We start from the raw sequence: 288358 nt of genomic DNA, 5'->3' as shown, positions 1-288358 counted from the left end.
TGGAAAGTATCTCAGGGTGACATCACTCAGGACCCCTTGACCATACTTTGAGAAATATTCCATTAATGTATCACATTTGATTTAATCATTCCCTCTTGTGATGGATATTTAGGTTGCTTTCAGTGTTTTTGCAATTATACACATTACTACAATGAAAAGCTTAAAAATACCTATTCTTTTACTGTGATGAAAGAAATGACAAATGTGCAATTTATATATTAGTCATATATATTTATTGGTCATATGTATTTATTAATTGTACACACACATATATATATATATATATATAAATTTTGTGTATATGTATAGGCTACCCAACCCTTTCAGAGGAATGTGAAAAAAAATCTTATGTTTTATAATTACCTCTATTTCTTTTAGTTAAGAAAATATCTCTTCTTACCCATGGTTATGAGAGGTATACAGTCTGTTCCTCTTCTAATGTTTTACAGAGAATATTAAATTCATGTATCTATTTAGAATTTATTATGGAATATGTTGTAAGGTGTTGATCTAAGCTTTCTGCCAGATTGATTTCCAGTTTTCCCAAGAATTTTTTTATCAAATAAGGAGTGTTTCCCTAGGGGTATTCAGGGAGGATGAGCACGTCTGGTGTGATGGCTTGCCAAGCCCTTTTCAGGACTGTTCATGCACATTTGGTGTCTGCCTGATTCACTCAATTCTCATCAGTGGCTCCAAGAAGCTGTAGCATGAGAAGCAGCCACACCCTGGTAAAACCATTTTGGCAGACAAGCTAAACCATGTTGAGGATGACTTACAGGCCTCAAAACTACCAGAGAATTAAGGGGATGTCTATCCCAAGTATGTGAAGACTTCCCTCAATGGAATGGGCAGATGAGAACAATTTGTTCCAGTGGTCATGAAGGCACTGTGGAGCATTTAGAGATTGGTCAGACATGGAAGACATGAAGTTCATTCACTAAATCCCAGGCCATGCCAGTCATCCTAACTTTTGTCCTGCCACTGGACTTTGATGACTCTGGAAGAGAGTGAGGCTGATGATTTTGTGCAACTCTGACTTATTTAAACCAAATTCAGATGAAAGTCAACATATCACCTAGGATATCATCAGTCCTCTTCGAAAATGAAGGACAAACAATAATGTCAAACACTAGGTTATTGAGTTGCATTATTTCTGATTATCCTTTGTCTAGGCTATTCCATTGACTTATCTCTCTATGTTTGATAAATATCCAATGGTTTCGATGACTGCTTCTTTATAATATAGTTTGAGTTCTAGAAGTACTGTTCCCCCTTCATCTCTATTTCTTTTCATGATTTCCCTTAAAATTCTAGATATTTTGTTTTTTCAAAGGAATTTTATTATTTTATCAAGTTCCATAAAATGTTCCCTTGGTAATTTTATTAGTCTAGCATTAAAAGTATAAATTAACTTTAGTATTATTATTTTTGTTATATTGGTACCACCTAGCCATGAACACTGAATATTCTTCTAGATGTTTAAGTTGTTCTTTGTTTCTCTAAGGAGCACTTTGCAATTGAATCTACACAAGTCCTTTCAGTGCTTTGGTAGGTCAATACTCATATATTTTATGCATTCTTATAGTTATTTAGAATACAATTTGCCTATTATTGGTTTGTTGTGATGAACCCAGAAGGCTCTCTGTCACCCCTCTGACTGAGTTCCCCCTCCCCATACTTGAGCCGTGGTCACTGAAGCAGCAATAGTTTCCTGGGAGAGTTTTGTGGTCAAAGCTTGAATTCCAGAGACAATCCCTGGCCTGTCTCCCAGGGTCCGAGGAGTTAGTTGTACTAACCTTGCCCTATTAAGGCCTGGAACAAGTTATGACATGTCAAGGCTGAAAGGTTGAAAAATTACTCTTATTCTCAGAATTATTCTTGCAGAGACTTTATTTGATTTCTTTGTGGGTTTTTGCTTTAAATACTGAGCTATCCTGGATAATAAATCACACATAGTTATTCACCCATTGGGTGGTGCTGATGTGTCAAATATTTATCATCTCCAATCCTCAACTACCATTGTCAAAGCTATGACCCAAACAGTTTGTGTATTTTGTTTATTATATAGAAATACAACTGATTTTGGAGGGGTTATTTTGTGGCCTACAACTTTGTTGAAGCTATTGTATCAATTGGTATCTTTGCTGATTCTCTAGGGTTTTACAAGTATACCATAATATTAGCAATAGGGATAGTTTCATCCACTCTTTTCTTTATACTTTTAATTTCCTTCTACTGTGTTATTGCTATTGTTAGAATTTCCACAACGCTACCAAATAATAGTGGGAAACATGCTCATCTTTGTTTCACTCTCATATTTATTGGAAAAGATTCCAGTGTATCCTCATTGCATATACAAAAATTGCAATGTGAAAGAGATAACTGCAATGCTTGCTTTTGGTTTTAGATGCCTTTTGGCAAAAAAAGCAAGCATTACAGTTATACTTTCCACATTGCAATTTTCTTATTGTGGTTTCAATATGTAGAAGATTGGGGTGGGGGGCAGCTGGGTAGCACAGTGGATAGAACACTGGTGCTGGAGTCAAAGAGGGCCTGAGTCCAAATCCGACCTCAGACCCTTGACAGTTACAAGCTGTGTGACCTTGGGCAAGTCACTTAACCCTCATCACCCAACCAAAAAACAAAACAAACAAATAAACAAAAACTATATGGCAGATTGGCATAAGAAAGTAAATGGGAATTTTTGGAGAGTTCTGCAGAAGTCACAGATGATACACAAAGGCCAATAAATGACAGAGGAAAAGTTTTGAAACTCAGAAATGCATAAAATATATGTATAGTATTGTATAATATAGCCTATGACCAAATGCTTAACCCAAATTTTACAATAAGATACTGTAAATACCCCAGAAAAATTAAGACTTCTTCCTTGGTATGAAGGGAAGGTCAAAAATTTTTATGTGGATTTCCTAGATTGCTGGGAAACCATGACCCTAATTCCCATGATGTGGAAGGGATAACTGTACTTTGTAGGGGTTTTAACATAAATAATGTGGTATTTTGTCAAAGGCTAAATAGATACAGATGAAGTATCTATTGAGATAATCATATAGTTTTGGATGTTTGGATGTTGTTTTCCTAATGTTGAATCATCCTTGGATCCCTGACATAAATCCAATTTGGTCATAAAGAATGATTTCTTGGATAAATCACTGTAATCTCTTTCATAGAATTTTGAATCCCTTATGACTTTTATGTTTACCTTCTTGTTTCTCTCGAGTTTTGTATTTGAAAATCAATTTTTCAATTTAGTTCTGGTCTTTTCATCAGGAATGCTAATAAGTCCTCTATTATGTTAAATATTAATTTTCCCTTGAAAGATTATACTCAATTTGTCTGGGGAGGTAATCCTTGATTATAATCCTGGCTTGCCTTTTAGAATTTCATATTCCAAGCCCTCTGCTCCTTTAATGTAGAAGCTCATAATCTTGTGTGAACCTGACTGGTTTCATTATATTTGAATTATTTCTGATGGCTTGCTATATATATATATATTTTTTTTTTTTGCAGGGCAATTAGGGTCAAGTGACTTGCCCAGGGTCACACAGCTAGTAAGTGTCAAGTGCCTGAGGCTGGATTTGAACTCAGGTCCTCCTGAATCCAGGGCTGGTCCTTTATCTACTGTGCCACCTAGCTGCTCCCCAATATTTTCTTCTTGACCTGAAAGCTCTGGAATTTGGCTATACTATTCCTTGGATTTTTTTGGGGGGGGCATGTCTTTCAGGGAGTCATCAATGAATTCTTTTGATTTCTTTTTACTCTTTGGCTTGAAGATATTGGGGCACTTTTTCTTGATAATTTCTTGAAATACAATGCCTAGGCTCTATTTTTTCATCACAGCTTTTAGGTAGTCCTGTAATTCTTGAATTATTTCTCCTAGACCTGTTTCCCTGGCCAGTTGTTTTTCCAATTAGATATTTCACATCTTCTTCTATTGTTTTCATTCTTTTGACTTTGTTATATTGTTTCTTGATGTCTCATGGAGTCATTAGCTTCTACTTGCCCAATTCTAATTTTTTAAGGAATGATTTTCTTCAGTGAGATTTTCTGCCTCTTTTTCTATTTGGTCAATTATGCTTTTAAAAGAATTATTTTCAGGCAGCTAGGTGGCACAGTGGATAAAGCACTGGCCCTGGATTCAGGAGGACCTGAGTTCAAATCCAGCCTCAGACACTTGACACTTACTAGCTGTGTGACCCTGGGCAAGTCACTTAACCCTCATTGCCCTGAAAAACAAAAACAAACAGAAAAAAAGAATTATTTTCTTCAGTGATTTTTTGCGTCTGTTTCACTATTAGAACAATTCTGGTTTTAAGGTGTTATTTCTTCAGTAATTTATGTGCCTCTCTTACCAAGCAGTTAATTCTCTTTTCATAATTTTATTTCATCACTCTCATTTATTTTCCTAATTTTTCTTCCACAATTCATCTCTTTCTTCAATTTTTCCAGAGATTATTGCTGGCCATAAATCCAATCAGCATTTTTCTTAGAGGCTTTGCTTGTAGCTATTTTCACACTGTGGTCTTCTAAGTTCATGTCTTGGTCTTCCCCATCACCATAGTAGCTTTTTATGGTCAAGTTCTTTTTGTTGTTGTTTTATGATATTCCCAGACTATTTCTTCACTATGAACTTTATGTTAAAGTTGGGTCTTACTCTGGGACTACAACCCAGAATTGATTATAAGCTATAGAGTTTCCAATCAGCACAAGCTGCACACAGTGTCAGTAAAGGGTCCCCTGTAACTTCTTTGTGATAATTTGCCTGGCCCCTTAACATCTCTTGTCTGAGACCTCCCAAAGATGCTATTGCTGCTGTTGCAGCTACCTCTAGTGCCCCCCCCACCCGGTGGTCTGGCCATGCTCTGGGCCTATACCCACCCCAGTGACCTAGATTTTTCTTGCATATTTCCTTGTTGTCTTAGGCTGAAAAAATGTCTCCCACTGGCCTTTTGTTGGCTTTGCTGCTCTAAAATTTTGTTTGAGGCATTATTTTAAAGTTGTTTGGAAAGAAATATTGGAAGATTTCATCTGGGTTCTATACTCTGCCATCTTAGCCCTATTCTTACTTTCCCTTCTATATGTCTTTATTCATGTTTTTTTCCTATTCTTTCAATCCCTACCATTGAGTCCAGAATTCTGGACCCTTTAACAGTTTGGCAAAGCCTATGAAACTTTTCTCAGAATGAATGCAGACCCATTCTTTGATGCCCAATTAAAATGCCAGATAGACTTCATTGATTTATTGAGTTTTTAATGACCCTTTTTCCCCCTATGGACCTCACAAAGAACCATGTGCTTCTTTCATGCACATATATTAAATTATTATGCATTATAATTAATTTTGTAATAAATATCCATAAATTCTGGTATTCCATAAGTTTTGGATCTCATCCAGTTCTGTTCACATGTTAGGTGCTAGATAAACATTTTTGAAATTGAATTTAATTATTTCTACATATCCCTTCACAACTGCCCCATGAGAAGAGATAGGCATATCTAGGGAAGTTCTTTATGTTCCAAGTTTCCTTTAGTAAATCAATGAACTGCTCCACAATGCCTCACTGATTTTCATTAACACAAACCAGCTCTGACCAGGACCAACTACTGGTATACTTCACATTTTAACTACTTAAATGCACTACATGATTCCTACTTTGTTACTGCTGTTGTTGTTGTTGTTAGATTTGCAATTCCATATCTCTAAGTAAAACTGACCTTAGACCCATACATTCTCTTATGTGCCTACATGCACCCAAAGAGTCATTGAGCACATAGTAACTCATGTTTCATAGCAAGTCCTTTGCCAATAATTTACTACTCCAATCCATCTCCTTATTTGTTCAAAGACAGAAGTGGCTTTAAGAGCTACTTAGCTGTAAAAGTCTGCCTACTTAATGCAGCAGAGGTTGAGAGGTATGAATTTGGAAATCATCAGACTACACTGTCAATCCCAGCTCTATTATTCTTATCACTTAGGTCTTTGATAATGGACAAATTATATTAGTTTATTTAGCCTATAATTCCCATCTGTAACAAAGGGCTTACATCATCCATCTCTACATCTCTAGGAAACAGTGAGGACTGAACAAGAAAATAAAAGCAAAACTATGCACTCCTTAAAACAGAAGTAACCCATGGACCCAATAAAATCTTTCTCATTCAAAAGGCCTGTCTGAATAAGAAAAAAATGAATTGTACAAAGGTTTTTTTCTTTAAAGAAAAGCAGTTTAATTACTTTAAATAAATAATAGTAACAGAAATAGAGGCTGAAAATTGTCATCAAGTAGAAGTCTTACTAAGTGTACTTTAGTAAATACATATGGTTCATTTGCATGGCATAGAGAAAAGAACATTGAATATAGAATCATAAGAACAGGGTATAAATTTCAGTTCCCATTATCATTAGCAGTGTGATTATGAATAATTTAACTAGAACGAGTCTCAATTTCCTTATCCATAAGATGTGGATAATAACTAAGTCCTTCCTAAGGTTGTTATGAGGAAAGAGCTTTGTAAAACTTACAGTGCTATACAAACATTAACTGTTATTATGACTAGTATCCATTTCTATATTTCTATGTAGAATATGCTGAAGTACCTTAGTTTATTTGAAAAGGTGGGCTAAACATGTCTTCGATAAAACATTATTAAGTATTTATTGTCAAAGTCCTACAATTTCCAACACAAATGTACAGGAGAGATGAGAGAAGCGTGTTTTAGGAGAAGGTATTTTCAAGGACATAGCAGTTCCTCACATCATGATAAAACAACATCACTGCCCTGCCCAGTTGACATGTCATGCGTTAAGACCTCTAGCAATTTGTAATAAACCACCAAAAATCACTCCTTAGTTTCTTCACTGTCTCCTCATAGTTCCTAAAAACACACACATCACAGGGAAAAACAGACACAAGAAAAGTTATGTAATCAGACTGCCTACAGCTATGTCTCTCTGTCACACAGATATCTCACCTGGCTATATTGCTTACCTCCAGACAACACTGAAAGCCCAGTAGCATAAGGGTCAACTCAGAAGTATTGAATCAGAAACCTATTTTGCTAGCTCGACTTTGCTATCTAGGCTTGCCCCAGGCAGCCTCAGAGGGGGAAAAGAACTGGTGCCCTCCTCAGGTTTATTGCTGAAAGTTGCTCCTTATTTGACAGATAAATTGCCTTGTCTTCCTTATTGGGATAACAATTAATTAGCTTATCAAGATGTCTCCTCCTAGGTAAGTTAAAGGTAATTTTCAGCCAATGTGAAATATAAAGAATTAAGAATTAATGGTATTTATGAATTAATTGGGGAGATGATTACCATATATAATTTGAGTTTCTTAAAGAATGTATGTAATACTTGATTGTCCTAGCAGCAAGGAGATAAATTCATGATTTTATGTTGTATTTCTCATCCCAATAGAGAAATTATAACCTATTTTTTATTTTAGCTTTGCTATTGAGTAGTTCAGTGATCAAAAATGATTTTTCTTTCCCATAAAGATATTTATTCAAATATAGGTTGTATAGAGTAATGTCTACCTGTCTTACTAGGTAAAGTGAATCTAGAAATGTTATTTGTCGAGGTCCCTAGCATAAAGCTAAGGTAGCTATAGGAAAAATTTTTGCTCAGTGGACTTTTTTGCTGTCATTGGAAATTTTTTATTCATAAAGCAGTGTAGAGATGATAGAAAATTATGAGCAGCATCCCATTATAAAACTGAAAAATTAACAGAGGAGAAAATGTTTGCAGAAAGATTGGTATGTATCCAACTTAATCTAAATCATTCTGTAAACCAGTATAGCTGAAATTGAAAGGACACCAAATAGACATGAAATAGAATAGATTTTTCACTGTTTCTATAGTGATCTATTCTTATCATAAATGACAGTGGAACATCAAATTTGGACATTAATAGTCCTATACATGATTTGAGAAAGTAGAAATGACACTTAAGAATATGAAGCCAGGAAGAGTGACTGAACTGACAAAATACTTATGCTTTGGTATGTCACTAGATTTGTGATTATATAGATTTGGCTACTTCTTCTGCCCATGTAAATGCCAATCCTTCCATTCATTTTTATCTTGTATAATTATTGCTCATGTCCTTCTACAAATTCTCCATAAAGAATCTACCGAATGTGTAGTTTTTGTTCTAGATTCTCTCATTATTGCATGAAAACCAAAACAATTCGAGAATTGTACTTTTTATGCCTTTCAATTCTGATTCTTCTGATGTTACTCAATTTGCAGACATACAACATAATGTATCGGTGTTTAAATGATATGCTTTTTCAGCAAAGAGCAGCTTAGAATTACAAAAAGTACTGTATGATTCCAAACTGAAATCTCATAGTCATAATCACTGATAGACTACAAATTAGGCCGAGAGTTGAATAGCTATCTGTATTATCTATCTGAAAGACAGACAGATAGATATAAATGTATATCTAAATCTATGTATATGAATCTATCTAACTCTATCTCTCTAGCTATATCTACTAATGCATTAATTCAGTGGGCTGATGGTCTAACAATATGCCATAATCCAGCCATGTGTAGTCTTCATTCACTGGGTTTTTCCACTGAATACTGTGGTGAGGCAATATGGTGACAAAAGCATTAGATTTGAGATCAGAGGTCCAGGGAATGAAACCAGTCTCTAATATTTATTGGTTGCTTATGGGGTCTTGAACAAGTTACTTAACTTCTCTCAGTTTCTTCATCTGTAAAATAAGTGGTTGACAGAAGAACATTGTACACAGTATCATCAACATTGAGTGTTGATCTACTGTGATGGACTATATTCTTCTCACCAATGCAATGGTACAGAAGAGTTCCAGGGAACATGACTAATGCAGAAATAGGATTAATGTTAGTGTGTGTGTGTGTGTGTGTATGTATGTATGTATGTATGTATGTGTGTATATATATATATATATATATATATATATATATATATATATATATATATAAAACCTATATCAAATTACCTGCTGTCTAGGGGAGGGGGGAGAGAGGAGGGAGGGAGAAAAATCTCAAAGTGGAAAGACTGTATAAACAAAAGTTGAGAACTATCTTTACATGTAACAGAAAAAAAATAAAATACTTTATTAATTTAAAAAACAGAAACAAAACAAAAAGACTGGAAAAAAAATAAGTGGCTGAACTATTTCTCCTTGTTGGTCCCATTCAGCTCTAGATCCTCTTATGAAAGACCACATAATCTTATCAGAGAGATGCTGCTGTGTTCCTAGACTTGATACAATTGGCTTAATGTTATTGCAAACAGGTTCATTTATAGTCCATTTATAGACTCCAACCATCTACAGGAAATCAATCTCTCTTCTATTTAAACTTTGCACAGGACATATTCCCTTGATGAACGTGTTTCCCTATTTGATTTCTTAAATTCAAAGGTGTGAGCATAGGGTAAGCCAGGTATTCCAAGGCATACCCCAATGTTTAAAAAGTGGCTTTGCTATCTATTGCCATATGAAAAAATGCTCTAAATCACTACTGATTACAGAAATGCAAATTAAAACAACTGAGGTACCACCTCACACCTATCAAGTTGCCTAATATGACAAAAAAGGAAAATAATAAATGTTGGAGAAACTGTGGAAAAATTGGAACACTAATGCATTGTTGGTTCAGTTGTGAACTGATCCAACCATTCTGGAGAGCAATTTGGAACTATGCCCAAAGGAATATGGGACTGTGCATACCCTTTGACCCAGTAATACCACTACTAGCTCTGTATCCCAAAGAGATCGTAAAAAAGGGAAAAGGACTCATATGTACAAAAATATTTATAGCAGCTCTTTTTGTAATGGCAAAGAATTGGAAAATGACAGAATGCCCATTAACTGGGGAATGGCTGAATACGTTGTGGTATATGAATGTAATGGCATACTATTGTGTTATAAGAAATGATGAGCAGGCAGATTTCAGAAAAACCTGGAAAGACTTAAGTGGACTGATGCTGAAGTATATGGCGAGTAAAATTAAATGTGGTCACCCTATAACTGCCCCAAGTTTAGGGAACATAGCTGGGGTTTATCATATATTTGTTATGTAGAAATTAGAGGCTACTGCATGAATTTGGGGGCATTAAGCATTTATTAAAGCATAATAGATATTAGTAAAGAGAGTACAGAGGGCTCTGAAAGATAGAAAAGCCTAGCTAGAAGAGAGGAGAGAGAAAATGGGGAACCATAGTGGGCTGCTTCTGCTCTCAACAAGTTCCAGGGACAAGAGCACAATAAGCCGGCGTAAGCTCCCTGAGGGGAGGACAAGAGGCAGCCCTTACAGGCTGCTTAAAGCTAATTGGCTAGAATCATTCAAATATATTGGTTCACTGGATTTGAGGGTGGTTGTGCTGATGTCAGAGCCCAGAGAGCAGATCCTCTGGCAGAACAAGGCTTTCAGGTGGGTGTGGTTTTGAATGAGGTAACTTCCTGACTCTGGGCTGGCCTTAAGAAAGGTCAGGCCAGGCTCTCTAAGCAGGGGCCTCTGGGAGTCCCAAAAACCCTATTATTGATCATTTTCTCTCAAGTGAGTGATGCTGAATTGAGCAGAACCAGTAGAACATTGTAAACTGTAACAGCAACATTGTGTGATGATCAACCATGATAGACTTGGCTCTTCTCAGCAGTGCAATGATCCAAGACAATTCCAAAGAACTCATGATGGAAAATGTTCTCCACATCCAGAAAAAAGAACTGTGGGTTCTGAATGCAGATTGAACCATATTGTTTCTACTTTTGTTTTATTTTTTTCTTTATTGAGGTTTCTCCCTTTTGTTCTGATTCCTCTTTCACAACATGACTAATGCAGAAATATGTTTAATGTGATTGTACATATATAACCTGTATCAGATTGCTTTCTGGCTTGGGGAGAGGGGAGGGAAGGGAGGAAGGAAGAAAAATTTAGAACTAAAAATCTTATGAAAACAAATGTTGAAAACTATCTCTACAGGTAACTTGAAAATCATACAATACTTTTATGATTAAAAATATTAAAAAACAAAAGTGGTTTTGCTTTTTAACTTAATCATGACATACTCTTTTTAAGATATGGACTGATATTATGCAACAAGCAAAAAACTGTATAATATAGATATAGGAATGTATAAAAAATCTACACTAACTTAGAGCAAGCAACCCAACTACTGTAGTATCATATTACCATCAGTCCTTGCCTACCCCTCTGACTACTCTTCTAGAAAATTCTGGGGTTGCCTCAGCCTAAAAATTCCATGGCTTCGGGCTTTCCAACAATAAGTTATGCTTTAATTCAACAGATGATGATCCACTTTAATTCTAAAACATGCGGCAGTTAAGTATTAAGAAAAGTAGACAAACTGAATTGCAATGAATATACTAATAGAAGTAGGAATTCCTTGGACTCTGCCATTAAGAACTTGTGAGTACTTCTTGAAAAATTAAAATGAACATCCACTGGCATCATTTGTTGGCAGTTTTTTAATTCAATCTAGAAGCTAAATATATTTTTATTTATAAATATCTGCAACTTGAATTAAAGTCCATATGGCATGGATTTCATCTATAATTCAGTGCCTAAGCTTCTGAAAAAGATCAAATTCACTCTAACAGCTTAATATTTTTTTTGTGGGGCAAATGACTTGCCCAGGGTCACACAGTAAAGTGTCAAGTGTCTGAGTCCAGATTTGAACTCAGGTCCTCCTGAATCCAGGGCCTATGCTTTATCCACGGCACCACCTAGCTGCCCCCTAACAGCTTAATATTTAATAAATATGGCACTATATAACTTACCTAAAGCTCCTCACCATCAGTGATTAATCTATAGAGTATACCTGGAGACAAATAAGTCAATATTGTCTCATTTTTACATATAAATACTCTTAGTCAACTAATTGAAGCCATTTCCTTAAAATAGGAAGGAAGTCAATGGCAGGTGGATATAAACACAATTTTGGGTTGTATATTTTTATAATGTAGCAATAAGCAAGAAACTATTTTAAACTACTATTCACGAAAACAATTGACATCCTTTTTCATCTTAAAGATTTTATAAGTGAACAATTTTACAACTTTTTATCTACCCAAATAGAAAATTAATATGTTGCTAAGCAGACAGGAAAGGTACATTTATTTTGAGTTTGAATACTCAAATAAATTGAAGGGAGAGGGGAAAAGATGAGAAATGTGATGGTAAGAAGGAAGCATCACAATAATTTGAACCTGTCCAGGAGGAAAATATAGATTTCCTTGGACCAAAGATTAATGGAAAAATAATAATGATAATTCACATTTGTATTATACTTCAGTTTTCAAAGAAAATATAGAGAGGATTTAAGAAAAGCAAAAAGCAACATGGAAAAAAACCCCAAAGGATTCTGGAGGTGAAGAATTTACAAAGCGTGGAATATTATTTATTTGTTTATCCATTTATTTCCTTACTTTTTAATATTCCAAGCCAAATTCTGTAAAATTTGTTGTTATTCAGTTGCTCAGTCACGTCAGACTTTTCACGACCCCATGTACCATACTGTCCATGTAGTTTTCTTGGCAAGTATACTGGAGTGGTTTGCCATTTCCTTCTACAGTAGATTAAGGCAAACAGAGATTAAATGACTTGCCCAACTAGTAAGTGTCTGAAGCTGGATTTGAACTCAGGTCTCTTTTACTCCAGACCCAATATTCTATCCACTGAGCCACCTAGCTGCTTCCTATCTATAAAATTAAAGGACTGTAATAGATAATATTTTAATGTCTTTTCTAGATCTAAATCTGTGATCATTATTTTAATATAAGAATAAAGTATTCAAAATCTTTCAGATTTTTTATAACCCTAATTGCTATTTCTCAAGAGAAAGACAAAGTCTATGTGTTTTTTAAAAAATAGGTAGCATATACTTTTTTCCAAAATGGCTGAAAAATTCTATCTTAAAACTATGATTTTATACTTAACATTCATATTAATAAATGAATAAAACTTAATACTTAAGGAGCAACATAATCAGCATTTTATCACAAATCAAGCCTACATAGGAAATCCTAGTACAGATGCAAAGCTATAGGCTATGATATGTAAACAGAAGCAATATGGAAGCTAAAAACACACGTATGACTATTTATAAAGCAATGATAAATAACTCTTACTTTACAATTTTTTTTTATTAAAGGGGTGAAGCTTTTTTTGGTTTAGTTTTGGTTTTGTTTTGTTTTACCATCCAAAAAACAGGACTAAAGCTAAAGGATTTTGTTGCTGACAGATATAAATAATAAAAGTGGAATATATGCCAAATGGGTAGAGAAGTATGACTTTGCCTCCTCACTTTACATTTTCATCCTTTTTCAAATTCCTCTGCTGCCCAATTTAAGCTTTGGGAAACTCTATCCCCTAGTCAGAACTTGTCTGAAACAAATTACTGCAGTTCAGCCCTAGACACAGGAGCTGGTCATAATTGCAGGCTATGAATAAATAGCTTTTGCTCACTAAGATAGAGTGACCAAAGCTAAAATGGTCAGTAGTTGGCCCTAAAGCAATGAGACTGAGAGACCAGAGAGCATCCTGAGGAAATCAGGCCAAATGGTAAAGGCCCTTGCATCTGTGTCATATAATGATCTTTATTAATGATAGCTAAAATTTATGTAGTACTTGAAGATTGCAAGACACTTTAGAAATGTTTCATTTTTTCCTCACAATAATTCTGGGAGGTGAGTGCTGTTGTTATCTCTATTTTACAGAGTAGGAAATTGAGGCAAATTGATGTTAAAAGACTCGCACAAGGTCATAAAGACAATAAATGTCTGAGGCAGGATTTGAACTCAGGTCTTCCTGACTCCAAGACACTCTATCCACTATGCCACCTAGCCTCTATTTCAAAGTAAGGATTCTTAACTGTTGTGTCAACATCTTTGTTCAGTGAAGCTTCTGGGCCCCTTATCAAAATAACGTTTGTAAATGCATAAAATAATATATGTAGTATTAAAAAGGCAATCTGTTGTATTAAAATATAATTCTCAAGAGACTTTTAAAATACTCCAGGTTGGGTGCAGCTAGGTGGTGCAGTAGATAAAACACCAGCCCTGGATTCAGGAGGACCTGAGTTCAAATTTGACCTCAGACACTTGACACTTACTAGCTGTGTGACCCTGGGCAAGTCACTTAACCCTCATTGCCCCACAAATGAATGAATGAATAAATAAATGAATGAATAAAATACTCCAGGTTAAGAAGCTCTTCCTTAAAATAACTATGGATGTTTAGACTCGAAAAGAGAAGGCTAAAAGGGACCATGATAAGTATTCAAGGGGTGATTATGTAGGGGAAAAAAAAAAGATTAGGCTTCTAATTGCCCCAAGGGAACAGAACTGTTGCAAAGACACAAATTTGGGATTGCTGTCAGGAAAAACTCTCTCACAATTAAACCTATGCAACATTAAAATGGATTGTCTTTGAAGCTAGTGGTTTATCCCTCACTGGAGGTCTTTCAGCAATTTGGAAGATTGTCAGGTTATGTTATAGTCAGGATTCTTTTTTTTAATTTAATTTATTTTAATTTTTAATTTTTTAAGTGGGGCAATGAAGGTTAAGTGACGCCCAGGGTCACACAGCTAGTATGCGTCAAGTGTCTGAGGCCAAATTTGAACTCAGGTCCTCTTGAATCCAGGGCCAGTGTTTTATCCACTGTGCCATCTAGCTGCCCCACTCAGGATTCCTTTTAAGTATAGTTTAAACCAGACAGCCACTTTAAAATCCTAGGATTCTGTGTTTATGATAGCAAGGAGTAATGCCTAACAGTTGCTATGTTGCCAATGATGCACTGGTTGAATTGATGTAGTGATGCCCCGAATGGAAAGCAGAAGCAAAGGAAGGTAGAAAACTGGAAAGCAGCAGAGACATGACACCCTGTAGGGAAGCAACAAAGACATGACATGAAGTCCCAAAGTCCAGGTGTAGACTGATCAGAGAGCAATGCCCATGGGAACCAGGAGCATAGAAAGAAGCATGGTAACATCACTAGAAAACACTGGCACTCCCATATTAGAAGGATATCAAACTGAACAAAAAAATGGGAATACTAAGCCATGTGAAAAGATCCCTGGGGGTCACATAGTGACTTGGAAAATCACAAATTAACATTATCTATGTTTTATTGAACCTACCTTTATTTTGTTAAATATCTCCCAATTACATTTTAATCTGGTTCAGACCCAGTTGCAGCTGTGTATTTGACACCTCTTCTGTAATATCAGAAACATAAGCTATATTTCCGTGTGTGTTCCAACTAAATGTATTATTCCCTACAGATGTGCTCCCTATATGCATGTACCCTGTCCATGCTTTTTCATCCTCTGTGTTCCTCCACATCTGTGCCCTGGCTATATATGTTCCCTGTAATTGTTGCCCCATGCACAACCTGTTTACATATTTGCTTTTTCCCACTGATGATATGTGTATTTATGAGACAGCGTGCCCCCAATTTATGGGGAGGATATAGTTTATTGCTTCTTTCCTTAATGTTTTATCCATTTAAATGTCTTTGCATTCAACTAATTGTGCAATCCAGCTAATTAGTAAAAGGAAACACCAGGATGGGGGCTTATGAACTATATTTCTAAATCCAAGAAGATCAACAGAGTACAATGAAGCTGTGATAGCTTTTCTGGGGCCCCCACATATGGGAGGGTATAACCCTAGCAGTGACACGTGTAACTTAACCCATGCCAGCATGACAACATGCATTCTAAATACGGTCTATTCTGCCCTTCCCATATGGAATGTTGGGGTTTGGGAGGAGGACAGAGAGGATCCATAGTCTAGATTCTGATGGAAACTCTTCACCTCTCACCTCAGTAGATTTTCACAATTCTCTGAAGCAAATTGTCCTGGCTGTCACTGTCACAATTTCAGTTGTGGGCATTTGGGAAAATTAACTTGCTAAATGTGGAACTTCTAAATAGACATGAATAAAAAATAAGGTCATAACTTGTGAACATTCTCTCTCTTCCCAAATTCTAGGCTTGCCAGGATCTCTTAAGGGGTTCTTCAGATAAGACAAGATATAAAATACATTCAAGGCATGTAACTCTATTTAGACCAGTATTTTATACAATATTCCGTGATAAACTTCAAATGTATGCAACAATCTAAATAGAAAAGGTTACATTGTTAAGAAGGAAATTGGAAGAAAAAGAAAGGAGGTACCTAATATAATTTCTAGTGAGGTCTATGGATACTTTCCCAATCTTTATCTTATAAAGTTTGCTTTTTTTAACCCAAGTGTAGGAATGTACATTTATTCCTGTTACACTTAATCTTTCTCCCCAAATCCAACTCCAGTGCTTCACAGAAGTGATCCCAGGTTCCAAAGACTCCAGCAGTAGAAGGCCAACGCTGACAGGTTCCAATGTGCTGGAAAGGAATACAGTACGGTTCCTGTATCCAGCTGAGTATGCTTTCCAGGGGCAAATTTGGCTTAGAATAGAGGCTCATCATCAGCAAGCTGCACACTGGGGGATGATTTGGCTATGGCCACCCACAAAATAAAGCCAACTGCAAGATACCTCTAGGGTACTATCCAGGGGCAGAGGGTATTCAAACCAACAAAACTTTTAATTTTCCTATAAACTTTAACACAGTATCGGTACTCTAAATGATAGGTCCCTCTTGAGTGGCCCACAAATTGGCCTACTGCTGGAGGAAATGAATCATATTTATCTGGACATTCTGGCTCTAAATAAACCAGAAGAAATAAGAAATTTGCAGCTAAATGGAAAGAGAGCTCAGAAGTTTTTCTTGAGGAGAAAAATTAAGAAATTGGCAGAGTTGGTTTTATCATGTTACCAAAGTCAAGAAGAAACAATTTCAGACAACATTTACTCATCTCATGTTCCCATACTCATAATCTCATTTACAGAAAGACCACAGTGAACATAAATGCAGTTTATACACCAACATTTCTTGGTTACTTCAATGCAATGGTAGAATTAGGTGATGATAGCAAGAATTATATTAGAAAATATGAATCAGGTATAAAAAATATATCAAAGATTTACAGACCAAACAGAAGCCTAACATTAATATATACTTGCTTCAATAAAAGAATTGTTAGACTATGGACAAGTGAACATCAAATTACATCACAAATTGAATTGATTATGTTTCAATAGATAAAAAATAATTTGTAATAAATCTAGGACTCAGTCCTGAATCAGTTCTCTGTATAAAGGACACCTATCAGTTAGAACAAAGACTTAAATAAGTGAAATGCTAGCAGAAAAAAATGAAAATGAGAAAAAAAAATAATTGAATACTTTCAGTTGAAACATCTTTGTCCTGACCTATTCAAACAAGTTATTAATAATGAAAACTAGATTGGTTGGGATAAAGGGCACAGATACAGACACTTCACTTGCAAAGTGATCCCAAGGACATTTAAAGATTCAGATAGAAGGAGGAACAAGAACAAGAAGGAAAACAAGAAGAACAAGAAGAGAAATAAGAAAAATGAGAACAAGAAGAAAAAGAAGAGTAAGAACAAGAACAAGAAGAAAGAAAAAGAGGAAGGGAAGAATGGATGGAAGATGGTAAAATGGAAGGAAGAAAGAAAAAAGGAAGGAAAGAAATATAATGAAGAGGAGAAAGAGAAGATGAAGAAGAAAATATTTACTAAGATTTTCATAACACTTTTTTTTCACCCTTATGAACAGTAAAGCAAGCACACTTGAACTCACAATCTTGATTAGGGGAAGTAGAAATGCCTGGAAAAAGAAAAAGAAATTGGGGGAGGGAGGTGCAGCTAGGTGCCACAGTGAATAAAGCACCAACCCTGGATTCAGGAGGACCTGAGTTCAAATCAGGCTTCAGACACTTGACACTTACTAGCTGTGTAACCCTGGGCAAGTGACTTAACCCTCATTACCCCACAAAAAAACAAACAAAAAAAGGAAACAAAAAAAAAAAACAGGAAAAGCATTTAGTTTAGACTACATGTGCACAGAAGAAATATGTGTTTGATATCACAGTATCATGAGATCTGGAGCAGATAGGTGGCACAGTGGATAAAGCACCAGCCCTGGATTCAGGAGGACCTGGGTTCAAATCTAGCCTCAGACATTTAACACTTACTAGCTGTGTGACCCTGGGCAAATCACTTAACCCTCATTGCCCCAGGGAAAAAAAAGAATGATTGATTGGAATGCAAAAGACTTTGTACTCTGTCATTCTGAACAATATCATGAGGTCATGATGAATTGATTCATGAGATATAGGAAAGAAACCAAAGGCATTAACAAAAGCTTAGACCTTATTGACACTGAAAAAGGTGACCAAGAGAATATCAACAACTATCAACTTAGCTGTAACTTTATAAGCCTATTTTTTCCATCTATATGAAATTTTATATACATCATCTTTATATGTATCAAGGCCATTCTCAATGACGTATATGGAGGAAGCAGATAATCCCAATATCACAAGTGATATTCTATGATAATCCACATCTTTACCATCAAACTTCTGACTTTAAGAAGAAGTCAGTAAAAGATTCCATTGTGCTTTTTGCTTGTTGATTTAAAAAGTGACTTGGTAGAGCAAAATGCCACAAAAAATGATTCTTTTCAAATAAGGCATCTCCCATACATATAACAACAACAACAACAAAAATCAAGGTTACTTGAAGTATACACCAATTGAAAATGCTTTGTATTACATGCCTCTGCCCCCAAAAATTTAGGAGGCAAAAAACAAAAATACAAGCAAACCAACAAAATTCAAGATGTATGCTTGTCAAAAATGTTCACAAAAATCAGAGAAGATATAGAACAAAGTCCAAGTTGAAGAGAGATTCCTATGGATGGTGAAATCCTTCAGGTGCTCCTGTTTAGGAGGGATATTTTTTCTGGTTGCCTCAAGCCCTGGAACATCACAGAGTGTCCCAAAAGAAGAGATATATAAGCTCTCAAAAGAGTGGTTTGGCCTAATTTGATGAAAGAACCAAGTAAGTGAGGAATGGGTATTACCTAAATTATATATAACAGTCAGTTGGACAACCTATACAGATAATCCATAAGTACCTGTATCTTTTGGGGGGTGGGTGGGGCAATGAGGTGTGATGTTTAAAATCTAGATTGTGTGATCGCCTTAAATTAAAAAGCTTCAGTACCAGTCTTTGGGCATTAAACATTTATTAAAAGCATACAGGTATTCACATGGAGTTCAGAAAGTTAAGAAAAAGAAGTCCTACCTAGCCTAGAGTTCCAGCCTGGTTGGGTTCTTCCTCAAGTCCTCCTCCACGAGCCTGCTTTAATCAGGAACTCTATCGCAAGCTGATTGTGGAAGCTTTTTATAGGTCTGGAACAGAGGCAGTCCTTACACACTGTTTCAAGCTGATTGGTTGGCATTATCCAAATCCATTGGTTTTGAAGGTGTTCTCAAGTTGAGTTCACAGTCTAGCTTCTGAGAATAATACCTTCTTAAGGGATAGCCAGGTGTGATTACAATCCAGTTAACTTGAAGTAGGCTAATCAGCAGTCAATCACTCTCACTTGATTCAATCAGTCTAGATTAATCTCCAGGTGGGTCTTTGAGTATCTGCTAAATCCCATTATTTCATCGCAGAGGGTAAAGTGACTTGCCCAGGGTCACACAGCTAGTAAGTGTCAAGTGTCTGATGCCAAATTTGAACTCAGGTCCTCCTGAATTCAGGACCAATGCTTTATCCACTGCACCACCTAGCTGCCCCCACTACATGTATCTTTGACAGACAGTGTAAATGGACAAACTGAGCCTGGCATTTAAAAAGAGCAGGAAGGGACTGGTGGATTGAATTTGGGAAATTGGAAAGTCCCTTTAATAGCTCCAGATTTCTTCCAGCAATTAAGGCCATTATTCTTAGAAACAATAACTGGTGGTTTTATACTGCTGCAAGTTACATATTAAAGTCTCCGAGGAATTAGAGTAGCAACAGTATACACTTAAAATCCTTGCTGCTGGGGGAGGCTGAGGCTGGTGGATCACTTGAGCTACAGAGTTCTGAGCTGCAGTGTTCTAATTCAATGGAGTGTCCATAATAAATCTGGCACCAATCTTGTTATCTCCACTGAACTGAAGCCACCATGCTACCTAAAGAGCTAAGCAGACAGGGGGCGGCTAGGTGGCACAGTGGATAAAGCACCGGCCCTGGATTCAGGAGTACCTGAGTTCAAATCTGGCCTCAGACACTTGACACTTACTAGCTGTGTGACCCTGGGCAAGTCACTTAACCTCCATTGCCCCACAAAAAAAAAAAAAGAGCTAAGCAGTCCTGATAAGAAAATAGAACAGTTCAAAGGTCTTTTGCCAATCAGTGGGGGCCATCTCCAGTCATCCTGATCTATAGCTTGCCACTGGACCCAGTTGGCTCTGTAGGATAGAGTGAGGCTGGTGACTTTGCACAGCCCACCCTCACTTAAATCTAGTTCACTGAAAATAATGACATCAACTTCCCCATGTCATGGTCCTCTTCAAGAACAAAGGACAAAAACAACAGCCAAGTAGCAGTGAGATGACTTTCAGCCTAGACAAGATAGGAAAACCCAGCCTAAAAAGAAAAGAAAAAAAGAAATGAAAAAAGAAATTCCTATGATTTAGAAAACAATACAAACAACACATGGTCAGTGTGAATAGACTGTGACACGTAAAAAAGAATTTTTACAGCTTGTATTCTATCTAAAGCTTTCCTTTTTAAAAATCCTCTTCATTTAAAATATTTTAATTTAGAAAGAATAAGGAAATCAAAGTGCATCTGTAAGTTTAAATTATCTTTAGTCTCTGACTAAATTATACTTCAAGATGCATGCAACCACACAGCCCAACTTTCTTCTAGCATGGAAGGATGCCTGGTCTCATACAAATGCAAGTGTTAGCAGAGACACCAGGGAAAGATTAGGAAAGTGAAGAGAGCAAAATTTGCCACTCAAGAAGATTTGGCAACTAAGTATAATTCCAGAAAATTTCCTAGGGAGTGTTGATAGTGCTTCTTTGCTCTCAAGTTTATGTGTGAGTTAAGGAAAAGTACATTTTCTTTCATCATGCCAATTTATAGAGGAAAGTAGTGGTGGTGATCTCCCTCCCCAATTTTCCTTAAAAAGTTAGCTAAAAAAAATTTAAAGAATATCCACAATTTATTTTAGGTCCACAGATTTGTTAGTGAGACTCTTGCTTGCTTGCAATTTAGTTTAGCCTAATATTTCTTCAGTTCATTGATACAAACACCTCTTTTTAATTATTCTATGATAGTTGTAGATAAGCCTATTTGTCTAGCAACTTAATGAAAGTCTATTTGTGTAGCAGTTTAATAAAAATAACTACAGGCAACAGTTTTCTTTTAAAGAAGGCTCTTGAGCCCCATCTCCTAAATTGATAGGACATATGTAATTATGAAATGAATTTAATTCAGAAAATTAGGAATATTAAGGCAGAAAATTTTTTAGCCAGCAAATTAAGAAAAGTTAGAAGAAGTTGGGAATAATGCATGCAACACAAAAATATTGAAGTGGGAAAAAATTGGCAGGAGAAAAGCAAAAAGCAACAAGGTTAAAAGAACTCATGAATGCTATATAAGCCAGAGTGACTGAGTTGGAAAACAGGATGCACAGACAAAACTTCAGAATCACAGATATGCCAGGACCATTTCTTATTACTTATATCATTTAGTACCTTGCACCTAGCAGTCATCTGTATACCAGCGATTAGCACAGTACCTGGCATATGGAGGGGAAAGCACTTTTGTAATGCAAAGAACACTAGATATATAATATGCTGGACTTGTAGTCAGAAGACTAGTGGTTGAATTTCAAATTTCACTTGGACAAGTCGATTTCTATGACTCTGTTTTCTCACCTTTAAATGGGGATCAACTAATCAATAAATATTTATGATGTGCCTACTGGGTGCACCAGTGGAGAAGGAAATGACAAACCACTCCAGTGTTTTTGCCAAGAAAACCCCAAATGGAGTCATGAACAGGGACATGACTGAAATGACTGAACAATAACAGCAAGACTGTGTAACAGACATTTTGCTTAGCACTGGAGATACAAAATCAAGCAAAAGATAGCCCCCTGCCTTCAAGGAACTTACTTTCAAATGGGGAAGACAACATGCAAACAAAAACGAAGATATATACAGGATAAATTGAAAACAATTAATAGAGGGAAGGCATTAGAATTAAGAGGGGTTGAAGAAGTCTTCTTGTATGATATGGGATTTTAGTGGGAACTTAACTTTTTCTCCCTGATAATGTTTTTGTTAAAATACTCTCAAATAATACATGTGGAAACATTACATGAATTATAAAATGCTATGAAAGTGTATATTTTCATTTATAATGAAGGTATGTATGACATAGAGGCTTCCAAGCATCTTTCACAATATATAGCAAGAGTGTGTGGTAGAGTGGGAAAAAATACTGGATTTGGAAATAGAACCCTGAGTCAAATCCTGAGTCCATCATTTTACTACCTGTGTGACTTGGGGTAAATTATTTAATCTCTCTGGACCTTAGCTGCCCACAATCCCATCCTAATATGAAGGGCTAGACCAGATGGTCTCGAAGGCCCCTTCATGCAAAATCCTTGATCTTTCCATCCTGTGCCAAACCATATCAAGTCATTTTGTGTTTATATAGAATGCTATATAAAGATATACTATTACTTTCCTATGATCTCCGTATCTTCATCATAAGAACTAATATAGGGGGCAGCTAGGTGGCACAGTGGATAAAGTACTGGCCCAGATTCAGGAGGACCTGAGTTCAAATCCAGCCTCGGACACTTAACACTTACTAGCCGCGTGATCCTGTGCAAGTCACTTAACCCCCATTGCCCCACCAAAAGAAAAAAAAAGAACTAATATATATCTATATATATGTATAGATATAGATATAGATATAGATATTTATATTTATACACACACACACACACACACACATGCTTTTAAGATTTATATAGTATTTTTTCCCTTCATAGGAGCTCTTTGAGGTGAATGGAACATAATAACCCACATTTATTTTCCATTTTAAAATTTACAGATTGTTTTCTTCACACAAATCCTGTGAGGTAAGTAGTATTAAAAATATTATCCCCATTTTGCAGATGTGAAAGTTATCTATTTTCAAAGCTATATGATTTGATCAGCACTCAGGTTCCTAAGGGATGTTGGCAGAGGACACTCTACTTCCTGTGTAGTGGAAAACTCTCCACAGTTTTATCATCCTCTTTATTTCCCCTTTTAGTATGATCTCCACTTCCCCGATGGAGGAGGGATAAATTCAAGTAGTGTTGCTTTGAGGTGATAAACAGCCTTATTGAAAGAATTAACTAACAGCTTTTGTAGAAATACCTCACCCAAATCAACAGTGGTTTGGAGAAGGGAAGCAATTATAAAAGATAAATGTGTTTTTGTTCTATTTCTTTGGTTGCTTGTCAGAAGAAATACACTAAATAGGATAATCTATTGGAAGAAGATTCCTTATAACACAATACGATTCAGGTCTTCTCAATTATTTTATAGTTTTATAGTTAAATAAAAGAAAATGGGTTTTATAGTTAAATAAGAAAAGAAGTATTTTAGGCAATAAAAGTATACCTAAGCTACCTGAAATACAAATAATTAGTAGTTGATATTTATAACAGCCTTTAAGACCTAAAAAAATATTTTGGCTATTTAATCTTTATGGATCTTCACAACATACCCATGAGTTATATGCTATAGACATTATTGTCCATTTTATAGATGAGAAAACTGAGCTTCACAGGGGTTTAGTGACTGACCATAGTCACACAAGTTGAGTGTCAGAGGTTAGCTTAGAGTATAGATGACTCTCAATTCTAAACCCAACACTGTTTCCACTAAATTATTCTGACTCTCTAAAGTTAACTTCAAGAGGTCAGTTCTGTACCAGAAAAAAAACTGGAAAAAAGAAATACTGCAAAACTTCACCAATCATGCTCAAGTGGATCATATATAAAGAAATTATATAAGAATGAACACTGTTTAGAAAATTTTAATAGTAATAAAAGAAAAGCTTACAGAAAAAAAATCATGGGAAGATACAAAGTTAGAATTAAAAGATGCTAAAAGTGAAAGGGTATAAATAATTGAAATGATAGCAATAAGACAGAATGTAATAGAAAACCTCCAATAATCATTAAAAGCACCCAATAGCAGACTTCATTGAGCACACAGTGCAAAATGTGAAAAAAATAGGAATGGAAAAAACACAATTCTTGAAGAAATCTGAAAACATGAACATTAAAGTGACAGATCTACACAATGGGATTACTGATGTATTGGAAAAATGTGAAAAACAAAAGAATCTAAATATCATATACTAGCATGTAATTCAAGAAAATATTCACAATTAATATTAACAACGAACAGTATACAAATGAAGGAACCCTAAAGCAGAAACATCCTAAATTCAGCTCTCCTAGACATGAAAGTTAAATCCCCACACCACAAAGAAGAAAATTCTGCACGCTTCAAGAAAACATGAATGACATGGGAAATCAATCATAATCACAACAAACTTCTCAAAAAAGACAAAGCAGGATCTGATCATTGGAATATAGCACATTTAACAGTAAAAAGCATAAGCCTTTAATACCAAATTATTTATTCAGAAATAATAAATATTATTATGAAAAAGCATTCACACTTTGAAATGTAAATCTGAAATATATGACAATAATCAAGCCTCCATCCCCAAAATATAAATACATTTATATAATTCATACTTCTCAAAGCAACAGAAACCAGTTGCTAACTAAATGTGAAAACTTTTATAATAGTATTACATAAACCATAAAAAGTTTAGGTAGGTTGTTTTAAATAGAGAAAAGGAGAAAAAAATAAGAGGAGCAAAGGATAGTGTCATTATGAAATGAAGCATCTCTCTTTTATAACAGGGAAATTAAAAAATTTTTAAAGCCACATAGTTACTAGCAAAAGACAGGAATTTTGTTCAGAATGGTTTTGTTAAATTTGAGGGGTAATCACAGTAGTAATAGCAATTCAGTTTGCATGGTTTTTTTTCAATAAATTGAATAAAATGTTCAAAAAGACTGACAATAGAAAAGACCAATCTAAGAACTATAATGCTAAATGTACATTTACTGGCCCTGTAATAAAAAGGTGAAAAAAAGTTTACAGAATGGATTCAAAGTGAAATTTAACAGTAATTGTTTAAGGGAAATACATTAAACCAGAAAGACTTCAAGAGATTTAAAATGAAAAAGTGATGGAAAATCTCCTCTGCTATCACTAAATCACAAAAAATGGGTATAGCATGTTGAATGTAAAGAAATATTAAAAACAAGCAAGGACTTATATTATGTTCAAAGGTTTTATTGAAAATGTGAACAGATAAACTTTAAACATACATGAATTTAATAAATCTGCAGTAAAATTTATAAAGAAAAGGCTGACTTTGATTCAGGACAATCTGGATTAAAATCCTGCCTCAGATACTGGCTGATTGTGTCACCCTGGATAAGTCACTTAAATTGCCTCATCTGTAAAATGAAGATAATAGTTGTACCTATTTTAAAGAGTTTTATGAGACTGAGAGGAGATAATGTATGTATTTTCCAACTCTTTAAATATATAAACATGAACTCATCATTATTATACTAGGATTCAAAATAATTGCTAGCACTTACATAGCACTTCAAGGTTTGCTAAATACTTTACATGTGTTATTGCATTTGATACAACAACCCTCTGAAGTAGGCACTCGCTATCAGATTAGGAAACGAGAAAAGAGAAAAAACTTGTCATGGTTATGCAGGACAAAGTGTCTGGAGGCAGGATTTGAACTCAAAGCTTCCTAACTCCAACTGTACCACTAGTTGTCTACAAACTGTCACCAGTGATATTCAACAACAACAACAAAAGATTGAGGCACGTTTTCTCCAAGCAATATAACATTTTATTAACAGGGAACAAACCCGAAAAAAGAATGGCTGTCTCAGTTCTAAGTCAAAGACCCCTAGCTCAAGATGTAGCTCCTTTTTATGAGCATAGAACAAAGAACAGAACATGGCAGATGAGGAAATAACACAGTCAGTTACAGCATTGGCAGCATCATGGAGATGAGTACAACATGACTGGTTACACAGCTGAGATGTGGGAAAAAACATGATTGGTTGGAAGCTGGGAATGAGGGACTAGCAACAACCCCCTCCTTCCCTCCTGTGACTAAGAAAAGTTCATTGTTTGAGTCTACCTGCAAGGTTAGAGATAGTGGGCCAGACTTCTTTGGATAGCAAACCAGACATCCTTGAAGGATAACTTGGTGATGTAAAGATACTAGACCAGACTCCCTGGTGTCCACCCACATTTCTTCAAGGACAGCAGATTTCCCTGAAGCAAGGATAGAACAGCGATTATCAACAGAACTATATTTCTAAATTTAACTCATTACAGACCAGGTGAATTTCTGAACTAAGTTCAGGGACAAAGAACCATGACTTGGGCAGTTGCAGAACAGAATTAATTAACTGTAAATAGGATCAATTAAAAAAATACTATGTAATCAATTTATTCTTCTCAAAACAGGACATAAACCAATGGAATAGGTCAAAGGAGTATCAAAAGGCAAATTTATAGAGCTAAATGTCTATGTCATTAAGAAAGAGTGGCAAATGATAGGTAGAACCTAAATTTTTCAATTTAGAAAATAAAAAAATACCAATAGAAAAAAAAAGAGAAATACTTAGATTCTATAACAAAATGTACCTTAAAGGACATTTAAAAAATTTCAAAAAGCTAAAAGGCTATTTGGTGCTCATGGTTGGGCTTTGCCATATAATAAATATGAAAATACTAACCAAAATCAAGTCACAGTTTTACTGTTATACCTATTAAACTATCAATACTTAATTTTCTTCATTTTTCATCAGGATGCGATCTGGACTCCTCTATCATGTCACAGAAAATTCTTTATCCTGGAATATCAACAACTTTAACCCTGGAATTCACAACTCAGAAATGCCCTAAGCTTCTGTGGCCCCTCTCTCTCACTGACTGTTTTTTCCCCAGAATGGCCATTTAAGAATGTCCACTGGGCCAAGTCTTACCAGGCTGTCCCCCAGACTTCTCTAACATGCTCCCTACCCCTGATGGGTACCTCCTCTTCCCTGCACCTTTTAAGCTACCTTTTATATAGCATCTTCTCCAGTTAGAATGTAAGCTCCTAGAAAGATTCTCTTTTTACTTGTATTTGTATTCCTAGCACTTAGAACAATGCCTGGCTTATAATCAATACTTAATAAATGCTTGTTGACTGTTGACTGGAAGAGATATTTCAAAGCACTCAATAAAGTGATAACAAAACCCACTTGAAAGAACAAAAGATCCAGAATATGAAGGGGAATATGGAAAAATGTAGGAATGCCAAAGAGAAAGGATTTAGAGATCTTAGATGATATTATAAAAATATTTGGTGCTGGTTAAAAATTGAGGAGATAAATAGAAAAGTTCAGATAAAGGAGAAGTAGGAATAATGTAACTCAAAACCCAATGTCCAACAAACAAATTATAAACCAAAACACAAATTATTTAGGAAAGAACTTCCTTTTTGATAAGCATCACTAAGAAAACTGGAAAGCAATCTGGCAGAAATTGGGCTAAAACCAATATTTTATACCATATTCCATAATAAATTCAAAATAAATATTCCAGCTGAATATTAAAGATCAAGAGAATTAGATCATATACATTTACAGTTATGGGTAGGATATATATTATTCACCAAATAATGGATAGAACTAATTACAAAAGATAAAATAAGTAATTAGGATTATACAAAATTGAAAAGCTTCTGCACAAACAATATTAATGCGTTTAAGAGAATAAGAGTAGTAGTTGAATGTGGGGAAACTCTTATATAAGGGATTTGTATCTGTATATATAAACAACTAACAGATATACATGCATATACTCATATATATATGAAAAACATTTTCCAGTAAATAAGTTGCCAAATGTTTCTTTCCCTATCTTTTTTTTTTCAGGGCAATGAGGATTAAGTGACTTGCTCAGGGTCACACAGCTAGTAAGTGTCAAGTGTCTGAGGCCATATCTGAACTCAGGTCCTCCTAAATCCAGGGCCAGTGCTTTATCCACTGTACCACCTAGCTGGCACCCAAAAGTTGCTTTCAAAAGAGAAATTGAATGCTATTAAGAACTATTTGAAAGAATGCTCCAAATCTCTAATAATAATAGAAATGTGACTCAAAACAACCCTAAAGTTTCACCTTATACTCAGAAAATTGGCAAAGATGACAAAAGAAGGGGATGGTAATATTAGAGGGGTTGTGGGAAAATAGGTACACTAGTACATTGTTGGTAGAGCTCTCAATTAGTACAATCTTTCTGGAAAGCAACTTGAAATTATGCAGATGAAGTGACTAATATGTCTACACTCTTTAATTCAGAGATTCTACTAATAGGTATATACCTTAAGGAAGTTACTGACAAAAAGAAAGCCCTCAATATATTGATAGCAGCACTTTTTGTGGCAGAAAGGAATTGGAAGCAACATGGATGCCCACTGTTTGGAAAAATGGCTAAACAGACTTTGGTACATGGATGTGATACAATATTACTTTGCTGTAATAAATGATGAATATGATTAATACTGAGAAGTATTGAAAAACTTAATTACAGGCAGCTAGGTAGAATGTAGTATAGAGTACTGAACTTTCAATTAGGAAGACTTGAGTTCAAATCCAACCTCAGACACTTACTGTATGACCTTGGGCAAGCTTCTTAACTTCTGTTCACCTCAGTTTTCCCAACTGCAAAATGGAGATCTTAAAGTTGTTACCAGGATCAAATAAGGTAATATTTGTAAAATGTGCTTAGCACAGTGCCAGGCACATAATAGTTGCTATAAAAATGTCATGATGGGGGCAGCTAGGTAGCGCAGTGGATAGAGCACCGGCCCTGGAGTCAGGAGTTACCTGAGTTCAAATCCGGCCTCAGACACTTAACATTTACTAGCTGTGTGACCCTGGGCAAGTCACTTAACCCCAATTGCCCCACTAAAAAAAAAATGTCATCATGATGATGATATGATGAACTGATGCAAAGTGAAGTAGCACCAAGAAAACATGATAATACTGACTACAACAATGTAAATTGGAAAGAACGACCATGAAACAATTTAAAATGAATGTGATGGGGCAGCTAGGTGGCACAGTGGATAGAGCACCAGCCCTGGATTCAGGAGGACCTGAGTTCAAATCTGGCCTCAGACACTTGACACTTGCTAGCTGTGTGACCCTGGGCAAGTCACTTAACCCCAATTGCCTCACCCAAAACAAAACAAAACAAAACAAAATGAATGTGACAACATTACAAAGAACAAGCACGACCTCAAAGAAGAGATATCAGAAAAGTACTACTATTTGCTGAGGTATGCAGTCAAAGGGTGTGGAATAGTATGTGTATTTTTAGATAGTCTGATGAATTAATTGGCTTTATTGATTTTTTTTCCTCTTCTGTCTCTTTTTCTTTTAAAAAAAAGTCTGTTATATGGCTTGGCTCTGTGGGACAATGTGTTCCAGCCTTTTGGGGACATGTTTTTGTACCAAATGTTCTTAATATACCATATTGGTAAATATCTCTTTCTAAAACTAATTAGGACTAGCTGGTTCATAATGCCTAAAAATACACCTCCTCTCCAACCTGTTAAAACACACACACACACACACACACACACACACACACACACACACGCACGCACGCAACATTTTGATACACTGTAATGCATTTTATCTCTTTGCACATAGGGATGTTATTTCATGTCTATTAGGATACTCAGTGGAGGTTTTCCAAGATCTTTGGGCAAGGACTTAAGCCCCTCTGAGGATGACCTTGACACAAGAAACCTTCAAGGACTTCCAGCAAGATGGCCAAGTAAAATTTATGTATAAATCCAGCTCCCCCTGATAACCTCAAAACCGCTGGAAATGAGCTGAATAAACTTATAAGAACAACAACTAAAAGAGGAGAAATGAAAGAAATCCCCACAGAACACAATGCACAGAAAATGAGGAAATGAACCAGCAAAGAAAAGTTTCTAAAACAATGAATAAAGACCATGGGGTAAGTGAATGCATGAGGGAACACTCCAGACAAAAAGAATAATTCTTTAATACTACAACACCACAAAAGAGACTGAAATGGCCTCAAGAACCCCAAGAGTTTTATGGGAGGCCTAATACAAAATTGGAGGTGAGGGTAAGGAATGAAATTAGAATTATAGTCAGAACCTAATTGCTTCCAAGTCTTTCAAGCCTGTTTCAGATTCAATCTACTCAAATTAGTGCCAAACAATCTCATGGTCCCCCTGAGTTTTCTCTTCCCCAGTGGTTATTAATTCACTTGACTTTATATTTTGTGCCAAAAGAACATTTTGCTTAAAATAGAAAATGCTATAATATTAAGAGCCACCAAGCAACAAATACCATAAGACATAACCATCATTTTACATCAAGTCCACATTTGCTCAAACATGCCCAGCTGGGAGTGTATGTAACCTTTGCACCCAGCCTCCACCAATTTTCTGTAACAGGAGAGAAATGCAGGCTGAGACCTCTGTCTCTCAGCATCCCTGTGAGAGGGATGGTCCAATTAGGAATGGCATGAACTAGAGGATATTCTTGTAATTCTTGGCACTCACTCTCACTCACCTTAACAGCTTCACATGTCAGCTCTGTGTGATACTATACTAATTTCCAGGTCATTCATGCTTGGTCTAGATTCAGATGGCTGCTGAAAGTAAATAGCTTTTTATTCACAAGCTGGTAGAAGATAAGATTAGGGAAGACATCTTGGAATGGTCATTTCATCTTCTCCTTCCTGTTCCTCCTCAGGCCTTTCATTTTCTCCTTTTATTTAGGAAGAAAGCAAGAGACCCAGAAAAGCACCCACTCCGTGACAGCCACCTTGCTAAGCACTTGACAAATATCATTTGATTATCACAATAACTCTGAGAGGCATGCAGTGCTATTATCCATATTTTACAGTTGAAAAAACTGAGACAGATAGAAGGTAAGTGACTAGCCTATAGTCACACAACTATTAAGTGCCTGAGGCCAGATTTGAACCTGGGTCTTCCTGACTTCTCCCTCAGTGCTCCATCATCTGTACGACCTAGCTGCTTGATCCTCTTCAACCATCCTCTCTTTTCAGCATTATTGTTTCAATGTTACTCTGAGAACCTCTCCCCAATAAGGCAGTCTCTTCAATCCCAAAGCACTGTGGGCCATGCGATTCAAAACTATCATCTAAAGAGTTTGTATGTCCATTGGATACTAACAGAAAGGAAACCCAGCATTCCCAGTCAAAGAGAAAATGCAGCAAGCAGCCAGGAAAAGACTCATCAAATTACTAAGGAATTCTGGTCAGAATTGCTAGGTATTCCTCATCATTAATGAAAGGAAAATTGGAATATGACTGGTCAAAAAGCAGAGGAAAATGGCTTGAATCCAAGAACAGTTATCTTGCAAAATTGAACATACTTCTAGAAAAAAGAATTTTTGGCAGATTTATTTCTAAACATCCCTTTTTAAGAACACCAGAGTTAGGCAGAGTTTCTGAAATGCAAGCACAAGAAAGAAAAGTTAAGAAAGGTAAAGAAGTATGAATACCTCAAAAGAGTTTGATGATATTCCAGTGCTATTCTAAAAAAGAGATAATGTATTATTGTCCCTATTTAGTACCATTTTACCTGTAGGTCATTGAGGAACAAAGAAATCCCAGCTCAGGGCTTGGGTATTTTTTTTAAAAAGGAGGTCTAAGATAGAGGTAAGAATTTAGTATTTCTTATAACTTGTGAGGTCACTGAAACATAGATTTGGTAGGGTAGAGGGGAAGGAATATCATAAACCTTATCCTTATCTGTGTTAAGCAAGAGAGGGTTAAAATGATTATAGAAATGGAAGTCCAATAAAATGGCCAGGTAACTATTGGGCTGGGGCAAGTCGGATAAGAGGAATTTGAAATGGAAGGTGTGATAGGGTAAATGATTACTTAAAGCAATAGAAAATTTAACTCATTAGAAAGGAGTGGCAGTACACCCAGTTATTTGGGATTGGACTTGGAAGGAGGATATGGGAAGGGAGGAGACTGGGATCAGTGTTCCAAATAATAAAAACACCAGATACCTAGTGTTGATTTAAGAAATAAAGTAGAAAAGAAGAAAGGAAAAAGAAATCTGGGAGATCAGCCCAGACGGTGAAATAGGAAGAAGTAGTATAGTTGAGTATTCCCCAAACTACTCTACAGATCCTAGGAAAGCACAAGACCAAGTCCTGATTAGAAAATCCAAGGAGTGGGGGCAGCTAGGTGGCGCAGTGGATAGAGCACCAGCCCTGGAGTCAGGAGTACCTGAGTTTAAATCTGACCTCAGACACTTAACACTTACTAGCTGTGTGACTCTGGGCAAGTCACTTGACCCCAATTGCCTCACTTAAAAAAAAAAAAGAAAATACAAGGAGAAATCATCCTGAGTTGTTTCCCCAGAAAAGGTGAACATAAGGTGACAGAAGGACAGAGGTCTGTAGACACTAGGGATTGTCTAGCCAGAAGTCTAGCTACAGGTCCTTTCAGTATGGGGAAAAAATAAGGACTTGGTACTAAGATGATAAGAGGTCCTTATTCCAGCACGAGGGGCACATGGCTGTCCAGGGAGCAGAAACTGATGCCAACTGGAAGCTCTAACATTTTTTTACCCTAGAGCTGGGTCACAGTGAGAAGTGATCACTGGCTGGCGTCTATGTTCTTGATAAGGAGTAAGAAGAGAATTAGACAGAAGCAAGTGGTTCTGACCTTCGTAAATGATTCTCAGATGCAGTTCCAAGCTTTGTCTAAAGCCTGAAGATGAATAACAAGGGCAGAGAACTCAGGCCAAGGGGAAGCTGCAGTTCTGTTGTTTTGAACTTACATAAGGAGCCTCACATTGAGCTGATAATGGCTGAAACCAGCAGCATTCTACTGGTGCTCCAACTAGAGGCAAGTCCGCACTTCTGTTACCCAGACACAAACCTGGGTCAGGAGTTGGAGGCTTTTCTTACATTTTCTAATACATCGATTATTCAAGTAGAACACTCTGGCTTTCTCTACCTATCACTTCTCACTTCTGGCATATGACCAGCCAATCTTCTCTACTTCATTGACATACTTTACTCCTGGTGTTCTTCAGTATTACTGGTTATCTGTTTCAGCCTGCTCACACTCACTAAGTTCTTTTCCATTGTTGTCTGATGGATACTCATCTTTATTTCTTTTTGCTGACATTAGCATTCAAAGATGGGCCTTTGCTTTCATGGGATGTTTGAGGTCAGTAAAAAGGCTTTGAATTTTCCAAAAGCAACCCAACCTGCTCTTTTATCTCCTGAGTTCAGCTCATTATCCATCTGTATTGTCTGTTCCAAATAAACATACTGTTGGAAAAGCTCTATAGGGTCTCCATTGAAATTAGTTGAAATCTGAGCAATAGACATATTTACTTTTTTTTTTCCTGTGAATAACCCAAATGACTTTGACTGATTAAGATTTCTCCTACAAGTCTTCAGGCTTAGTGTAATTAATAAAGTCATCTGAAAAGAAGAGTACTCACCATCCACAGGAAATCTTTCCTTGAGCTCTACTCAAAATCTATTCCATTACAGTGATGAATACTTTTGGAAAACATATATTTCCCTGCTCCATGTCTTATCTTATGTTTAATATTAGAAAGTCATTGAACAAGGGTATTTCTGGTTTTGCATCTTCCACAGAATGTTGAAGGATCTTGATGTGCAGATTGGAGACATCTTCCTGAATTAGAGCCTGTACCACCAAATCAAATGCTTTTTTTGAAAGCAACAAAAAAAATAAGCACAAGGAGTGAGGAGGGTCTTGGCTTCTCTCTTTCAGTTAATTATGAATGAGTAAAGATGTAGTTATTTTTGTTCTTCAGCCATGTCTGAATCTTCATGATTCCATTTGGGTTTTTCTTGGTAAAGAGACTGAAGTGGTTTGCCATGTCTTTCTCCAGCTCATTTTACAGAAGAGGAACTGAGGTAAACAGGGTTAAGTGACTACCCAGGGTCACACAGCTGGGAAGATACTGCAGCAAAACTTAACTTCAGGAAAGATGAGTCTTCCTGACTCCAAGCCTGGCGCTCTATCCACTATGTCACCTAACTGCCCCATAGAGATGTAGTTCATTGTTATTTTTGAAAGGCTATTTATTTTCTAATATCTTCACTGAATATGCCCTCTATTTGTGTGAGAAAGCCCTTATAAAAATGATGTATTGATGAGTGAAAAGCTAGATAACAATGACAACAGCTAGCATTGATATAGTAAGTCAATCTTTAACATGAATACTTTAACTTTGGTGACTCCAAGCATTTGAGTGATTGTATTAGTAACCTCATTTTCATTTTCCTGTTCAAGTTGTGCATATTCATGGCTATGCTTATTGGAGGGGGAAAAAGGAATGGTGAGATGTATGCAAGTTTTGGAGTTGTTAATATCCTATGAAGCATTTCACTGCTCTGGTTCACCCTACCATTGTGAAGAGTTCCCTGTACATTCATTGCATATTTTCATTGTTTGCCTTTAAAACTCATGTTTTATATAGCAATTATGTCCCCAATACATAGGGTAAGTCTTTTGGGCTCTAAGCTTGTGTGCAAAGTCAATGATGCAGCTTAATGAGAAAATAAAGGTGTTAGATTATAACTTCATGCTGGAATGACGCTGCTGTTGGCCGTGGGTTTGGTGTTAACTAATCAACGAGTCAGAAGGAAAGTATTTATGTTACTATACAATTCGAGTGTTATAAAAAGTGAATATTGGGGGCAGCTAGATGGTGCAGTGGATAAAGCACTGGCCCTGGATTCAGGAGGACCTAAGTTCAAACCCAGCCTCAGATACCTGACACTTACTAGCTGTGTGACCCTGGGCAAGTCATTTAACCCTCAATGCCACCAAAAAGGTGAATATTTTCTGAAATCAATGGTTGTTTTTTTAATGGAGATGTTGGTACAAAAGGTCACAGAATTCTAGGAAATTACTTGCAAGAAAAATATTTTGCATGTTACCAATTTTATTTTGGGTACTATATTTTATGGGTTATTTCATGGTTACTGTTAGGAAAAGTACTTATTAGACTCAATGTTTTGTTATAAAAAGTTGTATGCATAAAAGTAGATTTTCATCAATCTCTGGTGAAAGATTAGAGTTTTGGGTGGTTAGGAGACTAACCTTGTATTTCCAATATACTTACTTTGTGCCAAGTACCATGCTAAGCACTTTATAAATAATAACTCATTTGATTCTCATAACAATCCTGGGAAATAGGTGCTACCTTTATCCTCTTTATACCTATGGGGAAACAGGTAAGCAGAAGTTGTGACTTGCCCAAAGTCACACAGCTCTATTAATTGTCTGAGACTGTATCTCCAGGCCCAGCACTCTATCCATGGAGCCACTTGGTTGTTACTGATGCGTTCTCTCACTCATCTTCCCTCCATGCCCTCACCTCCACAATGTTAATGTCCAAGATTTCTTTCATACTTTGTTATCTTCCCTTTCTTTAGGTACCTTTACATTTAATTCATATTCAATTTTCTCCCCCTTTTCAAAGTAACCACTTTTGTTTAGGTCAATGTTTTGTTGTTGTTGTTGTTGTTGTTTTTAAGTGAGGCAGTTGGGGTTAAGTGACTTGCCCAGGGTCACACAGCTAGTACTTATTAAGTGTCTGAGGCCGGATTTGAACTCAGGTACTCCTGACTCCAGGGCCGGTGCTCTATCCACTGCACCATCTAGCTACCCCAAGGTCAATGTTTTAAGAACAAATTCTGAGATCCTATAAAATGAATTAATGATGTTAACACCTTTATATAACTAGAGTCATTCATTGCCTGTTTCCACCCTTGTCCTAAACTGAATAGTGTAGGAAATGATTCTTTAGATTGTGCTAACATTTTAAATAATTATTGTTGGGGCAGCTAGGTGGCGCAGTGGATAGAGCACCGGCCCTGGAGTCAGGAGTACCTGAGTTCAAATCCAGCCTTAGACACTTAACACTTACTAGCTGTGTGACCCTGGGCAAGTCACTTAACCCCAATTGCCTCACTAAAACAAAAACAAAAACAAAATAAATAATTATTGTTCTGTTTAATGAATGAATTCTTCTTATTGAATTTTTGGGGGGCGGGGCAATGAGGGTTAAGGGACTTGCCCAGGGTCACACAGCTAGTAAGTGTTAAGTGTCTGAGGCTAGCTTTGAACTCAGGTCCTCCTGAATCCAGGGCCAGTGCTTTATCCATGGTGCCACCTCGCTTCCCCTTCTTATTGAATTTTAACCTAAATTTTGCAACTAACATTCTATCATATTGTGAATTTTTTGTTATTATTGTATTGTTCAGATATTTTGCAGTGTTTGACTTTTTTGGCGTTTGCCATTTCCTTCTCCAGATCATTTTACAGATGAAGAAACTGGGACAAACAGAGTTAAGGGACTTGCCCAGGGTCACAGAGCTAGTAAGTATCTCTGGCCAAATTCAAACTCAGAAAGATGATTCTTCCTGAATCCAGGCCTGGCACTCTGTCCATTGTGCTACCTTGCTACCCTATTGTTGTATAGGAACATGTTTAATTGTTAGCCCCCCAAAAAAGCTTGCGTTAAGAAACTGCACTTTTGGACTTTTTCCCCCTCTCTAGTCTAAATATAAGCATAAAGTTCTTATATTTAAAATAATTTAATTGATAAATTATTTTCTCATAAGCCTATAATGTTCTTCTCCTCCAAATAAATTAAGCACTCCACAGAACACATCAATAGGTGAGAAAAAAATTTAATTTTTTACACAATTCCAAATAGTCTTCCAGAATTACTGAATCAATTTACAGCACCACCAGAAGTAAATATTTTCCCCTTTTTTCCCACAGCCCTCTAAACCTGAGGTTTCTCATGTTGTGAATCTTTGCTAGAATGATAAGCATCAGGTGATACCTTAGGGTTCTTTAAATTCATTCTATAACTAAGGAGTATACTGACAGAAAGAAAAGACCTACATGTACAAAAAATATTTGTTAACAGAACTACCTTTATAAAAAACTGGAAACATAATACATAGCCAATGACTGGCAAATAGCTGAAGAAATTATGGACTATAAATAATAATGTAATATTACAACACCGTGAAACATGACAAATATGCAGAATTCAGAGAAGTATGAAAAAACTTGTATAAAGTATGCAGAGTGAAGAAAGTAGAACCAAAAGAACAAAACACAAAGACTATGTAGCATATTACTGAAGAGTAGTATCTACTCTTTGGAAATTCCTAAATGCCAATCTATTACTGAAAAATATAGTCAATAGGGAAAGGTAACAAAATTCTAGTCAAATCCAATAGTCAATATTAGTACCACATTGCCCTTTTCTGCTAACTTTTCAGCAAATATGATTTCATCTATTCGTGTGTTTATGTGTGTGTTTGTTTTAGATACTGAGTTTCAGGCTGCAAGTGCAGCAGCCAGTCTTGGACCCATTTCCACTTCTGATCAGCACAGAAGCTTTGATGTATTCCATTTCTAACCTGGGCTGGTTTTCCAGTTAGGGAGGCTGGTAACCTCTCCCACCCACTCTCATGGGTTTTCCATGTTGGTGTCAGACATAGTACAGGGATCTGATTCTGTACTAAGTGCAGGTACCTCATTATCTTTGCAACTCAGAACCCTGGAACTCAAGTGATCCACCAACCTCTGCCTCCCCAAGTAGCAGGGATTATAGTCATGCAACATTACCCACTGGCAAATGTACTTTTTAAGGGAGTTTATTGGGTATTGAAAAGTGTTCTTATAATGGACTGATGAAGAGTAAAGTGACCAAAACCAGGAAAACAATTTATATCAAGATTTCAAAATTGTAAAAAAGGGCAATTTTGGAAGAATTAAGAACTCTGAAAAATGTGATGATCAATCATAATTCAAGTGTATCAATGTCATATGAAGAAAGCTCCCCAGCTCTTGACAGAGGTATATGCAAGGCTATGGTAATATGCAGGGATATGATAACACATTGAATAAGATACAAAATTTTTGGCTTTGTCAATATGAATATCTGTTTTGTTTACTATGCTTATTTGTTTCATGATTTTTCTCTTCCTTCTTTCCTTCCCTCCCCACTCTTTCTCTGGCTTTCTTTGGAGAAAAAAAAAAGCCTAATAATTAGAAATTACAATTAGACTCATTATAAAAGAACATCATTATACTATAAAGCATATTCAATAAAGAAGCCTTTACAATGTAAACTATATTGTACTATATATTTAAGAATGCTCGACTTCAGATACTAAAATATTGAATTTTATACAATAACATTAAACTTTCAAATCTTCATCCAATGATTCTTGGAGGGATTAGAACAATAAGGATGATACCAGCAGGAGTTTTTCAGCTAATGGATCTTTAAGACAAATTGGAAAGCAGGGTGCTCTATCTGGGTAGAAAAGCATGGGCAAGTCCAATGAATGAGTGTGGCAAATTAGGATAACATTTTGTCTAACCTGACATCCTATTACTTGCCCTGTACCAAACCATTACAGTCTAAACTTGTGCCTTCACTTCTGATTAGCATCTTTCTTGCATTCTGTTGTGATTACTGGTTTCTTGATCTTGGATTAGTCACACTGAGACTCTGACCTTCCTCTGGCCTCCCAAACTCCAAAAGAACTTATCTCTAAGTTCTTCCTTTCTTAATTAGGAAGGGGTTCAATCAACATCATGCAACGGACCTTACACAATCTCAGTTGGGTCCAATTCTCAAACCTGAAATGAAGAACCATAATACTATTCTATCCCCAATCTATGTCTCTTGTCTCTCTCTGTCTCTGTGTCTGTCTGCCTGTCTCTCTCGATTTCTCAACCACACTGGAGGTGCAGTGACCACTCAGGCACAATACCGGCACCGATGAGCAACATAAATGCCTTGTTCTATTGCCAACATGGTAAATTGTCCTTTCCCCTCCTTGTGTGTGTGTGTGTGTGTGGGGGGGGATCTTTGTCCTTTGTTTGGCTATCAGATTTTTTTTAACCGTTCTTCAGCTCAAAAAATAACCTCAGTAGCAGGGAAGACTGGCATGCACCACTACAACCATGTATTAAACAATGTAAGGAGCTTATATTCTACTAGTAGTCAGGTAGTTCATGCTCCTTATTTTTGTAGAGTTTGGACTGGGATGTGCCTGAAGTTCCTCTCAGTTCTACAATACTGTGATTCTAAATAAAGTCAATGTATGTTTACACAAAAGACAATGTGAGGCTGTTTCAATATCTACTCTCGAAAACTGAATATTGTTTTCTTTCTCAAATTAATATTTACTACAAAATACCTTGTACTAATGTGGAGAAAGAAAAAAAGAAAACTGCCTGTGTAAAAAAAGGGGAAGAAACCACATTTGCTTAGTATAAGCCAAAATTTTGCATGTGACCTCTCTGATGGCACAATGTGACAAAAAGTGATGAAAATGCAATGAATAACTTTAGGAGGAAGGAGAAAGTCACACTGCTTCATATTATAAGGCCCACTTGATAAGGGCAATGGATAACACTACTCCTTTTAAGGTCTAGAAGGGTAGAAAAGACAAAAAAACCCCCAAACTATTTGTATCATAATGTTTCCAGAGGTATGGAAGAAATGCTTGCAACTATGAGCTAATTTGATTTGCACGATTTCCTTCCCTAAAGTACATTATAAAATCTTGGGGGTAAAATTGTCCATGTTTACTATAAAGTTAGAAAAGATAAATCTAAGTTTTATTGAAAAAAAATGACTTTTACTTTGTTTTTGGACCTCTCTATATGCTGCACTAAAGAGTAGTATCTATTCCATTTGGTGTGTAAGTCACTTTTGAATACTACATTCAGTTCTATATTCACTTATAAACAGGGCCCTGATATTCAGTCCCCGAATGGAAGAAACTGGAGGGGCTACTTTTGGAAAGGCGGGATGCTGGGTAATGCAAATGCCTTGCTTCACCATTTGGAGCATGTACAGACTTTTTTCATGTGTAATCCATCTTCCATTCAGCAGCTAAAGTGATTTCCCTGAAGCTCAGATCGGACCATGTCCCTTCTCTATTCAATGAATTCCAGTGGTATTGCCTCTAAGGTCAAATACAAAATGCTCTGTTTGGCATTCAAAGCCCTTCAGAACCTAACCCCTGCCTGCCTTTCTACCCTTCCTGCACTTTACTCTGTCATGTACTCTTCAGTCCAGTGATTCTGGCCTCCTTGCTGTTCCAGGAACAAGACATTCCATCTTTTGGCTCCAAGCATTTTCTCTCACTGTCCCTCAGGCCTGAAATGTTGTTCCTTTCCATCTGCACTATCTGTCCCAGCTTCCTTTAATTCCCAGCTCAAATCCCACCTTCTATAGGAAAGCTTTCCCAATCCTTCTTAATTCTAGTGCTTTAATTATTACCTATTTATCCTGTAGATAGCTTATTTGTATATGTTTGTTTGCTTGTTTTCTCCCCCATTAGACTAAATAGTATGTATTTATTGTGCTAGATGATATGTGTAATATAAGAAATAATAAGACCTTCATCTCCATCCTCAAGGAACTGACATTTGTATATGGCAAAGAGGAAGGGGCTGAGGCTAAGTGATTAAGACCTTTGGAAAGCACCCTCATTAGATTGTGAGCTCCTTGAGGGCAAGGGTTGTCTTTTGTCTCTTTTTTGTATTCCCAGTGAGTGCTTAGTACAGTACTTGGCAGGTAGTAGGTGCTTTAAAAATGTTGATCGACTAAACACATTTTGTAACTGAATTTGGTTCATTAACCATGACATGGTGAAGAGATGGACTAAAGATTTCTTGCCTACCTGGAAGTGGGCATTCAAAAGGCACTGACTAGTAAAAGGAATTCTGTACTTTTCTCTAGCTCTTTCCTAGATGAGAGACTCTACAGTACAGGCTGGGGCCTCTCAAAATAACTAAGAATGTAAAGAGGCAAAACTAGCGAATAAAAATAGGTTGTTAAAACCTAATGTAGAAGTAGGAGAAAGAAAAGGAGGAAGGAAGGAATTAAGAAAGAAGAGGGGGACAGAGAGGAGAGAGAGAAAGAGAAGGGAGAGAGGGAGGGGGAGAGAGAGAGAGAGAGAGAGAGAGAGAGAGAGAGAGAGAGAGAGAGAGAGAGAGAGAGAGAGAGAGAGGGAGAGAGAGAGAGAGAGAGAGAGAGAGAGAGAGAGAGAGAGAGAGAGAGAGAGAGAGAGAGCGCTCAAGCGCAAGCGCGTGGGAGCAACAATCAAAAAACTGAAAACTAAGCTTTGGCACCCCCTTGTGGGTTCGCTTATCAGCGTTCCTAAATAAAATTGTCCATCACTGATTAGCAAACCAGAACCCATTACAAAATGTCTACACATATTCAAAAGTCTCGCCAAAGTACTTCTTTTACACTTTCCCTAAAGCACCAAGTTCTTTAGTCCCTTCTACACAGAAAATTGCATCAGTGACACTCTGTGAATGTACCAGTCCCTGGTTACATCTCTTCTGTTTTTGAGAGAGGAAGTGAGCTGGTACTCTCAAGCTTTATAATGTAAAGTCTTTGCATTAAGGTCATAAAGACTGTTGAAAGGTATGTTGTTTTTTTCTTCATACTATTCTCATAGAACTTGTTATCTTGGATGTGCTCACTTCACTCTGCATTAATTCATACAATTATTTTCCCTTTTGTAATTTCTTGTGGTGCAATAATATCCCATTACGTTTCACATATAATAATTTTTGTCACTCTCTAAGTGATTGGCACCTCTTATTTGCAGTATGTTGCTAAAACTAAAAGAACCACTCCAAATATTTTTCTATATGTGAATCTTTTACCTCTTTTTCAAATCTGCTTGGGGGTATCTCTTTGGAATCTAAGAGGAGTATCACTGAGTCAAATAGTGTGCACAGTTTAATGACTTTAGGAGAATAATTCCAATCACTTTTCAGAAAGCTGGACTTATTTTTAGTTCTATCAATTATGCAAAGTGCATGTCTTCCCATTCTCTCCAACATCATGATCTTGGTTTTTAAAAAATTTTTGCCAATCTCATGAATGTGAGGAAGGAAATCAGAGTTGCTTTAATTTGTATTTCTCTGATTATTAGTGATTTAGAGCATTTTTATATGGCTGTCAATCACTTGAATTTATTCCTTTGAAAACTGTTTATTCATACACTTAAATAACTTATTTGTTGGAGGATACCTATTTTCCTTTTAAATCTGAATCAGTTTCTTATATATTTTCAATATCAGGCCTTTAACAAAGAGATTTATTGCAAAGATTTACCCCAGTTCAACCCTGGTCTGCATGCTGGAAACGTTTTTGTACTATGCTGCCTAGCAGTTGTTTTTTTTTTTTTTACTAGACTTTACTAGTCCCTGCCCCCACTTCAGCATTTTCTATTCAGACTTACCAGGCAATTAGTCGACAAGTATTTATTAATTACTTAGTATATTCTAGGCACTGTGCTACAAGATGTATACAAGTATAAGGGATGAAGCATTCCCTACTTGCAATAATCTTACATTCTAATGACGAGACAAAAAGTACATAGAAAACATGTATACAGTATAAAAATAACAAATACCTAAGTACAATATAATAATGAACACAAAGTAGTTAAATATAAGATAGTATGGGAGGGAAAGCCCTAGCAATTGAGATCAAGAAAGGCTTCATGCAGAAGGCAATGTCTGAGCTGCATCTTAAATGGGTGTAGGTTAGAATGAATCACTGGAGGAAATGGCAAACCACTCTAGTATCTTTGCCAAGATAACCCTTTGGACAGTACTGGCTTGCTATGGTCCCTGGAATCATGAAGAGTTGGACACAACTGAATGACTGAACAAGTCAGGATGGAATGCATTCTAGGAAGATGGGAGATGGTATGAGGAAGAGAAGGAAAGCCAGTGTGCTTTTGTTGTAGTTTTGTAGGGGGAGTAATGTCCAGTGAAGCTGGAGATTGTTGCCAAGTTGTATAGAGTGGGAAAAGCTAAACAAAAGGTTATCTTAGAAGCAATAAGAAGCTATTGGAGATGGCTGAGTAGAGGAGTCATATGGTTCAATCTATGCTCAAGGAAAATTATCTTAGCATCAATTAGGAGGCTGTTTGAATCATTTAGCTGAAAGGTGATGAGAGCCTGGAGAAACATGGTTAAATGTATGAGTGGAGTGGAAGGGTTGGATGTGAGAAGTGTGGTGAAGGTAAAAAGTGCAAATTGAGGGAGGGTGAGATAATGCTAAGATTATGAACCTATGACATTAGAACAATTATGGCGCCTTCCTTAGTAATTGGGAAGTTTTGAAGAGAGGAGAGGTTAGAAAAAGGGTTATTAACCTTTTTTTGTCTCATAGGTCTCTTTGGAAGTTTGGTAAAACTTATAAACCCAATCTCTTTTTACCTGCCTGGCTGCTTCTTCTCAGTGGTTACTAACTCTTCGATGTCCTTCAAGGCTCTGTTATTATCCCCCCCCCCTCCAAACTTTCCCTATTACTACCAATGACACCACAAATTCTCTCTCAACCTGGGTATACTTTTGCCTTTCTTTGTACCCCACTGGTTGGCATAGTGCCAGGAACATAATAGGTGTTTAATACATGCTTCTTGACTTCTCACAATAATGTTTTTAAAAGCCTATGACACACAGGATTACAAAGAAAACCAATTATACTGACATAGCTAATAAAATATTTTAAAAAAAGATAAAGTTAAGAATTCCAGGTTTGGAGGGAAAATGAGTTCAGTTTTGGACCTGTAACGATTGGAAGGAATGTAATGGAATTTATTAATTTGATCATTGACAATGCTATGCTAAAGTTTAGTAAAAATACAGCAATTCAAACAGTTAAAGAAGAGAATCCAGCTTTCCAGACCAGAATCCAGAATCCAGTTTTTCAGACCAGAATCCAGTTTCCTCCTGATGACATCTTACCACTTCAAGAAGACAAGAGAACTCAGAGACTTTATATGAACTGTTTTGCTTTGTTAGTTTTTACTATCTCCTTTCTGTTATAATATACATCATCTGTAACATGTACCCTCTGCAGAGGCCCTCCCTTTGCAAGACTAATGTCAAAGCGTTGGTTCATGAGGAAAAAAAAAAATCGCCCCTCTGGACAAAACTTTCCTCTCTTCCTTTTCTATATTATTGTTACATATTATTAGTTGGCAATAGTTATTATATTCTTTTTACTGTTCCGTCAAGGAAACATTTTGTTTCTTGAGGAACAACAGGGGGGACTGTAATGATTGGAATGACTCCACCTACTGGAGACTTGCTGTGGAGAGCTCCACCATGAGGAAAATGCCTCAGAGGCATTGTGGCTTTTCCTTGGCGTCAGGAAATGACGCTTGCTCATGGGTGCTGTCTATCAAGTCTACCAGCCAATCAACTGGAGGAGCCTCCTATGGTCTGGGAGGAGACAGGAAGGAGGAAAGGGAGCCTGCGCAGAGAGCGCTGCCTTTTGGCTTCCGGACTTGATGGTGGTGGCGGCAGAGGACTTCACAGGAGATTTGAGGAAAGATAGGAATGCCAGGCTGTTAGAATTCTGTTCTCAATCTTTTTCTTTCTATTTTCCAATAAACCCTTAAAAACCTAAACTCGTTTTATCAGTGATTTTTAGTCAGTTTCCCCCAAACTGGGGGAACACATTAGAATCCACATTTAGAATCTTAAATTACACAGTTCTATGGAATTCAAGAGGTTTTGAGGATGTCCACTTTGAAATATTCGATAGACTATTTAATGATGCAGCACAGGGGGTGAGATTACGGCTAGATATGTGCATCTAGGAATCATATGCACAGAGATTGGTAATTGCAAGAAAGGAGATCGATTTAGGCCTGATGCAAGCAAGAGCTTTCTACCTATTAAAGCAGGGATTCCTGACTTATCCATGCACCTAAAACTATTTTGATAACTATTACATTATAATTTATATCTTTTACTTTATGCATTTAAAAAAAGGATTCTGAAAAGGACTTCACCAGACTACTCTATGGGTCAACGACATATAACAGGTTAAGATTAGAGTTAACTTTGAGCAGTCCCTAAAAATCACCTGGCGACTTCAGATAGAGGAAGTTTGGCCACAAGCTCCGCCCTGCAATGCACTCCTTGGCTTTCTTAGGCTTAAGGGGCGGGTGCACGCAGACCGGCGGGCCAATCCTGACTCCTCCCCCAGCCGGCTCCGTTGCTATTGGCTGGAGCTCCGGAGGAAACCGGAGGGGGTCTCCCCCTCCTCCTTCCTCGGTTGCTAACGGCAACGGAGGCATCTCTATAACTGACGTAAACGCCTCGTTCCACATAGCTCCTGACTAAGCTCCAGCCGTCCCTCCCGTCCACCTCCCTTAACCCCCCCTCCCATCCCTTTTGTCCCCACCCCCTTCCAAGCCCTAGTAGCTGGTTACTGGAGGGGGGGGGGGGGTAGGCGGCGTTCTGCTTCCCGCCCGCCCGCGCTAAGCCCTAGTGCTTCTCTCTCCAGTTCGTTAGGTCGATCAACCGGCGTCGATTTAGAGAAAAGAACGGAAGCCAGCCGCTTCCCCTGGCTGCGCATCAGCTCCGGGTGAGTCGGATGCCCTCTGGGCCACCTGTAGCCGACTTTTTGGGCCTGCGGGCGATGATAGTTAGGTGGTGTTTCTCGGGGCTCCAGCGTGTGTGCATGCGTGCGTGCGTGCGTACTTGCGTGTGTATTTCGGCCGCGCGCCGGCGGTACGTCGCTGTTTTGTTCCCCCCCCCCCCCTTTTCTAGGCCCTGCGAGCCCCCAGGGGTGGGTGTGCCTTTGCACTGTTGTAAATGTCGCTGCCGGTGCGAGATACTAGGTGACGCGGATTTATTTTGAGGGGCTTACGTCGCTTAGCGTTTCATGCTCTGCCACACGGAATCACACAAGCTCTGATTCTGAAGGGATCCCAGAGGCCACCTAACTTATCCAACCTGTGCTAGGAAAGGAATGCCCTTTCCAAATATTGTCAACCCTTTTTCGTTGTGTTGGCATTTGAAGAAAATATTCTGTTACACAGGTTTTGTTTTTCAAACCCCCCTCTCCCCGCGCGCTCATTTTTTTGGGGGGAGGGAATATTTTGACCCGAGTTTTGTTTTTCTTTAACTTTTTCGAATATTTTGTTAGGCGGGTTTTTCTTTTTTCCTTTTCTTTTCTTTCTTTCTTTCTTTTTTTTTTTTTTTGCTATGTGCACATTTTGTTACACAGGCTGAGTTTTGTCTTACTTTTAATGGAGAAAAATAAAGTTTAAAAAATAATTCAGTCTGAATTTAAAGATCATCTGTTTTTCTCTCGCTCTCTCTTTCTCTGCCTATCTCTCTAGATGTGGATAGCATTTCTTATCTTGTCCTTTGGAATTGGATCATTCATTGTATTGATCAGAGCAGCTAAGTCTTTCAAGGTTGATCCTCCTTACAATATTGCTGTTACTGTGTATAATGTTCTGGTTCTGCTCACTTCACTTTGCACGGGTTCATATAAGTCTTGCAGATTTTTCTGAAACCATTCTGCTCCATGATTCCTCATAGCACAATAGTATTCCATCATAATTAATAATCCACAGTATGTTCAGCCGTTCCACAATTGATTGGGTATCCCCTCAACTTCCAATGCTTTGCCACCAGGAAAAGAGCTGCTATAATTATATATATTTGCAAATAGATCCTTCCCCCCCACCCCCATTTAAGTTTCTTGGGGATAGTAACTTAGTAGTGGTTTAGCTGCTTGGGGCTGTTAGGCTTGTATTGGATCAAGTACCAGGCTTGGAGTCAGGAAGATCTGAATTCAAATATGACCTTGGACACACTAGCCCTGTGACCCTGGGCACATCACTTAACCCCTATTTGCTTCAGTTCCTCATCTGTCAAATGGGGTCACACTGGAGCAGGAAATGGCAAGTCACTTCAGTATCTTTGCCAGGAAAACCCCATAGACAAAAGTCAGTGGAATCACTTAGAGTCAGACATGACTGAATGACTAAACAACAGTGGTATTGATGGAATGCAGTTTTATAGGTGTTTGGGGGTAGTTCCAAATTATTCTCCAGAATGGCTGGACCAGTTCACAACTGTACCAAGAGTGCATTATGTCTCAATTTTTCCATATCCCCTCCAGCACTTGTCATTTTCCTTTTCTGTTATCTTTATCCAATTGGATATCTGTTCAGTAGTACTTCAGAGATTTTTTAAATTACATTTTTCTAATCAGTAGTGTGTTTAGATCTACATCTGTGTGAAAAGTGTTGTGTAATTGTGTTCATATAGTCCTTGGGTTTGTCTTGGCACATAGACTCCCAAGTATTTTATATTATCTGCACTTATTTTAGAGAAGACATGTTCAGACATATAGCAAGAGAACCAGGATAGAATAATATCACAGAGATTTAGAGAGAAAACCATACCCAGAAGAGGGTGATTAACAGTATTAAAGGTTATAGAGAAGTAAAAAAGCATGGTGAGCTGAAGCATAAAATAGATTCTGCTTCAGCCCCTTATTTTATCTCTCTGTGTGTGTCCCTATTTCAAGCAACATAAAAACAACATTATTGGATTCTGGTCTCTAAAACATTCTGCTATCTGCTTCCATTTTATGGGAGTTCATTCCATTCACATTCGTGATTATAATGACTATGTATTTCCCTCTATCTTATTTTCTTCTATTTATTCTTCTCTTTTTATCTTGTCCCTCCTCTAAAATCTGTTTTCCTTCTGATAACTGCCCTTTATCTGTCCTCCCTTTTATCGTTCCCCCCTTTCCCTTAGCCCATTTTCCTCCTACTTCCCTTTTGAGTAAGATTGATTTTTTAAAATTAAATGAATATGTACAATTATCTCTTTCACATCACAACTTTCCCCATCAAGATTTTGATATATTTTGTGTCAGCATAAGAAATTAAATGGGAATTTTGGGGGAGTTTTGTGGAAGCCACAGACAACACACAAAGGCCACAAAGGCCAGCAGATGACACACAGCCTAGGACCAAATGCTTAACCCAACTTTTACAATAAAGTATTATAAATCCCCCTTAAATGAAAAAGAAAAAATTCAGACTTATCTGGTACAAAGGGAGGGACAAAAGATTGTACTCAAATTTTCGAGATCATAGGGGTGCTGTGCCCCTAACCCCAATGATGTGGAAGGGATAACTGTATATGTATTTTCCCTCTTTGAACCAATTTAGATTTGGCAAATAAGAGATCATTCAGACCAGTTTTAGTTTAATGATATGGAAAGAAGCCAGATGATAGAGAATTAAAAGAATGAGGGGAAAGGAAGTAGAAGCGTAAATTGTCGATGACCTTGTAAAGGAGTTTAGCCACAATAGGCAAGAGCGATAAGTGACATTAGTTCTTTGGGATGGCTAGATGCTTCAAGTAATGATTTTTTGGATTATGGGGGAGACTTGGGCTTATTTGTAGAGAAGCAATAAATAGGGAGAGACTGAAGAACAGTGAAAGAGTGGGCATAAAAGAGGAGGCAATTTACTATTGAAGACAAGCTGATCTGGGATCACATGTGCATGTAGAGGGAGGGGGTTTGCCTTGGCTGGGAGAAGGTCTACATCTTCATACAAGACAAGCCCAGAGAAGTTAAAGGTCACACAGCTAGCCAGCGAATGATGCAGAATTCAAATCTAAATCTAATGCTTCAGCCATTGTACCAGACTGCCTCAAATATGTTCACTATCCAGTAGGAGGTCAGCCAGTCTTTCAACAAGCATTTTAAGCACCTATGCATACCCAAAGCTCTTTGAGGATAGGAACTGTTTAATTTTTGTGTCCACCATTAAACACAGTGTCTTGCACTTAATAAGGGCTTAATAAATGATTGTCAAATTGACTTTTCTTATATTGAATTGGTTTGCATTAGAGGCTGTTATTCCTTCCTTGTTACTTCTTGTCTTTATTCTGGGTATTTGAAGTGACTGGATAAGTGACTTCAAATCTTGATTACTGTGATGTTGTCATAGCTATTATCTATCTATCTAATCAAACTACTTTCTGGTCCTGTTTTTTACTTGCTTTTAATTTTAAGCAACATTGTTACTCTAACCTACTTTCAATTTCATGGTAAGTAAAATGATATTCAAATGCATTATTTGTGAAAATGTTATGTGACAAATTAGGAATTAATGTGTTATCACTTTCATGATAGGATTGTGGGAAAATTAATTTTGAGGTGGTAACTGTTTCTTCATTGAGTTCACAGTAATTATTGAATGATATGAATCTTTTGAAAGCACATAATTTATACTTGGGAAACTACTTATTATTGCTTTTAAAGATGTGTGGATTTTTACACCTAAATATTTTTATTCCAATATAAACCACTTTGCCTAGTTAATTTTTTTTTTTTAGTGAGGCAATTGGAGTGATTTGCCCAGGGTCACACAGCTAGTAAGTGTTAAGTGTCTGAGGCCGGATTTGAACTCAGGTACTCCTGACTCCAGGGCTGGTGCTCCATCCACTGCCCCACCTAGCTACCCCATTGCCTAGTTAATTATAATCTTTAATCATAGTCATACCTTGCAATGGTTGGGTTAGTGACTTTTATTGTATTCTGGTACTACAGAATGCTTTTGATTTAGTCTAGCTAGTTGCTTATAAATTTGTTTTTATGTACATTTTAACTTTTATGTATGAATCTTGTTTATGTTTTGTTTTTACAGACTGCTGATTAATTAAACATTCTACATTGGCACTTGACATTTTTCACAAAGACTGAATATGCCAACAGGTAAAACTTTTTTGGAATATTTGGCTAAAAATTTCTATCCATTTTCTTTTATATTCATATTTCTTTTAGGGAAGATTAGTTGAACACAATAAACAGAATGCAATAGACTTCCTTCACTAAAACATTTTCATTAACATAATATTTAACCCCATTTTAAAATTAGAATAAAATTACAGAAGGGAGAAAATTGCTTTTTGCAATCTGTCACTTGTATTATTTTTAAATTTCCAAAGTATAGTTTAGATAAATTTGATTGTTTTATGCCATGTGTATCATCAGCACTAAGAAGATACAGGTAAATGATTGGATCCTTCTAGGTTCATTTGCTCTATTTTTTTTTTACTCACTTCAGGTAGATTACATTCTACACCAAACATTAAAACTCCCAGTATATGAGAGACATTTTCTAGGTGCTAGTGACATTTCTCTGGATAATTTCACAGGTTGGTGATATCATCAGTGTGGACACTCATCCACTCCAACTAATCCTTTCCTTCCCGTTCTGTGTAATTCTCATCTGTGTTCTTCCATAAATCCTTATTAGAAGATCTGTCCAGCCTTCAGTTTTTCTAATATTTCATGGATACCATGTAACACTTCGGAAGTATCTGTATGTCAGTGACCTGCTTCCTTTTCTGGTCATAGGTATCAATGGATAAGCTGTTCTATACCACTTTTCACACACAAGTCATTGTTGGTACCATGCTTCAGAAGTAACACTCTTTTTCAGATCAAGTACAGTTTTGATTCTTCAGTGATTGTGCCATTCCATTAATCTCAGCCATATAGCATCATCAGGAGAAAATTTTGTTTTAAAAGATGGGTTTTAGTGTCAGGAAGCAACCTAGGATAATGAAAAGGGCTGTGCAATTTCCTGTATGTCATATAACTTACTAACTTTGTCTTATTCAGTTCTGGGCTGAGCTTTTTTTCCATTTGCAGAGTCTGTCCAAGCTATAAACTGGGCAATAAGCATTCTTTTCCACTTGGTTTTTCCTCTGCCAATTTTAAGACAGATCTCTTTTGAGTGGCCAGTCAGTGGTCTCATTGAAGAAGCCCAATAGTATTCGCACCCTTTAGTCAGTCACCACAGTGTCATTCACAGGAAATCTGGAAGTACACATGACTTCCTTCATGACAAAAGTGAACTCTTTTAGGAAGCAAGTATCACCTTTTAAAATTTCTTGTTTGATATTACTTGTTAGAAAATTGTAAAATGAAGTTATCTCTGTTTTTTTTCATGTATCAAGGAATCCTATATGATCTGAATATTTATCTGGTACAGATTTCCCTTTGGAGCAGAGCCTTTAAGACTATGTTTTGATCTATCACATCAATTGCTTTTAAAATTATTAATAAACAGTAAATACTGTGGGATTTTTGTATTCCATATATCTCTCAATAGTGCTGAAGATGTGGTACCCTGTAAAAAATTCTCTATTAAAACATGTTTGTTCCTTTCTCATATTTTGATCAATGACATCCTCTTAACATACATAGACCATTTTCTTAAAGCTTTTAGATTGATGAGATTGTAAGCTTGAAGGACAATATCTATTGATGTCATCGTAGTTCCCTTTTAAAAGGCATTAGTAATCTTCACAATATTTTTCATTCTTTTTTTTTTTTTTTTGCAGGGCAATGGGGGTTAAGTGACTTGCCCAGGGTCACACAGCTAGTAAGTGTCAAGTGTCTGAGGCCAGATTTGAACTCAGGTACTCCTGAATCCAAGGCTGGTGCTTTATCCACTGTGCCATCTAGCCGCCCCCTTCATTCTTTTTTAATCCTCCCATTGTAGATCTTGAAATGAAGTCCCTTAAGTATCTTTAAAAGCAGGTTACCTTCAGCACATATTCCTTAGAATATATATGATAATTTTCAGTCACTTTTGGTGACTAGTTTTCTTCAGTACCATGCTGGATGGTCAGCTAGATGGTGCAGTAGATAGAGCACTGGCCCTGAAGTTGGGAGTATCTAAATTCAAATCTCACCTCATACACTTACTAGCTGTGCAATCCTGGTTAAGTCACTTAACCCTGTTTGCCTTAAACATCCAAGGCAATCTCCATTCATACTGATAACATATCTTGCCACTGGATCCAAATGGCTCTGGAGGAGAAAATGAGACTGGTGACTTTGCATAGCCCTTCCTCACTTCAATCCAATTCATTACAACTCAAGACATCTGTCATAATCCTCTTTGAGAAGGAAGGACAAACAGCAACTATGCTAAATAACTTTTGCATAATTATGTATCTGTTTTTACACTTAGACTTAAAAATAATTTTCTTTTATTTCTTGATAACTTACCATGGAATGTTTTTTCCCAGTCTAATTTTTCACATTCATTAAATTTTTTTTAGATATCCTTTTTTCACATTGCTTTCACTATCTTTGCTAATTTGATGGGTGAATTTTTTTTGTTATACTGTTGTAATTGGGTATATTATCTTTCTAGCTCCACTTACTTCACTCTATACCAATTCATTTGTCTTTCCATCTTTCTCTGAGTTTTTTCTATTTGTCATTTCTTATCATGAAATAATATTTCCTTATAATTTGATATCCTCATCTTATAAAGTTTCTTGCTTCTTGGCCAAATTTATATACCCTTTTGGGAACTCCTTTTGAAAAGTTGCTGCACTTTGGGCATTACGGCTGCAAAATATAATTTTAAATTCTTAAGAGTGAAGAGCTGTGTTGGATTTTTGTCTATCTTTTTATCTCTAGCAAATTGTACATAGCAGTAAACGTTTAATAAATGTTTAAATTAAATCTACCACAGGGGTAGAAGTAGGTATTTAACAATGAGGAGGGAATGACCTGTCAGTGTTTCAGGAATTCCAGACTTAGAAACACTTTTCAAATGAATAATCTCAATTTGTAGAGAAAAGATTCTTATCATTTTGCTGAGTTAACACCCTGGAATAGTGCTTTGTCCTAAAATTTAGGCTTTACATATTTGTCATGTTAATGTCATCAATATTTTGGCAATTCAGGAGCTGAACTCCTTTGGTTTTGATTTTCTGTGACAGTTTAAATATAAGTAATACTATGTCTAATATTACATTTGAGGATTTCCTAGTTTTTGAGTATATATAGCACATATATAAATGTCAATTTGTGAATTGACAGGGGTAGGGTGTGGGGAACTGATGATAACTAACATTTATATCTTATGTTTTACCAATCACTTTACTCCTAACAACCTTGGAAGGTTGTTAGTTCAATTATTATTATCCACATTTTTTAGGTGAAGAAATTGTTACTCAGAGAAACTAACTGACTTGCCCATGATGCGGTAACTAGTTGAGTTGAAATTCAAACCCCGGTCTAAAGGTGCCATGTCTGCTATGTTACATTGCTTGAAAATAGCACTGATTAATTAGATTTATATGATATATGTACATAAATATATACACATGTATATATACATGTGTGTGTTGTCATTCAGTCATGTCTGACTCTTTGTGACCCCCATGGACCATAGCACACCAGGCCCCTCGATCCTCCATTATCTCTTGAATGCTGTCCAGACTCATGCTTCTGCCATCCCCTTTTCCTTTTGCCTTCAATATTTCTCCACATCAGGGTCTTTTCTAGTGAGGTCTATCTACTCATTATGTGGCCAAAGTATTTAAGCTTCAGCTTCAGTATTTGACCTTCTAGTGAATAGCCTTAATTAATTTCTTTAAGAATTTACTAATTTGATCTTCTTGCTTTCCAGGAGACTGTCAAAAGTCTTCTCCAGCATCACCATTTGAAAGTGTTGATTCTCTCAGCTTTCCTTATAGTCCAATTCTCACAGCCATACATTGCTACTGGACAAACTAGGGCTTTAACTATATGGACTTTTGTTGGCAAGGTGATTTCTCTCCTTTTTAGTATGCTGTCCAGATTTGCCATAGGTTTCCTTCTAAGGAGCAAGTGTCTTTTAATTTCATGTGCCTGCAGTCATCTCTGAGCCCAAGAATATAAAATCTGATACTGTTTTCCTTTTTTCTCCCTCTATTTGCCAGGAAGTAATAGGACCAGTTATCAGGATCGTAGTTTTTTGGGGTTTTTTATGTTAAGCTTCAAGGCATCTTTTTCATTCTCCTTTTCCACCTCCATCAAGAGGTTCTTAATTCTTCTTTATTTTCTACCATCAGAGTGGTCTCATCTACATATCTGAGACAGTTGATATTTCTCCTGGCAACCTTAATTCCATATTTTGATATGTATAGCCTGTCATTTTGCATGATGAGTATTAGTTAATAATTAAGGTGACAAAACAGCCTTTTAGCACTCCTTTTCCAATATTAAACCAATTAGTTGTTTCATGTTCAGTTCTAACTGTTGCTTTGCATTCCTCAGGAGACAAATAAGATGATCTGGTATTCCCATCTCTTTGAGGACTTGCAACATTTCGTTGTGATTCACATAGTCAAAGGTGTTAGTGTAGTCAATAAATCAGAAGTTGATAAATCAGTAGATGTTTTTCTAGCATTCCCTTGCTTTCTCATAATCCAGCAAATGTTGGCAATTTGGTCTCTAGTTCCTCTGCCTCTCTGAAAACTAACTTGGTCTTTTGGTATGTCTCAGTTCACATATTACTGAGACCTAGCTCTCAGAATCGTAAGCATAACTTTGCTAGCATGTCAAATTAATGCAGTTTTATTATTTGAGCATTCTTTGGTATTGCCCTTCTTTAGAATTGGGAAAATCCAGTAGCCATTTTTGAGTTTTCCAAATTTGCTGGCACATTGAATGAAGAATTTTAATAGCATTATCTTTTAGGATTTTAAATAGCTCAGCTGGAATTCTATCACCTCCACTAGCCTTATAATCAGTACTGTTTCCTAAGGCCCATTTGACTTCATTCTCCAAGATAACTGGCTCTAGATCAATAACCACACCATTGTGGTTATTGGTGATATTAAGATCTTTCTTGTATAGTTCTTTTGTATATTCTTGCCACCTCTTCCTAATCTCTTTGATTTCTGTTAAGTCCCTACCATTTTTCTCTGTACACAGACACACACACGTAGTAAAATTATTTGCCATCAGAATATTTAGTTTTTCTTCTCAGTAATACAGTAATCCAAGACAATGCCAAAAGACTTATGGTGGAAAATGCTCTCCACATTCAGAAAAAGAACTATGGAGTCTGAATGCAGACTGAAGTGTACCATATTCATTTTGTTGTTGCTTTTTTGTTATTTTTATTGTTTATTCTTGTGTTTTTTTCCTTTTGTTCTGATTAATGTGGAAATATGTTTAACATGATTGTAATGTATAACCTATATCAAATTGCTTTCTGGCCTTGGGAGGGGGGAGGGAAGGGAGGGTGGGAGAAAAACTTGGAACTCAAAAAATATCTTTACATGTAATTGAGAAAAAAATTAAAAATAAAATTTTAAAAAGAATATTTAGTTTTAACTTTGGCATAACAATATAGTCAGATATTATTGAAAGATATTTATTTGGTTAGATAACAATAACTTTTATAACATTTTCTAGTTGAGAGTGAAGCAAAGGCAAAAACCAAAGTCCGTTTTGAAGAACTCTTTAGGAGTCATGCTGATTTAGTAACTGATAAAAAGAAACCCAAGAAGAAGGTAATTGATTCTGAAGAAAACATTTTGGTGAGTACACATCTTACTAATGATGAATTAAATGACTGCATTTTTTTAAAAAATGACTTTCACTTTGCAACTATAAGGAATTTTGAAAGTTTAATATGAAACAGATGTGTCATAACCAAAGCTATGTAACATGACAGATGAGAATTGCTACTCTGAATCTCACATGTAATTGAATCATCTTAGTTGCTATGGAACCTGGGGATATATTGTGAAAAGTGATGGTAATTTTCCTTGCTCTCAACATCAAAGTTTTAGGAATATACTTTCAAACTTCCTGGTCTTTTGGGTTTTGGCATGATACGGAATGACTATTTTATTTCTCCCTGTTTCTGTCAGTCTCTTTCCCTCTCCCACCCTAAGCACCTACTCTGCAACTTATGGTCTTGAGAAATCTGATTTTCACTGCAAAACTGAGTGGCCTGTTCAGAGCCTCATAGATAATATGTGTCAGCCTCCAGGTTTGAACTCTGGTCTTTCTTACTCTGAGACTGACTCTATCCACTATATCATGTTGTCTTTATGTTATTATTCAACCTTAAAAACTCAACCTTTGCATTAGAAAATTACAGTATCTTTTAAATTAGCCCTGAAAGGTAATTTGAAGGAATATGGTTGAAGTGAAAGCATCTAACATGTTTTTAGCAACACTATGTGAAATAATTTAAGTGAATAAAAAGTAGGCTAAAAGATAAACAAAAAGAGAGAGAGACAATAAAATCCTTATAATATAACAAAAATAAACAGACCTACTTGAAGTAGGCATTAGATGAGATACATTTAGATAATACATGACCCTGCTCTCAAGCACTTTATAGTCTAGTAGGAGGATAATAGCCCAACAAAAATAGCTGTTGTACACAATATTATATTAGAAGCATACCTTAGAGTAATAGGAAAACAAAGTGCTTTGTTAGATCTGAAGAAAGAGAATGTGATCAACTACAGTGATAATCAAATGGTTTCTTGAAGAAACAGAGCAACTTTGAGATGAATTTTAAAGGGTGGATAAGAATTCATCTAGTAAAGGGATGCAGAGAGATTGTTACCAGAATCTGTAAGCTAATAATAATAATAATAATACTGAAATGTGAGAAGGCAGTGCGTGTTCCAAGGGCTAAGAACTAATATGGAGCTTGATTAAACTACAGAATGCATGCATAAATGAGTGAAAAGCATTCATTAAGCAATTACTACATGTAAAGCACTATGCTAAGCTCTACTGATACAAATACAAAAGAGAGATGTTCTGTATCAGCAAGGAGTAGGATCTTTATTTTGCTTTGGAAAGTCACAAGGATGGTGAATGAAGACACAGGAAAATAGTGACTCACCCTTTCCGTTAGGCAGTTATATAGATTTAATGATGTTTCCAGAGCTGGAAAAGGGAATGGCACCAGATTGGAGTTCCTTTAATGCCAGAGAAAGGTGTTTGTGCTTTGCTCAGTAAAGCCATAACAATTTGCTGCTAGCAAATTTGTGGCAAATTACTGAACCTTTTTGAAGGTAGGAGTTACATGACCAGATCTGTTCATAAAAAAAGATCATTGGATATGAAGAATTAATTGGAATGGAGATAGTGGAAAGACCTAAAAAGAGCCTACTTCAATAGTCTAGGTAGGTAAGATGAAGTCCTGTAGAATTGCTAATGAAATAAACAAGAGAGAATGGATTTGAGGGGTGAACTTCCTAGGACCTGGGAACTGATTGGATATTGAGGAGAAAGGTGGATTTGAGAGGGAAGGAGGAATTAAAGACTACACCAAACTTATAAAGAATAGGGGGTAGTGGCACTATATACAGACATAGTAGTCAGGAGGAGGAATGGCTTTCAGAAGAAAGGTTATAAGCTAATTTTAGCACATACTGAGTTTGAGATACAGTGTACTGTGTAGAATGCTAGATTTGGAGTCAAATGTGGGTTCAAATTTGGCTTCAGACACTTAGCATCAATGTGACCCTGTATAAGTCATTTAACTTTGCTTAACTTTAGTTTTGTTACCTGGAAAATTGTCATATTATCACCTATATCACAGGGTTATTGTGAACATAAACACTTTGGCAATGTTCATGCATTATATAAATCTTAACTATTCAAATTATTATCTTCTTTTTGATGGGATTTTAGCCAGAAATGGACCTGGGACAAGTTGATTTTTTTGCTAATTCTTTTATATTTAGAGTTCTGAGAACTGTTGCAGAGGTGGAGAAAAGTTGGTTTTTGTAGTTGAGTAAGAGATTTCGTATGTAAGCTTAACTTATGTAGCCTCAGTTAAGCTACTGTACTGGTCCTAGGGCACACAAAATCTAGGCTGCACATTATTCTGGATGACATTTCCTTATATAACCATTGTCCTGCATTTTGTTGACTTATAAAAGCATCTATGGAACAATTCCAGTAGCAGATAGGATGAGAGGTATGATACATACCTTGTTCTGTTCCCCTATGTTTTTATTATCTTTTAATTGGCATCTATATCTGGAAAGCATTTCAGTTCATGGAATTTGGAAATTAATTGTATTAGGTATGGTGACACTTATTAAAATGTTCTCAGAATTTTGTGAGTTACTGTTACATTTGGAAACTTGGATTATCTTTTGATGTATCTCATAGGTGCTAAATTTTCTATTCTGCAGTGATATATTACACAGTTTGTACCACCCTATTACATAATCCGCATCAATCACTAAATCTAAGCTAATTGGAGAATGACTGGTATCCCTATACATTTGAGACTATTCCTTATAAGTTTGGAAATAAGACCTTTATCATAGAAAGTTGCTGCAGTGATTTTTTTCTCCAGTTAACTATTTTACCTCAAATTTTAAATGTATTGATATTATTAGTGCAAACACTTTTTAATTTTATATAATCAAACTTGTTCATTTTATCTTCTGAAATAAAATGTACAATAAAATAGACATCTTCTCTATCTCTTCTTTGATTATGAACTCTTCCCATACTCATAGATCTGAATGGTAATTTCTTCGTTGTTCCTCTCTTTTGTTTATGATGTGACCATTTATAGCTAAGTCATGTGCTGATTTGTAGTTAATCTTGGTACATGGTGTGATGTAATGGTCTAGACCTAATTACTACCAGACTGCTTTTTAGTTTTCCCAGTAGTTTTAGTTAATAAGGATAGTTAATCCTTTACCCTGGTAGCTGGATCTTTGGATTTATTGAATATTCCAGTACCAAATCTGTTTGCTTCTATATGTTGAAGAACCATTTGAAATTTAAAGAGTGCTATTTCTTTTCTTTTTTTTTTTTTTTTGGTGAGATAATTGGGGTTAAGTGACTTGCCCAGGGTCACACAGCTAGTAAGTGTTAAGTGTCTGAGGCCGGATTTGAACTCAGGTTCTCTTGAATCCAGGGCCAGTGCTTTATCCGCTATTTCATTTTAATAGAATCTAAGAAAAAAACTGAAAAAGTAATATTGCACATTATATCCTCCAATTAATGTGCTTCTTGCCATTTATTTCAAATACATTTTAAAAGAAATGTATATGTATTCTATTTCTAGCTTGACACCTTTCGGAGTAATCATGATCTTACCAAAGAAACTAGAAGTGATGGAGCAATTACCAGAAGCATTTGTAATACAGAGAAGAGCCCACGATTTACTAAAAGCAAACCAAGGGACAGAGGGTCAATAGCTTCAAAAATAAGCAATGATGATTTTACTGTAGAAGAAAACCAGCAAGTAAAGCCAAATAAAAAGAAAAAGAAATCAGTGTTACAAGAACAGTCTAACAAAGGAGAAAATACAGAGGAAGTAGAACCAGAGAGTTTTGAAAGGAAGATTAATAATGCTGCAAGAAAAACAAAAAATAAATCACCATCAGGTGTTTCTCGTCAAAAGAGTGAAAAGATAAAAAGTGCCCCAAATGAAGTGAAAGACACAACTGAATTAGATGAAGAAGAACAGCTAATACAAGCATATGAACTCCAAGTAGCTGAGGAAGCGGCCAATGCAATTAGAAAGAAAATAAGAATGAAACTTAAGGAACAGATGTCTCATTTAATCTCTGATAATCAAAGCCATGAAGAAATATTGAACAATGAAGTGGGAAAAAGTAAGAAAAAGAAAAACATTCCAGTTATACTTGAAACAGAAACAAGGTATTTTGCCACTGGTAAATTGTATTGATTTCATTTTGTAGAACTACTTGGATTCTTTAAAATGTCTCTTACGCTTGCTGTTATTTAATATTTGAAAAGAATTTTAACATATATATATATCTGGAAATGATGTCAGCACAGTATCAATTAAATGAAGCACTTTCTATGTTACAATTTCCTTGCCTTCTGGATTTTTCTGTAAGATAATTTCCATGTAGTGTACAACTTTATCTAGCACATGGCATGACATTATTAAAAGCTGACAAAGCATACTTTTATTAGCATTTATCAGTATTTGTAGACTAGAACCTGCAGCTGTACTTGTAACTTCTGAATTATTGTTTTCTAATAATGATACTAGTAAGCCTACCCTTGGATTACTAAAATAATTCTGCTTTTCTTTTTTTTCTTTTTTCTTTCTTTCTTTTTTTATTTTTGTGGAGCAATGAGAGTTAAGTGACTTGCCCAGGGTCACACAGCTAGTAAGTGTCAAGTGTCTGAGGCCAAATTTGAACTCAGGTCCTCCTGAATCCAGGGCTGGTGCTTTATCCACTGCGCCACCTAGCTGCCCCCTTTGCTTTTCTTTTAATTGAGTTAGTGGTCTGCTGTATCTCACAATAAAACCATTTTGACTTTACTCTCCTGTTTACTTTGATTTTTGGTGTAATGTATCAGTTAAGTTTCTAAAAAGCTCATGTAGAGGATTTTTTTTTAATTGACAACAAAGGAACTTAGCATTTTTATTTCTAGTTTTTAGCTATTATATCAAATTGTATATTTTAGTTTGTAAAACAAACAGAGGAGGATATGGCTTCTGTATATCATATTTACTTATGTATTCTCCCATTTAATCCAAGGTAAAGATGAAAGTCTATGCAATCAATTACTTAGAAACAGCTGGCTTAACACATTTTCATATTATGTGTATAAGCTTTTTTGAGTTAAGGTTGGCAAGCTTTCTCCAAAGTTACGGAGAAAGAGAAATGTTCTTTGAGCCATCATCTTTTCTTCTTGCCATGTGCAAAATGGGCATAGGCATACTGAATAATGCAAAGTAGATTGAGGGGTGGGGAAGAAGTGCTTCAAAGAGTTACTTTGTTCCTCTTTACTAAGAGTTCAGGCTATGGCCCTCACTCCTGTGGTAGAAGTATTCTTCGTGCTATCAGGTTCCCTTCTCCTTGCTTAAAGCGGAAATCGTGTTGGTTTTTTTTCCCCCAAAGAAAATGCAACCCAGGGAAGCTGAGAAGGTCATGATGTAGCTGAGCTGACCCATCCACTGTAGTATGCAAGTAACCTTGTGTTCATAGTGTCAAGTTCTTGAAGGCTGTGTCACTCTACACAAGTTCTAGTAGGACATTTTGAGTACAAGCTCAGCAATGTTATAGAGGTAGAGATAGGGATAGGGAGAGATAGATAAAATATATAATATACATAATATAGCATATTTATTTAAATATGTACCTTAAATTTATAAATAACTATATTATATATTGTGATTATATTATCATAATAATTATAATATATAAATTTATAAATCATATAATATATAAATATATAGTTATAAATACACATACATGCATACATATATATACATACATTGAGTGCCAGTTTAGCACAGTTTAGAGAGACTCATCACAAGATCTGGTTTTTAATTATTTACTTGTTTGCCAAATTGAGGAATTGTGATCTGTATAGATGGAAGAAAGTCCCCACCCTGGAGAAATGATGGATTTTTGAAGTAGAAGCATAAACATCTGACCTATATAATCTGATTATTTTTAATGAAAGGAAAACAATGTGGCCTCTAGACTGGACTGATTTTGCAAGCTAATAGCCCAAGAAGGAATTTCAACTTTGTTTTTGTCTCTGCTTCTATAAAGCTAATTATTTTGAAAATATTTTTTACTCATCATAAATTTCTTGAGAAGAATTGTTAGCCTCTCAAATTTATAAATAAATATAAATTTTAAATTAGATCTCATTTTACATGGACTTTTGGAACTGAATCCTACTTTGTGAAGCTTTACAAGAAAGCAATTCTTTTCCTGTTTATTTTACTTAGCAAAAGTCAGGGATACATTTAAGCTTTTATTTTTAAACTATGTATATTAAAATAATAATTTTAAATTCATATTTATCATACATCATTACAATTAATTACATAGTTATACATACTATATAACTATATATTACTGATTAAATAGTTCAAATATTCATAATTTAGATTAATCTATAATTATTCAGACATTACAGGGTTTGAGATAGGTTAAAAAAGGTTTTTATTAGTCAATTTTATTACATAAATAAGTTAATTCAGGTAACCATAACCTTTAGTCAGAATGTTATAAATTATATATGCTAGTTACCTCTAAAGTGAAGTGCTGTATAGAATTTAGAATATAGATAGATTATACTCAAAACCTCAAAGATCTGTGATTTTGTCAGATAGTACTCCACCCACCATCAATGGTCACAGCCCTTCTACAAATCAGTATTCAATCATTGAGAATCATTGAATTTGAAAAATTTATTGCCCTGTGGCCAACCTGAATATGAATCTTTCCAAACTTAGCTAGAGTGGTGCTGTGATGATGGACATCATGAGTCCCATACTTGAAGACTTTCCAACTAAGTAGGAACTGCAAAAGCTTTCATTGTACCAAGAAATATAAAGGTATTCCAAGGCAAAGCTGATATGATTTGAGGTTTATCCTTCCTTAACCCATGCATAAGAAATTATTTGATTGTATATTATTTGATAATATGTGTGGTTACTTTGCAGTGTGGCAACTCTCTCTGAGCTCCAGCAGCATGTAGGTGAAGAAAACATCAAAAAGAAGAAATCATCAGATGATGTGCTAACTTCAGATTTTAATCAGAGGAATGAAATAAAGGCAGAAGATCAAACTGTTGAGGAAAATGTGGAACGGCCAAAAGCTAAAACAAGAAAGACAAAAAAGAAAACTAAAGCAGGTTTGTGGTCCATATTCAATTTTAAATATATACAATATTTCCTTCCCCAAACCTCTTGTCTTCTTAAAAGGAAATCAAGTCACTAAAATGTAATTTTTAAATGGACATATAACTTAGTTGTAGAATGGAAAGATCATTGGATTTGAAGTCAAAGGACTTCAGTTTGGATCTTAGCTCTGTATCTTAGTTTTGAGTTTCACTTTATAAAATGAGGGGGAGCTGAATTAAATGACTCTCTTAAGGCTCTCTTCAGTTCAAAGCCTGCGACTAATGTGTTTTGTTGTTTACCACAGACTTCGAAATTTCTCCAAGGCAGTCTGGTCTACTTTCCTCCTTTTGTTCATTTCTAATCCCAGCTGAATATATCCGCATAATCTGTCCAAGATTTTCTGTCTATCTAGCTACCTATTTCTTTGTTGGCACACAGGTACATACACATACTGAGAGACAAGCTCTATAGGTTGTCCATTCATCTGCATAACATCAGAACAATGGGCTTTCTTTATCCACTTGGTTAGTTAGACCAAACTCTTTACTGTGATTGTTGATCTTATGCAAAAGTCTCTGCAGTATTCTCAGTTTAATGTAAGCAAGAAAATATTATCAACAAGCGGTCTTCACCACTTAGGGGAAATTCCTCCTCGACTTGTACTCTGTGACTGATCTCTTCCTACTTTGGGAAATTGTCAAGTTCTTTTTATGATTCCCACCTTTTCCCTGAAACTAGTCTCTAAAAATAATTGATATATTTTGTTTAAACATCTCTTTCATTTACAATTATATCCCTTCCCCTGCAACAAAGAATAAAAGACAGAAAAAAGGAAGTTCAGCAAATAAACACATCAAGGCAATTTGATAGCATATGCAATGTTCCACACCTATAGTCCCTCATCTTTACAACAGAGTGAGCAAGGTGCATCTTTTCATGTTTGGGACCAAGCTCAATCTTTATGATTCTATGTCTTTCACTTCTTTATACTTCTTTCAATTAAGCTGGGTTGTTTTCAACTAGTCAATCAAGTATTGATTATTAAGTGCTTACATTGTAGTTCAGGCTCTGTGCTAAGCTCTGAGGTTCAAGAGAAAGAGAAAAAAACCCCACAAAACTGTCTCTACTCTTAAGGAATTTAGATACCAATGAGGGGAGATAATATATAAGAAAAATGATAAACGAAAAAGACATAAAATAGAGGGGAAGTTTCAGATAACTAGAGCAATTGGAAAAGCTTCCTACAGAAGTGATTTGATTTGATCCAAGTCTTAGTGATATCAAGAGGTAGAGGTGAGCAGGGAGAGAATTATGGCCATAGAGATGGACACTTCAATGACATGGAAATAGGAGATGGAATGTTGTATGGGAGGAATAGTCAGTAGAGTAGTTTCACTAGACCATAGAATGCATGGAGAGGAATAAAGTGTGAGAAGACTGGGCAGGTAGGAAAAGAGCAGGTTATGAAGAGCATTGATTGCCAAGCAAAGGACTTGATACAATCTTGTAAGTAAGAGAGAACCATGATCATTTATCAAGCAAAAGAGTAACATGTGTAGATCTATTCTTTAGTAAAAGTGCTTTTGCAGCTTTGTGGAAGATGGGTGGGAGAGACTAGGGACAAAGAAGGCTATTGTGATGGTCTGTCTAGGCAAGAGGTGATCAAGGCCCAAACTAGAGTGATAGCAGTGTGATGGAACAGAAGGAGAAAAGTGTATTTACGTAAGAGAAGATATGAAGTTGAAAACAATAAAATTTGGCAATAGATTGGATATGTGAGGTCAGTGAGATGAGTGAGAGTAGGGAGTTGAGAAGGATGTAAGGTTGCACTCTTCCTTCCCTCCTTGTTTTTCTATGACTTTCAGTTTCCCATTCCCTTTCCTACTATTTTTCTTCCTTTTTTGTCTTAACTTTAGCTTTTATCTAATTTCATCACCCAAGTCTTTTTTTCTTCCACTGAAGGTGATTACAGTAGAGGAGCGTGGTGTTTTTGTTTCTTTATTGTTAGGATTATAGGACTTAATACTGAAAGAGATCTTAGTGAGCAACTAGCCCCAGAATCTGAAACATTGTGAATAACTTATGCTTAACAATTATGGTGGGGAGAGAGAGAGAATGAAGTCTATAAATTATAGGTCAGTGAGCTTGACTTTGAATTCCTGGAAAAATTTCAGAACATCATTAAGGATAATTAACAAACATCTAGAACAGAAATTGGTGATTATAAAAATCCAGCATGGTTTCCTCAAAAACAGGTAGGTCAGAATAACTTCATTTCCTTGTTGACAGAATTACTAGACTTGTAGAACAGGTGAATGCTATAGATATAGTTTACCTGGATTACAGCAAAGAATTTTGCAAGAACTTCTTATGCTATTTTTGTAGAAGAGATGGAGAGGTTTGGGATCAATGATAGTATGGTTGGATAAATTTGGAAGTGGAGTAATGTCAGTTTCAAAGGAGGTCTTTGGTGGAGTTCCTCAGAGCTCTGTGCTTGGCTTTGTACTATTTAACTTTGTTATCAGTGACACGGATACAGGCATAGTCTACATGCTTATTCATTTCGTGAAAGATCGGAGGTCACAACCTCCCTGAGCCTCATGAAGTGATGGGACTCTGAGGTTCCCTCCACCTCGTTTGTGATCTCTGGTCCAATGGAGAATGAATGTACTAGATCACAGAGTTAGGATTCAAAAGGCTCTCTTACCAATCTGGAGCACTGGGAAAAAACTGAATGAGTCATCTTGTGAAAGAAGAATCAGAGCACAAGGGAAAAACCTCAAAAAAGAAGGAAAAAAGCCACTCCAAAAGTAGAAACAGTATGATTCAATCTGCATTCATAATTCACAGTTCTTTTTTTTGGATGTTTGAGAACATTTTCTATCATGAGTTCTTTGAAACTGTTTTGGATCATTGCACTGCTGAGAAGAGCCAAGTCTATCACAGCTGATCATCACACAATGTTGCTGTTACTGTGTACAATGTTCTCTTGGTTCTGCTCCTCTCAGTCAGCATTAGTTCATGTAAGTCCTTCCGGGTTTCTCTGAACTCCTGCTCATCGTTTCTTACAGCACAATAGTATTCCATTACATTCATATACCACTACTTGTTTAGCCATTCCCCTATTGATGAGCATTCCCTTGATTTCCAATTCTTTGCCACCACAGAGAGAGCTGCTATAAATATTTTTGTACATATTGGTCATTTTCCCTTTTCTGTGGTCTCTTTGGGATACAGACCTAGCAGTGGTACCACTAGGTCAAAGGGTATGAACAGTCCCATAGCCCTTTGGGCATAGTTCCAAATTGCTCTCCAGAATGGTTGGATCAGTTCACAACTGAACCAACAATGCATTAGTGTTCCAATTTTTCCACAGCTTCTCCAACATTTATTATTTACCTTTTTTATCATATTAGACAATCTGATAGGTGTGAGGTGGTACCTCAGAATTGTTTTAATTTGCATTTCTCTGATCACCTATTTGGCTTTGAAAGACCTCCATAACCATTGTCCCTTCCTACCTATCCCATCTTGTTCCTTTCTATTGTGTACCCTGCTATTTCTCAAAAAATGTTCCACCTTCAGGCAAATATTTTGATTGGCTGTCTTCTAAGCATGGAACATTCTTCCCTCCTCATCTCTGCATCTTCTAACTTCCTTGGCTTCCTTCAAGTCTAAGCTAATGTCTCACCTTCTAAAAGAAGTATTTCCTAACTGTCCTTAATCTTAGTGCCTTCCCGCTGAGATTATCTCCATTTTATCTTGGATCTTGTTTGCACATAGCTGTTTGCATGTTGTCTTCCCCATTAGACTGAAATTCTTGAAGGGAAACATATATTTGAACCTACTATATTGCAGGATTCATTATAACATAGTCCTCTCTTGGACCTTGTCCAAAAAGGCTTAAATATCAGAAATACTGGAGCACTCTCATAATGTGGAGTCAGCTCTTTAACAATTCTTGTAACACAACTTGGTACCTATAGCCTTAAACATGTTAGTGAAACAGGGGCCTTAGGACCCATAGTGAACTTCAGATATTTTGACATTTGATTGTAACTGTTTTTCCTTTGTTTATAGTTTCTGAAGATATTGAAGAAAGTGGTATTGATACTGTCCAAGAAGTAACAAGCCCGGAAATTTCAAGTCAGCCCAACAGTGGGTTTGATGATACCCTCGTTTTGGGAGTTTATGTCCATCGAACTGATCGACTTAGAACAGATTTTATGATTTCTCACCCCATGGTAAAAATCCATGTAATTGATCAGAATACTGGTCTGTATGTCAAGAAAGAACATAGGTAATTATATTTCCTTGTCTACCCATTGGGGTTGAAAATAGCTACCTTTTAAATGTTTACAGTGTTAAGTCATAGCATAGGTCTTATGTTAATGGATATTTTGACTTGTTTAACTTTGGATATTCTTAATCCTAAAATTTTGCAAGCTGCTATCCAAAATTTAACTGTAAATGGCAGCACCAAAAAAATAAAATTGCCTAAATATTCAGAAGTATTTAAAAAAGAAACCCCTAAAGATTACTCTTTAAAAAAAGATATGTGGGAAAGAGAAAACAAGTTTGTTAAAGATTATCACATAAGACAACTATACCATTAATTAATCAGTTCATTTATTAAATGTTTATTTGAAGGCTTATTTGTGGGTCTCTGAGTTAGGTACTTTGGGGGAAATGTGATCATACATAGACCCTATTTTTTTTTTGTTATCAATCAAAAATTTATTATAGAGACAATCGATGGCAATACAGAGCTGCCTATTAAGGAGGATGATGAAAATCTCTGGTCATCTATACAGTTATAAGAAGCATAGGCCCTACTTTCAAAGAGCTATCTAGTGTTCTGTGTTAGGCAACATACTTTATCAAAATCTAAGAAGGCGAAGTTTCAATCCTGGGGACTCAGGAGAACTCAGTTCCAATCTTTTTGATTTTAACATTTTCTCCCATTTAACTATAGAGCCGTTACTTTTTATCTTTTATTTTGAGAATTAATTATTGGGAACCAAAATAGTTCTTACCTTGATATCATTATGACCTCTTACTATTACCTGATTTACACAACTGCCCCTCTCTCCCTTCCTTCCTCCTTTTTTTCTTCTTGCCTCCTCTCCTTCCTTCTTTTTTTTCTTCCTTCCTTTCTCCACTTTTCATGTTTTATATTGATGTTTTCTTTTTTAATATAGCAACCGAGCTGTTTCATCTTTTTATGAACAAGAGAAGGTAGAGAATGTCCTTCCTATTATGACCCAGCCTTATGATTTCAAACATTTTAAGTCGAGACTTCCAGAGTGGGAAGAACAAATTGTATTTAATGAAAGATTTAGTTATTTCCTCCAAGAATCTGAAGAAAGCCCAAGAGTAATTCTGTTTTTTGAGGTATGTTAAATATAATAGATTTTCATTTTGTTTTGACAATTTAATATATACCTTATTACTAATAAACTATATTTAATACATAGTAATTTCCACATAGTAATTTCCTACTTTAAATATACAACACGATAGTTTAAGATTTTGTCAATAATGACATCTCTGAAATCATTGTGTCAGTAAATGCTTATTGAACACCTATTTATTGAACACTGTGTTAGGTTATTTTGGATGGGGAGTGGTGATGGTAGAATAAAAGAAGTGTAAGACATGGTTGAGAATTTCAAAGTGACAAATTTAGACTTCATGTCAGGCAAAACTTCCTAACAATTAGAACTCTCCAAGAGTGGAATGGGGTACCTGGGAGGTAGGATACTCCTATTCATGGAGATTTTCAGACAAAGGCTAGATGACCACTTGTCTTATTTATATGCTGTAGAGGAGATTCTCCTTCTGGTATGGGATGAACTAAAGTTTATCTGAGGCTCCATCCAACTTTAGGATTCTTATAATATGATTCTTGTCATGAGGAAATTATTGTCTAATGGACAATACACAGATTAATTAAAGATCAATAATTCCAAGACACTCATGAACTGTTGGGTATATTGTTAGGCTTTAGATGTAATGGGATTTCAAAGATGGTTGAGATCACTATAAATTGAAGCAAATTGGAAAAGCTCCATGGGGAAGGTGGCCTTTGAAATGACCTAAGTGGATAGATGGGATTTAATAAATCATAGGGAAGATATTCATTGGTGGAGAATGGGGAGGGATGAGAATATTATATATTCAGGGGAAAAGAAGAAACTGACCTGGTGGTAGTTGATAGTTTATGTTTAATTTAGAATCACAGAATTGAAAGGGACCTTAGAGATTATATACTCCAGGTCAATTCTACACCATTCATGACATGCAGTCATCTATTCTGTGCATAGATTATAGTGAACATAGTGATAGAGAACTCACTGCTTTGAGGAAGTACCCTATCCCATTTCAGACCATTGTAATTATTAGAAAATTCTTTCCTATATTGAGTCCAAATGTGCCTCCTTGCTTCTATACCTTGCACCTTTTCCACACTCTGTGATTCAGCGATACTGCTCTAATTGTTGATCCTTGCAGACAATGCTCTGTCTTCTATCACTTTCCATGTGTGGGGTTCTTTCTTTCCTTGCCACCTCCTCAGAATCAGAAGCAGATCTGTCCCAATACCTTTATTTTATAGATGAAGAGCTGATACCCTGAGAGTGGCGACAGCCCCGGCGTCATATAGTGCATATGTGTACCATACAGCATTGCACGGCTCTGTCCCTGGAGATTTGCCAGTACAGATAGATTATTTTATCAACAAAGTGACTTCATTTTTCATTTTTCTTGGACTAGATTCAGTCTCTTGATACTCAGCTCAATTCATCGCAATATTATTAAATATGTGACTGTGTAAGGAAAGTAACTGTGTTATAGTATATAGTAGAGAGTATGTTGGCCTTAGAGCCAAGGAAGACTGGTTTTCAAGGGCTGCCTCTGATACTTCTGACTGTGTGACTCTGCATAAGTCAGTCAAGGTATCAGTGCTTTAAGTGACTCTCTAAGGCTCTGAGTTGCAAAGAAGGTGTTGATTTCCACTTGTAGAGGGAGTTTTCTCATCTGGAAATTCCTCGTGTCTAATCCCTATCTTTGTGTCTCTGTGTGAGGCACTATGCTGGGTGTTGGAATTAGGACAGACAGAAAGAAAAAAGCAGTCCTTGCCATCGGGGAGTTTATAGTTTACTGTTATGTTGGCATTCAATAATCACTTTCTCTTAGGACTTATAAAAGTCAAATAAAATAAAAGATTCATTATTTTCATCTTAAAGTAGCAACTAGTTTTTCATTGAATGTTAGATTCTGTTTTATAATTTTAACTTTATAAAAGCAGATTTATGAAGTTTTATGGCTGGATTACAAATAATTATAATTACATGTCAGTTTTACATTACTAAGGGCTACATTTTGATTCCAGATCTAATTCTTAGATATATATCTAAAATAATCTAGATTTGAAAACTGGCTCGTTTTTCAAATGGGCTTCACTCTATGTGAATTATCAGGTAAAATATTCACAGTTGTGGAGAAAAACAATTCAGGACTTAAAACATAATAATGCTTATTGGAAAAGAAATTTTTATTTAGTCAAAAGATAGTTTAGAGGGGCAGCTAGGTGGCACAGTAGATAAAGCACTGGCCCTGGATTCAGGAGTACCTGAGTTCAAATCCAGTCTCAGACACTTGACACTTACTAGCTGTGTGACCCTGGGCAAGTCACTTAACCCTCATTTCCCTGCAAAAAAAAAAAAATTAAAAAAAAAGATAGTTTAAAAAATTCCATTTTTTTTATTGATTTCATAGGATACTTGTTCTACTTTTTACTTAGGAAAATGGTTTTATTTTAATGCACTTTTTAAAGCCTTAAGGCCTTTTTTGTGTACTCTGACAGTTTGCAAAATTTAAAGTGCTTTCTTTTAGTTTTGAAATGGAGTTAATGTTCAAGTATAAGTTGTTTGTATCAGATTCATGGCTTTTCTTAACTCAAATGAAAAGTATTTATATGCATTTCAAAGCATATAAAAGATATTTTAACTGGCTTGTCTGATTTGGGAAAAATTAAAAACTCACCTGTTCTAGAACATATTTCTCAATGCAATGGTAAGACTCAGGAAGCCAAACTATGAGACTTCTTTTATATAGCTTTATAAAGAATAAATATGAACATAAATAAAGAATAATCTATTGTTCTTTATAAAGAACCATAATGTTACTTACTTTACAATCACTTTTGTTAAAGTATATCTCCTCCTATCCTCTTGTCCATGCAAATTGTTTGTACTGAAACTCTTGAAGACGAGATTGCAGATTTAGATTTAAATTGCTTTCTATTTTTTTTATTAGTGGAGATTCTTTTGGTAGATGAGCATCTTTTAAAAAGTAATAGTATATTTAGCATAGCTTCAGAGGAAGGGGAAATGTTTGCTTTGGAGTTATCTGTCCAGGTAATACTTTCCAGCTGTTGCTTTCCTCACTTAGCTGTTATTCTCAGTTTTATATTTTTCTCCTAGTGCTACAATAGTGATTTCTTCTTTCTCCTTCTTGGGCACACAAAAGTAAAAATCAAGTCATGAAGCTGGAAGAGACAGTTATTCTTTTCTATTTCTAGAAAGGATATCTAGGTGCTGCATAGATTGAGTATGGGGCCTAGAGTCAGGATGTTCAATCTGTCCTTAGACACTTATTATCTGTGTGACTCTAGAAAACTACCAAACCCCAGAAGTCAACTCTTTCTCTACTAGCAATCAATCAGCAAGCATGTATTAAGTACTTACTATGTGTCAGGCTCTATGATAGGCATAAAGATGAAAGTAATATATCCTTTACCTCAAGGATTGTACATTTTGTCAGACAGATCCACTCAAGATTGTCTATATCTGTGTTCATATATCCTTGCTATTGTCTAACCGAAATGGCCTCTGATGATCATTACATTTAATTTTCTTTCCACTCCCTCAATAAACATAAATGATGACTGTAATATAATACCTTCCTTCACATGTGAGTGCATGTGTGTGTTTGTGTTCACATGCATCTGTCTCTGCTCAGAAATTGATTAGTAAGCTTTGTTTTATCAACCCCAATATGTACTTAGAGGTGAGCAACTGTATTTGGTAGAGTCATACTGACTATTAAGATTTCTTATTTATGCTTGGAGAATTAAAGAAAACCTTCACAAAAAGAAAATAATAAATGCAGAAATCCATGTTAAAAATTATTTGTGGAGGGCAGGTAGGTAGCGCAGTAGATAGGGCACTGGCCCTGGATTCAGGAGGACCTGAGTTCAAATCTGACCTCAGACACTTGAAACTTACTAGCTGTGTGACCCTGGGCAAATCACTTAACCCCAATTGCCTCACCAAAAAACAAAACAAAACAAAAAATTATTTGTGGTTAGATTCACAGAGGTGAAATGCAAATAAGATAATACATGTTTTTGCTCAATTGAAACTATTTAGATATTTTAAAGTTGGTATCTGATATGTATTTTTAAGTATAACAGTATTAGGATTTTTCTCTCAGAAAATATTACCATTTAGGTCAATCATAGATCAATAAGAATTAATGTTTTTTCGAATTAAATATTTACAGATTCTTGATTTTTTAAGCATGGATGAAGCCAAGGCCAACTCTGAGGTTCAAGTCCAGGAAAGCGGTTTTCGTAAAATTGCATGGGCATTTCTCAAGGTAATTTTTTAAATGTGGTAACATTTACAATCTTTCTTTATATTCCATGAAGCTATCTACCAGGTAATTAGGACTTAACCCCACAAAAAGGATCTTGCCTTTCACCCTTTTGCTGCCCCCTCCTTCCTCTTCCAAGTCTTGTTTTTGCTTTGATCAAATCAGTTTAAATTGCTTCTAGAAAGTGTATGACAATTGGCTGCCCTGGGACTCCACTCATGATTCCTATGACTCCCTAGAATAAAACTCTCTTCCTTGTTCCATATTTTTACTCCTTGAGGTTATGGACTGTTCCCTTTTTGTATTTGTATCCTGAGTAACTAGCCTAGTACCTGGCACATAGGTGATGCTTAAATCCTTGTTTGTTTATTCATTCATTCCTTTATTGATTAATTCTCAAGTTAAGTTGGCTTATTCTCCTAAGGACATTAGGTTTTTGTCAGTTGTAGATGGGCCAATCCAAGGTAAAGTTTAAACAATGAAAGAATGTTTAAGAGAGTTATTAAGCCAAATCCAGGTGACAGATTGAGTTTAACAATTACTCAGAGGTTGTTATCACTGATGACTCTGGTAGGAGAAATGGAAGCAGGCTACCCTGGGTCTAAAAAGAGACAGGGAAAGAGGGTGGGGGCTAGCCTATGATTGCAAACAAGCTTAAATATATAAGAGCAAAGCTTCTTAAATTGCAGGTCACAACATCATATGGGGTCACATAACTGAATGTGGGGGCCGTGAAAAATTTGACAACAGTTAAAGTTATATATACCTATTTTATATACCTGTATACTCAGAGTCACATAAAAATTTCCTGGGCAAAAATGGGTCATGAGTGGAAAAAGTTTAAGAAACCCTGTATAAGAGAGCTTACTCCATCATCTCCTTACCTTTGACCTCTTACAAGAAACGGAGAAGAATAAGCATTAATTTAGCACCTATTGTGTGCCAGACACTTTTTACAAATATTGTCTCATTTGATCTTCACAAAAACCTTGGGAAGTAGGTGATTTTAATTATTCCCATTTTACAGTTGAGGAAATTGAGGCAAACAAAGGTTAAAAAACTTGCCTAGGGTCATACAATAGGAAAGTGTCTGAGGCTGAATTTTAACTTGGTTCTTTCTGATACCAGGCCTATTTCTCTTTATACCGTGCCATTACCTTCCTCCATCTTCTGCATCTAAGCTATGAAAGTTACCTGTTTTTAATTGTGAGTGATCATATAGTACTGGGAGAGAGTTTAGAGAAGGCTTGAATGAAATAGAGATTCAGTATAACTAGGGGTCACAGGCCTGAGTCACCATAGCCTGCTTCCTTACTTTTCTTTTTCTTTTTTTTTTTTTTTTTGGTGGGGCTATGGGGGTTAAGTGACTTGCCCAGGGTCACACAGCTAGTAAGTGTCAAATGTCTGAGGCTGGACTTGAACTCAGGTACTCCTGAATCCAGGGCGGGTGCTTTATCCACTGCACCACCTAGCTGCCCCTTCCTTACTTTTCTTGATAATACTTTATCCTGGTTTCACCTTGTCTGATTGCACTTCCTCAATATCCTTTGCTAAATGATCAACTACTTCCCACTCTCTTAGTGTAGGTGTTCTTTGGGGCTCTGAGCTGGGTGGTCTTTTATTTTTGAGATTTATACTCTATCTTGGTGACCTCATAAGTTCCTGTGGATTCAGTTCACTCACATGCTCAGCCCTAATCTTCTTCCTACTTGACTAGCATTCCTTGATTTCCATTCAGAATATTAAATTCAACATGTCTGACAAGGAACTCGTTGTCTTTTACCCTAAAGTCACTTCTCATGCAAACTTTCCTGTTTCTGTTTTGGGCACCATTATTTTCCTGGTCACCTAAGTTCCTAACCTTAGAGTCTTCCTAAGAAATATATGTGTATGTAAATATACATAAATTCCTCTTTATCCTTCATCTCCAATCAGTCACCAATTCTTGCCAAGTGTACCTTTATATCTGTAGCACCTGTCTCATTCTTTAACTTCAAGGGCACTCCACCAGTTTAGGTCTTCATCACCTCTATCCTGGATGACTTTGGAGTCTCCTGATGACACTCTTCTGCTTCTAATCTGTTCTCCACATAACTGCCAGAATAATCTCTTGAAGTCTGTGTCTGACCATGTCATTCATCTGCTTTAAAAAACAAAAACAAAAAACCTTTCAGTTGTTTTGCTTCTTTGATAAACTGCAAACTCACAAACCTGAAATCCAGCATAAGGATTCAGGCTTCAACCTATTTTTCCAGTCTTATTTCATACTTACATGCATTGGAGAGTACAGATCTGAGCTGGCAAAATGCGCTTACTCTACTTTCTCTTTGCAATTCTTGATGATCTCTCAGTCCATTGCTTTTTTTTTTTTCATTCTTATTAAAGCTGTTGTGAGAGAGGTATACTGTTCTGATTTTACTTACTTTTTCTATCTGGAGGAGACCACCCTCCCCCTACTCCACAATTAACTAACTCATTTATATCTCACCATATTTTGCTCCTTCCCTGAGCCCTGATTCCCTCTGGATGGCTATGTTCCTACCACCTTTTTCACTGTTGCTTGGAATGCTCCTCTCTCCCCATTGCCATTTCTAGAATCTCCCTCTCCTATCATCACTAAGTAACTAACCTCTTCTCCTATGAAATTCATCAAGTCAAATATGCCACCCAATCAAGATTGCTATAGCTCCTTAACCACTGATTCCCAGGACACTACCTGTCCTTTTACAATGATTTCAATGCCTTCCTCTCTCCTTCAAATCCTGCCCTCATGCCAGGCATCTTCAACATGCACAGTGATGTTTTCCTCAAATACTCTGATTTTCCAAAATCGTCATCTGGTCATTTCCCATGTCTTGCTCCTTCCTTCACCTCAGATATACATGAGGAAGTTCACACTCTTGATATTTCCATTATTTACAGTTGATCCATGTTCAAGAACTCTGAAATTATTTGATATTTTATCTTTACATCTTTCTCTTGTGTCTTAGTCCTCTGAAATCAACTTTTATCCCCACCATGACCTCTACTCTCTCTTTATGCGTCTCTCTCCCATTAGACTGTAAGTTTCTTGAGTGTAGGACCTTCTTCTTTTTTCTCATATCCCTGGCACTTATAAAAAGGGTTTAATAAATCCATGTTAGTTGATTGATTGATGGCCAAGGGAATTTTAAGATTTGTACAGTAATGGAATCAAAGGTACAGCTAGATGAATTAGCATTAGTGAGCAGTAGGTACATCTCTTCTATTATGAAACCAGCACCCAAATTGTTTTCTTATTTTTATACTGTGAAGTAAGGGAAGTTGAATTTTATTTAGAGCAGTCAGTTGTGGTTTTTTTATGTCATAGTATTGCCATCTTGTGGCATTTTTGGACATTGCCACTAAAGTTCCTTTAGAGTATAAGGCTCTGTTATAAATTGTACTTGAGGAATATTGTTAGCATATTTTAGAACTTTTTTTATATTTGTAGATGATTAATTTCATATTTTAATTGTTAGCCCATCTACTTACCCAATGAAATATCCATGAAATATTAGGCTTCTAAAGCTTTTGAGTGGTGAGTTGACCCTGGAGTTAAATTTAAGGTAGTAGCAGAAATCATCCCCCCAGTTACTTGATCTGTCGTCTTTGCTTTCAAGATTTATCTTTTTTTTAATAAATTTTAATTTATTTAGAATTTGTGATAGTGGTAGTGACTTACTTGTCAAGGTTAATTTACTAGTATACTGGCTATACTTGGACGATTCAGAAGATCTGTGGTTTTATTAGTGTGAGTAGTTACTCCGTCTGTGTTGATCACAACACCTCCATATATGGTTTCATGCCTTAATGTAACCAAAAATATCCCCTGGTAACCATCTGCTGGTGATAGCCTTTTCACATTGTTAAAGATGGTTATTAGATGATAACTCATTGTCAGGAACACACTTTTCGGCTCATTTGGCCCTGAGTTTGTTCACTGCTGGTATAGCCTTTGAAGATATAAGGTCACCTCTGTGCCACAATTAATGTGTTGGAATAAGACTTTGGTGGATACATTGCCTAGAAGGAAAATAAAATGTACAGGTGGAATGAATTTCTTGGCTTTTGTTGTTCAGTTGTGCCTGACTCTTCTTGACCCCATTTGAGGTTTTCTTGGCAAAGACATTAGAGGGGTTTGTCATTTTCTCTTCCAGTTTATTTTACAGATGAGTAAACCGAGGTAAACAGGATTCAGTGACTTGCCCAGGGTCATATAGCTAGTAAGTGTCTGAGGCTGGATTTGAACTCAGGAAGATCATTCTTCCTGACTTCAGGCCCAGAACTCCAGCCAACCTTATCTATCTAGTTGTTCCCCATAAAGATGCAGATTTCAACCCGTCTGTGCCTGCCTGTTTTGTGTGGCTCTTGTCCTTGCCTTCCCATAGATTTGCTCAAAGGGATATGCCTGGCGATCTGGGAGCCTTCCTTACTTTTGTCTGACATTAGGAAAATACATTACTCTCCCTCCCATCCTCTGCATTCCAGGCAAACTGGCCTTCACTTTGTTCCTTCCACATGACATTCCCACTCTCTTCTTCTAGGCTCCTTAACTTTGCTGTTATCCTCAATGCTTCACACCACATAGCTAGTCACTGATAAGTCTTTCCATTTCTACCTCTATGATATCTGTAAAATTCTACCTCTTCTCTCTCTTTCTCTCAGCTCCTGCCTTAGTTCAGGCCCTCATCATTTCTCTTCCTTTGAGACCCAACTCGCATACCCCTTATTGCATAAAGACTTTGCTGAGATCCCCTTAACTCCTAGTGTTCTTGCTTTCAAACTACCTTGTATTCAGGTTATATTTATAGTTAAGGTTATAGTCAGCTACTTTTTGTTTTCTTTCTATTTATTCTATATAAACCACATAGAATTGATGGCCTTATTGTTTCTCCTGTTAAGTTATAAACTCCTTGTGAGTAGGAATTGTATTCATATCCTCTGCTCCTAGTACAGTGCCCATAGAAGGAGGTTAGTAAATACCTACTTACTTGAATGACTGAGTGAAGTACCTTTGATATCTACCTGTTATCCTTTACCACCTAACCATTCACTTTATTTCATTTACCTTTACTGTGCAACCCATGTAATAAAACTAATGAACACAAAAGGTTAAATATAGATCAATAAAAGTGCTTCTTTTCCAGATACATATTCCTCCTGTCGCCCAACTTTGTCATCATTTCTGAGATACATTTTATTCTATTAATGTATCTATAAGTTTTTAAATTTTTATCAAATGTTTATTAAGATTACCTTTCTCTTTTATGTACCTTGCTTGTTTATCATGCTCAGGTTCCTGAGAGGTAGAACACAGAGGAAGCCCCAGGAAAATAGATAATTATCCTGGACCAAGCATTTACCCTAAGGCCTGCTGAATGAGGATGAGCAATCTAGAAGACATCCTGAAACTCTTTTAACCTTTCTCTTTAGTCAACTGCCTAAGGTTGACCCTTTGGAACAACAGCTTGGCTTTCCCTCTTCTTGGTTCTAATCTAGCCTTTTTAGCTTCATAAATCTAAGGGTACCTCACCAGCCAGATGCTCTTCATTGGTCCTGCCTTTCATACCAGGTGGTTTTGTGACCTTGAACAACTCATTTCACTCCTTCCAGCCAGTTTTCCCATCTGCAGAATGGGGATAAGAATATTTGCAGAACCCAGTTCACAGGGTTATTATGAAGAGAGTGCTTTGTAAACTATAAAGTACTATCTGAACACAAGTTATTATGTAATTTAGAAAAAGGCCGGGGGGGGGGGGGGAGGGTTGGCTATCAAGCTGCCCTGAAACACCAGAACAGTGCATATTCCCTAGAAGGACTTTTAACTAAATGTATAAAGACCCAAGATGATCTTAAGTTTTCTACTACTTCAGCCTCCAAAGAAAAATGAGTATTTGATTTACCTGTGATTTGGAGCCTTTCTGAATTCATCACAGATGTGTAAGAATAACGATTTCATAGAATCATTGAACTTAACCCTTCATTTTACACATGAAAAACCACACTCAAAGAGGGTAGAAGGCTTGCTTGAAGTCATAACAGCTAGTTGGTGGGAAGGTCAGCATTAAAGCCCATTTCTCCTGATTACAAGGTATGTAGTGAGCAAGTGAGAACAATGTGTTCCAACATCCATGAAGTAGGCACTGTGGAGCACTTCAAGCTTGGTCAGACATCAAAGATGCCAAGATGACGCACTATATCCTGGGCCATCACCAGTCATCTTAACCTTTGCCTTGCCACTTAGCTTTGATGATTCTGAAAGAGAGAATGAGTCTGATGACTTTGTGCCATCCTCCCTCACTTAAATCCAATTTGTTCCTGATGTTATTCTTATGCTTTATTAATTTTTTTTTTAGCTTGTAGGAGCCAATGGTGTTTTGAATATCAATGGGAAACTCCGTCTTCAACTTTACTCTCCACCTCCTAGGATGAGACCACAATTAAATGTTGTGGAGGTTTTTGAATGGTGGTCAAAATGTCCAAGGATCCGTTATCCATCAACATTATATGTAACCATAAAAGGTCTGAAACTCCCAGATCATGTAAGTGATTTTGCTTTTGGTATTTGATGGAGTTACAAATCAGTTATATCCTCAGATGCTAAAATTAAGCAGTGACCACATTTTTTTCCAGAGTAAGAAAGTCTCCTGAATCATTTAATCATAGGTTTTAGAACTGGAAGAGGCATTGGGCATTATTTGGGAAATGTAGCATAGTAGGTAGTTATCTACAGAGAATTACAAAGATCTAAGTGCAGTTTGAAGCTTCTTTATCTTCAGTTGTATTAAAATACGGTTTCCTGAAGTATTTTTTAATTATGAGAAAATAACACCCAAACTTTACGATAATAAAATAGATTTGTGATCCTATTAATTTGGGAATCCCTCCAGCTATGTGGATTATAGCCCAGCAGTGCCTGCCTGCATTGTCCGTTTATAACAGAGGGTCCACTTAGAATAGTGTGGGGTGGATTTCTTGTGTCTCCTTTGTATTACAAAAATAATTGCGGAACCTGCAGTCTCTCCCTTGACATCATCATTTTATCAGCCCTTTTTTTTCCTCTTATACATTTCTGTTATACCATCATTATCCTGCTCCCCTATCATAATGCCTTGTTTGTAATAAGTTATAGCTTGCTCAACTCCACCATGCTTCCTTACCATTGGCAGTGGAGAGCCTATAATTTTGCTCTTACAAAAAAAGTCTGATTATAGTCGTTAAGACAACTATTTTTAGTGCTTTTAATATGACCATTCAGTCATCAAGTATTATGCATTTACTGCATGCCTAGAACTCTGCTAAGCACTGGTCATACAAAGTAAAGCAAATACATTGTCCATGTCCTCAAGAAGCTCCCATTCTAATACAGGATACAACATATAAACAATGGGACACATATAAAATGCATATAGAGGAGATGGAAGTAATCTCATAGTGAAGGGTGGGTGAAAGGGGAGAGGGAAGGAAAAAAGCCTGGGAAAGGCCTTACACAAAAGGTAGAATTGGAATTGAGCCTTGAAGGAAGCCAGGAAAGCCAAGCAGCAATGGTAAGGGGCCAGAGTGTTCCAGGCATGGGGGACAGCAAGGTCAAGGCACAAAGACAAGGAATGGAGTATCCTTTGCTAGGAACACCAGTAAGGCCAGTGAAGCTGGATCATGGAGCACACAGAGGGAAGCAAAGAGTGAGAAGACTGAACAAGAAGGAAGGAGTCAGATTGTGAAGAGCTTTAAATGCCATCCAGAGGACTTTGTGTTTGGCGGTAATAGGAGGGAACTCCTGAAGTGTATTAAATAATGGAGTGACATCGTCAAACTTGCACTTTAGGAAAATCCCTTTGGCAGCTGAGTAGAAGGGCAGATTGGAATGGGAAGAGACTTGAGGCAGGAAGACCAACTACAAAGCTATTGCAGTAGGTCATTCCTGAGGTGAGGAGGATCATCTCTGAAATGGTGTCTGTGTGAGAAAAGGGGACACATCTAAGAAATGTTAAGATAGAAACAAGATTGGACAACAGATTGGATATGTGATGTGAGTATTAATGAGCAATGGAGGATAATGCCAAAGTTTTCCACCCTGGGTGACTGGGAAGATGGTGGCACTAACAGAGTGAGATAGTAACTTTAAAAGCATAACAATATTCTATCATTTAATACAGCCTATTAAATATTAAATGATATTGCCAATATTGTCATATGTGAATCAGTTATAAATGTTATTATAGCAAGAGGTTGATTCTGAAATGAAATTAGGAAACCCACATGGGCTATAAAATTATTCCTAAAGACTAATTACAATAAATTACAAACTTCACTAATACTGGTTAATATAACTCTAGGGTATTATTTCACAACAGAAGCCAAGTAACTGAGGTAAAAAGAACTGAACAAAGCTGGCGATTATGTGCTAGAGCATGAATGATTTCAAAGTTAGGAATTTCTTAGACTATCATATCCTTTTGGTATAGGTGTTGGTAGATAGTGCTAAGAAAATTATCCTTATTAGGTAGAGAAGCACGGAAATGGGAATCTCAATATTAATGTTAAAAAAAAGAAAAACATGAGTATTTCAAAGTTCTGGGAGACTATTATTTAAGGTGGAACATTCTCTTGTTCTATTTGCATTCATTTGTGAAACCATATCTGGGAAATAAAAATAGAAAAAATCCATTGGTTCAAGTATTAATTTTGGAAAACATTTCGCTCTTATTGATTGTTCTTGTATCTTAAAACATTGTGTGTGTTCTTTATACGGCCTTTCCAAAAATCATTGTACCTGATTAATTGTAGGTAGATCCTTCTTTTCGTTCTATGATGGCTCTTCAGCAGGAGCAAGGTAGTACGTCCTACTGTGAACTTCAGAAGGAGACAAGTAAAAGAGGTAATGAACCAGTTTCAGAAGACCAAAAGGAAATAATAAAGTGGTCAAGGTTGCCCGGGCAGGTGAGATATTTTAATAATATAAAATTCACTTTGGGTAAATGGTTTTTACATATTTAGTTCAAGATATAGTAGATTCTTCCACATAAATGATTAATACATATTTGTTCATTAAATTCAAAACTCCCTCAGTCTAGTTAGGCAACAACTACAAAAAAAAAATGTGAGTGGCCCCAGTTATTTTGTAGTAGGCCCTGGTGCAAATGTAGCACTCTCTTTTGCTTAGCTGCAAATGCCCCCAGACTTAGTTCTTCAGTTCAGGTTGGGTTCTCCATCAATCATGCTCTCAAACCTATCTTTCTTTTTTTTTTTTTTTTTTTTTTTTAGTGAGGCAATCGGGGTCAAGTGACCTGCCCAGGGTCACACAGCTAGTAAGTGTTAAGTGTCTGAGGCCGGATCTGAACTCAGGTACTCCCGACTCCAGGGCCAGTGCTCCATCCACTGCGCCACCTAGCTGCCCCTCAAACCTATCTTTCTGTGAAAAGTAGATTACTACCAAACAGTCTTTCCCTTTGTTCATTTAGTCATTCAGTATATAGTTGTTGAGTATCTGTTATATGTATAGCACCATGCTGGATGCTTTTGAGAATACAAATAGTATGATTTGACAGCAATGAGCATTTATTAAGCACCTAGTATATGCAAGGTACTCTGGCATATGCTGGGGGATACAAAGAAATATAATGATATCATTCTTGTCTTTAAAGAACTTAAGTCTTCCTCTGGTGGGGTGATGGTGATGGCCAGGGGACAGGAGACAATGCAGCATGTATAAAGAGGTGAAACATGCTATCCACCCCCTCCTGCTACCACAAAAAGAGCACCTATAAATATTTTTGTACATGTGGGTCCTTTTCCCTTTTCCATGATCTCTTTGGAATACAGACCTAGTAGTGGTAGTGCTGGGTGAAAGGATATATGCACAGTTTTATAGCCTTTGGGGCATGGTTTCAAATTGCTCTCCAGAATGGTTGGATTAGTTCACAGCTCCACCAGCAGTGCATTAGTGTTCCAGTTTTCCCACACCTTCTCCAACATTTATCATTCTCCTTTTTTGTCATATTAGCCAATTGGATAGGTATACCTCAAAGTAGTTTTAACTTGCATTTCTCTAATCAGTAGTGATTGAGAACATTTTTTCATATGGCTGTAGATAGTTTTAATTTCATCATCTGAAAACTGCCTGTTCATATCCTTTGGCAGTTGGGAAGGATTCAATTCTCTATATATTTCGGATATGAGGCTTTTATTAGAAACACTGTCTGTAAAAATTGTTTCCCAGGTTTTGCCTTCCTTCTAATCTTGTTTGCATTGGTTTTGTTTGCACAAAACCTTTTTAATTTAATGTAGTCAAAATGATCCACTCTGCATTTCATTATGTTCTCTATCTCATCTTTGGTCATAAATTCTTCCCCTTTCCACAGTTCTGACAAGTAAACTATTCCTTCCTTTTCTAATTTACCTATGGTATCACCCTTTATGTCTAAATATTGTACCCATTTTTACTTTACTTTGGTGTATGGTATAAGATGTTGGTATATGTCTAGTTTCTGCCATATTATTTTCCAGTTTTCCCAGAATTTTTTGTCAAATAGTGAGTTCTTATCCTGGAGGCTAGCATCTTTGGGTTTATCAAACAGGAGATTGCTATATTCATTTACTGCTGTATTCTGTGTGCCTAACCTGTTGCATGGATCCTCCTCTCTATTTCTTAGCCAGTACCAAATAGTTTTGATGATTGCTACTTTATAATATAGTCTTATATCTGGTACAGCTAGGCCGTGTGGATATTAATCTTGGCAAAGAGAAGAGTCATCAGGGGCAGCTAGGTGCCACAGTGGATAAAGCACCGACCCTGGATTCAGGAGTACCTGAGTTCAAATCTGGATTCAGACACTTGACACTTACTAGCTGTGTGACCCTGGGCAAGTCACTTAACCCTCATTGCTTCTCCATGCTTGGAAACAAAAGAGGAAAGAATGGGTAAAATAGAGAATTTGAGGTGTGAAGAAAGGAAGATGGGTATGGTTATGATGGATTTCCCAGTCTTCTCAATAAAGTTGAAGTTAAGGTTAGAATAAGATAGGTAAGAGAGGAGTTGGGACTTTAAGGAGAGAATATATGGATTTGAACAGTTGTGACAAAATATGTATTAATCAGATGAATGTAAAAATTATGCTTCAATGGGGGCTGCTTTGAGGTTAGATGACATGAATTTGTATTGGACCTAGTAGGCACAGTTTCATGACTCTCAATCAGTATTCACTGTCTCTGCAGTTGGAATTGGTGAGGCAAATGGTGTTAGGAATTCATGTTTGAGGTTTGGTAGTACTTGAAAAATAGGGAGAAAAGGGACTCAGGAAATTCAAGAATTGAAGATAATGCCTTCTTGAACTGTTTAAATATAGGATTGTAAGTCAGTCCACAAGCATTTCTTAAGTATCTACTTTGTTTCAGGAACAATACTAAGTTCTAGGGATAAAAGAAAGGGGGAAGAAGAGAGAGTCCCTATTCTTAAGGAGCTCAAAAGACTAATGAGGTAGACAACATGCATGCAACAATGTACATACACGATCTAAACAGGGTAGATTGGAGATTATCTCAGAGGAAGGCTCTTTGGGGAAAAGCTTTTTGTAGAATGTGGTATTTAGCTGAGACTTGAAGGAAGTTAGAGGAGTTGGGAGGTGGATATGAGGAGGGAAATAGCACAAGACATGGGGGAAAGCCAGTGAAAATGCCTGGCTGGAGATGTAGTGTTGTATATAAGGAATAGCAAGGCAGCCTGTTTCAGAGGCTGTGGCAGGATGTAAGATATAAGAAGACTGGAAAGGCAAGAAGGAGTCAGGTTATGGAGGACAAAAAGTCAGGATTTTCTAGGTAGTAGGGAGCCATTGGAGTTGACTGAACAGGTTGTCACTATGAAAAGAACAAAGTGAAACCAGAACAGGAGTTATGGACTAGAGGAATAGGGCTAGATCACCCTTCCACCTCTACATCTTTGATCCAGCGATCATGGTGAGGATGAAAGACATCCTCATCCTCAAGGCTTCTTCCACATTCACTTCACACATCCAGTCTGTCGTCAGATGTTGTTTCTACCTTCAAAATACCTCCCAGAGTCATCTCCTTATTTCCACTCACACATCCACCATCCTGGTGTAGGCTCTCATCATCTCAGGAGCCTGCTGCCTGCCCTCTCTGCCTCAGGTCTCTCCCCACTTCAGCGCATCCTCTTTTCAACTGCCAGAGGTATCTTCCATCAGTGAAGATCTGACTGTGTCATTCACCCCTACTCAATGAACTCCAATGTCACTTATTATCCCCAGGACCAGATATAAAATACGCTTTTTGGCTCTTAAAGCCATTTGCAGCCTGCCCCTTTTCTACTTTTCTAATGTTCATGTGCTTTACTCCCCTCCAAGTACTCCACAATGCAGTGGCTGAGCATTCTGCTGCCCTTCAAACACGACACTCAGCCTCCTAACTCTGAGCCTTTCCCCTGGTTGTGTTTCCTGCCCAGAATGCTCTCCTTTCCCATTTCCACCTCCTGGCTTCCTTTGCTTCAGCTAAAATCCCTTTTGAAAGAAGCCTTTTCTGGCACTCACCTTCTCCCCTCACCCTTTACTCTAAGATCATGTCCCATGTAGACTATATATAGCACAGTGCTTGTGCCAGGTGGTGCCGTGAATAGATCTCTGGGCCTAGAGTCAGGGAAACCAGAGTTCAAAAATGGCCTCAGATACATATAAGCTGGGTGACCCAGTGCAAATCATTTAACCTCTATCTGCCCCGATTTTCTCAATTGTAAGTGGGTATCATAGTAAGTGTATCAGAGTTTTTGTAAGTATAAGATAGGATGATATTTGTAAAACACTTAGCACAGTGACTAAAATAGTAACTTGCTTTAATAACTGCATGTTCTTTTCCCCCTTTATGCATAGGTGTTCACATAATAACAACAATAATAATGATGATGCAAAAATATATAAAATCATGAGGGTTAGCACAAGGGGACTTGAATGTTTGAAAGTTTGAGTATAAATAAAAGAAAGCATTTTATGGTGCAGTACTTGGAATTTTTATCTTATATGGTTGTATAGGAAAAATAGAAATTAGATTTAGAATCTTCGGTGTAATCATTAATGCCTTCATGATGTTTCATGTGCAATAAGTGTTTAATACATTTTTATTGAACTTCAGTTTTAATCCATGGTTACTAAAGGAGTGTTGGGTATGTTTGGGGCACATTCCCAACTTTTGAAGAAAATTCCAGGGAGATCCATTTCCAAATTGTCTAACAAATCAGCCCTTTCATTCCTTGTCAGAGACATATTAGACTTCAGAAGGGCTCCATATTCCTTTCTGATGGTGTGATTAGTAAAAATGGTTTATTTTATTTACTCTTGGTTTTTGAGACAGAACATATTTGAAAACTATATAAAATTACCAGGAATATTTTAATATTAGCCTTTCAGCTACTACAAGTAAAACTTTCCAATCATGCTACAGTGATGTCTTATTGGTTCATGCTAAAATTGCACCAGTCTGCCCTCCCAAAATATTGAGAGGTTAAAAAAGGAGTAGTGTTAAAATTAAGTTTAATTGAATAGTCTCTTGGAGAGAAAAATTTTTATGTTCCTAAACTTTCATTATGTATTTGTATTTTCTTTTCCCTTATTTTCTTTAGATTATTTGAAATGTTACAATGATAAATTCTACATTTTAATATATTTCTGTTTCCACATAGAAATCATGGTCCCTTTTTTATCCTTGTAGTTTCCTGAATAGTTAACTCTGGGACCGTAAGGCATAAGTTTAGGAAATCTGAGGCATAAACTGTAGGACAAGTGAACTTGTAAAGGCATTGATTCCTTTTTTTCTCTCTTCACTACTCTATATAGATATGAAAAAAAGATCTAGAAAAAACCTTTTTTAAATATTTTTCTTCCCACTCCCTCCCCCATTCTTTTAAAATTTATGCAGTCCAATGATAAGACACTTAAAGAATTCAGCAGTAAAAATATTTATAGCAGAACTTTTTATGGTGGCTAAGAAATGAAAATTGAGGGGATACCCATTAATTGGGAATTGCAGAACAAGTTGTGGTATCTGGTTGTAATAGAATATTATTGTGCTATAAGAAATGACAAGCAGGATTATTTCAGATAAACCTGGAAAGACCTACATGAACTGATACTAAGTGAAGTGAACAAAATGAGGAGAACATTTTACACAGTAACAGCAATATTGTGAAATGAGGAATTGTCAATGACTTAGCTATTCTCAGCAGTAGATTATCCTAAATCCTAAAGCACTCATAATAAAAAATGAACATCATGAACATTTTACCTTCAAAGAACTGATGTTGTCTGAATATAGACTGAAGCATACTATTTTTCCTTCCTTCCTTCCTTCCTTCCTTCCTTCCTTCCTTCCTTCCTTCCTTCCTTCCTTCCTTCCTTCCTTCCTTCCTTCCTTCTTTATTTCTTCCTTTTCTTGTCTTCTTATACAAAATGACTAATATGGAAATGTTTTACATGATTGCATATGTATAATCTTCATCAGATTGCTTACTGTGAAAATATTTTGACTGATTTGCCTAATTTGGGGGCTAATGTGACTGGAGGACTAATCTGGGGACTTTTGACTATTTGGCCATCTGACTGCTATTAACTTAGCATGGGCCCTTTATAAAATTCCACCACACTGCTCCACTCCTAAATTGATAAGCAAAAGATTAAGAAACCTCTTAACTAAATAATCAAAGCAGAGTTTATTTATGAGATACTATTTAAAATTAAGAACACAGGGAAATAAAATGTACAACCTGACTGCATTGTGGCACTTTCCACTGCATCTCTTTCCACCTGCTGGGCCTGGAACTTTTTTAATACAATAAGGACCTTAGCCGCCTCTTGCCTTAGGGTATGTTCCACTCAGGTCCTTTATTCTAACTCAGAGCCCCTTTAGCTTTGTAAATCCCCCTGCTTCTAACTTTCTTCTCCTTACTGCCACCACTGAACCCCTATGTTTCTCTCTCATGACCTCTCCTTTCGTTCTCCTAGTGCTCCATTCTTTCTGCTCTCTTAATCTCATCAGCCTCCCTCAGTCTTGTCTGCCAGGTCTCCTAATCTTGTCCTTCGGCCTCCTTTTCTCCTAATCTTGTCAGTCTCCCTCCTGTTCTAACTCCGAGGTCTATATATATCTTCCTCTTCCCCACTCAAATCTTGGGGTTTTTTTTTTTGCGCCCCCACAGACCAAGCTAATCTGCCAGCCAGAGCTGGGGCTAGGGTTGGGGCTGGGGGGATGCTCGAGCATCACATGCCTCAGCACAGGCTATGCCAGAGCCCCGGCCTGGATGAGCCCAGGATCTCTGGGATAGCTCCACTCAGGGTGGAAGGAGCTGGGGATCCCTCCCCCCAGCTGTCTGACCTGGCGTCTTGTATAGCCCACGGGGCTTTTTGGCTCAGCTGAAGCAGAAGGGGAGGGGCACCAGCACCTCCCACACAGAAGAGACCCTGAGGGTCTAAGGCTTTCTCATCTCAGCCCAAAAGTAGGGTCTCCAAATCAAAATAAATTTCCACATTACCATCTCAGAAAGAGGAAAGGGGAGGGAGGGAGAAATACAATTTCAAAGCTTAAACAAACAATTGTTTAACAAATGTTAAAATTTGTTTTTATATGCAATTGGGGAAAAATATTATTTATAAAAATTCAGTAGTAATTAAAAATATCATTGAACCATCATAGATGTTTAATTTACCTAATTTTCTATGGGAAATTGTATTCAATAGGTTTGCCGTATTCCAAACAAGCACCTGTTTTCACTACATGCAGGAGAAAAAGGATGTTTCTGTATTAATTTCTCCCAGAATGGAAGAATGTTAGCAGCAGCGTGTGCAGGCCATGATGGCTATCCCGTTATTTGTAAGTTGTAAACCTGTATGTTTCATCTGAATTTTTATGGTCTATAGGAGGATACTAAAGAGAAGCTCTTGAAATTCTTGTATCAGTTTTCTAAAAGCTCATTACAATTCTTATTTTGAGACAAAAAAAAAAACCAGTCACCAAAATATAATAGTATTAGCCATTTTTGTTGTTGTTACCATGTAACATGTACTACCTGACAACTATTCAGAATTTTTAAAAGAATGATCAAATTAAAGATAATAATCTTGGTTTGAGGACATACTACAGTGCTAAAAACCTTCCTAATTCAAATTTGCTAGTTTATTCCACATTTCAAAACATTCATGATACCAACTTGATTAATCAATCTATCAACAAATATTTATTAAGTACCTACTATGTGCCAGGTATTTGGGATACACAGATGAAAACTGAGACAATTCCTACTCAGAAGGGACTTCCATTTTAGTGGGGAAGACAGTAAATATGTAATTAAATATAGATTGCATAAATATGTAGTGAATAAGTAAAACAAATATATTCAAAATAATTCATTATGTGGAAAAATGATTATTAATAATGAACATCTTGGGGAGATTCAGAGGCTTTCCCCTTTTTCTAAATTCTTCATTTTAAAAAAAGTCCTTTTTTTCCCTATAGTATCATTATTGATGACATTGCATTAATTCTTTTCGTCTTGGTCATACCCCACTCAAACATGCAAAGAATTTAATCTAGGGTGGTAAAGCTCATGGTGTTCTACTCAAGCTTGGGTGGAGACAGATCCTTTTGTCTTAGATAGCTAAGGAAGGTCTCTCCATTTAGGGGTCATTCAGCCCACTCCTTGAAAAGGGTATGCATTCTTTGAATTGATAACCTAAAGCTTTCAGAGGTATTAATTGACTTCCAGTTAAGTTAACCAATTAGATTTGACTGCTGTTTGATGAGCCACCTACTGTTTCAAGGGTATATAAACTGTGAGCCCTGCTGCCATGATTTGTCTTTGGTCTGAGGGAAATGGCCTAATGACCATGCTTTTTATTAATAAGCTGGAATTATCAGGTCTCAGGAAAGATTCTCTGCCTCCAAGCACAGGCCCAGTCTCACCTAAACTCAAGATTGAAGTAAGGACGTAGCCAGTAAAAACAGCTGAGACATGAAGGGTGTGAAGGTAAAAAGGGCAATATCTAGCAACTGATTAGATATATAGGGCAAGGAGAATCAAGGATAACACCAAGATTAAAACCTCAGGAGACTAAAAGAAATGGTGGTGCCTTTGGCAGAAATAGAGATGTTAGGAAGTGTTTGGGGGCAAGTTCAGAATTTCTTCTTTTTGGTCATGTTGAGTTTGAAATGTCTGTGAGATATCCAATTTGAAATGTCCAATGGACAATTGATATGGGGGGACTGAAGTTCTGGGAAGATACTGACAGGAAAATAGGGAAGTTCAGAAGAGGGAAGAGTTTGAGAGAAAAGATAATTAATTTAGTTTTGGACACAATGAGTTTGAGATGCCTATGGGACATCTGGTTGGAGATGCCCAAAAGGCAATTGGTGATATGAGACTAGAGGTCAGGAAAGAGACTAGAGCTGGATTTATATATCTGGGAATTGTCCGCATAGAGATGGTAAATGAACCAATAGGAGCTGATGAAATCACTAAGTGAGATAGTACATATGTAAGGGTGAGGGAGGGAGAAAGGGAAGGGGAGAGAGAGAGAGAAGGTGGGGGAGAGAGGGAGGGAGAGCGTGCGAGAGGGGGGGTTTAGAGGGAAAGAGGGAGGGAGGAAGGAAGGGAGGGAGGGGGAAAGAGAAAGAGCTATCGTCAGGAGAACCAAGAGAGGAGAGGATATATAGGAGAAAAAAGTGATTGACATTGTCAAAGGCTGCAGAGAGATCGAGACATTGTCATTACATTTGACATTTAAATGATCATTGTTGATTTTGGAGAAGACAGTTTTAGTTGAATAAAGTTGTCAGCCAGATTGAATTGGGCTTAGAGTCAGGAGAGCAGAAACAAAGTGGAGGCAATGAATAGATTTCCATTGTTCCATTGAATGGAGTTTAATTTTATAAAAAGGAAGAGATGTAGGATAATGGCAAGGATTTTTAAGGATGAGGAAGACATGGACATATATGTAGCCAAGAAGGAAATAGCTAGTAGATAGGGAGAGATTGAAAATTAACAAGGGAGGGGGGCAGCTAGGTGGTACAGTGGATAGAGTACCAGCCCTGGAATCAGGAGGACCTAAGTTCAAATCCGGCCTCAGACACTTGACACTTACTAGCTGTGTGACCCTGGGCAAGTCACTTAACCCCCATTGCCTCACCAAAAAAAAAAAAAAAAACAAACCCAACAACAACAACAAAACAAAAACAAAAACAAAAAAAGGATAATTATCATGGGAGCTGATGAGGTCACCAAGTAAGAGAGTAGAGAGGTTGAAGAGAAGGAGCCAGGGGTAGAGCCTTGAGATACCCATAAGACTTAGAGGGCATCATATGGATAATGTTCTAGCTGAGGTGACCAAGTCAGAGTGGCCAAACAAGTAGGAGGAGAGGAAAGAGACAGCAATGTTATGAAAACAAAGAAAAATAAAATATCTAGGAAGAGAAGGTAGTCAACATGGTCAAATACTGGGTAGGTCATGAAGTTGTTATTTGTCCTTCCACCTTGAAGAGGACCATGGTGTCAGGTGGTATCATGACTTTCAGTGAATTGGATTTAAGTGAGGGAGGGCTGTGCACAGTCAACAACCTCACTCTCTCCTCTATAGCCATCTGGGTCTAGTGGCAAAATATATGTCAGGACAACTGGAGATGGCCCCGGGTGTTTTAATGCAATTGGGTTTAAGTGACTTGCCCAGGGTCACACAGGTAATAAGTGTTTGAGGCCTGAGTTGAACTCATGTCCTCCCAATTTCAGAGCCAGTGATAGAAATCCACTGTGCCACCTAGCTGCCCACATATCATGAAGTATAGGATTGGGAAAGGTCATTAGATTACCTAGCTAGTGTCTGAGGCCAGATTTGAATTTAGGAAGATGAGTCTTCCTGACTCACACTATCTACTGCTAAATCAATTATTCCAAGCAGAGGAAATACATGCGTGACAAAGCAGACAAATTACTCCACCCATGTAATTCAACTATGTGGTTTAAATTGTTTAAAGTCGTGTTGTATTAGTGTATGGACCACTAGGTGGGAGTAGTTGTTTATAAACTTTTCAGGTAATATAGCAGAGATAAAATTGAGAATTTTCATTTTAGAGATATATTTTGGAATAATAGTCCACTATTTTGGCTCCATCAATTTCTAACCATATCAATGCCAAGAACTCCTTATATTTTGAGAGTATTTTAATTCATTAGAACATGAAATTTAAGGGAAGTATTTCCAGCTCATGTACTATAACCACAGGTATCCCTCAGGATTCTATTCTGGGACCTCTTCTTTTCTCTTTCTACTTACTTCACTTGGTGATCTCATCAGTTCCCATTTTTAAAGTTATCATTTCTTTGCTGATGATTGTCAGATCTCCCTATACTGCCCTAACCCGTACCTCCAGTCTTCTACCTTCCTTTCAGAAATCTCAAACTGGATGTACAGTAGACATCTAAAATTCAACCTGTCCATAAGAGAACTTGTTACCTTTCCTCCTGAATCATTCTCCGCTTCTACATTTCCTATTACTGGAGAGGACAAGAATGTCCTCCAAGTTGCCTAGGCTCAAAACCCGGGAGTCATCCTGAATACCTCAGTATCTCTCGCCCCTCATATCCAAGCTATTGCCAAAGCCTGTTGCTTTCACCTTTACATCTCTGAAATATTCCCCTTTCTCTCCCTTGATACTGCCACCACAGTAGTACGGACCCTTGTCACCTCCCACCTGGGCTATTTCAATAGTCTGTTGTCAGGTCTGCATACCTCAGCTCTCCCCACTCCAGTCCATTCTCCAGTCAGCCACCAAAGTGATTTTCCTGAAGCACAGGTCTTACTGTGTCACCTCTTTACTCAGTAAACTCCAGTAACTCCTTATCACCTCCAGGATCCAATTTTTTAAAATGCTGTATTTGGCATTCGAAGTTCTTCACAACCTAGCCCCCTCTCCCCTTTCCAGTCTTCTTATGCCTTACCGCCCAACACTCATTCTCTGATCAGTGACACTGGCCGCCTGGCTTTTCCTTGAATAAGACACCCCATCTCTAAACTCTGGTCACTTTCTCTGGCTGTCCCCCATGCCTGGAATGCTCTCCTTCTTCCTCTGTGCTACTGGATCTCCTGGTTCCCTTCAATTCCCAACTAAAATCCTGTCTTCAACAGGAAACTTTTCCCGACCTTCCAATTCTCGGGCCTTCCCTCCCTTTATTATTTCCTAATCATACTGTATGTATGTGTTGTTTCCACATAATTGAATATTTGTTGTCTCCTTCATAAGATAGTGAGCTTCTTGAGGGCAAGGATTGTCTTTTGCTTCTTTTGTGTATCCCCAGTGCTTAGCATGGTACCTAGTACCTAGTAGGCGCTTAGTAAAGGTTTATTGACCGACTGATTGACTGACTCTGCATTACAGTCATAGTGGTGTTTTCACAATTCCTCACACACCAAGCTCCATCTCCTCTCTCAGTGTTTTGCACTGTCTATTCTTGCCTAGAGCTGGAGTCCACTCCCTTACCCCCACCTCTGGGAGTTCCTAATTCCTTCTGGATTTAGCTCAGGCATCATCTTGTTTATTAAACCTTTCCTGGTGCCCCTCTTTCCACCTACTAGGGCACAAAACTACATTGTATTCATTTTGTATATATTTTGTCGATACATATAAGTATATACATATGTGTTGTTTCCTCCATTAGAATATAAGCTCCCTGAGAGCAGGAACTGTTTCCCTTTTTTCTTTGTATCCTTGGTGTTTTCCACTTTGCCTAGAACTAGTAAACACTTAATAAATGCTTGGTGATTGATTTTTTGGGCAATGATTATGTAAGGACAATAGTACAAATAGTATCCCCACTTTCCAGATGTGAAAGACAGAGGAGTCTGTGAGAGGTTAAATAATTTGCCCTTATTTACACAACTTGTTAAGTGGTAATGGTGGGATTTGAACCCTGGTCTTCCAACTCTCAAGTCTAGCATTTCCAAGGCTTCCATTATACATTCAATGTATGATTACTCAATGGGTATTGCCTCAGGCAAACAGACCTGGGAAAGGCCTTAGCTTAAAAGGCAAAGGTCTCCCACTTCATCAGGGTCATCTCCAGTTGTCCTGATGTATATCTTGCCACTGGACCCAGATGGCTCTGGAGTAGTAAGGCTGGTGACTTTGCATATCCCTGCCTCACTCAAATCCAATTCACTGCAAGTCATGACATCACCCTAGTGTCATGGCCCTCTTTGAGAACAACAACAGGTGATATTGAAGCATTTGAAACTACTTGAAAAATTTCTTAAGTAGAACATGAAATTTTATTTGTTGTCTTGATAATTGTATTTGTTTATTTGGTAGCCTCTTAAAAAATATGAAGGTAGGGGCAACTAGGTGGCGCAGTGGATAGAGCACCGACCCTGGATTCAGGAGGACCTGAGTTCAAATCCGGCCTTGGACACTTGACACTTACTAGCTGTGTGACCCTGGGCAAGTCACTTAGCTCCAATTGCCTCACCAAAACAAAACAAAACAAAACAAAAATATGGAAGTAAATCTTAACCCACTTCCAGTTCAAATCATCACATTATTTACAAAGTGTGTATGTGTGTGTGTATAATGCTCTGTGAATAGCCTATTCAATATTTTGCAAATCTTTTCCTTTAGTATATGAAATCCCTTCAGGACGTTACTTGAGAGAATTTTGTGGTCACCTCAATATTGTTTATGATCTTTGCTGGTCAAAAGATGATCAACATCTCCTTACTGCATCCTCTGATAGTACTGTCAGGTCAGTATAAATCAGCAGAGGCTACTCCAAATGTATTTGAGTCTAAAAGGAAATCAGGGAAAATAAGAGTACAAATATAGCTTCAGCTATGTTTAGTGATGTGCCTATATCAGATATTCACTTTACAAATTCATCATATAATATTAAATTTCTGTGCTAAACACTGTTTTTAAATGTACATTTGATTTATTTTTTATATATTTTCAATTCTCTGCTATTCAGAGTACAAATTTCTTTAAAAATTATTTTAATATCTTATATTTCTATGCTTTAAGAATATTTATTTGTTTCCCTGGGCATATCTTTTATGAAAATCAGAATTCATCTTTCTCTTTCTGTCACTTTCAATTTAATTAATATACAGTAAAGGATCATAGTAGAGTGGGAAGAACTCTGAATGAGGACTCTGAAGACCAGGCTTTGGGCACCATCTCTTCTAATTTCATAGTTTTGTGAGCCTCTGGTCCCTAATTTCCTTATCTATAACATGGAGATGATACTTTTGTATTTGCCTGTTTTGCCAAGTTGTAAGGATCAAACAGAATAATTTGTGCAAAAGCACTAATTGGATTCCATATCTGAGAGATCTCGTTGTAAATAACTAGACACAAGGAGGAGGACAAGGGGGAGGTGGAGGAGGAGGAGGAGGAGGAGGAGAAAAAAGCTGTCAGGTTGTGATACAGAGAGTGTGAGTCTTAGTACAATACTACAGGTTGTTCTGTGCCCTATAGGCATAATTTTGTGATGTGCTATAGCGCCAAGCTTGCTATTTCAGTCTGTTGGGGAATATTTTTTTTCTCTTTCAGTATTTCCTCTCTGATTTTATAATGATAATCAGTGATAAAATAGGCTTTTCATTGTAGCAATTTTTTCTGGAATGTGGTCATTATATAAAGGGAAAGGTAATTGTACATTAAAATGGAATTTAATACCTACTTTATTCTTATTTCAGTCATGTTTTGTTTCATTCAAGATTTTTGCTTGTTTATTTTATGTAATTCTTAGTTCCAATATTTGTTCCTTTGTGTATACATCTGACCCTGCCTCTTTGTGATATACACATTTATTATATTAATAATAATAGCTAGCATTTACATAGGACTTTATAAATATCTCATTTGATCTTCACAATAACTCTGGGAGGTGGATGCTATTATTATCTGCATTTTAGAGATGAGAAAACTGGGACAGATAGAGTTTAAGTGTTCCATTCAGGGTCACACAGCTAGTAAGTATATGAGGCTGGATACGATCTCAGGGCTTCATGACTTTAGGTCAGTCAGTATTCACTGTGCCACTTAGTTGCCTCAAAACAGCCATTTGGTGGAGTTGAGTCTGCAAGTGGCTGAAATCTTAGAATAGGAACAGTGGTTAACAAGTTAGCAATCCATTTCAACACAGAAAGTTTCTTGGGAATTTTCAGATCTTATGTATACATATTTGTTTCATAAGAATTTTTTAAAAGCATGGAAATAACAGTATTTTCACAGTCCTTTGATCTTATTCTGCATCTAAACAGCTACATTTCTAGTTTTGAACATGCTCTTTAAAGGCAGCTGTTTTCCCTCTCTATTTCAAATCATGAAAAAATAGCTTAAAATATATGTTTCTTCTCTTGTATCCCATATAAAATGTAAAGAGCCTGATATCCTGCTTAAGAGTTGTAGGGCCTAACCTGATGTGTTAGCATTGTCACTCATTAAGTCATTGTTCTGAACACCTATGATTTATCCTAGAAAAATATTGCACACAATTTACAAATAAAGAAACTGTCTTAGAGAAGTAAAAAGGCTTGCCCAAAGTCACACAGGTAGTAACAGAATTAAGACAAGAGCCCCAGAGTATTTCCTCTCTATCACACTGCCTCCTGTAAATTCTTCAGTTTATGTTAAAGGATGCAACATGGGGTTAAGTTGTATATCACATTAATGTTCATCATTTCTATTTTGAGAATGATAGGTTGACTTTAAACTTGTAATTTTATTAGTAAAACAAACTCCTGCTGAGGAAAATCCCTCTACTGATGTATATTGGCATAGTTGCCCAATGTACTGAGTTAAGTGACTTGTCTGAGGTCACACAGCCAGTATATTGCAAAAGTGGGACCTAAACCCACATTTTCCTGGTTCTAAGGCTAGCTTTCTATTTACTCTATCTTGCTGCTTTTCTAGCATTATACATTATATTATTAATCATTGAGCTCTATATCTAACCTCTGTTGATAAGCAGACAAGTTAAAAAAACACATAACATGTGAATATGCATTTAGATGTTGAACCAGTTATTTATAACTATCAGAAGTCAATGATATTAAAATACTTATAATGAGAGTCACATTCCAAATAATAATTAATTGATGTTCAGTGGGTTTTGCTGTAGAATTAATGTCATGTTGAATCTCTGTTTTCCATTAACTATTTTGAAAACACATCATGCTTATTTGGGGCTCTGTGTGTTATTAGGAAAAGTGTATTTATATTTAGGCCTTACAGAATTAATATGTGTATATATATGATGACTTTTATATATTACATACATGTATGTTGTTTGTGTATATATGTATATATGTGTGTGTGTGTGTGTATAAACACATGACTTTTCCTTCCAGAATGTGGAAAATTGAAAGCCAAGGCACAGCAGCTGTGAAAGTTTTCCCTCATCCTTCATTTGTCTATACGGCCAAATTCCACCCAGTTGCAGGATACCTGGTAGTTACGGGGTGTTATGATTCTATGATAAGAGTGTGGAATGTTAAAGTGAAAGAAGTTCATGGTCAGTTATTACAAGAATTTGATGGCCACAAAAGTTTTATCAACTCTCTCTGCTTCGATGCTGAAGGTATGTAGCATACAAGCTCTAGATTTGTCTTCTTTATTATAAAGTATAAAGGAAAGCTGCATGAAAATACAGATTTTTCTCATTTCTTTATTGTAATTTCTTATAAATCCCAACTTCTCATTATACTTTTTTATACTTAACAGGTTTTTGTGTGAATCAATGAGGTAACTGATATAAAACCCTTTGCAAATCTTAAAGTACTGTGTAAATGTCAATTATTATCACTATATTATTATTATTCTCCCTCTTCTCATCTTTTTGATTCAAGTAGAAGTAGCCCTGTCACAAGTTGTTTTCCTGCTATTCTTATTTGATAGTTAACATTCTGTGGATGCTTGCAGAGATGGATAAGATAATTCCTTTTTGTAATTGAATAAAAATATGAGAATTTAATCTCATATCCTGTCGGTTCACTGAAAGCCTCCAATAGCAGGCAGGTAATTAAGGATGATATGACCTTCATCGTGGTCCCACATGCTTTTGATTTCTTCCAAAAGCTTTTCATTCCACCGAACTTGGATATTAAGCATTGGGTTGTAGTGACATCTATTTTTAAAAGTCTCTCTGAATATTTTATGGATTACTGTTATGCTTCTCTGTTATGGGCAACAGTTTTGTCGGTGACAATGCTGTGGTAACAATATAGCACATTTATTGAATTCTCAACAATACTTTGAGGTATATATTTGTAAAAGGAGGTCATTGTTAGTTATTTTATTTTATCTGTTGTCTGTTATTTTATGAAAGCGATCGAGTTTATGATGTTCAGTCAGATAGGACTGAAACAACTGAAGAATGACAACCATCCGATGGGCAATAGCTGAGGGAATTGTGGTACATGAATGGAATGGAATAATTTTTAAAATGACAAATATGACAGATTAGCCATATTAGGAGAAACATGGAAGACTTATACAAATTAATGTGGAGTGAAATAAGCAAGACCAGGAAACCAATTTATAGGATGAAAACAACACTAATATAAAAAAAAGTGACTTTGAAGCCCTTGAAACTTTTGACTGAAACTCAAACAATATCGATTTTAGAAAAATGATGACTTGACAGAAAGGTGGTGGACATAAGATGAAGTATGACATATACGACTAATGTGTTAATTTGTTTTAATATGTATTTTTAAAAGGAAAGGAGGCTGGGGGTGATAAGCTAGAGCATAATGATCATCAATAAAATTAATTTACTTAAAAGAACTCAAGAAAACAAAAAAAGTGAAGAAGGAAACAAATACAACAGCTGTATTACTGCTGCTATTTTTTTTAATTTCACACATGAAATTTATTAAATACAAGATTTAAAACCATACAGAAATACCCCAACCCCAAATGCATGGCCATTTGTACATCCTGCTTTTTTACTGGAGGTAAACTTTCTTGTTCAAAAAGCTACTCTGTTATTTACATCTAGATAGACATTTACTTCTCACAAAACAAACTGAACAAGAAAGTTCAGTTTCTTATAGCAGTCTTTTATTGAATACTGAAATCTTTGCGTTAATTTTTTTGTTTTTTTGTTTTTTGGTGGGGCAATGAGGATTAAGTGACTTGCCCAGGGTCACACAGCTAGTTAGTGTCAAGTGTCTGAGGCCAGATTTGAACTTAGGTCCTCCTGATGCTTTATTCACTGCACCACCTACCTGCCTCATCTTTGCATTAATTATTAAGTTTACAGTATTTAAAATAATTTTTGAAAAAAAGAAGAGACAAGATTAGACTTGTTCTTCTTGGTCCTAGACAACAGGACAAGGAGTGATAGTTGGAAGACAGAATCATATTTTGGCTTTGTGTGCCAGAATTTAGCCTAGTGCGTGGCACACAGTAGGTGCTTAATAAATTTTTATTGGGGCAGCTAGGTGGCGCAGTGGATAAAGCACCAGCCCTGGATTCAGGAGTACCTGAGTTCAAATCTGGCCTCAGACACTTGACACTTACTAGCTGTGTGACCCTGGGCAAGTCACTTAGCCCTCATTGCCCCACCAAAAAAAAAATTATTAATCGAGGAAAAACTTTTTAACAATTGTAGTTGGTCAGAAATAAAGCGGGATACAATAGGGAGTTGTGAGTTCCCATAGGATTTCAAATGGCGACTTGGTGGCCATTTTTTGGTGATGTTACTCAAGGGATTTTTTTCTCCGTAAAAGGCAGAACTAGATGGCTACTCTGTTTCCTTCCAGCTTGAGGTGCTTTGCTTCCATTTTGGATGCCACCTCTTCCATGAAATCTTCCCTGATTCTCTATACTTAGACATATATAGACTTTGGTGTTACCATTTTTTAAAATATCATGTTGTGTATTTTTTGTTAGCAGGGTTTGTTTCTTATCCCCTTATAGACTGGAAGCTTCTTGAGGGCCATAACTGTGTTTTCCTGAAATGTTGTGTCTCTTGTAGAGCCTAGTAGGGTCCTCTGCAGAAGAGCGCTTACTGAATGTTTACTTAATAGGAAATTGATTTCATTTTTGGTATTTATAAAATAGATGAAATGTTTCCCCCCACAGGACTTCATATGTACTCAGGAGACAGTTCAGGATTGATTATTGTTTGGAATACCTTGGTCAGAGAAAATGAACAACATCCAGTTCGACTTTGGAACATAAATAAGGTTATAAAGTCATATTTTAAATTTTGATTATTCATTAAGGAGGTAGAAAATATAAATAATGATGTATGCTTTTCCCTTTCCAAGTTAACAATATATGCAGATTGCAGTTGGAAATTAAATTCCCTTAAATATCTTCCTAACACTTTGCAAATGGCCAATAAACATGAACAGTGACTCACTGAAAATTTTCTAGATATTAATCAGTCTTTTAGATCTTACCATAGACAGAGAAAATATTTACATTAATTCTGAGCTCCACTTTATAACCTTTTCACTTTTAAAATGAGTATTATAGGACACTGAACTTTTTGCTTCTCACCTTTTTATTTTGACCTTGTAATGGGTCAGTTCACATTGTTATTTTGTCAGTGGTTTATCAGCAGTCCTGTATTTTAGAATTATGTAGTAATAATTAGGCCTATCATTTGATTGTTAGGATTTGGTTTGTGTTAAGATGTGACAGATTGGCATGTGGGAACAAATATATGCATATACATATACATGCATGTGTGTGTGTGTATGTATGTATGTGTATATATACATATATGTATGTATATATGTATTTTTTTGTCAATTGTGCCTTTTTTTAACAGGGTTGTTTTGGGTGTTTTGTCTTGGTTGGTTTGTTTGTTTTGTATTTTGTTCTTGATGTTATCTTTGAAGAGGAAATAACATGATTCCAAAAACTTGAGTTTTACCTTAATATAACTTCAGTTGACATGACTAATATGATTAAGAGCCTAGATTTAGAACTAGAAGGGATCCAAGAGACCCTCCAGTCTAACTTCCTCATTTTTTTTTCCTGAGGAAATTGAGGCCCATAAAGATAAAGTGCCCTCAAAAAAGGGTCACTCAGATTCTAAGTGACAGGAGAAGGACCTGAACTCAGGTTCTCTGATCTCAAAGTTAATGCTCTTTGTATTGTATCCCACTATTTCATGGTATTGCTTATCTCTTACAGATTTTGTGAAGACACCATTGTTCTTAGAATTTTCACAATAAAGGGTATTGACAGTGTCTGAGTGTGAATGAAAGACTCTCTTAAGTTGAGGGAAAGGCTTTTTGTGAGCTTTAATTCAACCTTCCAACTCTCTAAAACCTGTTTTAAAAACAATCTTGTGTATTCTTTTTGGAATCATTCTGGTCTATCAGGTTAATGAGTGGTATGTTGGGTTTCTTACTGTAGCCTAATTATACACATTTTTAAAAGAGCTGTCTAATTATTTATATACCCCAGGGACTGGCAAGATTCCAAATGCCTCCTTCTAATCACTTAAGTACATAAAGCACAGTTTAGTATTTGCTGTGAAAGCCCTCATATGCTTTTTTATCTTGAAAATAGCAACTAAAAGACAATTTGCCTTGAATAGCTGTGTTCCAATAGTATTCCATTTGAGATAATCAAAAAGAAAAAGTCAAAAAAAGTTAATTCTCATGGATCTTTTCTGTTTCTAATGAATTTTGGAATTTAACAGTGCATACTACAACTTGAAATTACATTTATTCTTTTGCATTTTGTTGGCTACCAGAACAGGGAGTTGGATGCAGGGAGTTCATATAGAACAGGAAACTTTGAGGATGTGTCTGTCTGCTGTATGTCGTGCTCCTTAGCCCAGGACCATAAATTTAACGAAAAGTAGTAGTTTTCTCCCCTACAAAACTGCTTAGTTTGAAAATATAAATAGATTTTTTTTTAAAAAAGAGGATGTTTGTAATGACCAGTGAAAACAATATAAATCTCCCAGTAGTAATGTCAAATTCACACCTCACTCACAACTTGTTAAGAAGATTCATTGTCTTTTTTTCACCTTTGTATCAGTGTCAATGTTGCTTTCACCTCCAAAAGAGCTTTTCTCAAATTATGTTCATTTTTTAATTCTGTAGAATACCCTTTTGGAGGGTATGTCTTCCATATTTTCCCCTTAGTTTATTACTTCCATTAGTTCATTTTTATTGCTGGCCCAGTTACCTTTTGGTGCTTTTTTGACAACAGTGGGACAGACGCGCTATTCAAGGTCTCTGTGTCACTGCTTATCCAGATCAGAAGAGGCCCCTTGGGAGAGAAAAGGAAAAAGAAGAGGCATATGAGCTTTAGTCTATTGCTGCCCCTTGTTTCTCTCACCTCTATTTTGCCCCAGTCATTTTGCATTTACAGCTTTTCCTTTTCTCTCAGTCATCCAGACAGGAAAATTACTTGGCGGACCTTTGGTAGCCTCTTCTGATTCAGTGCCAGTCCAGACAGGTAACCCTGCAGTATTTCTGCTTCCCTGACATCATTAGTAGGGCGCCTTCTGTAGCTGCCTAGAGCAACTTTCTAAAACTCCCTCAGTTACAAGCTAAATTAAGTGATTGAAGAATAATATCTCAATAACTCCCTTCCCCTAAATTGAGATGTAAGTCTATTTTGAATTAGTTAGAGATTGTAATAGTATTTAAAGGTTGACTCCACCCTTCCTTTTGTGAATGTATAAGCTTTACAAGATTATATATTCAGCTTTCACATTTTTCCTGTCGCTGAATTAAACTGAAATTAGACATTTTAATATTTTTTAAAAGAAGAGCTTATGGGTAGAAGAAATGTTGGTTATGGACTTTTAAAATCTTAAAACACACACAAAAATAAAATATTAAAATGCAAATTTGGTATAGAATGAATTTTCATGTTATGGAAATAAATAGCATCATTTAAAACAGATTTTATAAAACAAAGTAAAGTTTATACATAATTTTCAACTCATTTTAAGCTAAAGGGAATTTATATCAAGCCATTTAAATATTTGTTATCTACAACTTTTGCTTTAGCAAGATATTTAAAAGTTTCCTAACTACACAAAGAAATGTTGATTTTTAAAAAAATGATTGTTTTTAAATCCTATTTGAATGAAAATGTTTTCATAGTTTTTTTAACTCTTTCTGTCATTATAGGAAATTAGAGAAAATGATATTAAGGGGATTCCAATAAGCTATTTAGAAGTTCATCCAAATGGAAGGCGTTTGTTAATCCATGCCAAAGATAGTACTCTGAGAATTATGGATCTCCGGATGTAAGTAGATTTAAATGGTAACAAAATAACCTTAAATGTTAGTCTTTCTAATTAACTGGTTCATATGGATCAGTTTTTTTTATTATGTATTTGAACATTTTTAAAGCTTTGTCATTTCCTTTTTTAAAAAAAATTGTCCTTTTTTGTATTGAATATTCTATTTGCAGTCTTTAGTAAAATAATACCCTTTATCTGAATAGTAGAATTAGCAGTTATATTACATGTAAAAATTACACAAAATGCATGTTATATTACAAGTAAAGATTACACAAAACTCATGGCTGGGTCAAAGGATATTTCATCCAATAAATTAACATCAGAAACAGTTAGAATTTAGAACAATAGAACCCAAATTCAAATTCTGCCTCTTCCATGCATTAATGCCTTCATAATTTTGGTCATATCATTTAATTTCCTGTTTCCTCAGTTTCCTCTCTGTACAGTGATTGGATCTGGGGTTCCTTCCAACTCTGAATCTATGTTTTTCTCTTTTTTTTTTTTTTTCAAACTAAGACTATTGAGGGATCATATACTTAAAAGGGAAAAGCAAAAATGGGATTCTTTTTTTTTTTTTTTTGGTGATGCAGTTGGGGTTAAGTGACTTGCCCAGGGTCACACAGCTAGTAAGTGTTATGTGTCTGAGGCCGGATTTGAACTCAGGTACCCCTGACTCCAGGGCCAGTGCTCTATCCACTGCACCGCCTAGCTGCCCCCAAAAATGGGGTTCTTAAAGGCAGAAAGGGCATATTTTCTAAAGTTAGCTTTTATCCTTCACAGTAATATTCCTATAGAACAAATGAGAGGTTGCTATTTTATTGAATGTGAATTACCAAAAAAAAAAAAGGTATTTTATTTTTAATTAAGCAGTTTTAAAAAATCATTCTCAATTTACTAAAGAAATACTACTCGGGGCAGCTAGGTGGCACAGTGGATGGAGCACCAGCCCTGGATTTGGGAGTACCTGAGTTCAGATCCGACCTCAGACACTTAACACTTCCTAGCTGTGTGACTCTGGGCAAGTCACTTAACCTTAATTGCATCACTTAAAAAAAATACTACTCGGGGGCGGCTAGGTGGCGCAGTGGATAAAGCCCCGGCCCTGGATTCAGGAGTACCTGAGTTCAAATCCGGCCTCAGACACTTGACACTTACTAGCTGTGTGACCCTGGGCAAGTCACTTAACCCCCATTGCCTCACTAAAAAAAAAAAAAAAAAATACTACTCAATGCTAGGTTACTGTAATAACCCAGGCATGAGGTTATGAGTCTGAACCATATGCTTTGCACTGTGTTTGATGATACGAATTTTAAATTATATAACTTCAGTATATGTAACATATAAAACCCAAGAATAATGACAACTCTAGTAAAGACCAAATGCCTCTAATAAGGGCTCAATATCATTCCAACCCAAAAAGAGGAAAATTTTGAAGGAAATTATATACATATAGACTAGATATGACAATTTAAAAATTATTTCATGTGAATGATATTCTTGAATTATTTTTTAAAAATTATTCTGAATACTAATTTTTAAAGATGACTAAATGATTACATGAAGGAAATAAAGATTTATTAGATTATTTTTCTTTTTAGATTAGCAACACGGAAGTATGTAGGTGCTGCAAATTATAGGGAGAAGATTCATAGTACTTTAACACCATGTGGGACTTTTCTCTTTTCTGGAAGTGAGGATGGTATAGCATATGTTTGGAACCCTGAAACAGGTAAGAACTTATTTGCATCTTGATAAAATAAATGAAAAATATAGCAAACCTGAGTACATATTTAATGTAATGTTTGTTATTGTTATTCACTTATTTTTAGTCGTGTCTGACTCTTTGTGACTCCATTTGGATTTTTCTTGGAAAATATTCTGGAGTGGTTTTCATTTCCTTTTCCAGTCCATTTTACAAATGAGGAAACTGAGGCAAACAGGGACTTGGCCCGGGTCACACAGCTAGTAAGTGTCTGAAGCCAAATTTGAACTCAGGAAGATGAGTCTTCCTGACTCCAGACCCAATGCTCTATCCACTGTGCCACCTACCTGCCCATTTAATGAAATAGTTTCCCAGAAAATTTCAAGTCCAAACTTTTAGTATTATTTTTGAAGGTTATTGATTTTTCTTCATAAAGATGAGAAAGATGCTAAGAAAACTAATTTCATATTAAATTCTGTTTTGTTTTTTCCCTTTCTTATTTCTTTCCTAATTTGCTATTTTGGCAGAATACTTCAATAATGAGTTCTCTGAACCCATCTACTTAAAGTACAGTCCTGTAGGAAGATGGTATCTCAATTAGAATAATATTACCTGAGGAAAATCATGTATTTTGTATTGATGTATGTCTATATTTTTAATATAAATTTTATAGCAGGGTAAATACTGTTATTCAAAATTATAAGTAAAATACTTCTCAAAATATACAGATTAAATAATATCTAATTGGAAATTTTAACTCAAATTGTTCAAATTCCTTCTGCTTGTATAAGCTTTTAAAATTTGATTTATGCCTTACCTCTGCCTTACCTGCTTTATAACAGAAAAGTTTAAACCAGAGCTAACGACATTCATTCAAGAAATCATTTGGGGGGCTTCATGAAATGGAATTTAAATGTTCTTTTTGTCTCAGTTTATTCCTTGTTCTGTCCATTGTCTGACATCCATTAAACATGTCTTGCCTTTTTTTACCTTATAGGAGATAATTGGTTGAGTGTGACAAATTATTTATTTTGTAGTGTGAAATGCTCTTGAAAATCATTGTAAGTAATTAGCTCAGGTCACATAGTAAGAGATGTTTCAATGTTGAGGAAAAGATAAAATCAAATTCCTTTACTTTCCATAGCCTAGATTTTTTTTCTATTTTAATTCCATAGGAATTTAACCAGGCCTGGAGTGAGGAAGACTTATCTTTCTGTGTTCAAATCTGGCCTCAGATACTTACTAACAGTGTTACCCTGGGCAAGTAACTTAACTCTCTTTCCTTCAGTTTCTTTATCTGTAAAATGAGCTTCAGAAGGAAATGGCAAAGTGCTCCAGTATCTTCCAAGAAAACCTCAAATGGGTTCATGAAGAGCCAAACATGACTGAAATGTCTAAACAACAACAAAAATCTATATAGAAACCTCAAGTCTTTAGATTCATGATTTCTTTTTAAGTCCAGCTTTCAGAGTTTATTAAAAGCCCAGTAAACTTTACCTCTTAAGTTAGATTTTCTTCTAAAGGAAAAAAAAAGTTATATACTGAAAAATAATTGCTTAAAATGACTATATAAGACATAGTATAGACTTTTTTCTAATTCAGTGAATATATTTTATTCAGTCTTATCACTCTTCTGTTTTTGTTCATAATTTTCATTTTTATTCCCTTGATCCTCATTTCTAATAAGAGCATTGTTTTCATATGATTCTTAGGTTTTACTTTTCAGTGCAAGGAAAAAAGCACAGCCTATATTTGACTGATCCTCTACTTTATCTTCATCCCCAACTTAGAAATGGATTGTATTCCAGAAATTATGGAATTGTTAGAATGCATTTTTCTATAGAAATGTCCTTAGTTAGGCTCCAAAGATTGTACATTTAAATTAGATTATGGGGGCAGCTAGGTGGCGCAGTGGGTAGAGCACCAGCCCTGGATTCAGGAGTACCTGAATTCAAATCCGGCCTCAGACACTTAACACTTACTAGCTGTGTGACCCTGGGCAAGTCACTTAACTCTAATTGCCTCAACCCCCCCCCCCCAAAAAAAAAAATTAGATTGTGGCTTAACAACAATGTCATAGATTTGACATCTGGAAGCTTTCAGCCAGTAGGCCACTTTGGATTACAGAGATTTTTGGATAGCAGAAGGTTTTATTCTTTAAACATCAAAACTTTTAAAATGTTAATTTTTGTGAAGGTAACTTTTAAAAATATATTAAATGATGACCTGTTAAGCAGAATATACCAAACACAATTTAATATTTCTGTTTTATAAATCCAGTTCATCATTATGAACACTGGTTATTTCATTAAACTATAATACAATAAAAGTCCTAGGTTATGCCAGGCGTGAGAGGACATTTAACCCTGCACTATGTGAATGTACACTGCTGTATCCTTTGGAGTTGTGTTGCTTGCTTTGCTTTTATATTTTTATGTCTCATCTCTTCCCATATCAGACCTGTCACTTTCCCCCCTGCTTTTCTAACTTTATAATTTACTTCTTATAATTTTCTGTAGGCTTAGAAACCAGAAAACCAAGATTGTTAGTTAGCCTGGGTATGAGAATAAATAGACCCTGAGTAAGGCCCTGAGAAGATCATCTATGAATAAAAGTTGTGAACGTTATCATGTATAATTTGCATAATCTCTTGTTCATGGTACCTCTTAGATATAGGTAAGAAGGCTAAACAAGTGAGTCTGATCTAAGTGAGTTGTACCAAAATAATACTAATTCATTCACCTTTCATAACCTTGTTTCTGTATGAAAACTTTACCTTGCCTTCCATTTCAGAATGCTAGAAAAACATTATCCTCATCCTCATCATCAAGTATTTATTGAGTAGCATAATGCAGCCCCATTTATGGGAATGGCTCCTTTCTCTCCCTTCAACAACACCTCCCCACTCCTCTTCCTTACCCACATACACACATACACCAAGTATATGCAATAGAAATTGGGTTTTTGAGGCAGTAAAGGGTGGGATAGGAAACTGTGTGTAGTGATGGTGGGGATTGGAGACATTCCAGCAGAGATGTGGTTGAGAAGTGAGGCCTCAGGCAAGCTAGCTATTGGTTTGTGTGAAATATTTGTAACTAAGATGTTCCTAAGTTATGAACTTCCTGTGTAATTCCAATTACCTCTAGGATATATGAATTGAGGATAAATAATTAATTGAATGTATATAGTTACTTAAAATGCTTTCTAAAATATTTGAATTATTCAAGATTTTAAATATCAGTTAGATGACAATATAAAAATATTAATAAGATAGTTGCAAAATACCTTTGTGCATAGGTTTTTTTGTGAATATAAGCACTGAATCTTAGTATTTATAGTATAACACAATGTTTTGAGAATAAAGTGGAGTGTATAAAAATGGGCTTTTTTAACCTCAAAAGAAAAATAAAGCTTCAAAAGAATTGACTAATCTTATTGTTTCCCTTTTTAAGGAGACCAAGTCGCAATGTATTCTGACCTTTCGTTCACATCACCTCTTCGAGATGTTGCTTTTCATCCATATGAACATATGGTGGCATTTTGTGCATTTGGTCAAAATGAACCAATACTGATCTATATTTATGATTACAAAGGTAAGACCCCACCTAATAAGTAAAAATACACTAAACAATAAAAGTGACATTTAGTAGAATTAGGCTAAACTTCAAGAAAAATTTGCAAACAGTAAGAACTATTCAAAAGTAGAATCAGCTGCCTTCATGGTTAGTGGGTTCTTATGAGAATCTTCAAGCAAAATCTGGATGTCCCACTTGTTGAGTATGTGGAGAATATTCTTGTTAAGGTATGGGTTGGATTAGGTTTCTGTGATATATAAAGATGAGACCCACGAACTTTGAATTCTGGTGAAGACTCATGCTCAGTAGCAACTCATAGTGAGTTGAGGGAGTAAAAGATGTTTGATTTTTTTTTATTGTTGTTATAAAATTTGTCACTGTGATGTCCCAGAAAGACTGCTAGTTTGGGCATCAAAGGCTTAGGGTCTATGGCCTGGCTCGCCTGCTTTATTAAGCCATGTGAAACACTATTTACTCCTTCTGAGTCTATTTCCTTACTTATGTAACATACATGACAATCTTTGCACTACCTATCTTGGGGGGGGGGGCGGGGCAATGAGGGTCAAATTGACTTGCCCAGGGTCACACAGCTAGTAAGTGTCAAGTGTCAGAGGCCATATTTGAACTCAGGTCCTCCTAAATACAGGGCCAGTGCTTTATCTACTTTGCCACCTACCTGCTCCCTGCACTACCTATCTTAAAAGAGTGCTATGAAGGTTGAATGAGATAATATATGTAAAGTGGTTTATGAACTACAAAGTGCTACATAAAGTTATTATGATTTTTTATAAGCATGATTATTACAGAAAAATAAAAATAGGAATATACTTATATGGAAGGAGTAGCGAACTTTGTATGGATTCAGATATACAAAGGAAGTAGTTTGTAAATCGAGCAACTTACATTTTCTTTAAAATTATTAGGAAAAGACTTTAAAATAAGTTAATTATTTTGTGTTTTAAATGAAATTATAGATGCTTACTTTTAATCAATCATGTAATATTTTGATTAGGTTGTCTTTGGTGTTTGACTTCTGTGTATACCAGTAAAGCTGTATTTTGGTGGGGGGTGGGGGGAGGGCAGTGAGGGTTAAGTGCCTTGCCCAGGGTCACACAGCTAGTAGGTGTCAAGTGTCTGAAGCTGGATTTGAACTTGGGTCCTCCTGAATCCAGGGCCAGTGCCTTATCCACTGTGCCACCTAGCTGCCCCCAGATATTATTTTTTAAGTGCACAGTATATTCAGTACCCCAGGCACCAGGGGTGAAAAGACAAAAATGAAACAGCCTGTGCTCAGGGAGCTTATAGCCTAATGGAGGAAAAAACATGAACTCTTTTGTCTCTTAAGTATGACCCTTAGAGAGCAGATACAAGGTAACCTTGAATAGGAAGACACTTGCAGCTGGAGGGAGGGACCAACAAAAGTCTCTTGCAGAAGATGACCTGATTTTTGAAGGAACCAGGATTTCCAAGAGGCAGAGGCATGGAGCAAGAGTGTTCCAGGTATAGGGAACATAAAGTGGAAAGATATGTAGATGGGTGTCTTATGTGAGCAAAAGCAAGTAGTACAGTTTGACTGGACCAAAGAGTACACGTCTCTTGTGTGTGAAAAGAAGGGGACATTTGTGGGAGACACTGTGGGAGACAGAAACAAGAAGATTTGGCAGCTTATTGAATATGTGTGGGTGATGTCAGTTAGACCTTGAGGATGACACATAAATTGTAAACCTGGATTAGTAGAAAGATGGTACTGCCCTTGTGAGTAATAAGGAAGTTTGGAAGAGTGCTGGTTTGGGGGGGGGGAAGATAATTAATTCTGTTTGGACTTGTTGAATTTGAGATGTTTCTGGGACACCCATTTTGAAATGTCCAATAGGCCCCTTTTGATGTAGGTCTAGGGCTCAGGAGATTATGGCAAGATAGATATACATATCTGGGAGTTATCTGTATATAAGTGAAAATTCAATCTGTGGGAGAATGATTTCTTTAATGGTTAGTGGTAAATATCTCATAGATAAGAGAAATAAATCATAAACCTAAAATATTTATAGGATGTAAAAATGACTAACAAATTAGATGCTTCTTCTGAAAAATGACTTTTTAGTAGAATTGTTAAATATTAAAAGCAACGTCATCAGTTTTTATAAAAGGCCACTTTTATAAAAATCATTTCCAAAAGTCTTACTGGGAGAAATATGAAAATAACTACTATATTTTAATATGTATTTCTTCCCTAGCTTATCATATAGAAAGAAGCTTAATTCATGCTTATTAAATTAAGTTAAATTGAATAATCAATAACCTGTCATCTAAGTGCCTTCTTTTTCTCATAATTCATGTTGTTGAACATTAAGTTCAAACCATGGAAAACTTTTTATATCATAAAAAACATTCCTTCTGTAGTCTTGTTCAAACAAGCTTTCTGAAACAGTTCCCTCTCTGTGTCCAAGATAAATGTTCAGATAAGTACTTTATAATTGAACCTATTATGCAGGATGGTCATTTTACATCAACCTGTAAAAGGGAAAAGATTCTATGCCTATAGTTTTTCAGGATTTGTTATACTGATCTTTTTGACCTTTGATATTTCCATCATCTGCCTCCAACAAATCATTTCAATCCTAATAATTTTTATCATTGAATTAGCTTTGTTCATTATTCATTCATTCTCACCTCTGTGCAGGCACATATGTTGTTCCCACCACTTAGAATATGTTCCCACCCCCTCTTTGCCAAAGCACGTCTTTTCTTATAAGCACTGCTCAACCTCACCTTCCTTGTAAACTCATTCCAGACTAATATTAGCTGGCTTTCTTTGCTTGCGCAAAACCCCCTTCAGCATTTATGAATGCATCTCTGTTTGACAGTAATAAATATAAATTCTGTGTAATTTATGCTTAAATGTCTATTAAGTATTATTTTATCTTTGTTGTATTTATGTGTTCTGCCTTACATTTGAATAATAGTAGCAATAAAAATAATTTATACATTTATAGAGAGCCTTACAATTTTCAAAACATGTTACACATACATTACTATATTTGAGTCTCCCAACAAACTTTTAAAATGACCAGACAAGTACTAGCCTTATTTTACCAGATAAGAAAATTAAGTTTTAAGAACCTCAGTTGAATTGCAGTGATGGCTTTTAGGAGCTGACCTGGGCAGGGAAGCTGGGTAATCATTTCACTGTGCTGTGGTACCTGTTAGTTCCTTTGATTTCCTTCAGCTTTGTGGATTTGGCTTTCTTCCCATGCAAAACCTTCAGTCCTATACTAATTCTGGAATGGAAGATGTCACTGATGTTGCCATGGATCTCATGGAAACTCAGAGAAAGTAATGATGGAGAATTAAGTAAAGTGGCCTGGCTCAGACTTGCAGTTTTCAAGCTAGTTGTTCTACCAGCTGGAACAAGGAGTAGCACCCTGGATAGCAGAGGAAAAAGCCTTAGGAAGCATCTGTCCAGTTCATTCCGTGTGTTTATGAAATCCAGTTTTTGCACTACCCTACTTTTAGTCTACTCAACCTGGGAACTCACCATCTTGATTGGGGACTATGTACAAATTTACTTAGCCTTTAATTACATGTCAGTCTGCCATCCAACCATCTGTTGTACCTCTACATGCATATCCCTTTACACTCCCCCCCCCCCGTCCCTTTCCATCTCTGTCTCGGGTGACAGTAGCTAATAAATAGTATTAATGCTTCTGGAAAGGGTTTTGTCAATTAGAATGCCCTATGGATCACCTTGCCATCCCTGTTGTTCACACAACTACTAGAACTGTGGCCACCACTTCCCTCTATGTGTTATCTCTCTCTCCCTTTTTGAACCTAAGCTTTTTGAGGGCTGAGAGTGTGTCCCTTTTTTCATTTGTATCCCTAGCATTTGGCACACTCCCAGGCACATAGTAAGCACTTAATAAATACTTTTTCACTCATTCATTACATTCATTCATTATTCATACTAAACAGCACTGGTTGTTCCAACACAGAGAGTGCAATTTTTATCTGCTGATTGGGTTCTTTCAATCTGTAGGGATACAGTTAAATATGTTTTAGAATATTTTTTAAATATATTAAATTAGGAACCTAAAGACTTCCTTTAAAATACCTTATATTTGGAGCATTGTTTGTGAGATCTATTTGCTTATCTGCCAAATGAAGGGAATTCTTAAAATGGATGATGCCCATGTACCTCCTTTCTACATTATGCTTTCTGGATCCTTTCACTGTTGGTGTCCTCATTCCCTAATTGCTTTGTATGTAGCTCACCTTGTATTTTTTCTGTATGAACTTACAAATGAACATATTGTCTTTCGCAATGGAATGTAACCTTTCTGAAAGTGGAAATTATTGCATTCTTTGCATTTCCAGAACATAGTAGACACTTGATAATACTCATTGAGTGATGGATGATCCTTATGAAAATTTATAGCTTTAAATCAATAATCCTTTGATCTTTATAGTTCCATTTTTTTTTCAGGGCAATGAGGGTTAAGTGACATGCCCAGGGTCACACAACTAGTAAGTGTCAAGCGTCTGAAGCTGGATTGGAACTCGGGTCCCCCTGAATACAGGGCTGGTGCTTTATCCACTGTGCTGCCTAGCTGCCCCCAATCTTTATAAATATAAATTGATCCTTAAAATTTTCCAATAGGCACATCAGTTGACTGTTTCATAAACAAAAAAGCTTAGTTACAAATTAGTTAAGGGAATTTACCTGTGATTTAAAGTAAAAAGTTAGGTAGAAAGGATAATCCAAACGCCCCAGATCTTTCCTTATTAAATGTATCCCTGCTTATCTAGTCAAATATATTTTGAAGTCTAACTTGAACAGTATTTATCACTATTAACTAAGCTTCTGTAGATCTTTTGACTTATAAATATTTCATTTTAAAAATCAAACTCCTGCCTATTATGTAAACTTTTTAAGAATATATTTCTCTATATAAATACTTTAACATACTAATCTAATAAAAATTTAATACAAAGTATTCTGTAAGAAAAGTTAGAGTGGTAGAGAATTCAGGCATTAAAGGTGTTTGTTAAACTAGAATTGCTCTTAAATCTAACTTTAAGTGAATCTTTAAAGTTTCTAAAACTTCAACTTTGGTAGTTTTAGGTATTTTCATAGCAAATGGAACAAGCATGTGTGTATATATATATATATATATATTTTTTTTTTTTTTTTAAATCATCTTAAGCAAGCTCTCCTGGAGACCACAATGGTAACTAAATGTATCACCCATTTTTCAGTTCTAGCAAAATCTGTGAAGAGTCAGCATACCTCTTTCTCTGTACTCATATGTTCAGCTTGTGGGCTTTTGAATCTTTCATACTACTGACTTTTTGCTTTTTTTGGTAAGAAACACAATTTTTACTTTCAGAAGGCAGTTCTATTGTGCCTGGTGTTGAAAGGGTTAATCATATGGTTATACAAGATTTAGTCACAAGGTACCACAGATAATGTACTTTTTAAGATTCCCATAACAGTAGTAGTTAGAAAAACGGTTTCTTCTGTTTTAAATTTATAGAGACTTGAACAATTAATGTTTTAGTTTTTAAATTAATATTTAAACAGCACAGTGGCTTCCTCTCTAGTACAGTGCCCCCCAGATAGTAAGTAGGTGCTCAAAAAAGTTTGGTAGTGGTAATTTTGCTTTGAACTGTCTAATCTCATTTATGAACCAATTTTAAGATTCAAAATAATTAATGCTTTTACACCATGTACATATAATATGTACTATGATTATTACATTTCCTGTGCTTAGTAAACTTAAAAACTGGATCTCTTCGCATTTGGGGAAGTTCTTAGAAATGTTTTATAATTATGCAAAGTGAACCATTTATGTCCACTAGATGGCACTGTCCCCTCTAAGTCACCATTATTCTATACTGTTTTCATTTTGGCTGACACATGTTGAACCCTACCTAACTGCTTTAGCTGATTAAAACCCTTGGATGTTTTTAAAAAAATGAGTCTTGTAGTCTTTTCCACTGTAATTAGGCAGCATCCTAGCTACTGGAATTTGCATCTTAATTTACTTAGTATTATCCTCATAATTCGGCTGATTATGATATCCTTTATCACCTAATCCTATAACATACTATTGTGCTATTAAGATTTTTTGTTACACTTCAGAATTAAATGAATTTTAATTGTGTGAAGTATTCTATACCTTGACTAAGAGTTGTCTCAGTTGTTATAAGCTATGAATAGATGTTATCATCTCTTCTTTCATTATTTTTTTAAAAACTTTTATTTTTAAATGTAATATAATAAACGTTAATTTACTTAATTTTATGTAGACACTGGCTAATAAATTAGCTGCTACCATGGATAGGAAACTGGAGTTCAGAACAATGTCTCTCACATCTATTAAGTTTGAGGCTTTTACTTTCCTTCCTCATAAAATGTTTTTAAAGATTCACAAAAAATTGATTATAAACCTACAATTTTTTCATATTTCATATCAAGAATTTTTTCAAAGATCAAGAATAAGTTATATTTGCTTTTTAAAATTGGATAAATTATAATTATACAAAATTATATACTATTATACCGTATTTCATTATTTGAAAATGTTTTTCACTTAATTAGTTAACTAGTACTTCTACTTCAAGCACAATTTAAGTTGAAATAAAGATTTCATAAAATTAAAATTGTATGCAGTTACCTTTCCTTCAAGGTTTGGTTCACTTTAATTGAAAAGCATCAATTTTTTTTTTTAAATCGAAATGCTTTTCTAGAAATACTGAGGATGGGTGATTCAAAAGGAAACTCAGATATTGTTGTTCTCACACTCATACAAAGTTATTCAGTAGGAAATATAACAGATTCTAGGTCAGCATATTTTAGTATGTTGTCAGTATGGTATAAAGTGTGCAATGAGACTGCCACAACTTTTTAAAGCTGGTGTTGGCTATGACTATTCCTACAGAATTTATTATAAATTCTTCACAAACTATGTGATTACATTGATCACTGATCTGAAAGCTCCGATTAGACAGACTTGAGGACATACATAGGCTATACTGCTGGAAAGCACCATTATGTAGTTCACCTCCCCCACCCCCCATCCTGGCCCCCTTTATTTTAGAGACTAGGAAACTGGGGCCCAGAAGGTTAAGTGTTTTATCTAAAGCCAGACCCATTGTAAACAACAGAGCCAGGATTTAAACCCAGGGAGCATGTGAATTGGACCTTGAAGCAAGAGAGGGATTTCTGTAGTCAGAGATGTACAGAGGAAGAGAGTCTCCAACCCAGACCTGGGGACATTGTGACAAAACCACAAAGATGAGCAGGCAGTACAGGAATGAAGAGTGTGCGCGTCTGGCTACAACATAAATAAGAGTAGCATGAAATAAGACTGGAAAGGCAGGTTCAATGCTTAAGGGGTTAAATTATTAACCATGCCTGGTCTCACAGGTATTAAGTATTATAGGTAGAATTTGAGACTCTGTCCTCTTGAGGATAAGAACACTCACTCTGGTATATGTTGTTATTGCTGTTGCTGTTACTGTTTTTGCTGTTGTTGTTGTTGTTGTTGTAGAGCAGCTAGGTGGCACAGTGGAGAGAGTGGTGGACCTGGAGTAAGGAAGACTCATGTTCCTAAGTTCAAATCTGGCCTCAGACACTTACTAGCAGCGTGCCCCTGGACAAGTCACTTTACCTTGTTTGCCTCAGTTTCCTCATTTGTAAAATGAGCTAGAGAAGGAAATGGCAAACCACTCCAGTATCTTTGCCAAGAAAACCTGAAATGAGGTAATGGAGAGTCACATACAACTAAAAACTCAACAACAACAACAACAACTGTAGTAGTCTAATGGAAAAGAATTTAGGGCCTCAGAGTGGTTCCACAGGAGTGGAAAGGTAGAGACAGATTTTGTAGAATCAGACTTACTGAATTATGGTGCCTCATTACATATGTGAAATAAGAGAAGGCTTGAGGTTCAGTTAGCATTTAAACCTAGGTGATAGTGGAGATGGCTGAGCCATGGTAGAGTCATTCCTAGCTGGTTCTGTGACAGGCAAGACAATTGCTCCATCTGTTTCTTCATCTTCAAAATGGGAATAACATCTTCCTCATATATGTTATGTGGTTCTTTATAGGATAAAATGGGAATAATGGAAAAGAAATACAGTGAAAAATATTTAGGCCTTACTTAATACAAAATATTATTAGCAAAACAGTTGCTGTACTAGGAAGCACCAAGAAAACTCTTAATATTTTCCTTGGCAGTATAAAGGTGAAGTCTAGGAGTAGCAAGTATAGTATTTTAATGGCAGAGAAATAGAACATCAGAGAGAAGGCTAGCATCTATTTTGTAAGAAACTAGAAGATACAGTATTTTGCAAACATTAAATACTTACTATGTTTAAAGCACTGTGCTACAAACTGAACAAATCATGCCCTCAAGCGAACTTACATTACACCCCCAGTTTGAATCTAGGCCACATATCCTAATGTGAGATCTCTTTGAAAGGAAAGAAAAAACATGTAGATTTGCATTAAGAAATAATGCACTTGGGGCAGCTAGGTGGCGCAGTGGATAGAGCACTGGCCCTGGAGTCAGGAGTACCTGAGTTCAAATCCAGCCTCAGACACTTAACACTTGACTAAGAGTCAAGTTAACACTTACTAGCTGTGTGACCCTGGGCAAGTCACTTAACCCCAATTGCCTCACTTAAAAAAAAAAAGAAATAATGCACTAATGATAGGATGCACTTAGGTTTTATAGAGGCCGTCTTTGAGTAGTTGGTAGAGGAGGGGGAGGGTAGAATATGACTTCTATTTGGATCAATATGGTAGTTTGACCTTGAGATCATTTGACCCCAACATATTTAAGGTCAGCAGGATGTAGAAGAAATAATACTTGGATCCAAGAGACTTGAGTTTTAATCCTGCTGTAAGCATTTAATAGCAATGTGACCCTAGGTGAGTCATGTCACCAGCTTCCTACCTTATGGGGTTGTTGCAAAGAAAGCTCTTTGTAAGCCTTAAAGTTCTATACAAATGGAAGGAGTTATTTAAAGGTCCTGAAGAGTGGTAGTACTACCCAGCCATCTTGGGTGCTGTGAGACTTAGGACCCAAAACTTCTTGAAGTTCCATGAACAGTTTTATGAATGTCCCAGATCCTGCTTGACATTAGGTGGTTTAGCAATCACCTTCTCCTTAGCATTCCCTGAGTCCCTCAGCTGTAAATAGTAGAGCAGGATTCTCCAGAGTTAGGTCCTAAAGCATATTCAGCCTGTGAGCACTCTAGAAGCGTGATTACTTACTCTGCCCTTACATCTTGGCAGAGGATGAGGAATGAGGGAGAATTCCAAAAGGTATTGCTTAGAAGGTAGCTTAGCTTTGAAATTTCCTCTTCTGCATGGGAGGTGCTAGATCCATTTTTATCACTGATAACATGCTGCTATGTAAGAGCCGAATGTTGAAAAGCAACAGATGAACCAGTCGGTTCAGTTCACTCAAATTAAAGAGGACTGCCAGCAACAACAGATCTCACACAAAAATTATTTGTAAGCTTCAGAGTAAACCATACTATAATAAATGTGCAAAGCATTTATGGTTTATACCCATAGGTGAGCTGCTATTATTTTTTTTATGAATTCAAATAAGAGGAATATTACAGTTTAAGTAGTGTAGAAGTAACTCTTACAAGCAGCTAAGTGGTACAATGGAGGGAACATCAGGCCTGGAGTCAGGAAGACCTGAGTTCAAATTCAACCTCAGATATTTCCTAGCTTTGAGACCCTGGACAAGTCACTTAACCCTGTTTACTTCAATTTCCTCATCTGTCAAATGAGCTGGAGAAGGAAATGGCAAACTACTCCAGTATCTTTGCCAAGAATACCGCAAATGGGGTCATGAAGTGTCAAACATGACTGAAACAACTGAACAACAGCTCTTGCTTATAAATAACTCTTTTTGGTTATATTTTCACATGAAAAAATAGTGGTGCAATCAGTAGTGTCACTTGGAAAAGCAGATAATGATAATATAAAATATTCTATCCGTTTTTAAAAAATATGTTTGTAAAGAAAATTCATCATAGACAGAATGGGCCTAGTGGATTGAATACTATATTTGGAGGTTAAAAAGTCATAGGTTCAAATCTCAGCTCTTATACTTACTACTTATGTGATCATGGACAAGTCATTTAACCCTTCACAATCTCTTTTTCCATAGGCAAGACTTGAACTCAGGTCTTCCTGACTTCAAGGTTTGTTCTCTTTCTGCTCTGCAACCTTACTTGTATTATCAGTAAAATTAGAAAGTAATCTGATGTATGATAAATAGTTTAAAAGGCCTTTATTAAAATTTTATTAGAAAAGATTTCTTTACATGTAATTCTAAAATATTTAATCAAATCAATAGAAATATCTTGTTAAAACTTATTAGAGGGGCAGCTAGGTGGCGCAGTGGATAGAGCACCGGCCCTGGAGTCAGGAGTACCTGAGTTCAAATCTGGCCTCAGACACTTAACACTTACTAGCTGTGTGACCCTGGGCGAGTCACTTAACCCCAATTGCCTCACTAAAAAAAAAACAAAAACAAAAAAAACCTTATTAGACGTTAGTTTGTTTTTTAATAGTAGAAACAGAATTTAGACCTAGAGGAAAGATTCATTCAATCCTTGCTTACCATCCTAGTTCAGGACATCATTATCTAGATCAGGGATTCTTAAACTTTTTCCACTTGCCAAATATTTCCCAACACACACTTTCAGTTATGTGATCCCCACAGGGGGGTGCGACCCACAGTTTAAGAAGCTAGAGTCTAGAGTATGATACTAGCCTTCCACCTTATCTCTCCTTGTCTCCAGTGCTTAGCACAGTTGTCTGGCACATAGTTAGGGACACAATACATTTGTTTGATTTGTTTTTGTTTTTTGGTGGGTTTTTTTGGTGAGACAATTGGGGTTAAGTGACTTACCCAAAGTCACACAGCTAGTAACACAATACATTTGTATTGATTGATTGATTATTGATTATCTCTAGCCTTTTTATCCATCTTTCACAGTGAATGGATGGATGGATGGATGGATGGATGGATGGATGGATGGATGGATGGATGGATGGATGGATGGGTAGGTGGGTGGATGGATGGATCGATGGTTGAACGAATGAATGAATGAATGAATGAATGAATGAATGAATGAATGAATGAATGGAAAAGCAATTCATTCACTGTTTACTTTGTGCCAAGCACTGTCTGAAGCACTAGTAATACAAATAGAAAAGGCTAGATAGTTCTTTCAAGGAGCTTACACTCTAACTAGAGACAACACATAAAAGAGAGTTGAGTAGTAGAGCAGAAGAAAAAGTCCAGCAATAGGGCATACAACCAGCACCATCAGTTCATAGGGTACATTAACAGGTTAGGTATTAGTTCCCAGAAGTCTGGAGGACATAAAGACAGGACACAGAACACAGTAGGAGAGCAAGGTGGTAAAGCTTGGTGGTCCTCCATCTCACTGGAAGGATTAAAGTGGGTGAGTCATCTAAGCTGTGTGAACAGTCACATCACTCTCTCCTCTCCCCACCCCCTGAGGAGTCTAAGTGACCAGGGAAGGGAAGGAAAGAGAATAGGGTGACCCTACTGATGGTGGATCTTCCAGGCTCAGTACCCCTGACCACCACCAGAGCATTTTTCTGAATACATAAGTTTGCTCATGTAATTTTCCTACTCATAAGCCCCCAGTGGCTCCTCATTACCTACATGACAAAAAACAAACAAACAAGCAAAAACCCTTTAAAAATGATTATACTTTCCCCTATTCCTTATATACATAGAAGGGTTTCAGTTTAGTATATTTACTCCTTTTGTCTGAGGAGAAAAGCAAACAAGGTTTTCTATCTCTGATTTTTCTCAAATTCAAAAGATTTAATGGCCCAGAGGGCTCAATTATATACCCTGGTAACCTTTAATTAAATTTGGATCTGTAAAGTGTTTTAATATAAATAATTATACTGCAATGAGTGAGTTTTAAAATTTGAATGTCTGCTTAACCTACATGTTAATTTCAAATGTCACAATATAACATTATTTTAAAAAAAACTTTTCGGGGGCATCTAGGTGGCACAGCAGATAAAGCACCGGCCCTGGATTCAGGAGTACCTGAGTTCAAATCCGGCCTCAGACACTTGACACTTTATAGCTGTGTGACCCTGGGCAAGTCACTTAACCCCCATTGCCCCACAAAAACAAACAAAAAAAACTTTTCCAGTACATTTAATAAATTATGATTACTTTTTTTTCTGATCACTAATCTAAGTCTTAACTTCTTTCCAGTTGCACAGCAGGAGGCTGAAATGGTCAAAGATTTCAATGGATCACTCACATCAACTGGAGCACATAGAAATCCAATGATTTTTAGCAGTTCCTCAGCAATGCAAGATACAATGGCATCTGCCACTGATCAATTCATCAGTGCTACTAGAGTGTCTATGAGAATGCAGAAAGTGAAACAGAAACTTGAATCTGTTACGGTATGTCAGACCCTAATAGTTAAAAAGTTGTCATTTTTATGTGATACTTAGCCCATTTCATATGCCTGTATCATTACTTCATTCTTTAAAGCTACATATATGAAGCTCTTAAAGCGGGTAAGGGATCTTTGGAACAGATCTAGCTTGCCAGAGGACCTAGGGAATAGGGATCAGAAGTATTCTTCCCCTTGGTGTGTGTCTAGTAACCTCTTAAAGGTCATCGTATATTCCCTTGTCATATCCCAGATCTCATTTCTCCAGCCAGAAGAGAATATTTTTAATCTCCATGAATGGAAAGACTAATCAATATAAACACTTTGAATTGATACTGGAAGCCAGCTGACATACTGTGAAAGTGATAAGAGCTTTTTCTAGCATGAATGATTCCTTTTTATTGTCATAACTTTTTTCATCTCACCACGTGATAATACATTCTATTAGTATTCACTGATACTAACCCATTGAGAAAAAAACACAATAAAATGACAGTGTTGAGTGTGCATGTGGCTTTATGTGCTTCTTGCAATAACTCAGAGTTCCCCGAGGATCCCTAGGTCATAAGTCAGGTGGGATTGCTTTGTACTAGAATAGATTCACCTCTCTTTTCAGGAGTCTATTCAATCATTCTTGAAAGTCATGAAGAATACTCTAGTATTGTAATATGAGTTTGCAAATTAGAATATATAATTAAATATATTAACATTTTGGTTGTTTATTCATTTCAGTTGTATCTCACTCCTTGTGACCCTATTTGGTTTTTTTTGAAAAAGATACTTGACTGGTTTGCCATTTCTCTCTCCAGCTCATTTTACAGATGAGGAAACTGAGGCAAACAGGATTAAGTGATTTGCCCAGGGTCACACAGCTACTAAGTGTCTGAGGTCAAACTTGAACTCAAGTCTCTTCCTGACTCCATACCCTGTACTCTATCCACTGTACCACCAAGCTGCCTATATTTACATATGGGTAACATTTAATTAAAAAAAAAACACACATTATAATTGACCCTCCAATCAGCCCTGTAACTTAGGCAGGATAGGCCTTATCCTCTTTATTTCACAGATAAAAAAAAATGAAGCTCAAGGTAGTTCACTGTCTTGTCACAGGTCTCATAGCTTAGAAGTAGTAGAACTGCCATTTAAATCTCTGTCTTCTCTGAAGACATCTAATGATCTTTGTGAGCTGTTGTTTTTTAAAGTAGCCTTGTGTATATATTAAAATGCATGTGTTTATTAATATATATTAAAGGACTTGATAGTTACAAAGTAGTTTCACCTACATTCTTCTCTCTGTTGATTACCAGTCACCATTTTATCCTAGAACTGTCTAGATGCAGAATTCCTGTTTATAACAACCCTGACCCTGTTTGAAAAACTCTAGGAATGGGCAGGTGACTGTCTTATAAGTCATAGGATCATAGATTTAGAGTTAGGAGTGATCTAGAAAGCATCTAGTAAAATCCCATCATTTTACTGGGAAAGAAACTGAAGCTCACAGAGGCTAAGTAATTTTCTGAAGATCCCATAGCAAGAAACAGGATTTGGAGTCAGGAAGACTTGGGTCCTCTACACCATGTTGAGAAAGCTCATCCTATTTTCTTAGCTTCTTTTTTAAAAATATATATATAATATATAGAAAAGAAGTGTTAGAAAATAAAATAGATTTTAACTAAAATATTTCTTCTCAGAATGTGTGTTCTGAAATTATAGTGTTTACTAAAAAGAAAAGATCAACGAAAGAGTACAGGTTTCATAATATTTCAAATCTAAGAAGATCAGAGGCCAAGCCTCCTGAACAAAAGAGAATAACATTCTACCATACCCCTCACATGTGAGCGTCTGGTGTGAATACTTTCAATGTATAAGGGGCTAAAATTCTAGCTATACTATCTAAAATCTAATGAGTGGTCACCAATAAATTATAAGCTTTAGCAAGAGTATTTAAGTGTTTATGTATTTATTAAAGAGCATTAGGATCAGAGAGAAAGGTAAAAATCTAACTATTTCTAAGAGACCCCATCATCCGACCCGCCACGGCAAGGTCAGGAACCAAAAAAGGAAGAAGCCCTCTGCCAGCATCCACTTCCTACTTCATGTCGTCCTCCCAGAAATGGGAGGCTCCTCAAGTTGATTGACTGGTAGCCTTGATAGACAGTACCCACGAGCAAACGTCACTTCCTGACGCCAAAGGACCTTGACCACATGGGTTGCCCTCAGATGCCTTTTCCTTATGGTGGAGCTTTCCTACAGTAGCTCTCCAGCAGGTGGTGTCATTCCAATCGTTACAAATGACATTGTTCTTATTACCTAATGAAGCATACTATTTCATTATTAGACTTGTAGCTAGAAAGTTTTATTTAATACACTGCTGAATAAAAAAATATTGCCTTTCTCTAAATTTCATATGAGTATTTCAAGCCCTGTTTCTCCCAATTCTCAACTCCCTCAAAATTAAAAAGAACTCCTTTTTAACATATAGTAGTAAAACAAAGCAAATTTATACATTTACCATGTCTGAAAATGTGTCTCATTCTGCACTTGTAGTCTATTACTTCTCTGTTAAGAGGTAGGATATGTTTCATTGTTTGTCTTGAGTTGCGGTCGGTCAGTGTTTTGATCAGAATTCTTAAATCTTTCACAGTTGTTTTCTTTACAACATTGTAGTCATTGCCCTCCTGGTTCTGCTCATTTCCATTTTGTATCAGTTCATACAAGTGCTTCCAGATTTCTTTAAATCTATCCTTTTCATTTTTTTCACATTACAATAATATCCTATTAAATTGGCATAACATAATTTATTCAGCCATTCCTCAGTTGATGAGCTCTTCCTTGGTTTTTAGTTTTTTGCAGCATCAAAAAGTGCTGCTATGATTATTCTTGTATACATAGGTCCTGTCCTATGCTTTTTAATCCATTTGGAGTACAAAACTTAAAAATAATATCACTGTATTAAAAAGGCATTCGTAGTGATTTTTTGTGTATAATTTCAGTTTGCATTTCATAATGATCATACTAGTTCATAGCTCTAACAACAATGCATTAATGTGCCTGTCATTCCACATTTCCACTAGCAATTGTCATTTGCATTGTGTGTATCATTTCTGCCAATCTGATGGTTGTTAGGTAGAATTTCAGAGTTGCTTTTATTTCTTTTTCTCTTCTTACTAGTGATTTGGGGCATTTTTGATAGACTTTTTAATACTTTGAATTTCTTCTTTTAAAAAATGCCTGTTGGGAACAGCTAGGTGGTGCAGTGGATAAAGCACTGGTCCTGGATTCAGAAGGACCTGAGTTCAAATCTGGCCTCAGACACTTGACACTTACTAGCAGTGTGTCCCTGGGCAAGTCACTTAACCCTCATTGCCCATCAAAACAAACAAATAAAATTGCCTGTTCATATCCTTTGACCGAGTATGTTTTGAAGAATGACTTTTATTCACACATACTCAAATCAGTTTATATCTTTGGTATCAGACTAACATCAGATACATTTTTTGGCAAAGAATTTTCCCAGTTTATTGTTTTTCCTCCTACTTCTAACTACCTTGATTTTGTGCAATGGCTTTCCAGTTTTACATGACTAAAATTGTGATTTGAGATATCTTTACTTGATGTCTTTTCTTCTTTTGGAAATGGTTTATCTTCTTTGACCATTTATCTTTTGGAGAATGAAAGATCCATCTCTTCAGTACTCAAATTTGACAAGTGTTATTTTGTGATAATGAGATAACACATTGTGGGGATCTCTTGTAACAGACTTTTGGGAAAAGGTGGACAAGAGTCACACAAAATGAGTAGGCATGAATGAGTTGTGGTATATATTTTGAAGCTCCTGAATTGATGAGAATAGTTTTATTGGTCTCTTTCAGAGTTTGGAGGCAAAGGGACAATCAAGGAAGGCCAAGAACCTTTGTTTGAGGCACATAGAATAATGATGATGGAAGACAGTCAGTCAAATATTTAGAGCCTACTATGTGCAGACATATTAAGCACTGAGTATACAAAGAAAGGCAAAAGATAGTCTCTGCTTTCAAAGAATTTGTGACCTAATGGGAGACAACATACAAATCACTATGTGCAAAGATAAATTAGAAATAACAGAGAGAAGGCATTAAAATTAAGGGGTATCAGGAAAAGCTTCCCATAGAAGGTAGAATTTAATCTGGATTTTGAAGGAAGTTAGGGAAGCTGGTAGACAGAGGTGAAGAGGGAAAGCATCTGAAGCGTAAGGGATGGTCAATGAAAACTATTCAGCTTTTATTTTGCTTTTGTTTTCTGTCTAGGAGAATGGTCTTTATGTGTGATTTGGGGGGGGGCAGTGAGGGTTAAGTGACTTGCCCAGGGTCACACAGCTAGTGTCAAGTGTCTGAGGCTGGATTTGAACTCAGGTCCTCCTGAATCCAGGGCCGGTGCTTTATCCACTGCGCCACCTAGCTGCCCCTGGAGAATGGTCTTTAGACGGAAATGGATAGAACAAAATGATTAGTGGAGAATTGTTACCCAAGCTACAGAACAATGTAAATGCCCTTGGTAAGTTTAGCCATTAAGAAAAGATAGCCTATATAGTGATTCTGTAGTGCCAGCATGGCTCAATCATGCTATGCTAATCTTCATTTTTTTTGTCCCCAGGATTATGAGACTGGTAGGTCAGAGGAATTCTAAAGATTTTACTTACCTAGATGTCAACAAAGTGTCTGATCTGGTCTTGCATAATCCTGTGGAAGAGAAGATATTTATTAAGTGCTTGTTGCTTTACATATAGATTATAGTATATTTAGGTGGTTTTAGAACTAGTTAAATGACTGCAATTCAAAGACTTTAATGCTTGAATTTCAACTTAGAAATGGGTCTATGAGAAAGTGTCTCAGGGATCTGTTCTTAGCCATAGGTTCCTTAACATTTTTATGAATGATTTGGTTTGAAGTCATTCATAAGGACTCATGCACATCATATTTTCAGGTTATATGAAGTAGGGAAGTGAAGTTTACATAGTATCATAGACTCCAAAAAGATCTTTGTGGGCTAGAACACTGGGGCAAATTGAATAAGATGATACTTAATAAGGACTTGGATTCAAAGATTCAATTTCTTATGTCCAAGACGGATGATATATCACTATATAGCAGTTTGGAAAAGATCTGAGGGGTTTAGCAGCTGACAGGCCCAGCATGATTCAATAGTATGATATGGTAATCAAAAAAACCCAATGTCATCTTAGACTGCATTAAAAAAGGCTTAAGAAAATGATACTATTATACTATTATACTATGCTTTGGTCAGACAAACAAGTCAAAAAACATTTATTTAACACACTGTGTTCCAGGCACTGTGCTAAGCAGTGGACCAATCTATAGAGTATTGTGTCATATTATGTTTAGATCTACTTAAAAGACAGCCTGTCTTTTTTTTTTTTTTTATCAAGGCAGTTATAAAGTAACCAGATTTGGTTATTTAAGATCTCTATCTGGTCTTCTAAAAGTTTGAGTATTTTGTATTCTTGAAGATAGTCTTTTTTTTTGGTCACTGCTGTTTGCACTTTCTTTAGCAAATAACTGTGCATAATAGGTTCTGATTATTCTTTTTATTTCTTCTTATCTTATTGTGAATTCCTTACTCATTTGCTATTTTTCTGGCTTGATTTTCTACCCTCTTTTTTTTTTTTATTTTTTAATTTTTTGTTGTTGTTGTTGGACAATGAGGGTTAAGTGACTTGCCCAGGGTCACACAGCTAGTGTCAAGTGTCGGATACCAGATTTTGAACTCAGGTCCTCCTGAATCCAGGGCCAGTGCTTTATCCACTGCGCCACCTAGCTGCCCCCTTTCTACCCTCTTTTTAAAAATCATATTAACTAATGGTTTATAAAGTTTATTAATCTCTTCAAAGAAACAGCTTTTATTTTCATTTATTGTTTCTATGAGATCTTTTCTTTTTTTTCCAGTTTATATTTTTCTCTAATTTTTTTTCTGTGCTTTAATTTTGTTGGCTTTCTTAGTTTTTAAAGTGCATATTCAGTTCATTTATCCTCTCCTATTTTGTTAAAGTATGAGAAAAGGGTTAATATAGATATTAATCTATGTTGTCAATATAACTATATAATTATAATTAATACATTTTAGTATTTTTAAAATAATAACCCTTTATGTTAATGTAGAGATATGATTTTTCCCTGAGGACTGCTTTAGCTGTATTCCAGAAATTTTGGTGTGTTGTTTCATCATTATTTTCTTTTATATAATTATCAGTTGTTTCTATTATTTGTTCTTTGATCCATTAATTATTTAATATTTCATTGTTAGTTCTTTGTTTTTTTTTCTTTAGTTTGTAGTCTCTGTATCAAAGACAATTTTAATTGCACTACGGTTTGTAAAAAATTGTATTTATTATTTCTGCTTTTTTCCATTTGTTTGCAGTGCCCTAATACATGATCAGTTTTTGTAAGTTTCATGTGGTCCTGAAAAATATGAATATTCTTTTGCAGTCCCTTTCAGAAAACATCATAAATCTTTTAAGTCTAATTTCCCTAGCAATGTGTTCAATTTCTTATTTTCCTTTTTGTTTCTTAGACTTATCCAAAAACTGAGAGAGGAATGTTGATGTTTACAGTCACTATTTTCTTGGTTTCTATGTCTTCTTGAAGCCTAGCTATTATTTCCTTTATGAATGTGAATGCCTAGCATTTGGAACATATAAAGTTTATTACTGATACTGGTTTATTGTCTATAGTTCCTTTTGGTATCCCATAATTTCCTTGTCCATTCCTTTTTATTTTTGAATGTTTATTTTGTTGCATCTCCTACTTTTTTGTATTCACTTGATGATAGTATTTTTTCCATCTCACTTTTATTATGTATATGTCTTTGTTTATCCACTGCGCACTGTGCCACCTAGCTGCCCCCTGTTTATTAAATGTGTTTCTTGTAAGCAACAGATTGCAGGGTTTTGTTTTCTTGTCCAGTGTCACTGTTTTTCATTTTGTTGTATTGTTTAATCCATTCACATTTAAAGTTATAGGAGTAGGGCAGCTAGGTGGTTCAGTGGATAGAGCACTGGCCCTAGATTCAGGAGGACCTGAGTTCAAATCCAGCCTTAGACACTTGACACTTACTAGCTGTGTGACCTTGGGCAAATCACTTAACCCCAATTGCCTCACCAAAAAATAAACAAACAAACAAAAAAATAAATAATTAAAACATTTTTTTAAGGGGGGGCAGCTAGGTGGCGCAGTGGATAGAGCACCAGCCCTGGATTCAGGAGTACCTGAGTTCAAATGTGACCTCAGACATTTAACACTTACTACCTGTGTGACCCTGGGCAAGTCACTTAACCCCAATTGTCTCACTAAAAAAATAAATAAATAAAAATAAAGTTATAGGAGTTAGTTTCCTACTTGCCCTATTTGTCTCTAATACTGGACTTTTTTTGTTTAGTTTTGTCTTTTTCTTTTTTTATGTAAACACAGTACTAAGTTCCTTCAGTTTCTTTAGCTTAATTAGTTTTAAGTAGCTCTATTCTCATTGGCTCTCTTACCCTTACCTCTCTTCCCCCCTCCTTTTTGTTACCTCTTTCCTTTTGGAATTTTGCTTATTTATTCCTTTTTTTCTTGCTTTTATTTGGTTATTTAAACCCCACCCTCTTTTTCTCCTTCTGTTAGATAGATCCTCTCTTTCCCCCTTCATTTAGTCCCATTCACAAGTTTTGGGGGTTTTTTAATTTAATTTTTGCACTCCTTTCCAAAGAGGATTTTTCTCACTCTCTTCATTATCCATCTTTTCTTTCTGACTATCATTCTCTGGTTGATGATCCCTTTTGTCTAAACTAGAGCTTCTTAAACTTTTTCCACTAATGATTCCTTTTCACCTGAGAAATGTTTATGTGACCTCAGGTATATAGATATACAGATCAAAAATTTACAGCCAAATTTTTTGTGACCCCTACATTCAGTTATACAACCTCATATGGGGTCGCAACCCACAGTTTAAGAAGCTTTGGTCTAAACTAGATTCTCTGTATTTCCCATGGAATCAAAACTTCTAAGGTATCCATTCTGGATTGTCCTCTTGTTGTGGGCCCAAAGTTCCCCAGAAGTTCTCTGGGGCACATTGAGGAATCTTCTCCTTGAGAAACCAAACCAGAGGACAGATAAGCCTAGAGAGATATGTCTAACCAAATCTGACTAAGCTAGCTTCAGGATCTCCACCCTTCATTCTGATCTCCTTACTGCTTGGGAGATAAATTTGGGTGTGGCTGGGGCCTTTGTGTCCTGAAGAGAGATCAGTAGCCACCCCTCACCCAATTCCTCTAGTCACCACCAGTGGGGGATGGTCCTCCCTCACTAAAGGAACTTTCCAAGATGGTCACACCCCCATCGGAGGAGATTGGTACCTCAGAGCCACATGCTTTGTGCCTATCTCCCCATGAGAAGTCCAAGGATTTCTTTCATGGTTTCCCTTCCCCCCAGCCCTTCCCTTCCCTTGCCCCTAAATAAACTACCATCTTATTTTAACTGCTTTTGTGTGCAAGAGGGTGTAATTCTTTAAAGAGGAATTCCTAAGAACCCCTACCCCAAACCCAAACCTCATACCCCATTTTCCCCCATAACACTCTCTTGGCAATTTTTTCCATTGCCTTGAAGTGTTAGTACCCACAGCTTCCCCTTTTCCATTGCACCTCATTTGGAAAAGAAAGCCAGTTCTTACAGATGACAGAGAGGACACTGACCCATGTTAGGACCCTCCCTGCTACTAATCCTTGATTATGTACTTCATCTAGTTACCTTCTTTTCTCCTTTTACCTCAAAATTTCCACCTTTTACCCATGACTTAACTATGTACTATCTTCCTGAATAAATAATTACATACACTGCAACTCCATTTAATACTGATGCTTTAATGCTGAGTCACTTGTTATTATCTTAGAGTCACTTAACAGTTTGTTAGTTTTAGTCATACTTTTTCAGTGATTGAAAAACTAGATGATGTGCAGACCCTTCTAGCTCTTAAATATGAATATCCTGCAAACATGGCTTTTCCATTATCCTCTTCTGTGACCTTGATCATATGTCTTCTGGACCTCAGTTTCCCCATCCACAAGATAAGGGAATAAAATTATATGATTGATGTGGTCCCTTCCAGCTGTGGGATTCCATTATTATGTAATTTGGGCGTGATGTGAATAAAACTACTTTATTTTCTATTTGCTTCACCTATTTTAGAAAAATAGGACTCTGAGGTACCAAGGATTGTGACACACAATCTTCTGTTTTAACCTTTGCCACAATAATCATTTTCATAGTATAACATTTAGAAAGTATTCATGTCCTCATGTAAACATAGAGTTGCTAAAACTCTTTATAGATTAAAATTTTTATAATATGACTGAAAATGCATAGCTGTCCAGATCTCAAGAATTCAATGGTTGAATTAGTATAGTAGAACATATTTTTTTAAAATACAAAAAAAAAATTATTCTTTCAGGAAAATAATTTCCTTCTTTTGCCTCGGAATATGAGTTTCTACCTGTTGCATAGCAAAATTACTTCATCTGCACAGAAACAAGACAGCAATTTAAAGGTGGAAATAAATACTAGCTTATCCACTTTTATATCATTCCTTTTTCTTCCTTGAATTTGACAGCCTGGAACCACCTGTCTTTGCAGCTTCTCTTTTTTTCCCCCCACCCCCTTCTCATAGCTGTCATTTCCAAGTGAATGAAATAATGAGAAAGGGCAAATAAAAAGCATTAAAGGAAAACTGGATTCCAAACGGGGGGGGGGGGGGAGTCATAAAAGCAAAGGGAGAAGGTGTTCCCTTTAGCCTTTAGGTCCAGTCCATTGCCCTCTCCCTGCCCCCCTTTCCAGTCCCTATCTTTCAGGATGGAAGTGCTTGGAGAAAACCTTTGAAAATGAATCTCTTTTCTGTTTAGCTCTAGGGTATGAGCTCAGCTTTAAGAGCAGGATATTTTCTCAACTAAAAAGCTTCACTGAAATGTATCTATCCGTTTCCTACCTATAGGTGATCAGTTTTCTTAGATCTACACATTTGTTGTCTGGATTTAATCAATTCGATTCACATAGTAGCCTTGTTGTTTTTTATATTTAGGCGAAGCCAAGTGGTTTGGATTCTACTTTTTTGTCCACCAGGAATGTAATTTCTGTTTTTCCTGTAGTGATTTAGCTTCTAATAGATACTAAACTTTTTTTTCTTTTTGTGAATTACAAATAATGTTTTGTGCTTTTTTTAACACCTGTAAAGATGCTTTGGTAGTTTCCATTAAAAGTATAATTTTTTGCATAAGATGTAAGTTATTCTAGAATATAAAAAGACATGGAAATAGCACTAATTAAGAGTCAGGAGGCCCACATTTTCACCTTGGCTCTGGCACTAGCTATGACCTAAGTTTCTAGGTCCCAGTTTTCTCAACTGTAAACTGAGAAAATTTAGATAAACTCTCAAGCTAATAGTTAATGATTCTGATTATTCAATTTATCAAGTATCTGTTGAGTATGCTGTAACTTGTGTCATAGGTCAATTGTGTCAAACATGCAGTGTGGTCTGCCTGACTCCCAAGGATTGCCGCACTCAGATTGTCAGATTAAAATGTAATTGGGAAATACTTAACAAAATAGAAATACAATAAAATCTAGATAATGTAAATATGTGATTTTCTGAGTCAATATGAGGCCAACAGAGATCCTTATGAATAGTTTAGTTCCCTCAATTTCTATTTGATTTTGACACCACTGTTGTAGGTGATGCAAAAGAAGTGTTAAACATGTTACCTGCTCTCTGAACGTTATACAATTATACAGCAATAATTATAAATAATGTCATGTCATATCCAGTGGAGAGGGTGACTTTGTCTCTCTCTTTATGTATGTATATATATATACATATATATGTACATGTATATGTATGTGTGTATTGCTAATTAGAATGTAGTTTTTTTAATTATGCTTATAGCAGCTACAGTTTTTTTATTTGAGAAGCTATATGGCATCATAGATAAAAGTCTAGATAAAAATCTAGACTTGAAGCTAAGAAGGCCTAAACTTAAATATCACCTCTAAGACTTGTCACTAGAGGACCATGAGCATTTCATTTGGTTTTTAGAGCTCCAGACAACTGACTTGTTTTACTAAGATATGCTTTCCTTCCCTCCCATACATCTAATATGTATTTGTTGTTGTTGTTGTTGTTATTATTATTATTATTATTATTATTATTATTATTATTAGGGACCAGGTCTGTGACTTGAAAGGTTGACACCTTTTCTACATTTTATAGTCTTTTGCTTAGGGTCACTCAGTCAGCATTTATGTATCAGAGGCAACAGTTGGAGGCAGGTCTTCCTAACTCCAATATCATCTCTCTCCACTAATCCGTGTGTGTGTGTGTGTGTGTGTGTGTGTGTGTGTGTAAAAGAGAAAATCTACAAAAACAAATTATTCCAACTGTCAAATTCAAGGAAGAAAAACAAAGTTAGAAAGTGAGTGAAAATATATGTGTGTGTATGTCTGTGTCTCTATGATTATTCCCAATTTATCCATTTTATGTCTTATTTGTAAATAGTTGTTTTCCTGACTCCTTCATTAGACTGTGAACTCTGAAAGCAGGGATTTTTTTTGCCTTTCTCTATATTCCAAGCACCTAGCACAGTGCTTGGCACAAAGTAGGCATTTAATAAATGCTGACTGACACATGCACACATATCTATACACACATGTCTAACCCCATACAATTGTGCATAATAGTGCATATCTTTATTTCCATATTGTTTATATTTAAATTCCAATACTGACCGATTCACCAATCCTTGAAATGATGATACCAGTATTAACTCACAATTGGCAATTGATTATTATGGACAACTATGCACTAGTTTTCTGAAAACATCTTCTTAATTTAAAGTTTCTTTAGTTCAGAAGTTTGCTTCAAAGATTTTTCTTTTAAAACCAAGTGGAAACTAAAAGAAATGAAAAAAATCAGCAAAGCTGATCAGCATATGGAAAAAAAATCTGACATTATATGCATTGCTTGCCACCCGTAGACCCCATCTTCTGTAAAGGATTGGAAGTTGGGGGTTAGGTGGAGGCAAGCTTGTTATTTATAATCTCAAAACATTCATTTTTGATTGTTCTATATCTGTTCTTTCCATTTATATTGTTGTACTCATCGTGTATATTGTTTTTATGACTTTGCTGACTTTGCCTCAGTTCATGTACATCTTTCCATGCTGCTCTTTATTTCTTCATTTCCTTAGTTCTGTTTCTTGTAGCATAGTAATATTCCATTACATTCATGTAACACACTTTGATTAACTATTCCTTTATGGACTGGCATTAAGTCGATTTCTAGTTCATTGCTACTATAAAAAGTGCCACTGTAAATATTTGGGTGTGAATGGAACCCTGTTTTATGCCACTTGCCCTCCTTGGGTTATGTTCCTAGTAAGGGAATCTCTGATTCAGAGGCTATGGATATTTTAGGTGGGATAGATGAGTGTGCTACCATGGAGATCATTATCTTTTGTCATAATTATGGACTCTTTCTTTAGCAAATAACGTTCAGATATTACGGTAATGGAATACCCGGCATTTCATGATTTTGAACAAAAGTTTCTGGACGCTTTTTTCAGATTTTTTTGGATATTTTCCTTTCTAAAATTATCTTGTCCCTGATTTGTATAATTGCTGTCTACACCTATATGCAACATGTTTTATATAAATATACATATGTATGTGTATATATCTAGATAGATAGATAGACAGATAGATACATGTTATAGTGCCCCATTAGAATGGAAATTCCTTAAGGAAAAGAACTGTTGACTTTGATTTTGTCTCCTCAGAACTTAATATAGTACCCATTACTTAAGAAATACTTGTTGATGGATGGATTGATTATACAAGGTGATCTTTAAAAAAAAATTTACCATAGCAACTCATAAAGGTTAAGAAGTCATGACCTCAAGGAATTTTATCAACTTTAAATTCATACTATGACCTAATTACTCCTTAAATTGTATACTGTATAAATGATTTTTCCTCTGTTCCAAGTAGCCAAGTAGAATTACTTTGTTTTTTATTTGTGTATGTGTTCCTTGTTCAGTTTTCTAAGCCAGAACATTGGAATCATCTTTTACTCTTCTTTCTCTGTCACTCCTTTATCTAATCTTTGACCCAAGTCTAGTCATTTATTCTTTTGAAATCTACATTTTGATATTCATTTCCATGCAATCCAGTCCCTCAGTCACCTCATGTTGAGACTATATTGTGATAAGCTGGATACCTTGTTTTCAGTCCCTGTTATCTATCTCACATAACAGATAAATCTTCCTAAACTAACATTCTCATGTTACTCCTTTGATCAGGAACCAACAATAATATAAAGTCCAATCTCCTCTGGTTGGCTTTCAATAAACCTTATTTCAGATTATTCTTAGCATAGTATCTGCTACAGTCAGCCCTTCCATATGCCTTCGCTTATGTTATGAGTTACTCTACTTATCTCTATACTTCTCTCCCCATCCCATCCCCTACACACATACAAATACAGAGTGCTCTTTCTCTCCTTTGCTTACCTAGATCCCATTCATACTGCCTAGTTCGTCTTATGTTCCAACTTTTCTGCAAAACCCTCCCTAGCCCAAACTCTTCTGCTTGTGTCAGTACCATATAATTTAGCACTTTATTATTCCTTACCTCCTTCCTTTTTGCATCAGATCCATCGCCCCGGCTCCCCTGGAGAATATCAGGTTTTATTATTCTAAATTTTATATATTTATTGTGGTTTCAAATACATCCAAAGTTTAGTAAATATTTGTAAATTGGTTATTTTAAGATGATAGCAGCTAGGTAGAAGGACAAAAAAACTAAGCTAGAGTGTCAGGAGCTCTAGCTAAGTAAAGATCAAGCAAATATATCAAAGTAGTTATTGATAATGGTGGTGGTGATGATAATAATGATGATATCATTATTAAAGTATCATACTGAACACTGACCCAGGCCTACTGTTACTAATCATGATAGAATCTATTTTTTCCTCATATGTGAGGCCAGGGGCAAAAATACCTCAGGAATGTGGGACTTATAGAAACTACAAAGCAGCACCGTGGTAAGGGCTAGAAGACCATGTAGATGATAGGTTTTTGTTTTCCTAAAGGTATATGAATAATTTTTTAAAAGGAATATAGAAAAGAAGACTTGTCAATTGAATTATAACATTGCCATTAAAATATAAATCATGGTAAAAGCTGTAAAAATTAATCTTTTGAACTTGAATTGTATAAAACAATAACTTTCTAGAGTGGTTTGGTAAGCTATTGAAATACATACATACATTTAAATATATGTGTGTATATATGGAAATATATTTCCATATATAGATTACAATCTCTGTTTTCATCAGTATGGGTAAATGGTACATATAACAATGCTTCCATATCTTCTTATCATCTTGGGAGGGTAATTTAGCCTCTCTGGACTCACTTTCCTCATTTGCAAAATAAAGAGGTTAAACTAGATGACTTTTAATGTGTTTTACAACTTTAAATTTAAGGTCTAGTGATCCTGGACAATTTTTGTCCATGCTCTCCTATAAATTCTTCTTAGGAGATTTACATAATGTGCAGAAGATCTTCCTCATGGTATTTTAATGTTCCCTGGTTAAAGCACTCAAACTATCCATCTATTAACCTTTTCTCTCACTGCATGATTTGTTCCCCTCTCTTATCTAATCATATATTTCCTGAATATCATTTATACTACTTGTGCATTTGTCACCATTGTTAGCATACTGCAGGTGCCAAACCTTATAAAGAAGGAATTCAGAAAGAAAATTAATATAAAGGATGTCATTCAAGAAATGTATGAGTGAGGGGGAAAAAAGGTATCAGTAGTCTGTATACTATATCCTAGATATATCAAGAGAAAGCAAGAAACCAACATTTAGAGCAGTATTGCCCTTGTGGCAAGCTTATGGGATGTCATTTCTAAGAGTTACACAGGAACGTGAGCAGTCATGAGTAGGTTGCACTTTGCTTCATTGGAAGGAAAACCCACACTGATGAGATCATAGATTTGAATAGTCTTCTGGAGACCTTACATATCTGTGAATTATAGAATACCATCTTGTCCAAAGAATCTAAATTTTGGCTATCTAAATGCAATGAAAAGATATGTAATGTCTCCTTTCCCAGTTTCATTTCTGACTTGCTAGAGTTTTCCAGCTCCATCCCAGAAGCCTTCTTACCCTGGAGATACCCTAATCCCTGTGCTGGCTCCCTCATCCTATTGATGAGTTCTTACCTAAAACCTCCATTTGAGGAAGTGCCTGGACCACCCATGCCTAACTTTTCTTCTGCCTCTGCTCCAGACTCTCTAGACTTTTTCCCTAATGCCCTTGGGATATTCTCACCCTGGAGATAACTCTGTCACTGTTATCAGCAACTTCCTCCCATTGGTGAGTTGCTTGTGTTGTTTAAAATAATTACTATAGACATAAATTTGGGATAAGCATTTATTAGTTTATCAATATTATACCAGTAAAGGATTGACCATGTGTCTTCCTAATTTCCCATGGTTCCAAGCCACATGATAGTGGAGGCCGGGAGAGGGCTTCAGCATGCCAGTTAGCACAAACAGGAGAAAAGCTCTCAAGAGATCCATGTGGTCTCCCAGAGAGACAATATGTGGTCTCAAGGAGACCCAAAACAGAGAGTGTGAGTGACAGAGACTATGTGGTCTCAGAGAGCCAAGGGAGCCAGTGAGAGTGAGATAGAGGCCATGTGGTCTCAGAGAACCAAGAGAAACCCAGAAGATGCCTCAGAAACCCTTGTGTGGTGTTTTTCAAGGGTTTTTAATCCTGTTTTGATAGAGGCAGGCCATTATACATTGATCCTAGCTAATTGGGTCAGTATATATCAAACAAATCTAATAGGTTAGCATCATTCAACTCTATTGGTTGACATGACTTGAAGGTGGTCTACATTAAAATGAACTCTAGGGAGGACATCAGGAGAAAGAATGCAAAAAAACCCAAACAAACCCTACACTCAAGTTGCTCAAGGCAAAGTCCATTATCTAGGTGTAGTTCCATCCCTTCAGTCTTTCTGCAATCAAAACAAAAGAATCTCTCCATTCCTTTTGTTCCCTTGGTTTTGTCCCAGATGAGATTTGATGAAGTTTCTCTAGGAAAACTTGACTTTCTTGTGGGGAGGATGATCCCTGGGTACCCAAGAAATCAATTATTAATAATTATTTTCTCACATGCTACTTCCTGAACTTCAGTTTCAGTGAATGACTGGACCAAACTGTCTCTGTCAACTCCATTCCTTACTCTCTGAAGGATGAAAATGTAGGCAACCTTATTTCCCTTCTCCAACTTCTTAGCTTTCTTACATGTGTTGTCATTTCTCATTAAAACATGAGCTCTTTGAGGTTTGGGACTCTTATTCTTTTTGCTTATAGTTTTATTACCAGTACTTAGCACAGTTCCTGACAGATAGGAAATGCTTAATAAATGCTTGTTGACTGAATGTGGTGAGTGTAAGGAGGACACAGCACTGAGAATACAACTAGAAAAGCAGGACAGCTACTTTTTTGTAAGCAAATATTAAGAATTTACATTGATCCCTATTGAATTTCACCTTATTAAATTCATATGAATGCTTTAGGTTGAAAGAATCTATTTGAATCCTAACTTAGTCATTGAGTGTGCTAGTTATCCCTCCCAGCTTTTTGTGTCATTTGCCTTTGTCCAAGTCATTGATCAAAATGTTAAACAGTTTAGGGCCAACCACAGATCTCTGGGGTACTCCACTGGGGACCTTCTGCTATGTTAATATTGAATGTCCCCAGGGAATAGAAATGGATTATCCCAAGTATATACATAATATGATGAGATAGATAGATAGACAGACAGAGATAAATGGATGGATGGATGGATGGATGGATGGATGGATGGATGGATGGATGGATGGATGGTATACACATACTGATCATGATAAAATTTTGAGAATACTAATGGATTGATTCTCAAGCTATTCTACTAGGATTTTTTATAGCAGTAAGACATAGAATACAACAGTTTCTCAGAAATTAAAATTAATATCACATAGAGGTCAATAGGAAAGAAAGAAGGAGGTTATGAGCAGGCTGTGACATATTATAAATGAGGACCTTCAAGGCAAAGAAGATAGCCTGGTCTCATGGAGAGAGTAAGAGATTACAGGTGGGAGTCCAAACTGTTCCACTGGTGATTTCATGATGGAGGGAAGCAAGAAAGGGTGTAATAGCAGATAGGGAGCTGGAATTAGAATCAGAAAAACCTAGGTTCAGTTATTAGTCACCATCACTGTGCCTTAGTTTACTCATCTGCAACTTTAGATGGTTGGACTCGATGACCTCTCTCTCTACTGCCTTCTAGCTCTAAGTCTATGATGCTGTGACGTTGAGCACACTGAATTAGCCCCCTCTAATGAATCTACCTCTTTGCAGCATCAAACTGCATCGAATAGATGATAGTGCATTTGAACATTTGAGTTTAATATCTACACATATAATTGAGGATAATTAAGGTATAAGAAGGGAACAGAAAGGCTTTTTGCTATAGTTCTTTTTTTTTTTTTTTTTGCGGGGCATTGAGGGTTAAGTGACTTGCCCAGGATCACACAGCTAGTAAGTGTCAAGTGTGTGAGGCCAGATTTGAACTCAGGTTCTCCTGAATCCAAGGCCGGTGCTCTATCCACTGTGCCACCTAGCTGCCCCTTAGAACAGAAAGGCTTTTTAAAAAGCAAATGATATTCTACAGCATACCATATCTTTATTGCTTCTTTCCTTAGAAGAGTGTAAGCTCCAGAAGAGCAGTAGTTCTTTTTATTTTGTCTTTGTATCCTCCACAACCAGCCAGATAAATGCCTACCACATACATAGAAGGCTTTTAAATGCTTTTGAATTGAATTGAAATTACAGTACATAATTGACTGAAAGGCATAGATTATACAGGATATTAGGTTTATTGTTTATTAATTACAAAAAAAGCATTTGATTAAATAAAGTGAAATTCCACCTTAAGGGCTCTTCTTCAGTAGGATGTTGTTACTTATGCATGTGTCAGAAAGATCAACAGTCCCTTGAAAGATAGAAAAACAAAGATAAATTTGTTCAAAACTGATTATTTAGCATCTGTCAAAGGTTGATATACTCTTACTAAAGTTGTTTGCCACAGAGCAAGTCCAGGGATGAGATTAAGTGGAAGAAGCTTCTGGTTTTTTATAAATGGTAAGGACCTCCTATTAGCCAGATGGCATTGTATTAATTTCATCAAATCTTGTAATATTGTGGAGCCCCCAAATTAGAGCAGTCTTATGGTTACTTAAAGAGTTTATCTTGCCCACATAAGGAAAATCAAGGTGTTAAAGGTTGTCTTTTGGCTAAACTATAATATATATTTAGGTAGACAGCATGTATAATTCATCCTCATGTGAATACATGGTGTCTCCAAAAAATCTTAGTGCATTAGCTTAGATCTGCAATAAAGACTTTAGAGACATACTGTCTCTTGAATGGGAAGTGCACATCAATAGTGACTTTACCCTGTATTTCAATATAGCACTAGCAAAAGCTAGAAGAAATTGATAGACAAAAGGAACAGATTAAATAATCTAAAATTAAGATGAAAGGAACATAACGGACTAGTTTGAGAAATTAAGTATCAAAAAACTGTGAAGGATTTTAATATCTAATAATAACTGCTAGATGTTATAATAAAAAATAGAATGAGATCTACATCTGATAAGCTATACCATAATGACTTCTAACTAAGTCAATAATATGAATTTATAAAAGCATAGGTGAACTTTATAATAGACATGAATTGAAAATGGAATGTTATAGCTATTCAGAACTGCAGAGAGGAGTAAAATTCTTAGATATTCAAAAAAGGAGCAATTATAAGGGAAAAAATAGACGTGAGAGGACAGTAATATTTTGGCCCTCATTCAGAAACCTGGGAAGCAGTGAAGCTTGGCCTTTAGGTAGCAGTCTGATAGTAGGAGCAACACTGTACAGTGGGGAGGACAGTGGCCCCTCTATCTGTGGGCACTAGTAGAGTGGCAGTCTTAAAGTGAGAAAGAGTTTAAGATGATAAAATTTAATGCTGTCAGACCTGTTGAGAACAAACATGGTCAAACCAATAATGGCTTTGTCAATTAGTATAACATTTTTGGAAAGAGTTCTGATATTATACAGTAAGAGTTTTATGGCCTTTCTACCAATGAATACTACTAGTAGTGGGGAAACTATGTGGCACAGTGGATAGAGCACTGGCCCTGAAGTTGGGAGAACCTGAGTTCAAATCTCACCTCAGACACTTGCTAGCTATGTGACCCTACGCAAGTCACTTAACCCCAGTTGCCTTAAACATCCAGGCCTATCTCCAGTTGTCCTGATATATATATATATATATATATATATATATATATATATATATATATATGTATATATATGTATATATGTATATATATATATATATGTATATATATATCTTGCCACTGGACCCAGATGGCTTTGGAGTAGAGAGTGAAGTTGGTGACCTTGCACAGCCCTTCCTCACTTAAATCCAATTCAGTGAAAGTCATGACATCACCCCAATGTCATGATCCTCTTCGGGAATGAAGAACAAACTACTAGTAGTACGAGGGATATTGTCGATGGAAACAAAAATAAATTATCACTGCAAAATTATTCATAGCATCATGTATAATAACAAACAAATGGCAACAACCTGTGGTTCTAAATTTGGTGAATACTGAAAAAGCTGTAGTCTGTGAACATATCATATTATTGTCACATAAGAAATGTCAGATATAAAGACCAAAAATAATACTAAATGACTTATATGGAATGATGTGCAGTGACAAAAAATGCAAAACCCAAACAATAACATACCTGTTAACTTGAACAATGTAAATGATATTTATAACAATTGTAACAAATTCCACAATAAAATACACAGGAAAAAATATTTGCTGAAGAGGACATAGAATCTAACTAGCTGAACAATTTTGTTACTGCCATCCTCAAATGAATATAAATATTTTTAAACTTTTATATAAATTTATTTGTTTATATAATTTTGATGGCTAATAGATTTACATTTTAAGAAAAGGGAAAAACAGTGTGGTCTTTTCCTCTCCCCACCAATACATATACTTACGCCCACTTAACCTGAATGATTATATAACACATTTGTGGAAGAATAGAAGCTCCAACTGAAAGTCTTGCTTGAGCAGTTGACCATCACAAAGAAATAACTACCCTTCCTTTTTTACTCAAACTTTTTTCTTAAAATAAATATTTTCCCCATTGTTAGTCTATAAATTTTTTCAACTAATACTTTGGTCCCTAAATGAATGGATGTATGCTTTTATGAATATGGGTTTTTCCTATAATGGTATGGCTCACAGCCTATCCCTATGGATCTTCCCAGTCCTTTCAGCTTTGATCCATGTCTTCTAGATCCTTCATGAAGATTCTACCATACCCCAAGCATGCTGTGGGATTTTCATTTTTTAAAATAGATTTTATTCTTATCTTTTTTTAAGAGTCCCTAAAATTTCCTCCATGTCCTTCTACCTCTTCCCAGAGAAGCCTCCTTATAAAAAAAATTTTTTAAAGAAAAGAAAAAATCGGCAGTACTTTTTTATCTGACTGTCTATCTATCGTGACAGTATTGCAGTATTCCTCCCACTCATACATCTTTGCAAAGGAGATAGGGTGAGGATCTCTTTCTTTGAACCAAGTTTATTCTTTATAATTTCACATCATTTGTTTTTGTCTGGTTTTTAGTAGTTTTTTCTTAAAAAAAAAAAAAAAGATTTCCATTATGTATTTATTTACTTGGAGGGGGTGGCTTTTTTTTTTTTTTTGTGAGGCATTTGGGGTTAAGTGACTTGCCCAGGGTCACACAGCTAGTAATAAGTTTTAAGTGTCTGAGGTCAGCTTTGAACTCAGGTCCTCCTGAATCTAGGGCTGGTGCTCCATCCACTGCGCCACCTAACTGCCCCGGAGGTGGCATTTTTTAAAATTTTGAGGTCCAAATTTTCTCCCTCCCTCCAGCTTCTCTCCAAGCCATTGAGAAGGCAAATGCTATGTTATTATACATGTGAAGTCATATAAAATATATTTCCACATTAGCCATGTTGCAAAAAAATAAAGCAAACAAGAAAACTAAAGGAAAATTTAAAAGTATGCTTCAGTCTACACTCAGGGTTCATGAGTTCTCTCTTTGGAGATAGAATTTTTTATCATTAGTTCTTTGGAATTGTTTTGGATCACTGTATTGATTAGAGTAGCTAAATCTTTCACAGTTGATAATTGTCACAATATTGTTGTTACTGTGAGTAGTGTTCTTCTGGTTCTGCTCATTTCATTTTGTGTCAGTTCATATAAGTCTTTCCAGGTTTTTCTGAAACCGTGCCCTTGGTCATTTCTTATAACACTATAGTTTTCCATCACAATCATATGTCAGATATTATTCAGCCATTCCCCAATTGATGGGCATCTTCTCAATTTCTAATTCTTTGCTACCACAGAGAGAGTTGCTATAAATATTTTTGCACATATAGGGTTTTTTCCCTTTTTCTTTGAATTCTTCGCAAAGATAGTGGTTGTATTGCTGTGCCAAAGGGTATACACAGTTTTATAACCCTTCAGACACAGTTCCAAATTGTTCTTCAGAATGATAGGATCAGTTCACAATTCTACACAGTGCATTAGTGTACCTATTTTTCCAAAACTCCCTCTAGCATTTGTAATTTTCCTTTTCTGTCATGTCAGCTAATCTGATAGTTGTGAGTTGGTGTGGTTGTTTTTTCCACCTACATTATTGTAGTCATAGTATGCATTATTCTTCTGGCTCTGCTTACTTCACTTTGCATCAGTTCTAAGACCTTCCATGCTTTTTTTGTATTCATCATGTTCATTGTTTCTTATAGCAGAGCAGTATTCCATTACTTTCATATACAATAATTGTTTATCCATTCCCCAGTTGATGAGCATTTACTACATTTCTAGTGCTACAAAGAGTGCTGCTGTAAATATTTTGGTATCTGTAGAACCTTTCTTTTCGTCAAAGACCTCCTTGAGGTATATGCCTAGTAATGGAATCTCTGGGTCAATGGGTATGGACATTTTAAGCATTTTTTGCATAAATCCAATTATTTTGTAGAATGGTGGTTCTAATTCAAAGCTCTCTGCACTTCTTTGTGTTCTTAGGCTACCAATGACAACACAGACTTTGTATCTTGTTCTATGTGACTGATACCTGCTTTTCCAATAATATATTGCTTTCTTATCTTTTATTCTATTTCTGTGATCACTGTGAAACTCTTTGTTATCCTCTGAGTGAGTTTTAATTTTGATTCTTTTGAAATTTTAGTACTTCATGATTCACAGCCATATCTGGCTCTCTCTGGGTTTCTGAACGAATATCAGTGTTAAAACAATATTGCGGGGCAGCTAGGTGGTGCAGTGGATAGAGCACTAGCCCTGGAGTCAGGAGGACATGAATTCAAATCCAGCCTCAGACACTTAACACTTACTAGCTCTGTGACCCTAGGCAAGTCACTTAACCCCAATTGCCTCACCAAAAAAACAAACAAACAAACAAACAAAAACAATATTGCTCCCTTTCAGAAATAAACTTGGGTCATTAAAAACACTATACATTTCTGAACAGGGCAACTAGGTGGTACAGTGGGTAGAGTGCCAGGCCTGGAATGAGATAAACCTGAGTTCAAATCTAGCCTTAGACACTTACCAAATAGTGTGACCCTAGGCAAGTCATTTAACCTTGTTTGACTCAGTTTCTTTATCTGTAAAATGATCTGGAGAAGGAAATGGCAAAACACTTGAGTATCTTTTAAAAAAAACCAACAACCTCAAAATGTGTCTTGAAGAGTCAGATATGACTGAAAATAAGTCAGTAACAACAACAACAATAACTGTTTCTGATCACTAATTCAGCCCACTCTTTTTTTTCAGTTCTGGCCCCAGTTCATCTGGTCACATCTATAGTATATCTCCAAGGTACATGTACTGATGGATTGGTTTTATGGGATATCCATCCATTTACATATCATAGTCCAGTTGATTTTTTTAACTAGTTCATAGTTTTTGAATGATTGTAGATGTCATTTAGGGAGCCTTTTCATGTTATGAGGTCTCATGTGATCAATACATTGTCCGCAAGCTGAAGCACCTGGAGGACCTCACCACCTATCAAGAATCCCTTATTTATTTGGAGGTAATTTATAGGAAGACTATCCCAATATACACCAAAATATTTATATTATCACTTTTTATGATAATAAAGAATTGGATGCAAAGTCTATTCACATCAATTGGGGAATGGCTAAATATATAGAATGGAACATAATATTATTATGCTAGGAGGCAACTGCTATGATGACTATAGAGAAGCATAGAAAGATTGACACCACCTGATACATGTATGTTATTTTCTGTCCTTTGCATCTATAATTGCCCTACACATTTTTTTCACCTAAAAAAGAGACCAGACCTTCTTTAAGGTCCAAATTTCTCAAAACTAGACTGGATTTATGGTTTCTGAATTGTTAAATTACATAATATAAGTTGAATGCTTAGTGGCTGGTGGCACTGTTAAATTTTTCTCCCACAGAATACAAAGTGCATGTTTTTTCATGGTTTATTGCATCAGAATATATTTTTTTAGTCCAACTTTTTGACTGAGTTGTTCATGGAATAGCAATTTTGATTTTCATATTGATGGAATACCTACCATGATCACCCCTTTCCCCACTAAAATACCTCACAGTGAGACATCTGTAAGGGAGGTATCAGAATGAAGAGCGTGAATGTTTTATAGATATTGTGTTTTGAAAGCAGGACAATTTTGGTAGGAAAAGAGTGAAGAAAGGAGTTTTTATCCACTACTGAACTGTCACAGTCACTTAAGACCTTTTAACCTGCTTATCACAAACCAACAGGATATAGAATATTGACAAGGGGAAGGAAGATAAATGAAAAAGAGAAGACTGTGTTCTGACTTGGGCAGCAGATGTTCAGGAAACTTGTCCCCAGTAGCAATGATTGCTGTAATGATTATGGCTCCAAGATTACCAAATCTACTTAAATATATGACAAGAATGAAGCAGGAGGCAAGGAAAACTTGTAGCTTCTATACCATATTAAATCTTAATTAACTCTTTTCAGTCATCTTTATGCCAATTTTAGTTGTTTATTTCCAAGATAATTTGTCAGACATCTAAATATATGTGCATTTCTTTAAAAGACTTTTAATTTTAAGATACTTCTTTATTAAAAATATGCAATACCTCCTCTTCTAGTAATGCTTCATGAGTGCCCAGGGCATAAAATTTTCTCCTCAGGCAGTGTAGTAACCAGCCCTGTGCAAATGATGCAATTATATTTCATAAAAGTTGAATATTGGGAGTACCACAAAATGTCAGAGCTGCAAGAGACTTTAGGGATTATTTAGTCCATCTCTTTCATTTTATAAATTAGTAAACTGAGGCTCAGAAGGATTGTGGCTTTCCCAGTGTTATATAGGTAGGAAGTGTCAGAGCTAAGACTTATACCCAGTTCTTTTGACTCCCAAAATACTGTGCTTAATATCTGTGACAAAAGTCACATTGTCTTATTTCCAGGATCAGAGTCTTCATTTCTCCCATGAGGTATCAGACCAGATGTCTAACACCTGGAGAAAGAACCCATTAAGGGTATAAGTTTCCCCCCTTTTTCTCTCATTCTTCCCTCCAGCCTCAGGAGAAAAAAGGTTCTCCCCTCCTTTTAAAAGATAATCCTTCTTTTATCTCATTCCATGTTACTTCCTCCCATTCCCACAATTATCCCTACCCTCTTGTTATCTTTACTCTTTCTGACTGCATAGATTTCTTCCCTTCTACTTTGAAACATGAGCAGATTTAAAAAAACAAAATACAATCAGCTTCACATACCCTTGCTATACCTTCTAAGTGGTGTTGAATCTTACTGTCCAAACATTGTCAAATACAATAAAACGCCTGGCCTTAAACTGCTACTTCTATTTGTTATACATCCATGTGTTCCTTTCTTAATCCTCTATAATATGATTTTTATCACCACTGCTATACTGAAACTTCTTTCTGGAAGATTATCAGTGATCTCCTGATATTGCTGATTCCTACTTTTCCCTTGGATTCTGTCTTGATTTTTTTGTTTTTTTTTCTTCCCCTTTCTTTTTGCCTTTGAATATCTTCCCCCTTCTGCACCTACAGATGTCCATCAAGACCCTGTCCTTGACCCTTTCTCATGTCTTCAACAATCTTTGTGCACAGGAAGATAGAAGCTGAAGTGATTAGGGATATGGGTTCAGTTAGGATTTTTGCCACAGTGGATTTTGATTCTGTATAATGGGGACAAAGGAGACACAAATGATGGAGAGCTACCAGTTGCACAGAGCCAACCACCCTTGCAAGGCCTATGAAGACTCTTTTGGACTTCAATGACTGAAACAGTCTTCTTGTTGATCCTTCTCCTCCAGTGTCTCTGCTATTCATTAGTCCCACAGTTCCCAAATCTGTGCAGTGGCAGTGAACTATGACCCCACAAGGACACTGCAGCATATTTATGGGACAGACTTTTTTTTTTTTTGAAGGAAATGCAGTGATACTTGACTTGTCAGATATTGAATGAACTGCTAGCTTGAGGTACATCAGTTTTAACATTAGAACATGCTCTTTTTCTTTCGGTGATGTACTCAAACTGTTTGAGGTCCATTTCTGTTTACTTATACTTATTGGCTATACCAGTAACTTCTTGGCCTTTCTTGTTTGTGGCATCACATCTTTGCCAAAGTGAGTATTCTGTAGTTGTGATAAAAAGCATGTGAAAAGCAGTGTGGAATAGGAAATGAGAGTGGTAGTATTCAATCTGTCTCCAAGGTTTGAGGAGTTGTGTAGTGCCCAATAGATGTATGTATCCCTTTAATAGGTAACTGTGATTATTAGAAAATGAAATTAAAATATCATTTATTTTTTTCAAGTTATGTGTATTTTTCAAAAGGCTTTAGGTTTTTTGGGACACAAATACTTAAGTTATTTGGACTTAACTACTTAATAAACAGAAATCTTAGGCTTTTTTATTTTGTTTTATTTTTGTGGGCTCAGGACACTGTGAAAAAATTACTGAGACACAAAAGTACCAAGAAGTAAATCAAGAAAGTTTGGGAACCAACCACTTTATCATATTGATATTGTTGTCCCCCTTTCAAAAATGTGTATCAGTTTCCTATTGTCTCCTGCATAGAAGTCCAGATTTTTTTTTCTGCCTGGATTTCAAAACCCGTCATAATGTGGCCCTCTTCTACCACCCTGACTCTTAGTAAAATAAGATAATAGAGCTAGAAGGGATTTTACAGGTAATCCAGTCTAATCCCCTAACTTTATGGATAAGGAAACTGAATCTGAGGGAGGTCAAATGAATGGTTCAGGATCGCACAGCAAGTGGCAGAAATATGGCAAGCCAAATGCCATCTGACTCTGATAATAATCCTTTTGCCAATACACCACGATGCTCCAGTGAGTAAAAAAATTTTAATTTTTCAGTTCTTTTCCCTCCCTTCATATGAATGGAAGATAGCAGAGACTCCATTTTAAATCCAGAATAACAATCTCAGAGCTTGCCCATAATTCAGTCAGGTCAGTCTCTTCTTTTCCCCCTGTATAGTTGGTGCTCAGTCTTATCTGTAGTGTAACAGAAGGAGTTAGTTCCTATTTTTCCACTTTCTGAAATGTTCCCCTTCTTCCCTGACGCCATGTCCTGATCTTTTCACCCCACTCATTTCCTGTCTAAAGGGAAGCTTCCTAGAAACTATCCAGTGTAACACTTAATTCTTCTCAAGTTGTTTTACGTATGTCGCTTTCTTTCTTTCTCCAGCTCTACATTTTAGGCCCTAGGCTGTGTGTGTGTGTGTGTGTGTGTGTAGGAAAGATTCTCAAGAGGGGAAGGTAGTAATGTCTACCATCATCAGGAAAGGCTTTCTGCATAAAGTGGGATTGGACCCAGTGAAACCAGGAATTCTAAGAGATGGATGTGGTGAGGGAGAGCATTCCGGGCCTAGGAGTCAACCAGCACAGACTTGGAAATGGCGTGTAGAGTACCCTGGGTGAAGAATTAGCGAGTACCCCAGTCTGGAGGGATTATAGAGTATGTGGAAGGGAGAAGAATGCAAGGCGGGGATGGGCTAGTTCATAACGAGCTTTACAAAACCATTTTAAAACACTCATTTTTTAAAAGCTACATTTTGTCCATTTTCAATGTTGAGTTGTCTAGTTGTCTCACAATAATCACCTGTGAGAACACAAGGTGTCTTCATGAAATGTAAATCATGTCAAGCCAGTTAAGTTTCCTTCTGTGATAGTGACAGATCACATAGGCGATGATAGAGTTTATCATGATTTTATTAAAGTTTTTTTCCAAGATAAACAATACTTTGATCAGCTATGGGAATATGGTTTTAACTGTAGCTTTGACGGGTAAGATTATCTGAATGGTACCAGAGAGAAAGAGAGCAAATTGAATAGTGTCCCTTTGGTGTGTTCTTCAGTAGTAATTAGGCAAGAGATTACAGGATTATTAGTTTATTCCTGGAAAAAAAAAACATTAAAAATCATAATGACTGAACTTTTGGAAGCTATTTTTTATATAAAACAGGATGAAATTCTTTCTATCTGTAACAATAATCTTAGGAGTAAAATATAACAATAATGATAAACATTTATTTTATACAAAACGCTTTCCTCAAAATAATTCTCTGAATAAACCCAAGCAACTTGTCCAAGTTTACATACTTACATTCAGTAGTGGATACAGAATTTGAACCAGCCTCTCTAGGCCAGTCTCTATTGCTTTTGCCAGAGTCTCCTGCCAACTTTGTGTACTCTTATTATACAATGAAATGCAACAGGAGATCAAACCAAACAACACATTCAAGCTACAGGTGACGAAGAAGGCCAGTCTGAATTAGTTAAAAGATAGAATAATTTTTCGTCTATCAAGCTTTACTACATTAATATAACGAGCTAACTGTGATATATGAAAAGTTCATGTTGACTTTCTGGGTAATTAATAATTTCATTAATTATAGCTAGCCTATAATTAATAAAAGAGTCATTTGGCTTACCTTCATAAATAAAAGATGAGTCTTGGAGGCCTTTGAATGCTTAAAAAGCCTTTGGAAAAGGCAGTGTACCTGAAGGTAGAAATAAACTCTGATTGGTTAACAATCAATGAGTAGGTGGGCAAAAAGTCTTTGGCTCCTCTTGCAAAGAGCATGAACTAATTATGAGACTCAGCCTCCTCCCCCAGTCTGGGCACAAAAAAATTTTGTTTCTTAATCCATTTCTACCCAGACCTTGCTGGTTGGTTTTCCCCTTCATAAGCTCATTCACCCCAAAGTTTAATAGAGGGTTTCAAGGTTAAGCTAGGTCACCCTAAATTCTAATGGAAGGTTCCAAGGTCAGACAGGAGCTTATTTCCTAAGGGCAAAATTAGACTGCTTGGACTGGATTCTGTTTGGAAGGTCTCCTAGCTGGGTGGAGTCCCACCTGAAATGGAAAAGCTTGTACCCTGAGGATTTGGGTAATGTGTCCTTCAGATGCTGGCTAAATAATTCACAAGGTGCTGATTTCTGAATGAGGAAATAGAAAAGGGAAAATCTTCATCTCAATTAATAATTGATTGTTAGTATATATTAATAATGATTTCTCTCATAACTGAAATAATCTGCTTCCCAAACTGTTTCCAGTAGAAGCCCATGAATGTACAGCTGAAAATTTATTTGTAATTCGTCACATCCCATGGATTTTCTGACTGATTTTCTTGTTCCATGCCTTCTAGCATTTTGCTGTCAGATTTATCTTCCTAAAGCAACATTTTCATTGTAGCACTGCTGAGGGGGAAAAAAACCCTTCAATAGATTTGTATTGGTCAGACCCAGACTTTTCAGCCTGACATTCAGATTTCCACCCCCAGTGAACATTGGACCTTTTCTTTCCTTTTCTCAATGCTCCTTTACATTAGTCATGTAATTTGTTTTGATCTCTTCAGATGCTTTCTTCATCCTATTTCCCTATCCCTTTGCTCTGATCTCCTCAGATGCTTTGTTCATCCTACTTCCCTACCTTTATGTCATTTATTTCACATGAAATTATATTCCCATTCTAAATTGTATTTTATACTTCATTTAATGGGTTAAGAACTGATTGCCTCCAAAATTTTTCTCTGAATAACACCATTACACAATGATCTTTCCCTTAAATTGTGTTGGTACTTACACATGGCATTTGTATTCTTAAGATCCCTTGCAATTCTGCAGGGTTCAGTAATTCCTCTTGAATTACATTTTCACACTTCTAACAGCCATCTTGACTTTTCTATGTGGATGTCCATTGTGCATCTCACTCTTAGCATATCTAAAGCTGCAATCATTATGGTCCCTGCTATATGTCCCCATCTCCCAAGCTTCCTGTTTCTCTTACTGCTTCCACTGTCTTCTCAGCAACTCAGGTTTAGAATCTCAGAATCATTCTAAACACTTCCCTTTCACTCATCTTCCCTATCCAATCACTTGCTAAGTCCTATTGAGTCTATTGTCACCTTTCTTATAGTCTTCTCGTTCTCACAAAATCCTCATCATTTTTTGCCTGCACTATTACACTAGTTTTCTTAACTGACCTCCTTGTCTCCCCGGCCTCCCCAACTCTAATATCCTCTATGTAGCTTTCAGCATAATGTTCCTAAAATAAAGGTCTGACATTGTTACTCCACTGCTCAAAAGTCATCAGTGGCACCCTGTTACCTCTAGGATAAAATACAGATTTCTTGTGCTGGCTTTAAAGAATCTGTGTCTAGTCCACAGTCTTTGTTCACATTATTCCCCTTCATGCAACCCCAAGTTCTAACCAAACTGAACTGCTAATTACTCCCTGTTCTAGACATTCCATCTTCCTCATCTGCATTCATATAAGCTCGGGAAATACATACAAAAAGGAAGAGAGTCCCAGGAGGGATGGATGGGTTAGCAAAAAGCAATGGGTCAGAAGTCAGAGCACTCTAGAGATATTATCCTGTATCCCCCTCCTCTTCCCTCCCCTCTCCTCTTCTCTTTTTTCCTCTCCTCTCCATGTGTACATATATATATATATATATATATATATATATATATATATATATATATATATATATATATATATATATATATATATATATATATATATATATATATATATATATATATATATATATATATATATATATATATATATATATATATATAAAACATATAAAATGTTCAAGTACAAAAGCAAGCACTCATTATATACCAGACACTGATTTAAGCACTGGGAATACAAAGAAAAGTAACAATAGGCCGTGCTATCCTGGGGCTCACATTCTCCTGGAAGAGACAGCATACAGATCCATAGCAGGGTGACCTGGACACAATCTCAGAGTGAAGGCACTAGCAGTGAGGAGACTGGAAACACTACCCACAGAAGGTGAGATTTTAGCTGAGTTTTGAGGGAAACCAGGAAAGTCAGGAGGCAGAGATGGTGAATTGTGTAGAGAACAGTGAGGGGGCCAATGGTACTAGATCATGGAGTATGTGGAGGGGAGGAAGATAGAATACTGGAGAGCTAGAAAGGGGCCGGGTCAGGAAGGGCTTTTAAAAGCCAAGCTGAGGACTTCACATCCGACTAATGAGGGACAGCTCAGGACTTGGAGTCAGACCCTTCCTAGCTGTGTGACCTCGCACTTCACTGAACTTCCCTCTCCTCATCTTTAAAATGAGGGGGTTAGATTAGATTTCCTTAAAGCTCCCCCTTCCAGCCACAAATCTGTGATCCTATGATCAACAATAGACATGTTTAGAAACAAAATAATGTACCAACAAAACTATATGTGCCAAAGCAAAGGATCTAAGAAGTTCTTTCGTCATGATTATTCTGTGATTATGCCCAAACATAATTGAGATTGTTTGACATATCTTCATTGTTGTGGTAAATCTAACAAATAATGAGTGGTCTGTTTATTATGTAATATGGTGACTTGTAGCCAGAAAAACCCCCAAACCTTATTAGAGGACATGGACAACTTTCAGGCAGGATGGAGTTCAGCATCATGGGAGACAATGTCTCTTATATGTCCACTTGACTCTGGACTTTCTCACCTCTTCCTGAGATACCTCTGTGCCCATCTCCTCTGATTGGTGAGTCCCTGCCCAGGACGACAATTTCAGGAGCCGCCTAAGCCATCCATCCATGCTCATTTTGTTCTCACTCCACACCGATTTACTGACCTTCTCCCTTGGCACCTTCCCCACTTCCCCACTCTCTTTTATATATGATTTTCCCCCCACTAAAATGTAAGATATTTGAGTATAGAGACTTTCTTCATTTGTTTATTTTTGCTTGTATTTCCAGCACTTAACACAGTCCTAGAACACAATAACCACTTCATAAATACTTTGTCAGTCTAAGTCCAGATCAATAAAATCACAGATTCATTTGCCTATTTGACTTACAGAATTTACGGTTTATTTGTTTAAGATTTTATAATTAACAAGGCTCACTTGATCCTTACAATATCCCTGTGAGGTATGTAGGTTGGGCATTATTATTCTCATTTTACAGATATGGAAATAGTGTCTAAGAGGACAAATGAGTTGACGTTGATCACCGGGCTAGTAAATAGTAGAGTTGGATCTATCGTCCAGTCTAGATCCTCTGATTCCTAGTCAGGTGTTCTTTCCCATCTGTGTTTAGCATCAGTGTTATTTCTGCTAGTACCAAAAATAGAATGCTACAAGGAAAAGAATTTGGAATGGTGAATTCTAAAGCATATAGTGCCACCAGGTTTTAAGGGATAATTTAAGAAACATTTTAGAGTGTCCTTTGAGTACAATTTTAAAAGCACTTTGAGATGTTCTTGAAATACAGACTTTTAAAAACATCTCTAACTCAGATGAAACTAAAGTATAAACCAGAATCATCTAAGCCTAATTTGACTTGCAAGCATGTATGAAAATTAGGATTATATATCTCGAAAGGTTATAAAACTTGTGTAACCAGTAAAAAGGAAAATTATCGTTGTTAGCTTGTCTTGTCTTGATTTAGGCCATTATATTTAGTCACATGGACGATGCCTTTTTTTAAACATGAAAATGAGCTCTCCCAAAGAAGGAATATTTGCATACTTTGCATGGAACTGCTGTGTTCATGAGAAGAAGGCCAAAGCAGCTTTGTTCTAAACTTGGCAAAGTGTCTGGGTGGGTTCTTTTTCATTTTCTTTGTTTTATGAAATCCATAAAGTTTTTATACTCTTAGTTTTACTCAACAGGAGAGCTGTAGCAAACGGCCTTTGACAGACTGTGGTTTCTGCATGAAGCAAGCAGAGAAGTGTGTTGGGAAAAGAGGGTAGATTGGTGTAGGCTATCTTAGCCAACCTTGCTGTTGTTAAATTATTAAGCAATTCCTTTCCACAGCATCTATTTCAAAAATAGATATTGCTTCACTCTATTTAATGAGCATTATTATTTTTCTTCCGCTACGTGGAATCATGAAAATGTATAAGTAGGCTTTTTTGTCCTTCCATCCTTCTCATTTGAAGTTTCTGTAATAAATAACCCTAATCCTGCACCTGAGAGATTGAATTATCTACTCCTTTATCATTGTACTCGTTACTTTATACGCATTTAAATGGGCTTTTAAGTAACATGTCAATAAAGAACAGAAGTATAAAAATGCCTAGAAAGAACATGTAATTGCAGTGTTTATTTTCCAAATAACAGCAGTTGATTGAAAAAGAATGGTAATCTTTCTGCTTCTGTAGAGAAGTATAAGTATATTCTGGTTCACGGTTTTTAGTAGGCTTTTTAGCGTGGGTAATTTTCTGAAGAGGAAGGCTGAAAAGCAGACTTTTTATTTCCCCCAGTGTACACCTGTTCTTTTGCACTTGATTTCAAAACACAATGTTTGACATGTAGGATGAAAAGTTTTCAGGAATACAGAAGTAAAACTCAAAAGTGAGTCTAAAAAGAGAAGTGAATTAAATAATTAAGTAGTAAGTGTGTCATTCTCATTGTAGTTATTGCTATTAAGTTCATTCCTTCTACTCACAAAAATCTAACAAGATTGCTGTCGTCTAACCAGATACTCCTTTTTAGCCTTCTGCTCCAGATTGACCCAGGTCTTTGAAATGTGGCTTTTAAAAAAGTAATACTTTGGGGCAGCTAGCCGGCCCTGGAATCAGGAGGACCTGAGTTCAAATCTGGCCTCAGACACTTGACACTTACTAGTTGTGTGACCCTGGGCAAGTCATTTAACACCAATTGCCTCACCAAAAAAAAAAAAAAGTAATACTTCACTTAGTGAGATTTATTCACATAATTCTCACTTTAGAACTTATAATTCTCGTAAGACTGGAATGCTATCTAATCTTATCTAGTTTCAAAGAATACAAGAAAGCTTTCTAATAATGATTTTTTAAAATATTTTTTTCCTTTAGTTGTACTTTAAATGAGACACCAGTATATCCACATATAACTGAAGATAGTAACAGATTGAGGTTTTAGGTTTTTTGTTTGTTTGTTTGTTTTTAGAAATGATCATGCAAACAAGAAGAATCTTTATTTTTTAAACATCAAAAGGGCACAGATTTCATATTCATGAAGATCTAGTTTCCAGAATTTTATGTTTTTAAAGTTAGTTTTTTATAGTAAGAACTTTGGAAGTAAAGTATATATGTGAAAACTTAACTAAAGGGAATATCAAAACCATCTTATGTACATCAATAAAGGAATGTTTTAGAAGATATTTTCCTTTCATTGAGGTTCATAATATCTAGGGGCCTTGGGGATCATATGATCTATCATCTCCTCTTAGAAAGAAGGAAATTGAGGCACAGTGCTCAAGGATCACACAATAACACATATCAGAGCTGGAATTCCCAACCATTTCTTCTGACTCTAAAGCCAGAATTCTTTCTGTTATGCTAGCTATTCTGCTTATTTGTTTATATTTTTAATAAATGACTGAAAACTGTTCATACCAGTCAATATAAAAAAGAAAGACTACTTTGACAGCTCTCAGTTTATGAGTGACATTGTGGCAATAAGGAGGAATCAATGTAATCTAAAATAGCTAATTAAAAAAATTAAGTAGATCCATTTCAAAATAGATTAAATAGTTCTACAAACTAGTGATGTAGATAATAAATTACTTGATAACTTATGAACAATGAACAGAGTAGATGATCCCCTTAAGGGAAAAGAAAAGCATTCCACTATAGTATATACTTACAAATAAATCAGTTGTTATTAGTGAATTGTTTTAATTTTTCTACAAATAAGCACACTGTTGATATTTTTACATCTTTTTTTCTGTTTGAAACTGCCATAATAGTTTTTTCACAGGATAAAAACATCTATTTCCTCATGAAAACTTAAGTGTTTCACTATTTCATATGTTATTTTTAATGGTATTTTAAGGGAGTTTTGCAAGTGTTACAGAGAATCTATGTAACAAGCAAGGTTATAGGGTATTGTCTATATACATTGCTACATGTGTTTACTATGTAGTTTTTAACATAAGTAAAATTTTTTGGTAAAATCTTGCATGAATGTGAATTTGAATGCTTGTTTTGCTTAATGGCAGACATATTAATTCTCTAAGTTCCAAGCACTCCCTTGATTATTCAAGCAAGCTCATTTATTTTTTCTTGCAATATTGGTCTAACTTAAAATTAACCATTTTGCTTTAACCCTGGAGTTAGCAAGGATCCTGGCTCTGTGAAACAGACTTTGTTTTATTAAGTAGGGAGGCTTTACTTTCGTTTAATTATATTTCCACCACTGCTTTTTACCTCCCTAAGTAAAACTGTGCTTATACTGGTCATTCTATTGCAAGCCATAAGTTATTCATAATTTTGATCTCCACAAACATCTATTCAAAGAGCAGAGAGGTTATTTAATTGATCATTTGAGCTAGTAGCACTTGTCTGACCTTCCTTGAGTCCTACTCTGTGTATTGTACAGTAACTAAATATTTCGTATCCAGTTTTTGCATCAGTAACCCAGGAAATTACACTTTTAGTTTCTGATTTGCCTTTCCTATTACAGGCCAGCTCAAATCTCTTGCTTCCTGCTCCATCATTGTTCTCACCACACTCCAAGTTCAGACTGTCAAACACCATGGGCACTCATCTGATTCCTCAGCATCCTTTTATTACTCAGAGTGGTAAGCCTTTTTCTTATTTTGGTCATTCCTTTTAGTGAATATTTTCATTTATCCTCACTAAAAGAAAAAGACTTATTTTACAGTATCATGCTGATCAAGTTTTAGTTACTACTTTAGTTGATAAAATGAATAGAGTAGATCACTGAATTCTAATGTCCTTTTTTCCTTCCATTTGAAATCATTATTTTAACTACAAATTCTAGGTAACACAGGTACTCTAAAATTATTTTAATTATGTATAATATTTTAACAGAAACAATAAACAAATTATGGATGCATATAAAGTTCATATATTTGAACAGCAATTATTTGACTATATTGCATGCTTTGGAAAAAAAGGCAAAATACTGTTTTACAGAAAGAAGATAAAATCTATGCACGTGTGTCCAGATTGAAACATATTGACAAGTTAGCAAAATATGCAAAAAACGCTAGTTAAGAAAATCTAAACTAATCAGTTGTTAAGTTGATAAATATGTCTTGCAAATTCTTTTTATGTTATTTGAATAAGGCTTTCAAAAGAAAGCAAAGAAAAAAAGGCATCAGGATGAAATATTTGTTTTCAGTATTGTGATTTCACTTATTTTCTGCCTCATCTTTTCTCCTTTGTTAAATGGACCCTTTCACAGAGACCCTTTCAAAAGCTAAAACAATAACATCTGGGAATAATCACGAAATTCGTTTTTTGACACCTTTTTGTCAACTGGTAAATGATAAAGAAAAAACAATATCCCTTCCCTAATGTAATTTTCCTTTCTTAGTCATTAAAGTATTGCCTTGGTAGGAATTACATAAACAGTCACTTTTCTACTGTTGAAGAAAAAATAAATATAGTTTCTAAAATATACACTGCACTGGTTTGGTTCATTTTTAGGATATCTACTCTATCTAAAGTGGTGGGTTTTAAAAGAAAACAATTCTGATACTTTATTCACATTTTTCATATGCCAAATTTTTTTGTTTATTTTTTATAGTATGGGTGAACAATTGGGAGCTTCTAAGGATTGTGAACTTGTCACCTAGTAGGTACTTAGATGATTGATTTTATCATGCTCAAAGTGTATTTTACAAAGACTAATCTGTCAGCAATATACAGAATTCTGTTAAAGACAATAGGAGCTTAAGATACCTAGGAAGCTCTTGTTCAAGTTCAAGTGTAAGGTGATTAGATCCTGGAATAAGGTGGTGGTACTATAAATTTAAAAAAATAAAAAGATTGAGTGTTAGAAAAGATCCAAAATAAGAATCAATAGAATTTGATCATTTATTGGATAAAGAAGAGTAATCAGAGCAAAAAAAAGGGCAGGAGACAGAGAGATTCAGTAGAAAGACCACCAGTTCTGGATTCGGGAGACTTGGGTTTAAATCCCACCTTTGGCTCTTAATACCTGCATGACTTTCAACAAATTACTGAATCTTCCTGGGCTTCAGTTTCATTTGTAAAGTGAGGGAGTTGGAGTAGATGCCTGCTAAGGTCACTTTTAGTTTTAAGTCAGTGATGCTTTGATTTCAAGATTTCAGTCTTGATTGACTCTAGGGGGAAAAAGTAACTTGACAGAAATAGGAAATTCTGGAGGAGAACTCACTTAGCCAGGTTCCCAGATGTCTTATTCCCAAAGCTGTAAGCCATTTTGAAATCTAACTTTTAAGGGTTAACAGAAATGCTAAATGTACCTAAATTTATGGTTTTTACTAGTATCAAATACTTATACTTATGTGATAGCTATTATTTCTTTCAATATTTAAATGGAGTAAAAAATAATATGAAACCCAATAGTTGTATACATAAACACCCCGTCCAGTCATTGTCAATTGAAATTCAGTCCCAGGCTTTATTTATCAATGAATGACCTAATATGATAATATTTGTAAAGCACTAAGCACAGTGCCTGACACATAGTAGGTGCTTAATAGATATTTATTCCCTTCTCCATTTCCTTATTCACATGAGCACATAACCCTCAGAGTGAAAAGTGCTGATAAATCTTAAGTGTGATGCCTTTTCTTGATCCTTTCATCAAACATATCAATGGAACAACGAGAAAAATCAAGATTCATTTAAAATCCCTATAAAATATTATAGGATTCATATCTATTTTATCTTTTGTGAGCTTTCCTATCCCTTCTTAGGTTGAACACTTTCTCCCTAGTTACAGCTGTGAATGGTACCTGATATAATTTTCTCCTGTTGATAGAACCACGAATTGTTCTAATCATTCTTAAAAGTAGTTTGGATTATTCGTGAAAGCAATGTGACCGACATGTGTGTTTGATTCAGATATCTCACTGCTATGTATATACCATAAGGATGCCAAAATAGAGAGGTTCCTTATTGCCAAAATATTCAACATATCACTTATTTGGTTAAAAAAACTAGAAATGAAATAGGTGTTTGCTGATTGGAGAATGACTCAACAAATTGTGGTATAGAAACACCTATACAAAAATGGAAATAGAACAACAAAAAGAGAGACTGAATGCTATGTAATTCTTAATCACACTCGGCCCTGGAGAAGATATAATAACATAATACCTCACTTCTTTCATTGCCAAAGTATGGGAATATGGGGCTAGATATTGTAAATATTGTCATGTAATTGTTGTATTAGTTAGATTTTCTGAAATCTAGCCAATCTTTTTCTTCTTTCTTTTTTATTTTTGTTATATAGAATGACTCACTGGGTTGAACTACTCACAAACTTGGTAAAAAAAAATACAAATAGCACTTTGGAGTCAAGATCTCTTACCTTTGACATAGCTACAATAGAGAGACTAGTGAATAGCTTAGAAAATACCATGGAAATAGCTATTTCTGGCTTTGTGAAGCAGATTTATCATCACCTAACCGTTTGTTGTTCTTTGTCTCTAAAGATTTAGCCAGATTAAGTCATGTCTTAAAACACAGGACTTCCTCTGAAGCACATAAAGCAAAGGAGGGACACAGATACACAAGGAAAACTATCAGCAAAAGGGAGCCCACCAAAGCTTCACTCTTCTCTCCTTCACACTAAGAACTATGGTACTTCGGCATGCACTAACTCAGATGCTAGTCCAAAGATAGAACACCTCCACCCCCCATAACTTCCATAGGTTCTATGCAGTGAACCTTAAAGTGACAGTATCTGAGTCAGCCTTAGAGTAAGAGATTATCTGATGCCCTCATAGACTTTCTGCCCCACAGATCAACTCTCCTCTCTCTGTGATTGTATTAACATTCAGTCCTTTGTTGCTGCCTCTGAACTATTAATGGCAGATTGTCAGAAGAGACATAAGGGAGTAAGAATTGTGCAATTCTCAGACCAGCTCTAAACATAATTTTAATTCTTGGTTCTTTTTTTTTTTTTTTTTTTGCAGGGCAATGGGGGTTAAGTGACTTGCCCAGGGTCACACAGCTAGTAAGTGTCAAGTGTCTGAGGCCGGATTTGAACTCAGGTACTCCTGAATTCAGGGCCGGTGCTTCATCCACTGCGCCACCCAGCCGCCCCCGGTTCTTTTTTTAACATGGAATATTTGTACAATGATGAATGATAGCCTTTTAGAATGCAGTTATCTCCATAAAGTGATAAAACACCAGAGAGAGATTGAGTCAGTCAGTAGGCAAGCATTTATTAAAGTCGCTTCTCTGTGCCAGGTCCTGTGCTAGTACTGGATATAAACTAGTCCTTATCAAGGTTCTTAAAGAATTCACCTCCATTTAGTGGTGACTACATTTCTTTTCCTCTCCCTTTTAAAACCTCTACAATCTAGCTTCTGACCTTATCACTTGGACCCACTGAACTAAAACTGCTCTCCCCAAAAGTTTCCAGTGGTCTCCTATTTACCAAAACAAATGGCTTTTTCTGAGAAGAACTTCAACCTCTTGACCTTTCTGTCGCATTAGATGCCACTGACCACTCTTTCCTCCTGGAGACTCTCTTGTCAGTTTTCATGACACTTTTGAGTCTACACTCTTTTATTTGGGGAATTTCATGAGCTCCGGTAATCTCCATCCTAAGGCACTACTGTCTACACTGGCAACCGGCATTTGATTTTAACGTTTTATGAAGATGAGAAAATAGACACATGGGACAATAGTTACTGATGTATTCTTGATTGCCTTTAATAAAAAATAGTGCTATCATTTTTTCCCATTCTTTTAGAATCTTCTCTACTCAACCTTTTCAGGCTCCTTTTTTATGTTGTTGTTTTCCTTTATGAGAATGTAAGTTCATTGAAGGGAGGAACTATCCACATTGCTTGTATTTGTCAAGTCAACAGATATTTATTGAGAAGCTTACTGTGCTCCATGTACTTGTTCTTTTCTTTTTTTTTCTTTCTTTCTTTTTTTTTTTTGTGGGGCAATGAGGGTTAAGTGACTTGCCCAGGGTCACACAGCTAGTGAGTGTCAAGTGTTTGAGGCCAGATTTGAACTCAGGTCCTCCTGAATCCAGGGCCGGTGCTTTATCCACTGCACCATCTAGCTGCCTCCGTTCCATGCACTTGTGCTAAATGCTGGGAATATGTTCAAATCCAGTCTCAGACACTTGACACTTACTAGCTGTGTAATTCCTGGGCAAGTCACTTAACCCTCATTGCCCTACCAAAAAAAAAAAAAAAAAGCTAGGAATACAAATATGAAGACAGGCAGTATCTGCTCTCAAGGGAACTTAAAATTTCATAGAAAAAGACAACATACAAAAGGAACCTGAAAAGATATTTCAGGGGTGGCAGTGTAAAGTTCCTATAAGGTGGGGAAGGAGACAGAAATTAAGATACCCAACATGGGGCATTATAAAGAGTCTTGGAGAGTTAGAAATACCTCTGGGGAGGAATGAAGATGTGGCTGGCCTGGACCTCTTCCTTCAAATGAAGGTTCTGGGAAGAACCAGCCAATCAGAGAGGCTGCAGGAGTGAGAGGGGAAAGGGTATTTCCAATGTGTGGAATTTAGAGTGGGAGGGAGCTTCCAGCTTGAAAAGATTTTCTCGTAGGTTGTTTTTATCTTCCTCCACTGTAAAACTTCTTCAGCAAGTTTTGTCCTGATAGAATAAAGGACTCCACTAAAGGTTTGTTGGTGTTCTAGCATGGGTACCACAGGTGTTGAGAGAGGCATTTACCATCTTCACCCTTTCCTGTAATGTGTTTCTGGCTATAGAATGAGGCACTGATGGAGAGGTTCATGAGGTGCCTCCTGAATGTCAAGATTCATAGGATAGATATTAGTCTTTTAAGGCCTAAAGGGCTATGACCTCCACATGCCAACAGAAGAAGGTGAGACAGAGCAACTTTTAGATGATCCCTGCAAAGGCTACATTCTCTATAAAGTAGGAAGGTGGGAAAATGATGAAAAATGCATGGAAGAGGAAGAAAATATCCCATGAACTGGGATCCACTTTTTTTCCTGTTTGGGAAAACCAGAGGTACAAGGTGGAAATGATCATAGAGAAGCTCCAGTCTGCTGTTTGATATAAGACACATTTTCCAACATAGGAAGCTTTGTGACCTCAGATGGAGAGAGAGAAAGCTAATCAGAACTAGGAGAATTTGTAATCCCAGTGCTTTACACTGAGCCTGGCACATAGTAAGCTCTTAATAAAGTCTTGCTGACCTTTATTTCTACCTGCAGTTCTCAGTGGATGATCAATCTGGCAGTCACTCCAAAATCTCTGCAAATTCTTTTTCTCTTCTGTGACTTTTCACCATTTTGTGACACAATATAGCTCATAATCTTCTTTCGTTCTCTTTGCATGATATTTTGCAAATAAGTTTGTACTCTAAATTACTGTTGCCTGGCTACTATGTCTTTCACCTCAGCAGGGAGATCAAGTTTTCCCAGCCAGAATGGTCTCTTAACAACTTCACACACACATACACACACACACACACTCTTACACTTTAAACTTCAAAATCATTGGCTGAGCCAATACCTTTACTTTTATCCATTTCCTATTGTTATGAGTTGGTGGCTTTTTAAAATAGTGTTGGAGTTGTTATAATTACATACAGTGTCTTCTCATTTTATCCTTCAACTTTGGTACTGATATGGAGTAAATAAGAAATGATTTATTTCTTCGCTGAAAACTAGTTCCTTTCTGTGAAGTTAGACTTAGTTTCACTCTGATCAGTTTTGTAACCAACAATGTTTCCAGAGCACTGATAATGAAACCTGTGACCTATGTCCTAACACAAAGGTGATGGACTTAGGATGCAGAATGAGACATACCTTTTTTGAACATGGCCATGTTTTGCTTAATTATATATATTTTTGTTAGAAGGATTTTCTTTTTCTTTTCTTTTTTCCTACCGTGAGTTGCAGTATAAGGGAGAGAAAAATAAATACTTGCTAATCAAAAAATATAGTCAGTTTCACTTCATTTTATAAAGCCCTTGAATGCTTGTAATGTACAGAGACTTCTAAATTTTTGTTAAAGAACAGATCTAACATGTACAACCATGAGACTTCTGAGTGGTCCACAAGCCTTTGGCTTCACTGTTTCTTAGTCCTGAACCATATTTTCCAATATAGTTTCTGCCATCATTTTCTGTATGCACCATTATATTGAAGTCACTTTGTATCCAGGTGAATGTTAACTCGTTTTGCAATATCTTGACACTCTCTTCATAGAATTTCAATTCTTCATTCTCCTCAATAGACGCTGCCACATAAGCTGCAATTCTCTTCACATTGGTCTGTTTGCCTTTGTTCTTTGTTGGTGGTGGTGTGTTTTTTTTCTTTGCCAAATGTCCTTTTTATTAAAAAAAAATTATGAACTTGAAAAAGATCAACAAGGAAAACATTTACATATACAAAGAACATTTTTTTAAAGGTTATATTTGAAACTACTTTATTTTGGGACTCTCCAAAACTGTTATTTTAGTACAGGAGGGGAATACACAGAACTGAGAACAGCAATATTAACTTTTTCATGTGTTGCTGTGGCCAAAACATTTAGTACCTAGTGCCTCTATTTCTGGTGACAAACCTTTCTCTTTATAGTCTGGTCCTCAGACAGAATTTCTCACTGTATTCAAAAGCCTTTTAAATTTCATCGAATTCGTCAGAGTTGATGCTTTCCTTATTATATAGCCTTCAAGAATCCAGGGCTTCCATTTCAGTTGTAACATCTTAGTAACATTTGGAGTAATACGTACATGTCTGAAATATGTACAAACAAATATGTTTGTGTAACTACATAATGGGCTCATATTGTATCCTCCTAGAAGGCAAGGATCATGTGTGGTTTTGCGACCATCCTTGTAAGTACCTAATAGTTAACTTTTTTTCTTTATCGTTGAAAACAGAATCATGGGATCAGTAATGGTATTTAAAGCTTATAATAGACCAATCATTTTTGCTTTTAGATCCAAAACACTGTTAGTATTTCTAAGTAGTATTTCTAATAGCGAGGCAAGTTGGCTTGATGAGCAACTTAATGATTTATTAATAAAAATTTATTAATAAAAATTCTATTTTCCAATAAAACACTTTCCAGGAAGTCAGAAAATTAGTGGCAATCCCAAATACCATTCATATATCAAGTGTACTAGAAGATATCCCATATATATTGAGGTCTTGCTACTCTCTCTTCCCAACCCCCCTCCCACATTAAATCTATTCCCAAGACTTGTTAATTCGCCCTTTGTCCCATCTCTTGATTGGGCTCCCTTCTCTCCTCTAACACTGCCACTACACAGGTGCAGGCCCTCGTCCCCTGGTACCTAGACTATCACAACAGCCTGCTGTCTGGTCTGCTGGCTACAAATTCCTCCCCACTTCAGGCCATCCTCACATTAGCTGCCAGAGTGATTTTCCTAAAGCTCAAATCAAACCATATCTCACACACACCCTCAGTGTGTTCGAGTGATTCCCTGTCACCTCAAAAGTCAAATAGAGGGGGCAGCTAGGTGGTACAGTGGATAAAGCACTGGCCTTGAATTCAGGAGGACCTGAGTTCAAATCCAGCCTCAGACACTTGACACTTAATTAGCTGTGTGACTTTGGGCAAGTCACTTAACCCTCATTGCCCTGCAAAAAAAAAAAAAAAAGTCAAATAGAAAATACTGTTTTGTCTTCTTAGACCTCATACCCTTCAGTATTCTCCACAAAAGGAAGCTGAAAAGAGGGAGGGGAAAACTCCGCACAGGGGCATAATGGGAAAGTCCAAAGGTGTCCAAAAATAATCCAGCTGGTAGAAAATTGGGAGAAGATTGTTCTGGAGTCTCTCCTTACATGAAGGTTTTGGAACTCATGGCTCCAGATACCTAACAGATTACACACCACAAATTGTCTATTTGCATTTTTCATTTGACCCCCAAAATAATAAAGACTTTGTGTTATTTGCTTTGTATGCCATTTTGTAGTCCTATAAGACAGCAACAGATTCTAAAGTTTTACTTCAATTTAGGTTAAACTGGACATATAATATGCATTTAATAAGTGCTTATTGAATGATTGACAGAAAGCTGAAGGAACAATTAGATGAAAATGTGAATGCTTCTATGAGTTAATAATGCCAATTTAACCCTTAGAGTGACCTGCTCAACTTTTGTAGCCCTTTCTCAGGGGAAGAAGAGAGAATAAAACACTTTACACGATTGATGGATATAAATACAAATAAAAAGAAACTCCCTGCCATTAAGGAGCTTACAGTCTAATGGGGAGGGGCGGGGGAGAACATACACAAAAGGGAACAGAAGAGAAGGAGGATAGAAACTGGGGATAGGGACATGATTGATAAGTCCAAAGACATCCAAATGCAGTGCGGCTGGTGGAAAATCGGGAGAAAAGTGAAGGTTTGGAAACTTGCGGCTCCAAATATTGAACATCATAGATTATACACCACAAGTTCACTGTTTGGATCTTCCATCTGACCATTCAAACTATAGTTCAGATTTGTCAGGGAAACATTCTGTTTATCGAGGCATTTAATGTTTTCCAGCCAAAGCGTTTGAATCAAGTCTTTTTCTTTGGCAAATTGTTCTTTGTTATTATTAGGTGATTAGCCACAGGAGCTTTTACTCTTTCAAATATTAAATAAGATTGGAAAGACATGGTCAGCTTTTTTTCTATTTTTATACAGTATTGATGAAAAAATTGGACCAATCTTTCAAATTAGTTTTGTCACTCCTTATTTTTTTTTCAGAACTTAGTTTTCTTTTTTTTTAAGTTTATGAAGGTTGAATGAAAAACATGTTGATAGTGTCATGGCTGAAAATGGAACAAGGATAATAATTTTCATTGAAAATGTTCAGATATCCTTATGTAACCTATCTTAGAAGTTAGATTACATCTAGCCTGGAAAACATGATGGTTCTTGTATTTTAAGGGGGAAAAAAACTTTGGCAAAAATGAGAACAATTAGATAGACTCTCAATAAACACAGCTGATAGTGAAAGGGGGTTTCCATTTTAAGTAAAGTAAAACTAACTTCAAAGAACTCAGTCTCATCCTGTCTGAAAAGACTGGCACAACTACCTGGTGTCATTATAAGCCTTCCATTCAATTGGATAGACTTTAAACTATCATTTTAAAAAGAAAATTATATCGAATTATTATGATTCAAAGTGTTATCTTCTGTTGATAAGAAAAAAAGAGAGTAATTCATCATCTAACATTTTCTGCATATTCAAGGAGAGTTGCAAAGTATAATATTCCATAGGTTTAATTGCCTTGGGGATTAATTACCTTTAATTATCTATTTTAATTAATAATCAACTCAAGTTACTATGAAATAGTAATTCTTATGTTTTGTCAGTACCAAGACAATATTAACAAGGATAATGGTTTTATTATATGCTTTTAAAATAATTTTCTTTGTTTTTAAAGGAAGTCAATGGTTAATTATGATTTGTGTAAAAAATGCTAAAAGATACATTACTGAAAAGAGACTCATAGAAAAGATTAATAGAAATAAAATCTATTTTAAGGAACTTTAACAGTGACATGATAGAGAAGAGTAATTTTAAAGGGATAAACTTCAAATAAATTTCACTAACTTGAGTAATCCATCAAACTAAATAGGCTTGTTGTGAAAGTTTAGTTTTACATATAATTTCCAAACTTAAATCTGTTTTTGGCATATAACCAGAAAACATTGAAGTCTTAAGAAAATATAAATCAAGGCAGTGGGCCAAGATCAGAATTGGAAGAAAAAAACACTACATTTTATGACATAGATAGTGAGAGATGGTTTTTGTTTTTTTTTAAATCCTTCTTTTAGGTTCTATACCAGGCTAAAGTTACATGACTTTAAAATATTGAATCCCAGTGACATGTGAAATGCTTTTGGGGGCATTCATGTTGCCAGCCCCCTAATCCCCATAGTTTATAATTTAGCAAAGTATTTGGGGAAAATTGACAGCATTGTAGGACCAGAAGAGCCCAGATTCCACATAAGCACTTCAATAAAAATTCACCAGAAAAAAATAATAAAACCAAACAGAAATCGGTGTAAGATCCTCCTTTGAGCTGGAGTACCCAAAATGAACAACATAGAAAGACTGCCAGAGTCTTGTGGAATCTCAAGGTAATTGGAAGGCAAAACGCCCAAGTAGTACAGACCCAGAATGAGAGAGAGGCCGAGTCAGATTAAAGACCAGACATCCCTAAAGAAATCCACCTCATCCAGAGCCAGGACAGGAGTAGGACACATAAACACCTTGACCAGGTATTAGTGGTACCTAGGCTATTCTGCAATCCAGCAGCCCCCAAAAAGGTGCAGCAGGAGAGAGTAGCAAATAAGTACCCAGGTTCAGAACCACATAGCCTAGTATCCAGCCCCAGACAATGGAGGACTCAGGCAGCCCATGTGCAAACTAAAGCATGAAAAAAGGGAGAGGGTAGCCCCTGGAAAGCAAAGAGTTTGGGATCTTAATGAGAGACCTGTCAACCAACAGTCAGTCAATAAATACGTATTAAGTAGCAACAATGTGCCAAATAATTTGTGCTGCAGATAAAAAGACAGGCAAAGTATAGTCCCTGCTCTCAAGGATCTCACAGTCTAATAGAAGAGACAGCATGAAAACAAATAAGTTCATTCAGCACAATCAGCTACTTCTAGTTGGGGCCCTGTCAGGGTCACAGGCAGGGACAGAGCCAGCTCCAGCTTCAGAACTGTAAAATGAGAAAGAGATAAAGAAGGAACCAAGGCCAAAACATAATCTGAGTCACTAGGAAACTGAGCCAAAACCCAGGAATTCCTGAAGAAGGTGGGCTTTGGTCTTAACTAATATGTCCAAGACCAAGTAGGGCCTACCCACACCATTCCAAGAAGGGAGCAGAGACATTTACAAAATTCTAATGCAGAACCTGAGGCTAGAGTTAGAAGTAACTAGAAGAAAATGATGACTCCAATGAAGAAATACTGTGGACTGAGTGGTAAATGGATCTAAGAGGTGAATGCAGAAAGAGAGAGTAACTCCATGAGTCTAAGTAGAGCATCAGAGAAAAAGAATACCACGTTTTTAAGAGTACCTGGTAGAAATGCAACAAAATATTTTTTAAAGGGGGGGGGGAGATGTTACATGAAATAATAACTAGGGAGGAAAGAATGGCAAAGAGAATGAATACCATAGGACTGCTGGTGCTAAGATAAACCCATGAGTTGAACTCCTTGAAAATTAGAATGAATTAAAGCAGAAAACAAATCCATGAGGCAATAAGAAATGTTAAAATCAAGAGTGGGGGGGGAGAAGAAATTATAGGGAATAAATATAATACAAAAACAACTGACCTAGAAAACAAGTCAAGGGAAAGAAGTCTAAAGGATCATTGGACTACCTGAAAATCATGACCAAGAGAGAGAGAGAGGGAGAGAAAGACAGAGACACAGAAAGAAAGAAATTATTAATGTTTCCCCCAAGTATCTCCTACATAGCTCTCATTTCTTTTCTATTCTTTTCTCTTTTGTTTTTATTTCATTTGTAATAGGATTTGGGGGGGGGGGGCGAAGCAGTTGAGATTAAGTGACTTGCCCAGGGTCACACAGCTAGTAAGTGTCAAGAGTCTGAGGTCAGATTTGAACTTGGGTCCTCCTGAATCCAGTGCTGGTGCTTTATTCACTGCACCACCTAGCTGCCCCTATAATAGGATTTTTAACACTTCAATCATCTCGCCTAGATATCCCAATTGATCTTTTCCATAAGAGTTTGTCTTTAAGGTATTACTTTTAGGTGTTTTGGAATTATTCTTCTTTTCAGGGTTTGGGTCTTGGCATTCTTAGACTCATAATAGGGTTTTATTTTTTTCTTGTTTTTGTTTAGTCATTCTTCTAGGTGTCTGCTCTGGTTAGCCCAGTGTTACTGGCCTAACTCTAGGCTCTGCGTGCAGATTCAGTGTTCCTGGTATTGAGTCCCTACTCCAGTGCCCAAACTGCTGGTCTGGTTCTATGATTTATTCCGTAATCAACTCTAGGTCTCCTCCATCCTGATATAACCCAGAACACTAGGACCCTATTTTGGTGACTTCTTCTTGTTGTCCTGGACATGGGCCTAAGTCTGAGTCTGCACTTTTGACCTTGGAGTGAGAAGTGAGGTTTTGAGTCTGATCAGCCTATAATGGAACCCTGGGCAGAGTCCATGACAGTTGCTGTTCAGTCGTATCTGACTCTTTGTGACCCCATTTGGGGTTTTCTTGGCAAAGATCCTGGAGTGATTTGCCTTTTCCTTCTCCAGCTCATTTTACAGATGAGGAAACTGAAGCAAACAGAGTTAAGTGACTTGCTCAAGGTCACATAGCTAGTAACTGTGAGGCCAGATTTGAACTCAGGAAGATGACTGTAGGCCCAGCACTCTATCCCTCTGGTCTACCTCTGTTCCAAAGTTTCTACCTTGGCCACTTCACTGTAGGTTGAATTTGTGGTTTGGGGCTAGAAAAATGATTCTACCAACACCAAATGTATATTCTTTGATTTCCTAATTACTACTTGTGCTATTATTGTTCTTAGATCATTGTTGAGATAGTTGTACTCCATGGTTTTTCTAGCAGTTCTCAGTTAGAGAATTTTTTCATAGGTAATTTATGGTTTTGGATTTCTCAAATAATGGATTGAGTTCAGTTATTGCCTGTTATGTTCCACTGATTATTTTTTCTATTGTTTTTACCACTTTTTATCACTTTTTTTTTACCAGCACCAAATGTTTTATGATGATTGATGATTTATAATATAGTATGAAATCAGGAAATGCTGCCTCTATAATGTTCATATTATTTCCCTTGATATTCTAGAACTTTTGTTCTTGTAAATGAATTATGCTATTATTTTGTCTAACCCTGTAAAGTATGTTTGGTAGTTTTATTGGTATAGCACTGAATCTGCAAAGAAATTTTTACTGTATTGTCATATTTTTTTTTGCAGGGCAATAAGGGTTAAGTGACTTGCCCAGGGTCACACAGCCAGTAAGTGTCAAGTGTCTGAGCCCGGATTTGAACTCAGGTCCTCCTGAATCCAGGGCCGGTGCTTTATCCACTGCGCTACCTACCTACCCCACTGTATTGTCATTTTTATGACATTGGCATGGTCTAGCCATTGGTCCTGTTAGTGCTGTAGTCCAAGTATAAGGACATTCTTTCTTTTCTTAAAGCACATTTCCAGTTGTGATCATATAGATAAGAATGGCTAAGTGGACAGAGGGCTGACCTCAATGTTAAGAAAACTAGGGTGGGGCAGCTAGGTGGCACAGTGAATAAAATACCGGCCCTGGATTCAGGAGGACCTGAGTTCAAATCTGGGCTCAAACACTTGACACTTACTAGCTGTGTGACCCTGGGCAAGTCACTTAACCCTCATTGCCCTGCCAAAACGAAAAAGAAAAGAAAAGAAAAGAAAACTAGGGTTCAAGTTCAAGCCTCTGACACTTGCTGGTTATGTGACCCTAGGCAAATTATTTAATCTCTCTGTGCCCTCTCTCATAACTATAAATTGGAAGAAAGGTGCTGACCTATATTGGTAGAGGAATTTTCACTGCCAATGTTCCCTGGACTGATGAAATCATAGATCAAGTTCCTATTCCCATTTCTATTTGTGAAAGTATTGAATATAATTTGTAAGTCGATTTCCAGATTTCTTAATTCATTTTGTGGTTATTTTTAATGGGAGTTCCCTCTCTATTATTGCTTCTTGTTTTGTTAATATTGTATAGAAAGACTGTAAAATAATTGTATAGCCTGTGACTTTACTGAAGCTATCAATTATCTTAATCTTTGTCTATTACCAAGGATTTTCTAAGTAACATATCATGCTATTAGTAGATAGGTATAGTTCTGCCTCCTCTTTGTCTTGCTTTATCCCTTTAATAGCTATACCTAGTATTTCTAAGACTATGTCAAGTACTAGTGAGGACCTATTCCTTTTTATCCTGTGTGTGTGTATATAAATATATATATATATATTGTTCATACATAGTTTTTTGCATATCATATCCTCATGTAGATTGGGAGCTCTTTGAGGGCAGGGACTGTCTTTTTTTGCATCCTGAGTGCTCATCATACTTTCCTGGAATATGGCTATTGACTGACTGACTAGAAAAGGAAAATATTTGTCTTATTCCTTTCTTTATTGGGTAAGCAAAAAGGTAATGACAAGCTAGAAACTTTGGCTGAATTTAATGATAATAACAGTTATAATAGCTAACATTATTTAGCATGTGCCCCTCACTGTGCTAAGTGTTTTATAATTATTTTCTCATTTGATCCTTAAAACATCCCCATTTTACAGATGAGGAAACTGACACTGACAGGCTAAGTGACATTCTCAGGTTCACACAGCTAGCAAGTATCTGAGACCAGATTTGTATTCAGGGTTTCTTGACTCCAGGCCAAATGATTTATCCAAATATTACATATGAGTTCAAAAAATCAGCTTCATAAAGATATGGGGATGTAATAGAAAACAAGGTCAATCTTAGTAAGCACACACTGTGACACAGCAGTCAAAAAACTAAGCCGTTTTCCCCTTCATTAATAGAGGCATATATGCGCAACCTGAGAAAAGGAGGGGACAGTCCTGTTGTATTCTGTCCTTTTCCGAACTCATCTGAAATTTTTTGTTCAACTATTCTGCATCAGAGTGAGGATCTGAAAGAGGGTAACCAGAATGGTGAGGGGCCCCGTATTTATTCCTTTTGAGGATTGTGAGAAGCCAACTGGGAATATTTTTTCCCCGAGGAGATTTCGTGGAGATGAGAGACATTGTCAGATACAGTCCATGACTTGGAAAATGAATTATCCCTGCTCTGCTTGGTGCCAAATGACAGCTGAGGAACAGTGGCTGGAAATTTTAGGGAGGCAAATTGAAAGCTTGATGTAAACAAGAGTTTCCTAATGAGCAGCCTCAGAAGGGGGTGGGTCCCCCTTATTAAGAGGTGTTCAGACAAAAGTTGGGCAAGCACTCATTGGGTGTGTTGGAGAGAAAATTCCTTTTCAAGTATGGAATGAACTAAATGATCACAGAATTCCCTTCCTTATCTCTGGATTACTGTGGCAGAATGATCTTCCACAGCTACACAGGTATGATGATATCACAGTATTTCTCAAAAGCCCAGCTCTCAAAAAATTTCATGGCCTACTGATTAAAGGTCAGATTCCTTAGGCTGATATTCATAGTATTTCACACACTGGCTGTGATTTAGCTTTATTGGACAAGTACTTTATGCTTCAGTCAAACTGAATTACTTGCTATCCCCAAGACGACCTCATTCTTTTTTCTTTTTGTTTGTTTACATTGTTTCTAAGCTTTGAAATGCTCTTGATCCCATGTTACGAGTTGAAAATCTATTCAAACTTCAAGACCCACCTTAAATGCCACCTTTCTCTTCTCCCTGAACATTTTTCTAACCACACCCCAGCTGAACATGATTTCTCTTTCATTGGCCTTGTGCCCCATCATATTATACACTTATACTCTGATTTTTGTTACATTTATCTGTGCTTATCTTATGCTCTCTACTAGGCTAATATCCTTGAGCATCAGGGATTATTTTTTAACTATGTTTATCTCTCTCCTAATACCTAGCATGTATATAATACATGTTTAACAAATGTTCAGTAAATAAATGAATGTCAGCTCATTTCAATTCCACAGATATTTATTGAGCATAAACAAAATCACTTGCTAGGACTTAACAGAAAAACAAAAATAAGTAAAATATGGTTCCTGACTGCAAAGAAATTAGAGTAACATTGTAGATTAGGTATAGGCTATTGAGCTGAATTTATATTGACTCAATAATATACTTAGAATATGTATGTTTGGGATGGGTTGGTTGGTTTGTTTTGGCCAAAACACTCTTGCTTGCTTATTTGCCTGTTGATTTCTCAGGAAAGTAGAATGCATATAGGGGAAGGAATGCTATTTTGTTTTAAATTTCCTGTTAATTAGCTTACCTGGATAAATGGAAGTTTATTATCAACAAATTATGCAACAAATTCTTGGTCAACGACCAATCTTTTAATAGCTATTTTATTATTAAACTCTACCTTTACTTTGAAATCTTGGTGATTACATTCCCAGAGTTATTCAAATAACTGCTAAAAAGATAAAACTGAACTCTATATTTTAGCTCACTATGTGTATTTAAATTAGAATCAGGACTATCCAGATTTCTCTATTACATATATCCTTTGTAGTTATTATTTCTAGGCATAGTAATTAAAATCTCTAAAAATTATAGTTAATATTGAATACAATAATAGCAAACTTTCAAGATTCTTACTGATTTATCCGAAGGACATAATTTACATCTTAAATGAAACTAGTATATGTTAAATAATTACTGCTATGCCTTGAGGGTAGAGGAAGCACTTCAAGCCAACTCATACAAGGGTGTGGATTAAATAAAGCATTACTAGAGCTCCACTTGGCAGAAATAATAAGGGGTTGCAAAATAGGGTATGATGTAGCATTTAATAATAAAATGCCCAAAGTACTAGACGCAAGCAAACCTTACTTTTTAATGATATACTATGAAAAATAACCAAATTAAATTTAATATTAACTATATAGCTCTTTATAGAATTATATAGCTCTGTAGAACTTTAAGATGAAGTTAAAATGTGTTTTCTGATTAATTGTATTAGGTGAACATAAAATGCTATTTATTAGATGTTAAGTAGTTTTAAAGAGCAGTGTGCCCAAAGGTAAATTGGAGGAACTGCAGAAGATAGTTTGTATACTGGATAAGCTAAAACTCCTCAAAGCAAGGATAAGTAGATAATTCCTTTTAAGATAATCTGAAGTTTCATGTATAATCTATATCATATTGCTTGCCTTCTCTGGTGGGGGGAAGGGGTGGGCGGGCAGAAAAGAGAGAGAAAATCTGGAACTCAATTTTTTAAAATGAGTTAAAATTCTACAAGTAATTGGGAAATAGTTAATGAAATTAATAAAAATATGTCAAAATTTTTAAAAGATGAAGCTTGGGGGCGGCTGGGTGGAGCAGTAGATAATGCACCGGCCCTGGAGTCAGGAGTACCTGAGTTCAGATCCGGCCTCAGACACTTGATACTTACTAGCTGTGTGACCCTGGGCAAGTCACTTAACCCCCATTGCCCCCCCCCCAAAAAAAAGATGAAGCTTTCAAATCAATATTCTTATATCAAGATAACGAAGGACAAGGTCATAAAAATTGCTTAATGGTGAATTGAGTAATATTTATTATTCGCTCACATAGTAAAATAATATAGTGTATTCATCTCCTGACTGATGATAATTAATGGTGGGGGTTTTTTTTTCACAAATGGTATGGATATTTTATATATAAATGTTAATTTATTTCTTTATCTTTTTAAAAAATGTCACAGTATATAAAAGTGATTATTTCATCCAATCACTTTCTGCGTTTAAAGTATTTAGAAATTCCTAAATGCTTCTCTAATTTCTTTAGAATCATATTTCTTTATACTCATATTCAATTCTTACCAGTCATAAACCATTAATTTTCTTCAGCCTGTTCACTAGTGTAAATGCATGTCATTGTTCATGTTTTATTTTGTATTAATTGGTAAGCTATGTTTGTTGTAAAGGAGACATTAATTTTCTGTGGTTTCACATAATTTTTATATCATCACATCAAAGTCTATTTAGTACCTATACCCTAAATAGAGATAGAGATCTCAAGAGTTAAAAGTATTATCTTCCCTCATAGAGATGTAAACAGTTTAACTTTATTGAATAACTTTTTTTTCCTTGTTTACCTTTTTATACTTCTCTTGAGTCTTGTATTCGAAGATCTAATTTTCTGTTCAGCTCTGGTCTTTTCTTCAGGAAACCTTGGAAATCCCCTATGTCATTGAATAAGCCTCTTTTCTCATAGAAGATGATGCTCAATTTTGCTGGGTAGTTGATTCTTGGTTGTAATCCCAGCTCCTTTGCCTTCCAGAATATCATATTCTAAGCCTTCTGATCCTTTGATGTTGAAGCTGCCAGGTACTGTGTAATCCCAACTATGGCTCCATGATATTTAAATTGTTTCTTTGTGTTTGCTTGTAGCATTTTCTCCTTCACCTGATAATTCTGGAATTTGGCTACAATATTCCTTAGAGTTTTCCTTTTGGGGTCTCTTTCAGGAGGTCATCAGTGGATTCTTTCAATGACAATTTTATCTTCTGATTCTACAATATCAGGGCAGTTGTCCTTGATAATTTCCTAGAATATGGTGTCTAGACTCTTTTTTTGATCATTGTTTCAGGTGTTTCAATAATTCTTAGATTTTCTCTCCTGGATCTATTTTCCAGGTCAGTTGTGTTTCCAGTGAGGTATTTCACATTTTCTTCTATTTTTTCAATCTTTTTTATTCTGCTTGATAAATTCTTGATGTCTCATGGAGACATTAACTTCCATCTACCTGATTCTAATTTTTAAGGCATTATTTTCCTCGGTAAGCTTTTGTACCTCCTTTTCCATTTGGCCAATTGTATTTTTTTTTTACAGGGCAATGAGGGTTATGTGACTTGCCCAGAGTCACACAGCTAGTAAGTGTCAAGTGTCTGAGGCCAGATTTGAACTCAGGTCCTCCTGAATCCAGGGCTGGTGCTTTATCCACTGTGCCACCTAGATGCCCCCTGGCAAATTGTATTTTTTAAGGAAGTGTTTTCTTCAGTCAATTTTTGTGCTTCCTTTTCTAAACTGTTGACTCTTTTTTTCATAATTTTCTTGTATAACTCTTTTCTCTCATTTCTTTTCCCATTTTTTCTTCTAAATCTCTCATTTGATTTTTAAAAGCCTTTTTGAACTCTTCCAAGAAGGTTTTTTGGTCTTGAGACTAATTTGTCTTCTCCCTTGAATCTTCACATGTAGGCATTTTTACGGTATTGTCCTCATCTGAGTTTGTGTTTTGGTCTTCCCTGTCACCATAGAAACTGTGAATGGTAAGGGTCCTTTTCTATTTCTTACTCATATTGTAGCCTATTTTAAACTTATAAAGTTGCAGTCTACTCCTGGGGCACAGGGGTCACTGTTGTAAGCTTCTTGTGCTGGGGGATAGGGGCCTAGTCACTGACTTTCTGCTCTGAGACCTCTATGGCTTTTGGATTCCTCACCACCCTGGGCCTGCATCCCTGTACTGGGATGGTTTGGCTAAGTCTCACCTGTCCTGTGGGTGGTTCTCTAGCTGGTAATTTGCCCTCTCAGCCAGTACAGGCAGGTCTCATAACTGGCCTGCTGTGCCACCAGCCTGCTGAGCCAGGACCAAGGTGCCTCAGTTGCTGTGCTGTGGCTAAGAGCCTCCTGCTGACATGCCCAGACCCCATCTGCACTACACTGCACTGAGCAGTGCTGCCCTCCCCTTTTGCCCAAGTGAGACTGACCTTTCCTGAAGTCTTCTAAATTCTCTTAAGTTGGAAGATTGTGTGTCTCTGTTTTCTTGTAGGTTCTATAGTTCAGAATCCATTTAGAGGCTTGATTTAATGTTGTTTTTGAGGGAAACTTGGGAGAGCTCAGGCAACTTCCTGGCTTATCTCTGCCATCTTGGCTCTCCCCCACACATAAATATATTTTTTAAAGAAAAACAACAACACACATTAGACCTTTGCTGGTTATACCTCCAGAAAATTCTTTTCCAGGCAATGGCAAATTCTAAATATTCAGGAACGGTAACAAATAAGTATCCCCCTTGATTTGTACACAGCATTGTCTCTCTCTCTCTCTTTTTTTTTTTTTTTTGTGAGGCAGTTGGGGTTAAGTGACTTGCCCAGGGTCACACAGATAGTAAGTGTTAAGTGTCTGAGGTCAGATTTGAACTCAGGTCCTCCTGAATCCAGGGCCGGTGCTCTATCCACTTTGCCACCTGGCTGCCCCAACACAGCATTGTCTCTTCATGATGGTTGGTTACTGACATTTGCTTAGAATGTCACAATAATCCTACGTATTAAATGAAACAATCTAATTGCCCTTTATTGACAAAAAAAATTAGTAGAACCAACAAGGAATTCTAAAGCTAACACAGGCTATAGGAATGCAATATTTTGACACATTTAAGAGAACAGAGTAAATCTCTTGAAGCTAACTTAATTGCTAAACACTACTTGATTTTATAAAACACAAGTACATCTTCTTGTTTTATTTTCAGAGTAGAAATTCTTTTTCCCCCATTATCTCTATTGACACTTGGAAGTACCAGATGAGTTATACTCTTTCAGTTCCTTAGCTTGTAAAATTTTGGTGAGATAAGACACCAGTGATAACAAGACTTCAGACTGATCAAAAGTATTTGAAGTGATTGATATGTAAGATGCCTGAATATCACTCTAGCTTACCAGTAAGAATTTGTTGCAATGGAAGTTTAGACAAAGGACTTATTCTTAAAACATGGGTTCAGGCTACATTCTTAAACTATATTATTTCCCTTGAAGAAAGGTAAAATTTCGGGGCAGCTAGGTGGTGTAGGGGATAAAGCACTGGCCCTGGAGTCAGGAGGACCTGAGTTCAAATCTGGCCTCAGATACTTGACACTTGGTAGCTGTGTGACCCTGGGCAAGTCACTTAATCCTCATTGCCCTGCAAAAACAATTTAAAAATTAAAAAAATAAATTGATCTGTATATTGCTACCAAGTTGGGAGAGTAAAATATCACATTTTAAGACCAATGAAGAAATAACATTTACAAAAGATATAAGATGTATTTTCCTCAGCATACTATTTTTAGTGAAGCTAAGGATTTATACAAGAAGCTGTTACTTCCATATGGTTTTTTCATAAAGCAAGGCTTTTAAACATTGATTAAGAAAGTTATTATCCTGTTATAAATGTATTACTGAGTTCATAAATTATGTCATTGCATGAGGAATCAAAAGAAAAAAATGTGTTGTTGAGATTAAATTACACTCGTGAAATTTATATAGATTTTTATTTTTTCATAAACTAATCCAAAATTACATGACAAATATCTATATTCTTATAAATAGTAGCTTAGATTTTTTACCTTTAATTTTCATTAATGAGACCTTAAAATGAGACTAGCAGAAAAAAAATTTATTTAAAATTCAATAAGAAGTTATCCAGATGTCTTCTATCAATCACTAAGCATTTGTTATATGCTTTATGCCATTTACTGTATAAGGTGTTGGTGACAAAAAAAGAAAAAATGAAGCAATGCAAATATATAATCATGCACATATATAAGTAAATAGAGAATAAATGTAGGTAGAATAATTTAAAATAAAGACAACATTAAGTTCAAGGTCTTGGGGGGGAGCACTAATATTTGTGGGCATTAGTAAATGCTTCACACAAGAAATGGGATTTAAATAGAATTCTGAATATATATAAGGAGTGCCATGAGATTGATATGAGTAGGGAGTACATTTTAGTACTTCATCATTTCTTATAGCACAATAGTGTTCCATCATAATCTTAGCCCACAGTTTGTTCAGCCATACCCCAATTGATGGGTATCTCCTCAATTTCAAATTCTTTGCACCAGAAAAGGATTCCCATAAATACTTTTGGTACATATAGGTCCTTAATTTTTTTTTCTTTTTTTGGATAGCAACGTAGTAGTGTTATTACTAGGTCAAAGAGTTTGCTTTGGGGCAGCTAGGTGGCGCAGTGGATAGAGCACTGGCCCTGGAGTCAGGAGTACCTGAGTTCAAATCCGGCCACAGACACTTAACACTTACTAGCTGTGTGACCATGGGCAAGTCCTGTTTACCTTTTTATGCTTCTCTAGAGTCTTGTATTTGAAAGTCAAATTTTCTATTCAGTTCGGGTCTTTTCATCAAGAATTCCTGAAAGTCCTCTCTTTCATTGAATTTCCATTTTTCCCCCAAAGGATTATAGCCAGTTTTGCTGGCTATATGATTCTTAGTTGTTATCCTAGTTCCTTTGCCTCCAGAATATCATATTCCAAGTCCTCTAATCCTTTTATGTAGAAGCTGCTAAGTCTTTTGTTATCGAATCAAATCTAAATCTAAATCAAGCACTGTGGCTCCACAGTATTTGATTTTTTTTCTTTCTGGCTGCTTGCAATATTTTCTCCTTGACCTACAAGCTCTGGAATTTGACTATAATATTCCTGGGAGTTTCAATTTTGGGATCTCTTTCAGAAGTTGATTGGTGGATTCATTCAATTTCTATTTTACCTTATGCTAGTAGAATATCAGAGCAGTTTTCCCCAACAATTTCTTGGAAGATGATGTCTAGGCTCTTTTTTTTTGATACTTTACCCCATTCCACCTCTCCCTTTCCCTTTCTCTCAATGCATTCTTCTCTCAACCCAAGACTGTGACCTTGATCCAAGTATGAGCAAAACAACAGGGTCCTGCCTCAGTGCTGGCAAAGAGATCCCTGTAATCTCTTTCTGGCCAGTTGTTCGACCCCCTTACCATCTATGGGCTGAGTTTGAGAAGCAGTTGCTCCTCCTGCTGATTCAGAGGTTCCTCAGGCCTGCTCCTCATTTGCTGTGGCTGGAGCTTGGTCTGTACTGGGGCTAGAGCTATTCTGGTGTGGCCTGCACTGGGCTGTGCTCCATTCTCACCCTGGTACAACAGGCCTTTCCTGCTGACCTTCTAAGTTGTCATTGACTGGAAAATTATTTCACCTTGTCTTTTCGTTGGTTCTGTTGCTCTAGGAATTGTCTTATGGAATTATTTGAAGATATTGGGAGGGGTCTTGGGGAGAGCTCAGTTGGAATTATGAAAAAAGTGAATATTGTGAAATTATAAATAATAAGCATGGCTCAAAAGAAAAGATGTGAGAATATATTCCCACACCATATCTTGGCAGAGATAGGAGGTTCACAAATACTGTGTATTGCAAATATTTTTAGAGTTTTTTGATGTATTGATCAAGTTATGATTATTTTTTCCATTTTTTTTCTGTTTTTTTAAACACTGTTATATGGGATGACTCTCTGAAAGAGGAAGGAATAAGGGAGGAAATTGTGGTAATGGAAAAATTAACTAAAGATGTCAATAAAAACTTACTTAAAACATAATAATTGTTGAAAGAATTAAAACCTGAATCAAATCTAAATGCAATCTGATTTTGTAGTTCCAGATATTCCAGAATTTTCAAAACCTAATAGTCTAGTAATTCATTCTTTGCAGCATTTAATATATTTCATCTGAAGTGTATTAAATCTAAATTATCTCTTTGAAAAATTGGCTTCAAAATTGTTTATTCTACTGATTTAAATGCACATTTATAATAGGTAAATGTGATTATAAAAATGTTTGTTTAGTAAAGAACAATGAGTCTGGAAATTCCCATATGTTTATATATAAAATAAAGTGTATTATCTGAAGCGGTCATGTGAGTGATATAATATTCATATACACAGAGCAGTGGTTATACTACAGATCTTTATAAAATGTGATTTAATATAGTTACTATTTATAGAATGCAGTGTGTTGCCATGGAGAAAATATGAAGATAGGATTTAGAAAATGTAGATTTGAATCTTGCCTTTATTGTGTATTACTTCTGGGGGCAGCTGGGTGGTGCAGTGGATAAGGCACCGCCCCTGGATTCAGGAGGACCTGAGTTCAAATCTGGCCTTAGGCACTTGACATTTACTAGCTGTATAACCCTAGGCAAGTCACTTAACCCTCATTGCCCCACAAAAACAAAAACAAAAACAAAAACTGTGTGTTATTTCTGTAACTTTGGGCAAGTCAATTGACTTTGTTAGATTTCAAAGTATAAAATGAAGGAGTTATACTAGATGAACTTATAGGCCCCTTAACAGCTCCAAATCCATGATTCTGTTGTCTAATATAATATTTTGGTGTATGTATATATTGAATCATAGGATTTGGACATGGAACTAATATAGTTGAAAGAGTTGTGTATTTGGAATCACATGACCTGATTCTGCCACTTAACTTCCATTATTTGGGACAAGACAGTTAACCCCTCCAGATTTATTTTTCATAGACATCAAAATTGATAGAACAAAATAAAAAGACTGAAAACAATAGAAGAAATTATAAGGTATGTCATATCAAAAATAACTGATATGGAAAACCAATTGAGGGATAATTTAAAATTATTGGACTTCCAGAAAATTTAGAACATAAAATACTTGAATACTAAAATTTAAGAAATCATGGATAAAAATTGCCTGGATCTGTTAAAATCAAAGGCCAAAGAGAAAGTAGAAAGTCATGATTTTGTTGATCTAGATATTAAAAGGGAAACAGCATTGTGTTTAAATAACCATAGGCAATGATAAAATGTCAGTATTTAATAAATGTGCATAAAATGGCATAACAAGTACTTAGGGAAATATAATAGATTTATAGGAATATACAATAAAACTACAATGTTTGGGGATTTCAAAATAATCCTCTCAGTTCTAGACAGATCTAACCAAAAGACAATCAAAGAAGACATTATGAACCTGAATAGATTTGTTGAAAAGTTAGCTGTAATAGGTACCTTGTTAATAATGAATGGGAACTGGGGCAGCTAGGTGGCGCAGTGGATAGAGCACTGGCCCTGGAGTCAGGAAGACCTGAGTTCAAAGTCAGCCTCAGACACTTGACACGTACTAGCTGTGTGACCCTGGGCAAGTCACTTAACCCCAATTGCCTCACCCCCCAAAAAAAAAAACAAAAACAAACAAAAAAAAATAATGAATGGGAACACAATGGAGTTTACATATTTCTAAACTCAATGTCAACTTTACCCTCAGAGAAAGAAAACTATAAACCAACATCCCTAATGAATATTGATGTAAATTTTTAAAATAAATTATTAGCAAGATAATAATAATACAGTAAAAATTTTGTGTATTTAAGAAGGAGTAGTATTTATATCAGAAATACAAAGTAGTTTCAATATTAAGAAAATTATCAATATAATAGAGCGTATTAACAACTAAAATAATCGATATTATTTTATGGCATCAATAGAATAAAGAAAAACTTTTAACAAAATACAAAACATTTCCCATTTTAAAAAAACTTAGGGGGCAGCTAGATGGCACAGTGGATAGAGCACCGGCCCTGGAGTCAGGAGTACCTGAGTTCAAATCTGGCCTCAGACACTTAACATTTACTAGCTGTGTGACCCTGGGCAAGTCACTTAACCCCAACTGCTTCACTAAAAAAACAAACAAAAAAACTTAAGAATCAATAGACCTTTCCTATAAAAGGTAAAACATTTGTCTCTAAAACTAAGAGCCAGCTTAGTATATAATAGAGAATCACTGGAGGCCTTTCCAATAAGATGAGGATTAGAAGAAGAATGTATATCATTTCTACCAGTATTAGACATAATGTTAGAAATGCTAACTATAGCAGTCATACACACACACACACACACACACACATCAAAGAAATTGAAGGAGGGAGCAGAGTAGAATGAAAAAACAAAATTACTATTTGTACAAATGATTTGGTGCTCTACACAGAGTACCCCAGAGATTCAACTAAACAATTAATTGAAATGACATCAACAAAATAGGACGCAAAATAAATACTAACAAAAATCAGCAATAGAAGATAAGAAGAAAATGTTTAATTTAAAATAATGTACGCTTGTATAAAATATTTCAGAGTTGACCTACCAAGACATACACTATGAATAAAACTACACTCTTTATGGAAATAAAAGCAAACCTAAAAAGTAGAGAAAAATAAATTGCTGATAGTTGGGCCATGTCAATATAACAAACATTACAACGCTACCTAAATTCCTTTACTTATCCAATGTTATACCAATGTACCAAAGGACTTAGGGAGTTTGGAGGGGGAAAAAAACTCATCTGGATGAATAAGAATTAAAATTCTCAAGGGATATAATGAGGGAAATGGGAAAGAATTGGGCCTAGCATTACCAGATCTCTAACTTTTCTATGAAATCATAATCATCAAGACAATTCTATACTAACTAAAAAATAGAAAAGTCAATCAGTGTCACCAATGAGGTACACAATATACTGTCAAGTCAACAAGCATTTATTAAGCACCTGCTATCTGCCAGATACTGTGCTTAGCACTAGGGATATAAAGAAAGGTTAAAAAAGAAAGAAAGGAAGAAAAAGGGGGGAAAAAGCACAATTAAAAGTGGGGGCAGGGGACTAGAACATAATGGTACTAGAAGTCTGAATGAAAATTCTAAGAACACCAGCTAAGGGGGGGAGGGCACAAAAAGGGAGACTGAGGTCAGCAGACTTTTTTCCCTCAGTTTTGCCTATGATTTGCCATATTTAGAGTAATAGAAGCTGCTCCCCATATATGCTTCCTGGGCAGAAAAAAACAAAATGCCAGTTGCAACCTTTGTGTATTGTTTTTGGTGACAGTGGCTATGTAAAAAAGTGGCTATGTAAAAAAGTAATTTATTCTTTGAATCTGGAACCAGAAATCTTTTGATCACTGTCAACTATATGTAGCACACTTTATTGGGCTTTAAGCTTATTTCAGGAAGCATTGGGAAGAAGGTATACTAGATTTTAAGTTCTAATTTGTTCTTATTTTGTGAATAACCTAATGGTTTCCCTAACATTAGTTAAGCTGTTATTCTTGCATTTTTAGGTTTAGTCAGTTTGGGATCTATATTGTTGGCAGAATATGATGTCACAGAATTTACTGGTAATGTTTTCTGGAAATGAATATCTGTCGCTTGCTGAAAGTGTTAACTTAAGAGGCAAATTAGGCAAATTCTTGTGGTAATGACAGGGACCTGAGAGATAATGTTGACTTATATTTTCCAAAATTTTAACTGTTTGCTGGAAACATTTTCCTTGAATATAAGATATATGAAAATGTACTGTATACTCCTCAGTACTGTTGCTGGAAGATTGATCATTTTCTGGGTTGTTCTTAATCAGCAAACTCATTTAAAAGTCACAAAGCAAAAATGATGAGAAATATGGAAACTGGAAAGGGTCTACATGCTGTGACTAGTCATTTTTTGACATCTTGTAAGAAACTTTGCATTGTAAATGGTTAATAAAATTTGGAACAACCTCTTAATCTTTTTATATTAAAGACGTACTTTTTTAAAAAATCAAAGTGTCAATGCTAACTTGTTAGTTACCTAATCTCTTGTTGTGACAGAACTATTAAGACTTTGTTTCAATAGAAGCCTCCTCATTAAAAAGCCAATCCAGGGGCAGCTAGGTGGCGCAGTGGATAGAGCACCGGCCCTGGAGTCAGGAGGACCTGAGTTCAAATTTGGCCTCAGACACTTAACACTTACTAGCTGTGTGACCCTGGGCAAGTCACTTAACCCCAATTACCTTACTTTAAAAAAAAAAAAGCCAATCCACTGGAAATCCCCGTATTTATTTATTTTATTTCAGATATGCAAACAAGTATAACAAAAGATATTGTCATAAAATACAGTTGGTCCAATTTCATAGGTTAAGCTGAACTAAAAGTCTGGACACTAGTTATAGTAATGAACTTTCATAAAGATAGTATGTATCAAGTCACTTGCTTGCCTATTTGCTTCAGTTTTCTCATTTGTAAAAAGTGAGAAGATGGCTTTCAGAGAACCCATCACAGAAATATGCTGGGTCTCAAAGAATGTTTGTAAAGCACTCTGATTTTTTAAAAGATAATCCCTGATGATATGATTATTATGAATAAATATACATTAGCTAAATATAATAAAATCTTTAACATTACTCTGCTAGTAAATTTTACTATGAAGTGAGACTTTCATTGCTAGGTGAGGATTATCGAGTTGTTTTGATTGGGGGCTAGGGAGAAGTGAATATCCATAGCATTCCATTGTATTTTTGTCTGTTTTCCTTTCTCCTTTTTTTTCTCTGTAATGCCTCTCCTAGACTTCCCATTTCATAAGTATCATCATGATTAATCGCTTACCTTCATTAGTAAGGGTGTAGGGCCAGAGAGAGGAGTTAACACTACAACAGTTGAAAACCTATTACTAAAGGCAGTAGGTATATATATATAAATGCAGAGTATTAGTGGTAAAGCAGACTAAAGCAATTCTTACTATCTACACAACTTCCAAACAAAGGAAAAACTGCAACACATGAGAATGAGTATGGCAGAATTGTAAAAAGCAGAGGGTTAAGAGTTAGAACTGCTACCTGTGTGACTGATGTCTCTGTCTCTAAGGCTCCATGTCTTAATCTACAAAAATGAAGGGTTGGGCTATCACAGAATCAAAGAGTCTCTGAGTTGGAAGGCACCTCCAAAACAATCGACTCTAACCCATTCCTGAACAAGAATCTCTTCTGCTACATGCCCAAGAAATCTCATCCGGGCTTTGGTTGAATATATCTAAGGAAGGATAAATCCTAATACTTCCCAAGGCAGGGAATTCCAGTTTTAGAAAGTTCTAGTTGTTAAGGCATGTTATAGAAGTTATATTCAATTTTACCAGTGCATGAGTTGAATTAAATGCATGAAATAAATACCTGTCCTTAATTTCATTATTAGGAAGTATTTTCTTACATGGAACCTAAACTTTTTCCTCCCTCATACACAAAAATTTGGAGCTGGAAGGGACCTTTGAAGTCATCTAATCAGTGCCCTTACAGATGAGGAAATTGAGACTCTGGAAGGTTGTGACTGGCCCAGGAGCATATAACTAATTGTCTGAGGTGGGATTTGAACCCAGCTCTTCCTGGTTCCAAATCCATCACTCAATCTACTACACTATGTTCCTTCTCATCGACCTGTTACTCTTGATGCTTCCTCCTGGAGCCAACTAGAATACCAAAACCCATTTTCCAGATGACAACTGATGGAATACAATTATTTCTTCCATATCTTGGGAAGGCCTTGCACTCCCATGGTCAGGAAAATCCACATAAAAATTTTTGGCCCTCCCTTCATACCAGAGAAGAAGTCTGATTTTTTTTTCTTTTTCTCTTAGGGGATGTTTACAGTACCTTGTAAAATTTGGGTCAAGTATTTGGTCGTAGGCTCTGTGTCATCTGCTGGCCTTCGAGTGTCATCTGTGGCTTCCACAAAACTCCCCAAAAATTCCCATTTAATTTCTTATGCCAACCCTTGATATATTGAAAACCAAGATAGGGAAAGTCACAAGGTAGAAGGCACAACTATACTTAAAGATAGCTATCATCCCCCGCTTTCCCCCCACCCAGGGTCTTTTCTTACCTAAGATCATTGTCTCTCCCCACAGCCATTCTTTCAAAGAGATCTCATATAACATGATCTTGGTATTTTCTGAACAGTTAAATAAGATGGGCCTATCACCTCCCTAGTCCTAGACAATGCCTCTCAATTCAGTCTAATGATTAGCTTTTCAGCAGCTAGCAACTATATCATACCACTGACTGATCTTAAAGTCCACTAAAACACGCAATTCTTTTTTAAGATCCCTTTCTCCCTCTAAATCCTTTTATGCATGTTACCCATCTCTTGACACAGAGAGGAACTCAAGGTGTGGAAAGAGATTGGTTTTTTAGACATAGTCATTGAGTATGTTTATTTAGATTGATTATACTTATTTGTAATGAGGGTGTGTTTTTTCCTTCTGTTTTTATTTGGGGAAAATTGAAGAGTAAGGGGGGAGGGGAGGGGAAGCCATAATGATGCCAAAAAAGAAGGAATAAAAAAGCAACAAAAAGAAAATGATCAAAACGGGTTTTTTTACTATGCACAGAAAAGAACAGAAGGGAGTTTAGAAGGAAACACAAATAGGAAAGTTCTGAAGATAGCATGTTAAATATATACTTTTTAAAATAGCAAACAGTAGTATGCAATAGATATTCACAGTTTCATGACCTGTCATAGACATAGAATGAGAAAAGGACCTACACAAATACTTAGAAAAAATTTACACGGCAAAATGATGTCCCTATCATCACAAAGAATATATATTGTATGATCAGTACACTGGCAGAGTACACTGCTAAAGTGGAAGTTTTTATTTTCATAGAGATGACTGAGAGAATCTGGAGCACCATTTTACTGAGTTTTATAGGTGCTTTTTGTTTGTTTTGTTTTGTTTTACCCATTGGATAAGGAATTGTACTAGATGACCTACCTCTAAGATTTCTTTCACCTCTAGCCTTCTATCGACTTTATATCCCGTCTATGCTATATTTCAACTCTTCCTACCTCTTTCCTTTTTTTTTTCCAGATTCTTCATTCCTCAAAGATAATCTCCTCTAAGATTATGTATTTGGGCTGATATGAAAGAGGAATATCTAATACTCTTTTTTGAGTACTATTCAAGATTTTACCTTTTTGTCCTTTATTACTCTACTTTCCTTTGACATTGCCACTCTGCCTATCAAATCACTATTTAATTTTATGATAATGAAAATCTTATAATTTGTGGGACACAGAGGTAGAATCCATTGCTGGGACAGAAGTAGCAGTTTTTGTTTTGTTTACAATTGAAAATTTTTTTCACTGTTTCTCATTATTGTTGCTAATTAAAATAATAATCTTGCAAAAGAGGAAATGAAACAACTGCTCTATGGGGAGCAAAGCTTAGTGCTATATGTACTCTTTTTGACTTATAAATGTAGAGTTTATCCTTAATTATCTAAACTAATGAAAGGGAGGAATATAAAAATCAGACCATGGAGTGTGCAGGCAGTTATATTTTATGTTGATATGTATCATATTACACTTGGCAGTGGATTTACATTCCAAAATATACTGTTTTAAAGTTAACACTAGAATTAATTTGCCTTCCTTAAGCACACACTGATAACTGGGAAGTGTACTGAACCATAAGAGGAAGTTAAGTATTCCAAGTATGAATAATAAAGAGTTGACTACCTATCTACAAATACAACAAATTGACTTTTATTTATGGTGCAGAATTACTGGGATGATACTTAATTCCCAACTTAAAAGTCTTATCTTTCACATTTATGAGAACTTATCCCTAATTGAACAATAATTTATTTACAGTTTAAAAAGTCGTGCTTAACCCTCTCTTCCACAGCAATTTGGTATAGCTTTCCGATTATAGCTTTCCAATTAAAAAATGAGATTATGGTAGTGATGGAGAATTTTTTTAATAATCTCCTTTTCCCTTCTCTTAAACTTAATTACTAAATTGGTTATAGTTGTGGATGTTTACATTCACTTAAAATATAAGTATATAGGAAATTAAAATTCAGAATATTATGCCTCTCACATTTAGAAAAATCCACTGGGGCTCACTGGGCAGCTGTTTGGCACTGTGGATAGTATGCCAAGCCTGAAGTCAGGAAGACTCTTCTTCCTAAATCCAAATCCAGCCTCAAATACTTATTAGCTGTGTGACCCTTGGCAAGTCACTTAGCCCTGTTTGCTTCAGTTTCCTCATCTATAAAATGAGCTGGAAAAGAAAATAGCAAACCACTTTAATATCTTTGCCAAGAAAACCCCAAGTGGAGTCACAAAGAGTCAGACATGACTGAAATGATTGAGCAACAAAACCTTTGAAGCTCACTAATACTACTCTAATGTTTTAGTGATGGAAAAATATGAAAATGAAAAGAGGATACTACCTATAGTTCTTATGTACATAACTTGTTGCTTATGGAATTCTTGATTATCAAAAAGAAAACTGTTTTTCCTATCAGATTCACACTAGGATTTGTACAGAAAAATATCTACTGAGGATAAATGAGCAGCTACCTTTTGTAACATTGCACTTTCATTTATTGTACTTTATTTCCTTTATAATGGTACATCACTATTTTATAAAGAACAACAACAGTAATAATAATTTTATATTTTAGTAGGATTTTAAAGTATTTCTAACAATAATTGCATTAGAGATACAAAATTGTATTGAACAGATAAATACATAGAAGAGTTCAGTGACCTGGCCATACATACTCTGCAAAAATATTATAAAACTGGTATTAGCAGTGCCTGACCCTTAGTCCTGAGACTGGCCCTATAAGAAATGTCATAATAGAAGTAGATAAATAGACTTTGGACTCCTATTGTTATGAGTTCTTTCTGTTTAATATTTAAAGAGTACAGGATGGATTTAAGAGCACACATAAGAAATTTATGTTTAAAAAGGACACAAAAGGTTAGGTGCAATAGCTGGTGAGTTTTGGTTGAACTCTTCTTAATTAAGAAACCATGTCAAATAAAAGTATTACTATATTGATTTAACCCACTAAAGTATAAATGCTATCTGAGTGTCAAGCTTCCTCTGATAATCTCTATCTGAAGGTTGTAAAGATCCCATTTTTAGAGAAATTGGAGAAAATTCAGAGGGGAGTCCAAAATAACCTCCCCAACCTCCAAAATCCTACCACCATAAACCCTTGCCCAGCCAGAATAAAGGGGACTGACTGCCTTAACTAATGCCCTAAACTCCCCACTGAAAAGACTAAAGATAGGCCCAGTATTGCACTATCCCTTGGTAATGCTTTTTATCAACTGTAGTAGTTCACTAACTCTGTTCTATAGTGATTCTTCCAAATCTTCTCTATTTTCTAAACCACTAATTCCATAATACACATAATGGATAATCATATCCAACCTGGTGGTACAGAGACAGCCAACAGACTCAGTGGATTGAGCACTGGCTGGTCCTGGAGTCAAGAAGACGCAAGATCAAATACAACCTCAGACTAGCTGTGGGACTCTAGGCAAGTCATTTAACATCTCACTTTGTCTCAGTTTCATCATCTATAAAATAGGGCTTATAATAATACCTACCTCAGAGTTGTTGTTAAGATCAAATGAGTTAATACTTGTAAAGCACTTTACAGACCTTAAACATGGTTGCTATTATTGGGTCCTCATAACATTATTATGAGGTGAGTAAAAGCTGATGGTGTTTTCTGCATTTATCCAATAAGAGAACTGAAGCATAGAAAGGCTGATGTGTTGTGTCTTTGTGATCCAAATGGTTTGTGTCAAAATTAGGACCAGTTAGGACCAGAACTCTTTCCCCTGAAACTGAGCTCTTTGCTTTTTTCCATTTTATCACATCATAGACATGGAAGGGATTCCCAAGAGGTTTGTTTGACTTGCCCCTGCCACAGGGTTTCTTGGAGCATGGTGCCACACCTATGGTAGCGGTTCACTATATACTTGTTGATTTATACAACATTTCAGGAGCATATGTGTTGCTTAAACAATAGCATGACATACTATAAGCAGTGTTCAATTACAAGCATATTTGTGATTGTCACCAAATAATTTCTTTTATAAAAATGAAATCCTATTCAAAAAATCAACCAGCAATGAAGTTTTGTCAAACAATGTGTCTAATTACCGAATATTAATCCATGATAATTCACTCAGCGTTAATAGATTAATTAATGTTAAATTCATTATTTAACCTGTCAGCCCATGCAGCCATGCTATGAGCAACCAAATTTTGTAGATACATAGCTCATAGCTGTTCATCTCTTGTGATCATCTTGTAGCTTGGTCCCTTGTTCAAAGCTCTTATCCATCTACATACAATTACAGTTTAGTATTTTCTACAGTTCATTAAAAGCTCCAAACATGTTCTTTGTGAATGAGAGGGGTTCTATATATGGAAAGCTTAAATATCCAAGTAAATGTGTTAGTTTTTCTGTGTTAAATAAAGGCATCTTTTTAATAAAGGATGTATGATCAGAAGCTTAACTTTTTAGGAATCTGTCTGTTCCAAAAACAGAGATAGATATAGCTATGTGTATTCTAGATGTGTTCTAGCTTGCTAAAGCTATCCTACCGTAAAATAGTTTAGAGATGGCTTTCATTTCTCTAGAGTACTTCATCAACTTTAGCAAGTTGACATTGGTTTTGTGCCTATGTACTTACTGGGATAAGTTCACACATTCTTCCCCAGGGATCTTATGCCTGCCTATTTAGCCAAACTGAGCCTTTGTTTACTTAATTGTAATCCACACACAAATCAGCCTTGTGGGTGGAAAAGGGAAAAACTTTGGCACGCAAAAGAGGAAGTGACCTCTATTCAGTATTTGCAGGTGACAGAGGAGAAAAAGAACAGAGGAAGATTAATTATAACAAGAAATTTTAGTACTCTTGACCATTGATCTATACAGCACCACAGAATAAATAACATGATGTTTTTAATTTCATAATCAAGTAATCTTTGCTCTTATCATGCGTATTTGGCATAAACTTAAGAAAATTACATTAAATAATGATGATTTTTTCATGTCAAAGGAATATTTTTTTTAATTTCCCTAAGGAGCAATAGAATAGTTTTACTATTGTTAACTCTTAAGGTTTTGTGAATCCATTGGTAATAATGCTGAATATAATAAACTCAACAAATACTGAGTCGTATTTTTATTTGGAATACGGAATTCTGTTATACATGTACAGACCTATTCTACTTAACAATAACAGAATTCCTTATTCCAAATAATAATAAGACTCAGTATTTGTTGAGTTTATTATATTCAGTATTATTACCAATGGATTCATAGAACCATAAGAGTTAACTGTAGGAAGGACCTTAGAAATAATCTAGTCCTCCCCCCTCAAACTCCAACCCCTAATTTTATAGCAGGGTCCTATAAATGGTAAGTAGCAAAGCCAAGATTACAACCCAGGCCTCCTTCCAAATCCAGATTATTTTTCCCTATTCCACAGAAGGAAAGTTTATAATTTTGTTAGTTTCCAAAGAGAATGTGTGTTTTACCTTTCACAGGTATTTTATAGTAATTATGAGATTTTTTAAATTTTAAGTGAAACTATACTGTTAGTGCTCAACATCATATTTTCAGAAAGAACTTGAACAGTTTCTCTTTGTTTTTACATCAGACCTGTGATTTCATTGTTATATGGAGATCCCAGAGAGAAAACTCCCTCCACCAATGTAGCTCAGCACCTTCTCTATAAATTACAGATGTAAGCAGTGAAGTGACTTGCATGGGGCCACACAGCCATTATAGTGAAATTCGAATCCAGGTCTTCCTGACACCAAAGCTAGCTTTCTACTATACCATTCTGTCTCTTGAGCATATCGTTAGTATATGTTATACTAATATAAAGTTATCTCTACAAAGTCTTAATCTGATGCCTCATGTAGGCATGAAGTTGACCTTTGGCTCTGAAGGGCCAGCCAAATGGAGCATAATTTCTGGCAGATTCTACCATGGTAGAAAAACTTCAAATATGATACCAGCAACAGACTTTGTTTCCTTTCCAAAAACTGTGTGCAGGCCACTTCAGTGTCTATAGTGATGGTGGAAGTGTGTCCCAGAAGGGTACAGAGAATGTTAAGAAACATAATAGATTTTAGATTATCTTTAAATATTAATTTAGCTATTGGTATCCTAAATGAGAGATCTTTATTCAGTGACCAGTGGGTGGCCATACAACCAAAGAAACTATACATAGCAATCTTGACATTCTCAAAATACCAGAAGATAAAAGGAAGTTGTAACTAAATATAAAGATTATTCACAGGTTCTCCTTAGAGAGGCAAATAAATATGTTAGTGGAGTTGGCTTTTCCTTATATCAGAAGTCAAGAAGAAATATCATTCCACGAAACATTTTGTCATATATTTATTGTGGTGCTTATGATAAATATTTGCAAAATGTCTACTAAGAAAATAATTGTACTTTATGTACTACCATCTTCTGTTGACAAGAAAAAGGAAGTAAAGAATTTTACAAAGAATTTGATGAGACTCTTCAAATTAAATCAACATTTTTTGATATTCAGTGACTTCTATGTTAAATTATAGACATGGGAGATGGCAAAAATATGGAAATACCATTCAAGAGAAAAAATATACTGTCACTGAATTCTAGACTTTTATCACTTCAGCTCCCATGAGTTAACTCTATATACATGACTCCCAGATCTCTATATCCAGCCCTAGTTTCTCCGTGAGCTTCAGTACTACATCACAAATTGCCTATTGGATATTTCAAACTGGATGTCTCAGAGATATCTCAAACTCAGCATATCCAGTACTGAATGCATAATCTTTTCCCTCAAACTCTCCCCTCATCCAAACTTTCCTGTTTCTGCTAAAGGTAGAACCATCATTTCAGCTTTTCTGGCTCATAACCTCAGCATTATCCTGGACTCTTCACTGACCCTCACCACAAGTATCCAGTCAGTAGTCAAATGACCTAAATATCTTCACATCTTTCTCATCTGATCTCTTCTCTCTACTCCCATAACTAACTACCAGTTTAGTTCAGTCTTTTATCACTTCTCACTTAAATTATTGCAATAACCTCCTAGTTGCTCAGCCTACCTCAAGTCTTTCACTACTGCGATCTCTCTCGTCCTCACATACAAGGTGGGCCAAAAGTCACAGATATTTAATAACTCCTTTATTTTTTGTTTTTAATTTATAATACCATGGCATCATATTCAGTATATTTGGAAATGAATTTACATTGTGTGAAAAATCAAATCTCATAAATGGCAAAAAATAAGGAAAAATTATTTTCAAAAAGTTATTAAAACATCAGATCTCTTCATGACTTTTTGGCCCACCCTGTATATCATCCCTTCTCTTCTTGTCTACTATCCTTCATTTTGATGTCAAAGTAATTTTTTCTTAAGTACAAATCAAAAAACGTGACCCGTCTACTCAACTAATTCCCTGTTGCCTCTATGATAAAATATAAACTCCTTTGTTTAGCTCTTAAAAGCCAACACAGCCTGGCCCCAATCTATCTTTGCAGCCTCATTTGACATCAATCCTCCTCCCATACTCTTCAATCCAGTCAAACTGCCTTTCCCTCTGGTCCTCACACACAGCACTCCTATCTCCTTGTCTTTTCACTGATTGTCACGAATGACTGGAATGAACTCCTCCTTTCTCTCCACCTCATAGAGTTCCTCTCTTCCTTTAAGATTCTCAGATCCATCAAGCTCCATGAAGCCATTCTTGATTCTTCCCGTCTGCTCGTGTGCCTTCCTTCCCACACTGTCTTGTATTTAAGTACTATGTATATATTTCTTGTCGTGCTGAATAAAATATAAGCTCATTTTGGGTAGGGATTGTTTTGTACTTGTCTCCCTAATGCTTAGTATGGTACCTGACATATACCAGATACCAAATGAATACTTGTTATCTGATTAGTTAGCATGTAGAAACCTTGCCTCTCTATATCATGAATACTTTCTTCAAGATAGCAGTTAATCAACAAGCATTTATTAACTGCTTTCTGTGTGACACGCTCTGAGCTAAATTTCAGGAATTCAAAGAAAAAACAAAAATATTCTTTGCCCTGGAAGAGCTTACATTCTAATGTAGTTATATGCATACAAAATCAATACAAGTGAAATAGGTTCTGGTATTGGAAATGTTTAAGTTAGCAAAAAATTAACCACTAACCCATAGATTTCCCCTGTCTTCCATTGTTTAAATATCCCAACTCATCCTTTCAGCTGGTCCTGGGGTTGTGTTATACCTTTCATCTGCACCTCTCCTCCACATTCCTGCATTCATTTGTTAGTAGAATAGAATGTTTTAAAGGGGTCTTGAAGAGAAGGATTGCAATTTCCTGCAGCATCCTCTTATTTATCCAGCCTCTTTTTTAAACTGAGATTCAGGTTCATAGAGCCAGAACACATCATCGTCCAGTGATTTATCAGATCTCCTGGGGAGAGAAGTTTCATAGGAATTGGTCTGCTCCTGCTACACCTCTCCTCAGGATCCAGACAAGCCAAGATAGCTAGCTGCTTATACATGCTTAGTAACTTGACTCAGACTGCTTAGATGCCTCCTGAGACTCTCAACTCTAAGCATAATTGGAGATAAAACGTTCTTTCTATTGGTGCTATTTCCACCTCCAGATGAATCCCAATGTCTCACCTACCATTGCCATGTCCTGGTACAGTGCACATCTCTTCATAATAGCAAGCTAAAATGTCCCCTTCCAGCCCACTATATGTGGTGGGCACATCTTGGATACATGTGTGATTGACAGTTACAAAGGTGTTTTTGCTTTTTCTTAAGGAAGATTTATCTGGTGACAAATCTTCCTAATAAGAAACAACTCTCCCATTGTCAGTCTGCTGCTCAAACATTTGTTCTATATAACCAAGAGGAACAAGTCTAAATTCTTTGGCTTAGTTTCAGATGCCACTCCCCCCCACCCCCACCCAGTCTGTCACCAACCACTTTTCATAGGGTTATAAATTTAGATATGGATTAAATTGTAAGATGTATTGGAGGAGGGAAGAGACAGGAGTCTAGAAGACTGTTCTAGTAATCTAGAGATGGGGTAAAGGCCCAAACTGGAATTATAACAATGGAAACAAAAAGATAGACTAGAGATTTAGACTAACAAAGAAACCAATAATTTACAAGTTGGTTTGTTTGTTTGCTTGTTTGTTTGTTTTAACAAGGTAGATACTGAAGGAGAGAGAGAGGAATCAAAGAGTATTCCAAGATTTCATTTCTTGGTGACTAAGAACACGCAGGCACCACTGACAAAACCAGAGATGTCAGAAGAAGGAATATCCAGAATCCCAAGTTAGGATTGAAAAAGGCCAATGGATGACAGATTGAATTTCTCCAGAGAATCTAAGGGGGAAGTAAAAAAAAGAGTCTGAGGGGCAGCTAGATGGCGCAGTGGATGGAGCACCAGCCCTGGAGTCAGGAGTACCTGAGTTCAAATCCAGCCTCAGACACTTAACACTTAACTAGCTGTGTGACTCTGGGCAAGTCACTTAACCCCAATTGCCTCACTAAAAAAAAAAAAAAAGAGTCTGTACTTTCAGATTCATGCTTGAGAACTGATGGTACCAAGGTGTTCTGAAAAGAAAAGGGTCCAGATCCCTGTGTTGGCCTGGTCTGTGTCCCCCCCTCACCCTCACCTTGTACCCCATTCTGAACAAGGTTAGTGAGATAGTGACAGTCAATTTGTCTAGAATATTTTCTAATAATATTTTTTAAATTCCCTACCTTATGCCTTTTTAGACATGAATATTTTTACATGTGATTTTTTTATAAACCACTGTCTGACCTTGAAGCCCATTCTAACCTTCCACCTGGTTTCTTATCAGAAAACATTAAAGACACCCTCATTATTTATACATTATTTTATTCAACAAACTTTTAAGTGCCTACTTTATACAAAACATGACATCCTGGGGCCTGGGGGTATAAAAAGGCAGATGAGGCAACAGTTTTGCCTCAACAGTTCCCTCAGGAACTAACCTGTAAGAATCAGATTGGCTATTTGACTCCCCTTGGGAAGTTCATCTTCTAAGATGGCAGCCTTGACATGGGAAAACAACCAACCAGCAACAAGATTTAGAAATAAAATTAGAGGGCCTCAAAATTTGTTCCACAGTATCCTTTTTCAGTGTTCCAAGTGTGTTCTCTTCTAATAGTAATACTTTCACTATGACAATATCTTTTACTTTATTTTTGTCCTGAATTAATAAATTTCTTATATTTCAAAATAGTCTTAATTTTCCATATTAGTCATAGATTTCTAGAGATAAAGAATACTAGTTTGTATAAGTACTTTTGTATGCCGTATTTTTCCCTGGGTAAAATTTATGTTGAGGTTTTAAAAGGCTTCAGATTTAATCTTTGTTTAATGAGCCACTGAAAAAATTCTGAAGTGACAAATTAAAAAATGATTGTTTTGTTGTGAGATTTTTAAATCTTGCCTTACAAAATAATTGATATCATATTTAATTAGAAGAAAAGGTTATAGGCAAATATTATACAACAAAATGTTTACCTATTTAATATATTTAAAAATTTACTTGTTTTTAGCTTCACACATTGAAATTATGGAGTCAGACAGAAGGGGCTTCATTTTCTAAGGAATAAAAAAATAACAGCTTTCATTTTACATTTCAATATTTGTTAATCTTGCCATTTTATTCATGATTTTTTTAAAAACAAAAATATTTTTGCTGAAGGTAATAGAGGTAGCATTTAACCTTCAGGCAAATGTGTAGCTATGTAGTTTTGGAAAACAGATATTTATGCTCATTAAGTCAGAACATCTGGTACTTTATCATGTAAATATTTAATTAAGATATTTACTGTGTGTAATTTTTTCCTTCTATAAAATTCCTAATTGCCAAAATGTAATATCTTTGTACTTGTTTTTAAAACATCAAAATCAAAGCATCACCTGTTCACCCGTAAAATAATTTTTCATGTTGTAAAATTATTAAATCCTTCATATTTTAAAAACATAATTTAATGTCTAAAATCAGTTTAAATTAGACTTTGAATAATTAAGAAAAATTACATTTTTTAAAGTGAACATAGGGCAATAGGAAAAACAATCCCACTAGATTTTAAATTAAAAGAATTTAATTCAAACCTTGGGTCTGTTGCTTATATTAACTTGGCTATGGGCCTCAGTTTCCTCATATGTAAAATGAGGTTGGTTTCACTATATGATCTCTAAAGTCCCTTTTAGATCTTAAGTTTATGATCCTATGAATCTACATAGGTGAATGATCAACACATTTAAAATAAAAATTCCTTCCCTAAAATTTCATCTTTCTTCTGAATACTTATTCTACCTCTTTCACCTACTTAATATGTTATTTTGTATTTTTATGGTATTTAACTTCTGATGATAATAGCAATAGCTTAAATTTATGTTTTACGTTACATTATTTATTTTACATGTATTTATAATCTGCCTCTCCTAACTTCTGCCCATTAAAACAATAAAACTCTCATTGTAAATAATTAGTCCAGAAAAACTAATCCCTACATTGTCTAAAAAATATATATATCTCTGAATTTTAAGTTCATCACCTCTTGTGCAGGAAATGAGTGGCATCTTTCATCTTCAGTCTTCTGGATTTATGGTTTATTATTCAGAGTTCTAAAGTCTTTCAAAGTTGTCTTTCCCTGTAGCATATTAATAATAAGAATAATAAGAATATCATTAAGCAAAGAAAAGCATATGCATTCTACTTCCACTTATGATAGTAGGAGAGTTGCACAAAAGAGGGCAGAGAATGCTCAGAATGACAATTGTGGAAGGTCTAAAAACATCACCTTCTGGTACTCTAAATGTAAGATCTTTGTCCACTGACCAGTGAGTGAGTCATTCTGCTAGAGGAAGAACTGAATCATACCAATACTGACATTCTTGCTCTAAATGAAATGAGAAGACAAAAGGAAGTTGCTTCCAAATGACTGACAGGCCCTCTATGTTGAAACAAATAAAGGAATTAGCACCAAAAGCAAAAAGAAACATCAATTCCATAGACATTTGGTCATCTCACATTATAGTGCCCATGCTGAACATAAGCAAAAAGATCACCATGCAGGTAATTGTATTTTTTGCACCAACATCTGTGGTAGCAGATGTGGAGGTAGAGCCCTTCTAAACCACAAACTTCAGAGGATGTTCCAGATTAAATCAACATATATTTTAGTACTCATTGATTTCTGCGAAGAAGTGAGTTGAGAATGGCAAATTACACAGGCACAAACTCAGATACACACACACACACACACACACACACACACACACACGGCTCAGTATTAAAAAAAAAAAACCTTCAAATCTATACATTATCTTTTTCTTTTTGAACTCTTTTTTTTCTTATTAACATTTGTATTTAAAGTTTTGAGTTTCAAATTCTATCCCTCCCTCTTCTCCCTCTCCCTGAGGCAGTAAACAACCAAACATAACTTATACATGTACAATTATGTAAAACATTTCTATATTAGTCATTTTGTATAAGAAGACTTGAATAAAAGAAACAATGAAAAAAAGTGAAAAAAGCATGCTTCAGTATGTGTTCAATCAATATCAGTTCTTTCTCTGGAGACAGCATGTTTCATCATTAGTCCTTTGGGATTGTCTTGGATCATTGCATTACAGAGAATAATTAAGTTGTTCACAGTTCTTCATCAAATAGTATTGCTGTCACTGTGCACAACATTCTCCTATTTCTACTCACTTCACTATATATCATTTGGTATAAGTCTTTCCAGGCCTTTATGAAATCGCCATGTTTGTCATTTCTTATAGCACAATAATATTCTATTACAATCATATACCACAGCTTGTTAAACTATTAATTGATGGGGATCTCTTTGATTTCCAGTTCTTAGCTATCACAAAAAGAGCTCCTACAAATATTTTTGTACAAATAGGTCCTTTTTTCTTCTTTTGGATGTCTTTGGGACATCCTAGCAGTAGTGTTGCTGGATCAAAGGGTATACACAATTTTACTACCCTTTGGGCATAGTTCTAAATTGTCCTCCAAAATGGTTGGATCAGTTCACAACTCCAACAACAGAGGATTAGTATCCCAGTTTTTCCACATCCCCTCCTACATTTACCTTTCTTTGTTATATTAGCCATTCTAATAAGTATGAAGTGGTATCTCAGAGTTGTTTTAATTTATATTTCTCAGATCAATAGTGACAGAACATTTTTTCATATGACTATGGATAGCTTTGGTTTTTTTGTCTGAAAACTGTGTTCATATCCTTTGACCATTTATCAATTGTGTAATAACTCGTATTTTTATAAATTTGACTAAGTTTTCTATATATCTGAGAAATGAGGCCTTTATCAGTGATACTTGTTCCAAAAATTCATTCCCAGTTTTCTATTTTTCTTATAATCTTGGTTTTATTTGTGCAAAAGCTTTTTAATTTTATATTATCATAATTACCTATTTTACATTTTGCACTGCTCTCTATCTCTCCTTTGGTTCTAAGTTCTTCCCCTGTCCATAAATCTTACAGATAAACTATTCCATGCTCTCTTAATTTACTTATGGTATTACCCTTTATATGTAAATCATGAACCTATTTTGACCTTATTTTAGTATATGGTGTGAGATGTTAATCTATGCTTAGTTTCTTCCATACTGTTTTCCAGTTTTCCCAGAATTTTTTTTTGTTCCCAAAACTTGGATCTTTGGGTTTATCCTATACTAGATTACTATAGTCATTTACTATAGTGCAATTTGTACTTATTCTATTCCACTGATGCACCATTTTATTTCTTAACCAGTACCAGATTGTTTTGATAATTACCACTTTATAATACAGTTTGAGATCTGGTACTGCTAGACCACCTTCTTTCCCATTTCTTTTGATTGATTCCCTTGATATGGCTGAGGTCAGCTGAACTTTTAATGAGATTACAGAGAGATATCATTTGGGAGTCTCAATAATGTTCCAGAGCTTGATGCAAACATTGGAATGGCATCTGTAAACAGTACTATCTGGAGGAGCTCACCATCTCCAGGGAATCCCTCTTCAATTTGGACTCTGTGATACTTATCTTCCCATGGTGAACACACCTTGCTTCATGTTAATAATCATAGTTTTGAACAAAGTTCTCTCTGTTATAGATAAGGAAACTTCTATGATCCTAATATGCATGGGAGACACCTTGTTGAAGGACAGTATTTAATGTGACTTAGGACAAAATGTTACTTTGTTCTGATCAATCAAACATGAAAGTATAATTGCCAATAAACAATAAACACTGAGGCAAACTTTTCCCCTGTACCTTTCAGTAAACTGTATGACCATAATGAAGTGGTTTGCTCTAGAATATTAGTTATAAGAACCTGTGTGTATATAAGGACCTTATAAGAAATTTTCTTAAAATGTGTTCAGCAAGGAGATACCCTATATGTGTATACATCATTTTTGTAGAGATTTTGCTGAGATGGGAAATTAGACATACAGGTCAGTATTTTAAATCATCTATTTGATCTAACAGTAAAATACCTATAGTTTTCTACTTCTAGTATTTGGTTTTCTCCCCTCTTTTAGATATATTAAGTACCAGTCTCTTACTGCCCAAGATTGTGTCCTCCTCTGTGTATACTTGGTCGGGTCCAGCTACCTTTTCCTTCTTTGTTAATGCCATTTCTATTCCTTCATGTAGCACATCAGGGAATGAGATATTAGAGCTCAAATGTGTTGTTTCCACTGACTTTAAGGCAAACAATAATTTGTTTCTGAAAAGTTGACAGATCTTTTAAGTTACCTGTTAAATTGCCTCTTTTCCAGTTTCATTCTTTTTTTGTTTTGTTTTGTTTTGCTTTGCTTTGCTTTGCTTTGTTTTGTTTTGTTTTGTTTTGTTTGTGGGGCAATGAGGGTTAAGTGACTTGCCCAGGGTCACACAGCCAGTGTCAAGTGTCTGAGGCTGGATTTGAACTCAGGTCCTCCTGAATCCAAAGCCAGTGCTTTATCCACCGCTACCTAGCTGCCCCTCCAGTTTCATTCTTAAAGACCTTTGGGATGACTTTGTTTAGTTGTATATCTTACCAAATTTTTTCAAATGAGGTTTTCCCTCAACTACTTCTTATTACTTCATGAGGTATTACTCTTCACATTCTCTGTAAGAATTTATATTCCAAATCAGGATTGCCCTTGGTTGTCACATCTTTTCGTTTAAGGAGGAGATCACATTTGATGGGCAAGGTGGATTTAAGGCTTTATTGGTCTCCTTGTTGTACCAATGTCCTTACAGCAGTTAAACTTCTTTAGGTTATGGTTATACTCTGACTTGCTGTATGTTTCTTCAATCTTTTCTTATTTGGGGACAACTATAGTTTGTTGAAGTCAGTCATATTGGAGTTGTCTTTATGACATGCCATATCTTAATCTCATGTTTATTTTTTCTTTTAATTTTCTGTTGATTTTGACCTTTGTTCTAACAAATCAATGGTCTGACTACACAGAAATAGCTCATTTGGTCATGACTCCTTACATTGGTAATCAATCTTTCTTTCTAAAAACACAAAGTCAATTAATTTCTTAATTTCTTTGGATCTTTTTCTTTCCTTTTTTCCCTTCCTTCCTTCCTACCTCCCTCCCTTCTTTCTTTCCTTTCTTCCTCCCTTCCTTCTTTCCTCCCCCCACTCACATCCCCCTTCTCTTGTCCATTCATTGTTTGCTATATCTAGCACCTTTAAGCTCTCTTCCTTAGAGCAACAACAACAACAAAAAGACAATGTAATACACTATGACTAGGTGGGATTTATACCAGGAGTGCAGGGTTGGGTCAATATTAGGAAAACTATCAGCATAATTGACAATATCAATACAAAACCAACAGAAATCTTATGATTGTCTCAAAAGATACAGAAAAGGCCTTCGACAGAATATAGCACCCATTCCTATGAAAAACACTAGAGAGCATAGGAATATATGGAGCTTACCTTAAAATGATAAGCACTACTTATCTAAAACCATCAGTGAGCATTATCTGTAGTGGGGATAAGCTAGAAGCTTTCCCAATACAATCAGAGGTGAAGTAAAGATGCCCATTATTACAACAGCAATAAGAGAAGAAAAAGAAATTAAAGGAATTAGAACAGGCAATGAGGAAACAAAACTATCACTATTTGCAGACGTTTTACTTAGAAAATCCTAGAGAATCAACTAAAGACTATTTGAAATTATTAACAACTTTAGCAAAAGTTGTAGGATACAAAATAAACACACATGAATCATCAGCGTTTTCATATATTACAACAAAGTTCAGCAGCAACAAATAAAGAAATTCCATTTAAAATAACCGTAGAAAATATATAAAATACTTGGAAGTCTACCTACAGACAAACCCAAGAACCATATGAACACAATTATATAAAACACTTCTCACTCAAATAAAGTCAGATCTAAAAAATTAGAAAAATATTAATTCTTCATAGGTAGGTCAACATAATATAATAAAAATGACGATCCTATTTAATCTATTTATTTAGAGCCATACCAAACTATCAAAAATTATTTTATAGATCTAGAAAAAATAATATAGGGAGGAATAACCTAGAGTCACAATGATTCATCATACATGTTTGTTATACTTTAATGTGATAGGACAACTGAAATGGAATAATACATAGCATTGCATTAATTTTACAGATGAAGAAACTGAGGCCCTGAGATACAGAATGACAGCTAGCAGGGATGACAAAATTGAGTATTTTTTTAAGAATGGGGAGACATCAGGCAGCTAGGTGGCACAGTGGATATAGCACTGGCCCTGGATTCAGGAGGACCTGAGTTCAAATGCTGCCTCAGACACTTGACAGTTACTAGCTGTGTGACCCTGGGCAAGTCACTTAACCATCATTGCCCTGCAAAAACAAAACCAAAAACAACAACAATAACAAAAAAGAATAGGAGAGACATCAAGGTGCTCATAGGAAGCAAGGACACTGCCTATAGATCAGAAGATATTTAAGATTAGAGAGTATGGGGAGGAGAAAACAGGATAGGGATGGGATCAAGAATGCATATAGAGGAGTTTGCCTCGGCAGAGAGAAGGGCAAACTCTTCATGTGAGATGGGCAGAGAAGAATATCATGGGGGAAGATATCTCATCCTATGAGACGAAGAAGACCCAGCTCTTGGAAAATGGCCTCCATTATTTTAGTGAAGTGTGACCCATGGTCCTCAGATGAAAGGGTGGATGGCAGAGCTAGAGGAGAGATGAAGATGTGTTGAGTAGGAGAGTGAACTAGATATTAGAATGTAAGGTGCAACTTACATTGATTGATACAAGTCCTGTCAGCATTGATTAACTGTTTACTTTGTACCAGGCACTGGCTGAGAAGACAAATACAGGCAGGGAAAAAGGAAGTTCTTGCCCTCAAGGGCTTATGTTCTAATGGGGAATGACAACACATAAAGAAACTGATAAGCAGGTTTGGGGAGGAGGGGGAGGATTTGAGGTACAGGGAGAAGGGATCCACATGGAGTGATTGTAGAAGAAAAATCCAGAGTCGGGAGAATGTATTGGTTCTACTTGGACATTTATCCTGAACCTCCCTCTTTCCTAAGTCAGGTCCTCATTATCTCCTAAGTGGACTATGGCAGTAGCACTCTAATTGGTCTACATGCTTCAAGTCTTTCCCAGCTCTAGTCGGTCCTCCTCTGAGATGTCAAGGTGACTTCTAGAGTGTAGATCTGAAACCCCACACTCCTTCAGTGAATGTCAGTGGCTCTCTGTTGCTTTTAAGATCCAATATAATAACCTGGCCTTTCCAACTTTTCCTAGCCTTCTTATTACCTTACACCTCTCCATATACTCTACAATCCAGCTACATACACTGTCTGACTTGCAGTTCCTCAAACGCGATATTCCATCCCTCAAATGCATTCCTTTGATTCAGCTGTCTCCCATTCATAGAATGCTCTGGTCCCTCACCTCTGCCATTTAGTTGCTCCTGCTTCCTTCAAGACTCAGCTCAAAGCCTACCTTCTCCAGGACACCTTTCCCAGGTTGTCCTAGCTGCTAATGCCCTTTCTTTCAAAATAACTTTCTGTCTCTCTCTCTCTCTCTCTGCCCTCCCTCCCTCTTACTTTCTCTTTCACATTTATATATAGATGTACATATTGATATATATATTTATATATCAATATATGCACACATGTATATATGTGTAGAGGGGACATGTATAATATGTATGTAGGTATTTACATTTACCTAATTACACACATACATACTACATATAAGATATATTGCACAGTATCTTAAATGGCTGATGCTTAATGATTTTTAAAATAAAATTTTAAAGGTAAAATATGCAAATGGTCCTTTCAACTAGTGTACTAGAAATATATATATACATATCTATAGATATATATAAATATAGATATTCAGGTTCAGAACTGTAGATTAAATGAAATAATTTCTTTAATTCTCAAATGCTACTTAATCATGTCCCCGCATAGAGACTCCTTAGAGGCCTTCCTCTATGTCTTTATACATTTCCTGGATATGAGTGTAGCACTCAGATTATTCAGCTGTGCCCTCAATATTTGCTCTCACCTCTGTTGTTAATCTTACCTTTCCCAAAGGCTACCTACCCTTTATACCAATTCTTGCAAATAGATCATCGTTGGAAATACATTATGTTTTGCACAGCATGCATTTCTACATTAACTTTTGAATCAACCATAACTTTCATTCTTAGGAAATTGAGATATCCCAAGGTTTGCAGCAGTATCAGGTTAAATTAATTGAAACCCTAAAGGAACATTTATACTACAGCAGTATAGCATGTATCTATTGAAAGGCTTAAAGTACTGTTATTTTTATTATCTTACGTTCATTCAGTAAGTGCCTGCTATGTGCCAAGCACTGTTATAAATGCTCAGGATGCAAAAGGGAGCAAAACGTAGACCCTGCCCCCAAGGAACTTACAGTCTAATGAGGGAAACAACATACAAAGAGATATATACAAAGCAAGCTATATACAGGGTAAACAGGAAATGATTAAAAAAGGGAAAATACTAGAATTAAAAGGGGTTAGGGAAGGCCTCCTGTAAAAAGTGGGATTTTGGTTAGAACTTAAGGGAAGCCAGAGAGGTCAGTAGTGGGAGCAGAGGAGGGGGAGCATTCCAGGCATAGGAGATAGTCAGAGAAAATGCCTGGAGCAGAGAGATGGAGTGTCTCATTCATGTAACAGCCTGGAGACCATTGTCAATGGATTGAATAGTACATGTCAGTGAAGATTCAACTATGAATTTGACATTACAAATCTAATGGCTTTAAGAAAAATAGGAAAGGGGGCAGCTAGGTGGCACAGTGGATAGAGCACCGGCCGTGGAGTCAGGAGTACCTGAGTTCAAATCTGGCCTCAGACACTTAACACTTACTAGCTGTGTGACCCTGGGCAAGTCACTTAACCCCAATTACCTAAAAAAAAAAGAGAGAGAAGAAAGAAAGGAAGGAAGGAAGAAAAATAGGAAAGGTGGGAGAGATAATGATTTATATTTTGAACATGTTGAATTTCAGGTGTCTATGGAATATCCAGTTGAACAGAGCATCTAGTTCAAGATTTCCAAAAGGAAGTAAGATAAGGGCTACAGAATGGATAGATAGATAGATAGATAGATAGATAGATAGATAGATAGATAGATAGATAGATAGATAGATGGGAAAAGAAAGAGGAATAATTTGCATAGAGATGATCATTGAACTCCTAGGAAGTAATGAGATAACTAAATGAAACAGTATATGCAGAGAAAAAAGATTCCAGAACAGATCCACACAGGCACTCAAGGCTGATGCTTGTGCCATAGGTGAACCAGCAAGAAGACTAAGAAGGATGAGTCAGAAACAGGAAGAACCAGGAAAGAGAGCAATGTCACAGAATTCTAGAGAAAGTATCCAGAGGAAAAAGGGATAAATAGTGTCAAATGTTACAAAAAGGACAAAGGATGAGAACTGAGAAAGGGCCATTAGATTTGGCAATTGAGAGGTCACTGGTAACTTTGGAGAGAGAAAATTCGGTTGAATGATGAGGTCATTAGACACATTGCAGAGGATTTAAAGAGATTACAAGGAAATGAGGTAAAGGTACCTCTTGTATACTGCTTTCTCAAAGAGTTGAGTCCCAAAAGGGAGAGATAAAGGAGAGTTAACATAGAATTGTATGGTGGTGTTTTGTTTTTTCCAGAATGGAGGAATTTTAGGCATGTTTGTAGGAGCAGGGAAGGTAGCAGTAGATAGGGAAAGAGTAAAGATAAGAGAAAAGAGATGATAGGGAGTGAAATCTGTTGGAATATATTCCTTGATGCCAAAAAACAGTCTTATACTTCTTTCTATTCATAATAGATACTCAAGAACATCTTGTAATTTCATCTTCTCTGTAGGCATTATTTTAAAAATAAAGTATTGTTCAGAATATACAGTATAAAAGGTAGCATTAGATGAATGTATAACTAGGGGGAAATGAGTTTCACATAGAATGAGTTATAACTGGTTCATTTGTACACAAGAGATACAAAGGAAGGTAGCTTGTCCACTGAGGATAATTTATCATCACCTGTATATTATCCACCCCTGTAGATAATTTATGAAAGGAAACGAATGAGTTATACAAGGAAGGGCAAGCACTAATTGGTCACAATCTGTATTAAAAGAGTAGCCTCATTGAGATCTCAGATCCATCACAAGTTTCAAACTAAAGGGTTAGCTACCTTACTAAAATATACCTCAGCTTTTCTTTAATTTATGCCGTCTAAATTAAGTTTAGGGCAAGGTGTATCATGTTTTTTTGCCAAAATGGTGAACATAAGAATTAATGTGGCTCTGTAGAAGTTATATTCAATCTGTTGCGTTGAAGTAGGACATTCTAGGATATCAATTGTTTTATAGTTGGAAGAGAACATTTCAGTGATACAGAAGAAATAAAATTGGCATAATGTGGGAAATAAGATTGAACTAAAGTAAAATTACACTAATGATAGGAATTATAATAAATTTGTGAATATAGGAATGTAAAATTAAAATCATGGAAACTAATAGTTGGGAAGGAGCTTAGAGGTAATTTAATTCACTGCTTACCTGCAAGGAATCATTTAGCTTATGTTTTAAAATCTCTATGGGGCAGCTAGGTGGCGCAGTGGATAAATCACTGGCCCTGGATTCAGGAGGACCTGAGTTCAAATTCGACCTCAGACACTTGACACGTACTAGCTGTGTGACTTTGGGCAAGTCATTTAACCCCAATTGCCTCACCAAAAAAAGAAAAAAAAATCTCTAATGACTAAGAATTCATGACCTCTCCTCCACAATGAAATCCATTCCATCTTGAGACAGTTCTAATAGAAATTCTTCCTCACATTCAGCTCTAATTTGCCTCCTTATAACTTAAAAGATCAACATATTTACACATCTGTAAAGGACCTTAGAGATGACTTGTTCCAACACCCCATTTTATAATTGAGGAAAAGAATTCCAGAAAGGTAAAATAGATTGATCAAGGTCACATAGGTATAATTTACTCCAACCTTTCTTTTTACATAAGAGGAAACTAAGGCTGAGATAGAATCAGTTATTTACACAAGTTCACATAGCAATAAGAACCACCCAGAAGAATCCAGAAAATCCTCTTTCCACTTGTTAATCCATCTTTCACTTATATGTCCCCATGAAGTCTTTTTTTTTTCCCCTCCTACTTTAGAATCCCTGGTTCTCTCAATTGTTTATTATATTACTTGGACTTAATTGTACCCACCATCCTCATTACCCTTCTAAGGTACACTCTCCCTGTCCTTCTCATTCTCTTTCTTCCCCCTCTCTCTCTCCTTTGTATATAATAAAAATGCTATTATCAAACTAAGCAAAAGTCAGATCAGTTGCATGAATAAAAGTAACATCTTTCTTTTGAATATTAACATATTTAAAGGAAATCTTTACTATTTAAGTGAGTTATGTGTTTCAGGCAAACTATTTTATAATATGTTATATCTGTTTATATTATATATACATATATATCATGGTATGATATATATTATTAAGAATAATATTTATTTTTGAAATCAGTATGACATTTTAATAGTCTTTTATTTTTCACTTCCAACCCTTTGTTGTTGAAATCCTGGGCCTTATGTTAACAGACCACAGACTCATATATCAGATGTTAGTCTATTGATGGGCAAAGACTGAAGAGCAAAATGTGATCCTGAGATCTCATTTTCACCCTTAACTTGAACTAAACTTTCAACCCAAATCCATACAGATAAGAGACTTGTTCTATTTTTAAATAGCTCCTTGTTGAAAAGAAATGTGATAAAAGCTATCATGAACAAAAAAAAAGAGATAAATCCACAGATGATGAAAGAATTTTCCAGAGTTTAACCATCAATGTAATCATTTCTAAAGGAGAGAATTAAAAGTCCTTATTTTTCTAAAAGCACTCCATGGTGATTGAATAAAATAAACAGCAAGATATATTGTGGTAGGAAGTCTGATGATCAAAGAGGAGTACTGAATAGATGTACTTACTCTTTTTGATAAAATAAGGAAGTAATTCCTTTCACACATTTTGTGATCATTTCTGCCTGAAAACTTTGTGTCCTCAAGTCAAAATTTCAACCGTTCCATGAAAGAAAGACAACTAAGCTGAGATAATAGTGTCAGTTTTTAAGCATAAGACAGCATGTGGACAGTGTTTAAGCTATTGCTCCAAACCATTTGAATGGAAGTATTGGATTAGCTATAACCTGGTGTCAGATCTTTAGTAAGATAAACCCTCTGACTGTTACTGACTAAAGGATCCATGACCACAGCTTTCAAAGCTACTATTGCAAGAATTCTTTTTCATGAAAGCTTTGTGAGATATGTCTGGCTAACATAATGTTTTCAAAATAAAATAGCTATTAGTGGTTAAGAATAATAAGCAAAAATTCACAGTCTTGTTTTTTCACAGGAGGTTTCAGCCCAGTAGGAAAACCTACACGAATACCATCAAGCACACTGCAAATGGTAAGCCATTCTCTATCAGCATTTCAAAAATTTGTACAAAACTATAAATGTCATTTTCTATACTGTCTCATTGTAGAAAAACTCCTTTTCCCTCCTTTAAGCCAACAGTTTTTCATCACTTTTAAGAAAATAAATTATTTCCCCCGAACTACTTTTTTTTTCCATTTCCCCAACAGTAAGTGGTTAAATAATGCCTTATCACCATTTTCCCAATACTTGCTTTAGTTAATATGCTAAAATATTCATGCATTTGGGATATTTAAAACATATTTTGTGCAGGGGAAATAAAAATTCTCATACAAAATAATCACACTTAAAATATAATCCTATTGTTCCTGCATTATTTCCCTTGATTGGCTAGTTTAAAAATAAACATGATTTTTCATTCCTTTTATGTGTTTATTATAAGCAATAGTAATAATAATCTAGATATATGTATTACTTTATTATGAAATTGTAGTCCTTTTTCACAATATGAAGTATCTTTTATGTCTCTTCAGTGTCCTCACATATTACCAGTATCCATTTATTTTATTTTAAAATATATGTAGCATAGAATACAATAAAGAAGGAAGAAGAGAAAATTGATGTACATGTGGGGGTGTATATCTAATTCAAGTCATCTTCTTCCCATTTAACATCTAGAGTTCTGGTTGCAGAATTTCTTGACCTTAACATTACATTATTTGTCAGATTCTAACACCTAATGAGTTGGGTACCTATTATTTCCATAAATATTTTCTGATTTTTAATATTTTTTCACTTTATTAAGACTTGTAATTTCTAGTTGCCATAACATTTCATTTTATGAAGAAAATTTGGTAGTCTTTTTTTAAGAAATTGAAAGACTTTCTGTTCAACTTTTCCTGAGATTTAAAATTGATGATTAATATTTGCATATTATTCCAATCTATTTAGCTATATTTGGTCAACAAGCACTTTTTAAGCCCTTATTTATTCTATCCTAGGCAATGAAACTGGGCATACAAAGATATGCAAAAACAGTCCCTGCCCTCAAGCCACTTTTCTTCTAATGGGGGGAGGCAATGTACAAACTATTAAGAGAAGATATATACAGAGTAGATAGAAGGGAATCTCCAGTGGGAAGACAGTAACAGCTGTAGGAGAAGCAGTGTTGGGAGAACAGATGGAAAAGGCCTCCTGCAGAAAGTGGGGTTTGATCTGCCTTAAAAGAAACCAGGAAAGCAAAGAGGTGGATGTGAAAAAGCAGTCAACACATTTCATTGACAGGAGGGAGAGAGCTATGTACAGAGAATTGGCTGGTCCAGCTAGGTCATATTTGGATCAGGGTGAATATGTGTTTTTGCTTTGGGGCTTTGAGAATTATGCAAAGGCTGACATATGATTATTATATGATGATCACAGACAACTAATAGTTTCTCATGAAAAAGAAGGAATTAATCATTTTTAAATAATAAAAAATATAAAAGTAATCTTAATGTTATATAAATTTTATTCTTTAAATGGTGAAGTCAGATGTTGGAAATTAAGTCAACTATAGGTCAAAATGATTTGGGAGTGTATTTGAATAATTTTCTCAGTAGTTCCATTATTTAATATACATATGATTTTTTTAATCCCTATAGGTTTTTTTTTTTAGTGGCAGCTGTGTTTGTATTTCTATTTTTTTTCCTTTTGTGTTATAGGACTAAGTAAAGTTGAGCCTGGCAGATTTTTTTTCCATCCCTCTAGGCAGATTATGGATCTCCATGCTTATTAAATGCTTAAGGGCTATAATCAAATAAAGATCATATTTATCTGAAACTCTGGGAAGTAACAGCAATAGCATTTATAATAGTTTCCTGATCTTATATATACTCTATTAAGAGAAAATATAATATTTAATAGTGTAGATATTGTCTATAGTTTGGGAGGTTTTTTATTACTATGTTAACTTCCTACCCTCCGTTGCTTAAATTAATTTCATTTCTACTCTATCAAGGTAGTGGATAGAGAATAGTGGAGTAGATAAAGTGCTTGTCTTGAAGTCTGGCAAAACTTGGCTTTGAATTCATTGTCTTGGAATTTAGTAGCTGTGTGATTTAAGTAATTTAACCTCTCTAAGCCTCAGTTTGCTGATGTGTAAATTGGGGCAAATAATACTTATATGATACCACATCAGTGTTGGGAAATTTAAATGAGAAAATGTATGTAAATTGATTTATAAACTTTAAAGTACTGTATCCATCAATAAGCATTTATTAAGCATCTGTTATGTGCTGGGCACTGTGCTAAGGGCTGGGGATGCAAAGAGAGACAAAAGACAGTGCCTGCCCTCCAGGAGCTCACAGTCTAGCCAGGAAGTTAACATGTAAAGAAACTAAAATACGTAAGCATAAATAGGAAATTAATAAAAAGAGGGAAGGCACTAGAGGGTTTGGGGAAGGCTTCCAGTAAAAGAAGAAATTTCAGTTGGAACTTAAAGTAAGCTAGGAAGGTCAGTAGGCATATTGGAAGATGAAGAGCATTCCAGGCATGAGGGAGAGCAGGAGAAAATGCCTGGAGCATTTTGTTATCCTTATTATTGCGAGATATCCCACACTTGATATTTGTATTTCAGTAATATTGACCAAACCATCTTACTGTGTTCTCAAGTCCCCTTTACATAGCAATTTTTAAATTCATGATGGTCATTGAATATGGATACTGCTTATACTCCTGAATTCTTCAGGTACCTAGGCCAGTGATAAATACATAAGCATTCAGTAAATTTGTCATTGATCTGCACACATAGCCACATCTGGCCTAGGGCTTCTTTTCCAGCCTTACATTCCACAACTCCCAAACATAAACAGTCTGCTCTTAGCAGAGTCTGCTCACTGTTGACATAATAGCATGTACATTCCATCCACCCAGGATATCTAACTTCACCTACTTCAGACACCAACTTAATATCACCCATCTCCTAGGATGAAGCCATCCTAGACCACTCTACCCAGTGTAATCTTTCTTTTTTCTACTTGTCCACAATGTACAGGGCACTGAAGAGAAAAAGATGATATAAAACAAAATCCTGTCCTCAAATCTAACTGAGGAGAGGGGGTGGGGAAAGACACATAAGTACCTACAGTGAAAGTGATTGTATGACACATGCATAGATTTCCAAAAAGATGACAAGGAAAAAAAGGATCAGGGAAGGGTTCATGAAGGAGGTGAGAGTTGGTCTGTGCCTCAAAGGGAGTATTTTAATAGGTAAAGATATGAGAAGAAAATATGTACAAAAGTTCAGAGGACAAGACGAGGGTGATAAAAGGTTCAATTTGACTGGAGGAGCATTGAGTAAATGAAAGGAAGGAAGCTTGAATTGGGGATTGTGGGTGCAGAGATAGAAGATTTGGGGGGTTCTAGGGCTCAGGGTCCTGTGCCTTCTCTTCCAGAGTCAAAGGGCAAGTTGTGTTCAAGAAGATTTGGCCTACTTAGCCCACCTGCCTGCTGCCCCTCCCTCAGGGTACCTGACTGCTTGAATAGAGATAATGGGAAGTTATATTACCTGACCCATCAGTGGCAGTAGTAGATCTTTAGTTGGCTCTCATGATGTCAGAGATGACTGGCCCTTTCTCTACAAGGGCTGCTTCTCTCAGTGAAGGCTACCAGAGCAGAACTGTGAGTCTGGGGGAATTGCTGTTCTGTGTATTTAATTATGTCATATATTTTATACATGTATCTATGTATGTATTAACTTGATATTTATGCTGTAGTATTTATATCTACTTTTTTGTTTCCCCCATTAGAATAAAGTCATTCCAAGAAAGACTAGGGGTTGGCCTTTTTTTAGGGTATAAAGTTCACCTAACTTATTTGCATATAGAACAAAGGGAAGAGTTTAAACATCATTTAGGGATATTTGTTTCAACCTTATTTTACAGATGAAGACATCAAGTTTGACTCACCCACATTTGTCATTTTCCTTTTTTGTCATATTAGCCAATCTGATAAATGTGAGGTGGTATGTTAGAGTTGTTCTAATTTGCATTTCTCTAATCAATAGTGATTGAGAACATTTTTTCATATGACCATAAATAGCTTTAATTTCTTCATCTGAAAACTGCCTGTTCATATCCTTTGACCATTTCTCAATAGGGAATGGCTTGTATTCTTATAAATTTGATACAGTTCTCTATATATTTGATAAATGAAGCCTTTATCAGAAACACTGGCTGTAAAAGTTGTTACCCAGCTTTCTGCTTTCTTTCTGGTCTTGGTTACATTGCCTCTGTTTGTACAAAAACTTTTTTTAATTTAGTGTAATCTAAATTATCCAATTTGCATTTCATAATATTCTCTATCTCTTGTTTGGTCATAAATTCTTCCCCTCTCCATAAATCTGACAAGTAAACTATTCCTCTCCTAATTTGCCTATGATATCAATCTTTATTATGTATCCATTTTGACCTTATACATTGTGAGATATTGGTCTATACCTAGTTTCTGCTATACTATTTTCCGGTTTTCCTAGCAGATTTTGTCAAACAATGAGTTTTTACCTCAGAAGCTGGAGATTAAATGACTCACATTCTCAAAGGCAGTGAGTAGCAGAGCTGGGATTTGAGAACAGGTCTTCTAGGACTAAATCTTGTGTTTTTTCCCCTGCACCTTATAATGCCTACTCGTGAGATAGGTAATGATAGAAAAAGCAAGGTCTTGGAGAAGGCATGAAGAACTGGGATCAATGCTACAGAGATCAGCTTTGTCTAGGAGAAAGACCACATCACCTCATCGACTGGCACAAGAAAGAAAGATAGGCCAAAAAAGAGGGTGGTGGTTATTGTTGTTATTGTTATTTTCTACTATGAAGAAGTTAAGTTAGAGAAACTTTTCTTGAAGGAACACTTCCTCTTCAGTGAAGTAGGAGGAAAGGAGGTTCGTTTGCTAAGAGTGTGAAATTGGGTAGAAAGTGAAGAATACTTATCACTCTTGTTGTTATTGAGTTGTTTCAGTCATGTCTGACTCTCCATGAGCCCATTTGGTGATTCCTTGGCAAAGATACTGGAGTGGTTTGCCATTTCCTTCTCCAGTTTATTTTATAGATGAGGAACTGAACCGAATAAGGCTAAGTGACTTGTCCAGGGTCACACAGCTAGTAAAGTGTCTGAAGCTAGATTTAAGCTAATATCCCCCTGACTTCAGGGCTGGTGCTCTATCCACTGTGCCATCTTGCTGCCTCATTTATCACTCTAGAACTGATAAATTATGACTATCTATGTCTATAGATATATAGGTATCTAAAGATATGACGTAGTAGATATAGTGCCAATCTAAGAGCCAGGAAGACCTGAGTTCCAATCCCTCCATTACTTACTGTTAGACTATAAGCCAGTCATTTAACTTCTCAGTACTTTAGGCAACTCTCTTAGACTATAAGCTGCCAAAAAGGCCTTGACCTGTGTTAGTGGAGGAAATGTCCTAACTCTAATGAAATAACAAATCTAATGAATTTTCCTTTTAAAAATGAATTTTTAATGAATTTCCCTTTTTTAAGAAGTCTTATACATTTCCTCAAATTCATATCAACTGGTGTCTTTCACTAGTTAGATCAATCCCCTTTGCCCATTAATATTCACAAGTTTGAGAACTAGTAAATGCTACTAAATTCATTTTACCAACAACAGATGTAATCACGCTCCGGAATCTCAAAATGGTGGTATTCTTGTGGCATATATGCGATATCTTTGTTTTCCTTCATTTCATCAGGGTGTCCCTAGAGATTTCCATGCAGTGGTTTCAGAAAAAATAGCAGATGGTCATTCACACAGCTTTGAATCCCTTGCCTAACTATGCTAAGAATATAAATTCCCAATAGGATTTATGACTGGGTAACTGTTGTTTGCTCTGGTAATATTAGCTGTTGTCGTTCCCGTGACTCACATGAAGCACCAGCCACCAAGGATACACTCTGTAGAGTGGGTCCATACTGCCCCCTTGGAAACGTGGTCATAGGCTTATGTCATCATTAGGCCATACTACTTCCTGACTTTGAAGATACCAGCCCTTGAACTGAAAAGAAAAGGAATTTTCAATGACTCAATTTCTTGTCATTTGGATCGATTTAATTAAGCATTTTCCTGTTGTGACGGTGGGGGTGGGGGCATACATGAAGAACTATATGCTCATGGTCAACAAACTCTTAGTAATTCACATTGGAAATAGGGTTATATCTCTTTAAGAGTAGCTGCACCTGCTTTTTGCCTTTATGGCAATTTAAGCATAGTATCAGACTCAGATTAATGAGAGAAAAGGTCACTGTCTGAACCCTGGAAGACAGGTGTAAAACTTAGTTAATAGTTAAGTTGAGTAGTACAGAACACCTATATTTACTTTAAGTAAAGAAGTTGTTTGCAAATCAAAGAGGAAATACAGCTGAATTCAAAATGAAACTCTTATAAAAAAGAATGTGTGTCTCTCATGTCTTTTTTTTATATTTTTTACACTGGGAATAAAGCTTAAAACACATGTGCCCTTCCTATTTCAATATATTAAAAGAACTGTGTGGGAGACACCTTTGGGTGCTCTCCCTGTGGTCAGCACCGTATTTTAATAAAACTTGGGAAACTGAAGGGAAAAAAAAAGAACTGTGTATACCGGTTCCTCATTTTCCATGGAATTCTGTTAAATATAACAAGACATGAGTATTTAGAAACTGCACTGAAAACATTTGTAATTTTTTAAATATTTGTATTAGAGATAGAAGTGAGAACAAAATAATTAGATTTCAGTGGCATCAGTATTGGCATAATTATCTTCAAAACCCGACCCTTTCCTACCTTCCCAGTCTTCTTGCACCATAATCACTTCCACATACTCTTCAATCTAGTGACACAGGCCTCATGGCTTTTCCTTACACAAGACGCTCCATCTCCAGACTTGGACGATTTTCTCTGGCTGCCCCTCTGAAGTCTCACCTTCTACAAGAGGCCTTAATTCTAATGCCTTCCCTATGAGACCCTCCTCCCCGCCCTCCCAATTTAATATTATATAATATAAAATGAGATTAATTCAAAATTGTAAAATACAGTATAAAATACATTTATACAGGTTTTACTTTATCCTGTAAAAGTAAAAGTAAAATGGCCTTCTCTGATTAGAAGTTTGATGATTGAGTATCCCTGCACACACTGGACAAAGGCAGCTGAGAAGCTGCACAGATTAGTTCTTTTCTAGATATGAAATCTTGCTTGATTTCTTAAGGGTGGGTTCACAGTCAAAATCATGCACTATCCATTCAGGTCTTCATTAAAAGAAGTTTAGACTATTATTAGACTATTTTGTCATTCTGATAACATTTGTGATATGTTTTAATTAATTAAACTGATGCAAAAAAGTATTGATTTGGATCATGGTAGTTAAGCCATGCCACCCACTGGACTGTCTATCAAAACATTACATACGCTCTATTCCTGATTTGAAACTTTTTGACTTTCTAATAGCCAACAGTCATTGCTTTAGATTTTCTGTAGTTCTACTACAGTACACAATACAACTATAGTATTAGAACATTTTAATAGTTTTATTTATTCATACATAAGTAAGAAATATTTTTTTAATTTAAAAGGAAAATCTCATTCAACTCATTTAAACATAAATTCAGTAGCCCACATGCATTGTTTTCATCCTAAAAGAAATACATTATTTTCAGTAATTCATCTGCTGCATGAAGAGTTTATAATGTGCCAGTAGAATTGAATGTACCCTCACAAAAATCATAAAATGAAACCCATTGCCATCCTCTTCCTGTATGCTATTGCAGGGTGGGGAGGAAGTGATAAACTTCAAGGCTTTATTACCCAAGTCATAAAACAACTAGTTTTCATTTTCAGAAAAGTTATAACTCAGAATAGGCCTATTTATCTTTTTTAAAATCCAAATTTACTTGCAAAATGGTCAGTCATCAAATGTCTGGGCACCTATAAGTAGCTAACATACAACAGTTTGCCATCACAAACACTGGATAATTCAGACTTTTCCTTAAGCTTATTTCTAAAAAAGGTGGGGGGAAAGCAACTTTTACATTACACTTTGGATATGCTTTACACTTTAGTATAGTACTTAGACCAGCATTCTTTAATCCCATATGTTCACAGTTGTTTGTTTAAGCTTCTTTCATTTATTACATGACCTGATGTGGTCAAAGAACATGGATAACTTAAATTCTTCTTAAAATATTTTACCATATTCTGAGTTGTTGGGTTTTTTTTCAATTTTAAATCTTGGTTTAAATTTATTAGTGAAAACAAATTCTCATGCTTATTTGTTTTTCCTTTGAGCCTTGCTTTATTTTCATTTTCCCCAATGTCATCATCAGGAAATTGGGCCTTTTCCATTTCCTCTTACCCATTAAGTATACTGAAAATGTGGGCTGTCCCCTCCCCAGAGGCATCCTTTTGGCCCCAGTAAACACCTGAGAACATCTCTGGCCTCACTGAGGGAACTCTGAACCGAAGGAGAACTCAGGGTGTTCCAAGGAACATTCAAGAAGCCGAAGGCAATTCGTTTCCTAAGGGCACTCAGAATCCTGGATATAGAGTTCTCCCTATGCCGGCTCTTTGCCAAACTGCCCTGTTGTATTTTCCTATACTGGCTGCTCTTTGATTGTTAATGTGGGTCATTCCATCCTGTGCCCATGTCAGGGTCAATATCTGCCAGTTCCTACTACCTGCTAATATTTATATTGAACTTGACTGCAACGTGCTTTAGATAAATTATTTTATTTGGTCTCAGATTCTGCCTCAAATCCTGTGTATTTGTGTATTAGCCTTTGGTTAGTCACTTGACTTCTCTCTGCCTCTGTTACTAGTCTGTAAAGTAGGAATATTAATTGCACCTATCTCACTGGATTGTTGTGAAGATCAAATGAGATGACATATGTGAAGCACCTTGCAAAATTTAAGACATATAAATACTATGATTGTTATTATTATTTCTATTTAAACATCCCCTTGAGGCCTGGATTTCTGTGCAAAAAGGGGAAAAGGAACAGGCAAAGACATCTATGGATCCTATGGGGTTTTCTCTATTCTACGGAACACATAAAAGACATTTATAACCGAGGATACTTTACCATGTTTTCCAGGTAACTATCTGCAGGGTTTCAGTTGCTCTGCCTACCTAAAAACCTCAGATCTTTTCCATATGCTTTGCTACCAACACAGATCTCTTCCACCCTCTCCTTATGCAATTGACTTTTTAACCTAAATTTGCAATTATTCCTGTTGAGTTTCATTTTATTTTTGTCCTTTACATAACATTCTATCCAATTGTTTTGAACCTTGATTCTGTCATCTCTGATACTAGCTATTTCTCCCAGATTTGTGTCCTATGCTGGTCTAATAGACATTATGCACATACACATGTGAATATATGATACATCCAGCTGTGTATGTATACATAGATACATATATCTTTTATCAACTCATTGATAAAAATGTTGAATCACATAGATCCAAAATTGTTACAATGATAACTTTAGCTACTGATAATTCAAAGGTAGGCTATTCTGCTTATTAAAATGCCTTGGGTAGACGGTCAGTGGCCTGCTATTAAGTTTCCCAAAAGTCTGAGAGCAGTTTTAAGCTATTAAAGTTTAGAAGTGGGGGCAGCTAGGTGGCACAGTGGATAAAGCACTGGCCCTGGATTTAGGAGGACCTGAGTTTAAATCTGACCTCAAAAACTTGACACTTACTAGCTGTGTGACCCTGGGCACACCCTCATTGCCCTGCAAAAAACAAAGTTTAGAGGTGCAACTAAGATTTTTGAGACGCTCTATATAAATAAAGTCTTTGTTTTTCAAGACATGAAGTTTACCAAATATCTTGTTTATGTTAATCATTAAATTCATTTTTACATCTTATTATTTGATAATTATTTTGATTAATGTCTCATATAAATTTTACCTATAGATAAAATTTTGTACTGCAATATGCTAAACTTGTTTTTCCTTTGCCAGGTTATGAGACATGACTGAATATTCCTTTTTTGAAATCAGTGTAACACTTGATCGTTTGTGGCAGGTATTCCCATTGCCCATAGCAATAAGTGAATGAAAACACATTTATTAAGCACTTTATGTATGCAAAGCATTGGGGGGGGGGAGGAGCATAGGCAATGCCTGCTCTCAGTGAACTCAGATTCTAATGAGGGAGGTAGCACATATAGGGGATTTCAGCAGCAAGTCAGTTCCATGATTCTTATAGTACACAGGCAAATGTAGATGGTAAGGCATATTCTTGAATGTCATTCTTACTGAAATCTCTTTCTGAGTTTGAACCATTTTATAAGACCAAGGACTTTGGTGGCTAGAACTTTTTTCTCTTTGGTGGCTGAGGGCTGGGGGCTGCAGTCCCTACAGAAATAATTGCCAGCCTGTATCTTCACAAGGGGTAATGGCTCCCTGGGATAATGGCTTCAGGAGCTGGGCTGAGCTGGGAGTAGGACTGGTCATCTATGGAGCACTAGTATTCCCTAAAATCTTGGGCTTACCTGACCATCAGTGGCAATTGGCTAATGGTTGGTTTTAAGGAAGATGGGCTCTTTCTCTCCAGGGATTGCTCCCCTCAATAATAGCTGTAGGTCCCAGACTAGAAGCAGGGTTGGTGGTCTGGGGGCCATTATTATTCCCAGGGTTCTTGGGTTCAGGATGCAAAACTGTCTCTATCACATCTGATGTGAGGTGGTGGTTTAAGTGGTGGTAGTGGTCTGACTGGTCTAGTACATCCCATTTCCTGTGTCTCCCACAGGGTAGCTTGCTGCTTCAAGCAATCAGTCTCATCTACCTAAAAACCAAAAGTTAAATTGAAACTATATTTGAATTACCTAGGAAACTGATAGCTTTGGGAAGTTTGGTAAATGGAAACTTTAGGAATGACCATCTATATATGACTACTATATATAGCCAGCCCCAAACCAGAACAGAGCAGCTCATGTTTCACACCCCAGCCAACCCATCAACTCTGATCATCTTGAAATCTGCCCTGCCACACCCTCCCCCCACACTTACCACCTTTTTACTTGAAATAGTAATCAAATCAATACTACCTACTATTGCTTCTGGTAAAGTCATGTCAGTCCACTCTCTATCCCTGTGACTTCCCAGAACAAAACACACTTACCTAGCCACCCTTCCTCTCTATGTTTTGTCTCTTCAATGTGTGCTTCTTAAGAATTAGGGCAATGTCTTTTTTTGTATTTGCAGTGCTTGGCATTGAGTCAGTGTTTAATAAATTCTTTGCTTTAATTGTAGTATTCCACAGTTTGTTTACCTGAATGCCAGGATAAACACACCAAACTTTCTGTTGCTGTGATGCATTTCATCATGCTCTTTGACTCTCCTTACCTTTCCTGTCGTTCCCCAGCTAATAGATGGAATCTTGGTGAAAACAGCTAGAAGAACAAACACTAATCCAGTATACTATTGGTCTAAACAGTTAATTGGGTCAAAGATTGATGACTGAAATTAAGTGAGACAAATTTTAGACCATAGAAAAAAATGAAACTAGTTGTTATGTATTTTTCTTGACACCATCATAAGATTTTTCCCATTGCCTTCTCACTCTGTCATAGTTTCTAATGCAAATTTCTAATCAGCTTTTCTGAAGACATTTTTGAATGAGAGCCTACCTTAACAAACTTGGAAATTTCAATTCAGATTCAGAAATGACCTATTTTTAGAGTCAACTTCATCACATTCTCTCCATTGCTTCCCTCATCACTATCATCACCTCTCCTAGCCACATTTAGGTAGTCCTTATTTAGGTGCATTGCACCATAAAGGACAGTAAAATTTCACTAAGTATTAAGAATTCTTAAAGTAGAAAGCAATACTCTTTTTTTTTTTTTTTGGTGGGGCAATGGGGGTTAAGTGACTTGCCCAGGGTCACACAGCTGGTAAGTGTCAAGTGTCTGAGGCCAGATTTGAACTCAGGTACTCCTGAATCAAGGGCCAGTGCTTTATCCACTGCGCCACCTAGCCATCCCCAGAAAGCAATACTCTTAAAAGGAAAAGCTCTTGCTTTTTTCCCCCCACCATATTTGTTTATCTGAAATACAGTGTGGTAAAATGGGGGAAAAAATACTAGTATTAATGTTGGAAGATGAGTTCAAGGTACAGGTTCTGTATTCAATTTATGCCACCCTGAACTGCTTACTTAACCATTTTCTGCCTTTTATCTCATATGTAAAGTGAGGAATTAAGATAATGTTTGCCTTATTATTGTCCACATCTTTGAATTGCTTTGAGGAAAGCTTTGTCTCAGTCATTAATCTCTATGTAAATGTACATTATTTCCAACTATGGCCTGGTATAACACTGGAGACCATAAATTACTACTATCATTTGTCATCATCAGAAAGCATGTGCTAAATGACTCTTGATTACTTCAGGCATCAACTACTGCCTGCCCAGCTACCTAAATGGTTCTTCTTCTATTACCATGCCTCAAATGACCACCATTAAAATCATCCCTTTGCAGTTTTCTAAAGACGCATAAATTAACTGCCAATGCAGTCTACTGTCAATCAGCAAGAATGGACCAAGCACCTACTATGTGCCAGGTACTGGGGATACAGAGGAAAATATAAGCTTACAATATACGTTAATGAGGAAGCAGCTGGATGGCTCAGTGGATAGAGCGCTGAGCCTGGAGTCAGGGAGACCTGAGTTCAAAACCAGCCTTAGACACTTACTAGCTGTGTGACCCTGGGCAAGTCACTTCACCTCTGTTTGCTTTAATCCACAGGAGAAGGAGATGCCGGACCACTCCAGGATCTTTGCCAAGAAAACCCTATGGACAATATGGCCCATAGGGTCACAAAGAGTCAGACATAACTGAATATATAAACAACAATGTACATAAATGAGTATATACAAGGGGAATTTATGTGAGGGAGGGGCTCTAGCAGCCAGGGATTAGGGAAGGCTTTATGTGGAAGATGGTGCTCGAGAAGAGTTTTGAGGGAAACAAGGGATGCTAAATGGCAGTGGTCAGGAGGAAGTACATTCCAGTTTGTCTACAATGCAATGGTGTGGAGATGAGAGATGGAGTATTGAATGTCAGGAACAGTTAGCTCCTGCAAGACCAGTTTGACCAGACCACAGAATTATATCCAGTTAGGTGGTAAAGGTAGGTGGAAACCAAGTTGTGTAGATTTGTTTTGTTTTGGTTTTGAGGCAATTGTGGTTAAGTGACTTCCCCAGGGTCACACAGCTAGTAAGTATCTAAGGTCGGATTTGAATTCAGGTCCTCCTGACTTCAGGGAGAGTTACTCTATCCACTGCACCCATCTAGCTGCCTCTGTGCAAGGTTTAAAAAAAATCCATAGAGCCATACAGAAGAGTTTCTATTTTATCTTGGAGGCAATAGGAAGCTCCAAGAGTTTAATGAGTAATGAATGGAATGGAATGGTCAGACCTGCCTTTTAGGAAAATCACTTTAGTAACAGCTGTGTGGAAAATGCACTGGAGGATGAGCTTTCAGCAGGCATTTTCAGTTTTAGAAGATGGGCTTCAACATTCTGGTCTAGGTTAGCACATATTAGTGACTCCTGTCCACATGTGGTATTAATAGAGTAATTTGCCTTTTACTTCATTAACTACATGTGCACATTTTTAAAAATGAGACAAGGGCCCAAACTAACTTAGAGGTCACATGAGAGAAGAGAAGGGGGAAAAATGCAAAAAAGATGATATAGAGATAAAAACTATGACTTGGCAACTGATTTAATATATGGAGTTGAAGCAGAATGAAGAATCAAGTATAAAGCTGAGGTTGCAAATCTAACTGGAAGGATGATTATACCCTCACCAGAAATAGAGAAGATCAAAAGAGAGGTAGGCTTGGGGCTTGGGGTATTTAATGAGTTCTATTTTGAACATAGTGAGTTTAAAATGCCTATAGCACAATCAGAAATATCCATTAAGCAGTTGGAGATGCTCATCTAGAGTTCAAGAGAAAGATATACATATAGATGACAGAGTCACCTACATAGAAATAATAAAACTGCTAGGATAATTCATCAGCTCACTAAAATACTAATGCAAAAAAATTTAATAAGCTCCTGCTGTTTGTATAATATTCTCTTAGATGCTAAGGGAGATAGTAACTATTTAGTTGGGGAAATAATACTTGAGCACAATTAGTGATAACACCCAATATTAAATATGTTGGACAGTTATTTAAGAGTGTGCTAGGTGAATTTTGAGGAAGAAGGCCATTATTTATATGAGAAAATAATGCATTTTGGAATGCCCAAAGGCCCCCAGCTCTAGAGGATTGATTGGATTAAGATTGATTGGATTGACTGACTTCAATGATTAACTCACTTAAAGTTAATTCAATTAAAACTACACCTGCCAGTTTGTTCTCAGAGGGTGTGAACTCTGACCTCAACACAGGACCACCCTCAAGTCCAGTGAACCAATAGATTTAGGTGATGCTAGCCAATTAGCTTGAAGCAGTGTGTAAGGACTGCCTCTCCTCCAATATAGAGAGAGTTTCCACTCTCAGTTTGACTATTGGACAGGCTCATGGTGAAGGACTTGGAGGAAGAAGCTGGCCAGGCTGGAGCTCTAGGCTAGATAGGCCTTTTCTTAACTTTCTGATCCAGGTGTTCTCTTTTTACTCATACTTCGTATACTTTATAAATGCTTAATGCCCCAAAACTGGTGCTAAAGCTTCTAATTTATGAGTAACAAATATATTATAAATCCCAGCTAATTTTCCCCAAACTTGGGAAAGAAATAAGGTGAACACATATAGTTTTACATGGCACACTTACCAAGAGGAATAGGAGCAACTCCTTAAAGGGAATGGCAATTGAAGTGAGTTTTAAAGAATGGGAAGGGATTCCAGGCAAAGGTGTGAGGGTGTCCTAGACCTAGGGAGAAGCCCTTCAACAAAAACATGGAGTTATAGAAGCACAATGAGTAGCAGAGAAGCAGGAGAGTTGTCTGGTTTGGCTAGAACATGCATGGAGGGAATCAAAGACTGGAAAAACTGGGCCTATGGAGTACCTTAAATGTCAGGCAAAATAATTTGAACTTTATTAGCAAAGGAAGTATGGGGAGCAGAGAAGTGATATCATACTGATCAGCTTATCTTATTGATCTATTAACCCTTGTCACCTAGCAGAAAGAATTCTCTGGAATGAAGCTAATTATTAATCAGTTTAATCAGCTAATTCAACAAATATTTATTAATACCACGTATATGCAAGGCATTATTCTAGGCACTGGGGTATGCAAAGACCCACCCACATCCAAAAAAACCCAGTCACTCCTTTAATGAACTTATATTCTACTGGGACATTCTGTTGTTATAGGAGACAAATTGAGGAGAGGGGATTGTGGTACAATGAAAAGAGCACTGACTAGAATTAAAGGAATGGATTCAAATCCTCCCTTTAATGTTTACTACCTGTAGGAACTTTCACATTCTACCCACTTGTACAGGGACCCATGGGAGAGAAGTGATGGAGAGTATGAATTTAAGGATAAGTAGAGTTTTGAACCTGAATGACCAGAAGAATCAAAGTAGTGTGAACATAAAAGGAAGGTTGAAGGAGTGGTAGATTTAGCAAGAAAGATAACGGTTCTGTTTTTGATAGGTTGAATTTGAGATGACTACAACACATAGAAGAAATCTTGCATGAAGTTGATTACTAGAGTTCAGGAGAGAAATTGGAACTAGATATGTAAATTTTTAGAAGCCATCTTCAGAGAGAGGATACTTGTACCATTCAGCAAGCATTTATTGATACTATGTACCAGACACTGTGCTTTAATCCATAGAAACGACATTCCCAAGAGACCAGATGTGAGAAGAAAAGACAGTCCAAGAAAAAGTCCTAGGAAAAATCCACAGTAAGGGATAAGAAATAGGTGGTCTCCCAGCAAAGCAGTAGTAAGACAGAAAGAAGAATCAGAAGAGACAAGTATCATGTAAGTCAAGGGAGGAAAGAACTTTTAGGGAAAAGGTAGTTAACAATATCAAAAGCCACAGAGGTCAAGAAGGATAATGAATGAGAAAAGATCATTGGATTTAGAAATTAAGTTATCACTGATAATGAAGAGAATACTTTCTATTGAAAAGTAGGGTCTGAAGTCAAATTACAAGGGAATGGGAAGTGACTGGGTAGTCAGAAGGTAGAGGCACCCAGTAAAGATGATCCTTCCTAGTAATCAGCCTGTGAAAGGTAAAAAACCTAAGGGTAACGCTTCAGTGGGTTGAAAGAATCAAGTAAAGAGAGTTTGGGGGGTTTTTTAAGGATAGAGTAGAGAGGAAAGAGCAAGTAGTTAAGGAGAAAATAAAAGAGTATGGAATGATGGGACAGATTCTGGAAGAGATGAAAGAGGATGAGCATCAAGGCTACAGGCATACAGGTTAACCTTGGCAAAAAAGGGCACCTTTTCTCAAAAGATAAAAGGAGGAGAAAAATGAGTAAAGATATAGATGTGTCCATTGACTGGGAAATGGATGAACAAACTATAATTTACAAATTTATGAATGATGAATTTAATGAAATTTAGAAAAATAAAAAGAGTTGTTTGAACTGATAGACACAAACAGAAAGAGATAAGCAACATGATAGGAACAATATACGAATTGGCAATAATTGTAAACCACAAGATGAGAAAGAAGTCAAATCCTGAGTTATCTTAATGATGAAACTTGGTTCCAGAGAAAAAATAACAAAACATACCTCGCTCTTCTTGAGGTAGAGACTCAGAATGTTATTGTCAGAGTCAGCCATTTGTTGTTTTAATTAACTGTTTTATTTTATTAGGAAGGATTCACTTCTGGGAAAAAGGTTGGGAGTACCACATCCAGAAATAACCATGACATAAAAACAAACAGGATCAGTTTAACTTTGCTTTGAATGTAGAGCAGTACTGAAGTAGGGAGTAGGGAATGTGAAGAAGAGTTCATTCTTTTTTAAATAAAGTAGATGAGGAAATTTCCTGAGAGAATTAGGTGAAAGCAAAAGTGCTCAGGGCTTAAGAAAAGGTATTGCTACAACCACTGAAGAGAGTGAGATAGTCCATTAAAGGTATAATAAGTTTTTCTTTGCAACAGTGAGGGTCTAGTTGAGCTGGGATGATATTAATTTCTCGTGGACCCAGTTGGCATTGGGGTGGCTTCCTCTGTCAGCATTCAGTATATCATGCATAGAAGCAAAGAAGGTATATGGTGAAGGTGATGTAGGGTTGAGGATTGGAGGGATGGTCACAATCTTGCTGGTACCAGAAGTGCTGCATGAGATCCAGAATAGGACAGAAACAACCCTTTGCTTGTATTTCCAGGGTTTCTGCTGGCTTGGGCACCATAGATGTATGCTTTAAATTATGCCTGGGAAAAAGCCCAGTTCAGTTGGGAGAAAGACCTGTAAGTAACAGTAGGCTGGATGGGAAAAAAGGGACTTGAGGGTTTGGGTAAAAAGAGGTCTAAAAGCTGTGGTTTTTCTATCACCTGTGACCTTGAGAAAGGAAACTACAAGCACCTGCTACACTTTAAACCATACTACCCGCATGCCACACACAGATGTTTGAAGAATGGAGGAGACAGTCAGGGATCATAAGTAAAGGAATAAGAAATAAAGGTGACTGTGAATGTCCTCCAAGAATTGCTGATAGGCTTTCTGCTGTTTGTTTCCCTTTCACTTAGTGAGTGCTTCTTTATCTATTCAGGGGTTCCATTTAATACTGATATGTAGAGGATTCAATGATAAATAGCTCTTTCACTAGTAGATACATGGTAGCAAGAATCATCATCTTCCAAAGTCATTTTTATTCTAAAAGTCCCATCATCTAAATCCTATGAATGACTTTGTTTCTTGAATCAAATTTGTTGCTTTAAATTCCTGGTCACTAGCTAGCCATGGTCTTGGTCCCTGCATCTTCTTTTATGTCATAGTTCATATTCCTTAATTCAGTAAAACAACTTTTCAGGATGCTTCTTCCTTTTTCTCCTTACTTCCCCACCTAAAAACATTCTTTGCTGAAGCTTTCACATACTTACATTCTACCTGAAGAGGTCTCAGGAATATAGCAAGCAAAACATTTAACTCACCTATGTTTGGGTCCATGTTGGTCAGCAACCAAAAAACCTTCCCTCTTTGCCAGCCCATGTCTCTCCTGCCACTAAAAATAGTATTCAGGACTACTCTCCATAAACCTTTCCAAATTAACTATTTAGCTCTATTCACTCAAGTAACCATTATACCATCGTTCCTTTCTTCCCAAAACATAGCATTTACATATATATATATATTTATATATATATATCATTATATAAATATGCACATTTAAAATTACCTGCCCCTTGTATTCCTGTGTTTCTCTGCTTGTGTTATTTGTATTTACAGATATTTTATTTTTGTTTCTGCCTCCTGCATCTGCTATAAGATCTCAGTGGTACAGTGGGGAAATGCTCTGAACTGAAAAATCTAAGTTATAGTTCTGCTACTTGGTACCTGTATGACCTCCGACTGGAAACTTAGTCTCTCACCTCAGTTTCCTCAGCTTTAAAATGACTAGGTTAGACTTGATGAATTCCATTCCAGTTCTGAAGCTATGACTCAATCTTCTTAAGGGTATAGATTATCATCAATTTCCTTTAAAATTTGAGACATTTCAGTGTCACCAGGTACACTGGACACTCACCGTTAATGGTTTTACTGACCACTCTTTATGAAAGCTTATGGGGGTGGAATTGAAATGGCAGAGTAAATATAGGAACTCAACTGAATTCTCCCAAATTCCCTTCCAAGCAACTTTAAAATAACCCTTCAAATCGAATTCCGGAGTGACAGAATCAAAAAAAAAAAAAAAAAGTCTGCATTAAAACAATTTTCCAGGCCAAGACCACTTAGGGGGTTGGCAGGAAAGGCATGTTTCACTGGGGTGATTGTCAGGCCTGGAGTGCAGTATAGTTCAGACCATGCCCAGGCAGGCCAGCAGCAGATCTTAGAGGTGGTCGAATCAGCCGTAGTAGCAGCTTTGGGAGCTCTTAGCCAATAGACAGTAAGGGGGTAGGATAGATGGTCAAAAGATTGCCAGGGAACTTTTGCTGGCATTGGGTGCAGGACCCTGTTGCATTGCCTATACACAGTTCTGGGTTATCATCCATGGTGAAGAAAAGCATCTGCGTAACTAGCTCTTGTGGCTGTGGGGGAGCAGGGACCCGAGTTATATGTTCAGGGCCATAATGAGCAAAAGTACTTGTGGTCACAGGGGAGCAGGGGCTTTGTTTGTAGTTCAGGGGCAAAGAAGAGTATATGTGGTCTCTCATGGACCAAAGCACAGGTCAGGAGAGCAGTGACCACACCTCTCCTTAGATCATACCACCTTGGAAGAACGAAAAACTTACAAACCCCTAGAACTAGCTCTAAAAACAGCAACACACAAAAAAAGCTAAAGCATGAGGCAATGCCCTCTCAACGCAGGGAGCAGAGCCCAACTTTAAGTTAAAGTTAAAAGTGAAGAAATAGACTAGAAAACAACAACAATAGACTGAGCAAACAACAAAAAAGAGTCTAGCCATAGAAAGTGACTATGGTGACAGAGAAGATCAAGACACAAACTCAAAAGAAAACAAAGTCAAAATAGTTCATGTGAAACCTCAAAGAAAAACATTGAGCACAAACCCAAAAAAGAATTACTGGAAGAGCTCAAAAAGGATTTTTAAAATCAAATAAAGAGAGTTTGAGGGAAAATTGGGAAAAGAAATGAGAGTGATGCGAGGAAATTATGAAAGGAGTCAACAACTTGGTAAAAGGGGCACAAAAATACTAAAGAAAATAACACCTTAAAAAACCAGAACTGGGGGCAGCTAGGTGGCACAGTGGATAAAGCACCGGCCCTGGATTCAGGGGGACCTGAGTTCAAATCCGGCCTCAGACACTTGACACTTACTAGCTGTGTGACCCTGGGCAAGTCACTTAACCCCCATTGCCCCGCAAAAAGAAAACAAAACAAAAAAAACCAGAACTGACTAAATGGTTAAAAAAAAAAAAAGCACTGAAGAGAAGAATGCTCTAAAAAGCAGAATTGGACAAATGGAAAAAGAGGTACAAAATTCACTGAAGAAAATAATTCCTTAAAAATTAGAATTGAGCAAGTAGAAGCTAATGACTCTATGAGATATCAAGAAACAATAAAACAAAATTTTTAAAATGAAAGAAATAGAAGAAAATGCGAACTATCTTGTTAAAAAAAAAACAGTAGGCCTAGAAAATAGATCAAGGAGAGATTATTTTAAAATTATTAAACTACCTGAAACCCATGATCAAAAAAAGAACCTGGACACCACATTTCGAGAAATTATCAAGGAAAACTTCCCTGATGTCTGAGGACCAGGGGATAAAAGAGAAATTGAAAGAATCTACCAGTTACCTCCTGAAAGTAATCTCAAGGTGAAAACTTCCAGGAATATGTAAGCCAAATTCCAGAGCTCCCAGTAAAAAATATTGCAAGCATCCAGAAAGACATAATTCAAATATCATGGAGCTATAATCAGGATAACAGCAGATTTAATAGCTTTTACATTAAAGATCAGGGGGCTTGGAATATTATATTCTGGAGGGCAAAGGAGATAGGATCACAATCAAGAATCACCTACCTGGGGCAGCTAGATGGCGCAGTGGATAGAGCACCGGCCCTGGAGTCAGGAGTACCTGAGTTCAAATCCAGCCTCAGACACTTAACACTTACTAGCTGTGTGACCCTGGGCAAGTCACTTAACCCCAATTGCCTCACTAAAAAAAAAAAAAAAAAAAAAAAAAAAGAATCACTTACCTAGGGCAGCTAGGTGGTGCAGTAGATAAAGCACCAGCCCTGGAGTCAGGAGGACCTGAGTTCAAATTCTACCTCAGACACTTGACATCTACTAGCTCTGTGATTCTGGGCAAGTCACTTAACCCTCATTGCCCCGCCAAAAAAAAAAAAAAAAGAATCACCTACCTAGCAAAACTGTGCATGTTCCTTCAGCAGGGAGAATGGATATTCAATGAAATAGAAGACTTTCAAGCATTACTGCTGGGTACTTCATGTATCTTCAGTTCCTATCTGCCTGTTGAGGGAAGGGAGAAGAAAAAGAGCCAGAGAATCTGAGAGAGAGAGAGAGAGAGAGAGAGAGAGAGAGAGAGAAATCAACAATTATATATGCATATGTATGCATGAAATTAGTAGAAGATGCAAGATTTAGATCCAGTAAAAAGAACATAGAGTAAGTGCAAGAAAGTTAGGTAGTATCAATAAGTGATCTGAATATTCAGAAAATCTTGAGGTATGTATATTTGTGAATATGGCCTCCATAAATCACTGCCTTAAAGTACATAATGGATGCAACTATCTTCTAATTGTGAAAAAGATGAGAATCACAGAAATTGAGAGTTGGGACCTCAGAGTTCAGCTGGGCCAAACCATACACAAAAGGACACTCTACTACAAAATAATGGTTGTTTATACCCTGCTTGTAGAAAGCCCTTCATGTCAAGAGACCCCATCATATCTGAACCATTCTACTTTTGAACACCTTTGATTGTTAGGACGTTTTTCCCGACATACAAAGACTGAAATGGATCTTTCGTCTCATGAATTTAGTAGTTCACTCCAATGATGCATATCTCAAACCATCTATGCCTACTCATCCTGTCCATGTCTTTCAAAAAATCACCAAAAGACATCCACCCAATGTGCTAGAAACTTTCCTCCCTTCCTTCTGACATCACCAAAGTAACCAAGGAGCTCTCTGCTGGTCCACCTGTTCTCCCTCACTCTCCACGTGAACATCTTCTCTTTTCCTTTCATACAGTTCTCATCTTTTGATGCTGTTATTCAAGATTCTTCCTTGCTCATATGTTTTAAACTGATCAACTGCTATGCACCTTTTCATTGCCGTCTGGGTAATAGTCATCTTTAGTTCTTTGTAGACAATGATATTTCAGGTCTCACTGCCATAAAAAAAAAACAACAAAAGTTTGTATTGAAAAATATTGGCCTTAACTTTTATGGAAAGCTTAGAGTCAGTAAAAGTGCTTTGAAATTTCCCAAAAAGCAATCCAGCCTGCTCTCTTCTTTCTTTTCAACTCTAGATGCAACTTATTGTCCATCTAAATTGCCTGACCCAAATATGCATATTATTGAATAAGCTCTATGGTGTACCCCTTTAAATGCATGTTGAAATCTATGCAATAGACATTCTTCATCTATTTGGTCTTTCCTGGGTGGATGAACAGGCCAAAATCCTTGGAGTAATTATCTTCTCTTCAGGAATATTCTGCACTATCTTTGGCTTCTTGCAATTAAAATAAACAGGAGCATTTGGAGGATCTCACTATCAACAGGTATCTGATCTTAACCTGAACTCTGTGCTGGATCTCTTCTATCACAGTGGCAAATACTTTTGCCAAGCATATGCTTTATCATACTAGGCTTCATTTGATGCTATTATCATGGGGTTATTAAATAGAATTTCTTCTGTAATTTTATCATCAGAAATACTGATCTTCATGTGTGGATGGGAGGCATTTATTTTAAAAGAGTCTATAATGCACCATTCTGTTTATTGAGTCAAATGCTTTCATCATCAATTCGAATAATCAGTTATTACATTCTCCACACATTTCAGTCACTTGTGAGATGGAAAGGAGATGATAAAGAAGTTGTCATTGTCGATTGATTGATTGTTGTTGTTGCTTGTCCTTTGTTCTATAAGAGGACCATGGCATCAGAGTGATATCATGACTTGCACTGAATTGGATTTAAGTGAGGGAGGGCTGTGCAAGGTCACCCACCCCACTCTCTCCTCCAGAGCCATCTGGGTCTAGTGGCAAGATAGATATCAGAAAGACTGCAGATGGCTGGGGATGTGTAAGGTAATTGGGGTTAAGTAACTTTCCCAGGGTCACACAGATAATAAGGTGAGGTGAGGTGAGATTTGTTTCTTTGTTTGTTTTTGGTTTTGTTTTTTTGAAGGGCAGTGAGGGTTAAGTGGCTTGCCCAGGGTCACACAGCTAGTAATTGTCAAGCGTCTGAGGCCAGATTTGAACTCAGGTCATCCTGAATCCAGGGCCAGTGCTTTATCCACCATGCCACCTAGGTGTCCACCTGAGGTGAGATTTGAACTCAGATCCTCTTGACTCCAGGGCCAGTTCTCTATCCACTGCACCACCTATTCTACCTATGGGCAGCTAGCTGATCCTCAGATCACTTTAATATTTTTGGATGCCGCAACACACTGATGATTCTTTGAACATAGGGCTAAGTATAGGCCCCTAGGGGCATTCCACTGGAAATCTCCTGCCATATTAACATTGTACCATTAACAACTACTTTTGAATCTAGCCATCCAAATAGTCTGAATTCATCTAATTATATTACTAGCCCATATCTTTCCATCTTCTCCAAGGAATAGCATGAGATCCTTTATCAAAAGCTTTGCTAAAATCTAGGCAACTTGCATCCACAGCATTCCCTTCATCTACTAGTTTAATAATCTTATCAAAAAAGGAAATGAAAAGCTATTTTGGCATGATGTGTTTGTTGAATCCATCATGATGGCCCTTTGTAATCACTCCTTTCCTTTTTTAGGTATTTACCAACTATCTCTTTAATAATCTGTCCTAAAATCACCTCAGGAATCAAAGTTAAGCTCAGTGGACTGTAGTTTGCAGTCTGTTTTCTTCTTTTTTGAAGATGGTGACTTCATTGACTCTTCTTCAGTTATTATGATTTATTAAATAGATATGTTGTATAATATATGTGTGTATCTAGTGGCCTTGAAAGCAAGAATTTATTTTTATTGAAAAAAAAAACTGATACAATCAAATTGTCTAACTTGTCTTCATTTAAATCATAATAATTAATTTGGTTGAAATCAAATCCCACCAAGGTTTCCTGAAGTACTTCCAGTGAGTGAATTGATATTTTAAGAACAGGTCCATTATTACAATTGCCTCTCTACTATTCATATTTTCTGACTCTTCTAGAATATATTTAAACACATATGTATGTATATGTATACATGTAAGAAGGTATGTATACATGTACATATGTGTAGACATGTGTCTATACACATGTGTGTATAGACATCGATATACATACAGATACACACATAGCGGATAAGAAACAATGACCATATTCAGTTTTTAACTCAGCCCACTTTACTCTATTAAAAAACAAACTGTCAACTGGATCTAAAGAAGATTTAGGAAAATCTTTTTGAAAGTGCCGTCTGTAACTTCTCGTTGCTGTGTGAGCTGCAACACACTGGATAGATAAAAAAATAAATAAAATCAAATAAAAGATATTTGATTCTTTAAATTTGAATATAGTGAGAATCCTCGTATTGCTGGAGATGAGCAAAGATTAGTCAAATGAAGCTAATATCTTCCTTAAACTTAGGATATTCTCAACATATGATTTTGGTTTATATTTTATGTTTTACTGTAAAAACAGTTCCACAGACTAGGCCATGAAAATACAGAAGTGCTCACCTGATGTCCCAGAATTTGATTCTTTTAAAGAAAGGTGTCTCTGAATAAAAATACATGCTCTTATTTATCCCTCTTCTAAATCGGTTTTAACCCACTCCACAGAATCCTGCCAGATTGTTTCATAAATTTGTAGTTTGGCTGTTTGATTTGTTCCAGGTGCTTTAGAAATTTCTGTGAAGAAATTGGTTTTATTGAGGACTAGTTTCATCAAAATAATGATGATTTCCCTGTAGCAAAGTAGGTGACCAAAAAGCCCAGGAATAAAAGGATTTAATCGGTGCAAATCATAAGATGGAAAATGAACCTTTAAATATAAAAGCACCCTTACAGTCAGAGTCCAGAGGTCAAGTCAAGTTCAGAATAAATCCACAAATATCCCCTACTTCATTTTCAAGGTGACTATTTGGCACAAAAGAACACATGAATTGTGGATTGCAAGTTTAGAGAAAATCCTTATTATCTTATCAAGTCTTTTTTTTTTTAATCTTTATGAGAAGACTTTCCTTTGTAATGTCAGTGGTGATACTAAGAAAATAGAAGTATTATGTAACCACCAATGAGGTAGATTCCACTGCTTGTTACTTAGAATTTGCTTTGCTAGACATTATAGTTGTTTGTAGACAAATACATAGGTGTTTAGATCTAGAAGCATTCTTAAAGATCATAGGATTTAGTGCTAGAAAGGGCAGGTAGTTAACCTCTTTAGTGCAATCCCCTCATTTTATAGAGTAGGAAACTGAGACCTAAGAGGTTAATTAATTTGCCTAATGTAACACACCCACTGTCATAGACAGGACTATATCATAGATCTCTTGATTCCTAGTAAAATGCTCTTTCTGCTATGTGTTGCTATCTTTATTAGTTTATGTCACAAAAAATAATGAATTGTTTGAATTTACAAATTTTGCTAAGTGTTCAATTAATAAAATAATTTTTTTTTTCTAGAGTGATGAGTCTACACAATCATTGCCTAAAAGGATGGGAACAGATAATTCATTGCCAGGTCCAGAGACAGTAAGTATTGCACAAATATTTTCTTTCCAGATTATCTGCTGTCATTTGGCCTTGTTTTGGGGTTTATTGTTTTTGTTGGTTTTTGTTATTTTTAAAGGGAAGTTAATATGAGAGACATTGTGACACAAGAAGACAAAGTTGGTCTTAGATGTTGAAAGGTCTGGTTTCAGGTCTGCCTCTTGCACATTCTAGATTTTGTGACCCTTGATAAGTCACTTACCCCCTCAGAGCTCCAGGTAGTCCTCTAAAACAAAAGTTCCTAACTCAGGTATGCCTGAGTGTTTCTTATGTGTTTCTGCATGGTGATCACTGAAATTTATTGAGTTGGAGATGTGAGAAGGTTTGAGGTTTGGAGATCAAAAAAGTCGGGAGCCACTGTTCTGAGAAGACTTCAAGTTGCAGAGAAAATTCCAATCTGTATTGGAAGAAGGAGCTCCCTGCACTGATGAAATGATAGATCCAGTCAGAAATATAATTGATTTGCAAATTTTATGACCATTATTCATGGAAGAGAAATATGCAGCCTAGTATAGTGAATATGAGTGAGGCCTTCTAGTCAGGAAGGCCTCAGTGTTAGTCCTGTCCCAGGCAGCTCTCTGAGACTACAAGTGACAGAGGAATTGCAGATAAATATAGGTAAAGTGGGATCTTCTCACTTAACAATAATGAAATCACAGATTCAGAAAAAAAATCCATAGAAGTAAGCATATGATTTATTTTTGCTACTCATTACTGGAAACTAGCCTCTACATTCTTTCTGTTTATCAAATAGAAATACAAACAACTTCACTATAAGTAAACTAGCTTCTTGAATCATGAATAAGGTTAATGTTATGAATTTCATTTTTATAGATATATGTTTTTGCTTCACCTTCCCCCAGTCTAAATTTACTATTAAATTAAGTCGTCTAATTGCTATATATATTTTTTAAACAGGGTTATCTTAATACAAGCTAGGTTCCAATTAGTGTGAATAATGGATCTTGTAAAATGTTTGCATGGATTCAAATTTGTTTTGTTTTGTTTTGTTTTTAAATATGGAACACTTCACGAATTTGCGTGTCATCCTTGCACAGGGGCCATGCTAATCTTCTCTGTATTTTTCCAATTTTAGTATAGGTGCTGCTGAAGCGAGCACTGGATTCAAATTTGTACTACTTGAAGTTATAATTATGCAAAATATGGTAAATGGTTGTATTAAAGGTCTAACATACCTAAACCAAGGAGTAAGATTATAGTTCTAGAAATTTGATTGAATTTTTACAAAATATTTAAGTCAATCTCCCTTTTAATTTTGTTTGGTATTGAGTTTGTTCATACACACTATAGATCAGTGCTTAGGATGGAGTCATCTCTTCAGTTCAAAAGGAAGTTTACCCCCTAAAAGGCATAAAGGGTATGTTTCAGATGAGTTGATTTTTCTTGTTCTACCTGAAATACAGGAAGATTAACAACCTTATCCCAAAGGACTCAGTTTTTTTTTATATAGGTCTTGCCTTGAGAATCAGAAAGACATTGGTTTTGAGGGCAGCTAGTGGATAAAGCACCGGTCCTGGATTCAGGAGGACCTGAGTTCAAATCCGGCCTCAGACTCTTGACACTTACTAGCCACGTGACCCTGGGCAAGTCACTTAACCCTCATTGCCCCACCAAAAAAAAAAAAAGAAAAGAAGAGAAAGAAAGAAAGAAAAGATAGACATTAGTTTGAATCCTATCTCTCACTTGTAAACTCTGACCCATGGGCAAATCACTTAACCTTTTTTAGCCTCACTTTCCTCATCTGTAAGCTGGGGATAGTAATACCTATCTCACAATGTTGTTGAGATACTCAAAAGAGAAAATATATGTAAAAAATATAGTTTCAAACCTCAAAGCACTTAGTAAATATCAGCTATTATTAATTATTATTTAGGCTACAAATTAAAATTTGTGATCTCACCTGAATGTTTAAACCATATATAATTTATGAGAGATTAAAAAAAAAATACCTTTTTGACCATGTAAATTCATGATGAATGAGAATTAGATAAGGAAATAATCTATTTGTAGTCTTGATGACACTTTGCTTTTAAAAGTAGTAGAAAAACAGGTAGGAAAAAAAGGTAAATATAATAAAAGGTAAATATTCATCTGATTAAATGGACAGCAACAGTTCATTTCCAAGTTCAAAAAGAGTATTAAATATTTTCTAAATGATGATTTAACTCAATTCAATTGAATACCTACTATTATGCAAGGAAGTGTTGTAGGCCCTGGAAGTACAAAGATAAAAAGTAGTTCCTGTCTCCAAGGAGCTTACATTATACTGGGAAATACAGTATATAAAAAGATGAGTAAATATAAGATAATATGAAGTGGGGAAGAATACCAACCACAAAGGAAAATGAAAGAAAATTTTCTAGGAGGAAGTAGCATCTCAGCTGAGCATTAAAAGGAACAGAGCATTCCAGAAGGTAAAGGTGAGGAAGAGCAATTCATTCTGGAGGTGGAAAAACAGCTTATGAAAAAACATAAAGGGAAGAAATTGAATGTCATGTTCAAAGAATAGTAAGAAGGCAGTTTGAATATAGAATATAGAATATGTGTAAGAGAGAAATGTGAAATAGGTCTGAAAAGGTAAACTCGATCCAGTTTGTGAAAAACTTTATATGCTAAATAGTATAGTTTTATTTTATCTTAGTAGAAATAGGGAGCCACTATAGATTTTTAAGCAATGGAGTGATTTGCAATCATAAATCATAGATTGAGAACTAGAAAGGGCCCTCAAAGTAATCTAGCTCACTCTTTTTAGAAATGATGAAACCAAAGCCCAGATGACATGACTTTCCCAAAGCCATACAGGTAGTGAGTGGTAGATTAGGAATTTACTATTCCAATACGCAGACTTTGGTTCTCTTTCTACTATACTATGATATCTGTAATCAAACTTGTGTTTCAGAAAGGTTATTTAGAACTTTGGAAAGTTAGTTAGAAAGATAAGTGAATAGTAGCACATAGACAAATTAAAATATTTTTTTGTGATGTTCAGTTTAAGAGATAAAGAAGTCCTGAATTTGGTGTCAGCTATGTGAGTGAAGGCTCTGGATGAAAGAAATGCGGAGGTGAAAATGAAAACACTTGAGAACTAGTTGAAAATGTGAGATGAGGGAGAGGGTAGAATCCAGGATGATTTTAAGATTATATACGTGGTTAATGGGAAGGATGGTGGTGCTTTCAAAAGAAATAAAGGAGTTTGGAGGAAGGAAAGTTTTACAGGGTGATAGTTAATTCTGTTCTAGATATGTTGAATTTGAGATAGTAGAATATCAGGTAGAGCTCTCTAACAGTTTGTTTATGTGGGACTAGAATTCAAGAACACAATTAGAACTAGATACATAGAGTTCAGAATTATCTACTTAGAGATGACAATTGAACCAATAGGAGTTTATGAGAATTCAAAAGAGAAGAGGGCCTAAGTCAGAAACCTGAAAAACACCCTTGGAGAACATGAAATGGCTGAGGATCCAGCAAATGTGAATAAGAAGAATCAGGCTGCTAGAAATAGGACAGGGAAGAAGGGAGAAAGGAAGGGAGGGAGGGAGGGAGGGGGAGAGAGAGAGAGAGAGAGAGAGAGAGAGAGAGAGAGAGAGAGAGAGAGAGAGAGAGAACAAACACCTAGGATAAGGGACTCCCTGGGCTGGAGAGACTTTGCCCAGAACACTCACACAGACCTCTGACAGCCCTACAAAAAGTATTAGATGGTGATTCAGCCAAAGCAGTGACCTAAAGGATAGGAGTAGGGAGCTGAGTGTATGTCCACACTGCAACTGTGAAAAAAATGGGGGCTGAAATCTGGCTGCCTCGGTCCTATTTATTGCCTCAGAACCTACTTGAGGCAATCACAAGTAAATTCCCCAAGAAGGGAGAAAGATGAATCAGCTTTGCAGTCTGGCACAAGTTATACATCCACTATCAAATAGGGACTTCTAAAAAAAGGAAGTTATGGGTAAATGTAAAGAAGAATGGCTTGAAATAATCAGATTTCAAAAAAGAAGAAAATTCAATTATAAATTTATACCCAAACCAGACAAGTTCATAGAAATGTACTACAATTAGAAGGAAGGATGAGTACTAAAACCTCAAAAAAATGCAAACTTTTCTAAATAAATATAAGACAAAGGAAGGTTAACCAGTGCCTGATGAAATACAGGCATGGTATCTCTATAACTCCAAAAGAACATGTATCATAACTATATTTGTTTGGGTTTGGGGGGGGGTTTTGAGGGGGGGGGGGGTTGTGAGGCAGTTGGAGTTAAGTGACTTGCCCAGGGTCACACAGCTAGTAATTGTTAAGTGTCTGAGGCCTGATTTGAGCTCAGGTCCTCCTGAATCCAGGGCCGGTGCTTTATCCACTGCGCCACCTAGCTGCCCCGCACCATAACTATATAATCTAAAGTGACTCAAAAGAAAATAGAAATCATGAGAGGATGTTAGAAAGGGGAAAAAAAATAGAATTTTTGGCTTTCACAACAAATCATTTTTTAAATATAATAATTTAAATCTATAGTAGCAGGTTTCTCCAAAGAAATAAAAGAACAACAGAATTAGAATACAAATATAGTTAAGGACAAATTGAAGAAAAGAAGCAAAAGGCAATAATTCCAAAGGAATATTTTATCTTGACACAATCAAAAGCTATTGATCTTGAAAAAAGAATTCATAGGAACATTGCGATCATAAGTCTCCCAGAAGAACATGAGAAGTCAAAAAAATATGGCACCATAATGCAGGAAATAATGGAAGAAACTTCCCAAAACTTCTGATACAGAACACAAAGCACCAATCAAAAGAATATACGTATTGACTTCAGAAAAAAGTCCTATACCTCAAACTCCAAGACAAATTTTACTAGATTTATTTATTTACTTGCTTTGCTGAATTTAACAATTCCCATGAAAAGCAACAAATTATGCAAGTAACTCAAACATAAAATAAAGGAAATTCAAATAACACAAAACTATTCAGCAGCCTACTTGGAGACACAGAAGGAAATGGAATGATATATGCTAAAAAACAAAAGCGCTCAATATAAAACCCCAAATAAAATACCTTGTGACTTGAACCTAATCATCAGTGGGGGGAAATGGACATTGAATAAAAGTGAAGCATTTGAGCCATTTAACAAAAAATAATAAATAGAATGTTTTACTTGAAAAAATCCCAAACAACAGAAATACAAGAAAGAAGGGTAAATAAATACAACTGCCAGGGGTAAAAATGCTTCATTTCTTGATATTATTTTCAAAAATAAATAAAAAGAGAAAAACTAACTTGTCTATCTGATTTTTAAAAGGGGTAGAAGGAATAGGACCATTAAGCAAATTTTTAAATGTACTTGGGGACAAATATAAAAACAAAATTTAAAGACATAGGATAAATTATGTTGGAGAAATATGCCTACAATATGGTATGCACCCCGCAACTTCTCCTATGAGTAAATCACTGTATTTTGTAGGAGTAAATTGCAGAATGAGAGGGTAGATAAATGTGAAAGGTGAGGTGAAGTATAGAGGGAAATGTGTGATAGAACCAAATGAAGCCCCTGAGTGAACAATAAAAAGGATATGACTTTTATAGTTTCTCAGAGAAAAGAGGAACTACAGGAGCACAGACAAGGTGGCAATGGAAGGACTTAAAACAAGAGAAAGAAAGGGGGGGATTGTACAAAGGCAATAAAAGAAATTGGTTAAAAGTAGAAACTCAAATTTGGCACTTTTGAAGATTTATTTCCATGAGAAATATAGGAATTGAAAGAAGGGATACATGTTATACAGATTATAAATAAAAGACTAAAAGTTCAAATTAAAGAGAAATTGAAGATAATTGATGAAGAGAATAAGGTAAACAAATTCTTGGGAAAATGGCATAGAAAAAGGAAAAAACTAACAAAGGAAGTTGAAGGAAAGAAGAGGAGGGGAATAACTTAGCTGAGCAGGAAAAAAAGAGGGAGGAGGCAGGAGGAAGAATCAATAAATGAAAGAAATCAGTAAGTTAGGTAAAACTTTCAAACTGCCACAACTAGAGAATGGGTTGACAAGGGGGAGTGGGACAGAAAAAGATATTTCACCAAAATAGATTAAGCAAAACTAATAAAAGGGACAAAGTACTGCTTAAAGAGAGAAAGGGGGAATGCTCCCACCCCCAAATAATTCTAATTTTTAAAAAAACAGCTAAGACTCTAATGAGAAAAATTTTAAACCAGCTCTAATAACTTTAAATGTGAATGGATGGAGCAATCCTGAAAAACAAAAGAGAGTGACAAATTGGATAAGAAAATAAAACCCACAGTATGTAACTTAAAATGGCTACATCTAAAAAGAAAAAACAAGCTTGAAATAAAAATTTTAAGGTAATAAAATTTCCTCTTCATCATGTTAATCCAAACAACATTGAACTTCTCCATGCCATATTAGCAAAGATGACAAAAGACAAAAATGGTAAATATTAGAGCTGTGGGAAGACAAGCATGCTAATGTTCTGTTCATGGATCTGTGCATTGGTCCAACTATACTGGATGTGTGGCCAGAGGCAGACAGTAGAGGACTGAAAAAGAGAGCGGTAGGTTAGAACAGGGAAGTAAGAAATGTAGATGAACTTTTTTAGGAGTTCAATTATGAACGGGAAAAGAGATATAGGATAATAGCTAATAGCTTAAGGGAATGTCAGATTTAAATTAACAGGGTTTGGTGGTAATGGTGATGCTGTTTATTGCTTGGTTTGGATTTTTAAGGACAAAGGAGACCAGAGCATGTTTGTATATGGTGGAGAAGGATCCAGGGGATAAGAAATTATTTAAGATGAAAGAAGAGTCCTTTGTAGTTAATTTGGGTATTCATAATCGTTAACATGACTCAGTCACTCAAAGTTGTTTTTAAAACAGTATTGCTTGTTACTGTATACAGTAGTCTCTTGGTTATGCTCATTTCCCTCTTCATTATTTCATGCAAGTCTCTCCATGTTTTTCTACAGTCAATGAGCTCATCATTTCATATAGCACAGTAATATTCATGATCATATCATATACCATAACATTTTGACTATTATAAATACCCACATTAACTACAAATGACCTATGAAGGACAACACTATCTGCATCCAGAGAAAGAATTGATAATTAGAAGTATGTATCAAATAATTTTATACATATATTCATATTTGTGTCTAATGGTAACCATGGGCGATGGAGGAGGGAGGTAATAGGGGAGGGAAGAAAAAAAACAAAAGAAAAAATTACATGATAACTTTACATATTTCAAAGAAATACAAGGTGTTCATAATATATTTGCAGTTTTGTGTGCAACCATTTTTTATTCTACTATGTTATGGAAATGCTTGTGTTATCTCATAAATTAAAAAAGAGAGAGAGAGAAAGAAAGAAGTTTAGTACAGTGGAAAAAATGATAGCTCTGTCATCAGAGAACCTGGTTTAGAATCCTCAATCTTCTTTCTACCTGTATGACTTTGAACTTATCATTTAACTGCTCTGGGCATCGGGTTTGCTCAGTTAAGAAATTAAGTGGTCAGAATTTAAGGTCCTTTTCAGTTCCAAATCTATGATCGTACTCTATGAAAAAAAGGAATGATCAAGAGTACAGGTTCTGCAAAAGGATGAGGTTGAAAGCCTAGGTGAAGTTAGCCTTCTTCATTAGAGAGTAAAACAGGGGAGCGGGAAAAGGAAAAAGATGACAATAGGATTCCATGTATAAATTGGGGAAGAAGAGGGAGCTTGAAACAGAAAACCTCTATCCTCTCAGTAAAATTGGAAGTAAATTCCTCTGCTAAATAGATAGAAGGTAGTGTAGAAGGTATAAGGAACAAAGCAAATATTTGTAATAATCAATATAGAGAATGTAATCATAAAAATTACACAAACATAAAACCCATTTATGTTTAAACACTAAAAAAGGATATCCACGTAACTAGAAACAAGGTCCATTGATCTAGGAATGGCTAAACAAATTATAGTATATAAATATAATGGAATATTACTATGTGGTAAGAAATGATGGATATGATGAATACAAGGAAGCATGGGAAAGACTTAAATGAGCCAAGGCAAAACAAAGTAAGCAGAGCTGTGAGAACAATATACACAATAACTACACCATTGTAAATGGAAAAAACAATCACAAAATAATCAAAACTGGATGTTGGGCAATTATAAAGACTAAGCTTGGCCCCTGAGAAGAAATATAAGAAAATGCTTCTGCTCAGTCCTTTGGAAAGGTAGGGGGTTCATGAGAGTAGAACATTAAATGTAATGTTAGATTTTTATTTGTGTTGACTAGTTTTATTAAGTATTTTTCTCTCTTTAAAAGCAAAACCTTTGTTATAAGGAACAGCTCCCTAGAAGAGGGAAGAGCAATGATATTGAGGGAAATGTAGGTGATGTAAAAATACTCAATAAAAACTGTTTTTAAAAGAGCATATGGAAGGGCCTTTAATATTGTTTCCTTTAAACTTGAGCTCAAATGCCTTATTCATGAAGTATTTTCTAGTCCTTCCAGGTACTAGTACCTTCCCCACTTCTCCCCAGTTTATAGTATAGTAATATTGTGTGACTTTTGTATTTATTTTGTATATATCTATATTTGTACATGTTTTCTCCTTTGTGAGAATGTAAACTCCTTTATATAGGGCATGTATTGTTTAGTTTCTCTCTTTGTATCCCCCTTGCCTAGAACAGTGTCTTGCACATAACAGTCTCTTTATAAATTATTGTCAATTGATTGAAAAACATATGCAAATGAAACTAAATAAGCATTATTTGCAATGAAGAAATTCTGAAAATTTTACCACTAAATTCAGGGGGAAACAAGAATATCCCCTCTTTCAACTGTTATTTGGTATAGTATCAGAAATAATGACTTTAGCAATAAGATGAAAGATTAAAATATAAACATGAGTAAGGAGGATACAAAAAATAGCCCTAGCTGCAGATATTGGAGCAGCTAGGTGGTACAGTAGATAGAGTGCTAGGCCTGGAGTCAGGAAGACTCATCCTCCTGAGTTCAAATATGGCCTTAGACACGTACTAGCTGTTTGACCACAGGGAAATCACTTAACCTTATTTGCCTCAATTGCTCATCTATAAAATGAGCTGGAGAAAAAAATGGCAACCCCCCCCGCCCCAGTATCTTTGCCAAGAAAACTCCAAATGTGGTCACAAAGAGTCAGTCACAACTGAAACAAATGAACCCAACAAAAACTGCAGATATAATTTACTTAGAAAACCCAGGGGCATCAGCAATAAAATAATACTTTTTAAAAATCTGAGACAATATTTTTAGTTAATTAACAGGATACAAAATTGGGCTCCAACATATTTGCATTTCAGTAGTATATTACAGGTGAAGGTTATAGAAAGAGAAATTCTATTCAAAATTCATGAAGTATCTAAGCGTCATACAACTAAGAAATTCTCAGGAAGTATAAGTGCAACTTTTCAGGATTAAAGGAATACAACAGAGAGAAAGAGAAAGAGAGAGAGAGAGAGAGAGAGAGAGAGATTCCTTTTTCATAGTTAAGTTCACCAATATGTCAAAAATTACAATAGCATCTAAATGAATTTGCTGATGTAATACTAATCTGTATAGAAGCAATCAGATGGTGCATTAGATAGAGCACAGGGTCTGGAGTAAAGAAGACTAGAATTCAAATCCAGCCTCAGATACTTATTAGCTATGTGACCCTGGCCAAGTCATTTAACCTCTGCCTTCCTCAGTTTCCTCAACTATAAAATAGGATTAATAACAGCACATAGCTCCCAGAGTTGTTGTGAGGATCAAATGAAATAATATTTATAAAGCATTCAAGTGTATTGATTGATATACAGTAAATAAATGATATTCCTTTTCCCTTATAACAATAAAACTATGAAGGGGTTACTTTGCAGAACTAGACAAATTAATAAAAGTCATTTGGAGGAACAAAAGATCAAGTATTTGGTCTGGTTTAAAAAAAAATTATGAAAGAGATGATACAAAGCAAGATCTAAAAGCAAATTGAACCGCTGGGAAGACTTCTTATTCAACAAGAACTGCTGGAAAACTAGAAAATAATTTAGTTAAAGATAGGTTTAAATCAGCATTTTATGTGATATAGTATGATAAACTTCAAATGAATAAGTAACACAGTTATTTTAGGTAATATCATAAAAGAATAGAGGAAAATTGAAAGGTACTTTTTTCACTTGGTTAGAGGAAGAATTCAAAATCCAACAAGGAATAGCAGAGATCACAAAAAAAATGAACTAGGTCATATAACATACTAGCTTTCCCTATCTGTCTCATAATAGCTGTAGATTTAATAAGCTTCTCATCTATGTGTTAGCTTCTAATTTATTAATAAAAATACTGAATTGAATAGGCCACAGATAGAATCCTGCAACATTCTACAAAATTACCTCTCTCCAGATGGATATCTATCCATTAATCATCACTCTTTCTGTCTGGTCAATCATCTATTTTTTGAAGTTTCAAACATAGTTTGATATACTATCAGTATTAAGAATTGACATTGAGGGAGGAAAGTTTAAAATGCAAAAAACAAATACAATACCCTTTGATCCAGCAATACCACTTCTAGATTTATATCCCAAAGGCATCCCCCAAAAGAGAAGACATATTTGTGCAAAAATATTTATAGCAGCTCTGTTTGTGGTGGCTAAGAATTGGAAATCAAAGGAATGCCCATCAAGTGGAGAATGGCTAAACAAGTTGTGCTATATGATGGTATTGGGATATTATTATGCTATAAGAAATGACAAGCAAGATGATTTCAGAAAGACCTGGAAAGACTTGTGTGAACTTATGTATAGCGAAGAGAGCAGAACTAAGAGAACAATGTGCACAGAAACAGCAATATTGTTTAATGAAGAACTGTGAAAGATTTAACTATTCTCAACAATACAGTGATCCAAGACAATCCCAAAGGACTATCAATGAAACATACTATCCACCTCCAAAGAAAGAAGTTATATTCCTGGAATATAGACTGAAGCATGTTATTTTTCACTTTCTTTCATTTTTTTCTTTTATTCAAGCTTTCTTATACAAAATGACTTAATATGATAATGTTTTACATAATTGCACATCTATAACCTATATCTGATTGCTTACCCCATCAAGGATAGGGCAGTGGAGGGAGGGAAGGATGGATACAAATTGGAACCCAAAACTATAAATAAAAATGTTTATTACTTTAAAAAAAATTTTCTAATGCAAGACCCAAAATAGAATATAAATCTGAGACCACTTAGGGTAGTGATAAACCTTATCCCCTGAAAAAATTGTCAACACAATACAGTAATTGATGTTTATAATAATTATTGAGTCCTCAAGAAAAGACATTCTATTTAAGAAATGAGGGGTATATGAAATTTATTTTAGAAGAATTCTACCCCAAACTGCTAAAACCACAAACTACCAATGAGGCCCAGCTATCCAAAATAATTAATTCCTCAAAAGTTCTGGTTAACTGAGCTTCACTGTGTTTTTAGAGTTGTATAGAAGGAGCACTAAGCATGGAGCCCAGAGACCCAGATTTGAATCCTACATTACATCCTTCCTTCCTCTTTATAAGCAAATCTCTGAGATTCTATGTTATTGTTAATTAGAGAGAATACTTCTACTTACTTTGCTGGGTTTTTGATAGAAAAGCATTAAAAAAAAACCTTAAAGTACTAAAATAAGATAGTTATTATAACAGGCATTGTTATTCCTCCAAGAATTTCCTGCAGTTCTTGAAGCCATGTGAAAGTAAGATATATAGGATTCATGCTTTATATTTCTGGAGACAGTGATTCTTGGGAAGAAAAGGCAAAGAATAAGGACCTTCATCAAATTTTGATTGGGATCCTAGCTTTTAAACTTACTTCAGAAGCAATAACACTGGGAAGAAGAGAACTTGGGGACTGAATAATAATAGCTGATGTTTAATAATAACTGTAAAATATTATATATATATAATTTATAAGGTTATATACATATATATATATAATTTTCAGTTGATCCTCACAGCAACACTATGAGGAAGGCATCATATAGCCACTAATATGCCCTTTTTATACCTGAAGAAACAAAGTCAGAGAGATTATATGCTTTGCCCATTTTAGCTAGTGAATATTGGAGTTAATATTCAAACCAAGGTGCTGCCTGACTACAAGTCCAAAACACTTTACACTACACCATACTACCTTTTACCAAGACTTTTCTGGAAGCCTCTGTATCAACCCAGAGTCAATAAATCTTAGAACCCCATGGAATTCCGCTTCCCAGTCTATTAGAACATACTATAGTTCTGAAGAATTTTTTTGTGTGTCAATTTAATAGCTCTGTATTATGAAGCTATTTTAGGGATTTATCTATAATTAAATATTTGACTATATACAGTTACATGGGCAGCTAGTTATTTCAATGCATAGAGAGCACTGAGCTTGGAATCAGGAAGACTCATCTTCCTGAATTCAAATCTGGCCTCAGATAATTACTAGCTATGTGACCCTGGGCAAGTCACCTAACCCAATTTGCCTCAGTTTCCTCAGGAGAAGGAAATAGCAAGCCACTCTAGTATCTTTGCCAAGAAAACCCCAAATGGGGTCCCAAAGGGTCAGGCACAACTGAAACCAAATAACAACAATACAGTTATAATTGTCTATTTTACAGATATCTTAGATCTTGGAGCTACCATAAAGGCAGTTTGGCAAGATGATTAAAGCATTGAATGGCCCTCATAAGACTTGGACTCAAATAGTATCTCTGACACTTATTTGTTGTCTGATCACGAAAGTCACTCAACCTCTCTAAACCCATCTGTAAAATGAGGGGGTTCAACTAGATGACCTTTGAGGTCCCTTGAAGTTCTAAATCTATGATTCTATTAATTGAATTGAAAAATAGAACCTTCCCAGATGTTAAAGACAATTTCTAAATGTACAACCCAAATTTTAAATGAATCATAAACTTCCACAGTGAAGTAAAATAGTGATAGGCAAAGTCAAGAGTGGCGCGAGATGAGAAACATTGGAGGGAAAAATAAAGCTTTCTCATGTATAGAATGAGCAAGTTTTCATACAGATGTCTTTGTGATGTCTTAAACCAATATGTACAAGGAATGGAAGATCTCATTTAGTTTCCTGGAGTAAGTTCCTTCTGAGCAGGATCAGTGTTAATTTTTTGGATCCACCATAGTACCTAACATAATTCTAGGAACAAAGTAAACTCTTGATAAATACCTGTTAAATAAATTGATTGAATTTGAGTGCCATTGTTGACCTTGTCCCTGTAATAATATGGATTTGAAATCTGCACATGTTTCCTTTAATAAGTATAGATTATGGGGCACCTAGGTGACGCAGTGGATAAAGCACCGGCCCTGGATCCAGGAGGACCTGAGTTCAAATCCAGCCTCAGACACTTAACACTTACTAGCTGTGTGACCCTGGGCAAGTCACTTAACCCTCATTGCCCCTCCAAAAAAAAATAATAATAAGTATAGATTCTAATACTTTTCAAATCCCATGAAAAGCAGAAGAAAGCAAAACATTTTTTATGATGAGCATAGACACGATTTACTATAATGCATCACATTTTTACTACATTTATTAAGATCTTCTATCATCCTTTATGACTTCTCAGGAGGGGAAGGATTTCTATAATGTAGATAAATAGCTATCAATAATCATGATTCCTATAAAGACAGTAAGCATCCTAACCAAAGGTATTTATTTTTCTTTTTCATCTTAAATGCCTATCTGATGAAGGGTTTTCCGGGAGCAAATGAAAACTTTATTATGCAGATTATTATATAAACATTCAACATACAAATATTTATACATCATTTTTTTTTCTACCAAAGAGGCATTAACAATAAACCAAGAGATCAAAATAAAGCTTTACAATCAAGTTTTCCATTGGGGGTTTCCTTTTAGCAAAACTGTCAAAGTGTCAAAGAATTTATTCAAACACATCTGCTCCACACAAGGATAGAACGGGATCTAAAGGTGGTGATACAATTCTAAGAAAGTGAATGCATGAGCTTTTTTTCTCCCCATCACCTTCACAAGTAAATTGCTTGAAACAACTAACATCTGCTGTTTTGAAGCTAATCTTAGTGTATTGAATGCTCTAAACCATTTCTCCATCCCACAGTCCTTTATCTTGCTTCTCCTGCTGCGTTCCCACCACCCCTGATCCCATTAGCAAACCTTGAGACAGCCTCAGCCTCACCAAAGTGCAGCTTTGGTTTCAGCTGCTTTTCTGCAAGAGGAAGTGAATGTTGGGGTTTTTTCTCTGTGGCACAGTTGTGATAAAGCTGTGGTGGTCTTATCTCTCTTTTAGGTAGTGGCTCTTTATGACTACACAGCGCATCGATCAGATGAGCTAACCATCCATCGAAGTGACATTATCCAAGTGTTGTACAAAGATAATGATAACTGGTGGTTTGGCAGCCTCACAAATGGACAACAAGGTTATTTTCCAGCTAATTATGTGGCTGGCGAAAGTAAGTTTTATGCTCTTTTCCTGATATACTAATGTGGGTATAACTGATGGTCTAAGATTTTTATCATTTTCTTCTGTTTAATTTGCCGAACTGATCATAGGATCAGATAGAGTGTTGGAAAGGACCAAGAGGTGATCTAGTCCAACATCCTAATGATAATAAAACTGAGGCCCAGAGAAGTGAAATGGCCTCTAAGTAATTTGTGCGTGCAAATAATCAGACTGAGGTGTCTGTTAATTTTGTGTTTTCTCCTCCAAAAAAGAAAAAATAGGATTACTAACACATTAGAAATCTATTTCTTGTGTTCTGAGATTGGATAATAGCAACCTCATTGTCTGTAATCATACACAACGCCCCTCCAGTTATCAACCTTCTTTCCTGTCCCCCTTTCCCCAGCCACCTGCTTCACACAATTTTGGCAGTTCTCAGCTCCCCACAATGTCTCCTCGGTTCTTAAGCACCTAAGATCTCCAAGCTCTCTGACTCCTATTTTGTAAAGTTGTAGATGTCAGTCTCAACCTGTTATATTTAAAAAAAAAATACTTTCTCCTCCACAATAGATTATTTCATTCCCCCAAGTAAACCAAGTAAATGGAGAAGAAGACTTTATTTTAGAAAATGTAAGTTCATCTAGAAATTCTAGATCTGACTTTCTGATAGCTGTGGATTGACTACTAGATCCCCAAAGGTGGAAACAAAAGTGACGTGAATATGAATTGGACTTTAAAAGAAATAAAGAAACTTAAAAGCAAAACAAAAGCCCCTCACAACAAAGGAAGTAAATTAATCTTCTATGGAAGTAGCCATCAGTTCACCAATGAGTATAAGGATATAAAGAAAAAGAAACATCACTAAACTAAGAGCCAGAAGATCTCAGTTTTAGGCCTGTGGTTCTTCTTTGAGATCCTGTGCCTAGCTCTTAAGCACCCTGATCCTCAGCTTTCTCATGTATAAAATGAGCAAGTTGGAATAGATATTCTTTAAGGTCACTTCTAGCCCTAACATTCTTTGTTGGCAATTGAATGATATATAATCCTAACAGTTGGACATACTCTTCAAACCCTAAAATTTTAGAGATCCTAAATCAAAATGTTCATCTAGACAATTCTCAACCCAAAACTAATGGGTTGTGTCCAGAGTTTGTTTCTAAATCATTTGGTGTAGAACTCAGGATTCGCTCACTTAGAAACAAGTAAGCTTATAAATGGCTGTTAAGTACTCCAACTATTCATCAAAAGCCTGTTTAACTCATAATATAGGCAGGAATGTATCACAGTAGACAGAATGCTCGACCTTGAGTCAGGAAAACCAGAGTTTAAATTTGGCTTCACATACTAGTGGTCAAATCACTTAAACTTCTGTCCACCTCAGTTTCCTTTTCTGTAAAATGGGGTTAATAATAGCACCTATCTCTCAGGGTTATTGTGATGATAATAGGAGATGATATTTGCAATGTTCAAATTGCTTTATAAGTACTAGCCATAAATTTTCCTCTTTTCAACTTCAACCCACTCCCAGGTGTTTTTAAGGACAGTTAGGTGGTGCAGTAGATAGGGTGCTAGGCCTGAGTTAATATTTGTAGCACAATGCCTGGGACATAGCTATTGTTGTTGTTGTTGTGTCATTTCGGTCATGTCCAACTCTTTATGACCCTGATTTTGATTTTTTTTTTTTTTTTGCAGTTACACTGTTTAACATTCAGACATTCAGAGATTCATTAGGGCAGCTATATAGGATGTCCTCTCTCCTCACTGCCACTTCAAAGAATCTCTTCTTTCAAGATCCAACTTCGCCACCTCTGTTTCTAAGACACCTTTCTTGATTCCCCCCAGCTTCTAGGATCCTCCCTCCCTAACTACCCTGATTTTACCACTTTGTATTTGTTTTCTTTATATTTACTCTGTATTTGCTTAATACAAACACATATGTATTTGTTGCCTCCCCTGTTAGATTGAGACCTCCTTGAGATTGAAGATTGTTTCATGTTTTATATTTATATCCTAAAACCCAGTATACTGCCGGGCACATAAGAGGTGCTTTATAACTGCTAGCGGATTATCTGATGCAGTTGTTCATTCATACCGGTAGAGGCTGGTACTTTGGCCCTCAGTTTTTTTGGGGGGGTTTTAGGGTTTGGGTTTGTTTTTTTTTGTTTGGGTTTTTTTTTTAATGTCTAAAGGATGCTTATTAGCACTAATGAATCTCAAAATGTCAGAATGTCAAACAGTGTAATTGGGCAGGGGGAACAAGCAGTAAAGAGGAATGTGTTTGGAGGCAGCCCTATCAATACCCAGAATAGTTTCTGGTTTTTGACAGTTCCTTTGCTTCTTCCATATCTGAACACACAGTTTTTCTATAAGCCCAATTGTGTGTCTCTGTTTATGGTAGGGAGAAATCTGGTTAAGGCTAACCATTTGTAATTGTGAGAATCTTTTATAATTTATACTTTGTTTGGTGGCTTATACATTATATTGTACTATTATAATAGTGTGTTATATGTGCATATGTCTACATAGATGTATATTTGTATACATATACATTTGCATATATACATATGTTTTGTTTGTGTGTCTATATTTTATGCATGCACACATGCATGTATGCATATATGTGTGGTGAAATAGCATTAACAAGGAAGACTACCAGCCTCATTAGCAAAATCTGCTTTATTTAACCCTTGCCTGCTCATATTATTTCCACAGTTCCCTGCATACATATCTGCAAATCACATTTCTGTGTTTTTAATCCTAGAACAGTATGAAGTCCAGTCATCAGAGATAGTACAAGAGTCTTCTTCCTATTTTTCTACTAAACAAAATGGAGAAGAAAAGAGATCTCCAATTCCACAAGAGGTAAATATATATGAGAGAAAGGGAGTGTTTATGCTTGAGTGTACACTTTTGTTTCTTTTCTTTCAGGTTAAATTACTGATGATTTGTAACTCTCATTTGTTGATCGCATTACTTAATCTGCTGCTTTGATTATGAATACTCTAGCCTCTTCCTTGACTGTAGTTGAGTAATATAGATATTTGTATTTACAGATAAATGTAATGTTTAAAATTATGCTTGCTTGTTGGATAGGATCTAGCTCCATTTATAGGAATGTGCTAATGTAAATTTTAATTCCCTCCCTGCCCCCACATGGCCTCCCTTTAAATCCCTTTAAAAGATTGGCATCTGAGGTCAGTCCTCACAGTGTTAGGATTTTGTTAAAAAATTAAACAGTTGGATAGAGCACCAGCCCTGGAGTCAGGAGTACCTGAGTTCAAATCCGGCCTCAGACACTTAATATGTAACTAGCTGTGTGACCCTGGGCAAGTCACTTAACCCCAATTGCCTCACTAAAAAACAAAACAAAAATTAAACAGTTGAGAGTGATTGAATCCTTTTTGTGATCCCAGCACTTAGTGAAGCTCTGTTGTAGTACTAGACAATTAAGGGACATCCCTTGCCTATGATAACTTACCTGGCTTCCTGTTGCATCTAGGACTACTTAACCCCAACCAGTAGCTACTACTTTATTGGATTCTAGGGTTGAACCTGTCTCTAAACTTGGAAATGAAGATAAGTAGCCCTAGGTCATTTTGACCAGCTCAGACTGAATCAGTCTTACAGTTGGCCATGCACCACACTCCGATTTGTTCCTGCTTATTCCAATTTAATCTTGGAATCATAGGATGACATATTTACTGAAAGGGACTTTAGAGATCATTTAGTCCAAACTGCTCGTTTGACAACTGAAGAAGCAGGCCTATAAAGGTGAGATGACGTGTCCAAATCACACAGATAGGAAATGGTAGAGCAAGATTTGAAGCCTAATCTTCTGACTCCGGGTCCTTCTACCATAAAATTCCATTGCTACTCTTGTTAATAAAATAAGAAAATATTAAAGAACTTGAGGAGTCTGGGTTTTTTAAGACTCTGCCAAATGAAGCACAAGTTCTGGGAGGTTCTTTAATCTAGGCCCCATGACAAATTATATTCCTGTCATCTGGAGGTCATACTAGCAAGGTTAAGCGACACCATAACTAGAAGGTTGATGATGAATCTTTTCAGCCACAGGAACTATTGAAGACAACTTCTTTCAGTGTGTAGCGGGTGAGAAGGGGTGGAAAGGGTTGTAATCTGCATCAGTAAAGGGAGTATCCATAGTGATGCAGTCACAAATCTTCTGAGGGATCAAAGTAAGAATTATATTCAGATAATAGGGTACAAGCTGAAGTGCTTTAGATAAGCAGAAATTAATGTGGACCAGAGTAGTTAGAAGAGGTAGGACTTTGGTTGAACTTTAAAGAATATGAATATGTAGTAAATCTACATATAGTGTGTGTATGTATATGTATACACATATGTATATACATATATATACATCTGCACATGTATATATACATATTTAGATAGATACTTATAATGTTTAGGAATTTATTCTTGATATATCCAAATTCAAGTAGTGTAGTCCCTAGTTAGTATTTGTTTCTACTTAGAAAAGCATGATGCATATAGTAAATATCCGACTAATTGTTAAGTGGAAATGAGAAATGACTTGTAGTTAAAAAAAAAAAAAGAATCATGGAATAGGAGATGGGTTCTAGTTCTAACTTTGCCACTGACTGTGTGGCATTGATCAAATCACTTCTATTCCTTGGCTTCATCTGAAAATAATAAGATGTAAATTGATGAACTTCTAAAACGATTTTGAGCTTCAGAATCCTATACACCTCTATAGTATTCTTAGGGAAAAGTTTTAATAAGATATCAGTACATATCTAAAAGGAAGCCCTTGGGAAGCTCTCTTATTGTTCCAGATAACCAAAGACCTGAGGAATATAGTGAGTCTTGAGGGCTTAGAGACAGAACCTTAGAAAATGTATGACTGAGGTTCCCAGTATGATGAGAATCTCAGTATGATCATGTTTCTTGAGCCATATGCTGGGTATCCCCAAAGTCTTAGTTCAGTTTTAAGCTTTATTAGCTATTAAAGGTCAAAATAGCTGTTTAAGCTATTAAAGCTTAAAACTACACTAAAACTTTTGGGACACCTTGTATTTAATTATTTCAGTAAAATAGTTTTGGTTTCAGAGGAGCAAACAGACTTAAGTGACTTTAGTCTAGTACTTGGTTTGCTACAATAACTACTATACTATAGAGCCCCCAAAACTATGAAACACCATAATTTGTGCCATTATCTAGCTCTCTATGTGTGTTGTCCACCCCCACCCCCCACCCCCCTCACTGTCTCTCATATTTCTTTTGCATTTCCTTCTTGTGACCTTCTTAACATGCCATTTCAGAATTGTTCTCCATAAACTCCTATTAAAAACTTGGTAGGTTTTTTTTTTCTTTCTATACAAACTCAAGACTAAGAGGCAAAATTATACCTTGTAACAGCTTGGCAGCTGCCAAGTCTTAAAGGTTTGTCCAAGTGGAACACACCTGCTCACCTGCTGAATGTGCCAGGTACCTTCCAACATTGCACTGATTTCATTAAAAGGTTGGTGGCTTAGAGCAGCACATGTGTGCAGGCATATCTTCTCTATGAGATACAGAGGGGAGGAGATCGAGTAGTGGGGGTTCCACCTAGGCCCCAGCTCCTGAATTGGCAGGCACAGAGTTAAATCCCTAAATCAACAGGAACCCAAGCCACAGCAAGTGGGAAGGGCTATGGAAATGAAGCAGAGAGTTTGCCTGAAGGCTCATTCCACAGTTTATTCTGAGGAGCACTTTAAAGTACTGGGCTGATAAAGAGAAGAGAAAGTATTGATGCTATCAGTAAGGACACAAATTCAAGAGCTTTGAAGAAAGTAGGGTTGATAGTGCTGGCTAGTTTTCTCTTTGAGGTTTTTGCTTTGTTGTGTACTAAATATAACCTTAGTTATCTACTTATGTAGGGAGGAAACTTAGGATTCAGGTTTTTAGTAATAATGATAATTCATAAGTCTGTAGAGCTATAGGATTTACAAAGCACTTTCCCAACAAGAGCCCTTGGAGGTAAATACTACTATTATTCTTATCACCATTTTACAAATGCAGACACCTAGGCTCATAGGTTAAAGGATTGTGCATCTCTAGTAAAGTTGGTAGAAATCTGAATTGCCTATCTCCAAATCCTGAGCTCTTTTGTCAGACCTCTCATGTTTAATTCCCTCTGTCTTTTTCAACAGATAAAGCATATAGTTTTTGCATCCTGCAGATCTACAGTCCTAAAAAGTCATTGGTAAATAAAATTGAGTCATTTTTCTGGGACTATGGAAAAGCTGTCATTTATATTCTCCAGAATTTTTTAGAATAACCCTCGCATTGTCCAAATAAAAATAGTTTTAAAAGACTTTCCAATGATGATTTGCATTTAGGTAGTACTTTAAAGTTTACAAAGCACTTTCCTCCAAACAACTGGGTGAGGTAGGTAATGCAAATATAGACTCATTACAGATAATGAAACCAAACCTTTGACTGGCCCAAGATCTGGCATTTAGTGTTAATAGGTCTTCTGACTTGAAATCTAGTATGCTTTTTACTGTTAAAAGGGATGGAAATTGTATTTTGTACTTAAGTTTGTCAGAATATGGAAGGCTATTGTTTGGGGGTGTTTTTTTTAATCGATTTGAGTGAGTCAAAATTGGTTTAGTGGGCACCTTGATTTGATTCAATTCAACAAGCATTTATTAAAAGCCTACTGTGTGAACAGAACTATGATGTAGTGCTAAGTATACAAAGATATAAAAGGTCAGCTATGTGGCATAGTAGAGAGAGCACCAGGCATACTGTCCAGAAGACCTGAGTTCTAATTCGTCCTCAGACACTTACTAGTTGGAAGCAGGTTGGGGGGGAGGGGGGCGTTGGTGTTCAGGAAGGACTAGCACCTCTAGGAGGGGGCTTGTGAATCCTTTTCAGAGCTGCTTATCCACCTTTGGTGTCTACTTGATTCACTCATAATTAGTCCAAATAATGATCTGTTCAGATCTACTTCTACATAAAAGCATGAGAGCTAAACTTCATGATATTGTTTCCAAAAATAAACCCAGATATTTCTAACTTCTCTTTAATCCATTATAGATATGAAACATGGGACTCCTAATAAGGGGACTGAAGTAGGGGGAAGATCATGTGAGTTGAAATAAGGGGACAGAGAAGAGAGATGTCATGGATATAGGAAGACAATTCTTGTTCATTAATTGGATATATAAGGTGAGAGAAAGATTAAAGTTTGAAGATTAATGAAGGTTAGTCCTTCCTGAAAGCTTGTGAGATAGCTTAGAGACAGGCACCTGAGGGAAATAGGAATTGGATGAGCAATTCAGGGTAGGTATCAGGTAACTGTGGGGTAGAAGGAAATGATATGTAGAAAGTGGCCTGGCAAAGAGCCAGTCTTGACTTTACTCAGAAGCTTTGTATTTTCTAGAATCACCCACCACTTTAACATTGCCTTCCTTTTCCAAGCACTTTGCCTGAAATGATGCAGAGTTGGAATGGGATATGTTTCATTGCCTCAAATTGAAGTCTTTTGCAATTCCAGGATTCTGTTACTGAAAATGTACTATGATATCTTTGGGTTAAGTGCAAATGGCACGAGCAGCAGTAGTAGAAATGCATATTATAGTTTATTCCTGCATTTTACTAACATAGCCATGAATCAATCATAGCTTCAGACAAAGGCAAGTCCCATTTGTGTGTGCCTGGAGATAATAGCCAAATATGAAATGTGCCCTAATAAAATTAAGCTGTATCCCTTGGCTGCTACATATTTTGTTTACATGATAAATTAACTGTATGCAAACCTTTGCTTCCTGCATCTTGAGTTTCTTAACTCCATAGCTACATTAGGTCATCATGGTCTTTAATTACAACATAAAACTGCCAATGTAAGTTCTTCAAGAAACATAAAAAATAACTACTATATTTAAATATGTTCCCATCAAAGAAGACATATACAATAAAAGATCCTGTTTAAGTACATTTGTTACTCATTTGACTTTAAATTGTTTATACTTAATTCTTCTAATCTTCACAGTTGCTCCTCTCCCATCAAAGCAGGTGTGTCTTTGCAAATGGGGGAATGATTCCCCAGTTCAAGTACCCCCACTGTAAGGGGCTAAAATTTTAGCTAAACTATCTAAAATCTAATGAGTGGTCGCCAATAAATTATAAGCTTTGGCAAGAGTATTTAAATGTTTAAGTATTTATTAAAGAGCATTAGGATCAGAGAGAAAGGTAAAAATCTAACTATTTCTAAGAGACCCTATCATCCGACCCACCATGACGAGGTCAGGAACCAAAAAGAGCCAGAACCCCTCCACCAGTGTCAGCTTCCTACTTTGTGTCCTCCTCCCAGAAATGGGAGGCTCCTCAAGTTGATTGACTGGTAGCTTCGCTAGACAGTACCCACGAGCAAACATCACTTCCTGAAGCTAAGGACCTTGACCACATGGCTTGCCCTCAGAGGCCTTCTTCTCATGGCGGAGCTTTGCTACAGTGTCTCCAGCAGGTGGCGTCATTCCAATCGGTACACCACTGTATCTTAATTTCAGGAGAAATAGAAGAAGGATAACTTACATGTCTGTGAAGGCACTTCTAAGACAAAGAAGTGAGATTATTTTTCAGAAACAAATTAGTTTGGGATTATTTCTGACTAGGAAATTCCCCTTTTCGTAATCAGTATGGTTCCCTTCTAGAAAACTATACCCTGCCTAAGATTGTGTTTGCTAGAAGTTGTTGCTGGGAGGAGGGCAAGTTATTTCTCATGTAGGAGTATTAATTCATCTATGCCACTGTTATTTTCAGAAAGAATTCCCCTCCCCTTTCTTTATCCCGAAGGATAAGAGATCATAATTTGCTGACCATTGTTGGTTGCTTTATCAGAAAAACAGACAAGAACCTTAAAGTCCCATTGTGTGCCTGTACCAGTGAGTTAGACCATAACAGAATTTCACTGTCCATGATTTTTGTCATATAGAATTTCAGTGTTGTATGGTGAGGAATATGCATGTGATTTGGGCTGGAAAAAACACTATAGTTGTAGAGCATAGTCCTATGTCATCTTCTTTGGCATTATCCATGGGTATAAAATTTCATTATACATCATAATATTTATGCCTTCTGACTTCTATCTTCTTTGTTCCCTGGCATATTTATCCAGTGACCTAGCAGAATTAGTAATGGAATTTTGGGGAAGGAAATACACAAAGTTAATAAAAGCTTCAAAGGGAGCCAAAATAGACCAAATTAAGTTAGTAACATTTAAAAAGGAACTGAAATGATTGTGTGATGGTCTCCTGCCCAATTGACTGTGCTAAAAATTGTACTTGAGAGGCAGAGAATCATACTAGATAGAGAGTGGCCTTGGAATTAGTGCCTTTTTGCATTGGTGGTATCAGCTTTAATACCAAGAGTTCTCTCACACTAATGAAATAGAAAAAAAGAAGACTTTGGAAAGATTTTTGTAAACCTTAAATCACCATCCAGATGTGAATGTTAAATTAATCAAACTGCATCACCATTATGAGAATCAAATGAGTTAATTAATATAGTTGAAAACCTTAAAATGCTATAGAAATTTTAGCTGTTATTATCAGGGATTTCATTGGTATGAGGAAATCCCATGTAAATAAAATGTCTATCGGTAAAAGTATGCGTCCTCTCTGCAAATAATGGTCTTAATGAAAGGTAAGGGGGTGGGGGTGGGGGGCAGCTAGGTGTCACAGTGGATAAAACACCGGCCCTGGATTCAGGAGTACCCTAGTTCAAATCCAGCCTCTGACACTTGACGCTTACTAGCTGTGTGACCCTGGGCAAGCACTTAACTCTCATTGCCCTGCAAAAATATATCTTTTTAAAATTTTATTTATTTATTTATTTATTTAAAACTGAAGCGTAAGGGGAGGCACAGGCACAAAAAAGCAGGGTTTCAGGGCTGAGCTGTTTTCAAGGCAAGAAGGCACGTGATTATTGATATTATTATTATTAGAATTAATGTGAATTTCTCGCATATCAAATATTTCCATATTAGAATAAAAGTTTCCAAATAAGGGGAAGGGGAAATAAGTATTTATATGGCACTTACTATGTTCCAAGCATTGTACTAAGTGCTTTCTTTTTTTTTTTCTTTTAACAAATATTATCTCATTTGGTCCTTACAAAAACCCTGGGAGGTAGGTGCTATTATTATCCCCATTTTATAGTTGAAGACACTCAGGCTAATAATCAACTTGCCCAGGGTCACAGAGTGAGTATCTGAGACTAGATTTGAACTTGGATCTTCCTGAATCCACATCCAGCACTACATGCATTAGGGCACCTAGCTGAAACTCACTGTGTCGTGGTGCTTCTTGTCAACAAATACTCATGGTTTTTGCATTTTCCACAGATTCAGATTATCCCTGAAATGTCTCCTTCCAGAGGATCAGAGATTTAGAGCTAGAAGGAATCAGAAAGATTATCTAGTTTAGCTTCTTCATTTACAAATGAGGGAATCTAAAGCTATTAAGTGACTTACCCAAGGTCACACAGCCAGTAAATGACAGCTTCTGTATTTGAATCCAGGTCCTATGACTTTACCTTTACTACACTAAGATGCCTCTCTAATAAATAAGAAGTCAACTATATTAAGTTTATTTGCCCAGGAAAGTATAGAAAATTTTATCCAAATATATAAATTATGATGTAAGGGACTATCATATTTTTTTGCCTCTTTTTATAAAATAATTTTCTTGGGTAAAAAGAAGTATATAAAATATCCCAGTACCCTCTCCTTCTGTATCCTTCAACAAGATTCAAACTATAATGGTAACACTTGTTCAAAGTTTTCTCTTCCCTTGACCTCTTTTGTAGTAACACTTATTTTCAACCAGAATTCATTCATTCATCTTTACAATAATATTTAGTCCCATAGGACTTTAATTATCAGAATCTTCAACTTAATAGCTTTTTTCAAGACTTGTGAACCCCACCCCACATTAGTCATTCAAGCAGCCTCAACACATTCACCTGTCAACATTGTTGGTAGATATGTTTTATCTCATGCCAGGGAAAATTTTTAGTCAGCTGCAAGCTAAAATAAATGGATCAAGAAGAGAGGTAAAAACAAAACAGAAATGCATATTGAGTTTCTACTGGGGAAAAAAAATAGCCATTGGCAAAATTTGCATTTCAGGATTTTTTAAAAATTTCCCTTCTTGACAAGAGGGTCACTGCTATTACAACATAAATTAGGAAACCTCGTTACTGTCTCTAAAATATAGTCCAAATATTAGTCTACTAAATAAGCATTTTATTCTAATTTTGAGGTATTTAAAGAAGAGAGCTCAACTACTACTATTATCTGCAATTTGAATGCACCAGCTGCTGAAAAAATATTTTGGAAATGTATGCAATATATAATACTATACACACATATATAATATATATGTATATGTGTGTATATATAACAAACCCTGCCCTGTTTCATGTGTGTATATGCTTATACATATGTATATTTGTATGTGTGTGTATAATAAGTCTTAACCTTCATTCTAATGGAATGTTACATCTTGGATCAGAAAAAAATGGAAAATTAATAATTGCATTACCTCTTATCATCATTTCTTTAAGAATTTAAGCCATTTTAGGGGCAATTTAGACCATGCTTCTGACATTCTTTGCATGACCCTGGTCAAATCTCTCAAATTCTTTAAGCCTTAGTTTACTCATCTCTAAAACACGGATAATAATAACTATACTATTTCCTCATAGAGTTGTTAAGAGAATAAAATGAGGTCACAGATGTAAAATACTTGGCAAATCCGAAAATATCACATAAATATGCTTATTATTCAGGTACATCTTCCTACTTAACAAATGAAGAGGTGAAAGGAACTTGCCCAAGATCACACCATGTAGAAAGTCATAAGTCCTTTGAAGTCCCAATCCATTGTTGTTTCCACTATGCCCATTTTAATACTTTTCCTTTCAATTTCAGAAGTTTAATATTTTAATTTTAATTTTTTGTTGTTTTAAACTTAATGCACACACAAAAAGGAAACATTGTCATTTATAAACACAGTAGAATAGAAAAAGGATTACATGTAAAAATGCCAATATCTATTATATACAAATTGCTTTTCTGGGGGAGGTCTATAATGAATTTGATATGTTACTTCAAAGCTGTCATGCATTTGTAATTCCTAATGAGCTTCCTTCTGTTACTTCTATGTATAAGGCTGGGTTTGATTGATTTATTCAATCAAGTCATCCCACCTCACATAAAGTAAATTGAAAAAATCAATCTCAATTATAGACTTTAGATTAAATCCAAAAAAAAATCTTTGAAATTGAGATAATATTGCATAGGAATGGTATTCCAATAGACTAGAGAAATTTGGTCATGCCCCAAGGGTCATCTATAAACTGTCAAGCTGGTTTAGAACTAGAGTCATTCTAGAATTTGAAACAAGTGTGATATTCCAGCGAACCCCTTTGATCGGAGCTGTTACGGTTTGGGACATGAGGGAAAGGAGATGCCTCTGCTTTGGCCTTGGCCTAGGTCTCCTCCCAGCTAGCTTTCTTCTCCTTCTCCTTGGCTAGGAGAGGATCTTGCAAGTCTTGGAGGGTTTGAGGGATCTTGGAATATCTTCCTGTTGGTGTCCCAGAGGCATTTTCAGATTAGCTCACAGCAGTGTCTGCACTGGGAATCAAGGACAGATGGGATAGACTCAGCTTCACAAACATGCCAGTAAAGAAACAACAACTTCCCTAAGGGGAAGTTCTTTAGCAACCTATGAATGGGAGAAAAGAACTTCCAGGAGCCAGGAACTATTGCTCCTTTTTTCCACACGTGCTAAACTTGAGCCCACTTTCTTCTACACTCTATACTTGTAGGAAAGTATGTTAGAGACTATGATGGGGAAAGCAGGGATGTTTTGTGCCACCACCTGTTCTTCCTATGCCATCTTAGTAAATACTCCTTTCTAAAAGCTAGTTAAAATTGGCTGACAATAATTATTCTCAACTGATCATTTGCATGGGGTACAGGAGGGAGAGGGGAAACCAACGGTGAGGGCTCAAGCAAATGGCACTAAAGAATTGCTCCTTCCTCCTTAGGAGTGTCCCTAGGACTCTGAAGTAGAGATATAACCTTCCACCAGGACCCTGAACTCTTCTTTGAGAATGAGAGTTGGGATAAGGATCCACAAAGCTTATATGAGCTACATGTGAATTTTTAAAAATATGCTTCAATGACCCTTTTTTGGTATCTTTTCATTTTTTGGCAACAGTATCCCTACCTATCCTCTGTGAGATTTAGAGCTCTACCAACCTGTTGAGAAAGATATTGCAGAGAAGCTCCGCCATGAGGAGAAAGCATGTGACTTGGAAACCATGTGACTTTAGTGTCCAGAAGTTACTGCCTGTTGGTTGTGTCAATCAAAATTACCAACCAATTAGCTTGGAGCTGTGTGTGTGTGGACGGCCCTTTTTCCTGTTTCACAAGAGGTTCTGGGAGTAGCCACTGAGGCGAGGGATTTTCGGTTCCTGACTTGAGCTTTGGCGGGTGAGATGCTGGGCTCTCTTAGATATAGTTAGATGAAGTTTGATTTTTACCTCTCTCTCTCTCTCTCTCTCCTCACCAACTCCTGATGTACTTTAATAAATACTTAAAACTCTAAACTCTTGCTAAAGCTTCTAATTTAAGGCAACCACTCATTAGATTTTAGACATCATAGCTAGAATTTTAGGCCCTTACACTTCTCTCTCCCATATGCCTCCCTCACTCAATAAAATAAAGAAAAATACAATCCTTGCAATACATAAACATAGTCAAGCAAAATAAATTGACACAGTCCTCATGTTCAAATATATATATGTGTGTGTGTGTGTGTGTGTGTGTGTGTGTGTATACACATATGATTCTACAACTATATATCTCTGTCAGGTATTGGGTAGAATGCTTTATCATCAGACATCTGGCATCATCGTTGGTCATTTCATTAACCAGAGTTCTTATGTCTTTCAAAGTTGTTTGTCTTTATAATGTTATTTGTCGTATCAGTTGGCTTCTGGTTCTGATTACTTCATTCAAATCTTCCAAGGTTTCTCTAATACTATCACTGTTATAATTTCTTGTGATGCAATAACAATGTTTTATATTCATATACACTTTTTTTCAATCATTCCCCAGCTGATAGGCACATCCTTATTTTCCAGTTTTTTACTACAACACAAAAAAGGGCTATAAATATATTTTTTAAATATACATATGGGTCTTTCTCCTATAGGTCTTTGGGGATGAGTTTAGAAGTGGTATCACTGAGTCATAGGGCATGTACAGTTTAGTGACTTTTGGGGAAAGGATCTAAATTGCTTTACAGAATGCTAGACTAATTCACAGCTCTGTCAAGAGTACATTAAGATTTTGCATACTTTTCAAAAATACTGCATTAGATAAAAGAGGTAAGTCTTTCCACTGGCAGGGAGATAGAAGTGATATTTAAGAGTCATGTAAAGAACAAGGATTATTCATTTTAATGGGGTAATTGCTATGGTTTGAACATATTTCATAAATACTTCTGGAAGAAAACTAAAAGCAATTTAGCAATTAATATATTTGTAAATAAGTTTTTGATGGTTCTCAACATTTGTTACTAAACTAAGAATGAAAAATAAATATTTTCCAACCTGTGCTTGTTCTTTATTTTGAATGTTTTATGAGCTATACTTTATTTTAAATAAATTCAGATCAAATCCATTGATAGATTAAAATCCATAAATCTGTATCAACTTAATCAGCATTTATTTGCCATAATAATTTTTATTACCAAGGCTACATTTTGTTTTTACTGAAATTTTTTAAAATTTAAAACGAATTTTTAAAAAAGTTTAAAAAATATATTACAAAAGCAGTACTCTTAAAAATAATACTATTCAGGGGCAGCTAGGTGGCACAGTGGATAGAGCACCAGCCCTGGATTCAGGAGGACCTGAGTTCAAATCCAGCCTCAGACACTTGATACTTACTAGCTGTGTGACCCTAGGCAAATCACTTAACCCTCATTGCCCTGCAAAAATAAATAAATAAATAATACTATTCAACTGTGGCTTAGGAAAACCCAATAGGTTTTCAAAGATGAGAAATATAATGATGAGCTAAATTACATTCATTCTCTGAATTATTATAAATATTATTATTTATAATTATGTCAAATTATTATAAATATTACAGAAGAATAATTTGTTGAGATCTAATTGTAAATAGAGAAAATGTAAAAAGTAGACATCAGCACTAGGAAAGCATTAATTATTCAAGTAAGTAATATTGTGGAAAAACACTGTTGTTCTTTGCTATCAGGATATTATACATTTTGTGTATAATACAAAGACTAGCATTCTGTCAGCTTAAATGGTGTCTGTGAATTTTAAATAGTTGATTTTCATTAAGTAGTTGATTCCATGTAGGTTATATACAGCATTTATCATTCTTCTCACACTCTTAATGTCAACTGTGGACTGGTTTGCTTTCTTAAGAAACTATATTCTGAAGTGTTAGGAAATATATAGTCATTGCTTTTTCTAATCAAAGTACACTAATTTGTTATAAGATTGTATTTCATGTATTAAATATTTATTTAGAATTAATCATTAGAATAAATCATTAGAAAGCCCATAGCCTCTGACACAGAGATCTTATGAGGCACATACACCAAAATATTCGTAGCAGTATTTCTTGTAGTAGCAAAGAATTAGAAATAAAATAAATGCCCATCAACTGAGGAAAGGTCAACAAGTTGTGGTACATAGTGCAATAGTGCCATGCCGTGAAAAACAATAAATGTGATGGAAACATAGAAGCCTGGGAAGACTTGTTTTGCTTTTTGTTTTTGTTTGTCCTTTGATCTCTAAGAGGACAGGACTTGCACTGAATTGAGTTTTAGTGAGGGAAAGCTGTGAAAGGTCACCAACCTCACTTTCTCCCCCAGAACCATCTGGGTCCAGTGGCAAGATAGATATCAGGACAACTGGAGATGGCCCCAGATATTTAAGGCAGCGGAAGTTAAGTGAGTTGCCCAGGATCACACAGCTAGTAAGTGTCTGAGGTGAGATTTGAATTCAGGTCCTCTTGACTCTAGGCACTATCCACTGCACCACCTCACTGCCCTAGAAGACTTGTATGAAGTGAGGCAAAGCAAAGTGAGCAGAACCAGGAAAACAATACACAGATTGACTACAATGTTGTCGATATCAGGAACAAGGACAACAAAACAAATGAAACTGAATGCTATGAAATGGTAGTGACCTAGCTTGCGACTAAAGAAGAGATTTGAGAATCTACCTCTCTCCTTTTACAGGTTCAGGTGTAGTTATAGGCTGGTGATGCCACATGCAGTTAAGGTGTTGGTCAGTTTTGCTGAATGTTTATGTTCTGTCTTTGTGTTTCTTCTTTATTGGGAGGGATGGCCTTCTGGGAGGGTGAGAGAGAAAGGCTATGTTAAAAAACAGAGATGAAGCAAAACAAAAAAAAAAGTCCCAATACATAGTTTTTTAAAGAAAGAGTCAAGTCCATCAAACAAGCATTTATGTTCCAGGCAGGGCATACAAAGATAAAAGCAAAACATTCCCTGCCTCTAGAGCTTTCATTCACTTGGGGGCTGGGGGAGGGATGGCCAAATAGGAAGGGGAGCACAAGCTGAGCCCTGAGGGAGAATGCATCCACTAAGTTGGGGGGAGGGGATCAGACAGTATTGGCAAAGATATAGAATGTCATAGATGGGGAACATTAGAAGGAAGCCAGTTTGACTAGACCGTAAAGTGTGTGAAGGCAAGTCATGTGCATAATGCTAGACAATGTAAGCTAGAGGCAGGCTGTGAAGGGCTTTAACTCTCATCTCCCATATCAATCTGTGGCCAAGTTTTGTTGACTTTTATCTTCCTAACATCTCACAATAATCCCCTTTTTCTCCTCTGATGCTGCCAGGCCCTTGTCACCTCATGCCTGGACCACTGCAGTGGCCTGCTGCTTCAAGTCTTTCCCCACTCCAGCCCATGCTCCACCCGGCTGTCACAGTAATCGAACCATGTCAGTGCCTCCCCCCATTCATGAAACCCCAGGGACTCCCAGAATCAAATATCAGATCCTGGATTTGGCTTTTAAAGCCTTTTGTAATCTGGCCCGCTCCGACATTTCCAGGCCTCTTATACTTCGCTCTCCTCCATGTACTCTACAATCCAGTGACACTGGCTTTCCTGGCTTCCTTCCAGCCTCAGTTCAAATCCTGCCTTCTTCAGGAGGCCTTTCCTGGTCCCCCTTAAAGCTGATGACTTCCTTAGGAGATTAGATAGATAGATAGATGGATGGATTGATGGATGGATGGATGGATGATAGAGATGTGTATGTGTATATATAATGTGTATAATATGTGTATGTATATACATGTATGTACACACATGTATCTTGTGTGGGCCTATATCCACATATATAGATAGGGAACTATGTATATACAAACACATATATATGTATGTATATTTGTATCTAGAAAGATAAAACCAGCCCCTGCCCTCAAGAAGCTTAATTTTAATGAAGGCAACAGCATGTCAATAACTAGGTACGTACAAGATGTATAGATGTATGGAGTAGATTGAGAATAATCTGAGAGGGAAAGACAGTAACCACTGAGGGGTACTGTGAGAACTCCCCTATAAAAGATAGGATTTGAGCTGAATCTGAGCAATTCAGGGAAGTTGAGAGGCAGAGGGGAGGGAACAGAACCTTCTAAGCACCACAGGCAGGCTGATGTAGCTGGCTTGTAGGGTTCTTTGGGTGGGGATTGGGGCGGGGGGGGTGGTAGTTAAGAAGAGAAAACGAGCTTTGAATGACCAGCAGAGGACTTTCCATCTTATCAAAGAGGCACTAGGGAGCTCCTGGCACTCACTGAGCAGGAGTATGACGTGGTCAGACCTACACTTTCAGAAAATCACATTGGCAGCTGAGTTGAGGCTGGATTATTAAAATAGGGAGAGACAAAGCAGGGAAAGCATAGTCCAAGGGAGAGATGATGAGGGTCTGAACTCATTTTATGGCTGTGTGAGTGGAGAGAAGGGGGCATACACAAGGCATGTGAAGATACAAGGGAAGGGAAGAGAACAAGCGTCTATTAAGTGCCTGCCATGAGCCTGGCACTGTATCAAGTTCTTTATAAATATTGGCAATAGACGGGACATGTGGGTGAGAACAGGATGGTCCAGAGGCAACTAGGAGAATGGTGGTTCCCTTGGAAGCAATGGGGGAGTCCATAACATGGGTGATTTTATAGAAAAAGTTAAATTCTGTTTTGGACACGTTGGATGGAGATGTCTTTGGAGAGTCTTGACCTTGTCAGACACGTGCTTTAGACATGTCATTTTAACAGTTCTGTGAAGAACAGATTGGAGACTGGAGACAAGGAAGAAAGGTTATGAGGGCTGGAGCACAGCTGGTAACTGTGTGCTTGAAGACAAATGTGAAAGATGTGTTGAGGTAGAATGGATAAGACTTAGCAACTAATTGGTTTAGAGGAAAGAGGAAGAATGAATATTCAACTATAACTTTCAGTCACAAAGATGTATAGAAGAATATTGACACCCTTAACAAAACTAGGAAAATTTTATTAGGAAAAGGGATAGTGAGAGATGAAGATTTACATTTTGATTTGGGGTTTTTTGGTTTTTTTGTTTGTTTTGTTTTGTTTCGTTTTGTTTTGTTTTTGCAGGGCAATGAGGGTTAAGTGACTTGCCCAGGGTCACACAGCTAGTATGTGTCAAGTGTCTGAAGTCGGATTTGTACTCAGGTCCTCCTGAATCCAGGCCGGTACTTTCTCCACTGTGCCACCTAGCTGCCCCTTACATTTTGAATATGTTGAGTATCAGGTGCCTTTAGAAGATCCAGTTAGGAATGTCCATTTGGTAATTGATGGTATAGGAGATTAGGGCTGTAGATAAGGAAGGAATCAATGGAAACTGTTGAGATTATTCGGGGAGGTTATAGAGCTAGAGGAGGAAAAGGCACAGTTTCTTTTGCCGGATCCTTATCTATCCCAAGGTTCTAAGAAGGAGCAGCCAGAGAGCTAAGGGGAAGAACCAATGAAGAGCAGTGTCATAAAAACCTAGAATGGAGAAAGAATGAGGAAGAGGGTGGTCAATAGCCAGTGTATGCTGCAGAGAGATCAAGAAGGACAGGGACTTAGAAAAGGGTATTGGATCAGGCCAGGAAAGAGATATCACATTTTATATTTATATATATATATATATATATATAAAACTTACTTATTTCTAATATGATTTGAGATCTAGAATAATGTTCAATTTTTTCTCCTTACCCCCTTCATAATTTTAATATTCTTAGGGTAATATGTTCTTCCATATAAATGTTATTATTTTATCCAATCCTATGTAGTTTCTTATTGATGTTTTGATGACATCACATTAAATCTGCAAATTAAGTTGAGTAATATTGCCAGCTTACTCACGTTGAGTTTGACCTAGCCATGCACATGGAGAAGTAACATTGTACTTCAGATCTCATGAAATAGGTAACACATCAATAATGCATCCAAACAATAATTAGGGAAATCAGAATAAAAAATTCAGGCTTATATGGAGACTAAGAAATTTTCTCATTGCTTAATTCCTAGGTTAAAGAACAAAATGTAGAAATGATAGATTATAAAAGTTATTGAATATATAAATATAACACATTGAAATTTATAAGAAATAGCCAAAATACTAGTCAGATCAAATTTATATGAGTAAAGGGAGAAAGTGAGAAAAGACAATGAAATCGTTATTCCCAGAGTATAAGTTGATTTCTTCTATTTGCTAATGTACTTACAGAGGCTTAGGTTTTGCTAAATATTTTAAAATGTTTATCAGAAAGGAAATCTTGCATAAAATATACTATCTACCACTTTACAAAGAAAATGATAGATTGAAATGTTTTTAATCAAATAATACAATGTTGAAAGATCACTTCAATTCTGACTATAGTAAACAAATTTAGAAATATTTACCATTTAAATTCAATTACTGTACTATACAATGTCCCTAAAGTCATTCAAGTAGATTTGTGACCCACTCCTTTGACCACACACCTGAAAATTGATTTTATTTATAAAGAGTGTTTCAAGTTGGAGAACTGTTTCCTTGTTTTTAACCACATAGGAGTGAACATATCATAGCTGATAGACAGTCTTTTTCAAAATGGGTATATTCTCTCCTCATTCAGGAAGCTCGTGGGTTTTCAGCATACAAATGTTGGCCTCATTATCTTCCTTCTTTTTACCTTACTGCTGGCTTTTTTTCTTCTCCTTCATCTTTTGCAGATGTCAAAGGTTCTCAGCAAGTCCCAGGATCTTAAATCGTCTGACACACATTTAGATTCACCTGCAATACAGTAAGTGCCAGATCCTCCTAAAGGTAGTTCTGCATTCATTCAACAATTGTCTTTTTTTTTTAATTATGATTTCTTAGTTTCTGGGATTTTTTAATAAGACACTAGAACTGTAAGTTAAATTTAAAATAATTCATTTATGGACAAATTTAATACTGTATCACCTAAAATAAGGTAATTGTCTCCTGAAGATAGGTATGTTACATTGAGACTTATGAAATGACCTTCTTCCTGTTGGCCTTCCTAAGACTGACCCTATCCCACCCTATGATCCTTCTCTTACACACTCTACAGAGATTCTGGACACATCCCGGATCATTTTTGGTCAGTTTCTTCCCTTTCCCACTCGTTTCCAGTAAAACAATGCCTTCCCAATATTCAAGGCCATTGTCCAGATCTGACCAAGTCACCCCAACTCAAAAACTCAGTGGTTCCCTACTGCCTCTGCCTCTGGTATTTAAAGCACTCTGCCATTGGTTCTAACCTACCTTTCTAGCTTTATTTCATATTACTCCCTTTAAATAGCTCTATATTCTAGCCAAATTGCACAACTAGCTGTTCCCTAAATTAAAGCGACCACCCTCCTTTTCTTTATATTTGTTCAAACCATCCTTCATGTGTGGAATGCACCTCTCTTCTCATCACCTCTTTTCAGAATGCTTTTCTTCCTTCAAGGTTTGCTCCTTTGTTATCCACTTTGGGATGTCTTCCCAAAAATATTCCCTCCTCCAATATAACTAGAGCACTTTGGCTGAACTTCTCCTTTGTCCCCATCTTTGTCTCTCCCATCCCCCAGGAAAAAAGCTAGAGGAAGGAACTCTAATACAAAATAATGCTTAAAATATTATATCAGGTAAGTTATTTGGGTGATCTTTTGTATCCATCAGTTCACATTGAGTAATATATGATTACAGTGATAATAATGCTATGATGAAGTCCTACCTCAATGTGCCATGGAAGTAACCAGAAGCTCTTAATGGCCGTGCCAGTGGAGCACAAGCCACTGGTAGGCCTTATTAATCTTGAACTTTGTCCTCACATACCAGCCCAGCTAAGAGGCTCCCTCACCAGGTTTGCCCAGGGTTGATGAGTCTTCTACTATAGCAATTCAGGAAGCTGATGGACTAAGAGATAGAACAGTTAACACTTTGCCTCAGTGTAAGGAATATGCACAGGAATGAAATCGCTGATCACTGTAAGATTTGTAAGTGCAAGTCTCATGATAACCCTGTAAATTAAGCTCTGGAAGTCTTATTATCCCCATTTTATGGGTTGTGTGGGATGTTCAGGAAGAGGAGCAGCTCTGGTGTGAGGGTTTGCCAAGCACTTTTCAGGACTACTCATCTACCTTTGGGGGCCACTGATTCACCCAACTCTCAACTCCAACTCTGGCTCCAAGAAGCTGTATCAGGCACAGCAGCCACACCCCGATAAACTGTCTTGGCAGACAGACTAACCCAGGTTGAGGGTAACCAACAGGCCTCAAACACGAGTTAGGGGATGTCTACCCCAAGCATGTGAAGACTCCCCAGCAGAATGAACGGATGGGAACAATTTATTCCAACAGCCATGAAGACAGCTAAAGCAGGTACTATGGATAGGTCAGAGCTTAGTCAGACACTGTAAACACCAAGGTCATCCACTGCATCCTGGGCGTCTTGACTTTTGTCCTGTCACTGGAATTTGATAGCTTAGAAAGAGGAAGTAAGGCTGACAACTTTATGCAACTCTGCCTCACTTAAATCTAATTCACATACAAGTCAAGACATCACCCATGATGTCATTGGTCCTCTTCAAAAACAAAGGATAAACAGCAATCCCCATTTTATAAATGAGGACTAACCCCTCTACCTGTGTTCCTGATTCCATATTCCATCTCCTCTGGGATCTTGGTCCCCGAATCAACCCTCCATCTCTTTTTCAATCTCTCTTTCTCAAAGTCCCCATAGATATATGCAGTTCTCCCAACCCAAGCCTTTGCTTCACCCTTCCATACCATCAAACTCTCACCCTCTTCAGCCAGTCACAACCACACCCCTAGAATTTGTCACCTCCATTTGTTCACATCTCAGCCCCCTGTAATCTGGCTTATGACTCACCACTGAGTTTAATTTTTTTTATTTTTTATTTTTTTGTAGGGCAGTGAGGGTTAAATGACTTGCCCAAGGTCACACAGCTAGTAAGTGTCAAGTGTCTGAGGCTGGATTTGAATTCAGGTCCTCCTGAATCCAGGGCCGGTGCTTTATCCACTGCACCACCTAGCTGTCCCTCACCACTGAGTTTAAACCACTCTCTCCAAGGTTTTCAACAGTTTCATAACTGGTAAATCCAATTATCTTTTCTCAGTTCTCATTTTACTTGACTTCTGTTCATCTCTTGACATCATCAACTATTTTCTTCTCCAGGATACTCTTTCCCACCTTGGTTTCTGAGATACAAGTGTACCTTACCGTGAGTCTCCTAGTTCTGTGACTACCTCTTCTCCATCTCCTTTGCCAGGTCATTGTCCATTAAATGTGGTTGAACCCCAGGACTCTGTACTGGGCCCTCTTCTTTCTCTAAACTCTCTCTTTGGTGATTTCATAACCCCAATCTGAGCCCCATGGATTCAGTTGCTATATACATTCAGGGGCGACGAAAGGGACTAGACCTATCATTTCACTAAGATAGGGAGCTCCCAAATGAGGAAGCCCATCATCACCACCACCAATGCAGGTCAGAACTTTCTCTGTTACTTAGAGTCTTGAAAACTTCCCAAGAGCATTGAGAGATTAAGTTGCCCAAAGTGACACAGCCAATACATGTCAGAGGTAGGATTTTACCTAGATCAACCTGGCTCCCAAGCCAGTTCTTTATCCACCACACTGTGCTAACTCTCATATTTATGCATTCATATAGCTCCAAGAAATATAGCCCAAATCTCTCTCCTGAACTCCATTTCCATATTAACCACTCCCTCCTGAACAATACCACCCAGATATCCAAAACTGAATTTGTAGTCCCTAAAACCTGTCCTTCTTACAAAGTTAATTATTTGTTTTAAGAGCCCACAGCTCGGGGCAGCTAAGTGGCGCAGTGGATAAAGCACTGGCCCTGGATTCAGAAGGATCTGAGTTCAAATCCAGTCTCAGACACTTAACACGTACTAGCTGTGTGACCTTGGGCAAGTCACTTAACCCCAATTGCCTCACCAAAAAAAAAAAAAAAAGGAAAAAAAAAACAGTCCACAGCTCTTCTAATGACCAAAGTTTGTAAACTTGGGATCATCCTTCTCCCTCAATCCCTACATATCATATATATATATATATATATATATACACATATATATATATATACATATATCATATCATATATATATATATATACATATAGTTTCCATAGGCCACACAAAGATTTAATCTAACCAAATAATTATAAAATATATATATATATATATATATATACATAGAGAGAGAGAGAGTCAGTTGCAGTTGCCCAGTCTTATCTACTCTGTCTCCATAAAATCTCTCATACCAGTTTCCTTCTCTCCTCTCATATAGCTTCCCTCTAGTTACCTAGGTTCATGATCTTGGCATCATCTCTGACTCTTCCTCCCTTTTCCCCTGAGATACCCAATCTGTTGCCAAGTCTTTTTCATTCTACCTCCACAAAGTCTCTCACAGCTATTCTCTTCTATTTATAGAATTTCTAACCAAATTCAGTCCCTCATCACCTTTTTTCACAGACTATTCTAATCATTTCCTAATTGGTCTTCCTTCCTCTTGTCTCCCAACTCCAATCACATCTTCCAAATAGATGTCCAATTGATAGACTAAAATACAGATCTGATGAGATGAAGATCTACTACTCCCGAATGGTCAGTAGTTTCAAGTTACATTAAGATAAAATTTTAAATCCTTAGCCTTACTTATATTTGTATAGCTGATATTTCACAGTAAACTCTTTGAAGTCAAAGACTATATATCGTTTTTGTTGTTGTATCTCCCCTGTACCTAGCACAATGGCTTGCACATAGCAGGCACTTAGTAAATGTTTGTTGAATTTAACTGAATTGTGGCCGTAGTTTCCAATAAGCTTCAGAACCAGGATTCAAACCTGGTTCTTATAATGTCAAATCTAGCCCTCTTTATACCTTTTTTACCTCTTTATACACCCCTATAACAATTCAGTAAAACTTTGCCTGCCTTGAACACTTAGAGAATGAGTCAATCTGAATAGTTGAGAATTTACCCCTCTTTTAAGTATCAGAACTTGACTGAAACAGTTTCTAATAGAAAGCGTTCCCAAATATGTTACCTATTTTCCTGTCTTCTTAAAGAGCTTAAGACTTTTATTCACTACACAAACCTAAAAAAAAAAATTCTGTATGATAATACAGTGATGCCCTTTAGGATCTATTCATGTGTGTAAGCCTGTTCACCCATACATTCAATTGCCCTATATTGTTATGCTTTTTGAGTTCTCATGTCTGCTTTTCTAATCATTCCTTTTTATATGGAATTAAATGGAAATAAATAATGATATAGTCAAAATAAAATCACAAAGTCCCTTAATTGTTTCATTAAGGGGAAAAATAAAATTCTTCATTCAGAACTTTCCAGAATATTTATAGCATATTTCCTGTTCAACGTAGTTGACTCTTATTTTAAAGTACTATTTTATTTTATTTTTTGTCTTTTTGGTGAGGCAATTTGGTGAGGGTAACACAGCTAGTTAGTAAGTGTTAAGTGTCTGAGGCCGGATTTGAACTCAGGTACTCCTGACTCCAGGGCCGGTGCTCCATCCACTGCACCACCTAGCTGCCCCATTTTGAAGTACTTATATTTATATTAATGTTTTAGAAGACCTCTTAGGGAGTTTTCACATGTTTTCCCTTGTATTATTAATAAATACATAGATGCAAGATATTCTTTCTAACTCAAAAGAATTTTACAAACAGATTTTCTTCAATTCTATTTGAAAATTCTTCTTCAATTCAACATATATTCTTCAATATTAATCATTTTCAGATTCTGTTTTGCACCTGACAAAATAATCTGCAAAGTTGCAAAAGATTTCTTAGCACAGACTAGCAAACCACTAGCAAAATAATAATAATAATGACATTTCATAGAGTGGCAGAGCTGGAAAGGATCTTAGAGACCATCCAGTCAAGTTCCCCATGCTGTGAGAGCCCATGACCTAAGCTCAGTGAAATATTGATGTCATCAGCCTTGAAAAAGCTTTGTACATCGAGTCTGTGAAGACTTCTAAAACTCCTTAGCTACAGTTGAGTCTTTTACGAAAACATAGTCTTCAGTAAGGCAGTTGCAAATATTTCTTAAATTTTGAGGAAAATGGCAATTTTAAAAACCAATTATGTCTTTCAGCAGGAAAAAAAGAAGTAATGAATAAAGAACTAGTCATATTTATGAATGGGATAAGGTTACCATTTCAGGGAAAATAACATCTATAACAACTTTGTTTAATCAGTAAGGACCTGTCATGACTGGGAAATAATGAGAGTAGTTTCCATAAGCCACACAAAGATTTAATCTGACCAAATAATAACCATTTGTCATCTATTGAAAAACTGCTCTATACTTGGAACTGACTTATACAAGGCAAAAGGAGCATAATGCAATCTTGAAGTTATAACTTACATTGGAAGAGAAGATTGAACATATGTGAAATAATTAGCAAACAAAATGATGGGGTTAGATTAGATGAAAGTTCCTTAAACTGTGGGTCATGGCCCCATGGGGTTACAGAACTGAATGTGGGGGTCATGAAAAATTTAGAAGTAAATGTTTGATTTGTATACCTATTTTGTATACCTGTATACCTGAGGTCATGTAAAAATTTCTCAGGCAAAAAGGGGTTGTGAGTGGGAAAAGTTTAAGAAGCCCTGGATTAGATGAACCCTAAGGTCCTTTCGAGCTCTAAATCTTTGATATTGCTTACTGACTGCGTATGGGCAAGTCACTTAATCTTTATGAGATTTCATTCTTAAAGATGAAAAGAGAGGGCAGCTAGGTGGCACAGTGGATAAAGCACTGACCCTGGATTCAGGAGGACCTAAGTTCAAATCTGGCCTCAGGCGCTTGACAATTACTAGCTGTATGACCCTGGGCAAGTCACTTAACCCTCATTGCCCTACCCCCCCCCAAAAAAATGAAAAGATCATAGGGAAAAAAAATTAATGGGATCCAGAGAGTTGTCAGAGTCCCTACTGTATCATCTTTCTACTAATTTTAACAGTTCACGTTAATGATAAATATGTATGTGGAATGTGAATAAATTTTGTTTCTCAAAAGACAGTATTATTATAGCTAAGCTCCTTGAGGGCAGGAACTATTTGATTTCATTATTCAGTCATATCCTATTCTTTGTGACCCCATTAGTAGTTTTCTTGGCAAAGATACTGGAGTGTTTTGCCATTGTCTTTTCCAGCTTATTTTACAGATGAGGAAACTAAGGCAAATAAGGTTAAGTGACTTGCCCAAGGTCACAGAGCTAGTAAGTGCCTGAGGCTGGATTTGAACTCACAAAATTGAGTCTTCTTGACTCCAGACCCAGCACTCTGTCTACTGTGCCACCTCTCTGCCCCAGTGTCCTGTACATAGTAGGCACTTTATAAGCATTTGTTGAATTGAATCATTATCATTTTAAAATAATGATAACTTCAACAATAAAAACAAACTCTAAGAAGAAAAAAAATAGAAAATAGAAAATGTCAAAATTCAAGATAGTTTCGTTTCTGACATTTTTTTTTGTTTCCTCCATTAAGATTACAACCACATATACTGCCTCCCTACTTGGAATTCAAAATCACCCCACAACTCTCAGATAAATTTTTCTCAATTGACTAAGTTATTTTCAGGCAGGGGTTCTTAACCTTTCTTGTGTCATAGACCACTTTGTCAGATGTATGAAACCTATGTACCACTTCTCAGAACCATGCTTTTAAATTCAAAAAAATATATGTAGGATTAAAAAGGAAAATAATTATATTGAAATACATGTATCATAACTTTTTTTTTAAGTTCACAAACCCCAGATTGAGAATTCTTGCTTAAAACTCCAAGATACCACCTCACATCTATCAGATTGGCTAATATGACAGAAAAGGAAAATGATAGATGCTGGAGGACATGGGGAAGAATAGTGATACTAATGCATTATTGGTAGAGTTGTGAATTGCTCCAATCATTCTGGAGAACAATTTGGACCTATGTGCAAATACCTATAAAACTGTGCACATCCTTTGACTCAGTAATACCACTAGTAGGTCTGTCCTCCAGTGAGATCAAAAGAAAGGGGGAAAGGAATTACTTGTACAAAAATATTTATAGCACCTCTTTTTGTGGTGGTAAAGAATTGGAAATTGAGGGAATGCCCATCAATTGGGGAATGGTTGAACAAGTTGTGGTATATAAATGTAACGGAATACTGTTGTGCTGTAAGAAATAATAGGGGCAGCTAGGTGGCATAGTGGATAAAGCAGCAGCCCTGGATTCAGGAGGACCTGAGTTCAAATCCGGCCTCAGACACTTGACACTTACTAACTGTGTGACCCTGGGCAAGGCACTTAACCCTCATTGCCCTGCCAAACAAAGAGAGAGAGCATTGTATACAACAAAAGCAATGTGATGATGATCAACTGTGAAAGACTTAGCTACTCTGATGAAGAAAATGATGCAAGACAAGTTCGTAAAAGTGTAATTAGGAAATATGTAATAAAATAAATATATAGATATATATTTAATATGTATATATATATTTAAAAGATCTAGAGGAAAGACTAGAAAATAATCTGTACAACAGCTTATTGTAAGAGCAGTAGAGTTAGAGTTGGAAGTCCTTCTCTGAGTTTCCATTTCCCCATTTGAGAAATGTGGAGCATGAGCTGAGTGATAACTAAAAACCATGTTGACTAAACACTATGATCTTTTGCCTTCATAGCTGTCAGAATGGCAAAATCCATTCCTGCTGACTCTACTAAGAGTTCTGAGGAAGTTTTGAATGAGCCAAACAAATAAATAATTTATATTTATATGGTTCTTTTAAGGTTCACATGCCCTTTCTTTTCACAATGCATACATAGTAGTTCGGGTTTGCTTTAAACCCTTGGGCTTGTGGGGGTAGCTAGGTGGTGCAGTGTATAAAGCACTGGCCCTGAATTCAGGAGGACCTGAGTTCAAATCCTGCCTGAGACATGACACTTACTAGCTGTGTGACCTTGGGCAAGTCACTTAACCCTCACTGCCCTGCTCCCCCGCCCCAAAAAAAACCCTTGGGGTTTCTTCATGCCCCGCACTTACATTTTACATTCCAATGACATTGTAAGATTTACAAAGCACTTTTCTCAGAGCAATCTTGTAAGATACGTGTTTAATTAAAATGATTCAATTAGCCTAAAGAAATATCATTGCCCTCATTTTACAGTCGAGGAAACAGGCTCAGAGTGGTTAAGTTCTTATGTCCACATAGCTAGAAAACATCCAAGCAGAGCCTCAAACTCAGGTCTTTTGCCAGTGATCTTTCTATTATGCCATGCTATCTTTTTAAAAAGCAGTAACATGGGGGCAGCTAGGTGGCACAGTGGATAGAGCACCGGCCCTGGAGTCAGGAGTACCTGAGTTCAAATCCAGCCTCAGACACTTACTAGCTGTGTGACCCTGGGCAAGTCACTTAGCCCCAATTGCCTCACCAAAAAAAAAAAAAAAAAAATGGGGCAGCTAGGTGGTGCAGTGGATAGAGTACTGGCCCTGGATTCAGGAGGACCTAAGTTCAGATCCAGCCTCAGACACTTGACATTAGTTGTGTGACCCTGGGGCAAGTCACTTAACCCCAATTGCCTCACCAAAAAAAAAAAAAAGCAGTAACATGAATGTGGAGGCATTGCTGTTGGCCTCGGAACTGATGGCAGAGTAAATGCACTAACTTCAGAACCCAAGACAGTGGACCTCCTGAACTACAAGGATGTAAATGGGGCTCACTTGCTTAACCAGTTTGCTCATTTGCTACCACTAGAGCTGTTCTCACTTAATGAAAGCATTGCCTTCAGTTTGTGATATTTTCTTGTTGGTGGGTTGACTGTCCATTATTAGTAGCTTTTGTAAGCACTTGCTTCATGTTGCTTTCCACCTTAATTTCATCAATAATTTTATTTGTATATTTTGGGGATACTGATCACTTTTTTATTTCAGAGTTTTCCATGTTTCAGTAGTTTTACTGAAATGCCTTAATTTTTATACTATCAAAAAGATACTAAGCTTGTCCATAGGCATACATGGATCCCAGTCAAGATAACTTGACATTACCATTGACCGTTCTACTGACAATAAATACTACTCCTTCTAATTTGATTAGATATAACCCAAATCATTCCAGTAAGCATTTAATAAGGACCCGGGATTGTAAAACTGTGTTTTCCCAAGAGGAAGGGGAAGGGCTGATAGAAATGCGCATCCTAGGATTTGCCAGCCACAGTGGCCCACAATCTTTAGGTGTCGGGAAGACAGAACTAAAATAATTAGAGAACAGTAGAATTATCTAATCCACTACCGAATAGTGATATGATATAGATTATAAATCCAATAGGTGTTCAGAGCAAGAAGATCCTTGGGCATCTGAGTAATAGGGGAAGACTTCAAGGAAATAAACTTTATCTGTTTACATGTTGTAGGGCAACTAAGTGGTACAGCAGATAAAGTACCAGCCTTGAGGTCAGGAAGACCTGAGTTCAAACATGCTACAGACATTTACTAGCTGCATGACCCTGGGCAAGTTGCTTAACCCTGTTTGCCTCAGTGTCCTCATCTGTAAAATGAGCTGGAGAAGGAAATGGCAAACCAAGAAAACCCCAAATGGGGTCACAAAGAGTCGGACATGACTAAAATGATTCAACAATAACAGGCAGAGAGGAGTGAGTGAAGGGAAGAACCCGTAAATGACTAAAAGAGCAGAATGCAAAAGCAGAGAGAAAGATGTTTGGGTATATGAATCAATGACAAATAGAGCAAAAACTTCTTTTTAATTTTCTGCTTTTGTAGTTTCCCAAAAAGGTTTTGTGTTTGTTTAAAATGCTTTTCATGCAATGTCTTTCATTTCATTCAGCTGTTCATCAAAATATTCATCTTCTATCACTTCCCTTATCTGAGGAGCTACAAATATTCCCTTTGACGTTAACCTCACCATTTCTTAGAAATTAATTTTTCAGATGAAGAAAATCTATGTTTTCATTCCATCACCTTGACCTCTTCTAGGTCTGAAACTTCTTTAGAAACATTTTTGTTCATATACTTTATCTACTGGGTACCTTTATTTTTTGTATCTTATTTCAACTTAATTTCCTCTGACCTAATAACATTCTCCTTTTTGCTTCTCAGTTGATTTTATAGTTTCCTTTAATATGGCTTGAATTTTTACTTCTCTGTGTCCTTTTCAAGCTACTTTTCTGTGAATGTCACCACCATCAAACAAGTTAGACAGAGGGCAAAAACACACCCTCATATTACCCATCTAACCTTCCTTTTAATATCTTCTTTGACACAAATTCATTCACATACTCCTCTACATAATGTTTTCCCAAGATAATTCATGGTTTTTATCAATGAATTGTCTGAAAGACATATTTCAAGTCAATATTTCCCTCGATTTAGGTTTTTATATGTAAATCCCAAAAAGTCTATATAACATGTCCCTTTCTCATTTCTTTCTGACCCAACACACATTCCTAAGACATGGATGAAATCCAACTCTCTACTGTTTTCTTTCTTGTAAGTTTTTTTAAAAGGCCCTCTCACTTAGTTTTTCTTTTCTTGTGGGGAAAATGGGGGAGGGAGAATATATGTCAATGAGTCTAATTTTTTTCCACCGCTATATTTCATTTCCATTGTCTTATGTCACTCCACCTAATTCTTGCTATGATTTGTGTGTTTTGAACAAACACATAAACAAAAACCTGGTATGACTTTCTGCCCCAGTTAAACAACAGGAGTTAAAAAAGTCTTATCACACTGAAAATTCCTCTCTTTAGTTTATAAGATCCCATCCCATCATTTTCTTCCTCTCTCAAAGTTCCTTGGCCTTATCTCCCCTCTTATGGGAACCTGTGGCTTTTAGAATTAAATATGCCTGTGTTTCAGCTATACATTTCCTATACTGGTGACTGAAAGCAATGGAGCTTGCAAGGGCTCCCTCTGGCTCACTTTCCTCTCCGCTTTTAGTTCTTCTCCTTTTGATTCCTGTGAAGATCGTGGTCTCTGTTATGCTCCCTCATCCCTGGGTTCCTTCCTCTTCTAAGTCTGAATCATTTCCCGTAGAGTTCTTATCTTTACTGCTCTCTTTAGGGTTTTGGTTACTCCTTACATTCCTTCTACTAGAATTGTTCTTTTGGCCTCTCCCTCTGCTTCCTCCCCATCACAATGTAGTTCTCCCCCAGGTTAGTTTAACTTGTCCTATATCTTTGGCAGGTGCAGAATCTGTCTCACTCATTTCTAGCAGCTTTCTCTCCTTTTTCTGTTCTTCTTCTTCTTCTTCTTCTCCTTCTTCTCCTTCTTCTTCTTCTTCTTCTTCTCCTTCTCCTTCTCCTTCTTCTTCTTCTTCTCCTTCTCCTTCTCCTTCTCCTTCTTCTTCTTCTTCTTCTTCTCCTTCTCCTTCTCCTTCTTCTTCTTCTTCTTCTTCTTCTTCTTCTTCTTCTTCTTCTTCTTCTTCTTCTTCTTCTTCTTCTTCTTCTTCTTCTTCTTCTTCTTTCTTCTTCTTCTTCTTTCTTCTTCTTCGTTTTTTTTTTTTGGCCTACCACTATCTTAAACTCTTCCTTGTCTTATTTTGCCTTCTTCCTCCAAGACTCTTCTTACCTCCACTTTCCTTGAAAAAGATTGGTAGATTTCTATTTAGAATAGTAGAATGTGAGATAGATCATCTAGTCTACCCCTCTACTTCCAACCCTACCACCACCACCAGGGTGAAGTAGTGTGATGTATTACAGACACTAGTGTGCCTGGCTGGACTGAGGCCAGAATATCTGCCTCAATCTCTGCCACCTCCTTCCCTCTTTCTTACTTGAAGTATCCCCACACTTTCGGGCTGCTCTTACATAATAATAATAATAATAATAATAATAATAATTGGCATTTAGATAGAACATTAGGGTTTACAAAATGCTTTATGTTCATCATCTCCTTTGAGCTCCACAATTCCTCTTTTTAATCCCTATTAAGTAGTAGTTGTGGTCACTAACTTCTAACATTCTTTGACTTCAGCTGTTTTAATATTCCTGTATATTGTTTGTCATTTCTTTTTATTTGACCATTCTCCCTTTATCTCATATTTTATCAAGATTGTGAGGTGACTGAGTTGGAGTGAAGTAGATACTACAGGTGCTATCGTCCTAATTATACAAATGAGAAAGCCAAGAAGTAGGTTTCCAGATCTAGGCCTGGAAGGAGCCTCAGTGGCCTTCTGGTCCAACCCCTTCATTTTACAGATGAGGAAACAGACCCAGGGAGGTTAAGTGCTTTGTCCAAGGTCATAAAGCTAGCAAGTATAATCAGAGGGAGGATTTGAACTCCAGATCTTTAATTCCATGGACTCTTTGTTGCCTATGTATTTCCCTGCTTCCCCAAACCCATCTTCAAGCTTACCTGTTTATTCCCCTTCTTAATAATCACACTTTGATTTTTTGCACTGAATCAATGAATGGAAAATATGCTTACGTCCCTCACAACATACTTCCTGACTCCCCTTCTTTCTATAGCTCTAACACTTTACTGGGCACATGCCAATCAGAAATGCTTTCATGAGCCATCCTAGAAAAGGAGTTTGAAGCATTTCTGATGGCTCTTTATACATACCAATATGTATACAAGGTAAAAGGCACCTCATAAGTGGTCATTCCCTACTTCCACATGTTAGTTTCACAGACATGTCTATTTTCCTGTTTTCACCACATTCCAAAGTTGCCCATTCCTTCCTCTAGAAATGCCAATATAGTCAAGTATCGGTTCCACCATATTACTTTACTTTACATTTATTGCTTCCACCAATCTTTGTTTTCTTGTTGTTATTTAATCATTTTCAGTCATTATCCAATTCCATGAGTCCACTCATGTCCAAACCCCCATTGGGGGTTTTCTTGGCAGAGATACTGGAGTGGTTTGCCATTTCCTTCTCTAGTTCTTTTAACAGATGAGGAAACTGAGGCAAACAGGGTTAAAGTGACCTGTCCACGGCCCCACAGTTAGAGTCTGAGACAGGATTTGAACTCGGGCCTTGCTGAATTCAAGTCCAGCACTCTACTACAGCACATAACTCAGCTTCACTCCTTCTTTGGATATTTCAAATAACAGTCTCCGTGGAAGCAGCTTCCAGTTCCTCTTCCAGACAAGATCCTTGATTTTTCTGGTCTAAATGATTCATTTTATGATCTGAGTTGTGTCTAGAGGCCCCAGAAGTTCAACTATCTCAGCAGTTGTCAGCAAAATATCAATTAAAAAATCTATTTTTACTTGACAGTCATTATAGTCAAACCAGTTGTACAAGTATACATAGTCTAAGACTGGGGCAATTCTTACCCAACAAGAAGGCCTTAAAAGAAAGGAATTGAGGAATATATAAGGTAGTTTATATGTTTTCCATAAACAAATCTGAAATATCACATTTGGTACAGGTTATTGTATTGACTACATCTTTTTTCCCCCCCGTCCAACATTTATTTAGTTATTTATTTAGTATTTTATTTATTTAAAATAATAAGCATTTTTATTTATAGTTTTGAGTTCCAAATTTTATCCCTCCTTCCCTCCCTCCCTTCCCCCTCCCTGAGGTAGTAAGCAATCTGTTATGGGTTATACATATACAATTATGTAAAACATTACCATATTAGTCACTTTGTACAAGAAAACTTGAATAAAAGCAAAAAATGAAAGAAAGTGAAAAATAGTTAGTGTGATGTTTAAACTGTGATGTTTAAAATCTTAATTGTGGTCGCCAAAAAAATTAAAAGGCTTCAGTACCAGTGTGTGTCCAATCAGTATCAGTTTGTGTGTCCAATCAGTATCAGTTCTTTCTTTGGAGGTGGAGAGTATGTTTTATCATTAGTCCTTTGGGATTGTCTTGGATCATTGTATTGCTGAGAATAGTTAAGTTATTCACAATTCTTCATCATCCAGTATTGCTGTCTCTATGCTCAATCTTCTTCTGGTTCTGCTCACTTCACTATATGTCAGTTCATACAAATCTTTCTAAGCCTTTCTGAAATCATCCTGCTTGTTCTCATTCTTAGAGCACAATAATATTCCATTACAATCATATACCACAGCCATTCCCCAATTGATGGACATTCCTTTGATTTCCAATTCTTAACCACCACAAAAAGCTGCTATAAATATTTTTGTACAAATAAGGCTTTTTCTCTTTGGGGGGACGTCTTTGAGATATCAACCTAGCAGTGTGGTATTGCTGGATCAAAGGGTTGCCTTGGATTCTTAGTGCCTGTGTTTGAGGTACACTGGTCTTTATTCCATTTATTCCTTTGTCATTGCGGGAGCTGCAACAAAACAGCTGCTTATCCTTTTAAAAACTAATTTAATACAGCCAACATGAATTAGGCACCTACCATGCATGGGGTAGATTGTAATCAAGACAAAGCACACCAACCAAGCCTGTGAAAGGATGTTAGAAAACTGCTGTAGCAGATTACATCGACAGGTTTTGTCCTATTTGCTGGACTTCTTTGGGTCTCATTGGGAGTGGTTTCCAGTAGTCCCGGACATCATGATAGTTAGGAAGACAAGTTCCAAGGATCTATTAATTTTGTGTCTCTTTCTCTCTAATAGAGAAGTCAAAAAGAAGAAGAAAAGACTTCAGAAGAATGAGATGACAGGATCGAAAGTAAATGAAATGGCTCTTGGTCCTTCAGAAATTCCAGATGTAAATACTCAGGTAGAAAGTGAATCTGGACTTATTCTTAGAGCAGAAGCGAAGAAAAGCCCCAAAAGAACTCTAATCCCTTCAAAGATGGCCAAGGAAATTAATGGGGCCTTGGAATCTTGACACTCTGAAGCCTGTGTGATAACGGTAGCCCAACTCTTGGTACTTGTTAGCGATTACAGAAGGATTGCTCCTGTTGGCGAATCAATAAAGAATAATATCACTGCTGCTCACCAGACAGAGGGAAAAAACACAATTTATATTGATGTGATAAACATTATTTAACAATTCTATAGATTTGCACACAGGTGATAGGCCAGTTTATAAGATTCACCAAAGACTGTGATGAATCCACTTTGAAATTTAACTGTTGGTTTGTGTTTTTTTCATAAATACATACTATTATTATAGAATTCTATATTTGGAATTCCTAAGGAATTATCACATTTTAAAGCAAGAAAACTATTGAAAGGAAATGTGCACTTTTGAGTATTACCTTTTTATATTTGTTTTAAATGAAAATATGTTTACTTTGTAAACACAGACTAAAAATTGTAACATCCATTTGTTTTGGCTGGCCTTGCAGTAATGTTCTAGACTCGTTCAGTTGTTGAAAATATTTCATATTCAAGTGTATGAAGGCTATATAGACATATGTTGAGTGATATTAATTTAATCTCAATATTTGTTTTAATTATTTTATTGCATTATTACTTATAAGAATAATGGTTTCAGTAATATATCATTAAATATTTTATTTTGATATTAATTAGTTAAATCATTTTTCTCTTGATGTTTTTTCCCAGCAGACTCTTTTTTTCTTCAGAAAATGAGTCTGCCAGGAAAATTTTTAACCCCAGTTCTCCCTCAAAAAGTACAAAAATAAATATAAAATTAGAATAACTTATTTGGTAGACCAGACAATTGATTCCATGAAACAAAGAAGTGAGAAAAACAGTTCTGGGCAATGAGGTGTAAAATTTGCCCAGACGTAAACCACTACATGCAGTATAACCTAGTAAACACATTCAGCTCTTATCCCTGCACATGTTTGGAAAGCATGAAAGTGGGTAAACATGTCTCTGCCCTGCAAAACTCTTTAAAAACAAGCCATTTTTCTTTCGTGCTGAGTGGCACCGACTATTCCTAAGCTGTCAGAGCTGAAACCTACTCTGGTTGGTGCAAAGATCCTGTTATTCTCATTGTTACATATGCACATTTCAAGAAGAACTGGATCCATCCAGGCCCCAAAGCCTCTGATGCTATGGCTGCCTTTTATCTTTATTCTATAAACACACTAGATGTTTTGAAAGAATTTTGCATCCTGGAATTTCAGGGCAGTTTATAATCGAAGTCCATTGTGGCTTTTGTGATTTTTTTTTTTAAGTTAACATCAATGCTTGACTATTTAACAAATTTTTAAATGAGACAAGTGACATCAGCCTCTCCGCTAAGGGAGCCCTGAGCATTTGCCAAGCTCTTAGGACTTCGTGTACTGTACTCCTGCTGAAAAGTACTGTCAAATGGTATTTTGTATTATGGCTACAGAAGACAAATAACACTCGAGTTAAACGCCATGGAGAGTTGGTCCTAATCAAAGGCACAACTCCCCTTTTCATGCTAGCAGACGCAGGCTCCAATTATGTTCAAGGCTCTGAAGCTGAATTAAACAGCTTTGCCACACTTTCTAGAGAAGGGAATAGCAGTAACTGGGCCTTCTGAGGCACAAATCCAAATGATAATGAAGGGGAGAAATAAGATAAGAGAGTGCATTTGAAGTGTGATAAATATGGCACCAGAGATATTCTTAGCAACACACATTTTATATTTGTTTCATCTTCATTCTAAAAATGTTGACTTTTATCATCTTTTCGGGTTTGTTTGTTCTCTGTCCACTTAGAAGGCAGGCTTTGGCACCATTCTATTCTGTCTCCTCCAGACTGTCGCTCCTCAATCACTTGGTCCACAGTTGTTAAGCATTAGGATAAAGAATAGGATTTGTTCAATATTGGAGTGTTCCAGGGAGGCAGCCGGTACTGCTGATTGTAGAGTCTTGGGACCTGACTCCTACTTAACTGACCCTCACTGCACCACCATTTTCTCATCTATAAAACTAAATTTCCAACTAACTCTTGCTCTGTGATCCTATGAAGTTGTATTGAATAGGTCTTTTTTTTCCCCCTAAGATTCTTGTTAAACTAAAGAATAAACTCAAGTGTCTTTAAAAGATTGAAAATATGGAAATATTTATTCCATAAGATTAAAGACCTTTTCTTCAGAGGAATAGACATTGAGGTCTCTCAATGGGAAATCCACTTTAAAAAAGATAACACTAATAGGACAGACTTTGGAAATCCTGTGCATCAACCCTTTCCATCGTTATTGGCCATTTCTATCATCTTCTGTAATTATTTAATTAACAATTAGGTCAAGAACCTTGATTTGATTTTTCAGTAAGCTTAGGAAAAAATTAACTGCCGATACCCCACCCTCCCAGGAAGTCAATGTGGTGCACTGATTATGTTGTGCAAACAAATCTTGTCATTATATGGTATCATTTGAAATTTAAGGGATATTGGACTATTAATGAGTGCTCAAAAACTAATTGAAAGGATTGAGAAGGAAATTAAGTAATCCTCCAGCACGTAAGGGTATGTGTACACACATGATTTATTATAGATGTTTGATCTGTTGGGTGTTTTTAACTCATGGGAAAAATAAACTCTCTCTACTTGGGGAGCCACATCTAATGATAACTGCCTAGTTGGATCTTAATGACATGAAAACTTCCCTCCAGATCTAAAACTAGGCTGTTTTCTTAAGAATTGACATACACTCCTGGTGTAATAAAATTCTTAGTGAATACATTTCTTATGAAAAAAATAACTCTAAATCATATTTCCCTTTTTTTCTCCACCTTTTCAATGCATACTTCTTCCTTTCTGGAAAACATGAATAGCTACCTGACTTCCAAGTTACCCACAGCAGAGAATAGGCACCTCGCCTAAGCAGACTTGAAGATCACAGACATCTTGGTTTTGTTGTTGTTGATGATGCTAATGGAAACACTGACAACCTAAGAAACATTTCAAGTGACATAGTTATGCTTGCCTGTGACCGCATTAAGGGAGTAAAAATCTACACAAGGAAACACTGTTTAGGGAACCTTGAGCTTTAAGCAGCAAATAGTTCAATAAAATGAAGGATCTGTTTATGGAGGAAGGCTGGACACAGCTATAAATTTCTGACACGACTAGTTTTGATACATCTTCGGTCCCCTGCTTTATTTCTTCTGATTATATTAGCTTCAGAAAAATGTCTTTATCCTTGTTTGAGATTCTACAGAGTTGTGGAAAATAACTGAAACAGAAGGGAGAAAAGCCCATCTTTTTCATTCTTTTATAATTATCCCATATCTTTTGCCCCTCATGTTACTTTAAAGGACATCTAGGACATTTGTAGTAATGTTTGGTTCAAGAGGCAAAAGGGGACTAATCACAATCAAATTAAAGATAATAGAAACACAAGGGAAAATGACAATCAGAAGCCTCTGTTGGCTAGTGAACTAACTCTACCGATAGACCCAATTGTCTCCTGCAGAATTGAATGTCAGGATCATTTAGGGTTCACAATGGGCCGCCACTGCAAGAGCAGACAGCCCTGAGAAATAGCCAGAGAGAGAGGCATTCTTCAGAGACCCTGGATGCAAACTTGATAATGAGGCACTTCATTCATCACATCTTTCTGCTCTAATTATTCAGGTGAATAGGAAATACTTCATGTAAGGCGGGAAATGGGCCAAAGCAAAAACACTTGTTTTGTAAACACAAAGAATACTTTTATTCTAATGATTCTCTTCTGGCCTACTGCAAACATATATGTCAGAAACTGCATTTTCAAAAGTCCCTTCTCTTCATTTATGCTAAAAAGCCCTTAATACATTGAAGCTTCAAATACCATTGCTAGATTTTTTTTCATTATCTTAAAATAGTTGGAGAATATAATTTTGCTTCAAAATTTCATAGCTTTCATCCTCAGCTTTGGGCTTCAGCAAAAATGGGAAATTATCATTCTTTGTATAATGTTATCTATCAGTTACATTGCACCAATATAGTTAGTTGTATATATAATTAGCTCCCTGCTAGCATCAAACTGATTTTTTTTTCTTTGTTGGCCCTAATTATTTATTTCTAACATAATTAAAGTATGATGTAGTAAGATAGTTTTGAATTTTGGAATGAGGGAATGCAATTCAAAATCCTACTCAGATACTAGCTCTGTGACCTTGGGCAAGTCACTTAACCTCATTGGGTTTCAGTTATCTCCTCCATAAAATGAGGGGGTTGAATTAGAGGATCTTAGGGTCTGTCTGAGATCTAAACCTAAGATCCCCTAGCTATGGCTTTGAAATATTATATTTCCAACATCAGCAATCTTTTCAGTAGCCAACACTTGGAGGAACCTGAACTCATTCACCAGGAGTTGAATCAGAGAAGCGTCACTTAAATATTTCAGGGCAAATAAGAGTTAATTTATAGGTTCACCACTTAACACTTATTAAAAGCTAAGAAAGTTCTCTTAGAGGTGTGTGTGTGTGTGCGTGTGTGTGTGTGTGTGTGCGCGTGTGTGCATTCAGAGATAGTTGACATAGAAACATATTACTGACCAAAGGTCTGTTTCCTAAAATTATGTTGTTCAAAATGAACACGATTTAAAATAAGCATGACTCCAAAAATACAGTGAAAGATTAAGAAGAAGAAAGAAGTTGAAAAAGATACTAATTTGTTGTCAAAACTAAAATGGGTAACTGAAGCTTGTGAAAGGTGGTTACAAGACAAAAGG

At 36.2% G+C, this 288358-nt stretch overlaps 1 protein-coding gene and 1 non-coding gene across 2 annotated transcripts; one reads left to right on the top strand and one right to left on the bottom strand.

Annotated features, from left to right (window-relative positions):
* The first annotated feature begins 45434 nt into the window (after window positions 1–45434).
* Window positions 45435–284271, top strand: AHI1 (Abelson helper integration site 1). Its single transcript, XM_043999819.1, has 25 exons — window positions 45435–45683; window positions 49789–49856; window positions 55359–55483; window positions 59008–59606; window positions 62389–62579; window positions 66649–66868; window positions 67770–67962; window positions 72136–72231; window positions 78606–78791; window positions 81037–81189; window positions 87981–88113; window positions 93904–94027; window positions 96636–96865; window positions 99376–99479; window positions 102405–102523; window positions 104119–104249; window positions 107675–107815; window positions 120098–120294; window positions 155511–155628; window positions 208101–208156; window positions 233606–233674; window positions 248053–248215; window positions 250967–251067; window positions 268533–268603; window positions 283423–284271. The coding sequence occupies exons 2-25, from the start codon at window positions 49847–49849 to the stop codon at window positions 283637–283639; spliced, it is 3747 nt and encodes a 1248-aa protein (XP_043855754.1). The 5' UTR covers window positions 45435–45683; window positions 49789–49846; the 3' UTR covers window positions 283640–284271.
* LOC122726886 lies at window positions 234706–234812 on the bottom strand. The gene has a single exon (XR_006352879.1). It is a non-coding gene; the product is annotated as a U6 spliceosomal RNA (small nuclear RNA).
* Window positions 284272–288358: the final 4087 nt, after the last annotated feature.

The sequence above is a fragment of the Dromiciops gliroides genome, chromosome 4 (assembly GCF_019393635.1).
Source record: "Dromiciops gliroides isolate mDroGli1 chromosome 4, mDroGli1.pri, whole genome shotgun sequence".
Classification (NCBI taxonomy): Eukaryota; Metazoa; Chordata; class Mammalia; order Microbiotheria; family Microbiotheriidae; genus Dromiciops; species Dromiciops gliroides.
This window is presented reverse-complemented; position numbering and strand designations above follow the sequence as displayed.

Excerpts from the sequence above, each read along its gene's own strand:
- AHI1 (XM_043999819.1), top strand. Across the intron at positions 81,190-87,980 it reads GGTCAAGGTTGCCCGGGCAG|GTTTGCCGTATTCCAAACAA; the intron begins GTGAGATATTTT and ends TGTATTCAATAG. Across the intron at positions 107,816-120,097 it reads CTATATTTATGATTACAAAG|TTGCACAGCAGGAGGCTGAA; the intron begins GTAAGACCCCAC and ends ACTTCTTTCCAG.